A 270664-nucleotide genomic window follows, 5' to 3' on the forward strand; every position below is an offset into this window, starting at 1 on the left:
GACTGAGGACTGTATAGAAAGTGTCCTGTGTAGTAACTGGACTGAGAACTGTATAGAAAGTGTCCTGTGTAGTATCTGGAAGGAGGACTGTATAGAAAGTGTCCTGTGTAGTATCTGGACTGAGTACTGTATAGAAAGTGTTCTGTGTAGTATCTGGACTGAGGACTGTATAGAAAGTGTCCTGTGTAGTATCTGGACTGAGGACTGTATAGAAAGTGTCCTGTGTAGTAACTGGACTGAGGACTGTATAGAAAGTGTCCTGTGTAGTAACTGGACTGAGGACTGTATAGAAAGTGTCCTGCATAGTAACTGGACTGAGGACTGTATAGAAAGCGTCCTGTGTAGTAACTGTACTGAGGACTGTATAGAAAGTGTCCTGTGTACTAACTGGACTGAGGACTGAATAGAAAGTGTCCTGTGTATTAACTGGACTGAGTACTGTATAGAAAGTGTCCTGTGTAGTAACTGGACTGAGGACTGTATAGAAAGTGTCCTGTGTAGTAACTGGACTGAGGACTGAATAGAAAGTGTCCTGTGTAGTAACTGGACTGAGAACTGTTTAGAAAGTGTCCTGTGTAGTAACTGGACTGAGGACTGTATAGAAAGTGTCCTGTGTAGTAACTGGACGAGGACTGTATAGAAAGTGTCCTGTGTAGTAACTGGACTGAGTACTGTATAGAAAGTGTCCTGTGTAGTAACTGGACTGAGGACTGTTTAGAAAGTGTCCTGTGTAGTAACTGGACTGAGAACTGTATAGAAAGTGTCCTGTGTAGTAACTGGACTGAGGACTGTTTAGAAAGTGTCCTGTGTAGTAACTGGACTGAGTACTGTGTAGAAAGTTTCCTGTGTAGTAACTGGACAGAGGACTGTATAGAGAGTGTCCTGTGTAGTAACTGGACTGAGGACTGTATAGAGAGTGTCCTGTGTAGTAACTGGACTAAGGACTGTATCGAAAGTGTCCTGTGTAGTAACAGGACTAAGGACTGTATAGAAAGTGTCCTGTGTAGTAACTGGACTGAGGACTGTATAGAAAGTGTCCTGTGTACTAACTGAACTGAGGACTGTATAGAAAGTGTCCTGTGTAGTAAATTGACTAAGGACTGTAAAGAAAGTGTCCTGTGTAGTAACTGGACTGAGGACTGTATAAAAAGTGTCCTGTGTAGTATCTGGACTCAGGACTGTATAGAAAGTGTCCTGTGTAGTAACTATACTGAGGACTGTGTAGAAAGGGTCCTGTGTAGTAACTGGACTGAGGACTGTATAGAAAGTGTCCTGTATAGTAACTGGACTGAGGACTGTATAGAAAGTGCCCTGTGTAGTATCTGGACTGAGGACTGTATAGAAAGTGTCCTGTGTAGTAACTGGACTGAGGACTGTATAGAAAGTGTCCTGTGTAGTATCTGGAAGGAGGACTGTATAGAAAGTGTCCTGTGTAGTAACTGGACTGAGGACTGTATAGAGAGTGTCCTCTGTAGTAACTGGACTGAGTACTGTATCGAAAGTGTCCTGTGTAGTAACAGGACTAAGGACTGTATAGAAAGTGTCCTGTGTAGTAACTGGACTGAGGACTGTATAGAAAGTGTCCTGTGTACTAACTGAACTGAGGACTGTATAGAAAGTGTCCTGTGTAGTAAATTGACTAAGGACTGTAAAGAAAGTGTCCTGTGTAGTAACTGGACTGAGGACTGTATAGAAAGTGTCCTATGTAGTACCTGGACTCAGGACTGTATAGAAAGTGTCCTGTGTAGTAACTGTACTGAGGACTGTGTAGAAAGTGTCCTGTGTAGTAACTGGACTGAGGACTGTATAGAGAGTGTCCTGTATAGTAACTGGACTGAGGACTGTATAGAACGTGCCCTGTGTAGTATCTGGACTGAGGACTGTATAGAAAGTGTCCGGTGTAGTAACTGGACTGAGGACTGTATAGAAAGTGTCCTGTGTAGTATCTGGAAGGAGGACTGTAAAGAAAGTGTCCTGTGTAGTAACTGGACTGAGGACTGTATAGAAAGTGTCCTGTGTAGAAACTGGAATGAGGACAGTATAGAGAGTGTCCTGTGTAGTAACTGGACTGAGGAGTGTATATAAAGTGCCCTGTGTAGTAACTGGACTGAGGACTGTATAGAAAGTGTCCTGTATAGAAAGTGTCCTGTGTAGTAACTGGACTGAGGACTGTATAGAAAGTGTCCAGTGTAGTAACTGGAATGAGGAGTGTATATAAAGTGTCCTGTGTAGTAACTGGACTGAGGACTGTATAGAAAGTGTCCTGTATAGAAAGTGTCCTCTGTAGTAACTGGACTAAGGACTGTATAGAAATTGTCCCATGTGGTAACTGGACTGAGGACTGTATAGAAAGTGTCCTGTGTAGTAACTGGACTGAGGACTGTATAGAATAGGTTCTGTGTAGTAACTGGACTGAGGACTGTATAGAGAGTGTCCTGTGTACTAACTGAACTGAGGACTGTATAGAAAGTGTCCTGTGTAGTAAATTGACTAAGGACTGTAAAGAAAGTGTCCTGTGTAGTAACTGGACTGAGGACTGTATAGAAAGTGTCCTATGTAGTACCTGGACTCAGGACTGTATAGAAAGTGTCCTGTGTAGTAACTGTACTGAGGACTGTGTAGAAAGTGTCCTGTGTAGTAACTGGACTGAGGACTGTATAGAGAGTGTCCTGTATAGTAACTGGACTGAGGACTGTATAGAACGTGCCCTGTGTAGTATCTGGACTGAGGACTGTATAGAAAGTGTCCGGTGTAGTAACTGGACTGAGGACTGTATAGAAAGCGTCCTGTGTAGTATCTGGAAGGAGGACTGTAAAGAAAGTGTCCTGTGTAGTAACTGGACTGAGGACTGTATAGAAAGTGTCCTGTGTAGAAACTGGAATGAGGACAGTATAGAGAGTGTCCTGTGTAGTAACTGGACTGAGGAGTGTATATAAAGTGCCCTGTGTAGTAACTGGACTGAGGACTGTATAGAAAGTGTCCTGTATAGAAAGTGTCCTGTGTAGTAACTGGACTGAGGACTGTATAGAAAGTGTCCAGTGTAGTAACTGGAATGAGGAGTGTATATAAAGTGTCCTGTGTAGTAACTGGACTGAGGACTGTATAGAAAGTGTCCTGTATAGAAAGTGTCCTCTGTAGTAACTGGACTAAGGACTGTATAGAAATTGTCCCATGTGGTAACTGGACTGAGGACTGTATAGAAAGTGTCCTGTGTAGTAACTGGACTGAGGACTGTATAGAATAGGTTCTGTGTAGTAACTGGACTGAGGACTGTATAGAGAGTGTCCTGTGTAGTAACTGGACTGAGGACTGTATAGAAAGTGTCCTGTGTAGTAACTGGACTGAGGACTGTATAGAATGTGTCCTGTGTAGTAACTGGACTGAGGACTGTATAGAAAGTGTCCTGTATAGAAAGTGTCCTCTGTAGTAACTGGACTAAGGACTGTATAGAAATTGTCCCATGTGGTAACTGGACTGAGGACTGTATAGAAAGTGTCCTGTGTAGTAACTGGACTGAGGACTGTATAGAATAGGTTCTGTGTAGTAACTGGACTGAGGACTGTATAGAGAGTGTCCTGTGTAGTAACTGGACTGAGGACTGTATAGAAAGTGTCCTGTGTAGTAACTGGACTGAGGACTGTATAGAATGTGTCCTGTGTAGTAACTGGACTGAGGACTGTATAGAAAGTGTCCCGTGTAGTAACTGGACTGAGGACTGTATAGAAAGTGTCCTGTGTAGTAACTGGACTGAGGACTGTATAGAAAGTGTCCTGTGTAGTAACTGGACTGAGAACTGTATAGAAAGTGTCCTGTGTAGTAACTGGACTGAGGACTGTATAAAAAAGTGTCCTGTGTAGTAACTGGACTGAGGACTGTATAGAAAGTGTCCTGTGTAGTAACTGGACTGAGGACTGTATAGAGAGTGTCCTCTGTAGTAACTGGACTGAGGACTGTATAGGAAGTGTCCTGTGTAGTAACTGGACTGAGGACTGTATAGAATAGGTTCTGTGTAGTAACTGGACTGAGGACTGTATAGAGAGTGTCCTGTGTAGTAACTGGACTGAGGACTGTATAGAAAGTGTCCTGTGTAGTAACTGGACTGAGGACTGTATAGAATGTGTCCTGTGTAGTAACTGGACTGAGGACTGTATAGAAAGTGTCCTGTGTAGTAACTGGACTGAGGACTGTATAGAAAGTGTCCTGTGTAGTAACTGGACTGAGGACTGTATAGAAAGTGTCCTGTGTAGTAACTGGACTGAGAACTGTATAGAAAGTGTCCTGTGTAGTAACTGGACTGAGGACTGTATAAAAAAGTGTCCTGTGTAGTAACTGGACTGAGGACTGTATAGAAAGTGTCCTGTGTAGTAACTGGACTGAGGACTGTATAGAGAGTGTCCTCTGTAGTAACTGGACTGAGGACTGTATAGGAAGTGTCCTGTGTAGTAACTGGACTGAGGACTGAGTAGAAAGTGTCCTGTGTAGTAACTGGACTGAGGACTGTGTAGAAAGTTTCCTGTGTAGTAACTGGACAGAGGACTGTATAGATAGTGTCCTGTGTAGTATCTGGACTAAGGACTGTATAGGAAGTGTCCTGTGTAGTAACTGTACTGAGGACTGTATGGAGAGTGTCCTGTGTAGTAACTGGACTAAGGACTGTATCGAAAGTGTCCTGTGTAGTAACAGGACTAAGGACTGTATAGAAAGTGTCCTGTGTAGTAACTGGACTGAGGACTGTATAGAAAGTGTCCTGTGTACCAACTGAACTGAGGACTGTATAGAAAGTGTCCTGTGTAGTAAATTGACTAAGGACTGTAAAGAAAGTGTCCTGTGTAGTAACTGGACTGAGGACTGTATAGAAAGTGTCCTGTGTAGTATCTGGACTGAGGACTGTATAGAAAGTGTCCTGTGTAGTAACTGGACTGAGGACTGTGTAGAAAGTGTCCTGTGTAGTAACTGGACTGAGGACTGTATAGAGAGTTTCCTGTATAGTAACTGAATGAGGACTGTATAGAAAGTGTCCTGTGTAGTATCTGGAAGGAGGACTATATAGAAAGTGTCCTGTGTAGTAACTGGACTGAGGACTGTATAGAAAGTGTCCTGTGTAGTATCTGGACTGAGGACTGTATAGAAAGTGTCCTGTGTAGTAACTGGACTGAGAACTGTATAGAAAGTGTCCTGTGTAGTATCTGGAAGGAGGACTGTATAGAAAGTGTCCTGTGTAGTATCTGGACTGAGTACTGTATAGAAAGTGTTCTGTGTAGTATCTGGACTGAGGACTGTATAGAAAGTGTCCTGTGTAGTAACTGGACTGAGAACTGTATAGAAAGTGTCCTGTGTAGTATCTGGAAGGAGGACTGTATAGAAAGTGTCCTGTGTAGTATCTGGACTGAGTACTGTATAGAAAGTGTTCTGTGTAGTATCTGGACTGAGGACTGTATAGAAAGTGTCCTGTGTAGTATCTGGACTGAGGACTGTATATAAAGTGTCCTGTGTAGTATCTGGACTGAGGACTGTATAGAAAGTGTCCTGTGTAGTAACTGGACTGAGGACTGTATATAAAGTGTCCTGTGTAGTAACTGGACTAAGGACTGTATAAAAAGTGTCCTGTGTAGTAACTGGACTGAGGACTGAATAGAAAGTGTCCTGTGTAGTAACTGGACTGAGTACTGTATAGAAAGTGTCCTGTGTAGTAACTGGACTGAGGACTGTATAGAAAGTGTCCTGTGTAGTAACTGGACTGAGAACTGTATAGAAAGTGTCCTGTGTAGTAACTGGACTGAGGACTGTGTAGAAAGTTTCCTGTGTAGTAACTGGACTGAGGACTGTATAGAAAGTGTCCTGTGTAGTAACTGGACTGAGGACTGAATAGAAAGTGTCCTGTGTAGTAACTGGACTGAGTACTGTATAGAAAGTGTCCTGTGTAGTATCTGGAAGGAGGACTGTATAGAAAGTGTCCTGTGTAGTAACTGGACTGAGGACTGTATAGAGAGTGTCCTCTGTAGTAACTGGACTGAGTACTGTATCGAAAGTGTCCTGTGTAGTAACAGGACTAAGGACTGTATAGAAAGTGTCCTGCATAGTAACTGGACCGAGGACTGTATAGAAAGTGTCCTGTGTAGTATCTGGAAGGAGGACTGTATAGAAAGTGTCCTGTGTAGTAACTGGACTGAAGACTGTATAGAAAGTGTCCTGTGTAGTAACTGGAATGAGGACAGTATAGAGAGTGTCCTGTGTAGTAACTGGACTGAGGAGTGTATATAAAGTGTCCTGTGTAGTAACTGGACTGAGGACTGTATAGAAAGTGTCCTGTATAGAAAGTGTCCTGTGTAGTAACTGGACTGAGGACTGTATAGAAAGTGTCCTGTGTAGTAACTGGAATGAGGACTGTATAGAGAGTGTCCTGTGTAGTAACTGGACTGAGGAGTGTATATAAAGTGTCCTGTGTAGTAACTGGACTGAGGACTGTATAGAAAGTGTCCTGTATAGAAAGTGTCCTCTGTAGTAACTGGACTAAGGACTGTATAGAAATTGTCCCATGTGGTAACTGGACTGAGGACTGTATAGAAAGTGTCCTGTGTAGTAACTGGACTGAGGACTGTATAGAAAGTGTTCTGTGTAGTAACTGGACTGAGGACTGTATAGAGAGTGTCCTGTGTAGTAACTGGACTGAGGACTGTATAGAAAGTGTCCTGTGTAGTAACTGGACTGAGGACTGTATAGAATGTGTCCTGTGTAGTAACTGGACTGAGGACTGTATAGAAAGTGTCCTGTGTAGTAACTGGACTGAGGACTGTATAGAAAGTGTCCTGTGTAGTAACTGGACTGAGGACTGTATAGAAAGTGTCCTGTGTAGTAACTGGACTGAGAACTGTATAGAAAGTGTCCTGTGTAGTAACTGGACTGAGGACTGTATAGAAAGTGTCCTGTGTAGTAACTGGACTGAGGACTGTATAGAAAGTGTCCTGTGTAGTAACTGGACTGAGGACTGTATAGAGAGTGTCCTCTGTAGTAACTGGACTGAGGACTGTATAGGAAGTGTCCTGTGTAGTATCAGGACTGAGGACTGTATAGAATGTGTCCTGTGTAGTAACTGGACTGAGGACTGAGTAGAAAGTGTCCTGTGTAGTAACTGGACTGAGGACTGTGTAGAAAGTTTCCTGTGTAGTAACTGGACAGAGGACTGTATAGAGAGTGTCCTGTGTAGTATCTGGACTAAGGACTGTATAGAAAGTGTCCTGTGTAGTAACTGTACTGAGGACTGTATGGAGAGTGTCCTGTGTAGTAACTGGACTGAGGCCTGTACAGAAAGTGTCCTGTGTAGTAACTGGACTAAGGACTGTATCGAAAGTGTCCTGTGTAGTAACAGGACTAAGGACTGTATAGAAAGTGTCCTGTGTAGTAACAGGACTAAGGACTGTAGAGAAAGTCTCCTGTGTAGTAACTGGACTGAGGACTGTGTAGAAAGTGTCCTGTGTAGTAACTGGACTGAGGACTGTATAGAAAGTGTCCTGTGTAGTATCTGGAAGGAGGACTGTATAGAAAGTGTCCTGTGTAGTATCTGGACTGAGTACTGTATAGAAAGTTTCTGTGTAGTATCTGGACTGAGGACTGTATAGAAAGTGTCCTGTGTAGTAACTGGACTGAGAACTGTATAGAAAGTGTCCTGTGTAGTATCTGGAAGGAGGACTGTATAGAAAGTGTCCTGTGTAGTATCTGGACTGAGTACTGTATAGAAAGTGTTCTGTGTAGTATCTGGACTGAGGACTGTATAGAAAGTGTCCTGTGTAGTATCTGGACTGAGGACTGTATAGAAAGTGTCCTGTGTAGTAACTGGACTGAGGACTGTATATAAAGTGTCCTGTGTAGTAACTGGACTAAGGACTGTATAAAAAGTGTCCTGTGTAGTAACTGGACTGAGGACTGAATAGAAAGTGTCCTGTGTAGTAACTGGACTGAGGACTGTATAGAAAGTGTCCTGTGTAGTAAATTGACTAAGGACTGTAAAGAAAGTGTCCTGTGTAGTAACTGGACTGAGGACTGTATAGAAAGTGTCCTGTGTAGTATCTGGACTGAGGACTGTATAGAAAGTCTCCTGTGTAGTAACTGGACTGAGGACTGTGTAGAAAGTGTCCTGTGTAGTAACTGGACTGAGGACTGTATAGAGAGTTTCCTGTATAGTAACTGGACTGAGGACTGTATAGAAAGTGTCCTGTGTAGTATCTGGAAGGAGGACTGTATAGAAAGTGTCCTGTGTAGTAACTGGACTGAGGACTGTATAGAAAGTGTCCTGTGTAGTATCTGGACTGAGGACTGTATAGAAAGTGTCCTGTGTAGTAACTGGACTGAGAACTGTATAGAAAGTGTCCTGTGTAGTATCTGGAAGGAGGACTGTATAGAAAGTGTCCTGTGTAGTATCTGGACTGAGTACTGTATAGAAAGTGTTCTGTGTAGTATCTGGACTGAGGACTGTATAGAAAGTGTCCTGTGTAGTAACTGTACTGAGGACTGTATAGAAAGTGTCCTGTGTAGTATCTGGACTGAGGACTGTATAGAAAGTGTCCTGTGTAGTAACTGGACTGAGGACTGTATATAAAGTGTCCTGTGTAGTAACTGGACTAAGGACTGTATAAAAAGTGTCCTGTGTAGTAACTGGACTGAGTACTGTATAGAAAGTGTCCTGTGTAGTAACTGGACTGAGGACTGTATAGAAAGTGTCCTGTGTAGTAAATTGACTAAGGACTGTAAAGAAAGTGTCCTGTGTAGTAACTGGACTGAGGACTGTATAGAAAGTGTCCTGTGTAGTAACTGTACTGAGGACTGTATGGAGAGTGTCCTGTGTAGTAACTGGACTGAGGACTGTATAGAAAGTGTCCTGTGTAGAAACTGGAATGAGGACTGTATAGAGAGTGTCCTGTGTAGTATCTGGACTGAGGACTGTGTAGAAAGTGTCCTGTGTAGTATCTGGAAGGAGGACTGTATAGAAAGTGTCCTGTGTAGTAACTGGACTGAGGACTGTAAAGAAAGTGTCCTGTGTAGTATCTGAACTGAGGACTGTATAGAAAGTGTCCTGTGTAGTAACTGGACTGAGGACTGTATAGAAAGTGTCCTGTGTAGTATCTGGAAGGAGGACTGTATGGAAAGTGTCCTGTGTAGTATGTGGACTGAGTACTGTATAGAAAGTGTTCTGTGTAGTATCTGGACTGAGGACTGTATAGAACGTGTCCTGTGTAGTATCTGGACTGAGGACTGTATAGAAAGTGTCCTGTGTAGTAACTGGACTGAGGACTGTATAGAAAGTGTCCTGTCTAGTAACTGGACTAAGGACTGTATAAAAAGTGTCCTGTGTAGTAACTGGACTGAGGACTGTATAGAAAGTGTCCTGTGTAGTAACTGGACTGAGAACTGTATAGAAAGTGTCCTGTGTAGTAACTGGAATATGGACTGTATAGAGAGTGTCCTGTGTAGTAACTGGACTGAGGAGTGTATATAAAGTGTCCTGTGTAGTAACTGGACTGAGGACTGTATAGAAAGTGTCCTTTATAGAAAGTGTCCTCTGTAGTAACTGGACTAAGGACTGTATAGAAATTGTCCCATGTGGTAACTGGACTGAGGACTGTATAGAATGTGTCCTGTGTAGTAACTGGACTGAGGACTGTATAGAAAGTGTCCTGTGTAGTAACTGGACTGAGGACTGTATAGAGAGTGTCCTGTGTAGTAACTGGACTGAGGACTGTATAGAAAGTGTCCTGTGTAGTAACTGGACTGAGAACTGTATAGAAAGTGTGCTGTGTAGTAACTGGACTGAGGACTGTATAGAAAGTGTCCTGTATAGAAAGTGTCCTGTGTAGTAACTGGACTGAGGACTGTATAGAAATTGTCCTGTATAGAAAGTGTCCTCTGTAGTAACTGGACTGAGGACTATATAGAAAGGGTCCTGTATAGAAAGTGTCCTGTGTAGTAACTGGACTAAGGACTGTATAGAAAGTGTCCTGTGTAGTAACTGGACTGAGGACTGTATATAAAGTGTCCTGTGTAGTAACTGGACTGAGGACTGTATAGAAAGTGTTCTGTGTAGTAACTGGACTGAGGACTGTATAGAAAGTGTCCTGAGTAGTAACTGGACTGAGGACTGTATAGAGAGTGTCCTGTGTAGTAACTGGAAGGAGGACTGTATAGAAAGTGTCCTGTGTAGTAACTGGACTGAGGACTGTATAGAAAGTGTCCTGTATAGAAAGTGTCCTGTGTAGTAACTGGACTGAGGACTGTATAGAAAGTGTCCTGTATAGAAAGTGTCCTGTGTAGTAACTGGACTAAGGACTGTATAGAAAGTGTCCTGTGTAGTAACTGGACTGAGGACTGTATAGAAAGTGTCCTGAGTAGTAACTGGACTGAGGACTGTATAGAGAGTGTCCTGTGTAGTAACTGGAAGGAGGACTGTATAGAAAGTGTCCTGTGTAGTAACTGGACTGAGGACTGTATAGAAAGTGTCCTGTGTAGTAACTGGACTGAGGACTGTATAGAAAGTGTCCTGTGTAGTAACTGGACTGATGACTGTGTAGAAAGTGTCCTGTGTAGTAACTGGAAGGAGGACTGTATAGAAAGTGTTCTGTGTAGTATCTGGACTGAGGACTGTGTAGAAAGTGTCCTGTGTAGTAACTGGACTGAGGACTGTGTAGAAAGTTTCCTGTGTAGTAACTGGACTCAGGACTGTGTAGAAAGTGTCCTGTGTAGTAACTGGACTGAGGACTGTATAGAAAGTGTCCTGTGTAGTATCTGGACTGAGGACTGTATAGAAAGTGTCCTTTGTAGTAACTGGACTGAGGACTGTATAGAAAGTGTCCTGTGTAGTAACTGGACTGAGGACTGTATAGAAAGTGTCCTGTGTAGTAACTGGACTGAGGGCTGCATAGAGAGTGTCCTGTGTAGTATCTGGACTGAGGACTGTATAGAAAGTGTCCTGTGTAGTAACTGGACTGAGGACTGTATAGAAAGTGTCCTGTGTAGTAATTGGACTGAGGACTGTATAGAAAGTGTCCTGTGTAGTATCTGGACTGAGGACTGTATATAAAATGTCCTGTGTAGTAACTGGACTGAGGACTGTATAGAAAGTGTCCTGTGTAGTAACTGGACTAAGGACTGTATAGAAAGTGTCCTGTGTAGTATCTGGACTGAGAACTGTATAGAAAGTGTGCTGTGTAGTAACTGGACTGAGGACTGTGTAGAAAGTGTCCTGTGTAGTATCTGGACTGAGGGCTGTATAGAGAGTGTCCTGTGTAGTAACTGGACTGAGGACTGTATAGAGAGTGTCCTGTGTAGTAACTGGAAGGAGGACAGTATAGAAAGTGTCCTGTGTAGTAACTGGACTGAGGACTGTATAGAAAGTGTCCTGTATAGAAAGTGTCCTGTGTAGTAACTGGACTGAGGACTGTATAGAAATTGTCCTGTATAGAAAGTTTCCTCTGTAGTAACTGGACTGAGGACTATATAGAAAGTGTCCTGTACAGAAAGTGTCCTGTGTAGTAACTGGACTAAGGACTGTATAGAAAGTGTCCTGTGTAGTAACTGGACTGAGGACTGTATATAAAGTGTCCTGTGTAGTAACTGGACTGAGGACTGTATAGAAAGTGTTCTGTGTAGTAACTGGACTGAGGACTGTATAGAAAGTGTCCTGAGTAGTAACTGGACTGAGGACTGTATAGAGAGTGTCCTGTGTAGTAACTGGAAGGAGGACTGTATAGAAAGTGTCCTGTGTAGTAACTGGACTGAGGACTGTATAGAAAGTGTCCTGTGTAGTAACTGGACTGAGGACTGTATAGAAAGTGTCCTGTGTAGTAACTGGACTGATGACTGTGTAGAAAGTGTCCTGTGTAGTAACTGGAAGGAGGACTGTATAGAAAGTGTTCTGTGTAGTATCTGGACTGAGGACTGTGTAGAAAGTGTCCTGTGTAGTAACTGGACTGAGGACTGTGTAGAAAGTGTCCTGTGTAGTAACTGGACTCAGGACTGTGTAGAAAGTGTCCTGTGTAGTAACTGGACTGAGGACTGTATAGAAAGTGTCCTGTGTAGTAACTGGACTGAGGACTGTATAGAAAGTGTCCTGTGTAGTATCTGGACTGAGGACTGTATAGAAAATGTCCTGTGTAGTAACTGGACTGAGGACTGTATAGAAAGTGTCCTGTGTAGTAACTGGACTGAGGGCTGTATAGAGAGTGTCCTGTGTAGTATCTGGACTGAGAACTGTATAGAAAGTGTGCTGTGTAGTAACTGGACTGAGGACTGTGTAGAAAGTGTCCTGTGTAGTATCTGGACTGAGGGCTGTATAGAGAGTGTCCTGTGTAGTAACTGGACTGAGGACTGTATAGAAAGTGTCCTTTGTAGTATTTGGACTGAGGTCTGTATAGAATGTGTCCTGTTTAGTAACTGGACTGAGGACTGTATAGAAAGTGCCCTGTGTAGTATCTGGAAGGAGGACTGTATAGAAAGTGTCCACAGCTTCATTACTTAATACACTGTATATCCTGAGAAGTATGTGCCCCCATAACAGGACGGCATGGAGGGTGTTATACCCACAGCTTCATCACTATCACATTGACATTATACCCTGGACATCCTGCAGGGGGAGCAGTGGCTCTAGTGGTGTTTATGGACACCTGGATAGGGCTGTGTTTCCCATGCTTGGCATTTCTGTATGATATTTGTGATGTGAATTTTGATTATTGCTGCTCATTTCTCTGTTATATTTTCGCCCTTGGTCTGAACATATCAGTGCGAGTTGTACCCCCCCCCCTAAGTATGGAGGGGGCTGGGATGAGGCTTTAAAAGCCATCGCCTCGCTCTTTAGTGTTGCTTCATTTTGGGATGTATTTTCCTGGCAGTGTATGGGGGATGGGTTTGTGGATTAAGAGCCCCTCAAGTCCTGGCGCAGGCAGCTAATGTGTGTGCTGCTCTTACTCTCCTGATTAGATGGTGGCAGATGGAGGAAGGGATGGAGCACTCTGTCCATTATCTCAGCAGTTGGAGGACTCTCTGTAACCTGAGATGTACAATGGAGGGGGGGGGGGGCACACAGCACCCTGCAGATCATTACACCTCAACCATCTGTAGGCTTTACTACTCAGGACCTTGCAGATCATTTCACCTCTACGGATTGGAGTCAGGCAGGTGGAATCAGTATTAGGGAGAGATAGGCAGGCAGTGTAAGTGTCCTAAACTGTATCAGTCTATCCGCCTGCCCTCATCTGTATCAGTCTATCTGCCTGCCCTTACCTGTATCTATCTACTTGCCCTCACCTGTATCTGTCTATCTACCTGCCCTCACCTGTATCTGTCTATCTACCTGCCCTCACCTGTATCTGTCTATCCGCCTGCCCTCACCTGTATCCGGCTATCCGCCTGCCTTCACCTCTATCTGTCTATCTACCTGTCCTCACCTGTATCTATCTATCTACCTGCCCTCACCTGTATCTATCTATCTACCTGTCCTCACCTGTATCTATCTACATGCCCTCACCTGAATCTGTTTATCTACCTGTCCTCACCTGTATCTGTCTATCTACCTGACCTCACCTGGATCTTTCTACCTGCCCTCACCTGTATCAGTCTATCTACCTGCCCTCACCTGTATCTGTCTATCCGCCCGACCTCACCTGTATCTGTCTATCTACATGCCCTCACCTGTATCAGTCCATCCGCCTGCCCTCACCTGTATCAGTCTATCCACCTGCTCTCACCTGTATCAGTCTATCTACCTGCCCTCACCTGGATCTGTCTACCTGCCCTCACCTGGATCTATCTACCTGCCCTCACCTGTATCTGTCTATCTACCTGCCCTCACCTGTATCTCTACCTGCCCTCACCTGGATCTATCTACCTGCCCTCACCTGGATCTGTCTACCTGCCCTCACCTGGATCTATCTACCTGCCCTCACCTGTATCTCTCTACCTGCCCTCACCTGGATTTGTCCACCTGCCCTCACCTGTATCTATCTACCTGCCCTCACCTGTATCTGTATACTTGCCGTCACCTGTATCGGTCTACCTGCCCTCACCTGGATCTTTCTACCTGCCCTCACATCTATCTATCTATCTATCTATCTATCTATCTATCTATCTATCTATCTGCCCTCACCTGGATCTATCTACCTGCCCTCACCTGGATCTATCTACCTGCCCTCACCTGGATCTGTCTACCTGCCCTCACCTGGATCTGTCTACCTGCCCTCACCTGTATCTCTCTACCTGCCCTCACCTGGATCTGTCTACCTGTCCTCGCTTGTATCTATCTACCTGCCCTCACCTGTATCTCTCTACCTGCCCTCACCTGGATCTGTCTACCTGCCCTCACCTGGATCTGTCTACCTGTCCTCACCTGGATCTATCTACCTGCCCTCACCTGTATCTCTCTACCTGCCCTCACCTGGATCTGTCTACCTGTCCTCACCTGTATCTATCTACGTGTCCTCACCTGTATCTATCTACGTGTCCTCACCTGTATCTATCTACGTGTCCTCACCTGGATCTATCTACCTGCTCTCATCTGTATCTATCTATCTATCTATCTATCTATCTATCTATCTATCTATCTATCTATCTATCTATCAATCTATCTATCTACCCTCACCTGGATCTATCTACCTGCCCTCAGCTGGATCTTTCTACCTGCCCTCACCTGGGTCTTTCTACCTGCCCTCACCTGGATCTATCTATCTATCTATCTACCTGCCCTCACCTGTATCTCTCTTCCTGCCCTCATCTGTATCTGTATTCTCATGTGTTATGTACTGTCAGCCCTGACCTGGAAATTGTATGATCACGCTTGTTTTTATCTATTCTGTTACCTTGCTGCGAGAATACCGCAGTCCGTCAGCGGTTGATATTGAAGACTTCTCAGGGGATCCAACCTGGGGATTCCCACCACAAAGTCTGTACCCCACAGGAGGCGTTTAAAGGGGAAGTTTGGAAAATGTCTCCGGTATGACCCGTTCCATTATTCATGTGTATGGAACGGTCAGCGCTGGGTTCTGGACATGTTGCACCTGTTGTGTTGGCTGAACCCAATAATTACCAGATGGTTCACGTACTTACCCCCCCCCGAGCCGTCCCATATACATTGGCCTGGGCGGTCTCGAGCATTCCATTATGCTGAGCTGTCTCTCTCTCGTTTACACTAAGCAGTCTCTTGTTCTGGCCATGTCTCTCTCTACATTCCAGGCGGTCTGGTACCAGATGACAACACTTTTCGTTCCCCAGAGACAGCAGAGGGGGCCGGAGAGGCCACGGAGTCGTGTGTCTAACGTACACAGTATTTAGTTCATGCTGTGAGCACACACGGGCTTCATACACAAACATTACACGACACCCTATACGTATGCGACTAAAGTGCTGCACCTCACCAGACCCCTGCGGCCCGCAGCGGACCCCCATTATGTGTTATCGTATCAGTGGGGGGACGCTGCACCACATTCTCCTACACCAGTCTGATCGGATAGACACCCGTGATTGGCAGGCATCTCCAATCAATATGTTGACAAGGATGCGGAGGACTCGGGGTTGATGGGGGAGGGGGTACATCCAGATCAATATGTAACGAGAGAGCCACTTCCTCTCAGCACTTTATAGATCCGTCCCAAGAGGCCCCCCGGCCAAGAGATTAACCCTTCATGTGCCGTGGATGACACCACTACTCCGCTCCTGGATAAGGCCTCACGGGGAAGATGGCGGAGGCACAACTAGGAGAGATGTGAATGGCACAAAGCCCTGCAGCGACTGGACCAGGACTTTCTGCAGGCGTGGCCCCTAAATCAACATTTATTCTACGCTACTGGTGAATAAAACGGCCTCTCCAGATCCTCCACCCGCCGGGCATGAGGGAATTACTCGTTCTGTTGCCAAAGGGATTGTCGTTACCAGAGGTGGTCAATATCCAGACCAAGGCAGCACTAAAAGTACCAGCAATACCAGCCAGCCATGTCCCTCATACACTCTCTCCCCATAATAGATGTGTAGCCGTCTCTGCGGGAGTTTATGGCCTGTAAATAACCGTACACCTCCATCCAGGGTCGGACCGGCTCACCAGAGAACCAGAGGATCCTCCAGTAGACCCAGGTTCTAACAAAATGATGGGTCAGAAGACAACCCCATTCTGAGATATTTGGAGCCAATCACTTGCCACTAGGGTCTATTTCTTATGGGATGAGTCATAAATAACCGACTAGATCTTATTGATAATCTGTCCTGTGTACAATGATAACAACAAGGACCATGATGAAATGAAAAGTCGACATGTCCTATATAGAGGGAGGGTGGGCCCTCAGAATCATCTCCTCTGGTGGACCCAAGAAGCCCCAGTCCGACGCTGCCTACATCCATCTTCAGTCTGCTGAACTCACAGTGGGCTGGGTTGCAGTTGACACAGTGGACTGGTTTTCTGGTGGCACTGTGGGCTGGGTTGCTGGTGGCACTGTGGGCTGAGTTGTTGGCAGCGCGGTCGGCTGATTTGCTGGTGACTTGGTTGGTTGCTGGTGGCAGTGTGGGCTGGGTTGCTGGTGGCACTGTGGGCTGGGTTGCAGGTGGCACGGTGGGCTGGGTTGCTAGTGGCATAGTCAGCTGGGTTGCTGGTGGCACCGTGGGCTGGGTTGCATGTGGCACTGTGGGCTGGGTTGCTGTAGGTTGCTGGTGGCACAGTCATCTCTGCTCTAGCTGGTGGATTCTACAGCGTGATGGCGCTGGTGGCACTGTGGGCTGGGTTGCAGGTGGCACGGTGGGCTGGGTTGCTAGTGGCATGGTCAGCTGGGTTGCTGGTGGTACCGTGGGCTGGGTAGCATGTGGCACTGTGGGCTGGGTTGCTGTAGGTTGCTGGTGGCACAGTCATCTCTGCTCTAGCTGGTGGATTCTACAGCTTGATGGCGCTGGTGGCACTGTGGGCTGGGTTGCTGGTGGCACTGTGGGCTGGGCTCCTCGTGGCACGGTGAACTGGGTTGCTGGCGGCATGGTCGGCTGGGTTGCTGGCAGCACGGTGGGCTGGGTTGCTGACGGCATGGTGGGCTGGGTTGCAGGTGGCAAAGTGGGCTGGGATGCTGGTGGCACGGTCGGCTGGATTGCTGGTGGCACTGTGGGCTGGGTTGCTGGCGGCATGGTGGACTGGGTTGCTGGCGGCACAATCGACTGGATTACTGGTGGCACGGTCGGCTGGGTTGCTGGCGGCACGGTCGACTGGGTTGCTGGCGGCATGGTGAGCTGGGTTGCTGGCGGCACGGTGGGCTAAGTTGTTGGTGGCATGGTGGGCTGGAATGCTGGTGGCATGGTCGGCTTGATTGCTGGTGGCACCGTGGGCTAAGTTGCTGGCAGCCCGGCCGATTGGGTTGCTGGCGAAACGGTGGGCTGGGTTGCTGGTGGCACGGTGGGCTGGGTTGCTGGTGGCACGGTGGGCTGGGTTGCTGGTGGCACTGTGGGCTGGGTTGCAGGTGGCACTCTGGGCTGGGTTGCTGGTGGCAGTGTGGGCTGTGTTGCTGGCGGCACGATCGACTGGGTTTCTGGCAGCACGGTCGGCTGGGTTGCTGGAGGCATGGTCAGCTGGGTTGCTGGTGGCATGGTGGGCTGGGTTGCAGGTGACACGGTGGGCTGGGTTGCTGGTGGCATGGTGGGCTGGGATGCTGGTGGCACGGTCGGCTGGATTGCTGGTGGCACTGTGGGCTGGGTTGCAGGTGGCACTGGGCTGGGTTGCTAGTGGCACGGTACGCTGGGTTGATGGTGGCACCGTGGGCTGGGTTGCATGTGGCACTGTGGGCTGGGTTGCTATGGGTTGCTGGTGGCACGGTCATCTCTGCTCTAGCTGGATTCTACAGCGTGATGGCACTGGTGGCACTGTGGGCTGGGTTGCTGGTGGCACTGTGGGCTGGGCTCCTCGTGGCATGGTGAACTGGGTTGCTGGCGGCATGGTCGGCTGGGTTGCTGGCAGCACAGTGTGCTGGGTTGCTGACGGCATGGTGGGCTGGGTTGCAGGTGGCAAAGTGGGCTGGGATGCTGGTGGCACGGTCGGCTGGGTTGCTGGTGGCACTGTGGGCTGGGTTGCTGGCGGCGCGGTCGACTGGGTTGCTGGTGGCATGGTCGGCTGGGTTGCTGGCGGCACGGTGGGCTAGGTTGTTGGTGGTACAGTTGGCTGGGTTGCTGGCAGCACGGTTGGATGGGTTTCTGGCGGCACGGTCGGCTGGGTTGCTGGAGGCACGTTCGGCTGGGTTGCTGGTGCCACGGTGGGCTGGGTTGCTTGTGGCATGGTGGGCTGGGATGCTGGTGGCACCGTGGGCTGGGTTGCTTGTAGCCCTGTGGGCTGGGTTGCTGGCGGCCCGGTCGACTGGGTTGCTGGCGGCCCGGTCGACTGGGTTGCTGGCGGCATGGTGGGCTGGGTTGCTGGCGGCACGGTGGGCTAAGTTGTTGGTGGCATGGTGGGCTGGGATGCTGGTGGCACGGTCGGCTTTATTGCTGGTGGCACCGTGGGCTAAGTTGCTGGCAGCCCGGCCGACTGGATTGCTGGCGAAACGGTGGGCTGGATTACTGGTGGCATGGTGGGCTGGATTGCTGGTGGCACGGTGGGCTGGGTTGCTGGTGGCACTGTGGGCTGGGTTGCAAGTGGCACTCTGGGCTGAGTTGCTGGTGACAGTGTGGGCTGTGTTGCTGGCGGCACGATCGACTGGGTTGCTGGCGGCACAGTTGGCTGGGTTGCTGGAGGCACGGTCAGCTGGGTTGCTGGTGGCATGGTGGGCTGGGTTGCAGGTGACACGGTGGGCTGGGTTGCTGGTGGCATGGTGAGCTGGGATGCTGGTGGCACGGTCGGCTGGATTGCTGGTGGCACCGTGGGCTAAGTTGCTTGCAGCCCGGCCGACAGGGTTGCTGGCGAAACGTTGGGCTGGATTGCTGGTGGCACTGTGGGCTGGGTTGCAGGTGGCACTGTGGGCTGGTTTGCTGGTGGCACGGTCAACTGGGTTGCTGGTGGCAGTGTGGGCTGTGTTGCTGGCGGCACGATCGACTGGGTTGCTGGCGGCACGGTCAGTTGGGTTGCTGGAGGCACTGTCAGCTGGGTTGCTGGTGGCATGGTGGGCTGGGTTGCTGGTGGCACGATGGGCTGGGTTGCTGGTGGCATGGTGGGCTGGGATGCTGGTGGCACGTTCGGCTGGATTGCTGGTGGCACCGGGGGCTAAGTTACTGGCAGCCCGGCCAACTGGGTTGCTGGCGACTCGGTGGGCAGGGTTGCTGGTGGCACAGTGGGCTAAGTTGTTGGTGGCATGGTGGGCTGTGTTGCTGGTGGCACTGTGGGCTGGGTTGCAAGTGGCACTCTGGGCTGGGTTGCTGGTGACAGTGTGGGCTGTGTTGCTGGTGGCACGATCGACTGGGTTGCTGGCGGCACGGTCGGCTGGGTTGCTGGAGGCATGGTCAGCTGGGTTGCTGGTGGCATGGTGGGCTGGATTGCAGGTGACATGGTGGGCTGGGTTGCTGGTGGCACTGTGGGCTGGGTTGCAGGTGGCACTGTGGGCTTGGTTGCTGTGGGTTTGCTGGTGGCACGGTCATCTCTGCTCTAGCTGGTGGATTCTACAGCGTGATGGCACTAGTGGCATTGTGGGCTGGGTTGCTGGTGGCACTGTGGGCTGGGCTGCTGGTGGCATGGTGAACTGGGTTGCTGGTGGCACGATGGGCTAGGTTGTTGGTGGCACAGACGGCTGGGTTGCTGGTGGCACGGTGGGCTGGGTTGCAGGTGGCACGGTAGGCCTGGTTGCAGGTGGCATGGTGGGCTGGGTTGCAGGTGGCACGGTGGGCTGGGTTGCTGGTGGCACGGTGGGCTGGGTTGCTGGCGGCATGGTGGGCTGGGTTGCTGGCGGCATGTTGGGCTAGGTTGTTGGTGGCACAGACAGCTGGGTTGCTGGCGGCATGGTGGGCTGGGTTGCTGGAGGCAGGGTCGGCTGGGTTGCTGGTGGCATGGTGGGCTGGGTTGTTGACGGCACGGTGGGCTGGGTTGCTGGTGGCACGGTGGGCTGAGTTTCTGGTGGCACGGTGGGCTGGGTTGCAGGTGGCACGGTAGGCTGGGTTGCAGGTGGCACGGTGGGCTGGGTTGCAGGTGGCACGGTGGGCTGGGTTGCTGGTGGCACGGTCAGCTGGGTTGCTGGTGGCACGGTCCTCACTGCTCCAGCTGGTGGATTCTACAGAGTGATGGCGCTGTTCAAGGGGAAAGATCCTAAAATGGTGGTCTCTTTCTAACAAGGCGGCCATTGTTATATTTCAGGATATATCAGGTGGTCTCTAGATTTCTGCCTCTGCCAGGTGAACACAACCACCAGTTGTGACCAGGATGATGAGGAAGTTTAAGAGTCCACCATCTATCTGTCATCCATGGGCAGTGGCATCCCTCCACCGCTGGCAGTGTCAGCTTCATCTGAGTCATCTAGGACAGGAATGACCACTGGACAGCCACTCTCTATGAAGGCAAAATCAGGGAATTATCTCCATCGTCCCATAGGGAAGCAAATTAAACTAGCAGAGGCGACCACAGGACAACATGGGGATGTCTCGGGGAGCGCCCCCACAATGCATCATCAGTCACAGCCTTAGCGTCCGGAGAAGTTCTCCTGGGATCCCACTGCCCTCCGGGTCAGCAGACTGTGGCCTCAACTTGCCTAAATACCCCTGAAGGTGATGGCCCACTTCTAGTACGGCCCCATGTCTATTGATGGGATCAACTCCATTACATAACCCAAACATCCCACCCATTCCCGAGACACCTCACCCTTTTCCCCATAAACCTTTACCTATTGCCTGGGCACTCACTACTCCCTACCACATAGCCTGGCAATCTCTATATTAGCTGGACATGCCACCCATTATCCAGACCAACCACTTCATACACAAGACACCCCATGTATCTCCCCCAGACACCCCACATATTACTAAGGCCCCCAGAGACCCCACTTATTATCCAGGGACAGCGGGGTTTACCTACGGTGGGAGCGTTTTCCCCAGACTCGGCATGGTGTCTCCAAGTATCTGACCGTAGAGATGACGACTGATCCCCGGCTGTGCGCCCATTAATAATAACCTGCAGTCCAGCATGGGTAACGCCATAATTCCCCCCTCAGAGGACCACCCCGGGTACAATGTAGTACTGGACCACCGTCTCCCCCAAGTGGCTTCATGAAGACTACAACCTTAGCAGAGAAGAGGGTGGGGGACTGGTGCGAAGGTCAGGTCCCCTCATCTCTGCATGAATTCTGACTACTACTACCCCCATCATCACAAAGAGCAGCTCGACTGTACAGTTTAATGCCACACTGATGGAAGGAATGAGAGAGAAGGGTCTGCAGTGAGACAAGCTGGAAAGTGGCCCCTCCGAGGAATGCACGGGATTATCCCTCCTGTACCTGGCAGATGTGAGGGGAGGAGACCCCGGCAGCACTGTCCAGATTACACAATGCCGTCAGTGTATTTACAGCATGCGGCCTCCAGCCCCCTCACTAATGGGGGTCCGTAACCATCACACACAACATTCAGACCGATGATGTCATCACATTTATATCAGGATCAGCAGCTATGTCATATATGGAATCATGTCCCCCCTACTGTACATTAGAAGAGTATTATACAGCACCGCAGAGGAACAGTGATGTCTGTGAGACCCACACTCCTTATACTAATGAGAGATTGTCACAGCCCCGCCCCCAGTTATTAAGAGGTAGTCACAGCCCCGCCCCGTTACTGACATCACTGATATATAATATAATTACATTGTGATCAGACATGAGATCCACACATCTTATATACAGTAACAGCTATTCATCTATTACTACTGACAACCAGCCTGTATATCATGAGTGAGAGGTTGTCACAGCTCCGCCCCCTGTTAATGACATCACTGATATATAATATAATTACATTGTGATCAGACATGAGATCCACACATCTTATATACAGTAACAGCTATTCATCTATTACTACTGACAACCAGCCTGTATATCATGTGTGAGAGGTTGTCACAGCCCCGCCCCCTGTTACTGACATCACTGATATAATATAATAGTAATATAATGACATATTGCTGACTACCTGCCTGTATATATTGTCTGAGTTGTAATCAGTAGTGATTTCTCTCTGGTTTAGTGAAGAACCCTCTATCTGGTGGTCTTAGAAGGGGTCTACATATAAGGAGCCACATGCCAGCCGGTGGGCTTTCTATATATAGACTTCTTCTAAGACCACCAGATAGAGGGCTCTTCTATATAACAGAACTCCCTTAGGCTTGAGACATCCCTGGTTAGAGTCTGAGAGGTCCATAGACTTCTTCGTCCGATCGTGTAGACACGGTATTATGGGACAGCTACATACGATTATGTTTTTTCTCCGCGGCGCAGTCCTGCAGTCTTTTTATTGTATTAGACAGGATTCACACTTCATTCATATTAGAGGACCGGCCCGGGGGTGAATGACCCTGGACTAATACAATAGGGAGCCATTGACTCTGCGACATCAAACCTAAAGTCTCCATAGAATTTGATGCTGATCCATAAAATGTTCCTGTAACGTGTCATTCCTGGAGGTTCATAGGCGTCTGAGATTGTGAAGACTCGACCGTACTAGACCCCCACAATGCTCCTGAGCCCGGTTACATAGGTTCTAGCTGCTCACAACACTGAACTGATGGGGATGTCACCACTGTGTCATGGTGGCCCTCTTCTAGATTAGAGACCTGGGTGAGGGGATGAACTCTGCTCCCACCACTGAACTGACGGGGATGTCACCACTGTGTGATGGTAGACCTCTTCTAGACTAGAGACCCGGGTGAGGAGATGAACGCTGCTCCCACCACTGAACTGACGGGGATGTCACCACTGTGTCATGGTGGCCCTCTTCTAGCATAAGACCCTGTGTGAGTTGTTGAACGCTGCTCCCACCACTGAACTCATGGAGATGTCACCACTGTGTCATGGTGGCCCTCTTCTAGCATAGGGCCCCGGGTGAGGTGATGAACTCTGCTTGAACGGACGGGGATGACACCACTGTGTCATGGTGGCCCTCTTCTAGACTAGAGACCTGGGTGAGGGGATGAACTCTGCTCCCACCACTGAACTGACGGGGATGTCACCACTGTGTCATGGTGGCCCTCTTCTAGACTAGAGACCTGGGTGAGGGGATGAACTCTGCTCCCACCACTGAACTGACGGGGATGTCACCACTGTGTCATGGTGGCCCTCTTCTAGACTAGAGACCCGGGTGAGGGGATGAACTCTGCTCCCACCACTGAACTGACGGGGATGTCACCACTGTGTCATGGTGGCCCTCTTCTAGCATAGGGCCCCGGGTGAGTTGATGAACTCTGCTCCCACCACTGAACTGATGGAGATGTCACCACTATATCATGGTGGCCCTCTTCTAGACTAGAGACCCGGGTGAGGTGATGAACTCTGCTCCCACCACTGAACTGACAGGGATGTCACCACTGTGTCATGGTGGCCCTCTTATAGCATAGGGTCCCTGAACTCTGCTCCTACCACTGAACTGATGGAGATGTCACCACTTTGATCATGGTGGTCCTCTTCTAGAACAGGGCCCAGGGTGAGGTGATGAACTCTGCTCCTACCACTGAACTGATGGAGATGTCACCACTGTGTCATGGTGGCTCTCTTCTAGACTAGGGCCCCAGGTGTGGAGATAAACTCTGCTCCCACCGCTGAACTGATGGAGATGTCACCACTGTGTCATGGTGGCCCTCTTCTAGAATAGGGTCCCGGGTGAGCTGATTAACTCTGCTTGAATTGACGGGGATGACACCACTGTCATGGTGGCCCTCTTCTAGCATAAGGCCCTGGGTGAGGTGATAAACTCTGCTCCCACCACTGAACTGACGGCGCTCTCCTAGATAGGGCCCCGGGTGAGGTGATAAATTCTACAGTCACCGTTTTCATGAATGATGTCTTCATGCTTCTGTGTGAAGACGTGCCTGGACTCATTCTCCATTACTGGCCCTAGACATGAGGACGCTGGACACTGGGACATGTACAAACCACCTACGGGAGGAATTCCACCCTCCCAGGTCAGGACACAAGAGGTTTAAATAAACACTCAGTCACATTCTCCTCAGACACAGACAGACAGGTGCTGCAGACAGAGTGACCACGTTCACACAGCTCATGGGCAAACTATGAGGCCACCACAGGCTGCCGGGAAGTGGGAGGAGGGGGCAGGGAGCTGCCAAAATGTGTGAGTAAATAATAGGAGCTCTGGGCACATTCCCGCACCTCAAAGGTTAGATCCTCTTTTCTGAAAATTATCAATCTTGTCTCAGCCTACTGTATGTTGTACAGATAATATACACCGAGGCCCCTAACCAGACCGGTTCCAACGCCGGGTACACATGGAGCATCTACTGGTGTAGCCGGCGCTATGAACATACAACTGACCACTATAACGTCTCACACAGGAGCTCTTCTTCGTCACGGCTTTCTATGATGTACTCACTCAAAATCATTCCACTAGAGTAGACGGGAGGCACAGTTCATGGTGACCCATCATACAGAAGCAACCTTCATAGAGGTATACGTGAACACACAAATTCTGTAGACATTTCACCACATAACCTTTGGAGACTTGCCTATATTAGGTCCCAGAAGTGAGAGCAAGGTCATACTACCGGCCATAAGATAAAGGTCGAATGCAAACATATACTGAGGACCTCACTACTCCCAAACGAAACCTCTACTGAAAACATCAGTTCTCTCAACCAGAGCATCTACTCAGAACATCACTTTTCAAAACCAAAGCATCTGCTGGGCCTGGGGACATCACTTCTTCCAACAAGAATGTCCTTACTTCTATCAACCACATCATCTACTGGGGCCTAACCTTTCTAAACTAGAACATCTTCTGAGGATATCACTGCTTATAACCAGACAATCTACTGGGGATCTCACTTCTCTCAACCAGAGCATCTACTCAGAACATGACTTTTCAAAACCAGAGCATCTACTGAGGACATCACCTCTTCCAACAAGAATATCTACTGAGGTTCTAAATTCTATCAACCAGATCATCTACTGGGGCCTTAACTCCTCTCAACCAGAACATCTACTGAGGATATCACTACTTATAACCAGAATATCTACTGAGGACATTACTTCTCCTAACCATAATGTCTACTGAGGACCTAGCTTCTCACAACCAGAACATCTATTGAGGACATCACTACTCATAACCAGAAAATCTCCTGGGGACATCACTTCTCCCAACCAGCACATCTACTAAAGACATCACTTCTATCAATCAGCACATCTACTGAAGAAATCACTTCTATCAATCAGAACATCTACTGAAGACATCACTTCTCAAAACCAGAGCATTTACTGAGGATATCATCTCCCCCAACCAGAGCATCTACTCCTAAGTTCTCTCAACCAGAACATCTACTCCTAAGTTCTCTCAACCAGAGCATCTACTGAGAACATCATTACTTTTAACCAAACATTATATTGAGGACCTTACTTCTCCCAACTAGAGCATCTATGGTGGAAATTGCTTTTCACAACCGGAGACTCTACTGAGGGCATTACTTCTACCAATGAGAACATCTAATTAGGGCTGTACTTTTCCCAACCAGAACATTTACTGAGGTTATCACTTTCGTCCAACCAGACCATGTACGAAGGACATCACTACTCTCATACCGAATATCTACTAAGGACCCCACTTCTCACAATAAGAACGTCTACTAAGAACATCACTACTCCCAACAAGAGCATCTATTGAGAGCATCTACTGAGGACCTCACTTCTCACAACACGTACAGCTACTAAGAACATCACTACTCGCAACAAGAGCATCTATTGAGAGCATCTACTGAGGACCTCAGTTCTCACAACACGTACAGCTACTAAGAACATCACTACTCCCAACAAGAGCATCTATTGAGAGCATCTACTGAGGACCTCACTTCTCACAACACGTACAGCTACTAAGAACATCACTACTCGCAACAAGAGCATCTATTGAGAGCATCTACTGAGGACCTCAGTTCTCACAACATGTACAGCTACTAAGAACATCACTACTCCCAACAAGAGCATCTATTGAGGACATCTACTGAGGACCTCACTTCTCACAACACGTACAGCTACTAAGAACATCACTACTCCCAACAAGAGCATCTATTGAGAACATCTACTGAGGACCTCACTTCTCACTACAAGAACGTCTACTCAGGACATCCCTACTCTCATACCGAATATCTACTGAGGACCTCACTTTTCACAACATGTACAGCTACTAAGAACATCACTACTCCCAACAAGAGCATCTATTGAGAACATCTACTGAGGACCTCACTTCTCACAACACCTACAGCTACTAAGAACATCACTCCCAACAAGAGTATCTATTGAGGACATCTACTGAGGACCTCACTTCTCACAACAAGAACGTCTACTAAGAACATCACTACTCCCAACAAGAGCATCTATTGAGAACATCTACTGAGGACCTCACTTCTCACAACACGTACAGCTACTAAGAACATCACTACACCCAACAACAGCATCTATTGAGAACATCTACTGAGGACCTCACTTCTCACAACATGTACAGCTACTAAGAACATCACTACACCCAACAAGAGCATCTATTGAGAACATCCACTGAGGACCTCACTTCTCACAACACATACAGCTACTAAGAACATCACTACTCCCAACAAGAGCATCTATCGAGAACATCTACTGAGGACCTCACTTCTCACAACACATACAGCTACTAAGAACATCACTACTCCCAACAAGAGCATCTATTGAGGACATCTACTGAGGACCTCACTTCTCACAACACGTACAGCTACTAAGAACATCACTACTGCCAACATGAGCATCTATTGTGAACATCTACTGAGGACCTCACTTCTCACAACACGTGCAGCTACTAAGAACATCACTACTGTTAGGGATCTGCCAGGTACTTCATCTAGCTATACTCCTGGGATTAATCAATCCACACCTGAGGCCAGACCTGCTCCACTGACACCATCTCCTACCAACCAGGGTGGCAGGCTCAGGAGTGGGAGAGCCTATCGCGGCCTGGTCTCTCGGAGTTAGCTCCGCCCCCTGCCCTTTATTACCTGCCCTGTGCTCTCCCCCAGTGCTTGTAATTCTTTTGGATTCCTGGCCCCACTGCTGCTTGCTCCAGCCTGCTTCTGCCGTGCTTCTGCCTTGCTGCAGTTCTGCTTGACCTGCTTGCTTGCCCTGGCTTGCTCCTGTCTCCGTGCCTGCTCGGGTGTACTCACTTCGTCCTGGTCCTGACTGTTCGTTCGCCGCCCCGTTTCCTCGTGGCGTTCCGTGGCTACTGCCCCTTCCCTTGCGTGTTCCCTGTTTGTCTTCCTGTGCACTTAGCCAGCGTAGGGACCGCCGCCCAGTTGTACCTCGTCGCCTAGGGCGGGTCGTTGCAAGTAGGCAGGGACAGGGTGGTGGGTAGATTAGGGCTCACTTTCCCTTCACCTCCTTCCTGCCATTACATAATTACAAGCCCTTACCTAGTCTACCATTTCTCCTACGCTGACGCTATCATGGACCCCCTTGAGACCCTGACCCAGCAGATGCAGGGCCTCTCCCTACAGGTCCAGGCCCTGGCCCAAAGGGTCAATCAGGGTGACGCTGCTTTAGTAGTACCCCTCACCTCACCTCTAGAACCCGACCTCAAGTTACCTGACCGGTTTTCAGGGGACCGTAAGACGTTTCTCTCCTTCCGGGAGAGTTGCAGACTGTATTTCCGCCTAAAACCCCACTCCTCAGGTTCCGAGAACCAGCGGGTGGGTATCATCATATCCCGACTCCAGGAAGGGCCCCAAGAGTGGGCCTTCTCCTTGGCTCCTGACGCCCCTGAACTTTCCTCTGTTGATCGTTTTTTCTCTGCCCTCGGACTCATTTACGACGAGACTGACAGGACTGCTTTAGCCGAGAGTCAGCTGGTGACCTTACGTCAGGGTAGGAGACCGGTTGAGGAATACTGTTCTGATTTTAGGAAGTGGTGCGTAGCTTCTCAGTGGAACGATCCGGCCCTAAGGTGCCAGTTTAGGTTAGGATTATCTGACGCCCTGAAGGATCTGCTGGTTAGCTACCCCTCGCCTGACTCCCTTGACCAGGTTATGGCCCTAGCAGTACGACTTGACCGACGTCTCAGGGAACGTCAGCTAGAACGCTTCAGTGTGCTCCCCTCTGACTTTTCTGCGATTCCCCCCGAGGTCCCGTCTCCTCGCCCCTCCACGGAGGACTCGGAGGTACCTATGCAACTCGGGGCCTCCATGTCCCCTCGACAACGTAGAGAGTTTCGCAGAATGAATGGTCTCTGCTTCTACTGTGGGGACGACAAGCATCTACTGAACACCTGTCCCAGGCGCAAGAATAAGAAGCCGGAAAACTTCCGCGCCTAAGTGATCATCGGGGAGGTCACTTGGGCGCACAGGTATTTCCCGTTAATGTGAAACGCAATAAAATTTTGCTTCCCTTTCAGGTCTCGTTTGCTGGCCGGTCTGCCACGGGCAGTGCTTTCGTGGATTCTGGCTCATCTGCTAATATCATGTCTGTGGATTTTGCTATGTCTCTAAAGATGCCTTGTATTGATTTACCTTATCCTATCCCTGTAGTAGGAATCGACTCCACTCCCCTTGCTAATGGTTATTTTACTCAGCATACTCCTGTTTTTGAACTCCTGGTTGGCTCCATGCATTTGGAGCAGTGCTCTGTACTGGTGATGCAGGGATTATCGTCTGATCTGGTATTAGGTCTCCCCTGGTTGCAGTTGCATAATCCCACCTTTGATTGGAATACTGGGGATCTCACCAAATGGGGTAATGAATGTCTTATGTCATGTCTTTCTGTTAACTCTATTTCTCCCCGGGAGGAGGTAAACACGCTTCCTGAGTTTGTTCAGGACTTCGCCGATGTGTTTTCTAAGGAGGCCTCCGAGGTGTTGCCCCCCCATAGAGATTACGATTGCGCTATCGATTTGGTGCCTGGTGCCAAGCTTCCTAAGGGTAGGATATTTAATCTTTCATGTCCTGAACGTGAAGCGATGAGGGTGTATATCCAAGAATGCCTGGCCAAGGGTTTCATTCGCCCCTCGACTTCTCCTGTAGGTGCTGGCTTCTTCTTCGTGGGGAAGAAGGATGGTGGTCTTAGGCCGTGCATTGATTATCGTAACCTGAATAAGGTCACCGTAAGGAACCAGTACCCACTTCCTTTGATTCCGGATCTTTTTAATCAGGTTCAGGGAGCCCAATGGTTTTCTAAGTTCGATCTACGGGGGGCATATAACCTTATCCGCATCAAAGAGGGGGATGAGTGGAAAACTGCGTTCAACACACCCGAGGGTCATTTCGAATACCTGGTCATGCCCTTTGGGTTGTGTAATGCCCCTGCTGTCTTCCAGAATTTTATTAATGAAATCCTGAGAGAGTACCTGGGTAATTTTCTTGTTGTGTACCTTGATGACATACTGGTGTTTTCCAAGGACTGGTCCTCCCACGTGGAGCATGTCAGGAAGGTGCTCCAGGTCCTTCGGGAGAATAATCTGTTTGCTAAGACTGAAAAATGTGTCTTTGGGGTACAGGAGATACCATTTTTAGGGCAAATCCTCACTCCTCATGAATTCCGCATGGACCCTGCCAAGGTTCAAGCTGTGGCGGAATGGGTCCAACCTGCCTCCCTTAAGGCGTTACAGTGTTTTTTAGGGTTCGCCAACTATTACAGGAGATTTATTGCCAACTTCTCGGTCGTCGCTAAGCCTCTTACGGACCTTACCCGCAAGGGTGCCGATGTCCTCCATTGGCCCCCTGAGGCCGTCCAGGCCTTTGAGACTCTCAAGAAGTGCTTTATCTCGGCCCCCGTGCTGATTCAGCCCAACCAAGAGGAGCCATTTATTGTGGAGGTTGACGCTTCCGAGGTGGGAGTGGGGGCCGTCTTGTCCCAGGGTACCAGCTCCCTCACCCATCTCCGCCCCTGTGCTTACTTCTCTAGGAAGTTTTCGCCCACGGAGAGTAACTATGATATTGGTAACCGCGAACTTCTAGCCATTAAATGGGCTTTTGAGGAGTGGCGGCACTTCCTGGAGGGGGCCAGACACCAGGTAACGGTCCTTACGGATCACAAGAATCTGGTTTTCCTAGAATCGGCCCGGAGGCTTAATCCTAGACAAGCTCGGTGGGCACTATTCTTTACCAGATTTAATTTCTTGGTTACCTATAGGGCTGGGTCCAAGAATATTAAGGCTGACGCTCTGTCACGTAGTTTCATGGCCAATCCTCCTTCCGAGAAGGATCCCGCTTGTATTTTACCCCCTGGTATAATCGTCTCTGCCACGGATTCTGATTTAGCTTCTGATATCGCGGCTGATCAGGGTGCAGCTCCCGGGAACGTCCCTGGGGACAAACTGTTTGTTCCCCTGCAATACCGGCTGAGGGTACTCAGGGAAAACCATGACTCCGCTCTATCTGGTCATCCTGGCATCTTGGGCACCAAACACCTCATTACCAGAAACTATTGGTGGCCTGGGTTGCCTAAAGATGTTAGGGCTTACGTCGCCGCTTGTGAGGTTTGCGCTAGGTCCAAAACCCCTAGGTCCCGACCTGCGGGCCTACTACGTTCCTTGCCCATTCCCCAGAGACCTTGGACCCATATCTCCATGGATTTTATCACCGATTTGCCTCCATCTCAGGGCAAGTCGGTGGTGTGGGTGGTAGTCGACCGCTTCAGCAAGATGTGCCACTTTGTGCCCCTTAAGAAGCTACCTAACGCCAAGACATTAGCTTCTTTGTTTGTGAAACACATCCTGCGTCTCCATGGGGCCCCAGTCAATATCGTTTCTGACAGAGGGGTACAATTTGTTTCCTTATTTTGGAGAGCTTTTTGTAAAAAGTTGGAGATTGATCTGTCCTTCTCCTCCGCCTTCCATCCCGAAACTAATGGCCAAACGGAAAGGACCAACCAATCCCTGGAACAATATTTAAGGTGTTTCATCTCTGACTGTCAATTCGATTGGGTCTCATTCCTTCCCCTTGCTGAATTTTCCCTGAATAACCGGGTCAGTAACTCCTCAGGGGTCTCCCCGTTTTTCTGTAATTTCGGGTTTAACCCAAGGTTCTCCTCCGTCTCCCCTGGTTGTTCCAATAATCCTGAGGTAGAGGAGGTTCATCGGGAACTGTGCACTGTCTGGGCCCAGGTTCAGAAGAACCTAGAGGCGTCCCAGAGCGTACAAAAGATTCAGGCGGATAGTAGACGTTCTGCTAACCCCCGGTTTGTCGTCGGGGATTTGGTCTGGTTGTCGTCCAGGAACTTGCGCCTTAAGGTCCCGTCCAGGAAGTTTGCTCCCCGATTTATTGGACCTTATAAGATCATTGAAGTCCTCAACCCTGTATCCTTCCGTCTGGAGCTCCCCCCATCCTTTCGCATACATGACGTCTTCCATGCCTCCCTCCTTAAACGCTGCTCCCCGTCCTGGTCCCCCTCGAGGATACCTCCTGTTCCCGTTCTCACCCCTGAGGGGGTGGAATTCGAGGTGGCCAAGATTATGGACAGTAGGATGGTCCAGGGCTCCCTCCAGTACCTGGTCCATTGGAGAGGATACGGGCCGGAGGAGAGGACTTGGGTACCTGCCCGTGATGTTCACGCTGGGGTATTGATCAGGAGGTTCCACCTCCTCTTCCCCACTAAACCGGGTCCCCTTAGTAAGGGTCCGGTGGCCCCTCATAAAAGGGGGAGTACTGTTAGGGATCTGCCAGGTACTTCATCTAGCTATACTCCTGGGATTAATCAATCCACACCTGAGGCCAGACCTGCTCCACTGACACCATCTCCTACCAACCAGGGTGGCAGGCTCAGGAGTGGGAGAGCCTATCGCGGCCTGGTCTCTCGGAGTTAGCTCCGCCCCCCCTGCCCTTTATTACCTGCCCTGTGCTCTCCCCCAGTGCTTGTAATTCTTTTGGATTCCTGGCCCCACTGCTGCTTGCTCCAGCCTGCTTCTGCCGTGCTTCTGCCTTGCTGCAGTTCTGCTTGACCTGCTTGCTTGCCCTGGCTTGCTCCTGTCTCCGTGCCTGCTCGGGTGTACTCACTTCGTCCTGGTCCTGACTGTTCGTTCGCCGCCCCGTTTCCTCGTGGCGTTCCGTGGCTACTGCCCCTTCCCTTGCGTGTTCCCTGTTTGTCTTCCTGTGCACTTAGCCAGCGTAGGGACCGCCGCCCAGTTGTACCTCGTCGCCTAGGGCGGGTCGTTGCAAGTAGGCAGGGACAGGGCGGTGGGTAGATTAGGGCTCACTTTCCCTTCACCTCCTTCCTGCCATTACAACTACTGTCAACATGAGCATCTATTGTGAACATCTACTGAGGACCTGACTACTCCCAACAACAGCATCAATTGAGGACATCTACTGAGGACCTCACTTCTCACAACATGTACAGCTACTAAGAACATCACTACACCCAACAAGAGCATCTATTGAGAACATCCACTGAGGACCTCACTTCTCACAACACATACAGCTACTAAGAACATCACTACTCCCAACAAGAGCATCTATTGAGTATATCTACTGAGGACCTCAGTTCTCACAACACGTACAGCTACTAAGAACATCACTACTGCCAACATGAGCATCTATTGTGAACATCTACTGAGGACCTCACTTCTCACAACACGTACAGCTACTAAGAACATCACTACTCCCAACAAGAGCATCTATTGAGAACATCTACTGAGGACCTCACTTCTCACAACACGTAGAGCTACTAAGAACATCACTACTCCCAACAATAGCATCTATTGTGAACATCTACTGAGGACCTCACATCTCACAACATGTACAGCTACTAAGAACATCACTACTTCTGTAATGACCGGGATAGGGAAAAAGACAAGTGAGCCCTAATCTACCCGCCACTCAGTCCCTGCCTACTTGCAACGACCCGTCCTAAGCGACGGGGTACAACTGGGCGACGGTCCCTACACTCAATAAGTGCACGACAGACAACAGACAAGGAAACACAGAACAAAGGGAAACGGGGCAGTTGCCCACGGCAACACCGTGAGCAACAAGAGTAGTAAACGAGCCGAGTCAAACCAGGAGAGTACGAGGTACCAAACGCAGAGCAGAAGAGTAGTCAGTAAGCCAGGGTCAAAACGAAGCAGGGACAATTAGTTCAAGAAGCTGCAGCAGGGCCAGGAAACCAACAGAGAAGAATCACAAGCAAGGAGGAACAGGAAAGGCAGGTATAAATAGACAGAGGGCGGGAGCTAGCTCCGTCTGGCCAGGCTGTGATAGGCTCTCCCACTCCTAAGCCTGCCATCCTGAGTGGTGGAAGATGGAGTCAGTCTCACAGACATAGAAGCAGGTGCAGACTGATTACCTATAGGCGTGGATACAGAAGCTGTGCCTGGCAGATCCTTAACAGTACCCCGCCTTTTATGAGGGGCCACCGGACCCTTTCTAGATGGACCTGGTTTATTGGGGAAACGAAGGTGGAACCTCCTGACCAATACCCCAGCGTGAACATCGCGGGCGGGTACCCAAGTCCTCTCCTCAGGCCCGTATCCTCTCCAATGGACCAGGTACTGGAGGGAGCCTTGGACCATCTTGCTGTCCACAATCTTGGCCACCTCGAATTCTACCCCCTCAGGGGTGAGAACGGGGACAGGAGGTTTCCGCGAGGGAGCCAAGGACGGGGAGCAGCGTTTAAGGAGGGAGGCATGAAACACGTCGTGTACTCGAAAAGATGGGGCAACTTCAGTCGGAAGGAGACAGGATTGAGGACTTCAATGACCTTGTACGGCCCTATAAACCGGGGAGCAAACTTCTTGGACGGGACTTTAAGGCGCAAGTTCTTTGACGACAACCACACCAGATCCCCGACCACAAACAAGGGGTTAGCAGAACGTCTTCTATCTGCCTGAGTTTTTTGTATGCTCTGGGACGCCTCTAGGTTCTTCTGAACCTGGGCACATCTTACTGAAGCGGTCTACTACAACCCACACCTCCGACTTGCCTTGAGATGGAGGCAAATCGGTGATAAAATCCATGGAGATATGGGTCCAAGGTCTCTGGGGAATGGGCAAAGAACGTAGTAAGCCCGCTGGTCGGGACCTGGGAGTCTTGGAGCTAGCACAAACCTCACAAGCGGCGACGAAGGCCTTAACGTCTTTAGGCAACCCAGGCCACCAATAGTTTCTGGCAATGAGGTGCTTGGTACTCAGGATGCCTGGATGACCAGATAGTGCGGAGTCATGATTTTCCCTAATTACCCTTAGCTGGAATTGCAGGGGAACAAACAGCTTGTTATCAGGAAGGTTCCCGGGAGCTGAACCTTGATCTGCAGCAATTTCAGAGACTAAATCAGACTCAATAGAGGAAATGATTATACCTGGAGGCAAAATACAAGCAGGTTCTTCCTCCGAAGGAGGGCTGGCCATGAAGCTACGCGACAGTGCATCAGCCTTAATATTTTTAGACCCAGCCCTATAGGTAACCAAAAAATTTAATCTGGTAAAAAATAACGCCCATCGAGCTTGTCTCGGGTTTAGCCTCCGGGCCGATTCTAGGAAAACCAGATTCTTGGGGTCGGTAAGGACCGTTACCTGGTGCCTAGGCCCCACCAGGAAGTGGCGCCACTCTTCAAATGCCCATTTAATGGCTAAGAGTTCGCGGTTGCCAATATCATAGTTACTCTCAGTGGGCGAAAACTTCCTGGAGAAGTAGGCACAGGGACGGAGATGGGTGATATATGCTGTGCCTCACTATCCAAACACTATGCCTCCATGTTTTACACTCTACACTCACTTTTTTTGTTTCACTCACAGCCCTGATTTCTACACACTACACTTAGTCATGTCCCCTATACCTCACATGTGCACTATACACAGTACTTTATTATTTATTTATTATTATTACACATTTACTTCCATGCCCAACACACCACTCCCCTCAAGGTTAGTGGGAGTGGCTATCATTATTTAAACACACCTGGGCACTTCCCATCAACAGCATTCTCTGACCTGGTTGCGTCCTGTTTGGAACGGGTATTTTACCCACCACCTAATCTGTGAGTATGGCCTTTTCTGTGGTTTTAATTACATTCTATGTCCCATTTTTTTTGTATATCTTGGACCTGGTACCCTGGGACAAGACAGCCCCCACTCCCACCTCGGACGCGTCAACCTCCACGATAAATGGCTCCACTTGGTTGGGCTGAACCAACACCGGGGCCGAGATAAAGAACTTCTTAAGGACCTCAAAAGCCTGGACAGCCTCAGGAGGCCAGCGGAGGAGATCAGCACCCTTGCGAGTGAGGTCCGTAAGAGGCTTAGCGATGACCGAGAAGTTAGCAATAAATCTCCTGTAATAATTAGCGAACCCCAAGAAACACTGTAACGCCTTCAGGGAGGCAGGTTGGACCCATTCCGCCACAGCCTGGACCTTGGCGGGGTCATTGCGGAATTCATGAGGAGTGAGGATTTGACCCAAAAATGGTATCTCCTGCACACCAAACACACATTTTTCGGTCTTCGCAAACAGTTTGTTTTCCCGAAGGACCTGGAGCACCTTCCTGACATGCTCAATGTGGGAGGACCAGTCCTTGGAAAACACAAGTATGTCATCAAGGTACACTACAAGAAATACCCCCAGGTAATCTCTTAAAATCTCATTTATGAAATTCTGGAAGACAGCGGGAGCATTACACAACCCAAAGGGCATGACGAGGTATTCGAAATGACCTTCGAGCTTGTTAAACGCAGTCTTCCACTCATCCCCCTCTTTGATGTGGATAAGGTTATACGCCCCCCGTAGATCAAACTTAGAGAATCATTGGGCCCCCTGAACCTGATTAAAGAGATCAGGAATCAAAGGAAGGGGATACTGGTTCCTTACAGTGACCTTATTCAAGTTACGGTAGTCAATGCATGGCCTAAGACCACCATCCTTCTTCCCCACGAAGAAGAAGCCAGCACCTACCGGAGAAGTAGAGGGGCGAATGTAACCCTTGGCCAGGCATTCCTGGATATACTCTCTCATGGCTTCACGTTCGGGACAAGAGAGATTAAATATCCTACCCTTAGGGAGCTTAGCTCCTGGTACCAAATCGATAGCGCAATCGTATTCTCTATGAGGAGGTAACACTTCGGAGGCCTCCTTAGAGAAAACATCAGCGAAGTCCTGAACAAACTCGTAGCGTGTTCACCTCCTCAGGGGGAGAAATAGAATTAACAGAAAAACATGACGTCAAGCATTCATTACCCCATTTGGTAAGCTTCCCAGTATTCCAGTCAAACGTGGGATTATGCAACTGCAACCGGTGAAGGCCTAAAACCAAATCGGACGATAATCCCTGCATCAACAGTACAGAGCACTGCACCAAATGCATGGAGCCAACAAGGAGTTCAAAAACAGGGGTATGCTGTGTAAAATAACCATTAGCAAGAGGAGTGGAGTCGATACCCACTACCGGGACAGGTTTAGACAAATCAATCAAAGGCATAGCTAGAGACATGGCAAATTCCACAGACATGATATTAGCAGAATACCCTGAATCCACGAAGTCACTGCCGGTAGCAGACCTACCACCAAAAGAGACCTGAAAGGGAAGCAAGATTTTATTACGTTTTTTTACGTTTACTGAAATACCTGTGCGCCCAAGTGACCTCCCCGATGATCACTTAGGCGCGGAAGTTCTCTGGCTGCATTCTTACGCTTAGGACAGGTGTTCACTTGATGCTTGTCATCCCCACAATAGAAGCAGAGACCATTCTTCCTGCGGAACTCTCTACGTTGTTGGGAGGACACGGAGGCCCCGAGTTGCATAGGTACCTCCGAATCTTCCGTGGAAGAACGAAGCAACGGAACCTCGGGAGGCATCATGGGGGAGTCAGAGGAGAAAACACATAAACGTTCACGTTGTCGTTCCCTGAGACGTCGGTCAAGTCGTACCGCTAAAGCCATAACCTGGTCTTGGGAGTCAGAAGAGGGATAGCTAACTAGCAGGTCTTTCAGGGCGTTCGACAGACCCAACCTAAACTGGCACCTTAAGGCAGGGTCATTCCACCGAGAAGCTACGCACCACTTCCTAAAGTCAGAGCAATACTCCTCAACAGGTCTCTTACCCTGACGTAAGGTCACCAGCTGACTCTCGGCAAAGGCAGTCCTGTCAGTCTCGTCATAAATGAGTCCGAGAGCAGAAAAGAAAAGATCAACGGAGGAAAGTTCAGGGGCGTCAGGAGCCAAGGAGAAGGCCCATTCTTGGGGCCCTTCCTGGAGCCGGGACATCATTATACCCACCCGCTGGCTCTCAGAACCTGAGGAGTGGGGCTTTAAACGAAAATAGAGCCTAAAACTCTCCCGAAGGGAGAAAAAAGTCTTCCGGTCCCCTGAGAACCGGTCAGGCAACTTGAGGTGGGGTTCAAGAGGTGAAGTGAGGTGTACTACCATGGTAGCATCAGGCTGGTTGTCCCTATGAGCCAGGGCCTGGACCTGTAGGGAGAGACCCTGCATTTGCTGAACCAGGGTCTCAAGGAGGTCCATAGTGGTGTGAGGGACCAGGGTAGAGTAGGTATATGCGCTTGTGATTATGTAATGACAGGGATAGGGAAACAGACAAGTGATCCCTAATCTACCCGCCACTCAGTACTACTTGCAACGACCCGCCCTAGGCGATGGGGTACAACTGGGCGACGGTCCCTACACTCAATAAGTGCACGACAGACAACGGACAAGGAAACACAGAACAAACGGAAACGGGGCAGTTGCCCACGGCAACACCGTGAGCAACAAGAGTAGTAAATGAGCCGAGTCAAACCAGGAGAGTACGAGGTGCCAAACGTAGAGCAGGAGAGTAGTGAACAAGCCGAGTCAAACCAGGAGTGTACGAGGTACCAAACGCAGAGCAGAAGAGTAGTCAGTAAGCCAGGGTCAATACGAAGCAGGGACAAGTAGTTCAAGAAGCTGCAGCAGGGCCAGGAAACCAACAGAGAAGAATCACAAGCAAGGAGGAACAGGAAAGGCAGGTATAAATAGACAGAGGGCGGGAGCTAGCTCCGTCTGGCCAGGCTGTGATAGGCTCTCCCACTCCTAAGCCTGCCATCCTGAGTGGTGGAAGATGGAGTCAGTCGCACAGACATAGAAGCAGGTGCAGACTGATTACCTATGGGCGTGGATACAGAAGCTGTGCCTGGCAGATCCTTAACAACTTCCTACCAGGCAAAATCTGGAATACATTCATGGATTAATGTCCCATCTCAGAATCTAGTACTCATAACTTGTATTATAATTTTCAAGTAAGGAGTCCAGGCCCTTCTTGAACTTACACAATGAATCACCCACCACAACATCGTGTGGCAGTGGGTTCCATAGTGTGACTGCTCTTACAGTAAAGAATCAAGGTCTGTGAAGATGGTTACCCCCTTTCCTCTAGATGTAGAGGATGCCCCCTTGTCCTTTTTACAGGCCTGGGTGTAAAAAGATCATTAGAAAGATCTCTGTACTGTCCAATTATATATTTGCCCATTATATTAAGATCACCCCTAAGCCGTATTTTTTTTCCAATAGCCCCAGGTTCGATAACTGTTCTTGGTCCTGCAATCCACCCATTCCCTTATTTACCTTGGTCGTCCTTCTTTGCACTTGTTCCAGTTCAGCCGTGTCCTTCCTATACAAAGGTGCCCAAATTTGTACGCAATATTCCATGTGTGGTCTGAATAGTGATTTGTATAGAGGTAAAACCATGTTCTTGTCATGAGAATCTCGACCTCTTTTGATGCATCCCATGATTTTACTTGGCTTGGCAGCAGCTGCCTGGCACTGGTTTCTAAAGTTAAATCCACCAATATCCCCAAGTATTTTTCAGTAGCAGTTTTACCTTTATTTTTTTTTAAATAAATTTAATTGAATATTCAATCTTAATAAAAAAACAGGAGTCTTGTCATTTTGTTAATAGGTAAGAGAAATGAAAACGTAACATAACATGATAATAATAAGTGAAATACATTCAGGCAGGACAACATCATAATCCTGCAGTATATGCAAAAAAAAACAAACAAGGGATGTCATAAAGGACACAGATTGACATAATACAATTCCCGGAAATTCATGCCCGGCTCGGTCACCTGGGAGCAGGACACAGATTATAATCTACAAAACTAACAGCAAGCAGTTGTTGTGTAATGCACTAAACACAAAGAGCGAGGGAGTCAGGCGTACCACCTAAACGTAGGAGCTAACCCCAGGTAAGGGGTCCTGTCATGTACAGTGAAGGGAAAGCTAGGCGTCACTAAAGGACCACAAAATCAAGAGGACACAGGAGGGACTAAGAATCGTCATAGAGGAGCAGCCAGAGAGAATGGTACGGTGGGAGTTGTCATCCATCCCAAATCTTGTGATACTTATTTCTATGTTTAAATATCTACTCTTTCAAGGCAAAGTCGCATTAGTGGAGGTTATCCAGTCACTGATGTCAGGGGAGTGGGAGTCATCCAGAATATAGAACCGTATTTCGATCATGATATAGCATCTCGGAGGGAAAATTCCGGGCAGCCAATGAGGAAAATGACTCTGGATTTATAAATAAAATACACCCATGGTGTCATGGAGAAACTTGTGGATTGGCTCCCAGTACCCTCCAAGGACAGAACCACTGTAAATGAAATAAAGAGCTGGAGGTCTACCTACACTTTGGGCACGGGTCCGGGGAACCCTGGTCTACATGCTCTGGGAATCATAGTCGTCGTGTACGCCCTATTTAGTATAGGAATTTAGGGATAGGAAAAGAGGCCTCCATAGATGATCCCCAGGAAGTTGTGCCAGGGTTTTACTATTTAATGCATAAATAATACCAACATACAGTGCCCAAGAAAACCACAGAATGACTGAAGAACACAAAAACAGCCTAATATAATGATTAAATAAGAATGGCGGATATTTGCTATATTCCAGTGCTGTACAATGGCCAGATAAGATTGCCCACTCTCCGAGTATACAAGTCAAGCATCGGAGGCTTGACCTGGCTTTGTATCCTTCTGAGAAGGATGATGGAGACCTGTAGGGTGTGGAGGACCTGGGGCATTCGTCCCTCAAGCTCTTCCTATGATCTGGCCCTCATGCTGGAGGTGTTGAGAGTGTCTATGTGTTTAGGTAATGGAGGGATCGGGAGGAGAACATTTTTATCTAATGCGTATGGGCACCTCATGTGAACCCCAAGAGATATCAGTATCATGAACATTATCTTCTCATGGGCTTGTGACTTGTCAGGAGAAATGAGAAGGTGCACGTCATTGGAGGTGAACAACCAACAATATCTGACGATACTTTTAAGAGGTTCACATATTTATGGGGCTGTCATCCTAACCGAGCAGACGTCAACATCCGCAGTTTTTTTGGGAGTGTCGGATGAAGGACCTCTCGTCCATGAGGCAGCTACAGCTATAACTATCCCAGTAAGTGCTATTACATGATGGGCCGTCACATGAGATCATACAGCATCTTGACATCTACCACACAATATCTTCAGGTAAGAAGAGCTAAGTTCCATGAAGTTTCTCTAGTTACACTCATTTTTCTGTAGACTCAGCCTTATCATCTCGTGAACCTCTGCCTGAACGTAAATATCCAGCTATATTAACCAATTCCAATTTGAGTCAATGCATGAACCTGAAGAACCTAACTGCCACCACCACCACTACCCCCACAGGAGAATCACGAGCTGCCCATGGACTCGTATCACATTATCTTCTACGCAGGCATTCAAAATATCACAAATTATCTTATCACTAAAAAGACAACTAGACCTGTAACCGAAATAACCGAGATGAAGAAAACGAGCCACGGCAGAGGAGACTTACCTCGACCATTGCTCTGAATGAATTGGATGACACTGGCCACGTCGTTATCCTCCGGGTACATCTGGTATCGCACGGTTAAATTGTTGAACTCCTTGTCCAGAGCCAAGAAGACCCCCTCGATGATGAAATAATGTGGTCGGTCATCCTTCTTTACATCATGGTAAACAAGGGCTGCTCGAGAGCTCCAGTTGAAATGATCGTGAAGATGGGAGACAAACTCTCCTAGCTTGTTTGCCGTCGGCCCGGTCCTCACCGTCGTGTTGTATTGATCATCATCTGGTTTAAATCCAAAGGCCAAAGCGCCAGCACTTATAAGGGGGAGGCGCCAGTGAGCAGCAAAACGGGCAACGGAGGCAGCAGGGTATACACACCCTGGACCAAAAAGCACATCTGGGTTGTGGTAGAGCTTCAGGTCAACAGCCTTGAGAGGAGCCACATATTCCGAGCAGGCCCCGTTGAGTTCAGAGTTGGCAAAGACTATTTTGATGTGGTACCCAGGCAGCAGCTGAAGTTCATTCTGTGCTTTTTCCACCGCCATGCGCAAAGCCGGAGACACACGGGGCCATGACCAGGCATAACGTAGGTTGCTCTCCGGTAGAACCACAGCCAATGTCAATGTACGGTTCATAGAAGGGTTCTGGATTGTAGACGGTGGACAGAAGGACAGAAAAATAAAGAAGAGAAAGGACGCCAGAGTGGTGAGTCTCAGAGCAGGGCTGTACTCCAATATGGGCATCATAACATCAATGATCGGTTCCTCTCCTTGACCGGGGAACACACGTATCACAGTCACGTATGTGTATGGGCCATAACCTTCACACCCAAAGGGTAACGTCAGCCTGGGCTTCCCCTGGGCAGACAGGACAGGACTACAGAACACAGCTATCCCAGAGCTAGAAGACAACTCTCCTCCTACTTCACAACCCCCCTTCACCTCTCATCCAGATGTCATACCACAAGCACAAGGAGAGACATCCCAAGGAGAAGGGCACAACTCCCCCTGCAGGAAATCTGGAGCACTGCGCCCTGTAACGTTATCCGCAGCTTCGTAACAGCCTAAAAACGGATCTCTTAATCTCTATATGATGTTGTGGATGGAATCTCGAGCCGTGTGCTCATCCATACTCCACCGAGAGATGAGGACGTCAGACCTGCTGGCCCTATAGAATATGTAGGTGCTGGACGGGGTCTCCTGTGACTACGAGGTCTGCGCCATGACCCATTTGTTGCCATCTGTCAATGAAGAGATCTGAACTCTACATCCTCCACTCCTATTAGATAGAAAAGCTGGACCTTCGGCTTCTTCTGGGGCTTCTTCTTCCATGGAAGAAGCCGGTTCTGGAGAAACTGGAGTCGGCTGATTATATCGGGATGCCACATGGATTGCGGTTTTAATCTGTTTGAGTCTATATCTCTGTATGTCTATAGTGACGGCACCTTGTGTGAGATCGAAGGTGTGGAGCCATTATCCGGCAGTCGGGATTGACATTTATTGGTGGAGCAGGAGACGGTGGACGGCCACAACCCTTCCTATAATATATAATGGATACCGGTAGAGTGTGACGGTTCTTTCTATATCTGTGACTTTAAGAAATCGCTCCCTTTCTTGAGACTGTTGCCTGTAAACTGTAACCAAGCCCTCAACTACCATATACTGGTGTCTTCGTATGTGGCAGAGCAACCTGGGGGTGACTGTTACCTCTGCAACCCCCCCCCCCATAGCCATACCACTGTTCAGACAGTAAATTATAATACTTGTCATAAATGCCCCGGTATAAGGAACAATCATTGCTGCTGTGAGGAGACAAGACTGTGAAGTGTAATGCTGCCCCCTGCAATCCAACTGAAGTATAACCGTACCACAAGAGATCCTGGGATGACCTCCGAGCATCTGAAATTCTGAACTGACAACGCAGAGACAGGGGGCAGAATCCAGGGGGTCAGAGGCATGGTTGTGGGGGCATTTATATAGCACGATGAATGGAGTTACCAGAGGAACCACCAGCCTCTGCTAAGGTCAGGACTCCACAATAATAGAAGTGATGGGCGGAGGAGACAACTACTACCCAAAGAACACCAATGCTCGGCTCACACCTTTAATAACCCCCTGGATGACCTCCGAGCCGTGTAAAGAATGTTCTATCGATGGTGGGATCAGAAGTGGAGATCTATGGCCAGCATAGGTCCCAGTATGTCTGCTATGATTCCAGTATTCCCCAGTATCCCCATCACACATCTCTGGGTGGAGAAGGCTCATGGTGGACGATTAAGTGGTGACTGAAGTCCCACAGTAGGGTCTCCTGGTGGCACAGATTTTTTTTGGTTCACCCGTTGACAGCTCCACTGTCCCCAGAACACTCATGGTCTAGAGAAACTGAGACGTGAATGTACGTCCTTGAACACAATTGTTTTTCTTTTTAAGGGTATGTTCACACGGCCAAATTTCAGACGTATACGAGGCGTATTATGCCTCGTTTTACGTCTGAAAATACGACTCCAATACGTCGGCAAACATCTGCCCATTCATTTGAATGGGTTTGCCGACGTACTGTGCAGACGACCTGTTATTTACGCATCGTCGTTTGACAGCTGTCAAACGACGACGCGTAAAAATACAGCCTCGTCAAAAGAAGTGCAGGACACTTCTTTGGACGTTTTTGGAGCTGTTTTCTCATAGACTCCAATGAAAACAGCTCCAAAAACGGACGTAAAAAACGCCGCGAAAACGGCGTGAAAACGCCGCGAAAAATGCGAGTTGGTAAAAAAACGTCTGAAAAGCAGGGTCTGTTTTCCCTTGAAAACAGCTCTGGATTTTCAGACGTTTTTGTTGACTACGTGTGAACATACCCTTACGGTGCAATATTCTTACTGTTTCCCTGACACAGAGCTCCAAATCCCTCGCTCTACCTGACCTTCGTTACCCGACCTCGGCTTATCTGATACATCTGCCTTACGCCAGTATCCCAAGTTCATTTACCTCCCCTCACCAGTATCCCTCAGTTCATTGATCTTCCCACACCGTTACCCTCAATTCATTGACCTCCCCTAACCTGAACACCCTAGTTCATTGACCTCCCATCACCTGTAACCCCAGTTCATTGACATTCCCCTTACCAGTACTCCCCCAGTTCATTGACCTCCCTTACCAGTTTCCCCAGTTCATTGACCTTTCTCACTAGTACCCACCCCAGTTCATTGACCTCCCCACACCAGTACCCGGAAGTTCATGACCTCCCCTCACCGGAACCCACCAGTTCATTGACCTCCCTCACCAGTATCCCCCAGTTCATTGACCTCCCACAACAGTATCCCCAGTTCATTTACCTCCCCTCACCAGTACCCCCAGTTCATTTACCTCCCCTCACCAGTACCCACCAGTTCATTTACCTCCCCTCATTGGTACCTGCAAGTTTATTAACCTCCCCTCACCAGTATTCCCCAGTTCATTAACCTCCCCCACAGGTACCCCCCAGTTTATTTAAACAAAGAGAACAAGAGATCTCCAGACTAAAAACCTCAGTATATGTATATATATATATATATATATATATATATATATATATACGGTGCCAACCAGGAAATTTAAATTTAGAGAAAACAAAAAGAAAAAGAGAACAAATCCTGGTAAAAAAGAGGCACTCGGCTCAGTATATGTCACAAAATTAGTTATCAAAATGTTTATTTTATTAATATATAAAAATAATTTTAAAATTATGCAATCTTGCACAAATAACCACAATTGGACATCACAAACCCGGCCGGGTAATACATGACAAGGTTAATCGAATTTAACAGGAAATCCCATTTAAGGTGGCCATATAACAAAATAGTGTAGAGTAATAAATTACTTCAAAATAGAGCCACACAAAAAATGATCAATCAGGTATAATACCATAAACTAGAGGTAACGTGCTGACTAAAGTAATGTATTATGCACAGACATGAACAATCATGCAGGTTAAACAGCGGTGAGTAATGATAAGCTGCTGGTTATAGTGTGCATATAGTAAACCCGTGAGACATAAAATATATGCAGTTTATTGACCACCCGTCACTGGTAACTCCAGTTCATTAACCTCCCCTCACCGATACCCCCAGTCTATTGACCTCCCCTCACCATTACACCCCAGTTCATTGATTTCCCCTCACCGGTACTCCCAGTTCATTGACCTGCCTCACTGGTACCCCTCAGTCTATTGACCTCCCCTCACCAGTAACCCCCAGTTTATTGAGCTCCCCTCATCGGTACCCCCAGTTCATTGACCACCCTCACCAGTATCTCCAGTTCATTGAGCTCCATTACCAGTATACCCCAGTTCATTGACCTCCCTCACCAGTATCCCCCAGTTCATTGTGGTCCCTTCACCGTTACCCCCCAGTTCATTGATCTCTCCTCACCAGTACCCCCTCAGTTCATTGACCTCTGTCATGGGTAGCCCCCAGTTCTTTGACGTCCCTCACGAGTTTCCCCAGTTCATTGACCTTCCCCCTGTACCCCCCAGTTCATTAACTTCCCATCACTAGTAGCCCCAGTTTATTAACAGTCCCCTTACCAGTACACCCCAGTTCATTGACCTCCTCTCACCAGTAAACACCAGTTCATTGTCCTCCCCTCAACTGTACCCCCTAATACATTGATCTCCCCTCACTGGTAACCCCCAGTTCATTAACCTCTCCTCACAGGTGCCCCCAGTTCACTGACCACCCCTCACAAGTACCCACCCAGTTCATTGACCTCATGTCATGGGTAGCCCACAGTTCTTTGACATCCCTCACAAGTATCCCTCGGTTCATTGATCTTCCCTCACCAGTACTCACCAGTTCATTAACATCCCCTCACCTGTCTCCCGAGTTCAATGACCTCCCCACAGTGGTACCCCCTAGTTCATTGACCACACCTCACCTCTACCCCTAGTTCATTGACCTCCCCTCACCAGTATCCCCCAGTTAATTGATTTTACCTCACCATTACCCCCAATTCATTGACCTCCCTCACCAGTATCCCCCAGTTCATTGACCTCCCACAACAGTATCCCCCATTTCATTGACCTGGCTCACAAGTACCCCCCAGTTCATTGACCTCCCCTCACCAGCACCAGTACCCTGCAGTTCATGACCAACCCTCACCAGAACCCCCCAGTTACAAGTACCCACCAGTTCATTGATCTCCCCTCACCAGTACCACCCCAGTTCATTGACCTCTTCTCACCAATAGCCCCAGTTCATTAAACTCCCCTTACCAGTACCCTCCAGTTCATTAACCTTCCCTCCCAGTACACCCAGTTCATTAATCTCCCCACACCAGTAGCCCCCAGCTCATTGACCTCCCCTCACCAGTACCCTCCAGTTCATTAAACTCCGCTCACCAGGACCCGCCAGTTCATTAACCTCCCCTCACCGGTACCCCCAGTTCATTGACCACCCCTCACCTCTACCCCTAGTTCATTGACCTCCACTCACCAGTAGCCATCCAGTTCATTGACCTCATGTCATGGGTAGCCCCCAGTTCTTTGATCTCCTTCACCAGTATCCCCCAGTTTATTGATTTTCCCTCATTGTTACCCCCAATTCATTTACCTCCCCTATCCTGTACACCCTAGTTCATTGACCTCCCATCACCTGTAACCCCAGTTCATTGACATTCCCCTTACCAGTACTCCCCCAGTTCATTGACCTCCCTTACCAGTTTCCCCAGTTCATTGATCTTGCTCACAAGTACCCCCCAGTTCATTGACCTCCCCTCACCAGTACCCTGCAGTTCATGACCACCCCTCACCGGAACCCCCCAGTTCATTGACCTCCCACAACAGTATCCCCCAGTTCATTGACCTCCCACAACAGTATCCCCCAGTTCACTGACCTTCCTCACTAGTACCCCCCCAGTTCATTGACCTCCTCTCACTGGTATCAGTATCCTCCAGTTCATTGACCTCCCACAACAGTATCCCCCAGTTCATTGACCTTCCATCACCAGTAACCCCAATTCATTGACATTCCCTTACCAGTATCCTGCAGTTCATTGACCTCCCCTCACCAGTACACCCCAGTTCATTGACCTCCCCTCACCAGTAACCCCCAGTTCATTGAGGTCCCTTACCAGTACCCCCAGTTTATTGACCCCCCCTCACCAGTACCCTCCAGTTCATTGACCTCCCCTCACCTGAACCCTCCAGTTAATGACCTCCCCTTACCAGTACCCACAAAATAATTGACCTCCCCTCATTGGTACCCCCAGTTCATTAACCTTCTCTCACCAATAGCCCCCAGTCAATCGACCTCCCCTCACCAGTACCGCTCATTTCATTGACCTCTCCTCACCAATAACCCCAGTTTATTAAACTCCCCTTACCAGTACCCACCAGTTCACTAACCTCCCCTCACCAGCACCCTCCAGTTCATTGACCTCCCTCAGCAGTACCCACCAGTTCATTAACCTCCCCTCACCGGTACCGCCAGTTCATTATCCTCCCCTTATCTGTAGCCCCCAGCTCATTGACCTCCCCTCACCAGCACCCTCCAGTTCATTGACCTCCCCTCACCAGTACCCTCCAGTTCATTAAACTCCGCTCACCAGGACCCGCCAGTTCATTAACCTCCCCTCACCGGTACCCCCAGCTCATTGACCTCCCGTCACCTATACCCCCAGTTGTTTGACCTCCCCTCACCAGCACCCTCCAGTTCATTGACCTCCCCTCATCAGTACCCCCCAGTTCATTGAACTCCCCTCACCAGTACCCTCCAATTCATTAACATCCCCTCACCAGTAACCCCAGTTCATTGACCTCCCCTCACCGGTACCCCCCGTTTATTGACCTCCCCTCACTGGTACCCCCAAGTTCATTGACCTCCCCTTATCAGTGCCCACCAATTCATTGACCTCTCTCACAGTATTCCAGTTCATTAACCTTCCCTTACCAGTACCCCCTAGTTCATTGATCTCCCCTCACCAGTACACCCCAGTTCATTACCCTCCCCTCACGGTACTCCCCAGTTCATTGACCTCCACTTACCAGTACCCCCAGTTCATTGACCTCTCCTCACTAGTACACCCCAGTTCATTAACTTCCCCTCACCAGTACCCCCCAGTTCATTGACCTCCTCTCACCAGTACCCTCCAGTTCATTGACCTCCCCTCATCAATACCCCCGAGTTCATTGACCTCCCCTCACCTGTACCCTAGTTCATTGACTTCTCCTTACAAGTACCCACCAGTTCATTGACCTCCCCTCATCGGTACCCCCAGTTCATTGACCTGCCCTCACTGGAACCCACCAGTTCATTGACCTCCCCTCACCAGTACCCACCAGTTCATTGACCTTTCCTCACCAATAACCCCCAATTCATTAAACTCCCCTCACCGGTACCCCGCAGTTCATTGACCTCCTCTCATCGGTACCCACCAGTTCATGGAAAAAATGAATTATTAAAAAAAATATTTATTGTGTGTCGCTATATTCTGAGAGGCAGAACTTTTTTATTTTTCCATCGATGGCGCGTTGTGGAGGCTAATTTTTTGCAGGGCAAACTGTAGGTTTTTTTTTTCTACTTTGGGGTAGATGAGACTTTTTGATCCATCTTTTTGGAAGTTAAGGTGACCCAAAAACAGCGATTCTAGCAATCAAATTGTGGGGGGAAGCGATAAGACGTCTGAGGGGGCCACCTGTGTCGAAACAGGGTCAGTGGGGGTCGGTTTACGCCAAGAGAATGTGGGCGATAGATTCAGGCGACACAGATTAACAGGGGACAAGCCACTGCGGCGCGTTTATTAACAGGGACAGACACACACAGAACCAATGCATCGCTGCTTCTCCCCTCTGGGCTGGATGGGACAGGCTACCTCACTATGGGGTCCCTCCACTGTACCTTTCATCCTTTGGGGTGTCTCCAGATCCTCCTTAGTTAGATGGGACTCCAGCACTTGTCCTCTATTACTGTCCTTAGGTCAGGTACCATCTCTGAGGTAGACAGCCTCTGCCTGCAGCTCACACTGCTATCTCATCCTCTCCTGGGCTGCAACTACTGACAACTCATCCAGCACCACTATATCCCTCACTCACCCCTCCCTCAGGAAACAGGCCCCCTCCTTTTTCTTATTTACATTAGATAAGTTCCCCTCTCAGCCTGTGACTCATTTTCCTTCAGAGTAAGATTAACCCTAGAGGGGGAGGACAGTGAAGCAGCACTGAATACAATACAAATCAACTGGTTATCAAACATAACGTAATGCAGTTTGAGGGGACATATCCCCATCTAGCACCGGGCGCCATCTAAGCTATGGCACCCGGATGGCGGGAGTGCGACGGTTTGCGGCAGGCTTAACCTTTATCTGGGTACAATGCCTGTAACCGTCACCCGTTCCGCCACACATGTAACAGTCACTATTGAATGCGGCATCTAAGGGGTTAAATGAGCGGGATCCCTCTAGTTGCAGCCAACACACACAATTTAAGGAGCGGGCTGAACCCATTCTATATTTTCCCTCCAAATACATAAATGGTGCATGTTGGGAAGGGGTTAAGCTCCTGCATTTTTAACTGGACACAGGTTCTCTGCTTATTCTTCTGTTCACTAGATGCACACAGTAGTCACACAGTAGTCAGGCGGTGCTGAGTCTTGTCATGTCCTGTACTCCGCTCTTCTGTTTATTTGCGGGTTTCACACTAAAATATCCTGGTTGTCCCTAGAGTGGTATCCCTGGGATCAAAAACAGAGTTACCCCCTGAAGAGAACCCCGAGCTGGAATGTTGCCTATATCTGCTAACCGTTCCGGATTCAGTGGGACAGTCCCAGATTCTGGGCAGTGGTATGTCCCGGTTCTCAATTGTATCTGCATCCTTAGGATGCAGATGCAGTTGAATCCAATGCTGAAGTAGGGAACTGTCAGCTCCCTGCTCCAGAATTCACTGTTTACTCGTCGAGGATTCCCAGGCAAATTGCTACTTTAAGCGCTGAGCCCAGGGAAGCCCTTAATGTTACTGCCCATATATGGACAGTGATGTCCGACTTTCAACTATGGAGTCCCTGGCCAGAGCAATGCATACATGGACAGTGACCTCAGGGGCTCCTCCTAAAGCGGATTCCCCAACAAGAGCTTTGCTGATAATCTGTCCAGGGATTCTGCTCCCACAGGGAGCCCCTGAAGTCACTGTCGTAAATGGATAGGGATATCAGGGTCACCCTAAAGGAGAGGAATCCTCGTGCCAGAGCATTGCCGACACTGTGGCCAGGGATTCGGTTTCTAGAGGGAACCCCTGAAGTCACTGTCCATATATGGACAATGACGTCAGTGCCTCCTCCACGAGCGAAATCCCCGGCCAATGCTCTGGCTGGGGATTCCGCTCCTACAGGGAGCACCAAAGGGGCTATCTATAGAGAGGAGTCACACGTGTATCTGACAGTCGGGTCACACGTGTACTTACAACGGTATGAAGATGCAGGAAAGAGGAAAGACAGCTCCGTGAAGGGCTAAGATCTGCCGTTCACGGATGAAAGTTGCTTTTAAAAACAAGAATCGATATTTCCAAGGAAATAAAGACATAAAATAGAGAAGTTGAAACGCTTGGAAAGACGTAGAGAAACAACCTGGATTAATAGTGGTTCCTTTCAGGAAAAGTTAGTAATGCTGATCGAGGAGAAAGGACGGAAGGGCTTAAAGTCAAGCCAGGTCAAGACCTGGGAAGCAGACATGGAAGATCAAGTACAAGGCTCACCTTATGTTGGGGGTGATGTAAAGGGGATGATGTAAAGGGGGTGATGTAAAGGTATGATGTAAAGGGGGTGATGTATAGGGGTGATGTAAAGGGGTGATGTAAAGGGGCTATGTATAGGGGGTGATGTAAAGGGGTGATGTAAAGGGGTGATGTAAAGGGGTGATGTATAGGGGGTGATGTATAGGGGTGATGTAGAGGGGTGATGTAGAGGGGGTGATGTAAGGGGGTGTTGTAAAGGGACTATGTATAGGAGTGATGTAAAGGGGGTGATGTAAAGGGGTGATGTAAAGGGGCTATGTATAGGGGTGATGTATAAGGGTTGATGTAAAGGGGGTTATGTAAAGGGGGTGATGTATAGGGTGTGATGTATAGGGGTGATGAAAAGGGGGTGATGTAAAGGGGGTGATTTAAAGGGGTGATGTAAAGGGGCTATGCATAGGGGTGATGTAAAGGGGGGATGTAAAGGGGTGATGTAAAGGTGCTATGTTTAGGGGTGATGTAAAGGGGGGGATGTAAAGAGTCTATTTATAGGGAGTAATGTAAAGGGGGTGATGTAAAGGGGTATGTATAGGGGGTGTTGTAAAGGGGTATGTATAGGGGGTGATGTAAAGGGGGTGATGTATAGGGGTGGTGTAAAGGGGCTATGTAAAGGGGGTGATGTAAAGGGGTGATGTAAAGGGGCTATGTTTAGGGGTGATGTAAAGGGGGTGATGTAAAGGGGCTATGTATAGGAGTGATGTAAAGGGGGTGATGTAAAGAGTCTATTTATAGGGGGTGATCTAAAGGGGTGATGTAAAGGGGTATGTATAGGGGATGATGTAAAGGGGGGATGTATAGGGGTGGTGTAAAGGGGCTATGTAAAGGGGGTGATGTAAAGGGGTGATGTAAAGGGGCTATGTATAGGAGTGATGTAAAGGGGGTGATGTAAAGAGTCTATTTATAGGGGGTGATGTAAAGAGTCTATTTATAGGGGGTGATGTAAAGGGGTGATGTAAAGGGGGTGATGTAAAGGGGGTGATGTAAAAGGGTTGATGTATAGGGGTGATGTAAAGGGGGTGATGTATAGGGGTGATGTAAAGGGGTGATGTATAGGGGTGATGTAAAGGGGCGATGTAAAGAGGGTGATGTAAAGTGGGAGAGAATGATGAGGACATCACGGATGCTGTGTGAGGGATGGTGGGAAGAACGATAGTGAGGATGTTAGGCTTGCGTTAGGGGGGGAAGGCAGGACATTTTGGGGCATCCTGTGTGAAGATTTGGTGTAATCTGTGTGGTCACCTTGTTCACCCGTGAAGTTGGTATCCTCAGTCCCTTGTCACCCTGGCCAGAACTTCAACAGGTGCTGGCCATGAAGCCGACCCTAGTAAAGAGGCGATCAGCTGGGGTGAGGATATAAGGTTACATACCAAAAAAGGCATCAGGAAGAACGCCAAAGGACCAGGAAGCCGGAAGAATCCTGGGTGGGAGTCGGAGGGTCCCTGCCCCTGGTCTGGAAGCCACGCATGCTGCTGAGGCCCTGAGGGATGGTGACCTAGAAGAGGCAGTCAAGAGACTTGAGAGAGAGGAGAAGGATAGCACTAATGCTAGTTCTTCCCAGTCTGGATGAGGATAGCAGAAAGTGGCTAGAGAAGAAGCGGGGTACAAAGAAAAAGAAGAAGAGGAATAGGGCAACTCTTCTTATTTACATCGGGATCCTTTTGTCCCATAAACCTTTGGCCAAATACCAGTGGTAGATTGTCTCCCCGCTTATTGATCTCTCCTACCAGAAACAACCTGAGGAGGAGGATATGGGCAAGGTGGTCGGCAGGTGGTCTTCAGAGGGTACTTCAATACTGTCATGAAGCCCCGTGATAGGGGTGGTTCCGCTGAGAGGCCGGCATATGGTAACGTTGTGTTAAATCGTATAGTCAGTGAGATCACATACGCCATACCCCAGGCCATGAGGGGTTCATTTATTTTAGAGACCCTGGGACTGACATGTTCTCTTCGCCGTTATCACTTGTGGAGGTGGAATTCTATAACTACTGTCTAATTATCTTTTCTTTGAAAGTTTCAGTGAAGTTTTTGGACGGTGAATTCATCACTCCTGAGGAAGCAGAAAAAAGACAGTCCTTTGAGGATTTTCTGCAGAGCCAGGTACCACTGCTGGGCCTATGCCCTGGCCGGGGACTCCGCTCATAGGGGGAGCCCCTGACTTCACTGTCCATATAGGGGCAGTGACGTCAGGGGCACCTCCTGCAGAGGAATCCCTCGGCAAGAGCATTGCGCTCGTTCTGGCTAGGGATTCCGCTCATAGAGGGAGCCACTGATGACGTCACTGTCAATATATGGACAGCGAAGTCAGGGGCTCCTCCTGGAGCGCCGAACTTCCCGGCCAAAGCATTACCGACGCCCTGGCCGGGGATTCTGCTCATAGATGGAGTTCATGACTTCACTGACCATATAAGGGCAGTGACGTAAGGGGCACCTCCTGTAGCGGAATCCCCGGCCAGACCATTACGACACTCTGGCCGGGGATTCCGCTCATACAGGTAGCCACTTACGACGTCACTGTTCATATATGTACAGTGAAGTCAGGGGCACCTCCAGGAGCGCCCGAATCTCTGGCCAGATGGTTGCTGACACTGGAGGAGCTGTTGGCTTCACTTATATGGACAGTTATGTCAAGGGTTTCTCCAGGAGAGGAATTCCTGACAAGAGCGTCGGCAACGTTCTGGCTGGGGATTCCCCTCCTAGAGGGAGCCACATTGGCTCTATCTACAGGGAGGGGTGTGCCTTCTACAAGGGGAGGTGTGTGGCACTATCTACAGGGGGAGTATGTGGCACTAACTACAGGGAGGTGTGTGTGGCACTATCTACAAGGGGGTGTGTGGCATCATCAACAGGGGGTCTGTGTGGCACCATCTACATTGGGCACTGTGGTATTATCTACAGAGGGCACTGTGGTATTATCTACAGAGGGCACTGTGTCACTATCTAAAAAGAGGATATGGCATCATCTATAAAGGGCACTGCAGCACTATCTACAGGGGGACCACGTGGCACTATATACAGGGGGCACTGTGGAACTATCTACAGGGAGCAGTTTATGGCACCACCTACAGGAGGCAGTGTGGAGAACCATCCACAAGGGGGCTGTGTGGTAATATCTACAGGGAGCAGTGTGTGGCGATATCTACTTGATTCCCAGCTACACTAATCTGTACTGTTGTATAATGTCCTCCATGCTGCTTCCAGTAAGTGTTATATCTCACCCCAGTGCTGGATTCACAGCTACACTGCTCATCACTGCTGTATAATGTCCTCCATGCTGCTTCCAGTAAGGGTTCTCTCTCACCCCAGTGCTAGGAGTCACAGCTAAAGTGCTCCTCACTGCTATATAATGTCCTCCATGCTGCTTCCAGTAAATGTTCTCTCTCACCCCAGTACTGGGAGTCACAGCTACACTGCTCATCACTGCTGTATAATGTCCTCCATGCTGCTTCCAGTAAGTGTTATCTCTCACCCCAGTGCTGGGAGTCACAGCTACACTGCTTAGTGTAGCGTCCATGGCCGCGGGCCATCGGGTTTACTCACCTCCCGACGCCCGCAGCCATGGATCTGTGAGCGCTGGTCCCCATCTCCTTCCTAGGAGACGCCAGCGCTCACTTCCGCTCCGTTCAGCTGTGTCCCGTAGGGTGCACGCGCACGCTCGTGCCCGGCCTTAAAGGGCCAGAGCGAGCAAATTAGAGGAAGTCATCATCATCAACTGCCACGATTTCCTGGTCTATAAGAAGGTCCCTGGCCTTCTAATCCTTGCCTGAGCATTGTTAGTTTTCCCAGTCTGTCTTGCAAATGGTCCCTTAGTGTTTCCCGTTGCTGTTTTTAGCCGTGCCTTGTTCCCCGTTCCTGTTTCCCGTGCTGTGCCTTAGTATCAAGTCGTGCCACGTCCGGTGTCTTCTGCCACATCCGGAGGAATCAACCACGTCCTGTGTCATCTGCCATGTCCTGTGTCATCTGCCACGTCCAGAGGAATCTGCCATGTCCTGTGTCATCTGCCACGTCCAGAGGAATCTGCCACGTCCTGTGTCATCTGCCACGTCCGGAGGAATCCGCCACGTCCTGTGTCATCTGCCACGTCTGGAGGAATCCGCCACATCTGGCGCAACTTGCGGCTCCTGTGTCATCTGCCACGTTTGGCGCTGTCTGCTGCAACCATCTCCATCTGTGCCAGAGCTGCGGCCACCGTCTGGACTATTCAGGTACCCTTGTGCGGGACATTGTATTTCTGGGGTGTCCTGTTGTTTGGCCAGCTGCCTCCCCGCTACGGCGGTACGGCCTAGTGGGTCCACTAACCCACTTCGTGACACTTAGTATTGCTGTATAATGTCACCATGCTGCTTCCAGTAAGTGTTCTCTCACCCCAGTGCTGGAAGTCACAGCTACACTAATCATCACTGCTGTATAATGTCCTCCATGCTGCTTCCATTAAGTGTTCTCTCTCACCTCAGTGCTAGGAGTCACAGCTACACTGCTCATCACTGCTGTATAATGTCTTCCATGCTGCTTCCAGTAAGTGCTCTCTCTCACCCCAGTGCTGGGAGTCACAGCTACACTGCTCCTCACTGCTGTATAATGTCCTCCATGCTGCTTCCAGTAAGTGTTTTCTCTCACCCCAGTGCTGGGAGTCATCACTCCTGTATAATGTCCTCCATGCTGCTTCCAGTAAATGCAATCTCACCCTAGTGCTAGGAGTCACAGCTAAACTGCTCATCACTGCTGTATCTCCTACATGCTGCTTCCAGTAAGGGTTCGCTCTCACCCCAGTGCTGAGAGTCACAGTTTCACTGCTCATCACTGCTGTATAATGTCCCCCATGCTGCTTCCAGTAAGTGCTCGCTCTCATCCCAGTGCTAGATTCACAGCTACACTGCTCATCACTGCTGTAAAATGTCCATTATGCTGCTTCCAATAAGTGCTATCTCACCCCAGCTAAACTGGAGTCACAGCTAAACTGCTCATCACTGCTGTATGTCCTCCATGCTGCTTCCAGGAAGTGCTCTCTCTCATCCAAGTGCTGGAAGTCACAGCTACACTGCTCATCACTGCTGTATATTGTCCTCCATGCTGCTTCCAGTAAGTGTTCTCTCTCACCACAGTGCTGGGAGTCACAGCTACACTGCTCATCACTGCTGCATAATGTCCTCCATGCTGCTTCCAGTAAGTGTTCTCTCTCACCCCAGTGCTGGGGCGTCACAGCTACACTGCTCATCACTGCTGTATAATGTCCTCCATGCTGCTTCCAGTAAGTGTTATATCTCACCCCAGTGCTGAAGTCATAGCTACTCTGCTCATCACTGCTGTATAATGTCCATTATGCTGCTTCTAGTAAATGCTCTCTCTCACCCCAGTACTGGAGTCACAACTACACTGCTCATCACTGCTGCATAATGTCCTCGATGCTGCTTCCAGTAAGTGTTATATCTCACCCCAGTGCTGAAGTCGTAGGTACTCTGCTCATTATTGCTGTATAATGCCCTCCATGCTTCTTCCAGTAAGTGTTCTCTCTACCCCAGTGATGGGAGTCACAGCTACACTGCTCATCACTCCTGTATAATGTCCTCCATGCTGCTTCCAGTAAGTGCTATCTCACCCCAGTGCTAGGAGTCACAGATAAACTGCTCATCACTGCTGTATGTCCTCCATGCTGCTTACAGTAAGTGTTCGCTCTCATCCCAGTGCTAGATTCACAGCTACACTGCTCATCATTGCTGTAAAATGTCCATTATGCTGCTTCCTGTAAGTGCTATCTCACCCCAGTACTGGAGTCACAGCTAAACTGCTCATCACTGCTGTATGTCCTCCATTCTGCTTCCATTAAGTTCTCTCTCTCACTCCAGTGCTGGGAGTCACAGCTGCTCTGATCATCACTGCTGTAAAATGTCCATTATGCTGCTTCCAGTAAGTGTTCTCTCTCACCCCAGTGCTGGATTCATAGCTACACTGCTTATCACTGCTGTATAATGTCCTCCATGCTGCTTCCAGTAAGTGCTCTCTCACCCCAGTGCTGGAGTCACAGCTACACTGCTCATCACTGCTGTATAATGTCCTCCATGCTGCTTCCAGTAAGTGCTCTCTCACCCTAGTGCTGGAGTCACAGCTACACTGCTCATCACTGCTGTATAATGTCCATTATGCTGTTTCTAGTAAATGCTCTCTCTCACCCCAGTACTGGAGTCACAGCTACACTGCTCATCACTGCTGTATAATGTCCTCCATGCTGCTTCCAGTAAGTGCAATTTCTCACTCCAGTGCTGGATTCACAGCTACATTGCTTATTACGGCTGTATAATTTCCTCCATGGTGCTTCCAGTAAGTGCTCTCTCTCACCCCAGTGCTGGAAGTCACAGCTACACTGCTCATCACTGCTGTATATTGTCCTCCATGCTGCTTCCAGTAAGTGCTCTCTCTCATCACAGTGCTGGGAGTCACAGATACACTGCTCATCACTGCTTTATAATGTCCTCCATGCTGCTTCCAGTAAGTGCTCTCTCTCACCCCAGTGCTAGATTCACAGCTACACTGCTCAACACTGCTGTAAAATGTCCATTATGCTGCTTCCTGTAAGTGCTATCTCACCCCAGTACTGGAGTCACAGCTAAACTGCTCATCACTGCTGTATATCCTCCATTCTGCCTCCATTAAGTTCTCTCTCTCACTCCAGCGCTGGGAGTCACAGCTGCTCTGCTCATCACTGCTGTAAAATGTCCATTATGCTGCTTCCAGTAAGTGTTCTCTCTCACCCCAGTGCTGGATTCATAGCTACACTGCTTATCACTGCTGTATTATGTCCTCCATGCTGCTTCCAGTAAGTGCTCTCTCACCCCAGTGCTGGAGTCACAGCTACACTGCTCATCACTGCTGTATAATGTCCTCCATGCTGCTTCCAGTAAGTGCTCTCTCAACCCTGTGCTGGAGTCACAGCTACACTGCTCATTACTGCTGTATAATGTCCTCCATGCTGCTTCCAGTAAGTGTTCTCTCTCACCCCAGTACAGGAGTCACAGCTACACTGCTCATCACTGCTGTATATTGTCCTCCATGCTGCTTCCAGTAAGTGTTATATCTCACCACAGCGCTGAAGTCATAGGTACACTGCTCATCATTGCTGTATAATGCCCTCCATGCAGCTTCCAGTAAGTGCGCTCTCCCCCCAGTGCTGGAGTCACAGCTACACTGCTCATCACTGCTGTATATTGTCCTCCATGCTGCTTCCAGTAAGTGTTCTCTCTCACCCCAATGCTGGGGGGTCACAGCTACACTGCTCATCACTGCTGTATAATGTCCTCCATGCTGCTTCCAGTAAGTGTTATATCTGACCCCAGTGCTGAAGTCAAAGCTACTCTGCTCATCACTGCTGTATAATGTCCATTATGCTGCTTCTAGTAAATGCTCTCTCTCACCCAAGTACTGGAGTCATAGCTACACTGCTTAGTACTGCTGTATAATGTCCTCCGTGCTACTAGTGCTTCTAGTAAGTGTTATATCTCACCCTAGTGCTGAAGTAACAGTTTTACTGCTCAGTACTGCTATGTAATTTCCTCCCTGCTGCTTCTAGTATGTGTTTTATCTCATCCCAGCGCTGGGAGTCACAGCTACACTGCTCATCACTGCTGAATAATGTCCTCCATGCTGCTTCCAGTAAGTGCTCGCTCTCACCCCAGTGCTGGAAGTTACAGCTACACTGCTCATCACTGCTGTATAATGTCCTCCATGCTGCTTCCAGTAAGTGTTATATCTCACCACAGTGCTGAAGTCATAGGTACTCTGCTCATCATTGCTGTATAATGCCCTCCATGCAGCTTCCAGTAAGTGCTCTCTCCCCCCAGTGCTGGAGTCACAGCTACACTGCTCATCACTGCTGTATATTGTCCTCCATGCTGCTTCCAGTAAGTGTTCTCTCTCACCCCAATGCTGGGGGGTCACAGCTACACTGCTCATCACTGCTGTATAATGTCCTCCATGCTGCTTCCAGTAAATGTTGTCTCTCACCCCAGTACTGGGAGTCACAGCTACACTGTTCATCACTGCTGTATAATGTTCTCAGTGCTGCTTCCAGTAACTGCTCTCTCACCACAGTACTGGGAGTCACAGCTACACTGCTCATCACTGCTGTATAATGTCCTCCATGCTGCTTCCAGTAAGTGCTCTCTCTCACCCCAGTGCTAGGAGTCACAGCTACACTGCTCATCACTGCTGTATAATGTCCTCCATGCTGCTTCCAGTAAGTGCTCTCTCTCACCCCAGTGCTAGGAGTCACAGCTACACTGCTCATCACTGCTGTATAATGTCCCCCCATGCTTCTTCCAGTAAGTGCTCTCTCTCATACCCCAGTGCTGGGAGTCAAAGCTACACTGCTCATCACTGCTGTATAATGTCCATTATGCTGCTTATAGTAAGTGTTCTCTCTCACCCCAGTGCTGGGAGTCACAGCTACACTGCTTATCACTGCTGTATAATGTCCTCCTTGCTGCTTCCATTAAGTGCGCTCTCTCACTGCAGTGCTGGGAGTCGAAGCTACACTGCTAATTACTGCTGAATAATGTCATCCATGCTGCTTCTAGTAAGTGTTCTCCCCCCAGTGCTGGGAGTCACAGCTACAATGCTGTATAATGTCCCCCATGCTGCTTCCAGTAAGTGCTCTCTCTCATACCCCAGTGCTGAGAGTCACAGCTACACTGCACATCACTGCTGTATAATGTCCATTATGCTGCTTATAGTAAGTGTTCTCTCTCGCCCCAGTGTTAGGAGTCACAGCTACACTGCTTATCACTGCTGTATAATGTCCTCCATGATGCTTCCATTAAGTGCGCTCTCTCACCGCAGTGCTGGGAGCCACAGCTACACTGCTCATTACTGCTGTATAATGACTTCCATGCTGCTTCCGGTAAGTGTTCTCTCTCACCCCAGTGCTGAAGTCATAGCTACTCTGCTCATCACTGCTGTATAATGTCCATTATGCTGCTTCCAGTAAGTGCTCTCTCTCTCACCCCAGTGCTGAAGTCATAGCTACACTGCTCATCACTGCTGTATAATGTCCTCCATGCTGCTTCTAGTAAGTGCTCTCTCTCACACCAGTGCTGGAAGTCACAGCTACACTGCTTATCACTGCTGTATAATGTCCTCCATGCTTCTTCTAGTAAGTATTATATCTCATCCCAGTGCTGGATTCTTAGCTACACTGCTCATTACTGCTGTTTAATGTCCTCCATGCTGCTTCCAGTAAGTGTTCTCTCACCCCAGTGCTGGGAGTCACAGCTACACTGCGCATCACTGCTGTATAATGTCCTCCATGCTGCTTCCAGTAAGTGCTCTCTCTCACTCTAGTGCTGGGAGTCACAGCTACACTGCTCATCACTGCTGTATTATGTCCTCCATGCTGCTTCCAGTAAGTGCTCTCTCTCACTCCAGTGCTGGGAGTCACAGCTACTCTGCTCATCACTGCTGTAAAATGTCCATTATGCTGCTTCCAGTAAGTGCTCTCTCATCCCAGTGCTGGATTCACAGCTACACTACTCATTACTGCTGAATAATTTCCTCCATGGTGCTTCCAGTAAGTGCTCTCTCTCACCCCAGTGCTGGGAGTCACAGCTACACTGCTCATCACTGCTCTATAATGTCCTCCATGCTGCTTCCAGTAAGTTTTCTCTCTCACCCCAGTGCTGGGGGTCACAGCTACACTGCGCATCACTGCTGTATTATGTCCTCCATGCTGCTTCCAGTAAGTGCTCTCTCTCACCACAGTGCTGGGAGTCACAGCTACACTGCTCATCACTGCTCTATAATGTCCTCCATGCTGCTTCCAGTAAGTTTTCTCTCTCACCCCAGTGCTGGGGGTCACAGCTACACTGCGCATCACTGCTGTATTATGTCCTCCATGCTGCTTCCAGTAAGTGCTCTCTCTCACTCCAGTGCTTGGAGTCAGAGCTACACTGCTCATCACTGCTGTATTATGTCCTCCTTGCTGCTTCCAGTAAGTGCTCTCTCTCACTCCAGTGCTGGGAGTCACAGCTACTCTGCTCATCACTGCTGTAAAATGTCCATTATGCTGCTTCCAGTAAGTGCTCTCTCACCCCACTGCTGGATTCACTGCTACACTGCTCATTACTGATACATAATGTCCTCCATGCTGCTACTAGTAAGTGTTAAATCTCACCACAGTGCTGGATTCTCATTTACATTTCTCATTACTGCTGTATAATGTCCTCCATGCTGCTTCTAGTAAGTGTTATATCTCACCCCTGTGCTGGATTTTCAGCTACACTGCTCATTACTTCTGTATAATATCCTCCATTCTGCTTCTAGCAAGTTTTATATCTTACCCCACTGCTGGAGTCACAGCTGCACTGCTTAGTGCTGCTGTATAATGTCCTCCATGCTGCTGCTTCAAGTAAGTGTTATATCTCACCTGAGTGCTGGACTCACACCTACACTGCTCATTATTGCTGTATAATGTCCTCCATGCTGCTCCTAGTAAGTGTTTTATCTCACCCCAGTGCTGGAGTAACAGCTACACAGCTCAGTACAGCTGTATAATGTCCCCCATGCTGATGCTGGTGCTTTTAGTAAGTGTTATATCTTACTTGAGTGCTGGATTAACAGCTACATTACTCATTACTGCTGTATAATGTCCTCCATGCTGCTGTGTCTAGCAATTGTTATATCTCAACCCAGTGCTGGAGTCACAGCTACACTGCTAATCACTGCTGTATAATGTCCTCCATGCTGCTACTAGTAAGTGTGCTCTCTCACCCCAGTGCTGGGAGTCACAGCTACACTGCTTATCACTGCTGTTTAATGTCCTCCATGCTGCTTCCAATAAATGTTCTCTCTCACTTCAGTTCTGGGAGTCACAGCTACACTGCTCATCACTGCTGTATAATGTCGTCCATGCTGCCTCCAGTAACTCTCTCACCCCAGTGATGGGAGTCACAGCTACACTGCTCATCACTGCTGTATAATGTCCTCCATGCTGCTTCCAGTAAGTGCTCTCTCAACCCTGTGCTGGAGTCACAGCTACACTGCTCATTACTGCTGTATAATGTCCTCCATGCTGCTTCCAGTAAGTGTTCTCTCTCACCCCAGTACAGGAGTCACAGCTACACTGCTCATCATTGCTGTATATTGTCCTCCATGCTGCTTCCAGTAAGTGTTATATCTCACCACAGCGCTGAAGTCATAGGTACACTGCTCATCATTGCTGTATAATGCCCTCCTTGCAGCTTCCAGTAAGTGCGCTCTCCCCCCAGTGCTGGAGTCACAGCTACACTGCTCATCACTGCTGTATATTGTCCTCCATGCTGCTTCCAGTAAGTGTTCTCTCTCACCCCAATGCTGGGGGGTCACAGCTACACTGCTCATCACTGCTGTATAATGTCCTCCATGCTGCTTTCAGTAAGTTTTATATCTGACCCCAGTGCTGAAGTCATAGCTACTCTGCTCATCACTGCTGTATAATGTCCATTATGCTGCTTCCAGTAAGTGCTCTCTCTCACCCAAGTACTGGAGTCATAGCTACACTGCTTAGTACTGCTGTATAATGTCCTCCATGCTACTAGTGCTTCTAGTAAGTGTTATATCTCACCCTAGTGCTGGAGTAACAGTTTTACTGCTCAGTACTGCTATGTAATTTCCTCCCTGCTGCTTCTAGTATGTGTTTTATCTCATCCCAGCGCTGGGAGTCACAGCTACACTGCTCATCACTGCTGAATAATGTCCATTATGCTGCTTCCAGTAAGTGCTCTCTCTCACCCAAGTACTGGAGTCATAGCTACACTGCTTAGTACTGCTGTATAATGTCCTCCATGCTACTAGTGCTTCTAGTAAGTGTTATATCTCACCCTAGTGCTGGAGTAACAGTTTTACTGCTCAGTACTGCTATGTAATTTCCTCCCTGCTGCTTCTAGTATGTGTTTTATCTCATCCCAGCGCTGGGAGTCACAGCTACACTGCTCATCACTGCTGAATAATGTCCTCCATGCTGCTTCCAGTAAGTGCTCGCTCTCATCCCAGTGCTGGAAGTCACAGCTACACTGCTCATCACTGCTGTATAATGTCCTCCATGCTGCTTCCAGTAAATGTTGTCTCTCACCCCAGTACTGGGAGTCACAGCTACACTGTTCATCACTGCTGTATAATGTCCTCAGTGCTGCTTCCAGTAACTGCTCTCTCACCCCAGTACTGGGAGTCACAGCTACACTGCTCATCACTGCTGTATAATGTCCTCCATGCTGCTTCCAGTAAGGGCTCTCTCTTACCCCTGTGCTGGCCATCACAGCTACACTGCTGTATAATGTCCCCCCATGCTTCTTCCAGTAAGTGCTCTCTCTCATACCCCAGTGCTGGGAGTCAAAGCTACACTGCTCATCACTGCTGTATAATGTCCATTATGCTGCTTATAGTAAGTGTTCTCTCTCACCCCAGTGCTGGGAGTCACAGCTACACTGCTTATCACTGCTGTATAATGTCCTCCTTGCTGCTTCCATTAAGTGCGCTCTCTCACTGCAGTGCTAGGAGTCGAAGCTACACTCCTCATTACTGCTGAATAATGTCATCCATGCTGCTTCTAGTAAGTGTTCTCCCCCCAGTGCTGGGAGTCACAGCTACACTGCTCATCACTGCTGTATAATGTCCTCCATGCTGCTTCCAGTAAATGTTGTCTCTCACCCCAGTACTGGGAGTCACAGCTACACTGTTCATCACTGCTGTATAATGTCCTCAGTGCTGCTTCCAGTAACTGCTCTTTCCCCCCAGTACTGGGAGTCACAGCTACACTGCTCATCACTGCTGTATAATGTCCTCCAAGCTGCTTCCAGTAAGTGTGCTCTCTCACCCCAGTGCTGGGAGTCACAGCTACACTGCTTAGTATTCCTGTATAATGTCCTCCATTCTGCTTCCAGTAAATGTTCTCTCACCACTGTAGCCTTTGTAAAATATAAAGAGCTTAATAAAATCTGTAAAAATGTAATAAAATTAGCAAAAATACAAAATGAAAGGCAGGTGGCCAAGGATAGTAAAACAAATCCCAAAAAATTCTTCAAGCATATAAATGCAAAAAAGCCCAGGTCTGAACATGTAGGACCCCTAGATAATGGTAATGGGGAGTTGATCACAGGGGATCAAGAGAAGGCAGAGTTACTAAATGGGTTCTTTAGCTCTGTATATACAACAGAAGAAGGAGCAGCTGATGTAGCCACTGCCAGTGCTGTTAATATATCAGTTGATATACTGAATTGGATGAATGTAGAAATGGTCCAAGGTAAATTAAATAAAATAAATGTGCACAAGGCCCCGGGACCAGATGGGTTACACCCTAGAGTTCTTAAAGAGCTTAGTTCAGTTATTTCTGTCCCCCTTTTCATAATATTCAGAGAATCTCTAGTGACTGGTATAGTGCCAAGGGACTGGCGCAGCGCAAATGTGGTGCCTATTTTCAAAAAGGGCTCTAGGTCTTCCCCGGGTAATTATAGACCAGTAAGCTTAACATCCATCTTGGGGAAAATGTTTGAGGGGCTATTGAGGGACTATATACAGGATTATGTGACAATAAATAACATTATAAGTGACAGCCAGCACGGTTTTACTAAGGACAGAATGTGTCAAACTAACCTAATCTGTTTTTATGAAGAGGTGAGCAGAAGCCTAGACAGAGGGGCCGCTGTGGATTTAGTGTTTTTGGACTTTGCAAAGGCATTTGACACTGTCCCCCATAGACGCCTAATGGGTAAATTAAGGACTATAGGTTTAGAAAATATAATTTGTAATTGGATTGAGAATTGGCTCAAGGACGTATCCAGAGGGTTGTGGTCAATGATTCCTTCTCTGAATGGTCACCGGTTATAAGTGGTGTACCCCAGGGTTCAGTGCTGGGACCACTATTATTCAACTTATTTATTAATGATATAGAAGATGGGATTAATAGCACTATTTCTATTTTTGCAGATGACACCAAGCTATGTAATATAGTTCAGTCTATGGAAGATGTTCATGAATTGCAGGCAGATTTAAACAAACTAAGTGTTTGGGCGTCCACTTGGCAGATGAAGTTTAATGTAGATAAATGTAAAGTTATGCATCTGGGTACCAACAACCTGCATGCATCATATGTCCTAGGGGGAGCTATACTGGCAGATTCACTTGTTGAGAAGGATCTGGGTGTACTTGTAAATCATAAACTCAATAACAGCATGCAGTGTCAATCAGCTGCTTCAAAGGCCAGCAGGATATTGTGGTGTATTAAAAGAGGCATGGACTCGCGGGACAGGGATGTAATATTACCACTTTACAAAGCATTAGTGAGGCCTCATCTAGAATATGCAGTCCAGTTCTTGGCTCCAGTTCATAGAAAGGATGCCCTGGAGTTGGAAAAAATACAAAGAAGAGCAACGAAGCTAATTAGGGGCATGGAGAATTTAAGTTATGAGGAAAGATTGAAAGAATTAAACCTATTTAGCCTTGAAAAAAGACGACTAAGGGGGGACATGATTAACTTATATAAATATATTAATGGCACATACAAAAAATATGGTGAAATCCTGTTCCTTGTAAAACCCCCTCAAAAAACAAGGGGGCACTCCCTCCGTCTGGAGAAAAAAAGGTTCAAGCTTCAGGGGCGACAAGGCTTCTTTACAGTGAGAACTGTGAATCTATGGAATAGTCTACCGCAGGAGCTGGTCACAGCAGGGACAGTAGATGGCTTTAAAAAAGGGTTAGATAATTTCCTAGAACAAAAAAATATTAGCTCCTATGTGTAGAAATTTTTCCTTCCCTTTTCCCTTCCCTTGGTTGAACTTGATGGACATGTGTCTTTTTTCAGCCGTACTAACTATGTAACCGCAGTGCTGGAAGTCACAGCTACACTGCTCATCACTGCTGTATAATGTCCTCCATGCTGCTTCCAGTAAGTGTTCTCTCTCACCCCAGTGCTAGGAGTCACAGCTACACTGCTCATCACTGCTGTATAATGTCCTCCATGCTGCTTCCAGTAAGGGCTCTCTCTTACCCCTGTGCTGGCCATCACAGCTACACTGCTGTATAATGTCCCCCCATGCTTCTTCCAGTAAGTGCTCTCTCTCATACCCCAGTGCTGGGAGTCAAAGCTACACTGCTCATCACTGCTGTATAATGTCCATTATGCTGCTTATAGTAAGTGTTCTCTCTCACCCCAGTGCTGGGAGCCACAGCTACACTGCTTATCACTGCTGTATAATGTCCTCCTTGCTGCTTCCATTAAGTGCGCTCTCTCACTGCAGTGCTGGGAGTCGAAGCTACACTGCTCATTACTGCTGAATAATGTCATCCATGCTGCTTCTAGTAAGTGTTCTCCCCCCAGTGCTGGGAGTCACAGCTACAATGCTGTATAATGTCCCCCATGCTGCTTCCAGTAAGTGCTCTCTCTCATACTCCAGTGCTGGGAGTCACAGCTACACTGCACATCACTGCTGTATAATGTCCATTATGCTGCTTATAGTAAGTGTTCTCTCTCACCCCAGTGTTGGGAGTCACAGCTACACTGCTTATCACTGCTGTATAATGTCCTCCATGATGCTTCCATTAAGTGCGCTCTCTCACCGCAGTGCTGGGAGTCACAGCTACACTGCTCATTACTGCTGTATAATGTCTTCCATGCTGCTTCCGGTAAGTGTTCTCTCTCACCCCAGTGCTGAAGTCATAGCTACTCTGCTCATCACTGCTGTATAATGTCCATTATGCTGCTTCCAGTAAGTGCTCTCTCTCTCACCCCAGTGCTGAACTCATAGCTACACTGCTCATCACTGCTGTATAATGTCCTCCATGCTGCTTCCAGTAAGTGCTCTCTCTCACACCAGTGCTGGAAGTCACAGCTACACTGCTTATCACTGCTGTATAATGTCCTCCATGCTTCTTCTAGTAAGTATTATATCTCATCCCAGTGCTGGATTCTTAGCTACACTGCTCATTACTGCTGTTTATTTTTTTTTTTAAACATATTTTTATTGAATTTTTTCACCACAAAAAAAACACAAATCATACAGTAATGCATTGCCATAATAATAAACATTACAAAAAATGTATAAATGAACATGTGATAGTGAATGCTTCCCAGCAAACTAGGTTTGATCTTGGAAGTTATTCCCCATGGGCTATCAGCCCTCCTTCATCTCCTCTATCTCCTCTATCCTTCCCTTCCTTTAACCCCACATGTCGGGTATTCCTGTAAACATTGTTACATAACTTTGCATATCTGCCTAACTTACATAACTAAACAATACACATAACAAATAAGAAATTGGAGCATACATAACAATTGGAGCTTCGTGAAGCAGTTCACCAACTCAGGCAGCTAGTCCGCAAGAATAAAGAAATCCTGCTGTTTAATGTCCTCCATGCTGCTTCCAGTAAGTGTTCTCTCACCCCAGTGCTGGGAGTCACAGCTACACTGCTCATCACTGCTGTATAATGTCCTCCATGCTGCTTCCAGTAAGTGTTCTCTCTCACCCCAGTGCTGGAAGTCACAGATACACTGCTCATCACTGCTGTATAAAGTCCACCATGCTGCTCTTAGGAAGTGTTATTTCTCATCCCAACACTGGATTTTCAGCTATATTGCTCAGTACTGCATGAATGTCCTCCATGCTGCTGGTGCTTCTAGTAAGTGTTATATCTCACCTGAGTGCTACACTTCTCCTTACTGCTGTATAATGTACTCCATGCTGCTGCTTCTAGTAAGTGTAATATATAAGTCCAGTATTGGATTCACAGCTACACTGTTTTTTACTGCTGTATAATATACTCTATGCTGCTGCAGGAAATATATATGATAGATGGGGATAAGGGAGCGGGATTTAGCACCACAACAGTATAGAAGTACTACTCATTACTGCTCTATAATGTCCTCAATGCTTCTTTTATTACGTTTTATTTCTCACCCCAGTGCTGGAGTCACAGCAACACTGCTCATTACTGCTGTATAATGTCCTCCATGCTTCTGTGTCTAGCAAGTGTTATATCTCAACCCAGTGCTGTAGTCACAGCAACACTGCTCATCACTGCTGTATAATGTCCTCCATGCTGCTGTGTCTAGCAATTGTTATATCTCAACCCAGTTGTGGAGTCACAGCTACACTGCACAGTACTGCTGTATAATGTCCTCGATGCTGCTGCTTCTAGGAAGTGTTATGCCTCACCCTAGTGCTGGATTCACAGATATACTGCTCATTACTGCTGTATAATGTACTCCATGCTGCTGCAGCAACTATATATGATAGATGGGAATAGGGGAGCGGGACTTAGCACCACAGCAGTATAGAAGTAATGATAGCACATAGGCTTTACCACTAGCTCAGAGAAAACTGAGAATTAGAGAAAGAGCTTGCAGAAGAGCGCTGCATGCAGTGTTATTCTTGCCATTAAAGCGATGGAAACTATGACGGAACGTCAATGGACCCCTATATAAGGCAGCCCCTTTAAAAGTCAATGGTCTTGATCTATTCATGTTGAGAGACTAAGAGGGACGTTTCATGCTCAAACCCTCATAAATCTAGTCTCAGGGTCCAGGAGCGCTTCCTAAAAAGGAGGTAATGTAATGTCCCGATCCAGCAAAGTCTGCAGGACTTTTGTGATGGACATTCGCCCCCATATATTTTGTGAAGTAAGAGAATCGTAAAACCTCTGATAAAATCCATCCCAGGCAATAAATGCTCCAGTGTGAATGCAGTCTTACCCTATCATGTGACATAGTGCCCTCAGTCTGCTCCATCCGTACGAGAATTCATGAACTGGATGTGGCCTCCTGCATTCTCCTCTGTAACCAGCAGAGGGGAGCAACCACCAATCTCTAGTACCTCAGTGCACATTGTGATTTCTCCAGTAGGGGGCGCTGGTGTGTGCAGTGCCCCGTCCTATATTATACACCACAGATGAGAATAAAAGCAGAATTACATTCAGATCTAAACCATTATTCTACCAGAGCAGTTTAACTTGTTCAGGACCTGGACCGCCCACCCTATATATACATCAGACGGTCAGCAACCAGTTAAGCGGGTCTTCCAGGATTAGACAAACAAGGCTGCTCTCGTCCAGAAACAGCGTTCCACCCATCCACAGGTCGTTAGGAATGCAGCTCTGCTTCATTGCAGTGAATGGGGCTGAGCTGCAATTAATCACACAGCCTGCGGACAGGTGTGGTGCTGGTGCTGTAAGAAGGCAGCCTTTACAACCCATCACGCGGAATATTTTTGTCATCTTTGCCTCCGCTTTTTCCACAACTTTTTATATTTTCCATTGTCATGTTAGATCTAGTTTCTTCTTTGGGGAATATTTTTTTTATGGCTTTTATGTAAATGTTTTGTTTTTTGTCGTTACCTGAACCCTCTCAGTGATATGATAACTTCATTGTGCGGCTCGTTACAATGATGGGGACACTTAATCTCTGTATATTTTCATGTTTTTTTTGGCTTTTATGTTATAATCTCCTTTATGTTGTTTTTTATTTTTTTACTTTTTGTCTCGCTGTGACTTGTACAGGAAATATCTCTATCTAAAAGCCTTGCAATATATCTACTATCTACACATCTCCTCCCGTCACGTGTCCAGGAAATAAAGGGTTAACCCTGATCGTGGGTGGAGTCGTGCAAACAATAACTTTACAGTTTGGGTCTGGAGCCACGGAGTCCTGTCTTCCCCCGTTTTGAGTCGTCATTAGTACAAGACTTGAAAAGCGCAGGAGACTCATCGGTGGGCGTTGTTTTATTTATTGTGTTGTTTTACTGCCATGGCACGTTTTACCGGGCTGTCAAAAAATGGAACAAGCCCTATTTTGGTGGCAGGAAGCATCTCCCGTTGATATAGAAGGAAGGAAGCGTCTCGCATTGATATAGATGGCAGGAAGTGTCTACCGTTGATATAGATGGCAGGAAGCGTCTCAAGGTTATATAGGTGGCAGGAAGCATCTCCACATGAGGTAGATGGAAGGAAGCGTCTCCAGGTGAGGTAGATGGAAGGAAGCGTCTCGCGTTGATATAGATGGCAGGAAGCGTCTCCCGTTGATATAGATGGCAGGAAGCGTCTCCCGTTAATATAGATGGCAGGAAGCGTCTCCCGTTGATATATATGTGGGGAAGCATCTCCCGTTGATATAGATGGAAGGAAGCATCTCCCGTTGATATAAATGGAGGGAAGCATCTCCTGTTGATATAGATGGCAGGAAGCGTATCCCTTTGATATAGATGACAGGAAGCGTCTCCCGTTGATATAGATGGAAGGAAGCATCTCCCGTTGATATAAATGGAGGGAAGCATCTCCTGTTGATATAGATGGCAGGAAGCGTATCCCTTTGATATAGATGACAGGAAGCGTCTCCCGTTGATATAGATGGAAGGAAGCGTCTCCCATTGATATAGATGGCAGGAAGCATCTCCCGTTATATAGATGGCACTAAGCATCTCCCGTTGATAAAGATGGAAGGAAGCGTCTCCCGTTGATATAGATGGCAGGAAGCGTGTCCCGTTGATACAGATGGCAGCAAGCGTCTCCCGTTGATATAAATGGCAGGAAGCATCTCCCATTGATATAGATGGCAGGAAGCATCTCCCATTGATATAGATGGCAGGAAGCATCCCCAGGTGATATAGATGTCAGGAAGCATCTCCCTTTGATGTAGATGACAGGAAGCGTCTCCCGTTAACATAGAGGGCAGGAAGCGTCTCCCGTTGATATAGATGGCAGGAAGCGTCTACCGTTTATATAGATGGCAGGAAGCATCTCCCGTTGATGTAGATGGCAGGAAGGGTCTCCCATTGATGTAGATGGCAGGAAGCGTCTCCCGTTGATGTAGATGGCAGGAAGCGTCTCCCGTTGATGTAGATGGCAGGAAGCGTCTCCCGTTGATGTAGATGACAGGAAGCGTCTCCCGTTGATATAGATGGCAGGAAGCGTCTCCCGTTGATATAGATGGCAGGAAGCGTCTTACGGTGATATAGATGGCAGGAAGCGTCTCCCGTTGATATAGATGGCAGGAAGCGTCTCACGGTGATATAGATGGAAGGTAGCGTCTCCTGTTGATATAGATGGCAGGAAGCCTCTCCCATCGATATAGATGGCAGGAAGCCTCTCCAGGTCACATAGATGGCCGGAAGTGTCTCCCGTTGATACTGATGGCAGGAAGCGTCTCCCATTGATTCAGATGGCAGGAAGCGTCTCCCATTGATACAGATGGAAGGAAGCGCCTACCGTTGATACAGATGGCAGGAAGCGTCTCCGGGTAATATAGGTGGCAGGAAGCGTCTCCTGTTGATATAGATGGCAGGAAGCCTCTCCCATCGATATAGATGGCAGGAAGCCTCTCCAGGTCACATAGATGGCCGGAAGTGTCTCCTGTTGATACAGATGGCAGGAAGTGTCTCCCATTGATACAGATGGCAGGAAGCGTCTCCCATTGATACAGATGGAAGGAAGCGCCTCCCGTCGATACAGATGGCAGGAAGCGTCTCTCATTGATGTAGATGGCAGGAAGCGTCTCCAGGTGATATAGATGGAAGGTAGCGTTTCCCGTTGATATAGATGGCGGGAAGCGTCTCCCGTTGATATAGGTGGCAGGAAGCGTCTCCCGTGTATATAGATGGCAGGAAGCGTCTCTCGTTGATGTAGATGGCAGGAAGCGTCTCACGGTGATATAGATGGCAGGAAGCGTCTCCCGTTGATATAGATGGCAGGAAGCGTCTCACGGTGATATAGATGGAAGGTAGCGTTTCCCGTTGATATAGATGGCAGGAAGCATCTCCCGTTGATATAGATGGCAGGAAGCGTCTCCCGTTGATAATGATGGCAGGAAGTGTCTCCCGTTGATATAGATGGCAGGAAGCGTCTCCCGTTGATATAGATGGCAGGAGGCGTCTTCCATTGATATAGATGGAAGAAAATGTCTCCCGTTGATATAGATGGAAGGAAATGTCTCCCGTTGATATAGATGTCAGGAAGCGTCTCCCGTTGATGTAGATGGCAGGAAGCGTCTCCCGTTGATGTAGATGGCAGGAAGCGTCTCCCATTGATATAGATGACAGGAAGCGTCTCCCATTTATATAGATGGCAGGAAGCGTCTCCCGTTGATATAGATGGCAGGAAGCGTCTCCCGTTGACATAGATGGCAGGAAGCGTCTCCCGTTGATATAGAGGGCAGGAAGCGTCTCCCGTTGATATAGATGGCAGGAAGCGTCTTTGGGTGATATAGATGGCAGGAAGCGTCTTCGGGTGATATAGATGGCAGGAAGCGTCTCCCGTTGATATAGATGGAAGGAAGCGTCTCCCGTTAATATAGATGGAAGGAAGTGTCTCCCGTTGATATAGATGGAAGGAAGCGTCTCCCGTTGATATAGATTGCAGGAAGCGTCTCCCGATGACATATATGGAGGGAAGCGTCTCCCGTTGATATAGATGGCAGGAAGCGTCTCCCGGTGATATAGATGGCAGGAAGCGTCTAGAATTGATAAAGATGTCAGGATGCATCTCCCGGTGATATAGATGGCAGGAAGCATCTCCCGTTGATACAGATGGAAGGAAGTGTCTCTCATTGACATAGATGGCAGGAAGCGTCTCCCATTGATATAGATGGCAGGAGACGTCTCCCGTTGATAAAGATGGCAGGAAGCGTCACCCATTGACATAGATGGCAGGAAGCGTCTCCCGTTGATATAGATGACAGGAAGCGTCTCCCATTGATATAGGTGGCAGGAAGTATCTCCCGTAGATATAGGTGGCAGGAAGCGTCTCCCGTTGATATAGATGGCAGGAAGCGTCTGCCATTAATATAGATGGCAGGATGCGTCTCCCGTTGATATAGATGGCAGGAAGCGTCTCCTGTTGATATAGATAGCAGGAAGCCTGTCCCATTGATATAGATGGCAGGAAGCCTCTCCAGGTCTTACAGATGGCTGGAAGCGTCTCCCGTTGATATAGATGGCAGGAAGCGTCTCCCGTTGATATAGATGGCAGGAAGCGTCTCCCGTTGATATAGATGACAGGAAGCATCTTCCGTTGATATAGATGGCAGGAAGAGACTCCCGTTGATATAGGTGTCAGGAAGCGGCTCCCATTGATATAGATGGCAGGAAGCGTCTCCCGTTGATATAGATAGCAGGAAGCGTCTCCCGTTGATATAGGTGTCAGGAAGCGGCTCCCGTTGATATAGATGGCAGGAAGCGTCTCCCATTTTGGTAGATGGAAGATAGCATCTCCTGTTGATATAGATGGCAGGAAGTGTCTCATGTTAATCTAGATGGAAGGCAGGGTCTCCATGTGAGATAGATAAAAGGATAGATAGATAGATAGATAGATAGATAGATAGATAGATAGATAGATAGATAGATAGATAGATAGATAGATAGATAGGAAGAGTCTTCCGTTGCACTAAATTGAAGGAAGTGTCTCCCGATAAGATAAATGGAAGGAAGCGTCTCAAGTTGAGGTAGATGGAAGGCAGTGTCTCCCGGTGAGATTGATAAAAGGAAGCATAACTAATTGGGATAGATAGAAGGAAGAGTCTACTGTTGCACGATATGGAAAGAAGCGTCTCCCAATAAGATAGGTGGAAGGAAGTGTCACACGTTGAGGTAGATGGAAGTCAGTGTCTCCCGGTGAGATATATAAAAGGAAGTGTCTCCCATTGAGATAGGTGGAAGTAAGCATCTCCCATTAAGGTAGATGGAAGGAAGTTTTCCCACATATCGAGGACAGAAACCCGTTGATATAGATGAAAGGAAGTGTCTCCCATTGATATAGATGGACTGAAGCTTTTCCCACTTAGGGAGGACAGAAACCTGCCGTGTAGCAGAAGGGAAGTGTCTACTGTTGAGGTAGATGGTAGGGAGCATTTTTCTGCTAAGATAGATGGAAGGAAGCGTTTCCCTTTGAGGTAGATGGAAGGAAGCGTCTTTCGTTGAGGTAGATGATAGGAAGTGTCTCCCATTCCACTAGATAGAAGGAAGCGTCTTCTAATGAAGAAGATGGAAGAGAGCATCTCACGTTGAGGTAGAAGGAAGGAAGAATCTCCAGATGAGGTGGATAGAAGTAATGTGTCTCCCATTGAAGTAGATGTAAGGAAGCATCCCGTTAAGGTAGATAGGAAGAAATGTCTCCCCTTGAAGTACATGGAAGGAAACGTCTCTGATTCAGGATTCAGGTAGATGAAAGGAAGTTTCCCACTTAGGGAGGACAGAAACCTACCATGGAGCAGAAATGAAGCGTCTACTGTTAAGGTATATGGAAGAAAGCATTTCCCTTTGAGGTAGATGGAAGGCAGCATTTCCAGCTAAGGTAGATGGATGGGAACGTTTCCCATTGAGCTAGACAGTAGGAAGCTTCTTCCGTTCCACTAGGTAGATGGAAAGAAGCGTCTCCCGTTGATATAGATGGCAGGAAGCGTCTCCTGGTGATATAGGTGGCAGGAAGCGTCTCCAGGTGATATAGATGGCAGGAAACGTCTCCCGTTGATATAGATGGCAGGAAGCGTCTCCCGTTAATATAGATGGCAGGAAGCGTCTCCAGTTGATATAGATGGCAGGAAGCGACTCCCGTTGATATAGATGGCAGGAAGCGACTCCCGTTGATAAAGATGCCAGGAAGCGTCTCCCGTTGACATAGATGGCAGGAAGCGTCTCCCGTTGATATAGAGGGCAGGAAGCGTCTCCCGTTGATATAGATGGCAGGAAGCGTCTTCGGGTGATATAGATGGCAGGAAGCGTCTTCGGGTGATATAGATGGCAGGAAGCGTCTCCCGTTGATATAGATGGAAGGAAGCGTCTCCCGTTAATATAGATGGAAGGAAGTGTCTCCCGTTGATATAGATGGAAGGAAGCGTCTCCCGTTGATATAGATTGCAGGAAGCGTCTCCCGATGACATATATGGAGGGAAGCGTCTCCCGTTGATATAGATGGCAGGAAGCGTCTCCCGGTGATATAGATGGCAGGAAGCGTCTAGAATTGATAAAGATGTCAGGATGCATCTCCCGGTGATATAGATGGCAGGAAGCATCTCCCGTTGATACAGATGGAAGGAAGTGTCTCTCATTGATATAGATGGCAGGAAGCGTCTCCCATTGATATAGATGGCAGGAGACGTCTCCCGTTGATAAAGATGGCAGGAAGCGTCACCCATTGATATAGATGGCAGGAAGCGTCTCCCGTTGATATAGATGACAGGAAGCGTCTCCCATTGATATAGGTGGCAGGAAGTATCTCCCGTTGATATAGGTGGCAGGAAGCGTCTCCCGTTGATATAGATGGCAGGAAGCGTCTGCCATTAATATAGATGGCAGGATGCGTCTCCCGTTGATATAGGTGGCAGGAAGCGTCTCCTGTTGATATAGATAGCAGGAAGCCTGTCCCATTGATATAGATGGCAGGAAGCCTCTCCAGGTCTTACAGATGGCTGGAAGCGTCTCCCGTTGATATAGGTGTCAGGAAGCGGCTCCCATTGATATAGATGGCAGGAAGCGTCTCCCGTTGATATAGATAGCAGGAAGCGTCTCCCGTTGATATAGGTGTCAGGAAGCGGCTCCCGTTGATATAGATGGCAGGAAGCGTCTCCCATTTTGGTAGATGGAAGATAGCATCTCCTGTTGATATAGATGGCAGGAAGTGTCTCATGTTAATCTAGATGGAAGGCAGGGTCTCCATGTGAGATAGATAAAAGGATAGATAGATAGATAGATAGATAGATAGATAGATAGATAGATAGATAGATAGATAGATAGATAGATAGATAGATAGATAGATAGATAGATAGATAGATAGATAGATGATAGGAAGAGTCTTCCGTTGCACTAAATTGAAGGAAGTGTCTCCCGATAAGATAAATGGAAGGAAGCGTCTCAAGTTGAGGTAGATGGAAGGCAGTGTCTCCCGGTGAGATTGATAAAAGGAAGCATAACTAATTGGGATAGATAGAAGGAAGAGTCTACTGTTGCACGATATGGAAAGAAGCGTCTCCCAATAAGATAGGTGGAAGGAAGTGTCACACGTTGAGGTAGATGGAAGTCAGTGTCTCCCGGTGAGATATATAAAAGGAAGTGTCTCCCATTGAGATAGGTGGAAGTAAGCATCTCCCATTAAGGTAGATGGAAGGAAGTTTTCCCACATATCGAGGACAGAAACCCGTTGATATAGATGAAAGGAAGTGTCTCCCATTGATATAGATGGACTGAAGCTTTTCCCACTTAGGGAGGACAGAAACCTGCCGTGTAGCAGAAGGGAAGTGTCTACTGTTGAGGTAGATGGTAGGGAGCATTTTTCTGCTAAGATAGATGGAAGGAAGCGTTTCCCTTTGAGGTAGATGGAAGGAAGCGTCTTTCGTTGAGGTAGATGATAGGAAGTGTCTCCCATTCCACTAGATAGAAGGAAGCGTCTTCTAATGAAGAAGATGGAAGAGAGCATCTCACGTTGAGGTAGAAGGAAGGAAGAATCTCCAGATGAGGTGGATAGAAGTAATGTGTCTCCCATTGAAGTAGATGTAAGGAAGCATCCCGTTAAGGTAGATAGGAAGAAATGTCTCCCCTTGAAGTACATGGAAGGAAACGTCTCTGATTCAGGATTCAGGTAGATGAAAGGAAGTTTCCCACTTAGGGAGGACAGAAACCTACCATGGAGCAGAAATGAAGCGTCTACTGTTAAGGTATATGGAAGAAAGCATTTCCCTTTGAGGTAGATGGAAGGCAGCATTTCCAGCTAAGGTAGATGGATGGGAACGTTTCCCATTGAGCTAGACAGTAGGAAGCTTCTTCCGTTCCACTAGGTAGATGGAAAGAAGCGTCTCCCGTTGATATAGATGGCAGGAAGCGTCTCCTGGTGATATAGGTGGCAGGAAGCGTCTCCAGGTGATATAGATGGCAGGAAACGTCTCCCGTTGATATAGATGGCAGGAAGCGTCTCCCGTTAATATAGATGGCAGGAAGCGTCTCCAGTTGATATAGATGGCAGGAAGCGACTCCCGTTGATATAGATGGCAGGAAGCGACTCCCGTTGATAAAGATGCCAGGAAGCGTCTCCCGTTGACATAGATGGCAGGAAGCGTCTCCCGTTGATATAGAGGGCAGGAAGCGTCTCCCGTTGATATAGATGGCAGGAAGCGTCTTCGGGTGATATAGATGGCAGGAAGCGTCTTCGGGTGATATAGATGGCAGGAAGCGTCTCCCGTTGATATAGATGGAAGGAAGCGTCTCCCGTTAATATAGATGGAAGGAAGTGTCTCCCGTTGATATAGATGGAAGGAAGCGTCTCCCGTTGATATAGATTGCAGGAAGCGTCTCCCGATGACATATATGGAGGGAAGCGTCTCCCGTTGATATAGATGGCAGGAAGCGTCTCCCGGTGATATAGATGGCAGGAAGCGTCTAGAATTGATAAAGATGTCAGGATGCATCTCCCGGTGATATAGATGGCAGGAAGCATCTCCCGTTGATACAGATGGAAGGAAGTGTCTCTCATTGATATAGATGGCAGGAAGCGTCTCCCATTGATATAGATGGCAGGAGACGTCTCCCGTTGATAAAGATGGCAGGAAGCGTCACCCATTGATATAGATGGCAGGAAGCGTCTCCCGTTGATATAGATGACAGGAAGCGTCTCCCATTGATATAGGTGGCAGGAAGTATCTCCCGTTGATATAGGTGGCAGGAAGCGTCTCCCGTTGATATAGATGGCAGGAAGCGTCTGCCATTAATATAGATGGCAGGATGCGTCTCCCGTTGATATAGGTGGCAGGAAGCGTCTCCTGTTGATATAGATAGCAGGAAGCCTGTCCCATTGATATAGATGGCAGGAAGCCTCTCCAGGTCTTACAGATGGCTGGAAGCGTCTCCCGTTGATATAGGTGTCAGGAAGCGGCTCCCATTGATATAGATGGCAGGAAGCGTCTCCCGTTGATATAGATAGCAGGAAGCGTCTCCCGTTGATATAGGTGTCAGGAAGCGGCTCCCGTTGATATAGATGGCAGGAAGCGTCTCCCATTTTGGTAGATGGAAGATAGCATCTCCTGTTGATATAGATGGCAGGAAGTGTCTCATGTTAATCTAGATGGAAGGCAGGGTCTCCATGTGAGATAGATAAAAGGATAGATAGATAGATAGATAGATAGATAGATAGATAGATAGATAGATAGATAGATAGATAGATAGATAGATAGATAGATAGATAGATAGATAGATAGATGATAGGAAGAGTCTTCCGTTGCACTAAATTGAAGGAAGTGTCTCCCGATAAGATAAATGGAAGGAAGCGTCTCAAGTTGAGGTAGATGGAAGGCAGTGTCTCCCGGTGAGATTGATAAAAGGAAGCATAACTAATTGGGATAGATAGAAGGAAGAGTCTACTGTTGCACGATATGGAAAGAAGCGTCTCCCAATAAGATAGGTGGAAGGAAGTGTCACACGTTAAGGTAGATGGAAGGCAGCGTCTCCCGGTGAGATATATAAAAGGAAATGTCTCCCATTGAGATAGGTGGAAGTAAGCATCTCCCATTAAAGGTAGATGGAAGGAAGTTTTCCCACATATCGAGGACAGAAACCCGTTGATATAGATGAAAGGAAGTGTCTCCCATTGATATAGATGGACTGAAGCTTTTCCCACTTAGGGAGGACAGAAACCTGCCGTGGAGCAGAAGGGAAGTGTCTACTGTTGAGGTAGATGGTAGGGAGCATTTTTCTGCTAAGATAGATGGAAGGAAGCGTTTCCCTTTGAGGTAGATGGAAGGAAGCGTCTTTCGTTGAGGTAGATGATAGGAAGTGTCTCCCATTCCACTAGATAGAAGGAAGCGTCTTCTAATGAAGAAGATGGAAGAGAGCATCTCACGTTGAGGTAGAAGGAAGGAAGAATCTCCAGATGAGGTGGATAGAAGTAATGTGTCTCCCATTGAAGTAGATGAAAGGAAGCATCCCGTTAAGGTAGATAGGAAGAAATGTCTCCCCTTGAAGTAGATGGAAGGAAACGTCTCTGATTCAGGATTCAGGTAGATGAAAGGAAGTTTCCCACTTAGGGAGGACAGAAACCTACCATGGAGCAGAAATGAAGCGTCTACTGTTAAGGTATATGGAAGAAAGCATTTCCCTTTGAGGTAGATGGAAGGCAGCATTTCCAGCTAAGGTAGATGGATGGGAACGTTTCCCATTGAGCTAGACAGTAGGAAGCTTCTTCCGTTCCACTAGGTAGATGGAAAGAAGCGTCTCCCGTTGATATAGATGGCAGGAAGCGTCTCCTGGTGATATAGGTGGCAGGAAGCGTCTCCAGGTGATATAGATGGCAGGAAACGTCTCCCGTTGATATAGATGGCAGGAAGCGTCTGCCGTTAATATAGATGGCAGGAAGCGTCTCCCGTTGATATAGATGGCAGGAAGCGACTCCCGTTGATATAGATGGCAGGAAGCGACTCCCGTTGATAAAGATGCCAGGAAGCGTCTCCCGTTGACATAGATGGCAGGAAGCGTCTCCCGTTGATATAGATGGCAGGAAGCGACTCCCGTTGATATAGAGGGCAGGAAGCGTCTCCCGTTGATATAGATGGCAGGAAGCGTCTTCGGGTGATATAGATGGCAGGAAGCGTCTTCGGGTGATATAGATGGCAGGAAGCGTCTCCCGTTGATATAGATGGAAGGAAGCGTCTCCCGTTAATATAGATGGAAGGAAGTGTCTCCCGTTGATATAGATGGAAGGAAGCGTCTCCCGTTGATATAGATTGCAGGAAGCGTCTCCCGATGACATATATGGAGGGAAGCGTCTCCCGTTGATATAGATGGCAGGAAGCGTCTCCCGGTGATATAGATGGCAGGAAGCGTCTAGAATTGATAAAGATGTCAGGATGCATCTCCCGGTGATATAGATGGCAGGAAGCATCTCCCGTTGATACAGATGGAAGGAAGTGTCTCTCATTGATATAGATGGCAGGAAGCGTCTCCCATTGATATAGATGGCAGGAGACGTCTCCCGTTGATAAAGATGGCAGGAAGCGTCACCCATTGATATAGATGGCAGGAAGCGTCTCCCGTTGATATAGATGACAGGAAGCGTCTCCCATTGATATAGGTGGCAGGAAGTATCTCCCGTTGATATAGGTGGCAGGAAGCGTCTCCCGTTGATATAGATGGCAGGAAGCGTCTGCCATTAATATAGATGGCAGGATGCGTCTCCCGTTGATATAGATGGCAGGAAGCGTCTCCTGTTGATATAGATAGCAGGAAGCCTGTCCCATTGATATAGATGGCAGGAAGCCTCTCCAGGTCTTACAGATGGCTGGAAGCGTCTCCCGTTGATATAGATGGCAGGAAGCGTCTCCCGTTGATATAGATGGCAGGAAGCGTCTCCCGTTGATATAGATGACAGGAAGCATCTTCCGTTGATATAGATGGCAGGAAGAGACTCCCGTTGATATAGGTGTCAGGAAGCGGCTCCCATTGATGTAGATGGCAGGAAGCGTCTCCCGTTGATATAGATAGCAGGAAGCGTCTCCCGTTGATATAGGTGTCAGGAAGCGGCTCCCGTTGATATAGATGGCAGGAAGCGTCTCCCATTTTGGTAGATGGAAGATAGCATCTCCTGTTGATATAGATGGCAGGAAGTGTCTCATGTTAATCTAGATGGAAGGCAGGGTCTCCATGTGAGATAGATAAAAGGATAGATAGATAGATAGATAGATAGATAGATAGATAGATAGATAGATAGATAGATAGATAGATAGATAGATAGATAGATAGATAGATAGATAGATAGATAGATAGATAGGAAGAGTCTTCCGTTGCACTAAATTGAAGGAAGTGTCTCCCGATAATATAAATGGAAGGAAGCGTCTCAAGTTGAGGTAGATGGAAGGCAGTGTCTCCCGGTGAGATTGATAAAAGGAAGCATAACTAATTGGGATAGATAGAAGGAAGAGTCTACTGTTGCACGATATGGAAAGAAGCGTCTCCCAATAAGATAGGTGGAAGGAAGTGTCACACGTTGAGGTAGATGGAAGGCAGCGTCTCCCGGTGAGATATATAAAAGGAAGTGTCTCCCATTGAGATAGGTGGAAGTAAGCATCTCCCATTAAGGTAGATGGAAGGAAGTTTTCCCACATATCGAGGACAGAAACCCGTTGATATAGATGAAAGGAAGTGTCTCCCATTGATATAGATGGACTGAAGCTTTTCCCACTTAGGGAGGACAGAAACCTGCCGTGTAGCAGAAGGGAAGTGTCTACTGTTGAGGTAGATGGTAGGGAGCATTTTTCTGCTAAGATAGATGGAAGGAAGCGTTTCCCTTTGAGGTAGATGGAAGGAAGCGTCTTTCGTTGAGGTAGATGATAGGAAGTGTCTCCCATTCCACTAGATAGAAGGAAGCGTCTTCTAATGAAGAAGATGGAAGAGAGCATCTCACGTTGAGGTAGAAGGAAGGTAGAATCTCCAGATGAGGTGGATAGAAGTAATGTGTCTCCCATTGAAGTAGATGAAAGGAAGCATCCCGTTAAGGTAGATAGGAAGAAATGTCTCCCCTTGAAGTAGATGGAAGGAAACGTCTCTGATTCAGGATTCAGGTAGATGAAAGGAAGTTTCCCACTTAGGGAGGACAGAAACCTACCATGGAGCAGAAATGAAGCGTCTACTGTTAAGGTATATGGAAGAAAGCATTTCCCTTTGAGGTAGATGGAAGGCAGCATTTCCAGCTAAGGTAGATGGATGGGAACGTTTCCCATTGAGCTAGACAGTAGGAAGCTTCTTCCGTTCCACTAGGTAGATGGAAAGAAGCGTCTCCCGTTGATATAGATGGCAGGAAGTGTCTCCTGGTGATATAGGTGGCAGGAAGCGTCTCCAGGTGATATAGATGGCAGGAAACGTCTCCCGTTGATATAGATGGCAGGAAGCGTCTGCCGTTAATATAGATGGCAGGAAGCGTCTCCCGTTGATATAGATGGCAGGAAGCGACTCCCGTTGATATAGATGGCAGGAAGCGACTCCCGTTGATAAAGATGCCAGGAAGCGTCTCCCGTTGATATAGATGGCAGGAAGCGACTCCCGTTGATATAGATGGCAGGAAGCGACTCCCGTTGATATAGATGGCAGGAAGCGACTCCCGTTGATATAGATGGCAGGAAGCGACTCCCGTTGATATAGATGGCAGGAAGCGTCTCCCGTTGATTTAGATGGCAGGAAGCGTCTCCCGTTGATATAGATGGCAGGAAGCGTCTCCCGTTGATATAGATGGCAGGAAGCGTCTCCCGTTGATATAGATCACAGGAAGCGTCTCCCGTTGATATAGGTGGCAGGAAGCGTCTGCCGTTAATATAGATGGCAGGAAGCGACTCCCGTTGATATAGATGGCAGGAAGCGACTCCCATTGATATAGATGGCAGGAAGCGACTCCCGTTGATATAGATGGCAAGAGAGACTCCCATTGATATAGATGGCAGGAAGCGTCTCCCGTTGATATAGATGGCAGGAAGCGTCTCCCGTTGATATAGATGGAAGGAAGCGTCTCCCGTTGATATAGATGGCAGGAAGCGACTCCCGTTGATATAGATGGCAAGAAGCGACTCCCGTTGATATAGATGGCAGGAAGCGTCTCCCGTTGATATAGATGGCAGGAAGAGTCTCCCATTGATATAGGTGGGAGGAAGCGTCTCCCGTTGATATAGGTGGCAGGAAGCGTCTCCCGTTGATATAGGTGGCAGGAAGCGTCTCCCGTTGACATAGGTGGCAGGAAGCGTCTCCCGTTGATATAGGTGGCAGGAAGCGTCTCCCGTTGATATAGGTGGCAGGAAGCGTCTCCCGTTGATATAGGTGGCAGGAAGAGTCTCCCATTGATATAGGTGGGAGGAAGCGTCTCCCGTTGATATAGGTGGCAGGAAGCGTCTCCCGTTGATATAGGTGGCAGGAAGTGTCTCCCGTTGATATAGGTGGCAAGAAGCGTCTCCCGTTGATATAGGTGGCACTCTACTTTCAGTGTGCAGTTTTCATGTTTTCTACACTTATATATTGTATTTTGTGTGGATTTTAGTTTTTATAATTTGTTTGTTATCACAGGTTGTTTGACAGTCGTGTTTTACCTTCTGCCCCCAGAAGCTTACACTCTAGTCCTCCTCTCCCGCTGTCCAGCTTCCTGCTTGCTTCCGCTCTGCGGAGCTCGGCTGCATTTCTTGGAAGGAGAGCGCGATCTTTGGAACGTCTGGGACACCTTTGCTCCTAAGCTGCTTTAACACTCTGAGCTCTGCATTTAGTGTTGTTGTGGCGAGGAGCCAGTGTACACAGTGCTGTGCAAACTAGAACACGGACATGTAATCCGTGACCCAAAGAGCTTCCGCTCTACATCCCTGCGCCAGGCCAGAGGCCGATGCATAATGAAGGTCGCGTCAAGGTCACATGACAATCCAACTGCAGCCTGGAGGCGCTGTACGAAGTTTATCTATAGTTTGTTTTATGTTCATACTCCCAGTATGTGATCAAATTTATTATGTATTAACACTGCACAGTACGACTTCTCCTGTCCTGTATACTGGGTGTAATTCTCAGTATCTGTATTATTCTGTATATATATATACTGCACAGTACCACTTCTCCTGTCCTGTATACTGGGTGTAATTCTCAGTATCTGTATTATTCTGTATATATGGACACTGCACAGCACCACTTCTCCTGTCCTGTATACTGGGTGTAATTCTCAGTATCTGTATTATTCTGTATATATGGACACTGCACAGTACCACTTCTCCTGTCCTGTATACTGGGTGTAATTATTAGTATCTATATTATTCTGTATATATACACTGCACAGTACCACTTCTCCTGTCCTGTATAGTGGGTGTAATTCTCAGTATCTGTATTATTCTGTGTATATATACACTGCACAGTACCACTTCTCCTGTCCTGTATACTGGGTGTAATTCTCAGTATCTGTATTATTCTGTATATATATACACTGCACAGTACCACTTCTCCTGTCCTGTATACTGGGTGTAATTATTAGTATCTATATTATTCTGTATATATACCCTGCACAGTACCACTTCTCCTGTCCTGTATACTGGGTGTAATTCTCAGTATCTGTATTATTCTGTATATATATACACTGCACAGTACCACTTCTCCTGTCCTGTATACAGGGTGTAATTCTCAGTATCTGTATTATTCTGTATATATACACTGCACAGTACCACTTCTCCTGTCCTGTATACTGGGTGTAATTCTCAGTATCTGTATTATTCTGTGTGTATATATATATACACTGCACAGTACCACTTCTCCTGTCCTGTATACTGGGTGTAATTCTCAGTATCTGTATTATTCTGTATATATGGACACTGCACAGTACCACTCCTCCTATCCTGTATACTGGGTGTAATTCTCAGTATCTGTATTATTCTGTATATATGGACACTGCACAGTACCACTTCTCCTGTCCTGTATACTGGGTGTAATTCTCAGTATCTGTATTATTCTGTATATATGGACACTGCACAGTACCACTTCTCCTGTCCTGTATACTGGGTGTAATTCTCAGTATCTGTATTATTCTGTATATATATACACTGCACAGTACCACTTCTCCTGTCCTGTATACTGGGTGTAATTCTCAGTATCTGTATTATTCTGTATATATGGACACTGCACAGTACCACTTCTCCTGTCCTGTATACTGGGTGTAATTCTCAGTATCTGTATTATTCTGTATATATATACACTGCACAGTACCACTTCTTCTGTCCTGTATACTGGGTGTAATTCTCAGTATCTGTATTATTCTGTGTATATGGACACTGCACAGTGCCACTTCTCCTGTCCTGTATACTGGGTGTAATTATTAGTATCTGTATTATTCTGTATATATATACACTGCACAGTACCACTTCTCCTGTCCTGCATGCTGGGTGTAATTCTCAGTATCTGTATTATTCTGTATAAATAGACACTGCACAGTACCACTTCTCCTGTCCTGTATACTGGGTGTAATTCTCAGTATCTGTATTATTCTGTATATATACACTGCATAGTACGACTTCTCCTGTCCTGTATTTTGGTTGTAATTCTCAGTATCTGTATTATTATGTATACATACACACTGCACAGTACCACTTCTCCTGTCCTGTATACTGGGTGTAATTCTCAGTATCTGTATTATTCTGTATATATGGACACTGCACAGCACCACTTCTCCTGTCCTGTATACTGGGTGTAATTCTCAGTATCTGTATTATTCTGTATATATGGACACTGCACAGTACCACTTCTCCTGTCCTGTATACTGGGTGTAATTCTCAGTATCTGTATTATTCTGTATATACACTGCACAGTACCACTTCTCCTGTCCTGTATACTTGGTGTAATTCTTCTATGATATGTGAGAATTTCGCTCGTGTTTTTCCTCAGTTTTTGGATGTTTTTGTGGTAAAGTTTCTTCTGGGGTCAGTTGCTGCTTTGGAACTTTCTGGTCCGGAACGTGCTCTGCTAGTTTGGACTTTGTGGTCTTCTTCCAGGGCATATATGGGGGGGCACTTATTTTTCAAGGCATGACGTCTCTGTTTTTTTCGCATTTGTTTTTGGTCCCTCCAGTTCTTGTTTTTGTGGTCCCGTGGACAGGGAGGACCTCTGAGCTCCACACATCCGGAGCTTTATTCTTCGGAGGTTTTGTGCCTCTCAGGAAAGATTTTTAACCACAATAATAAAGTTCAGGGTGTTTTTCTGTGAGGGACTGGGAGATATTTTCATAATCTGGAAGGTTTCAGAATATTTGGGTGGAAGGTCCCACCAGGAATCCTGTGCCAATCCTGAGCTTCTACCAAACGCTGCCGGCTACAATTCCTGTGTCCTTTTTTAAGGCCATCACCTGCACCTTCCACTCTTTCTTTTGGGGCAGTGAAGCAGCCGGGGTCAGGCGCCCCCTCCTCGCATGCAAAAAAAGAGGGTGCATCGTCCTCCCCGGCCTTAAATCTTGAAGCTCATTCGTCCCAGGGGTATAAGGCCATAGCCAGTTAGAACCGTGGCTTCCCTCGTGCAGTCCCCGATCTTCCTATCTCCTGACCCTTGTTTTTGGTTCTGGTTTCAAGTTCCCTCTAAGGGTCGATGGATGACCTGATCCTGGGTCTCTGCCGGCCGATTTCATGCCCCCCACTTTGCGGAGGGGGTAAACTGGCCATTATGTTACTCGTTGACATCCATTTGGGATCCTCTTCTACTGGGAACATGGGGATTGCTTCTACTGACACTCCTTCTCTAAGCTTCGACCTCGGTAGATGTTTGTATGGGACAACACTCCCTGTCGGGGCTGTTAGGATTAATTCTGGCTCCGGGACAACGGCTCCACACATTTGTTCTTACACACAAGTCCCCTATAAGTTGGCCATTCCAACAAGGTGGCGTCAAGTACTCTCATTAGTAGAGGGTGCCCACCCAATGACATCCACTCATGCCGGAAATTGACTGGTTGAAGGTGCGGTGATGCGGGTGGGTACTTTCTTCAGAATTTCTGGTCGTGTAATGCTCTTTCCCCTTTCTGGAAGAACATACAAGTCATACACGTTATTTCGGGGGTTGACCATGGACCTGCCCTGTTCCTCCTCCTCCGATCTCTCCTCCGCATCCTGGTGTTGATGGCTCAGATGTGTAGTCCTCTTCTGTGGAACAAACCAGATCCACCATCCAAGTCGCATCGGTTTTCAATGTTAATGATGTCATGACACATATGACAAATTCTATAAAACCTGGGACCACTGGATGGGCTTCCCGAAGTCCTTGGAATTTCCGGGACTTCCTCCACTATTCAGCCGGAATGGGATCCCGTACAGGAGCTTATCATCCAGTCTGAACTCCACTCTGGAGGCCACCGCAGCTTTCTCTCTCCCATAACTCCCTTTATTCCCTACCTTCTACGTTGTTCCTCCATGATTGGGTGGTACCGGAGTGGGAGTTGGAATACCCCCTACCCTCAGCTTTTTTTTATATAGCTTACATGTATTTAACTACTGCTGCACTTGTGACAATTTCTGCCGTATTTTTCGTACTGTTTGAGGGTTGCACGTCGCGTGGAGATGGCTCCTACTTGTAATACTGCTTCTGTTGATATATATATATATATATATATATACATATATAATCACACACACACACACACACGGGGGATAATAATAATTTTTTACATTCTATATTTTAGGTTTGTTTAAACATATCAGAAGTGTGAATATTGTCCAGGCGAAGAGATCTCCAGAAACGGCGGGTAGTAAAAGGGTTACGGTGGGTTCACAACAGCTAATAAATTATCCTGGACTACGACACAAAACGATTGTCCTCTGTCTGGACGCCTCTAGATCGTGGTCACTATTCTTGCAACGGACTACTCCAGCGCTGTATACAACACGTCTATGCAGCCACAGATAAATGACACCCCCACGAGGGTGAGCCCATATAATATATACACAAAATTATCACTCCATGCGTTAAATCTGAATCATCCGCCACCACTGCCAACTGTGAAAGCCAGCGAGAACTGACAGCCAAGAGAAACCAATAAAAGTCCCGGCCACGACAAACATATAAAACTAGGATCTTACCTCTTATGAGAACCGGAGCAACAAGTGCTAAACAGAGACGCGAGAATCGATTCTATGCCAGAAAAATTAATTACCAATTTCTCAAAAGATTCACAAGTGCAAAACTTTTAGGATTCGTCCCGCGTGAATAGTTTAAAATAATGGTCCCCATTTTACAGATCGGAAAAAGCCAGCGGGCCTCGCCATAGGGCCTTTCAAGCAGCCCTCCCCTCGCACAGCCAATTATGAGGGGTATAACTGATTCACTGATGTCAGTCATAGCCACTCTCAACAGCCTAACCAGGGAATGCTGCTGCTTTGTGGGGATACAGAGGGGAGAGAGAGGACGTCAGACAGGGAGTGAGAGATAGTAACACAGAATACAGAGAGAGAGGACGTCAGACGGAGTTAGAGATAGTTACACACAGAAGAGAGAGAGAGAGAAAGTCAGAAAGTGTGCGTACCTCCCACCTGTCCCGGGTTCAGCAGGACAGTCACGGATTCCGGGAGGTGTCCCGCAGCCCCAGTGGTATGTCAACTGTATCTGCATCCTCAGAACGGAGATACAGTTGAATCCAATGCTAAAGCAAGGAACTGTCAGCTCACTGCTTCAGCATTCAACTAGGAAGTCCCCGGCCAGAGCAACACAAGCTCTCTGGCCGGGGACTCCTGTCTTGGGAAAGCACTTTCCATATATGCACATTGCGGATGCTCTGGCCGGTGATTCCGCTCGTAAAGGGAGCCCTGCCCTGACATCACTGTAATGACGTCAGGGACTCTCTCCAGGAGTGGAATCCCGGCCAGAGCGTTGCCGACACTCTGCCCATGGATTCCGCTCCTGAAAAGCCTCTGACGTTACTATCCATCCATGGACAGTGATGCCAGGAGTTCCTCCTGGAGCGGAATCCCCAGCCAAAGCATTGCCGACACTCTTGCCGGGAATTCCACTCGTGGAGAAGCCCTGGTATAACTATCTATATATGGACAGTAACGGCAGGGGCTCCTCCTGGAGCGGAATTCCTGGCCAAAGCGTGGTCGATGTGGTGCCTGAGGATTCCATTCCTACATGGAGCCCCTATGGCACTATTTACAGAGGGGTGGTGCTATCCAAGTGGAGTGTGGCACTATATGGGCACTATCTACATGGGCACTGTGTGTTGCACTATATGGGCACCTGCAGTAGCTACAGTCAGCACTGTGGCACTATGTAGACACTGGCATCATCTCTGTGGGCACGGTCTACAGTGGGCACTGTGCCACTATGTACAGTGGCATCACAGCACAAAGGGGTATTATATGTATTGGGCAGCTATGGTGGCATACTGTGTGGGTTCTATGGGGGGCATTATACTGTGTGGGCATTCTATGGGAGCATATTCTGTGTGGGCTAAACAGGCTGTGTATGGGCAGGGCAGGCTTAGAGGCATGGCTTAAAAAGGAAAAAAAATTGCTGCATCGGTTGTTCGTCTTTGCAGTACTTGAAAGTTGGGAGGTATGGAGAGTGAGAGATAGTAACAGAGAGGAGACGTCAGACAGAGAGTGAGAGAAAGTAACACACAGAATACAGATAGATCGTGGATTAGTGTCAGTGAGTGTGTTTCATAGTGAGAAGAAAATAGTTAGATTTATAATAATTTGATAGGGAGAGAGATTTTACAGAGAGATAGGAGTCAGTCAGTGTCAGGGTGTTAGTTAGACAGGCAGCCATTGCTGTGAGTGAGTGCTGCTGCAGCTATACAATTCTTACATTCAGATGTGAATCACCAAATCTTCATCACATCATTCTCTTTCAATAATATAAATCCTGGTGCCGCTGCCTTCTAAAAGAAACATCACGGTCACGGCCACGACCCTCACAAACTTCTCCCAGGGGGAACAGACAAAATATATACACGTGGAAAATTAGGGTATAAAAAAGGAAGAGGGAGGGAAAAAGAGCAATAATAAAAAAATAAAAAAGAAGCGAAGGGGGAGAAGTTTCACCTCTCACCGTTCCCTTCCTCAAACAGCCAGGTGCGTCTTCCAGACTTACCAAAATTCTCAATTGTAATCGATGATACTCGTCAATTGGTCGTTGACCATGAAGCACAGGAGCTCGGATTTGACAAGCTCCATGGGGATTGTGGGTGTGCGCCAAGGTTAAGTAGTTGTATTTTCCGCTGCTTAGAACATATTGTATAAATTTACAGGTATGTTTAGGTTTTGATGGCAAAGGTCCGTTGTGCAATTCGTCAACAGGATCGAGTGAGATATGGGTCAGAGCCGTTATAAGGTTGTACATCTCTTTCCAAAACATGGTCACAATCGAGCACTGCCACCAAGTGTGAGTGAACGTCCCCGCTGTACCATGTCATCAATAGAAGTGAGATTCATAGGACGGAGATATCCAAGACCTCCACGATGGGAGACTATAGACCACCCCAGAAGCATTGTGTAGCCACTTCTGTTAGACAAGTAGAAATGGACAATTTAGATGTTTAATATGCAATGTCTCACCACCACCGGAGATGTAACTACCTGCAGAGCACCGATTCACATTTTGTCATATAAAATAATTAGCACGAGGAAGTTACCAGAGGAAAGTCTGGAGGGGGTTAAACCATTTCTAAATCTCTCTACTCCATCATACTTTATAACAGTGTCTCGTTGGCATAGGGAAACATCATCACTTCACCACTTCGGTTTCAGACAACGTCACAAATGGTGGAGCTGCCCCCGCTTCCATCGGTTCTGGACCCAGGTCCATAAACGAAGAGGTGGCAACCTCTATAACCATCTCAACACACCTGAAGCCCGTATTCTATTTAGGTTTCCCACCAGTTTCCCGAGATTCAAGTTGTCTCTCGCGGTCTCTTCAGGCGGCCAAACACTTTCTACCCTGACACTGGAAAAGCAGAGACCCCTCTTCATTAGAGGAGTGGTTGGCAGAGTTCTCTCTCCTATATAGAATGGAGAAATACATTGCGGACAGCCCAGAGGCTGTGACTTGTTATACCTCCACCTGGTGGGACTGGATCAACTTCCAGAACTCAAACTCACGCAGAACCTTGCCAATCTATCCAAATACCTTCACCTGCGCATTCTCGGACTACTTACCACACTTTACAAAACTTGCATTGCCATCAAATGAGCCAATATCTTCACCTGGAGAAGACTTGGAGCAGTCATGAATCTGCCCAAATCTGACAAAACGACTGGAAGGAACTGGAGACAACTAATTGAGGAAGGGACAGAAGCTCCTAGAAGAACATCCAGAGACTTGCAACTTCTCCAGCCTCAGGTAAGACTCCACAATAAGAATGAAAGTCCTAGGTAAAGGAGATCACTGCTATCCAAGAGGAACATCAATGCTTTGGCTCACACTGGACATAAACCCCTGGAGAATGTTCTATGGATGGAGGAGACAGAAGTGGAGCTTTATGGATTATACAAGTCCCACTATGTCTGCAGTAAAGCCAGCATTCTCCAGAACCTCAACTAGGCATACGTGGGGGGTGAAGGGCAAGGTATTCTGCCTCAAGAACTGGACATGGATGAATAAATTATGAATTCTGCACTGTACCATTAAGTTCTTAAGGAGAATGTCTGCTCATCTGTAAACTAAGGCTGAATAAGGTGATACAGAAGGACAATGGAGAGGAGACACAACACGGAAGGTTCTCGAGTCACAGTCCTGGTCTAAAAACAATGGAGAGAAGACCTGAATGAATCTGGATTACTGAAGTCCTGGAGGAATACAGCAACGGGAAAGACTGAGATCCAAGATTAGGAGGACAGTTACTCTTTCACATTGGGGTTTGAACTTTGTCCCATGGATTTATACAGTAATAATTCAATGATATAATTACTGAGATTCCCTCCGTCAGAAACTATTCAACGTGACAAACATGTAACAGGGGCAAACGTTCAAGGGGAAAGGGAGGCGTAGGGTACAAGTCAGTATTTGGAGAGGAGCCACCTTCTCCCCGTCCCAGTTTTGCGCCGCTTCTTTCTTGCATCAAGAGGTTAAGAGCCTGTGTCTCCAGGGACCAGCCGGTCGGTGCCAGTCCACACTGTGATCTCAGTAGAAAGGAATTTGTAGTCTCCCAGGGCCTGTTCTGCGGCAGGAAATGTATGAAAAATTATGGAAGAACCGAAGCTCTGATCTGACGGTAAAACACCTGTGAAACGCAGGCATGATCGGGAAGCTGGCACAGATCCCTGAGGTGTTGGCATAGAACGCCCTCAACCCTTCCAGTTTCCCACTTATCCAGTCATTTATGCTTATAAAATCTGCTAATTAAGAAGGACGGAGACGAGCATTAATGTCAACCAAGTCAGCTGCCACGTGGGGCGACGAGGCAAACGGCAAGAAATGAGAGTCAGCAAGCGGGTGTGGATCTGATCCATGGCGCATAGTCTCTATCGCTGACCCGCCACACCTTGGTTAAAGGTCCACACAGAAAACAGTTGTAGTGGGTCGGAAGAGTGGCGAAAGTGGCAAAGTGCAAAAATCTAAATAAAATAAAAAAAATCGAAAGGCAGGTCCACATGCAGAAACACAACGAAGTAACATCTGGATAAACAAGGAGCCAACTTACACACCCAACGCATTCCACCGCAAGGCTTCATCAGGAGATGGTGGCTCACGGGTATATAAAGGGAAGAGGAGAAGTACAGATGGACCCTACCTGGGACATGGGGTGTGTTTGGAGGGATACCTACTGGCAGCAAAAAGATGGCGGCCACGGATTACAACCATTCAGCATTTAGTACGAGGTACGGTCACTACACCTACTAGGTCATTCCATTTACACCGTAGGGACATTCCTGCTGTCTTCCAGGAATTACATACCCCCGAGATATCCTCAATACCTGTGGGGGTATAGATGGGACATGATTGCCAATAACTCTCTTCAGTCCTGTTGTGACCACTGCCCTGGGGGCTCAAACCATCCAGCATCCGCTACTAATGGTCGCCAGTTCATCCATCACGTCTCCACCCCTGTGGCTTCCATCCCTGCTCGGACTTCAAAGGAAACAAATGATAAAGTACGGGCAACTAAAGCGTTGGATGGTTTTAAGAAGAAGAAATGTTTTTGCCTTTATTCCAGTTCTTCAGCGCCCCCGCTCCAGCCATCAGCTCATTCGGGAAGTTGGCGCTTCATCCAGGCGATTGGTGCAGTCCTTTTGCAAAGAAAATTTGGACACTGCCATATTCTGCTGGTGCACGTGTTTCACCTCCTGGTGATGACCTCTGGTCAGTTTTCAGATCTAGTCTTCGCTTGTCCCATCATAGCCTCTCTCCTGATAATGACCATTGGTATTTTTTCAGATCTAGTCTTCGCTTGTCCCATCATGGCCGTTCTCCTGGTGATGAGCCCTGGTCTGTTTTCAGATCTAGTCTTCACTTGTCCCATCATGGCCGCTCTCCTGGTGATGAGCCCTGGTCTGTGTTCAGATCTTGTCCCATCATAGCCGCTCTTCTGGTGATGAACCCTGGTCTGTTTTCAGATCTAGTATTCGCTTGTCCCATCATGGCCGCTCTTCTGGTGATGACCCCTGGTCAGTTTTCAGATCTAGTCTTCGCTTGTCCCATCAGGGCCGCTCTCCTGGTGATGACCCCTGGTCTGTTTTCAGATCTAGTCTTCACTTGTCCCATCATGGCCGCTCTCCTGGTGATGTCCCCTGGTCTGTTTTCAGATCTAGTCTTCGCTTGTCCCATCATGGCCGCTCTCCTGGTGATGTCCCCTGGTCTGTTTTCAGATCTAGTCTTCGCTTGTCCCATCATAGCCGCTCTTCTGGTGATGACCCCTGGTCTGTTTTCAGATCTAGTATTCGCTTGTCCCATCATAGCCGCTCTTCTATGAGGAGGTTCCTTACACTCCGCACCACAGTTTAAACAAGACCAAACCAAATCTGACTTCTGATTCTCACCCAGAAAGTGGATCCTTAACACTGGGCCTGTGGTTTCGTCTTCAATACTGCAAAATGAAATGACTCCATAGGTGATCGGGAGATATTCGCCATTAAATTGGTGCTAGAAGAGTGGAGACGTCTACTGGACAGATCTCGTTATTCAGTAATTCTCTAATTGAAAGACGAAAACTTTAAGAAATTGTACCAGAAAAAGGTCCAGAGACTGAAGCTTTACCAAGCGAGTTGACTTTCAGCTCCACTTCAATCCTGCTGAGAAAACTTTAAACCTAAAGCTCTGTCCAGAACCTTCGATCCGCAGAATGCGGATGTTGAACCACAGTAGACTATTAAACTTTTCCGCATAATCCAAGCATGTGCCGCTCATCTTTAGGACATACCCTACAGGTAAAACCTTTACCCCAAACAGCAATGTGGAAGAACTCTTTAATGAGAAAATCGCTTCCAAGTAAATGGTTCCTCCGGCATCCTCAAGTCTCTGGAACTAATCTCCCACATGTACTAGGGGTCCAGGTGGTCTAAAGATGTGGAAGACTTTGTTGTAGCTGTCACGGTCAGTGCCTAAAATAAAACTTCTTGGCAGAGACCTGCGGGGCTTCTGCTTCCATCTCCTGATCACCCCCAGGTCCATATTCCATGGATATTATTACAGACTAGCCGGAGTTGCTGTTGTGGCTGGTGGTGGACAGATCTTCTGGCCCACTTCATACCACTCGGAGGTCTGCCTGCTGCCGTTCAACTGCCTTCACTCTTTGTAGACCACGTTGGACCGTTTAGTTCTAGATTCTAGTTTGCTATTTGTAAACCAGTTGTATTATCGTGTCCAGACGAATGGCCAGACTGAACGCATCAACCAGGTACTAAATCGATTTCCGAGGAGCTTTGTGTCTTTTCATCAGGACCATTGGGTGAATCTGCTTTCCTTGGCCAAATTTTCCAAAAATAGTGATTTTTTTTGTGCATGAGAAGGTCCCATTAACTCTTTATATTCCTAGTTTTTTTAAATTTTGAAGTAGCCACGTCAGCAACACGTACAAGCCACCATTGGTTACAAGAAATTTGCCAATAGGAAACGTGGGACTTCCCAACACTACCCAGGAGATAAAGTGTGGCAGTCTTCGACACATTCGTAGTGTGCTACCAGTTTCATCCTGGTTTCCTAAGTCGCTTTTCTTTCTTACGATCCCTGGGATTTATAAGCTCAGAATTGCTGCCTCCCTGTACGTCCCCCTCATTCTACGAGTCGCTGTTGAAACCTCTGGTGCTGAATGACGAAGCAGTCTGAGCCAGCGATCCTATCAAGATGGAGAATACGAGGCAGCCAAAAAGATCAGAGGAAACATGTTATTTTTAATTGATTGGAAAGAACTCGAGATCCTGTACAGAACCTTAATGATCATTCTCTTCGCCACAGATTTCATCTGAGCTTCCCTAACAAGCCAAAGAGGATGAGGTGTTATTCTAACAGGACACCGCAAACTGCGTATAACCGTGCGGCCAACATCCCTCTCCTGGTATCACCACCACCAGGGGTGGTGATCGGCTTTTCAGGTGAAGATTGTAAAATCCCTTGGACTCAAACCTCTAGACGAAGTTAACGAAAGATGAAATCCCGAAGGAGGACGTACTGGGAGGAGGGGGCTCGATGTTCTCTACTCAAAGCGTTTAGATCCGTCTTCTGTAGGAACTCTGAATCTTGAATGGATGGCCCCATTCCTCCAGCCGCTCGCCCTCACCCTGAGACATGGACACAGATTTACCAACGTGCCTGTGCTTCGACGACGACCTAAAAAACGCAGCAAAATTTCTGGCGCACGATGTAGAATTTCGCCTTAGATCTATCTGTAAAGCAAATGCGCCAAAAAGAACGAATGTTTGTGCCTCTTAACAGGGGGCATGGCTGTGAGGCGCACCGTCCGACAGCGTGGTCTATGTTTACCAGGTCGAAGACTTCGTAAATCGGCGACTCTGCCCCAGAGCTGTGAAATATTTCTTGTACCTGCGCAGGATTTTTGTCTGAGGGAATATGATGTTTTACGCGAGTAGAAAGTCTCATGACTGAAGGTTTTTTGGGACTTTTGCATCTTCTGAATGGATGTCACAAACTTCCTGACCCACATCATATCCTCAGTAGTGGGTTCCTGATCGATCGCTAAATCCTTCCACCTCTGACAGATCGTGTGTTCATCTCCATCAGGTACAGGGGTATTTGCATCCTCTGCATTTAAGGTGGATCCAGGGGATACACACGACCCGCAGGTGGATCCAGGGGATACACACGACCCGCAGGGGGATCCAGGGGATACTCACGACCCGCAGGGGGATCCAGGGGATACACACGACCCGCAGGGAGAGCCAGGGGATACACACGACCCGCAGGGAGATCCAGGGGATACACACGACCCGCAGGGAGATCCAGGGGATACACACGACCCGCAGGGAGATCCAGAGGATACACCCCCTACAGAGAGATCCAGAGGATACACCCCCTACAGAGAGATCCAGAGGATACACCCCCTACAGGGAGATCCAGAGGATACACCTCCTACAGGGAGATCCAGAGGATAGACCCCCTACAGGGAGATCCAGAGGATACACACCGCCTACAGGGAGATCCAGAGGATACACACACACACACACACCCTACAAATGAGATCCAGAGGATACACACACACACACCCCCTACAAATGAGATCCAGAGGATACACACACACAACCTACAAATGAGATCCAGAGGGTACACACACACACCCTACAAATGAGATCCAGAGGATACACACACACCCCCTACAAATGAGATCCAGAGGATACACACACACCCCCTACAATGAGATCCAGAGGATACACACACACCCCCTACAATGAGATCCAGAGGATACACACCGCATACAGGGAGATCCAGAGGATACACACCGCATACAGGGAGATCCAGAGGATACACACCGCATACAGGGAGATCCAGAGGATACACACCGCATTCAGGGAGATCCAGAGGATACACACAGAATACAGGAAGATCCAGAGGATACACACTACATACAGGAAGATCCAGAGGATACAAACCGCATACAGGGAGATCCAGAGGATACACACCGCATAAAGGGATATCCAGAAGATACACACCGCATACAGGGAGATCCAGAGGATACACACCGCATACAGGGAGATCCAGAGGATACACACCGCATACAGGGAGATCCAGAGGATACACACCGCATTCAGGGAGATCCAGAGGATACACACAGAATACAGGAAGATCCAGAGGATACACACTACATACAGGAAGATCCAGAGGATACAAACCGCATACAGGGAGATCCAGAGGATACACACCGCATACAATGAGATCCAGAGGATACACACCGCCTACAATGAGATCCAGAGGATACACATCCCCTACAATGAGATCCAGAGGATACACACACACCCTACAACTGAGATCCAGAGGATACACACACACACCCTACATACAGGAAGATCCAGAGGATACAAACCGCATACAGGGAGATCCAGAGGATACACACCGCATAAAGGGATATCCAGAAGATACACACCGCATACAGGGAGATCCAGAGGATACACACCGCATACAATGAGATCCAGAGGATACACACCGCCTACAATGAGATCCAGAGGATACACATCCCCTACAATGAGATCCAGAGGATACACACACCCCCTACAATGAGATCCAGAGGATACACCCCCTACAAAGTGATCCAGAGGATACACCCACCCCCTACAATGAGATCCAGAGGATACACCCCCTACAGAGAGATCCAGAGGATACACCCCCTACAGGGAGATCCAGAGGATACACACTGCATACAGGGAGATCCAGAGGATACACACTGCATACAGGGAGATCCAGAGGATACACCCCCTACAGGGAGATCCAGAGGATACACCCCCTACAGCGAGATCCAGAGGATACACACCGCATACAGGGAGATCCAGAGGATACACACCGCATACAGGGAGATCCAGAGGATACAAACCGCATACAGGGAGATCCAGAGGATACCCACCACATACAGGGAGACCCAGAGGATACACACCGCCTACAGGAAGATCCAGAGGACACACAGAGGATACACACCCCTACAGGGAGATCCAGAGGATACACCCACCCCCTACAGGGAGATCCAGAGGATACACCCCCTACAGGGAGATCCAGAGGATACACACTGCATACAGGGAGATCCAGAGGATACACACCGCCTACAGGGAGATCCAGAGAACACACACACCACCTACAGGGAGATCCAGAGGAAACACACACCGCCTACAGGGAGATCCAGAGAACACACACACCGCCTACAGGGAGATCCAGAGGACACACACACCGCCTACAGGGAGATCCAGAGGACACACACCGCCTGCAGGGAGATCCAGAGGACACACACACCGCCTACAGGGAGATCCAGAGGACACACACCGGCTACAGGGAGATCCAGAGGATACACCCCGCCTACAGGGAGATCCAGAGGACACACACCGCCTACAGGGAGATCCAGAGGATACACACCGCCTACAGGGAGATCCAGAGAACACACACACCGCCTACAGGGAGATCCAGAGGACACACACACCGCCTACAGGGAGATCCAGAGGACACACAGAGGATACACACCGCCTACAGGGAGATCCAGAGGACACACAGAGGATACACACCGCCTACAGGGAGATCCAGAGGACACACACCGCCTACAGGGAGATCCAGAGGACACACACCGCCTACAGGGAGATCCAGAGGATACACCCCCTACAGGGAGATCCAGAGGATACACCCCGCCTACAGGGAGATCCAGAGGACACACACCGCCTACAGGGAGATCCAAAGGATACACCCCCTACAGGGAGATCCAGAGGATACACATTGCCTACAATGAGATCCAGAGGATACACACACCCCCTACAATGAGATTCAGAGGATACACCCCCTACAGGGAGATCCAGAGGATACACACCGCCTACAATGAGATCCAGAGGATACACACATCCCCTACAATGAGATCCAGAGGATACACACATCCCCTACAATGAGATCCAGAGGATACACACATCCCCTACAATGAGATCCAGAGGATACACCCCCTACAATGAGATCCAGAGGATACACACTGCATACAGGGAGATCCAGAGGATACACACCGCATACAGGGAGATCCAGAGGATACACCCCGCCTACAGGGAGATCCAGAGGATACACCCCGCCTACAGGGAGATCCAGAGGATACACCCCGCCTACAGGGAGATCCAGAGGATACACCCCGCCTACAGGGAGATCCAGAGGATACACCCCGCCTACAGGGAAATCCAGAGGATACACCCCGCCTACAGGGAGATCCAGAGGATACACCCCGCCTACAGGGAGATCCAGAGGATACACCCCGCCTACAGGGAGATCCAGAGGATACACCCCGCCTACAGGGAGATCCAGAGGATACACCCCGCCTACAGGGAGATCCAGAGGATACACCCCGCCTACAGGGAGATCCAGAGGATACACCCCGCCTACAGGGAGATCCAGAGGATACACCCTGCCTACAGGGAGATCCAGAGGATACACCCCGCCTACAGGGAGATCCAGAGGATACACCCGCCTACAGGGAGTTTCAGAGGATACACCCCGCCTACAGGGAGATCCAGAGGATACACCCGCCTACAGGGAGTTTCAGAGGATACACCCCGCCTACAGGGAGATCCAGAGGATACACCCCCTACAGGGAGATCCAGAGCTGGGGCATAACTAGGAAAGACTGGGCCCCATAGCAAACTTTTGACTGGGGCCCCCCCTCCCCTGGGTATCACACAACCCCCCCTTGTAGATAGTGCCTCCTCTTAGATTCCGCCACACAGCGCTCCCTATAGACCGCACCATAGAGCCCCTGTAGATATCATACAGCCCCCCCCCCCCTGTAGATAACGCCAGAGGATACACACACACCCCCTACAGGGAGATCCAGAGAATACACACACACCCCCTACAGGGAGATCCAGAGGATACACACACACCCCCTACAGGGAGATCCAGAGGACACACACACGCACGCACGCACGCACACACCCTACAGGGAGATCCAGAGGATACACACACACCCCCCTACAGGGAGATACAGAGGATACACACACACACCCCCTACAGGGAGATCCAGAGGATACACACACACACCCTACAGGGAGCTCCAGAGGATACACACCGCCTACAGGGAGATCCAGAGGATACACACCGCCTACAGGGAGATCCAGACGATACACACACCCCCTACAGGGAGCTCCAGAGGATACACACCGCCTACAGGGAGATCCAGACGATACACACACCCCCTACAGGGAGCTCCAGAGGATACACACCCTACAGGGAGATCCAGAGTATAGACTACTTTACCTGCTCTGATAAGTGTGTTATGAGTGAATGCAGCTGTGGATGTGACTGGAGTATAAGACATGATGTGACGGCAGATATGCGAGTGCAGCTGTGGGTGTGACTGGAGTAGAAGACATGATGTGACAGATTTGTGAGTGCAGCTGTGGATGTGACAGCAGATTTAGGAGTGCAGCTCTGGATGTGACTTGAGTTGGCGGTTCCGGATGTGCTGACCTCTCAGGTAAGGAGATTAGATTGTCAGCTCCGCGGCGCAGGTGGCTGGTTTTCCATGATCAGAGGTCCTGTCAGGGTTCCTCAGGATGGTGCCAGCCCCGGGACAGACCCCCTCGGAGGGGCACTGAATCACATTTTCACACCTTGTTAATAACAGAAAGCGCCTTCATCGGGGGTTGTTTTTCTGCCTTTCACGTCAGGAAATGAGTTTTATGGGATTTCCAGGTTCTGGCCACAAAATGATATAAATATCTGGAGAGAAAGTGCAGAGGAGAAGAGTCCACACACCGCAGCCATGGTGCCCGCTCCTCTGCCCGTCCTGGTCCTGCTACTCTGCCTGCTGCTTCCATGTGCACAGAGCCGCTGCTACTTCCAAGCCAAAGGTGAGTCCAGTGTACATCAGCCAGCAGGGGTCCTGTGTACAACAGACAGCGGGGGTCCTGTTTACATCAGCCAGCAGGGGTCCTGTGTACATCAGACAGCGGGGGTCCTGCGTACACATCAGACAGCAGACGTCCTGTGTACTTCAGCCAGCAGACGTCCTGTGTACTTCAGCCAGCAGGGGTCCTGTGTACACATCAGCCAGCAGGGGTCCTGTGTACATCAGCCAGCAGGGGTCCTGTGTACATCAGCCAGCAGGGGTCCTGCGTACACCAGCCAGCAGGGGTCCTGCGTACACCAGCCAGCAGGGGTCCTGCGTACACATCAGCCAGCAGGGGTCCTGTGTACACATCAGCCAGCAGGGGTCCAGTACACATCAGCCAGCAGGGGTCCTGTGTACACATCAGCCAACAGGGGTCCTGTGTACACATCAGCCAGCAGGGGTCCTGTGTACACATCAGCCAGCAGGGGTCCTGTGTACACATCAGCCAGCAGGGGTCCTGTGTACATCAGCCAGCGGGGGTCCTGTGTACACATCAGCCAGCAGGGGTCCTGTGTACACATCAGTCAGCGGGGTCCAGTGTACATCAGCCAGCGGGGGTCCTGTGTAAACCAGCCAGCGGGGGTCCTGCGTACACATCAGACAGCGGGGGTCCTGTGTACATCAGACAGCGGTGGTCCTGCGTACACATCAGACAGCGGGGGTCCTGTGTACATCAGCCAGCGGAGGTCCTGTGTAAACCAGCCAGCGGGGGTCCTGCGTACACATCAGACAGCGGGGGTCCTGCGTACACATCAGACAGCGGGGGTCCTGCGTACATCAGACAGCAGGGGTCCTGCGTACACATCAGACAGCGGGGGTCCTGTGTACATCAGATAGCGGGGTCCAGTGTACATCAGACAGCGGGGGTCCTGTGTACATCAGACAGCGGGGGTCCTGTGTAAACCAGCCAGCGGGGGTCCTGCGTACACATCAGACAGAGGGGGTCCTGCGTACATCAGACAGCAGGGGTCCTATGTACACATCAGACAGCGGGGGTCCTGTGTACATCAGACAGCGGGGGTCCTGTGTACATCAGACAGCGGGGGTCCTGTGTACAGACAGCGGGGGTCCTGTGTACATCAGACAGCGGGGGTCCTGTGTACATCAGACAGCGGGGGTCCTGTGTACATCAGATAGCGGGGGTCCTGTGTACATCAGGCAGCGGGGGTCCTGTGTACACATCAGCCAGCGGGGGTCCTGTGTACACATCAGCCAGCGGGGGTCCTGTGTACACATCAGCCAGCAGGGGTCCTGTGTACACATCAGCCAGCAGGGGTCCTGTGTACACATCAGCCAGCAGGGGTCCTGTGTACACATCAGCCAGCAGGGGTCCTGTGTACACATCAGCCAGCAGGGGTCCTGTGTACACATCAGCCAGCGGGGGTCCTGTGTACACATCAGCCAGCGGGGGTCCTGTGTACACATCTGACAGCGGGGGCCCTGTGTACATCAGACAGCGGGGGTCCTGTGTACACATCAGCCAGTGGGGGTCCTGTGTACACATCAGCCAGCGGGGGTCCTGCGTACACATCAGACAGCGGGGTCCAGTGTATACATCAGACAGCGGGGGTCCTGTGTATACATCAGACAGCGGGGGTCCTGTGTACACATCAGCCAGCGGGGGTCCTGTGTACACATCAGCCGTACTGATCCTGAGTTATAGCATGTCTTATACTCCAGTCACATCCAGAGCTGTAGTAGCATCATGTCATACTCCAGTCACATCCAGAGCTGTAGTTACTATTCTGCTGTCACATCAGGTCACACTCCATCCAGAGCTGCAGTCGCAATTCTGCTGTTACACCATGTCTTATACTCCAGTAACATCTAGAGCTGTAGTCACAATTCTGCAGATACATCATGTCTTATACTCCAGTAACATCCACAGCTGTAGTTATTATTCTTCTGTCACATCATGTCATACTCGTGTCACATCCAGAGCTGTAGTTACTATTCTGTTATAGCATCATGTCATACTCCAGTCACATCCAGAGCTGTAGTTACTATTCTGCTGTCACAACATGTCATACTCCAGTCACATCCAGAGCTGTAGTTACTATTCTGTAGTAGCATCATGTCATACTCCAGTCACATCCAGAGCTGTAGTTACTATTCTGCTGTCACATCATGTCATACTCCAGTCACATACAGAGCTGTAGTTACTATTCTGTAGTAGCATCATGTCATACTCCAGTCACATACAGAGCTGTAGCTACTATTCTGCGGTCACAACATGTCATACACCAGTCACATCCAGAGCTGTAGTTACTATTCTGCGGTCACATCATGTCATACTCCAGTCACATCCAGAGCTGTAATTACTATTCTGTTATAGCATCATGTCATACTCCAGTCACATCCAGAGCTGTAGTTACTATTCTGTATAGCATCATGTCATACTCTAGTCACATCCAGAGCTGTAGTTATTATTCTGCTGTCACATCATGTCATACTCATGTCACATCCAGAGCTGTAGTTACTATTCTGTTATAGCATCATGTCATACTCCAGTCACATCCAGAGCTGTAGTTACTATTCTGCTGTCACATCATGTCATAATCCAGTCACATCCACAGCTGTAGTCACTATTCTGTAGTAGCATCGTGTCATACTCCAGTCACATCCAGAGCTGTAGCTACTATTCTGCGGTCACATCATGTCATACTCCAGTCACATCCAGAGCTGTAATTACTAGTCTGCGGTCACATCATGTCATACTCCAGTCACATCCAGAGCTGAAATTACTAGTCTGCTGTCACATCATGTCATACTCCAGTCACATCCAGAGCTGTAATTACTAGTCTGCTGTCACATCATGTCTTATACTCCAGTCACATCCAGAGCTGCAGTCACTATTCTGTAGAAGCATCATGTCTTATACTCCAGTAACATCCACAGCTGTAGTTACTATTCTGCTGTCACATCATGTCATACTCGTGTCACATCCACAGCTGTAGTTATTATTCTTCTGTCACATCAGGTCATACTCCAGTCACATCCAGAGCTGTAGTTACTATTCTGTTATAGCATCATGTCATACTCCAGTCACATCCACAGCTGTAGCTACTATTCTGTAGTAGCATCATATTATACTCCAGTCACATCCAGAGCAGCATTTAGAATTCTGTAGATACGTCTTAAAGTCCAGGTCACATCCAGAGCTGTAGTTACTATTCTGCTGTCGCATCATGTCATACTCCAGTCACATCCACAGCTGTAGCTACTATTCTGCTGTCGCATCATGTCATACTCCAGTCACATTCAGAGCTGTAGTTACTATTCTGTATAGCATCATGTTATACTCCAGTCACATCCCGAGCTGTAGTTACTATTCTGCTGTCACATCATGTCATACTCCAGTCACATTCAGAGCTGTAGTTACTATTCTGTATAGCATCAGGTCATACTCCAGTCACATCCAGAGCTGTAGTTACTATTCTGTATAGCATCATGTCATACTCCAGTCACATCCAGAGCTGTAGTAACTATTCTGCGGTCACATCATGTGATATTCCAGTCACATCCATAGCTGTAGTTACTATTCTGTATAGCATCAGGTCATACTCCAGTCACATCCAGAGCTGTAGTTACTATTCTGTATAGCATCAGGTCATACTCCAGTCACATCCAGAGCTGTAGTTACTATTCTGCTGTCACATCATGTCATACTCCAGTCACATCCACAGCTGTAGTTACTATTCTGCTGTCCCATCATGTCATACTCCAGTCACATCCACAGCTGTAGTTACTATTCTGCTGTCCCATCATGTCATACTCCAGTCACATCCAGAGCTTTAGTTACTATTCTGTATAGCATCAGGTCATACTCCAGTCACATCCAGAGCTGTAGTTACTATTCTGTATAGCATCATGTCATACTCCAGTCACATCCAGAGCTGTAGTTACTATTCTGTATAGCATCAGGTCATACTCCAGTCACATCCAGAGCTGTAGTTACTATTCTGCTGTCACATCATGTCATACTCCAGTCACATGCAGAGCTGTAGTTACTATTCTTTATAGCATCGTCATACTCCAGTCACATCCAGAGCTGTAGTTACTATTCTGTATAGCATCAGGTCATACTCCAGTCACATGCAGAGCTGTAGTTACTATTCTGTATAGCATCAGGTCATACTCCAGTCACATCCAGAGCTGTAGTTACTATTCTGTATAGCATCAGGTCATACTCCAGTCACATCCAGAGCTGTAGTTACTATTCTGTATAGCATCAGGTCATACCCCATCCAGAGCCACATTCACAATTATGCGGTTACACCATGTCTTTTACTCCAGTCACATCCTTAGCTGCAGTCACAATTCTGCTGGTACACCATGTCTTATACTCCAGTGACCACAGTTTTCCCATATACTTCCGGTCTTAATTCCTCATATATATTTTTCTAAGATCTCTGCTTGCTGTTATTCAATAGAAGCTTCATTAATTGGGGATAGACATCTATTCTGGTCCTATGATGATCACACAGGGGCACGGCTCGTTGCAGTTCATGCTCAGGCATGTGTACGGGGCTGTATCTCATCAGGATCGGGGATCTCATTCACATCTATGGAGCACTCGGAGGGAGGGCGCAGACCGCTGGTACAGTCTCTCAGGCAATGCTTCATGGGAAAAGTACGCAAAGCTCTCCTCCAGGAGAAGGAAATCCATCTCTCCATACAGTAGGTGGCAGTAGAGAGCGGGTTCTCCTGCCACTAATCTGCCGCGTGTGAACATAACCTTCAGTCACTCAGTGAGGAGGAGGGGCCAGGAACATCACAAGGGACAAGTCCAGACCATTCAGAGTGGAGGGGGTGGGGGCAGGACAAGTATTATATACAAGTTACCGAGAGACGGGCAGCCATGTTATATACACATCACCTAGAGACAGGCGGCCGTGTTATACACATCACCTAGAGACAGGCGGTCGTGTTATATACATCACCTAGAGACAGGCGGCTGTGTTATATACACATCACCTAGAGACAGGCGGCTGTGTTATATACACATCACCTAGAGACAGGCGGCCGTGTTATATACATCACCTAGAGACAGCCGGCCGTGTTATATACATCACCTAGAGACAGCCGGCCGTGTTATATACATCACCTAGAGACAGACGGCCGTGTTATATACATCACCTAGAGACAGGCAGCCGTGTTATATACAAGTTACCGAGAGACGTGCAGCCCTGTTATATACACATCACCTAGAGACAGGCGGTCGTGTTATATACAAGTTACCGAGAGACGGGCAGCCATGTTATATACACATCACCTAGAGACAGGCGGCCGTGTTATACACATCACCTAGAGACAGGCGGTCGTGTTCTATACATCACCTAGAGACAGGCGGCCGTGTTATATACATCACCTAGAGACAGGCGGCCGTGTTATATACAAGTTACCGAGAGACGGGCAGCCATGTTATATACACATCACCTAGAGACAGGCGGCCGTGTTATACACATCACCTAGAGACAGGCGGCCGTGTTATACACATCACCTAGAGACAGGCAGCCGTGTTATATACAAGTTACCGAGAGACGGGCAGCCCTGTTATATACACATCACCTAGAGACAGGCGGTCGTGTTATATACAAGTTACCGAGAGACGGGCAGCCATGTTATATACACATCACCTAGAGACAGGCGGCCGTGTTATACACATCACCTAGAGACAGGCGGCCGTGTTATATACATCACCTAGAGACAGGCGGCTGTGTTATATACACATCACCTAGAGACAGGCGGCCGTGTTATATACATCACCTAGAGACAGGCGGCTGTGTTATATACACATCACCTAGAGACAGGCGGCCGTGTTATATACAAGTTACCGAGAGACGGGCAGCCATGTTATATACACATCACCTAGAGACAGGCGGCCGTGTTATATACATCACCTAGAGACAGGCGGTCCTGTTATATACATCTCCTAGAGACAGGCAGTCCTGTTATATACATCTCCTAGAGACAGGCGGCCGTGTTATATACATCACCTAAAGACAGGCGGCCGTGTTATATACATCACCTAGAGACAGGCGGCCGTGTCATATACATCACCTAGAGACAGGCGGCCATGTTATATACACATCACCTAGAGACAGGCGGCCGTGTTATATACACATCACCTAGAGCAGGGGTCTCAAGCACGCGGCCCGCATGCGGCCCCTGGGGCTGTCATCTGCGGCCCGCGGGACACAGAGCCGCTAGTATCGGCTCTGCTACGAGACTCTGGAATTCCCCGACATCGCTGTCCACATATGAACAGCGATGTCTGGGGCTTCCCCAGAGCCGGAGTCCCGAGCAGAGCGCTGGTGTCGGCTCTGCTCCGGGACTCTGTGGAATTCCCTGACATCGCTGCCCATATATGGACAGTGTGTCAGGGTCTTCCCCAGAGCGGAGTCCCGGGCAGAGCGCTATTATCGGCTCTGCTCCGGGACTCTGGGGAAGCCTCTGACATCGCTGTCCATACATCGACAATGATGTCAGGGGCTTCCCCAGAGCAGGAGTCCCAGTGATGTCAGGAGCACAGCTGGAGTCCCAGGAAGAGCCTACTAGCGCTCTGCCTGGGACTCCAGCTCTGGGCAAGCCCCTGACATCACTGGGGCAGCCTCTACAGAGGGCACTGGGGCAGCCTCTACAGAGGGCATTGTGGCGTTATCTACAAGTGGGTGTGTGACAGTATCTGAAGAGGACACTGGCATTATCTAGGGGTGTGTTGCATTATCTACAGAGGGCACTGTGGCCTTATCTACAGAGGGCACGGTGGCCTTATCTACAGCGGGCACTGTGGCCTTATCTACAGAGGGCACTGTGGCCTTATCTAGGGGTGTGTTGCATTATCCACAGAGGGCACTGCGGCAGCATCCACAGAGGGCACTGCGGCACTATCTAAAAAGGGGCTGCCCAATCTTGACATGTGTGCTAACTGAGCCGCCGGACTGCATTTAGCGACACTTAAACTGGAAAGCTGGATTGTTGAAATAAGCACGTGGAGAAATATCTCAAATTTTAAACCTAGCGCTATTATTATAGTAATGTAGTGTTATTATTCTAGTAATGTAGTGTTATTATAGTAATGTAGTATTATTATTATAGTAATGTAGTGTTATTATTCTAGTAATGTAGTGTTATAGTAGTTCAAATAACTAATTGATTAACAATAATTTTGTATTGTATCAAATTTGAAAGTAATGCGGCCCGTCAACTTCCCATTTTTTCTATATTCGGCCCACTTACCCGGCCGAGTTTGAGACCCCTGACCTAGAGACATGCGGCCGTGTTATATACACCACCTAGAGACATGCGGCCGTGTTATATACATCACCTAGAGACAGGCGGCCGTGTTATATACGTCACCTAGAGACAGGCGGCCCCGTTATATACATCTCCTAGAGACAGGCGGCCGTGTTATATACATCACCTAGAGACAGGCGGTCATGTTCTATACATCAGCTAGAGACAGGCGGTCGTGTTCTATACATCTCCTAGAGACAGGTGGCCGTGTTATATACATCACCTAGACAGGCAGCCGTGTCATATACATCACCTAGAGAAAGGTGGTCCTGTTATATACATCTCCTAGAGACAGGCGGTGCTGTTATATACATCTCCTAGAGACAGGCAGTCCTGTTATATACATCTCCTAGAGACAGGCGGCCCCGTTATATACATCTCCTAGAGACAGGCGGCTGTGTTATATACACATCACCTAGAGACAGGCGGCCGTGTTATATACACATCACCTAGAGACAGGCGGCCGTGTTATATACATCACCTAGAGACAGGCGGCCGTGTCATATACATCACCTAGAGACAGGCGGCCGTGTCATATACATCACCTAGAGACAGGCGGCCGTGTTATATACACATCACCTAGAGACAGGCGGCAATGTTATATACATCTCCTAGAGACAGGCGGCCATGTTATATACATCACCTAGAGACAGGCGGCCGTGTTATATACGTCACCTAGGGACAGGCGGTCATGTTATATACATCTCCTAGAGACAGGCGGCCATGTTATATACACATCTCCTAGAGACAGGCGGCCATGTTATATACACATCTCCTAGAGACAGGCGGCCATGTTATATACATCTCCTAGAGACAGGCGGCCATGTTATATACATCTCCTAGAGACAGGCGGCCATGTTATATACATCACCTAGAGACAGGCGGCCGTGTTATATACGTCACCTAGAGACAGGCGGTCATGTTATACACATCTCCTAGAGACAGGCGGCCATGTTATACACATCTCCTAGAGACAGGCGGCCATGTTATATACACATCTCCTAGAGACAGGCGGCCATGTTATATACACATCTCCTAGAGACAGGCGGCCATGTTATATACATCTCCTAGAGACAGGCGGCCATGTTATATACATCTCCTAGAGACAGGCGGCCATGTTATATACATCACCTAGAGACAGGCGGCCGTGTTATACGAGTTGCGTTTTATAGGTGCTGGTTCAGTGATCTGACGTAGCAGTGCCGTATGGTTCTACAGTGCTGCTATTCCGGGTCATGACCGGCGCTCGTACTATAGATGAAGGTTGTAGTTCTTTACGGTGGTGTCCGGTGTGTTCGCCATGTAACCCTGTGAATGCCAGGGAGTCACATGACTGATTCCACGCCAAGTCCCGATCAGGTACATTACATAGGACTGATATATGGTCCATACCATTCTACTGTGCAGACAGGGGACGCCTGATATACAAGGGACACGTATGGGGTTATTCTATAAACGATTATATCCCCCAAAAGACAGGACCTCATTAACGTTTGGTCGCAGTAGTGGGTGGAGTACGGCACCTCCTACGTGTAACCACCTACGACGCCGCTCCTCATCTTCATGTCTTTATGTTGCAGCCCTTTGTCGCTACGCTGGGAAGAGTTTCAAACTGGGTGAATCGTGGCTGCGGCCGGACTGCCAGCTCTGCACGTGTCTGCACCCGGTGGGAGTCGGATGTTGTGAGATGTGAGTATCAGAATAGAATTCTAGTAAGTCTTACACTGCAGCCCTACTGAGATGTCCCTCCTGATCTGTGGTCCTAGAGATGCCACCCACATCAATGTCCACACGTAGTGGCCGGGTCATCAGTCTCAGTAGTGCAGCCTTCCGGTCACGACAGATCGGCCCCCGCGGGCACTAGGACCCAGGTGTGACTACTCCCCCCGAGAAAAGGGTCCCAGGAAATAACGAGAATAAACCACAATGGAGATGATCGGCCACTCTTTAATGGGACATTCTGCTCACATTTAACCCTTTCTTTCTAGAACGCAGCACCCCATTGACTTCCCATCCTGGTGCGAAGCTCGTTATGACCCTCAGACGTGTCAAATCTCCGTGGTACAGAAAGCCGATCCTAAACTGCCGTGTGTGCACAGCGCCGACTATGAATGGGGGTCGGCAGGAGCGCCAGAAGCTTCCGCCCAGACCGTCTATCCGTCACACCTGGGCAGATAGACGCTCGTGCCCCTAAGGACACTCTATGGACTGCCCTAGTGGACATCTCGCATTACTTCTTTCTCCAACAAACCACTTCATGTGTGTCTAGAGTGAGTGACTGCCGCGCATGTTCTCCTACATATAGCCTCAACCGCCCGGGATGTAGGACCGCGCGCACCATGGCGGTGTACATCATCCCACGGAGACCATGACGGCAATGGTGGGACACATAGCCACTGACCACTGAGAGCAACACTAATCCCTGCACTCCTTCTGTACCGGGCCGGTGTATTCTCATGCTGTGCTTCCTAATAAAGTCTTATCGTTCTACGAGAGTCTCTCCTGTGTGATGGACTTCAGAAACGATCATGGTCAGGCCATCTACACTAGACCAGAACCGTGGGCAGCTGAGATTACTGCTCCTCTACTAGAGAAAGGAGCCATGGGTAATATAGCTCCTCCCACTGCAGGGTGGCCCCAAAGCTGCTCCGGGCTTAAGAGATTGAGTTCATCCACACAATCCATGAAAAAGTCCCAAGAGCACCCAACTTCCCCGTTAGATACAGATGGAGTGTGATGAGGAGACAGGAGACACATATGAGGCCAGTAAGGGATTGGTGGGTAACACTCGAATAGGCAGGTCCCAGCTGAAGGTGTCCACATCAATGTGCTCGGCCCCCGTCCACGTGATGATTTCTGCTTGGTTCTCCGGCACAGTCGGGGTTTCCACGGGCTCACGTGCAGTCACGAACTCAAAGTGAAGACGCCACTTGAGGGAAACTGCAAGAGAAGGAGAGAGAGGGGTCAGGAATCATCCATGTAGTTAAATAACCATCCAGTAATCTAGAACTCGTCTGATCGAGAATCAGGACCCTACGAGTCCATGGTTAGGTGGAGAAGTTGTATCTACACTGGCTGCCCCCACATCAATTATAACATCTACTCTATAAAGTCTGGTGAACATCTAGTGAAGATGAGGTGGCCACACAGCAAACATCAGAGAGTCCAAGCACCGAGAAATTGACGGTGCCGAATCCCGAAAAGACCAACGTCTCAAGACTCTTAATGACTGTAGAGTCCAGGAATCTCATCACACCTGATCCAACACGAAGGTATAGTCAACTCCAGAGCCCGTCCCGAATATCCTGAAGAAGCTCGAATGGTCAAGGTCGTTCTGTTTACAAAATATCCAGCTCAAAGACCATTTTACCCGACAATATCATAATCCCAACACTCAGACAAACCGGAGAAAAACCTAAATGTAGTCCTGTAGTCAGACGAGGCCGGGACAAGTCAGGAACCAAAGAGGACTTTCCTTGAGGAACATGAAATCGGGATGTCAAGATTTCTGCTCACGTTGGTTTTCTGAAAAGATTTGACACAACGATGGTCAGACCTTCATGTGATGGAGGACGTCATCGATGCTTCACTCCACAGATGTCAGGTATAAGACAAGACGTGAAACGGAAGACGGGACGTCCATTCTGAAGAGCAAAAACATATCCAATGGTGGTGGTGGTAGTCTGTCCAACCGTTTTCCATGGCCGTCAAAAAAAACACATGAGATTTCATTGGTCAGGGTCCCAACCCCTTCAAAACACCACAGTGCCTATGTAGATAATGCTGCAATGTTCCTGTAGATGGTGCCACAGTGCCCACTGTCGATAATGCCCACATAGGGCGCAGCGCTCACAGTAGAGCCGTCTGTGGGGAGTCCTCGACCAGGATCAGTTTTTACCGGCTGTTATAAAGATTGATTCCTGAAAAACAGCCGGTAAAAACTGATCCATTGACTTCTATGGGAGCCATAGCAGCAAAAACCTCTGTGTGAACTGAGTTTTACAGCATAAAAGAAACGGATCATCCAAAAAATACTTTAGTTCAATCAGATCACTACCAAAAAACGGCCGAAATATCTTCCCATTGATTTCAACGGGAGGCCGAGGGGTTTTCTCTTCTTTAGCCGCTCTCGCCGGAAAAAAAAGCGGCATGTCCTTTCTTGCGGCAGCTCCGCCTCTGAATGAACACACACACACACACACACACACACACACACACACACACACACACACACTCACTCTTTCGACTTGTCCTGCGGCTAGTGATCGCTGTGATCAGTGTGGGAACCTGCCCACAAGTGTACAATTTCTCTGCAGAAACTCCACAGGACAAATAAAGCATTACACCTGAACATCAATGATAAAAAGTACTTACAAAATTGAGACGCCCCAATAATCATTAATATTAAACGTGGGGAGACCCCTGTAGGCCATTATCCAGCAGACAAATAAAGGAACCAACTGGAAATAACAAAACAGACAAAATTTCTACACGACGTCCAAGCACACGCAGAAAGCCAGACCGAGGCCTCAGGGTCGCCATTGTTTGAGCTTCCGTTCTAGGTTTAGTTTCCATTTAATGAAAGTGAAGATGCGGCCAATGGTCTTCAGATGCTAAATTCAAATGAAAAAAACACGGCGCCACATAGTGCAGAGGAGTATAAAAGGAACAGGGGAACACATAATAGAACGCGCGCTCACCTTAAAGTTTTGAATACTGGCAGGTATTACAATTAATAGTGTGGAACGCACTTCGCAGTGTAACAAGAAGCCGCTGCCCGGTCCCATACGCGGCGATCACAAGGAGTTGCCGGTAATGGCAAGTGTAACGAGGGAAACAAAAAGAGGAACCACATTGGCGCTGCTTATGGTAAACATGAAATAGCAAGGGATAAAATGGAGTAAATGCTACGCGTTTCAACACCGGACTGGTGTCTTCATCAGGCAAGAGAAATACATGCAGTTAAAGTAATTTTAGGTTTGACTGGAAGGAGCGTTTTCATGAATGGATCATTGGTCAGGATACGCCAATGTTTTTGTAGTGTGGATGTAATTAATCTGCGGCCCTTATTAAAGGGAGTAATGAAATTGCATGTACAGTCCATACGCGTTTTTTTCTTTGTGCCATGGGCTACAGGATTTACACATTCTAGTTGGGTTAGTTGACTTTCTCTAGATTCGGCACCCTTAATTAAACTGAAGGGATAATTACGTAGTTCTCAGAAGGTCACATTCTTTGGAAAACTCCTTATCGCTAGAACAGTTTTTTCGTATACTCCTGAACTGGCCAAACGGTACGTTTTTTTAGCTAAGGGGGCGCTCTTGAAATCCAGATAACCGTTTACGTCCACTGATTTAAAATTAGTTTTTGTAGTGAAAGAGTGGCCATTCTTCTCAATCGTGAGGTCAAGAAAATCTATTTTACTGTTCGAAAATGTATGTGTGAAAGTGAGCATTTACTCCATTTTATCACTCGCTATTAAACATGAACCGGTCTTCATTCTTACCAGAAGCAGCGCCACTATGATGGTCTTCAGAGTCCTCAGCTCTGCATGTGTGGAAGAATCAAACCCTCTTACCTCACCTGATCCAGTCCCCCAGGTGTGTAGCGACGCTGTGCGGGAGGACTGCAGCATTGACGCTGGTCCCTATAGGGGGAGAACTGCCCTCGATTCTCAGCAGATGACCGGAACATCCATAACATCATCATTCCAGCCTCTGCTCGAAACCGAGGCGGCCTCGGGGGGGCTCTGCTCGACACCGGGGAGGGGCTCTGCTCGACACCGGGGAGGGGCTCTGCTCGACACCGGGGAGGGGCTCTGCTCGACACCGGGGAGGCCTCGCGGGGGGGGCTCTGCTCGACACCGGGGAGACCTCGGGGGGGGGGGGCTCTGCTCGACACCGGGGAGGCCTGGGGGGGGGGGGGGCTCTGCTCGACACCGAGGAGGCCTGGGGGGGGGGGGCTCTGCTTGACACCGAGGAGGTCTCGGGGGGGGGGGGCTCTGCTCGACACCGAGGAGGTCTCGGGGGGGGCTCTGCTCGACACCGAGGAGGTCTCGGGGGGGGGGCTCTGCTCGACACCGAGGAGGTCTCGGGGGGGGGGCTCTGCTCGACACCGAGGAGGTCTCGGGGGGGGCTCTGCTCGACACCGAGGAGGTCTCGGGGGGGGGGCTCTGCTCGACACCGAGGAGGTCTCGGGGGGGCTCTGCTCGACACCGAGGAGGTCTCGGGGGGGCTCTGCTCGACACCGAGGAGGCCTCGGGGGGGGGGGGGGAGGGGGCTCTGCTCAACACCGGGGAGGACTCGGGGCTCTACACAATTTATGGGAAAGTAATAAAGCACTGGTCTCTCCTACATCGCAGCCATCTCCATCCACAAGTACAGGACACCTCTGACCCTCCTCCCTGTATGTTGGCTGTGGGCCGGACACTGTACACCCCAGAACACTCCAACTGCACTACTACCTCCATGACAGGAGACCGGAGACCACTTACCGATATTCGTGCTGAAGCCGGGGCAGGAACTTAGAGGCACGGGGAGGCTAAAATTACTTCTGGCCGTGTGTAGACAGGACTCGTGATGCTGGGCATGGGTACTGATGGATAAAGGCTGTCCGCGGGAGCGTCTGTACTCCTCCTGCACACCCTCTTCCGTCTGGAGGGACACTGAATACTGCACAGAGAGAAAGCAAGGAGAACGTGAGACAAAACTACAACCCCATCATCTACCGAAAGTTTATCAGTGTGGAGGATGATGATGATGATTATCCAGGGTCTGATGTAATGACAGTTATCCGTGTGAGGGATGATGAGGATGATGATCCGGGGTCTGATGTAATGACAGTTATCCGTGTGAGGGATGATGAGGATGATGATCCGGGGTCTGATGTAATGACAGTTATCCGTGTGAGGGATGATGAGGATGATGATCCGGGGTCTATGATGTAATGACAGTTATCCGTGTGAGGGATGATGAGGATGATGATCTGGGGTCTATGATGTAATGAGGACATAGTCCTCAGAATGGAGGATGATGATGATGATGTTAGGACTACAGGTATTGGTTTTCGGGGGTCAGGTTATTATAGATATTGGTAATGTAGTTTCTCACCTGTAAACAGGGAATTTCCCCATCAGAAAAGTTGAAAGTCCCGATAACGTCCTCCCCAATCTTATAAACGGTCTTAAAGATACAGAATGTCCCGACCCGGCCCCGCGTGTTACTGATGTTGTACTGGTCTGAGGAGAAACGAGGAGACAATCACTATACAGAGAGAACACGCACCGGCTCCACTATATCATATATCCACCTACGTAAGGTTCTCCGCGAGGTCACGCTCATCAGGATTTCCACCGCTGAATCCAGGAGTCTCGAGTCTTTCTTACAGATCTCATCATCCTCCAGGAAAGGATTGGAAGGAGCCACCTCGTCCTCCTGTAATGGCTGGAAACCCTGCAGAGCTGCGAGACACAAAGCTGATTAATCCCGCGCCTGTGGGAGGAGTACGGAGTCACTTTCTACCTAGTGTCTCCTCCTAGTGGTATATACCCATAGTGCGGTGCCCCCCAATGACATCACTGAGAAGTCTAGTGTCCTGCGCTGACGGTCAGGGAGGAGAAGAGTGCATCAGGTGGTGACGGGACAGCAGGCTCCAATGCTACACCGTGTAATACTGCTACTGTATGATCCAGCAAGAGACAATGAACCCGACCTCTCCAGCTCTCACCGTGCAGTAACAAGACGCGGAATGGAAGCCGCAGCAGCTGGATGGGGCAGTTCACTCTCTGGCAGCCGATAGTCAACTTGTAGACATACTTAACCGACTGCCCTCTGAAAGATGGAGGAGCAGTGAGGGGCAGCGTCTCGCTGTAGGAGTCTGAAACAAGAGAAACAGCAGCGTCATCTACAGGAGGTGTCAACTCATGATCTGCTGATCCCCAAACCTAGAAACACCCCAACCAAGAGAAACGTAATCTACAGGGGGGTCAACTCATGATCTGCTGCTCCTCAAAACCAGAAACACCCCAACTATGATCAACCAAGAGAAACGTCATATACAGGTGTTAGCAACTCATGATCTGCTGCTCCTCAAAACAACCAGAAACACCCCAACTATGATCAACCCAGAGAAACGCCATATACAGGAGGTGTCAACTCATGATCTGCTGATCCTCAAACCTAAAAACAACCCCAACTATGATCAACCAAGAGAAACGTCATCTACAGGTGTTAGCAACTCATGATCTGCTGCTCCTCAAACCTAGCAACACCAAAACTATGATCAACCAAGAGAAACGTCAGCGTCATATACAGGTGGTGTCAAGTCATGATCTGCTGATCCCCAAAGCTAGAAACACTCCAACTATGTTCAACCCAGAGAAACGTCATATACAGGAGGTATCAACTCATGATCTGCTGATCCTCAAACCTAAAAACAACCCCAACTATGATCAACCAAGAGAAACGTCATCTACAGGTGGTGTCAACTCATGATCTGCTGATCCTCAAACCTAGAAACACCAAAACTATGATCAACCAGGAGAAACGTCATCTACAGGTGGTGTCAAGTCATGATCTGCTGATCCCCAAAGATAGAAACACTCCAACTATGTTCAACCCAGAGAAACGTCATATACAGGAGGTATCAACTCATGATCTGCTGATCCTCAAACCTAAAAACAACCCCAACTATGATCAACCAGGAGAAACATCATCTACAGGTGGTGTCAACTCATGATCTTCTGCTCCTCAAACCTAGAAACACCAAAACTATGATCAACCAGGAGAAACGTCATCTACAGGTGGTATCAACTCATGATCTGCTGCTCCTCAAAACCAGAAACAACCCAACTATGATCAACCAAGAGAAACGTCATCTACAGGTGGTGTCAACTCATGATCTGCTGATCCTCAAACCTAGAAACACCAAAACTATGATCAACCAGGAGAAACGTCATCTACAAGTGGTGTCAACTCATGATCTGCTGATCCCCAAACCTAGAAACATCAAAACTATGATCAATCAAGAGAAACGTCAGCGTCATCTACAGGTGGTGTCAACTCATGATCTGCTGCTCCTCAAAACCAGAAACAACCCAACTATGATCAACCAAGAGAAACGTCATCTACAGGTGGTGTCAACTCATGATCTGCTGATCCTCAAAACCAGAAACAACCCAACTATGATCAACCAAGAAAACACGTTATAAACAAGAGATTTCCTGTTCCTTACATGATTTGGTCTCTCCAGGGTCTAGACGCAGGTCACAAAACAAAATTTTCGGAGGTGTAGAAAGGATGCACTGTCCCCTCTCACCTAGGAAAAAAGAAAAGATTAGGGAGATCATAGAGGTTGCTGCAGAGGGCAGGGGGGGTGTAATAACTGACCTCTGTTAGGGATGAAGACCGTCTCGTTCTCCGCCTGCACATCCTGCCGAGGCTCCTCACTGGCAGGTAGCTGTACCCGGCTGTCACTCGCATGAAACTGGCAGTGTATCTGTGCACTAGCCCAAGCAAGAGTCTCACTGCAAGAGGGGGATTCAAAAACATCAAACTCATTCAGCAGAGAAGTCTCCCGACCCGAACCTTCCCATATATACGGAAAACCCCCATCACATTACGACTCTATACAAGCTCCATGAAGCCATGACACTGCAAGGAAATTATGGGCCCGTATTGTAGCTGAGAATCCAGCACGGGGTTGAGATATAACTCACCAGCAGCCTGTGTCTCCTCTCTGCTCCCCCTTCCCTCTTCATAGACTTATGGGCTGCAGCGCTTGTGTCTCTCCTTGCTCCTGCTCCCTCTTCTATAGACATCTATGGGCAGCGTCGGTCTCTCGACTCCTTCCGCTATCTATAGACAGCACACCTGTCTGTCTGTCTCTATTTCTCTACTCCCCCTCCCCTCTCCAAAGACTTTTTTGGTCTTTCTTACTATACTCCTGCTCCACCCTACCCGCTCTATAGACTTGTATAGTCAGGCAGTGAAGAGACACCCCCACCTTCTGCAGGCCATCTGTAACTACAGAAGAAATTTGCTTGACAACTGGGACAGATTACAAGAAGGGAGACACCTAGTGGCATTAAGTTCACACAGAAATCGCAGGGATAAAACACAATTTTAAAAGTAAATGACCAAGTTCTTATATAACATCTCCTCCTAATAGTACACCTGATATATAACATCTCCTCCTAATAGTATACCTGATATATAACATCTCCTCCTAATAGTACTCCTGATATATAACATCTCCTCCTAATAGTGCTCCTGATATATAACATCTCCTCCTAATAGTACTCCTGATATATAACATCTCCTCCTAATAGTACTCCTGATATATATCATCTCCTCCTAATAGTATACCTGATATATAACATCTCCTCCTAATAGTATACCTGATATATAACACCTCCTCCTAATAGTACTCCTGATATATAACATCTCCTCCTAATAGTACACCTGATATATAACACCTCCTCCTAATAGTACTCCTGATATATAACACCTCCTCCTAATAGTACACCTGATATATAACATCTCCTCCTAATAGTACTCCTGATATATAACACCTCCTCCTAATAGTACTCCTGATATATAACATCTCCTCCTAATACATAACATCTCCTCCTAATAGTACTCCTGATATATAACCTCTCCTCCTAATAGTACTCCTGATATATAACATCTCCTCCTAATAGTACTCCTGATATATAACATCTCCACCTAATAGTGCTCCTGATATATAACACCTCCTCCTAATAGTACTCCTGATATATAACATCTCCTCCTAATACATAACATCTCCTCCTAATAGTACTCCTGATATATAACCTCTCCTCCTAATAGTACTCCTGATATATAACCTCTCCTCCTAATAGTACTCCTGATATATAACCTCTCCTCCTAATAGTACTCCTGATGTATAACACATCCTCCTAATAATACTCCTGATATATAACACCTCCTCCTAATAGTACTCCTGATATATAACATCTCCTCCTAATAGTACACCTGATATATAACATCTCCTCCTAATAGTACACCTGATATATAACATCTCCTCCTAATAGTACACCTGATATATAACATCTCCTCCTAATAGTACTCCTGATATATAACATCTCCTCCTAATAGTACTCCTGATATATAACATCTCCTCCTAATAGTACTCCTGATATATAACATCTCCTCCTAATAGTACTCCTGATATATAACATCTCCTCCTAATAGTACTCCTGATATATAACACCTCCTCCTAATAGTACTCCTGATATATAACATCTCCTCCTAATAGTACTAATGATGTATAACACATCCTCCTAATAATACTCCTGATATATAACACCTCCTCCTAATAATACTCCTGATATATAACACCTCCTCCTAATAGTACACCTGATATAACATCTCCTCCTAATAGTACTCCTGATATATAACATCTCCTCCTAATAGTACTCCTGATATATAACATCTCCTCCTAATAGTACTCCTGATATATAACATCTCCTCCTAATAGTGCTCCTGATATATAACATGTCCTCCTGATATATAACACCTCCTCCTAATAGTACACCTGATATATAACATCTCCTCCTAATAGTACTCCTGATGTATATCATCTCCTCCTAATAGTACTCCTGATATATAACATCTCCTCCTAATAGTATACCTGATATATAACATCTCCTCCTAATAGTACTCCTGATATATAACATCTCCTCCTAATAGTACTCCTGCTATATAACATCTCCTCCTAATAGTACACCTGATATATAACATCTCCTCCTAATAGTACACCTGATATATAACATCTCCTCCTAATAGTACATCTGATATATAACATCTCCTCCTAATAGTAGTCCTGATATATAACATCTCCTCCTAATAGTAGTCCTGATATATAACATCTCCTCCTAATAGTACACCTGATATATAACATCTCCTCCTAATAGTACTCCTGATATATAACATCTCCTCCTAATAGTGCTCCTGATATATAACATCTCCTCCTGATATATAACATCTCCTCCTAATAGTACACCTCATATATAACATATCCTCCTAACAGTACTCCTGATATATAACATCTCCTCCTAATAGTACTCCTGATGTATATCATCTCCTCCTAATAGTGCTCCTGATATATAACATCTCCTCCTGATATATAACATCTCCTCCTAATAGTACACCTCATATATAACATATCCTCCTAACAGTACTCCTGATGTATATCATCTCCTCCTAATAGTACTCCTGATGTATATCATCTCCTCCTAATAGTACTCCTGATGTATATCATCTCCTCCTAATAGTACTCCTGATGTATATCATCTCCTCCTAATAGTACTCCTGATATATAACATCTCCTCCTGATAGTATACCTGATATATAACACCTCCTACTAATAGTACACCTGATATATAACATCTCCTCCTAATAGTACTCCTGATATACAACATCTCCTCCTAATAGTACACCTGATATATAACATCTCCTCCTAATAGTACTCCTGATATATAAAATCTCCTCCTAATAGTACAACTGATATATAACATCTCCTCCTAATAGTACACCTGATATATAACATCTCCTCCTAATAGTACACCTGATATATAACATCTCCTCCTAATAGTACTCCTGATATATAACATCTCCTCCTAATAGTACTCCTGATATATAACATCTCCTCCTAATAGTACTCCTGATATATAACATCTCCTCCTAATAGTACTCCTGATATATAACATCTCCTCCTAATAGTACACCTGATATATAACATCTCCTCCTAATAGTGCTCCTGATATATAACATCTCCTCCTGATATATAACATCTCCTCCTAATAGTACACCTGATATATAACATCTCCTCCTAATAGTACTCCTAATATATAACATCTCCTCCGAATAGTACACCTGATATATAACATCTTCTCCTAATAGTGCACCTGATATATAACATCTCCTCCTAATAGTGCTCCTGATATATAACACCTCCTCCTGATATATAACATCTCCTCCTAATAGTACTCCTGATATATAACATCTCCTCCTAATAGTACTCCTGATATATAACATCTCCTCCTAATAGTACACCTGATATATAACATCTTCTCCTAATAGTGCACCTGATATATAACATCTCCTCCTAATAGTACTCCTGATATATATCATCTCCTCCTAATAGTACTCCTGATATATATCATCTCCTCCTAATAGTACTCCTGATGTAATCTCCTCCTAATAGTACTCCTGATATATAACATCTCCTCCTAATAGTATACCTGATATATAACATCTCCTCCTAATAGTACTCCTGATAAATAACACCTCCTCCTAATAGTACACCTGATATATAACATCTCCTCCTAATAGTACTCCAGATATATAACATCTCCTCCTAATAGTACACCTGATATATAACACCTCCTCCTAATAGTACACCTGATATATAACATCTTCTCCTAATAGTACACCTGATATATAACATCTCCTCCTAATAGTACTCCTGATATATAACATCTCCTCCTAATAGTACTCCTGATATATAACATCTCCTCCTGATATATAACATCTCCTCCTAATAGTACTCCTGCTATATAACATCTCCTCCTAATAGTACACCTGATATATAACATCTCCTCCTAATAGTACATCTGATATATAACATCTCCTCCTAATAGTACTCCTGATATATAACATGTCCTCCTAATAGTACACCCGATATATAACACCTCCTCCTAATAGTACACCTGATATATAACATCTCCTCCTAATAGTACACCTGATATATAACATCTCCTCCTAATAGTACTCCTGATATATAACATCTCCTCCTAATAGTACACCTCATATATAAAATATCCTCCTAACAGTACTCCTGATGTATATCATCTCCTCCTAATAGTACTCCTGATATATATCATCTCCTCCTAATAGTACTCCTGATATATAACATCTCCTCTTGATAGTACACCTGATATATAACATCTCCTCCTAATAGTACTCCTGATATATAACACCTCCTCCTAATAGTACTCCTGATATATAACATCTCCTCCTAATAGTACTCCTGATATATAACACCTCCTCCTAATAGTACACCTGATATATAACATCTCCTCCTGATATATAACATCTCCCCCTAATAGTACTCCTGCTATATAACATCTCCTCCTAATAGTACACCTGATATATAACATCTCCTCCTAATAGTACATCTGATATATAACATCTCCTCCTAATAGTACTCCTGATATATAACATGTCCTCCTAATAGTACACCCGATATATAACACCTCCTCCTAATAGTACACCTGATATATAACATCTCCTCCTAATAGTACACCTGATATATAACATCTCCTCCTAATAGTACTCCTGATATATAACATCTCCTCCTAATAGTGCTCCTGATATATAACAACATCTCCTCCTGATATATAACATCTCCTCCTAATAGTACACCTCATATATAAAATATCCTCCTAACAGTACTCCTGATGTATATCATCTCCTCCTAATAGTACTCCTGATGTATATCATCTCCTCCTGATAGTACTCCTGATATATAACATCTCCTCTTGATAGTACACCTGATATATAACATCTCCTCCTAATAGTACTCCTGATATATAACATCTCCTCCTAATAGTACACCTGATATATAACATCTCCTCCTAATAGTACATCTGATATATAACATCTCCTCCTAATAGTACTCCTGATGTATATCATCTCCTCCTAATAGTACTCCTGATGTATATCATCTCCTCCTAATAGTACTCCTGATGTATATCATCTCCTCCTAATAGTACTCCTGATGTATATCATCTCCTCCTAATAGTACTCCTGATATATAACACCTCCTACTAATAGTACACCTGATATATAACATCTCCTCCTAATAGTACACCTGATATATAACATCTCCTCCTAATAGTACTCCTGATATATAACATCTCCTCCTAATAGTACTCCTGATATATAAAATCTCCTCCTAATAGTACACCTGATATATAACATCTCCTCCTAATAGTACTCCTGATATATAACATCTCCTCCTAATAGTGCTCCTGATATATAACATCTCCTCCTGATATATAACATCTCCTCCTAATAGTACACCTGATCTATAACATCTCCTCCTAATAGTACTCCTAATATATAACATCTCCTCCTAATAGTATACCTGATATATAACATCTCCTCCTAATAGTACACCTGATATATAACATCTTCTCCTAATAGTACACCTGATATATAACATCTTCTCCTAATAGTGCACCTGATATATAACATCTCCTCCTAATAGTGCTCCTGATATATAACATCTCCTCCTAATAGTGCTCCTGATATATAACATCTCCTCCTGATATATAACATCTCCTCCTAATAGTACACCTGATATATAACATCTCCTCCTAATAGTACTCCTGATATATAACACCTCCTCCTAATAGTACTCCTGATATATAACACCTCCTCCTGATATATAACATCTCCTCCTAATAGTACTCCTGATATATAACATCTCCTCCTAATAGTGCACCTGATATATAACATCTCCTCCTAATAGTACTCCTGATATATATCATCTCCTCCTAATAGTACTCCTGATATATATCATCTCCTCCTAATAGTACTCCTGATATATAACATCTCCTCCTAATATTACTCCTGATATATAACATCACCTCCTAATAGTACTCCTGCTATATAACATCTCCTCCTAATAGTACTCCTGCTATATAACATCTCCTCCTAATAGTACACCTGATATATAACATCTCCTCCTAATAGTACATCCGATATATAACATCTCCTCCTAATAGTATACCTGATATATAACACCTCCTCCTAATAGTATACCTGATATATAACATCTCCTCCTAATAGTACTCCTGATATATAACATCTCCTCCTAATAGTACTCCTGATATATAACATCTCCTCCTAATAGTACACCTGATATATAACATCTCCTCCTAATAGTATACCTGATATAGAACACCTCCTCCTAATAGTACACCTGATATAGAACATCTCCTCCTAATAGTACACCTGATATATAACATCTCCTCCTAATAGTGCTCCTGATATATAACATCTCCTCCTAATAGTACTCATGATATATAACATCTCCTCCTAATAGTACTCCTGATATATAACACCTCCTCCTAATAGTACACCTGATATATAACATCTCCTCCTAATAGTACTCCTGATATATAACATCTCCTCCTAATAGTACATCCGATATATAACATCTCCTCCTAATAGTATACCTGATATATAACACCTCCTCCTAATAGTATACCTGATATATAACATCTCCTCCTAATAGTACTCCTGATATATAACATCTCCTCCTAATAGTACTCCTGACATATAACATCTCCTCCTAATAGTACTCCTGACATATAACATCTCCTCCTAATAGTACTCCTGATATATAACATCTCCTCCTAATAGTATACCTGATATATAACACCTCCTCCTAATAGTACTCCTGATATATAACATCTCCTCCTAATAGTACTCCTGATATATAACATCTCCTCCTGATATATAACATCTCCTCCTGATAGTACTCCTGATATATAACATCTCCTCCTGATATATAACATCTCCTCCTAATAGTACTCCTGCTATATAACATCTCCTCCTAATAGCACACCTCATATATAAAATATCCTCATAACAGTACTCCTGATGTATATCATCTCCTCCTAATAGTACTCCTGATGTATATCATCTCCTCCTAATAGTACTCCTGATATATAACATCTCCTCTTGATAGTACACCTGATATATAACATCTCCTCCTAATAGTACTCCTGATATATAACATCTCCTCCTAATAGTATACCTGATATAGAACATCTCCTCCTAATAGTACTCCTGATATATAACATCTCCTCCTAATAGTACTCCTGATATATAACATCTCCTAATAATAGTACACCCGATATAGAACATCTCCTCCTAATAGTACTCCTGATATATAACATCTCCTCCTAATAGTACTCCTGATATATAACACCTCCTCCTAATAGTACACCTGATATATAACATCTCCTCCTAATAGTACTCCTGATATATATCATCTCCTCCTAATAGTACACCTGATATATAATATCTCCTCCTAATAGTACTCCTGATATATAACATCTCCTCCTAATAGTACTCCTGATATATAACACCTCCTCCTAATAGTACACCTGATATATAACATCTCCTCCTGATATATAACATCTCCTCCTAATAGTACTCCTGCTATATAACATCTCCTCCTAATAGTACACCTGATATATAACATCTCCTCCTAATAGTACTCCTGATATATAACATCTCCTCCTAATAGTACACCTGATATATAACATCTCCTCCTAATAGTACACCTGATATATAACATCTCCCCCTAATAGTACTCCTGATGTATATCATCTCCTCCTAATAGTACTCATGATATATAACATCTCCTCTTGATAGTACACCTGATATATAACACCTCCTACTAATAGTACACCTGATATATATAACATCTCCTCCTAATAGTACTCCTGATATATAACATCTCCTAATAATAGTACTCCTGATATAAAACCTCTCCTCCTGATAGTACTCCTGATATATAACATCTCCTCCTAATAGTACACCGGATATATAACATCTCCTCCTAATAGTATTTCTGATATATAACATCTCCTCCTAATAGCACACCTGATATATAACACCTCCTCCTAATAGTACACCTGATATATAACATCTCCTCCTAATAGTGCTCCTGATATATAACATCTCCTCCTAATAGTACACCTGATATATAACATCTCCTCCTAATAGTATACCTGATATAAAACCTCTCCTCCTAATAGTACACCTGATATAGAACACCTCCTCCTAATAGTACTCCTGATATATAACATCTCCTCCTAATAGTATACCTGATATAGAACATCTCCTCCTAATAGTACTCCTGATATATAACATCTCCTCCTAATAGTACACCTGATATATAACATCTCCTCCTAATAGTGCTCCTGATATATAACATCTCCTCCTAATAGTACTCCTGATATATAACATCTCCTCCTAATAGTACTCCTGATATATAACATCTCCTCCTAATAGTACTCCTGATATATAACATCTCCTCCTAATAGTACTCCTGATATATAACATCTCCTCCTAATAGTATACCTGATATAGAACATCTCCTCCTAATAGTACACCTGATATAGAACATCTCCTCCTAATAGTACACCTGATATATAACATCTCCTCCTAATAGTACTCCTGATATATAACATCTCCTCCTAATAGTACACCTGATATATAACATCTCCTCCTAATATTACTCCTGATATATAACATCTCCTCCTAATAGTAATCCTGACATATAACATCTCCTCCTAATATTACTCCTGATATATAACATCTCCTCCTAATAGTACTCCTGACATATAACATCTCCTCCTAATAGTACACCTGACATATAACATCTCCTCCTAATAGTGCTCCTGATATATAACATCTCCTCCTAATAGTACACCTGATATATAACATCTCCTCCTAATATTACTCCTGATATATAACATCTCCTCCTAATAGTACACCTGATATATAACATCTCCTCCTAATATTACTCCTGATATATAACATCTCCTCCTAATAGTACACCTGATATATAACATCTCCTCCTAATAGTACTCCTGATATATAACATCTCCTCCTAATAGTACTCCTGATATATAACATCTCCTCCTAATAGTACTCCTGATATATAACATCTCCTCCTAATAGTACACCTGATATATAACACCTCCTCCTAATAGTACTCCTGATATATAACATCTCCTCCTAATATTACTCCTGATATATAACATCTCCTCCTAATAGTAATCCTGACATATAACATCTCCTCCTAATATTACTCCTGATATATAACATCTCCTCCTAATAGTACTCCTGACATATAACATCTCCTCCTAATAGTACACCTGATATATAACATCTCCTCCTAATATTACTCCTGATATATAACATCTCCTCCTAATAGTACACCTGATATATAACATCTCCTCCTAATAGTACACCTGATATATAACATCTCCTCCTAATAGTACACCTGATATATAACATCTCCTCCTAATAGTGCTCCTGATATATAACATCTCCTCCTAATAGTGCTCCTGATATATAACATCTCCTCCTAATAGTACTCCTGATATATAACATCTCCTCCTAATAGTACTCCTGATATATAACACCTCCTCCTAATAGTACTCCTGATATATAACACCTCCTCCTAATAGTACACCTGATATATAACATCTCCTCCTAATAGTACTCCTGATATATAACATCTCCTCCTAATAGTACTCCTGATATATAACATCTCCTCCTAATAGTACTCCTGATATATAACATCTCCTCCTAATAGTACTCCTGATATATAACATCTCCTCCTAATAGTAGTCCTGATATATAACATCTCCTCCTAATAGTACTCCTGATATATATCCTCTCCTCCTAATAGTACTCCTGACATATAACCTCTCCTCCTAATAGTACTCCTGATATATAACATCTCCTCCTAATAGTACACCTGATATATAACATCTTCTCCTAATAGTACACCTGATATATAACATCTCCTCCTAATAGTACTCCTGATATATAACATCTCCTCCTAATAGTACTCCTGATATATAACATCTCCTCCTAATAGTACTCCTGACATATAACATCTCCTCCTAATAGTACTCCTGACATATAAAATCTCCTCCTAATAGTACTCCTGATATATAACATCTCCTCCTAATATTACTCCTGATATATAACATCTCCTCCTAATAGTACTCCTGATATATAACATCTCCTCCTAATAGTACACCTGATATATAACATCTCCTCCTAATAGTACACCTGATATATAACATCTCCTCCTAATAGTACTCCTGATATATAACATCTCCTCCTAATAGTACACCTGATATATAACATCTCCTCCTGATATATAACATCTCCTCCTAATAGTGTTCCTGATATATAACATCTCCTCCTAATAGTACTCCTGATATATAACATCTCCTCCTAATAGTACACCTGACATATAACCTCTCCTCCTAATAGTACTCCTGATATATAACATCTCCTCCTAATAGCAGTCCTGATATATAACATCTCCTCCTAATAGTAGTCCTGATATATAACATCTCCTCCTAATAGTACACCTGATATATAACATCTCCTCCTAATAGTAGTCCTGATATATAACATCTCCTCCTAATAGTACTCCTGATATATAACATCTCCTCCTAATAGTACACCTGATATATAACATCTCCTCCTAATAGTACACCTGATATATAACATCTCCTCCTAATAGTACTCCTGATATATAACATCTCCTCCTAATAGTACACCTGATATATAACATCTCCTCCTGATATATAACATCTCCTCCTAATAGTATACCTGATATATAACATCTCCTCCTAATAGTACTTCTGATATATAACATCTCCTCCTAATAGTACACCTGATATATAACATCTCCTCCTAATAGTATACCTGATATATAACATCTCCTCCTAATAGTACTCCTGATATATAACATCTCCTCCTAATAGTGCTCCTGATATATAACATCTCCTCCTAATAGTACACCTGATATATAACATCTCCTCCTAATAGTACACCTGATATATAACATCTTCTCCTAATAGTATACCTGATATATAACATCTCCTAATAGTACTCCTGATATATAACATCTCCTAATAGTACTCCTGATATATAACATCTCCTCCTAATAGTACTCCTGATATATAACACCTCCTCCTAATAGTACTCCTGATATATAACACCTCCTCCTAATAGTACTCCTGATATATAACACCTCCTCCTAATAGTACTCCTGATATATAACACCTCCTCCTGATATATAACATCTCCTCCTAATAGTACACCTGATATATAACATCTCCTCCTAAAAGTACTCCTGATAAATAACATCTCCTCCTAATAGTACACCTGATATATAACATCTCCTCCTAATAGTACACCTGATATATAACATCTCCTCCTAATAGTACACCTGATATATAACATCTCCTCCTAATAGTACACCTGATATATAACATCTCCTCCTAATAGTACACCTGATATATAACACCTCCTCCTAATAGTACTCCTGATATATAACACCTCCTCCTAATAGTACTCCTGATATATAACATCTCCTCCTAATAGTACACCTGATATATAACATCTCCTCCTAAAAGTACTCCTGATATAACATCTCCTCCTAATAGTACACCTGATATATAACATCTCCTCCTAATAGTACACCTGATATATAACATCTCCTCCTAATAGTACACCTGATCTATAACATCTCCTCCTAATAGTACTCCTGATCTATAACATCTCCTCCTAATAGTACTCCTGATATATAACATCTCCTCCTAATAGTGCTCCTGATATAGAACATCTCCTCCTAATAGTGCTCCTGATATATAACATCTCCTCCTAATAGTACTCCTGATATATAACATCTCCTCCTAATAGTACTCCTGATATATAACATCTCCTCCTAATAGTACATCTGATATATAACATCTCCTCCTAATAGTAGTCCTGATATATATCATCTCCTCCTAATAGTACTCCTGATATATAACATCTCCTCCTAATAGTAGTCCTGATATATAACATCTCCTCCTAATAGTACTCCTGATATATATCATCTCCTCCTAATAGTACTCCTGATATATAACATCTCTTCCTAATAGTACTCCTGATATATAACATCTCCTCCTAATAGTACTCCTGACATATAACATCTCCTCCTAATAGTACTCCTGATATATAACATCTCCTCCTAATAGTACTCCTGATATATAACATCTCCTCCTAATAGTACTACTGATATATAACATCTCCTCCTAATAGTACATCTGATATATAACATCTCCTCCTAATAGTAGTCCTGATATATAACATCTCCTCCTAATAGTACTCCTGATATATATCATCTCCTCCTAATAGTACTCCTGATATATAACATCTCCTCCTAATAGTACATCTGATATATAACATCTCCTCCTAATAGTACTCCTGATATATATCATCTCCTCCCAATAGTACTCCTGACATATAACCTCTCCTCCTAATAGTACTCCTGATATATAACATCTCCTCCTAATAGTACACCTGATATATAACATCTCCTCCTAATAGTACACCTGATATATAACATCTCCTCCTAATAGTACACCTGATATATAACACCTCCTCCTAATAGTACACCTGATATATAACACCTCCTCCTAATAGTACACCTGATATATAACACCTCCTCCTAATAGTACTCCTGATATAGAACACCTCCTCCTGATATATATCAGGTGTACTATTAGGAGGAGATGTTATATAACATCTCCTCCTAAAAGTACTCCTGATATAACATCTCCTCCTAATAGTACACCTGATATATAACATCTCCTCGTAATAGTACACCTGATATATAACATCTCCTCCTAATAGTACACCTGATATATAACATCTCCTCCTAATAGTACTCCTGATATATAACATCTCCTCCTAATAGTACTCCTGATATATAACATCTCCTCCTAATAGTGCTCCTGATATATAACATCTCCTCCTAATAGTGCTCCTGATATATAACATCTCCTCCTAATAGTACTCCTGATATATAACATCTCCTCCTAATAGTGCTCCTGATATATAACATCTCCTCCTAATAGTACTCCTGATATATAACATCTCCTCCTAATAGTACTCCTGATATATAACATCTCCTCCTAATAGTACTCCTGATATATAACATCTCCTCCTAATAGTACACCTGACATATAACCTCTCCTCCTAATAGTACTCCTGATATATAACATCTCCTCCTAATAGCAGTCCTGATATATAACATCTCCTCCTAATAGTAGTCCTGATATATAACATCTCCTCCTAATAGTACACCTGATATATAACATCTCCTCCTAATAGTAGTCCTGATATATAACATCTCCTCCTAATAGTACTCCTGATATATAACATCTCCTCCTAATAGTACACCTGATATATAACATCTCCTCCTAATAGTACACCTGATATATAACATCTCCTCCTAATAGTACTCCTGATATATAACATCTCCTCCTAATAGTACACCTGATATATAACATCTCCTCCTGATATATAACATCTCCTCCTAATAGTATACCTGATATATAACATCTCCTCCTAATAGTACTTCTGATATATAACATCTCCTCCTAATAGTACACCTGATATATAACATCTCCTCCTAATAGTATACCTGATATATAACATCTCCTCCTAATAGTACTCCTGATATATAACATCTCCTCCTAATAGTGCTCCTGATATATAACATCTCCTCCTAATAGTACACCTGATATATAACATCTCCTCCTAATAGTACACCTGATATATAACATCTTCTCCTAATAGTATACCTGATATATAACATCTCCTAATAGTACTCCTGATATATAACATCTCCTAATAGTACTCCTGATATATAACATCTCCTCCTAATAGTACTCCTGATATATAACACCTCCTCCTAATAGTACTCCTGATATATAACACCTCCTCCTAATAGTACTCCTGATATATAACACCTCCTCCTAATAGTACTCCTGATATATAACACCTCCTCCTGATATATAACATCTCCTCCTAATAGTACACCTGATATATAACATCTCCTCCTAAAAGTACTCCTGATAAATAACATCTCCTCCTAATAGTACACCTGATATATAACATCTCCTCCTAATAGTACACCTGATATATAACATCTCCTCCTAATAGTACACCTGATATATAACATCTCCTCCTAATAGTACACCTGATATATAACATCTCCTCCTAATAGTACACCTGATATATAACACCTCCTCCTAATAGTACTCCTGATATATAACACCTCCTCCTAATAGTACTCCTGATATATAACATCTCCTCCTAATAGTACACCTGATATATAACATCTCCTCCTAAAAGTACTCCTGATATAACATCTCCTCCTAATAGTACACCTGATATATAACATCTCCTCCTAATAGTACACCTGATATATAACATCTCCTCCTAATAGTACACCTGATCTATAACATCTCCTCCTAATAGTACTCCTGATCTATAACATCTCCTCCTAATAGTACTCCTGATATATAACATCTCCTCCTAATAGTGCTCCTGATATAGAACATCTCCTCCTAATAGTGCTCCTGATATATAACATCTCCTCCTAATAGTACTCCTGATATATAACATCTCCTCCTAATAGTACTCCTGATATATAACATCTCCTCCTAATAGTACATCTGATATATAACATCTCCTCCTAATAGTAGTCCTGATATATATCATCTCCTCCTAATAGTACTCCTGATATATAACATCTCCTCCTAATAGTAGTCCTGATATATAACATCTCCTCCTAATAGTACTCCTGATATATATCATCTCCTCCTAATAGTACTCCTGATATATAACATCTCTTCCTAATAGTACTCCTGATATATAACATCTCCTCCTAATAGTACTCCTGACATATAACATCTCCTCCTAATAGTACTCCTGATATATAACATCTCCTCCTAATAGTACTCCTGATATATAACATCTCCTCCTAATAGTACTACTGATATATAACATCTCCTCCTAATAGTACATCTGATATATAACATCTCCTCCTAATAGTAGTCCTGATATATAACATCTCCTCCTAATAGTACTCCTGATATATATCATCTCCTCCTAATAGTACTCCTGATATATAACATCTCCTCCTAATAGTACATCTGATATATAACATCTCCTCCTAATAGTACTCCTGATATATATCATCTCCTCCCAATAGTACTCCTGACATATAACCTCTCCTCCTAATAGTACTCCTGATATATAACATCTCCTCCTAATAGTACACCTGATATATAACATCTCCTCCTAATAGTACACCTGATATATAACATCTCCTCCTAATAGTACACCTGATATATAACACCTCCTCCTAATAGTACACCTGATATATAACACCTCCTCCTAATAGTACACCTGATATATAACACCTCCTCCTAATAGTACTCCTGATATAGAACACCTCCTCCTGATATATATCAGGTGTACTATTAGGAGGAGATGTTATATAACATCTCCTCCTAAAAGTACTCCTGATATAACATCTCCTCCTAATAGTACACCTGATATATAACATCTCCTCGTAATAGTACACCTGATATATAACATCTCCTCCTAATAGTACACCTGATATATAACATCTCCTCCTAATAGTACTCCTGATATATAACATCTCCTCCTAATAGTACTCCTGATATATAACATCTCCTCCTAATAGTGCTCCTGATATATAACATCTCCTCCTAATAGTGCTCCTGATATATAACATCTCCTCCTAATAGTACTCCTGATATATAACATCTCCTCCTAATAGTACTCCTGATATATAACATCTCCTCCTAATAGTACATCTGATATATAACATCTCCTCCTAATAGTACTCCTGATATATAACATCTCCTCCTAATAGTACTCCTGATATAGATCATCTCCTCCTAATAGTACTCCTGATATATAACATCTCCTCCTAATAGTAGTCCTGATATATAACATCTCCTCCTAATAGTACTCCTGATATATATCATCTCCTCCTAATAGTACTCCTGACATATAACCTCTCCTCCTAATAGTACTCCTGATATATAACATCTCCTCCTAATAGTACTCCTGATATATAACATCTCCTCCTAATAGTACTCCTGATATATAACATCTCCTCCTAATAGTGTTCTTGATATATAACATCTCCTCCTAATAGTACTCCTGATATATTACATCTCCTCCTAATAGTACACCTGACATATAACCTCTCCTCCTAATAGTACTCCTGATATATAACATCTCCTCCTAATAGTACTCCTGATATATAACATCTCCTCCTAATAGTACATCTGATATATAACATCTCCTCCTAATAGTAGTCCTGATATATAACATCTCCTCCTAATAGTACTCCTGATATATATCATCTCCTCCTAATAGTACTCCTGATATATAACATCTCCTCCTAATAGTACACCTGATATGTAACATCTTCTCCTAATAGTATACCTGATATATAACATCTCCTCCTAATAGTACTCCTGATATATAACATCTCCTCCTAATAGTAGTCCTGACATATAACATCTCCTCCTAATAGTACTCCTGATATATAACATCTCCTCCTAATAGTACTCCTGATATATAACATCTCCTCCTAATAGTACACCTGATATATAACATCTCCTCCTAATAGTACTCCTGATATATAACATCTCCTCCTAATAGTACACCTGATATATAACATCTCCTCCTGATATATAACATCTCCTCCTAATAGTACTCCTGATATATATCATCTCCTCCTAATAGTACTCCTGATATATAACATCTCCTCCTAATAGTACACCTGATATGTAACATCTTCTCCTAATAGTATACCTGATATATAACATCTCCTCCTAATAGTACTCCTGATATATAACATCTCCTCCTAATAGTAGTCCTGACATATAACATCTCCTCCTAATAGTACTCCTGATATATAACATCTCCTCCTAATAGTACTCCTGATATATAACATCTCCTCCTAATAGTACACCTGATATATAACATCTCCTCCTAATAGTACTCCTGATATATAACATCTCCTCCTAATAGTACTCCTGATATATAACATCTCCTCCTAATAGTACTCCTGATATATAACACCTCCTCCTAATAGTACTCCTGATATATAACATCTCCTCCTAATAGTACACCTGATATACAACATCTCCTCCTAATAGTACTCCTGATATATAACCTCTCCTCCTAATAGTACTCCTGATATATAACATCTCCTAATAGTACTCCTGATATATAACATCTCCTCCTAATAGTACACCTGATATATAACATCTCCTCCTAATAGTACTTCTGATATATAACATCTCCTCCTAATAGTACACCTGATATATAACACCTCCTCCTAATAGTACTCCTGATATATAACATCTCCTCCTGATATATAACATCTCCTCCTAATAGTGTTCCTGATATATAACATCTCCTCCTAATAGTACTCCTGATATATATCATCTCCTCCTAATAGTACTCCTGATATATAACATCTCCTCCTGATATATAACACCTTCTCCTAATAGTACTCCTGATATATATCATCTCCTCCTAATAGTACACCTGATATATAACATCTCCTCCTAATAGTACTTCTGATATATAACATCTCCTCCTAATAGTACACCTGATATATAACACCTCCTCCTAATAGTACTCCTGATATATAACATCTCCTCCTGATATATAACATCTCCTCCTAATAGTGTTCCTGATATATAACATCTCCTCCTAATAGTACTCCTGATATATAACATCTCCTCCTAATAGTACTCCTGATATATATCATCTCCTCCTAATAGTATACCTGATATATAACATCTCCTCCTAATAGTATACCTGATATATAACATCTCCTCCTAATAGTACTCCTGATATATAACATCTCCTCCTAATAGTACTCCTGATATATAACACCTCCTCCTAATAGTACTCCTGATATATAACATCTCCTCCTAATAGTACTCCTGATATATAACATCTCCTCCTAATAGTACTCCTGATATATAACATCTCCTCCTAATAGTACACCTGATATATAACATCTCCTCCTAATAGTACTTCTGATATATAACATCTCCTCCTAATAGTACACCTGATATATAACATCTCCTCCTGATATATAACATCTCCTCCTAATAGTACTCCTGATATATAACATCTCCTCCTGATATATAACATCTCCTCCTAATAGTACTCCTGATATATATCATCTCCTCCTAATAGTACACCTGATATATAACATCTCCTCCTAATAGTACTTCTGATATATAACATCTCCTCCTAATAGTACACCTGATATATAACACCTCCTCCTAATAGTACTCCTGATATATAACATCTCCTCCTGATATATAACTAACATCTCCTCCTAATAGTGTTCCTGATATATAACATCTCCTCCTAATAGTACTCCTGATATATAACATCTCCTCCTAATAGTACACCTGACATATAACCTCTCCTCCTAATAGTACTCCTGATATATAACATCTCCTCCTAATAGTACATCTGATATATAACATCTCCTCCTAATAGTAGTCCTGATATATAACATCTCCTCCTAATAGTACATCTGATATATAACATCTCCTCCTAATAGTACTCCTGATATATATCATCTCCTCCTAATAGTACTCCTGACATATAACCTCTCCTCCTAATAGTACTCCTGATATACAACATCTCCTCCTAATAGTACACCTGATATATAACATCTTCTCCTAATAGTACACCTGATATATAACATCTCCTCCTGATAGTACACCTGATATATAACATCTCCTCCTAATAGTACTCCTGATATATAACATCTCCTCCTAATAGTACACCTGATATATAACATCTCCTCCTAATAGTACTTCTGATATATAACATCTCCTCCTAATAGTACACCTGATATATAACACCTCCTCCTAATAGTACTCCTGATATATAACATCTCCTCCTGATATATAACTAACATCTCCTCCTAATAGTGTTCCTGATATATAACATCTCCTCCTAATAGTACTCCTGATATATAACATCTCCTCCTAATAGTACTCCTGATATATAACATCTCCTCCTAATAGTACACCTGATATATAACATCTCCTCCTAATAGTACTCCTGATATATAACATCTCCTCCTAATAGTACACCTGATATATAACATCTCCTCCTAATAGTACTTCTGATATATAACATCTCCTCCTAATAGTACACCTGATATATAACATCTCCTCCTAATAGTACTTCTGATATATAACATCTCCTCCTAATAGTACACCTTATATATAACACCTCCTCCTAATAGTACTCCTGATATATAACATCTCCTCCTGATATATAACTAACATCTCCTCCTAATAGTGTTCCTGATATATAACATCTCCTCCTAATAGTACTCCTGATATATATCATCTCCTCCTAATAGTACACCTGATATATAACATCTCCTCCTAATAGTACTTCTGATATATAACATCTCCTTTTAATAGTACACCTGATATATAACACCTCCTCCTAATAGTACTCCTGATATATAACATCTCCCCCTAATAGTGTTCCTTATATATAACATCTCCTCCTAATAGTACTCCTGATATATAACATCTCCTCCTAATAGTACACCTGACATATAACCTCTCCTAATAGTACTCCTGATATATAACATCTCCTCCTAATAGTACTCCTGATATATAACATCTCCTCCTAATAGTACATCTGATATATAACATCTCCTCCTAATAGTAGTCCTGATATATAACATCTCCTAATAGTACTCCTGATATATATCATCTCCTCCTAATAGTACTCCTGATATATAACATCTCCTCCTAATAGTACATCTGATATATAACATCTCCTCCTAATAGTACTCCTGATATATATCATCTCCTCCTAATAGTACTCCTGACATATAACATCTCCTCCTAATAGTACACCTGATATATAACATCTCCTCCTAATAGTACACCTGATATATAACATCTTCTCCTAATAGTACTCCTGACATATAACATCTCCTCCTAATAGTACTCCTGATATATAACATCTCCTTCTAATAGTACACCTGACATACAACCTCTCCTCCTAATAGTACTCCTGATATATAACATCTCCTCCTAATAGTACTCCTGATATATAACATCTCCTCCTAATAGTACATCTGATATATAACATCTCCTCCTAATAGTAGTCCTGATATATAACATCTCCTCCTAATAGTACTCCTGATATATAACATCTCCTCCTAATAGTACTCCTGACATATAACATCTCCTCCTAATAGTACTCCTGATATATAACATCTCCTCCTAATAGTACTCCTGATATATAACACCTCCTCCTAATAGTACTCCTGATATATAACATCTCCTCCTAATAGTACACCTGATATATAACATCTCCTCCTAATAGTACTCCTGATATATAACATCTCCTCCTAATAGTACTCCTGATATATAACATCTCCTCCTAATAGTACTCCTGATATATAACATCTCCTCCTAATAGTACTCCTGACATATAACATCTCCTCCTAATAGTACACCTGATATATAACATCTCCTCCTAATAGTACACCTGATATATAACATCTCCTCCTAATAGTACTCCTGATATATAACATCTCCTCCTAATAGTACTCCTGACATATAACATCTCCTCCTAATAGTACACCTGATATATAACATCTCCTCCTAATAGTACTCCTGATATATAACATCTCCTCCTAATAGTAGTCCTGATATATAACACCTCCTCCTAATAGTACTCCTGATATATAACATCTCCTCCTAATAGTACACCTGATATATAACATCTCCTCCTAATAGTACTCCTGATATATAACATCTCCTCCTAATAGTACTCCTGATATATAACATCTCCTCCTAATAGTACTCCTGATATAGAACATCTCCTCCTAATAGTACACCTGATATATAACATCTCCTCCTAATAGTACACCTGATATATAACATCTCCTCCTAATAGTACACCTGATATATAACATCTCCTCCTAATAGTACACCTGATATATAACATCTCCTCCTAATAGTACTTCTGATATATAACATCTCCTCCTAATAGTACACCTGATATATAACACCTCCTCCTAATAGTACTCCTGATATATAACATCTCCTCCTGATATATAACATCTCCTTCTAATAGTGTTCCTGATATATAACATCTCCTCCTAATAGTACTCCTGATATATAACATCTCCTCCTAATAGTACACCTGACATATAACCTCTCCTCCTAATAGTAATCCTGATATATAACATCTCCTCCTAATAGTGCTCCTGATATATAACATCTCCTCCTAATAGTACTCCTGATATATAACATCTCCTCCTAATAGTACATCTGATATATAACATCTCCTCCTAATAGTACTCCTGATATATAACATCTCCTCCTAATAGTACTCCTGATATATATCATCTCCTCCTAATAGTACTCCTGATATATAACATCTCCTCCTAATACATAACATCTCCTCCTAATAGTACATCTGATATATAACATCTCCTCCTAATAGTACTCCTGACATATAACCTCTCCTCCTAATAGTACTCCTGATATATAACATCTCCTCCTAATAGTACACCTGATATATAACATCTTCTCCTAATAGTACACCTGATATATAACATCTCCTCCTGATAGTACTCCTGATATATAACATCTCCTCCTAATAGTACACCTGATATATAACATCTCCTCCTAATAGTACACCTGATATATAACATCTTCTCCTAATAGTACACCTGATATATAACATCTCCTCCTAATAGTACTCCTGATATATAACATCTCCTCCTAATAGCACACCTGATATATAACATCTCCTCCTAATAGTACTCCTGATATATAACATCTCCTCCTAATAGTACTCCTGACATATAACATCTCCTCCTAATAGTACTCCTGATATATAACATCTCCTCCTAATAGTGTTCCTGATATATAACATCTCCTCCTAATAGTACTCCTGATATATAACATCTCCTCCTGATAGTACTCCTGATATATAACATCTCCTCCTAATAGTACACCTGATATATAACATCTCCTCCTAATAGTACTCCTGATATATAACATCTCCTCCTGATAGTACTCCTGATATATAACATCTCCTCCTAATAGTACACCTGATATATAACATCTCCTCCTAATAGTACACCTGATATATAACATCTTCTCCTAATAGTACACCTGATATATAACATCTCCTCCTAATAGTACTCCTGATATATAACATCTCCTCCTAATAGTACACCTGATATATAACATCTCCTCCTAATAGTACTCCTGATATATAACATCTCCTCCTAATAGTGTTCCTGATATATAACATCTCCTCCTAATAGTACTCCTGATATATAACATCTCCTTCTAATAGTACACCTGACATATAACCTCTCCTCCTAATAGTACTCCTGATATATAACATCTCCTCATAATAGTACTCCTGATATATAACATCTCCTCCTAATAGTACACCTGATATATAACATCTTCTCCTAATAGTACACCTGATATATAACATCTCCTCCTAATAGTACTCCTGATATAAAACATCTCCTCCTAATAGTACACCTGATATATAACATCTCCTCCTAATAGTACACCTGATATATAACATCTCCTCCTAATAGTACACCTGATATATAACATCTCCTCCTAATAGTACTCCTGACATATAACATCTCCTCCTAATAGTACTCCTGATATATAACATCTCCTCCTAATAGTACTCCTGATATATAACATCTCCTCCTAATAGTGTTCCTGATATATAACATCTCCTCCTAATAGTACTCCTGATATATAACATCTCCTTCTAATAGTACTCCTGACATATAACATCTCCTCCTAATAGTACTCCTGATATATAACATCTCCTCCTAATAGTACTCCTGATATATAACATCTCCTCCTAATAGTGTTCCTGATATATAACATCTCCTCCTAATAGTACTCCTGATATATAACATCTCCTTCTAATAGTACACCTGACATATAACCTCTCCTCCTAATAGTACACCTGATATATAACATCTCCTCCTAATAGTACTCCTGATATATAACATCTCCTCCTAATAGTACACCTGACATATAACCTCTCCTCCTAATAGTACTCCTGATATATAACATCTCCTCCTAATAGTACTCCTGATATATAACATCTCCTCCTAATAGTACTCCTGACATATAACATCTCCTCCTAATAGTACTCCTGATATATAACATCTCCTCCTAATAGTACTCCTGATATATAACATCTCCTCCTAATAGTGTTCCTGATATATAACATCTCCTCCTAATAGTACTCCTGACATATAACATCTCCTTCTAATAGTACACCTGACATATAACCTCTCCTCCTAATAGTACTCCTGATATATAACATCTCCTCCTAATAGTACTCCTGATATATAACATCTCCTCCTAATAGTACACCTGATATATAACATCTTCTCCTAATAGTATACCTGATATATAACATCTCCTCCTAATAGTACTCCTGATATATAACATCTCCTCCTAATAGTACACCTGATATATAACATCTTCTCCTAATAGTATACCTGATATATAACATCTCCTCCTAATAGTACTCCTGATATATAACATCTCCTCCTAGTAGTACTCCTGATATATAACATCTCCTCCTAATAGTACTCCTGATATATAACATCTCCTCCTAATAGTACTCCTGATATATAACATCTCCTCATAATAGTACTCCTGATATATAACATCTTCTCCTAATAGTACACCTGATATATAACATCTCCTCCTAATAGTACTCCTGATATATAACATCTCCTCCTAATAGTACTCCTGATATATAACATCTCCTCCTAATAGTACTCCTGATATATAACATCTCCTCCTAATAGTACACCTGATATATAACATCTTCTCCTAATAGTACACCTGATATATAACATCTCCTCCTAATAGTACTCCTGATATAAAACATCTCCTCCTAATAGTACTCCTGATATATAACATCTCCTCCTAATAGTGTTCCTGATATATAACATCTCCTCCTAATAGTACTCCTGATATATAACATCTCTTTCTAATAGTACACCTGACATATAACCTCTCCTCCTAATAGTACTCCTGATATATAACATCTCCTCCTAATAGTACTCCTGATATATAACATCTCCTCCTAATAGTACATCTGATATATAACATCTCCTCCTAATAGTAGTCCTGATATATAACATCTCCTCCTAATAGTACTCGTGATATATAACATCTCCTCCTAATAGTACTCCTGATATATAACATCTCCTCCTAATAGTACACCTGATATATAACATCTCCTCCTAATAGTACTCCTGACATATAACCTCTCCTCCTAATAGTACTCCTGACATATAACATCTCCTCCTAATAGTACTCCTGATATATAACATCTCCTCCTAATAGTACTCCTGATATATAACATCTCCTCCTAATAGTACACCTGATATATAACATCTCCTCCTAATAGTACACCTGATATATAACATCTCCTCCTAATAGTACTCCTGATATATAACATCTCCTCCTAATAGTACACCTGATATATAAAATCTCCTCCTAATAGTACTTCTGATATATAACATCTCCTCCTAATAGTACACCTGATATATAACACCTCCTCCTAATAGTACTCCTGATATATAACATCTCCTCCTGATATATAACTAACATCTCCTCCTAATAGTGTTCCTGATATATAACATCTCCTCCTAATAGTACTCCTGATATATAACATCTCCTCCTAATAGTACTCCTGATATATAACATCTCCTCCTAATAGTACACCTGATATATAACATCTCCTCCTAATAGTACTCCTGATATATAACATCTCCTCCTAATAGTACACCTGATATATAACATCTCCTCCTAATAGTACTTCTGATATATAACATCTCCTCCTAATAGTAGTCCTGATATATAACATCTCCTCCTAATAGTACACCTGATATATAACATCTCCTCCTAATAGTACTCCTGATATATAACATCTCCTCCTAATAGTACACCTGATATATAACATCTCCTCCTAATAGTACACCTGATATATAACATCTTCTCCTAATAGTATACCTGATATATAACATCTCCTCCTAATAGTACACCTGATATATAACACCTCCTCCTAAGGGTATGTGCACACACACTAATTACGTCCGTAATGGACGGACGTATTTCGGCCGCAAGTCCCGGACCGAACACAGTGCAGGGAGCCGGGCTCCTAGCATCATACTTATGTACGACGCTAGGAGTCCCTGCCTCGCTGCAGGACAACTGTCCCGTACTGTAAACATGATTATACTACGGGACAGTTGTCCTGCAGCAAGGCAGGGACTCCTAGCGTCGTACATAAGTATGATGCTAGGAGCCCGGCTCCCTGCACTGTGTTCGGTCCGGGACTTGCGGCCGAAATACGTCCGTCCATTACGGACGTAATTAGTGTGTGTGCACATACCCTAATAGTACTCCTGATATATAACATCTCCTCCTAATAGTACTCCTGATATATAACATCTCCTCCTAATAGTGCTCCTGATATATAACATCTCCTCCTAATAGTACTCCTGATATATATAATCTCCTCCTAATAGTACACCGGATATATAACATCTCCTCCTAATAGTACACCTGATATATAACATCTCCTCCTAATAGTACACCTGATATATAACATCTCCTCCTAATAGTACTCCTGATATATAACATCTCCTCCTAATAGTACTCCTGATATATAACATCTCCTCCTAATAGTACTCCTGATATATAACATCTCCTCCTAATAGTACTCCTGATATATAACATCTCCTCCTAATATTACTCCTGATATATAACATCTCCTCCTAATAGTACTCCTGATATATATCATCTCCTCCTAATAGTACTCCTGATATATAACATCTCCTCCTGATATATAACATCTCCTCCTAATAGTGTTCCTGATATATAACATCTCCTCCTAATAGTACTCCTGATATATAACATCTCCTCCTAATAGTACACCTGATATATAACATCTCCTCCTAATAGTACTCCTGATATATAACATCTCCTCCTAATAGTACATCTGATATATAACATCTCCTCCTAATAGTACTCCTGATATATATCATCTCCTCCTAATAGTACTCCTGATATATAACATCTCCTCCTGATATATAACATCTCCTCCTAATAGTGTTCCTGATATATAACATCTCCTCCTAATAGTACTCCTGATATATAACATCTCCTCCTAATAGTACACCTGACATATAACCTCTCCTCCTAATAGTACTCCTGATATATAACATCTCCTCCTAATAGTACTCCTGATATATAACATCTCCTCCTAATAGTACATCTGATATATAACATCTCCTCCTAATAGTACTCCTGATATATATCATCTCCTCCTAATAGTACTCCTGATATATAACATCTCCTCCTGATATATAACATCTCCTCCTAATAGTGTTCCTGATATATAACATCTCCTCCTAATAGTACTCCTGATATATAACATCTCCTCCTAATAGTACACCTGACATATAACCTCTCCTCCTAATAGTACTCCTGATATATAACATCTCCTCCTAATAGTACTCCTGATATATAACATCTCCTCCTAATAGTACATCTGATATATAACATCTCCTCCTAATAGTAGTCCTGATATATAACATCTCCTCCTAATAGTACACCTGATATATAACATCTCCTCCTAATAGTACTCCTGACATATAACCTCTCCTCCTAATAGTACTCCTGATATATAACATCTCCTCCTAATAGTACACCTGATATATAACATCTTCTCCTAATAGTACTCCTGATATATAACATCTCCTCCTAATAGTACTCATGACATATAACATCTCCTCCTAATAGTACTCCTGATATATAACATCTCCTCCTAATAGTCTCCTGATATATAACATCTCCTCCTAATATTACTCCTGATATATAACATCTCCTCCTAATATTACTCCTGATATATAACATCTCCTCCTAATAGTACTCCTGATATATAACATCTCCTCCTAATAGTACTCCTGATATATAACATCTCCTCCTAATATATAACATCTCCTCCTAATAGTACACCTGATATATAACATCTCCTCCTAATAGTACTCCTGATATATAACATCTCCTCCTAATAGTATACCCGATATATAACACCTCCTCCTAATAGTACTCCTGATATATAACATCTCCTCCTGATATATAACATCTCCTCCTAATAGTACACCTGATATATAACATCTCCTCCTAATAGTACTCCTGATATATAACATCTACTCCTAATAGTACACCTGACATATAACCTCTCCTCCTAATAGTACTCCTGATATATAACATCTCCTCCTAATAGTACATCTGATATATAACATCTCCTCCTAATAGTAGTCCTGATATATAACATCTCCTCCTAATAGTACATCTGATATATAACATCTCCTCCTAATAGTAGTCCTGATATATAACATCTCCTCCTAATAGTACTCCTGATATATAACATCTCCTCCTAATAGTACATCTGATATATAACATCTCCTCCTAATAGTACTCCTGATATATATCATCTCCTCCTAATAGTACTCCTGATATATAACATCTCCTCCTAATAGTACTCCTGATATATATCATCTCCTCCTAATAGTACTCCTGACATATAACCTCTCCTCCTAATAGTACTCCTGATATATAACATCTCCTCCTAATAGTACACCTGATATATAACATCTTCTCCTAATAGTATACCTGATATATAACATCTCCTCCTGATAGTACTCCTGATATATAACATCTCCCCCTAATAGTACACCTGATATATAACATCTCATCCTAATAGTACACCTGATATATAACATCTCCTCCTAATAGTACACCTGATATATAACATCTCCTCCTAATAGTACTCCTGATATATAACATCTCCTCCTAATAGTACACCTGATATAGAACACCTCCTCCTAATAGTATACCTGATATATAACATCTCCTCCTAATAGTACTCCTGATATATAACATCTCCCCCTAATAGTACACCTGATATATAACATCTCCTCCTAATAGTACTCCTGATATATAACATCTCCTCCTAATAGTACACCTGATATAGAACATCTCCTCCTGATATATAACATCTCCTCCTAATAGTATACCTGATATATAACATCTCCTCCTAATAGTACACCTGACATATAACCTCTCCTCCTAATAGTACTCCTGATATATAACATCTCCTCCTGATATATAACATCTCCTCCTAATAGTACACCTGATATATAACATCTCCTCCTGATATATAACACCTCCTCCTAATAGTACTCCTGATATATAACATCTCCTCCTAATAGTACTCCTGATATATAACATCTCCTCCTAATAGTACACCTGATATATAACATCTCCTCCTAATAGTACACCTGATATATAACATCTCCTCCTGATAGTACTCCTGATATATAACATCTCCTCCTAATAGTACTCCTGATATATAACATCTCCTCCTAGTAGTACTCCTGATATATAACATCTCCTCCTAATAGTACTCCTGATATATAACATCTCCTCCTAATAGTACTCCTGATATATAACATCTCCTCCTAATAGTACTCCTGATATATAACATCTCCTCCTAATAGTACTCCTGATATATAACATCTCCTCCTAATAGTACACCTGATATATAACATCTCCTCCTAATAGTACTCCTGATATATAACATCTCCTCCTAATAGTACACCTGATATATAACATCTCCTCCTAATAGTATACCCGATATATAACACCTCCTCCTAATAGTACTCCTGATATATAACATCTCCTCCTAATAGTGCTCCTGATATATAACATCTCCTCCTAATAGTACTCCTGATATCTAACATCTCCTCCTAATAGTACTCCTGATATATAACATCTCCTCCTAATAGTACACCTGATATATAACATCTCCTCCTAATAGTACTCCTGATATATAACACCTCCTCCTAATAGTATACCTGATATATAACACCTCCTCCTAATAGTACACCTGATATATAACATCTCCTCCTAATAGTACTCCTGATATATAACATCTCCTCCTAATAGTACACCTGATATATAACATCTCCTCCTAATAGTACTCCTGATATATAACACCTCCTCCTAATAGTATACCTGATATATAACATCTCCTCCTAATAGTACACCTGATATATAACATCTCCTCCTAATAGTACTCCTGACATATAACCTCTCCTCCTAATAGTACTCCTGATATATAACATCTCCTCCTAATAGTACTCCTGATATATAACACCTCCTCCTAATAGTACTCCTGATATATAACATCTCCTCCTAATAGTACACCTGATATATAACATCTCCTCCTAATAGTACACCTGACATATAACATCTCCTCCTAATAGTACTCCTAATATATAACATCTCCTCCTAATAGTACTCCTGATATATAACATCTCCTCCTAATAGTACTCCTGATATATAACATCTCCTCCTAATAGTACTCCTGATATATAACATCTCCTCCTGATATATAACATCTCCTCCTAATAGTACACCTGATATATAACATCTCCTCCTGATATATAACATCTCCTCCTAATAGTATACCTGATATATAACATCTCCTCCTAATAGTACTCCTGATATATAACATCTCCTCCTAATAGTACACCTGATATATAACACCTCCTCCTAATAGTACACCTGATATATAACATCTCCTCCTGATATATAACATCTCCTCCTAATAGTACTCCTGATATATAACATCTCCTCCTAATAGTACACCTGATATATAACATCTCCTCCTAATAGTACTCCTGATATATAACATCTCCTCCTGATAGTACACCTGATATATAACATCTCCTCCTAATAGTACTCCTGATATATAACATCTCCTCCTAATAGTACACCTGATATATAACATCTCCTCCTAATAGTACACCTGATATATAACATCTCCTCCTAATAGTACTCCTGACATATAACATCTCCTCCTAATAGTACTCCTGATATATAACATCTCCTCCTAATAGTACTCCTGATATATAACATCTCCTCCTAATAGTACATCTGATATATAACATCTCCTCCTAATAGTACTCCTGATATATAACATCTCCTCCTAATAGTACTCCTGATATATAACATCTCCTCCTAATAGTACATCTGATATATAACACCTCCTCCTAATAGTACTCCTGATATATAACATCTCCTCCTAATAGTACTCCTGACATATAACATCTCCTCCTAATAGTACACCTGATATATAACACCTCCTCCTAATAGTACTCCTGATATATAACACCTCCTCCTAATAGTACACCTGATATATAACATCTCCTCCTAATAGTACACCTGATATATAACACCTCCTCCTAATAGTACTCCTGATATATAACACCTCCTCCTAATAGTACACCTGATATATAACATCTCCTCCTAATAGTACTCCTGATATATAACATCTCCTCCTAATAGTACACCTGATATATAACATCTCCTCCTAATAGTACTCCTGATATATAACATCTCCTCCTGATAGTACACCTGATATATAACATCTCCTCCTAATAGTACTCCTGATATATAACATCTCCTCCTAATAGTACACCTGATATATAACATCTCCTCCTAATAGTACACCTGATATATAACATCTCCTCCTAATAGTACTCCTGACATATAACATCTCCTCCTAATAGTACTCCTGATATATAACATCTCCTCCTAATAGTACTCCTGATATATAACATCTCCTCCTAATAGTACATCTGATATATAACATCTCCTCCTAATAGTACTCCTGATATATAACACCTCCTCCTAATAGTACTCCTGATATATAACATCTCCTCCTAATAGTACTCCTGACATATAACATCTCCTCCTAATAGTACACCTGATATATAACACCTCCTCCTAATAGTACTCCTGATATAAAACAATTTAAGTGGTGTCGCCTGTATGTACAGACTAGTATCAGGGCTCCTGATTGGACAGCCATGGGTTAGGACTGGCAGCCGCCGTTCAGAACCACGGCCCTTCAAAAGGCTTCACCTCCTGGCGGATACCGATTCTACCCCAACATGGACAACTAAGGGGAGTGGGAGGGGGTTTCATTACCGCTTCTACTTCATATACGGTCCCTCCCGGAGGTGCACTTGTGGCGGTGTAAGAAATAACCAAATTACTCAGCGTGTGGGATCTGCTTGAGACGAGAGGAACCCCGGCAGCAATAATGACGAACGCCACGGCCTCGTCCTGGAGACACCTACCTGCTGGCAGAGGTGGAGAGTGCGGACAACGGGTTGGTGAAGGTGACGACGCACTCCAGGACCTCACCGGCTAAGAAGACCGGACCGCGGACCAGCTTACCGACCACCTCAATCATAATGGACACGGAGAGGAGAGATCCCGACCTGATCACACACCAGACGTAGATTATTATACTGGAGATCACAGGAGACTTACATGTAACCAGAGATCACTACATACAATCACTCCTATCTCTATCTCTCTGGATCTCTCCTCTATATACATAGAGGAGAGATCCAGTCCTGATCACACAATATATACATGGAGGAGAGATCCAATCCTGATCACACAATATATACATGGAGGAGAGATCCAGTCCTGATCACACAATATATACACGGAGGAGAGATCCAGTCCTGATCACACAATATATACACAGAGGAGAGATCCAGTCCTGATCACACATAATATATATATATATATACATGGAGGAGAGATCCAGTCCTGATCACATATAATATATACACAAAGGAGAGATCCAGTCCTGATCACATATAATATATACACAAAGGAGAGATCCAGTCCTGATCACATAATATATACATGGAGGAGAGATCCAGTCCTGATCACACAATATATACATGGAGGAGAGATCCAGTCCTGATCACACATATTATATACAGAGGAGAGATCCAGTCCTGATCACACATATTATATACACAGAGGATAGATCCAGTCCTGATCACACATAATATATACATGGAGGAGAGATCCAGTCCTGATCACACACCAGACGTAGATTATTATACTGGAGATCACAGGAGACTGACATGTAACCAGAGATCACTACATACAATCACTCCTATCATCCTCCCCTCCTGGAGATCACAGATAATATATACACAGAGGAGAGATCCAGTCCTGATCACACAGAGAGATCCAGTCCTGGTCACACATAATATATACACAGAGGAGAGATCCAGTCCTGATCACACAATATATACAGAGGAGAGATCCAGTCCTGATCACACATAATATATACACAGAGGAGAGATCCAGTCCTGATCACATAATATATACATAGAGAGATCCAGTCCTGGTCACATATAATATATACATAGAGGAGAGATCCAGTCCTGATCACACATAATATATACAGAGGAGAGATCCAGTCCTGATCACATAATATATACATAGAGGAGAGATCCAGTCCTGATCACACACAATATATATATATATATATATATATATATATATATATATATATATACACATGGAGGAGAGATCCAGTCCTGATCACATAATATATACATAGAGAGATCCAGTCCTGATCACACATAATATATACACAGAGGAGAGATCCAGTCCTGATCACATAATATATACACAGAGGATAGATCCAGTCCTGATCACATAATATATACATAGAGAGATCCAGTCCTGATCACACATATTATATACACAGTGGAGAGATCCAGTCCTGATCACACATAATATATACATAGAGGATAGATCCAGTCCTGATCACACATAATATATACACAGAGGAGAGATCCAGTCCTGATCACACATAATATATACACAGAGGAGAGATCCAGTCCTGATCACATAATATATACATAGAGGAGAGATCCAGTCCTGATCACATAATATATACATGGAGGAGAGATCCAGTCCTGATCACACATAATATATACACAGAGGAGAGATCCAGTCCTGATCACATAATATATACATAGAGGAGAGATCCAGTCCTGATCACATAATATATACATAGAGGAGAGATCCAGTCCTGATCACACATAATATATATATATACATGGAGGAGAGATCCAGTCCTGATCACATAATATATACATAGAGGAGAGATCCAGTCCTGATCACACAATATATACATGGAGGAGAGATCCAATCCTGATCACACAATATATACATGGAGGAGAGATCCAGTCCTGATCACACATAATATATATATATACATGGAGGAGAGATCCAGTCCTGATCACATAATATATACATAGAGGAGAGATCCAGTCCTGATCACACAATATATACATGGAGGAGAGATCCAGTCCTGATCACACAATATATACACGGAGGAGAGATCCAGTCCTGATCACACATAATATATATATATATATACATGGAGGAGAGATCCAGTCCTGATCACATAATATATACATAGAGAGATCCAGTTCTGATCACATAATATATACATAGAGAGATCCAGTCCTGATCACACATAATATATACATAGAGAGATCCAGTCCTGATCACACATAATATATACACAGAGGAGAGATCCAGTCCTGATCACATAATATATACATAGAGGAGAGATCCAGTCCTGATCACACATAATATATACACAGAGGAGAGATCCAGTCCTGATCACATAATATATACATAGAGGAGAGATCCAGTCCTGATCACACATAATATATATATATATACATGGAGGAGAGATCCAGTCCTGATCACACATAATATATACATAGAGGAGAGATCCAGTCCTGATCACACATAATATATATATATACATGGAGGAGAGATCCAGTCCTGATCACATAATATATACATAGAGGAGAGATCCAGTCCTGATCACATAATATATACATAGAGAGATCCAGTCCTGATCACACATAATATATACATGGAGGAGAGATCCAGTCCTGATCACACATAATATATACACGGAGGAGAGATCCAGTCCTGATCACACATAATATATACACAGAGGAGAGATCCAGTCCTGATCACATAGTATATACACAGAGGAGAGATCCAGTCCTGATCACACATAATATATACATAGAGGAGACGCTATATACGAGTAGATGGATAGGGGAGATATAATGGGCTCAGTATAACTATAAGAAGACTCACAGTCTGGCGCTTCCTCTGTATTAGGCCGCAGCGACCCCCGGAGATGGTACGATCCACACCATATACTTTCTGGTGTAACTACACCCACAATATATTATCAGTCTGTCCGGGTTTTACCAGTGCGCACGCGCAGAATGCTGATCTTTCTTTCTGTCTGTGTGCGGAGTGCGTGTCCGCCCTGTTTCTGGAGACCATTCTGCCATAGTTTTTACCATCTCGTCACAAACAAGATGGTGTCTTCAGCGGAGACAATATTTAGTATGTTTACATGGCGCTCTAGCGTTGGTTTCTTCTTTCACCGGTGACTAAGAGACAGCCTGTGAAGAGACAACCTGACAGGAAAGAGATAGTTTAGAGGAAGAGACCCCAAATAGACGGGCTGGAGAGGAAGAGACCCCCCAAATAGACGGACTACAGAGGAAGAGACCCCCAAATAGACGGACTGGAGAGGAAGAGACCCCCAAACAGTCGGACTGGATGGGAAGAGACCCCAAATACACGGACTGGAGGGGAGTAGACACCCAAATAGACGGACTGGAGAGGAAGAGACACTCAATAGACAGGCTGGAGAGGAAAAGACACCCAAATAGACGGACTGGAGGGGAAGAGACCCCAAATACACGGACTGGAGGGGAAGAGACCCCCAAATAGACGGACTGGAGAGGAAGAGACCCTCAATAGACGGGCTGGAGAGGAAAATACCCCCAAATACACGGACTGGAGGGGAAGAGACCCCAAATACACGGACTGGAGAGGAGGAGACCCTCAATAGACAGACTGAAGAAGACGACGAGACCCCTGAGGTAAAGAGACAGAATAGAAAATAAGAGACCCCTGAGGTAAAGAGACAGAATAGAAAAGAAGAGACTCCTGAGGTAAAGAGACAGACTAGAGTAGAAGAAGAGACCCCTGAGGTAAAGAGACAGAATAGAAAAGAAGAGACCCCTGAGGTAAAGAGACAGACTAGAGAAGAAGAGACCCCTGAGGTAATGAGACAGACTAGAGAAGAAGAAGAGACCCCTGAGGTAAAGAGACTGACTAGAGAAGAAGAGACCCCTGAGGTAAAGAGACAGACTAGAGAAGAAGAAGAGACCCCTGAGGTAAAGAGACAGACTAGAGAAGAAGAAGAGACCCCTGAGGTAAAGAGACAGACTAGAGAAGAAGAAGAGACCCCTGAGGTAAAGAGACTGACTAGAGAAGAAGAGACCCCTGAGGTAAAGAGACAGACTAGAGAAGAAAAGACCCCTGAGGTAAAGAGACAGACTAGAGAAGAAGAAGAGACCCCTGAGGTAAAGAGACAGACTAGAGAAGAGACCCCTGAGGTAAAGAGACAGACTAGAGAAGAGACCCCTGAGGTAAAGAGACAGACTAGAGAAGAAGAAGAGACCCCTGAGGTAAAGAGACAGACTAGAGAAGAGGAGACCCCTGAGGTAAAGAGACAGACTAGAGAAGAAGAGACCCCTGAGGTAAAGAGACAGACTAGAGAAGAAAAGACCCCTGAGGTAAAGAGACAGACTAGAGAAGAAGAAGAGACCCCTGAGGTAAAGAGACAGACTAGAGAAGAGACCCCTGAGGTAAAGAGACAGACTAGAGAAGAGACCCCTGAGGTAAAGAGACAGACTAGAGAAGAAGAAGAGACCCCTGAGGTAAAGAGACAGACTAGAGAAGAGGAGACCCCTGAGGTAAAGAGACAGACTGGAGATGAAGAGACACCTGATATAAAGAACCAGGAGAGAGACTGACTGGAGAGACATCTGATATAAAGAAGCAGGAGAGAGACTGACTGGAGAGACACCTGATATGAAGAACCAGGAGAGAGACTGACTGGAGAGACACCTGATATAAAGAACCAGGAGAGAGACTGACTGGAGAGACACCTGATATAAAGAACCAGGAGAGAGACTGACTGAAGAGACACCTGATATAAAGAACCAGGAGAGAGACTGACTGGAGAGACACCTGATATAAAGAATCAGGAGAGAGACTGACTGTAGAGACACCTGATATAAAGAACTAGGAGAGAGACTGACTGGAGAGACACCTGATATAAAGAACCAGGAGAGAGACTGACTGAAGAGACACCTGATATAAAGAACCAGAAGAGAGACTGACTGGAGAGACATCTGATATAAAGAACCAGGAGAGAGACTGACTGAAGAGACACCTGATATAAAGAACCAGGAGAGAGACTGACTGGAGAAGAAGAGACCACTGAGATAAAGAGACAGACTAGAGAAGAAGAGACCCCTGAGGTAAAGAGACAGACTAGAGAAGAGACCCCTGAGGTAAAGAGACAGACTAGAGAAGAAGAGACCCCTGAGGTAAAGAGACAGACTAGAGAAGAAGAAGAGACCCCTGAGGTAAAGACAGACTAGAGAAGAAGAAGAGACTCCTGAGGTAAAGAGACAGACTAGAGAAGAAGAAGAGACCCCTGAGGTAAAGAGACAGACTAGAGAAGAAGAAGAGACCCCTGAGGTAAAGAGACAGACTAGAGAAGAAGAAGAGACCCCTGAGGTAAAGAGACAGACTAGAGAAGAAGAAGAGACCCCTGAGGTAAAGAGACAGACTAGAGAAGAGACCCCTGAGGTAAAGAGACAGACTAGAGAAGAAGAAGAGACCCCTGAGGTAAAGAGACAGACTAGAGAAGAAGAGACCCCTGAGGTAAAGAGACAGACTGGAGAAGAAGAAGAGACCCCTGAGGTAAAGAGACAGACTAGAGAAGAAGAAGAGACCCCTGTGGTAAAGAGACAGACTAGAGAAGAAGAAGAGACCCCTGTGGTAAAGAGACAGACTAGAGAAGAAGAAGAGACCCCTGAGGTAAAGAGACAGACTAGAGAAGAAGAGACCCCCTGAGGTAAAGAGACAGACTAGAGAAGAGACCCCTGAGGTAAAGAGACAGACTAGAGAAGAAGAAGAGACTCCTGAGGTAAAGAGACAGACTAGAGAAGAAGAGACTCCTGAGGTAAAGAGACAGACTGGAGAAGAAGAAGAGACCCCTGAGGTAAAGACAGACTAGAGAAGAGACCCCTGAGGTAAAGAGACAGACTAGAGAAGAAGAAGAGACTCCTGAGGTAAAGAGAGACTAGAGAAGAAGAGACCCCTGAGGTAAAGAGACTGACTAGAGAAGGAGACCCCTGAGATGAAGAGACCCCTGAGGTAAAGAGACAGACTAGAGAAGAAGAGACCCCTGAGGTAAAGAAACAGACTAGAGAAGAAGAAGAGACCCCTGAGGTAAAGACAGACTAGAGAAGAAGAAGAGACTCCAGAGGTAAAGAGACAGACTAGAGAAGAAGAGACCCCTGAGGTAAAGAGACAGACTAGAGAAGAAGAGACCCCTGCGGTAAAGAGACAGACTAGAGAAGAAGAGACCCCTGAGGTAAAGAGACAGACTAGAGAAGAAGAGACCCCTGAGGTAAAGAGACAGACTAGAGAAGAGACCCCTGAGGTAAAGAGACAGACTAGAGAAGAAGAGACCCCTGAGGTAAAGAGACAGACTAGAGAAGAAGAGACCCCTGAGGTAAAGAGACAGACTAGAGAAGAAGAAGAGACCCCTGAGGTAAAGAGACAGACTAGAGAAGAAGAAGAGACCCCTGAGGTAAAGAGACAGACTAGAGAAGAAGAAGAGACCCCTGAGGTAAAGAGACTGACTAGAGAAGAAGAGACCCCTGAGGTAAAGAGACAGACTAGAGAAGAAAAGACCCCTGAGGTAAAGAGACAGACTAGAGAAGAAGAGACCCCTGAGGTAAAGAGACAGACTAAAGAAGAAGAAGAGACCCCTGAGGTAAAGAGACAGACTAGAGAAGAAGAAGAGACCCCTGAGGTAAAGAGACTGACTAGAGAAGAAGAGACCCCTGAGGTAAAGAGACAGACTAGAGAAGAAGAAGGGACCCCCTGAGGTAAAGACAGACTAGAGAAGAGACCCCTGAGGTAAAGAGACAGACTAGAGAAGAAGAAGAGACTCCTGAGGTAAAGAGAGACTAGAGAAGAAGAAGAGACTCCTGAGGTAAAGAGAGACTAGAGAAGAAGAGACCCCTGAGGTAAAGAGACAGACTAGAGAAGAGACCCCTGAGGTAAAGAGACAGACTAGAGAAGAAGAGACCCCTGAGGTAAAGAGACAGACTAGAGAAGAAGAAGAGACCCCTGAGGTAAAGACAGACTAGAGAAGAAGAAGAGACTCCTGAGGTAAAGAGACAGACTAGAGAAGAAGAGACCCCTGAGGTAAAGAGACAGACTAGAGAAGAAGAGACCCCTGAGGTAAAGAGACAGACTAGAGAAGAAGAGACCCCTGAGGTAAAGAGACAGACTAGAGAAGAAGAGACTCCTGAGGTAAAGAGGCAGACTAGAGAAGAAGAGACCCCTGAGGTAAAGAGGCAGACTAGAGAAGAAGAGACCCCTAAGGTAAAGAGACAGACTAGAGAAGAAGAAGAGACCCCTGAGGTAAAGAGACAGACTAGAGAAGAAGAGACCCCTAAGGTAAAGAGACAGACTAGAGAAGAAGAGACTCCTGAGGTAAAGAGACAGACTAGGGAAGAAGAGACCCCTGAGGTAAAGAGACAGACTAGAGAAGAAGAAGAGACCCCTGAGGTAAAGAGACAGAATAGAGAAGAGACCCCTGAGGTAAAGAGACAGACTAGAGAAGAGACCCCTGAGGTAAAGAGACAGACTAGAGAAGAAGAGACCCCTGAGGTAAAGAGACAGACTAGAGAAGAAGAAGAGACCCCTGAGGTAAAGACAGACTAGAGAAGAAGAAGAGACTCCTGAGGTAAAGAGACAGACTAGAGAAGAAGAGACCCCTGAGGTAAAGAGACAGACTAGAGAAGAAGAGACCCCTGAGGTAAAGAGACAGACTAGAGAAGAAGAGACCCCTGAGGTAAAGAGACAGACTAGAGAAGAAGAGACTCCTGAGGTAAAGAGGCAGACTAGAGAAGAAGAGACCCCTAAGGTAAAGAGACAGACTAGAGAAGAAGAAGAGACCCCTGAGGTAAAGAGACAGACTAGAGAAGAGACCCCTAAGGTAAAGAGACAGACTAGAGAAGAAGAGACTCCTGAGGTAAAGAAACAGACTAGAGAAGAAGAGACCCCTGAGGTAAAGAGACAGACTAGAGAAGAAGAAGAGACCCCTGAGGTAAAGAGACAGAATAGAGAAGAGACCCCTGAGGTAAAGAGACAGACTAGAGAAGAGACCCCTGAGGTAAAGAGACAGACTAGAGAAGAAGAAGAGACCCCTGAGGTAAAGAGACAGACTAGAGAAGAGGAGACCCCTGAGGTAAAGAGACAGACTGGAGATGAAGAGACACCTGATATAAAGAACCAGGAGAGAGACTGACTGGAGAGACATCTGATATAAAGAACCAGGAGAGAGACTGACTGAAGAGACACCTGATATAAAGAACCAGAGGAGAGACTGACTGGAGAGACATCTGATATAAAGAACCAGGAGAGAGACTGACTGTAGAGACACCTGATATAAAGAACCAGGAGAGAGACTGACTGGAGAGACACCTGATATAAAGAACCAGAAGAGAGACTGACTGGAGAGACATCTGATATAAGGTATATGAGGTAAAGACAGACTAGAGAAGAAGAAGAGACTCCTGAGGTAAAGAGACAGACTAGAGAAGAAGAGACCCCTGAGGTAAAGAGACAGACTAGAGAAGAAGAGACCCCTGAGGTAAAGAGACAGACTAGAGAAGAAGAGACCCCTGAGGTAAAGAGACAGACTAGAGAAGAAGAGACTCCTGAGGTAAAGAGGCAGACTAGAGAAGAAGAGACCCCTGAGGTAAAGAGGCAGACTAGAGAAGAAGAGACCCCTAAGGTAAAGAGACAGACTAGAGAAGAAGAAGAGACCCCTGAGGTAAAGAGACAGACTAGAGAAGAAGAGACCCCTAAGGTAAAGAGACAGACTAGAGAAGAAGAGACTCCTGAGGTAAAGAGACAGACTAGGGAAGAAGAGACCCCTGAGGTAAAGAGACAGACTAGAGAAGAAGAAGAGACCCCTGAGGTAAAGAGACAGAATAGAGAAGAGACCCCTGAGGTAAAGAGACAGACTAGAGAAGAGACCCCTGAGGTAAAGAGACAGACTAGAGAAGAAGAGACCCCTGAGGTAAAGAGACAGACTAGAGAAGAAGAAGAGACCCCTGAGGTAAAGACAGACTAGAGAAGAAGAAGAGACTCCTGAGGTAAAGAGACAGACTAGAGAAGAAGAGACCCCTGAGGTAAAGAGACAGACTAGAGAAGAAGAGACCCCTGAGGTAAAGAGACAGACTAGAGAAGAAGAGACCCCTGAGGTAAAGAGACAGACTAGAGAAGAAGAGACTCCTGAGGTAAAGAGGCAGACTAGAGAAGAAGAGACCCCTAAGGTAAAGAGACAGACTAGAGAAGAAGAAGAGACCCCTGAGGTAAAGAGACAGACTAGAGAAGAGACCCCTAAGGTAAAGAGACAGACTAGAGAAGAAGAGACTCCTGAGGTAAAGAAACAGACTAGAGAAGAAGAGACCCCTGAGGTAAAGAGACAGACTAGAGAAGAAGAAGAGACCCCTGAGGTAAAGAGACAGAATAGAGAAGAGACCCCTGAGGTAAAGAGACAGACTAGAGAAGAGACCCCTGAGGTAAAGAGACAGACTAGAGAAGAAGAAGAGACCCCTGAGGTAAAGAGACAGACTAGAGAAGAGGAGACCCCTGAGGTAAAGAGACAGACTGGAGATGAAGAGACACCTGATATAAAGAACCAGGAGAGAGACTGACTGGAGAGACATCTGATATAAAGAACCAGGAGAGAGACTGACTGAAGAGACACCTGATATAAAGAACCAGAGGAGAGACTGACTGGAGAGACATCTGATATAAAGAACCAGGAGAGAGACTGACTGTAGAGACACCTGATATAAAGAACCAGGAGAGAGACTGACTGGAGAGACACCTGATATAAAGAACCAGAAGAGAGACTGACTGGAGAGACATCTGATATAAAGAACCAGGAGAGAGACTGACTGAAGAGACACCTGATATAAAGAACCAGGGGAGAGACTGACTGGAGAGACATCTGATATAAAGAACCAGGAGAGAGACTGACTGTAGAGACACCTGATATAAAGAACCAGGAGAGAGACTGACTGGAGAGACACCTGATATAAAGAACCAGAAGAGAGACTGACTGGAGAGACATCTGATATAAAGAACCAGGAGAGAGACTGACTGAAGAGACACCTGATATAAAGAACCAGGAGAGAGACTGACTGGAGATACACCTGATATATAGAACCAGGAGAGAGACTGACTGTAGAGACATCTGATATAAAGAACCAGGAGAGAGACAACTGGAGAGACACCTGATATAAAGAACCAGGAGAGAGTCTGACTGGAGAGACACCTGATATAAAGAACCAGGAGAGAGACTGACAGGAGAGACACCTGATATAAAGAACCAGGAGAGAGACAACTGGAGAGACACCTGATATAAAGAACAAGGAGAGAGTCTGACTGGAGAGACACCTGATATAAAGAACCAGGAGAGAGACTGACAGGAGAGACATCTGATATAAAGAACCAGGAGAGAGACTGACTGGAGAGACACCTGATATATAGAACCAGGAGAGAGACTGACTGGAGAGACACCTGATATAAAGAACCAGGAGAGAGAATGACTGGAGAGACGAGACACCTGATATAAAGAACCTGGAGAGAGACTGACTGGAGATACGCCTGATATAAAGAACCAGGAGAGGGACTGACTGTAGAGACACCTGATATAAAGAACCAGGAGAGAGACTGACAGGAGAGACATCTGATATAAAGAATCAGGAGAGAGACTGACTGGAGAGACACCTGATATAAAGAACCAGGAGAGAGACTGACTGGAGAGACACCTGATATAAAGAACCAGGAGAGAGACTGACTGGAGAGACATCTGATATAAAGAACCAGGAGAAAGACTGACTGGAGAGACATCTGATATAAAGAATCAGGAGAGAGACTGACTGGAGAGACACCTGATATAAAGAACCAGGAGAGAGACTGACTGGAGAGACATCTGATATAAAGAACCAGGAGAGAGACTGACTGGAGAAACACCTGATATAAAGAACCAGGAGAGAGACTGACTGGAGAGACATCTGATATATAGAACCAGGAGAGAGACTGACTGTAGAGATACCTGATATAAAGAACCAGGAGAGAGACTGACTGGAGAGACATCTGATATAAAGAACCAGGAGAGAGACTAACTGTAGAGATACCTGATATAAAGAACCAGGAGAGAGACTGACTGGAGAGACGAGACACCTGATATAAAAAACCAGGAGAGAGACTGACTGGAGAGACACCAGTTCTAAAGAACCAGGAGAGAGACTGACTGGAGAGACACCTGATATAAAGAACCAGGAGAGAGACTGACTGGAGAGACACCTGTTATAAAGAACCAGGAGAGAGACTGACTGGAGAGACACCTGATATAAAGAACCATTAGAGAGACTGACTGGAGAGACATCTGATATGTAGAACCAGGAGAGAGACTGACTGGAGAGACACCTGATATAAAGAACCAGGAGAGAGATTGACTGGAGAGACATCTGATATAAAGAACCAGGAGAGAGACTGACTGGAGAGACACCTGATATAAAGAACCAGGGGAGAGTCTGACTGGAGAGACATCTGATATATAGAACCAGGAGAGAGACTGACTGGAGAGACACCTGATATAAAGAACCAGGAGAGAGACTGACTGGAGCGACACCTGATATAAAGAACCAGGAGAGAGACTGACTGTAGAGACACCTGATATAAAGAACCAGGAGAGAGACTGACTGGAGAGACACCTGATATAAAGAACCAGGAGAGAGACTGACTGAAGAGACACCTGATATAAAGAACCAGAAGAGAGACACCTGATATAAAGAACCAGGAGAGAGATTGACTGGAGAGACATCTGATATAAAGAACCAGGAGAGAGACTGACTGGAGAGACATCTGATATAAAGAACCAGGAGAGATACTGACTGGAGAGACACCTGATATAAAGAACCAGGAGAGAGATTGACTGGAGAGACATCTGATATAAAGAACCAGGAGAAGTGACAGCACACGTAAAGAGACATTTAGAGATATCGTTTTTTTGGAAGGACGTGATAAGTATTTGGATGGAGATAAAACATTAATCGTCAGCAGAAGAGAGTGTTGCGGCCAGTGAGAGGTGAAGAGACAGATGCTGACACAAATAATACAAATAACTGACGTATAAAGAGACAGAAATGACTGACGTTAATGAGAGCGCTCATTTGACAAGAATCTTATAAATCTATACTATGACAGAATAAGAGACCGTTGTGACTATATGAAAGAGACCTCTACAGCATGAGATGAGAGTGTAATCATATCATCTTATACATCACTAGAGGTATCGACAGACCGTCCGGCTGGGGAAAGACATCTGTGTATCCGTGAAGCATGAAAAGTATTGGTTTCCTTGTATACTTGTCCTGTATACTTCTCACATGAGAGAGCGCTGCAACCTGAAGACGTCCCGGGAACACCACCACATGTGCCATAGACCTCGTCCATCTAATGTGCCAAAAAGTAAGCATAAAAAAAGATATTGTTACATGCGATCTCACAGAGAGACATCCGATCAAATTAGACGACCAAGGAGGAGATCAGTAACAATAAAGATTAGATCAGCAAGGAACAGGAAGGAGGTGACCATAGGCTGAAGGAAAGGTTCACGTGAAACGAGAACAAGTGATGGAGGAGAGAGAGGACAACAGACTGGTATTAGAGAGAAGACAATACAGAGAGTATTAAGAACAAGCGATGGAGGAGAGAGGACATCAAACTGGTATTTTTATAGAGAGAAGAAAATACAGAGAGTATTATGAACAATCGATGGGAAGAGAGGATAACAGACTGGTATTAGGTAGAGAAGAATATACAGAGAGTATTAAGAACAGGATGATGGAGGAGAGAGGACAACAGACTGGTATTAGAGAGAGAAGAACATACAGAGAGTATTAAGAACAGGATGATGGAGGAGAAAGGACAACAGACTGTGGTATTAGAGAGAAGAAAATACAGAGAGTATTAAGAACAATCAATGGAGAAGAGAGGACAACAGACTGGTATTAGAGAGCAGAAATTACAGAGAGTATTAAAAACAAGCGATGGAGGAGAGAGGACATCAAACTGGTATTTTTAGAGAGAAGAAAATACAGAGAGTATTAAGAACAAGCGATGGAGGAGAGAGAGAACAGACTGGTATTAGAGAGAAGACAATACAGAGAGTATTAAGAACAAGCAATGGAGGAGAGAGGACAACAGACTGGTATTAGAGAGAAGAAAATACAGAGAGTATTAAGAACAGGATGATGGAGGAGAGAGGACAACAGACTGTGGTATTAGAGAGAAGAAAATACAGAGAGTATTAGGAACAAGCGAGGGAGGAGAGAGGACAACAGACTGGTATTATAGAGAATATACAGAGTATTAAGAACAAGCGATGGAGGAGGGAGGACATCAAACTGGTATTTTTAGAGAGAGAAGACAATACAGAGAGTATTAAGAACAAGCAATGGAGGAGAGAGGACAACAGACTGGTATTAGAGAGAAGAAAATAAAGAGACTATTAAGAACAAGCGAGGGAGGAGAGAGGACAACAGACTGGTATTAGAGAGAGAAGAAAATACAGAGAGTATTAGGAACAAGCGAGGGAGGAGAGAGGACAACATACTGGTATTAGAGAGAGTATTAAGAACAAGCGATGAAGAAGAGAGGACAACAGACTGTGGTATTAGAGAGAAGAAAATACAGAGAGTATTAAGAACAAGCGATGGAGCAGAGAGGACAACAGACTGGTGTTAGAGAGAGAGAAGAAAATGCGATGGAGCAGAGAGGACAACAGACTGGTATTAGAGAGAGAAGAAAATACAGAGAGTATTAAGAACAAGCGATGAAGAAGAGAGGACAACAGACTGTGGTATTAGAGAGAAGAAAATACAGAGAGTATTAAGAACAAGCGATGAAGCAGAGAGGACAACAGACTGGTGTTAGAGAGAGAGAAGAAAATGCGATGGAGCAGAGAGGACAACAGACTGGTATTAGAGAGAGAAGAAAATACAGAGAGTATTAAGAACAAGCGATAGAGCAGAGAGGACAACAGACTGTGGTATTTGAGAGAAGAAAATACACAGAGTATTAAGAACAAGCGATAGAGCAGAGAGGACAACAGACTGGTATTTTTATAAAGTGAAAAAAATACAGAGCGTATTATGAACAATCGATGGGAAGAGAGGACAACAGACTGGTATTATAAAGAGAAGAAAATATAGAGAGTATTAGGAACAATCGATGGAGGAGAGAGGACAACAGACTGGTTTTAGGGAGAGAAGAAAATACAGAGAGTATTAAGAACAGGATGATGGAGGAGAGAGGACATCAAACTGGTATTTTTAGAGAGAAGAAAATACAGAGAGTATTAAGAACAAGCGATGGAGGAGAGAGAGAACAACAGACTGGTATTAGAGAGAAGACAATACAGAGAGTATTAAGAACAAGCAATGGAGGAGAGAGGACAACAGACTGGTATTAGAGAGAAGAAAATACAGAGAGTATTAAGAACAGGATGATGGAGGAGAGAGGACAACAGACTGTGGTATTAGAGAGAAGAAAATACAGAGAGTATTAAGAACAAGCAATGGAGGAGAGAGGACATTAGACTGTGGTATTAGAGAGAGAAGAAAATACAGAGAGTATTAGGAACAAGCGAGGGAGGAGAGAGGACAACAGACTGGTATTATAGAGAATATACAGAGTATTAAGAACAAGCGATGGAGGAGGGAGGACATCAAACTGGTATTTTTAGAGAGAGAAGACAATACAGAGAGTATTAAGAACAAGCAATGGAGGAGAGAGGACAACAGACTGGTATTAGAGAGAAGAAAATACAGAGACTATTAAGAACAAGCGAGGGAGGAGAGAGGACAACAGACTGGTATTAGAGAGAGAAGAAAATACAGAGAGTATTAAGAACAAGCGATGGAGGAGAGAGGACATTAGACTGTGGTATTAGAGAGAGAAGAAAATACAGAGAGTATTAGGAACAAGCGAGGGAGGAGAGGACAACAGACTGGTATTAGAGAGAGTATTAAGAACAAGCGATGGAGCAGAGAGGACAACAGACTGGTATTAGAGAGAAGAAAATACAGAGAGTATTAAGAACAAGCGATGAAGCAGAGAGGACAACAGACTGGTGTTAGAGAGAGAGAAGAAAATGCGATGGAGCAGAGAGGACAACAGACTGGTATTAGAGAGAGAAGAAAATACAGAGAGTATTAAGAACAGGATGATGGAGGAGAGAGGACAACAGACTGTGGTATTTGAGAGAAGAAAATACACAGAGTATTAAGAACAAGCGATGGAGCAGAGAGGACAACAGACTGGTATTTTTATAGAGTGAAAAAAATACAGAGCGTATTATGAACAATCGATGGGAAGAGAGGACAACAGACTGGTATTATAAAGAGAAGAAAATATAGAGAGTATTAGGAACAATCGATGGAGGAGAGAGGACAACAGACTGGTTTTAGGGAGAGAAGAAAATACAGAGAGTATTAAGAACAGGATGATGGAGGAGAGAGGACATCAAACTGGTATTTTTAGAGAGAAGAAAATACAGAGAGTATTAAGAACAAGCGATGGAGCAGAGAGGACAATAGACTGGTATTAGAGAGAGAGAAGAAAATGCGATGGAGCAGAGAGGACAACAGACTGGTATTAGAGAGAGAAGAAAATACAGAGAGTATTAAGAACAGGATGATGAAGGAGAGAGGACAACAGACTGGTATTAGAGAGAAGAAAATACAGAGTATTAAGAACAAGCGATAGAGCAGAGAGGACAACAGACTGGTATTAGAGAGAAGAAAATACAGAGAGTATTAAGAACAAGCGATGGAGGAGAGAGGACAACAGACTGGTATTAGAAAGAAGAAAATACAGAGTATTAAGAACAAGCGATGGAGGAGAGAGCACAACAGACTGTGGTATTAGAGAGAGAAGATAATACAGGGTGTATTAAGAACAAACGATGGAGCAGAGAGGACAACAGACTGGTATTAGAGAGAAGAAAATACAGAGTATTAAGAACAATCGATGGAGGAGAGAGGACAACAGACTGTGGTATCAGAGAGAAGAAAATACAGAGAGTATTAAGAACAGGATGATGGAGGAGAGAGGACAACAGACTGGTATTAGAGAAGAAAATACAGAGAGTATTAAGAACAAGCAATGGAGGAGAGAGAACAACAGACTGGTATTAGTGACAGAAGAAAATACAAAGATTATTAAGAACAAGTGATGGAGGAGAGAAGACAACAGACTGTGGTATTAGAGAGAGAAGAAAATACAGAGAGTATTAAGAACAATCGATGGAAAAGAGAGGACAACAGACTGGTATTAGAAAGAAGACAATACAGAGAGTATTAAGAACAAGCGATGGAGGAGAGAGGACATCAAACTGGTATTTTTATAGAGAGAATAAAATACAGAGAGTATTATGAACAATCGATGGGAAGAGAGTTCAACAGACTGGTATTAGAAAGAGAAGAAAATACAGAGAGTATTAGGAACAATCGATGGAGGAGAGAGGACAACAGACTGGTATTAGGGAGAGAAGAAAATACAAAGAGTATTAAGAACAGGATGATGGCGGAGAGAGGACAACAGACTGGTATTAGAGAGATAAGAACATACAGAGAGTATGTGCCATAGACCTCATCCATCTAATGTGACAAAAAGTAAGCATAAAAAAAAGATATTGTTACATGCGATCTCACAGAGAGACATTTGATCAAATTAGACGACCATGGAAGAGATCAGTAACAATAAAGATTAGATCAGCAAGGAACAGGAAGGAGGTGACCATAGACGGAAGGAAAGATTCACGTGAAGTGATGGGGGAGAGAGAGGACAACAGACTGTGGTATTAGAGAGAAGAAAATACAGAGAGTGTTAAGAACAAGCGATGGAGAAGAGAGGACAACAGACTGGTATTAGAGAGAAGAAAATACAGAGAGTATTAAGAACAAGCGATGGAGCAGAGAGGACAACAGACAGGTATTAGAGAGAAGTAAATACAGAGAGTATTAACAATCGATGGAAAAGAGAGGACAACAGACTGGTATTAGAAAGAAGACAATACAGAGAGTATTAAGAACAAGCGATGGAGGAGAGAGGACATCAAACTGGTATTTTTATAGAGAGAATAAAATACAGAGAGTATTATGAACAATCGATGGGAAGAGAGTTCAGCAGACTGGTATTAGAGAGAAGTAAATACAGAGAGTATTAAGAACAAGCGATGGAGCAGAGAGGACAACAGACTGGTATTAGAGAGAGAAGAAAATGCGATGGAGCAGAGAGGACAACAGACTGGTATTAGAGAGAGAAGAAAATACAGAGAGTATTAAGAACAGGATGATGGAGGAGAGAGGACAACAGACTGTGGTATTAGAGAGAAGAAAATACAGAGAGTATTAAGAACAAGCGATGGAGCAGAGAGGACAACAGACTGGTATTTTTATAAAGTGAAAAAAATACAGAGCGTATTATGAACAATCGATGGGAAGAGAGGACAACAGACTGGTATTATAAAGAGAAGAAAATATAGAGAGTATTAGGAACAATCGATGGAGGAGAGAGGACAACAGACTGGTTTTAGGGAGAGAAGAAAATACAGAGAGTATTAAGAACAGGATGATGGAGGAGAGAGGACATCAAACTGGTATTTTTAGAGAGAAGAAAATACAGAGAGTATTAAGAACAAGCGATGGAGGAGAGAGAGAACAACAGACTGGTATTAGAGAGAAGACAATACAGAGAGTATTAAGAACAAGCAATGGAGGAGAGAGGACAACAGACTGGTATTAGAGAGAAGAAAATACAGAGAGTATTAAGAACAGGATGATGGAGGAGAGAGGACAACAGACTGTGGTATTAGAGAGAAGAAAATACAGAGAGTATTAAGAACAAGCAATGGAGGAGAGAGGACATTAGACTGTGGTATTAGAGAGAGAAGAAAATACAGAGAGTATTAGGAACAAGCGAGGGAGGAGAGAGGACAACAGACTGGTATTATAGAGAATATACAGAGTATTAAGAACAAGCGATGGAGGAGGGAGGACATCAAACTGGTATTTTTAGAGAGAGAAGACAATACAGAGAGTATTAAGAACAAGCAATGGAGGAGAGAGGACAACAGACTGGTATTAGAGAGAAGAAAATACAGAGACTATTAAGAACAAGCGAGGGAGGAGAGAGGACAACAGACTGGTATTAGAGAGAGAAGAAAATACAGAGAGTATTAAGAACAAGCGATGGAGGAGAGAGGACATTAGACTGTGGTATTAGAGAGAGAAGAAAATACAGAGAGTATTAGGAACAAGCGAGGGAGGAGAGGACAACAGACTGGTATTAGAGAGAGTATTAAGAACAAGCGATGGAGCAGAGAGGACAACAGACTGGTATTAGAGAGAAGAAAATACAGAGAGTATTAAGAACAAGCGATGAAGCAGAGAGGACAACAGACTGGTGTTAGAGAGAGAGAAGAAAATGCGATGGAGCAGAGAGGACAACAGACTGGTATTAGAGAGAGAAGAAAATACAGAGAGTATTAAGAACAGGATGATGGAGGAGAGAGGACAACAGACTGTGGTATTTGAGAGAAGAAAATACACAGAGTATTAAGAACAAGCGATGGAGCAGAGAGGACAACAGACTGGTATTTTTATAGAGTGAAAAAAATACAGAGCGTATTATGAACAATCGATGGGAAGAGAGGACAACAGACTGGTATTATAAAGAGAAGAAAATATAGAGAGTATTAGGAACAATCGATGGAGGAGAGAGGACAACAGACTGGTTTTAGGGAGAGAAGAAAATACAGAGAGTATTAAGAACAGGATGATGGAGGAGAGAGGACATCAAACTGGTATTTTTAGAGAGAAGAAAATACAGAGAGTATTAAGAACAAGCGATGGAGCAGAGAGGACAATAGACTGGTATTAGAGAGAGAGAAGAAAATGCGATGGAGCAGAGAGGACAACAGACTGGTATTAGAGAGAGAAGAAAATACAGAGAGTATTAAGAACAGGATGATGAAGGAGAGAGGACAACAGACTGGTATTAGAGAGAAGAAAATACAGAGTATTAAGAACAAGCGATAGAGCAGAGAGGACAACAGACTGGTATTAGAGAGAAGAAAATACAGAGAGTATTAAGAACAAGCGATGGAGGAGAGAGGACAACAGACTGGTATTAGAAAGAAGAAAATACAGAGTATTAAGAACAAGCGATGGAGGAGAGAGCACAACAGACTGTGGTATTAGAGAGAGAAGATAATACAGGGTGTATTAAGAACAAACGATGGAGCAGAGAGGACAACAGACTGGTATTAGAGAGAAGAAAATACAGAGTATTAAGAACAATCGATGGAGGAGAGAGGACAACAGACTGTGGTATCAGAGAGAAGAAAATACAGAGAGTATTAAGAACAGGATGATGGAGGAGAGAGGACAACAGACTGGTATTAGAGAAGAAAATACAGAGAGTATTAAGAACAAGCAATGGAGGAGAGAGAACAACAGACTGGTATTAGTGACAGAAGAAAATACAAAGATTATTAAGAACAAGTGATGGAGGAGAGAAGACAACAGACTGTGGTATTAGAGAGAGAAGAAAATACAGAGAGTATTAAGAACAATCGATGGAAAAGAGAGGACAACAGACTGGTATTAGAAAGAAGACAATACAGAGAGTATTAAGAACAAGCGATGGAGGAGAGAGGACATCAAACTGGTATTTTTATAGAGAGAATAAAATACAGAGAGTATTATGAACAATCGATGGGAAGAGAGTTCAACAGACTGGTATTAGAAAGAGAAGAAAATACAGAGAGTATTAGGAACAATCGATGGAGGAGAGAGGACAACAGACTGGTATTAGGGAGAGAAGAAAATACAAAGAGTATTAAGAACAGGATGATGGCGGAGAGAGGACAACAGACTGGTATTAGAGAGATAAGAACATACAGAGAGTATGTGCCATAGACCTCATCCATCTAATGTGACAAAAAGTAAGCATAAAAAAAAGATATTGTTACATGCGATCTCACAGAGAGACATTTGATCAAATTAGACGACCATGGAAGAGATCAGTAACAATAAAGATTAGATCAGCAAGGAACAGGAAGGAGGTGACCATAGACGGAAGGAAAGATTCACGTGAAGTGATGGGGGAGAGAGAGGACAACAGACTGTGGTATTAGAGAGAAGAAAATACAGAGAGTGTTAAGAACAAGCGATGGAGAAGAGAGGACAACAGACTGGTATTAGAGAGAAGAAAATACAGAGAGTATTAAGAACAAGCGATGGAGCAGAGAGGACAACAGACAGGTATTAGAGAGAAGTAAATACAGAGAGTATTAACAATCGATGGAAAAGAGAGGACAACAGACTGGTATTAGAAAGAAGACAATACAGAGAGTATTAAGAACAAGCGATGGAGGAGAGAGGACATCAAACTGGTATTTTTATAGAGAGAATAAAATACAGAGAGTATTATGAACAATCGATGGGAAGAGAGTTCAGCAGACTGGTATTAGAGAGAAGTAAATACAGAGAGTATTAAGAACAAGCGATGGAGCAGAGAGGACAACAGACTGGTATTAGAGAGAGAAGAAAATGCGATGGAGCAGAGAGGACAACAGACTGGTATTAGAGAGAGAAGAAAATACAGAGAGTATTAAGAACAGGATGATGGAGGAGAGAGGACAACAGACTGTGGTATTAGAGAGAAGAAAATACAGAGAGTATTAAGAACAAGCGATGGAGCAGAGAGGACAACAGACTGTGGTATTAGAGAGAAGATAATACAGGGAGTATTAAGAACAGGATGATGGAGGAGAGAGGACAACAGACTGGTATTTGAGAGAAGAAAATACAGAGAGTATTAAGAACAAGCGATGGAGCAGAGAGGACAACAGACTGGTATTTTTATAGAGAGAAAAAAATACAGAGCGTATTATGAACAATCGATGGGAAGAGAGGACAACAGACTGGTATTAGAAAGAGAAGAAAATACAGAGAGTATTAGGAACAATCGATGGAGGAGAGAGGACAACAGACTGGTTTTAGGGAGAGAAGAAAATACAGAGAGTATTAAGAACAGGATGATGGAGGAGAGAGGACAACAGACTGGTATTAGAGAGAGAAGAACATACAGAGAGTATTAAGAACAAGATGATGGAGGAGAGAGGACAACAGACTGTGGTATTAGAGAGAAGAAAATACAGAGAGTATTAAGAACAAGGGATGGAGGAGAGAGGACAACAGACTGTGGTATTAGAGAGAGAAGAAAATACAGAGAGTATTAAGAACAAGCGATGGAGCAGAGAGGACAACAGACTGGTATTAGAGAGAAGTAAATACAGAGAGTATTAAGAACAAGCGATGGAGAAGAGAGGACAACAGACTGGTATTAGAGAGAGAAGAAAATACAGAGAGTATTAAGAACAGGATGATGGAGGAGAGAGGACAACAGACTGGTGTTAGATAGTATTAAGAACAAGCGAGGGAGGAGAGAGGCCAACAGACTGGTATTAGAGAGAGAAGAAAATACAGAGAGTATTAAGAACAGGATGATGGAGGAGAGAGGACAACAGACTGGTATTCGAGAGATGAAAATACACAGAGTATTAAGAACAAGCGAGGGAGGAGAGAGTACAACAGACTGTGGTATTAGAGAGAGAAGAAAATACAGAGAGTATTAAGAACAATCGATGGAGGAGAGGACAAAAAACTGGTATTAGAGAGAGAAGAAAATACAGAGAGTATTAAGAACAAGGGATGAAGGAGAGAGGACAACAGACTGGTATTAGAGAGAAGAAAATACATAGAGTATTAAGAACAAGCGATGGAGGAGAGGGCAACAGACTGGTATTAGAGAGAGAAGAAAATACAGAGAGTATTAAGAACAAGCGATGGAGGAGAGAGGACAACAGACTGGTATTAAAGAGAAGAATATACAGAGAGTATTAAGAAATAGCGATGGAGAAGAGAGGACAACAGACTGTGGTATTAGAGAGAGAGAGCAAAAAAAATATTTGGAGAAGAAAACATATAAAGGATGATCGGATTAACAGTCAATTTATCAGGTATTCGGGCTGAGAAGAGAGAGAGTAGAAGGAGGAAGAGCGTAGAAGGAGAGAGAACGTAGAAGAAGGGAGCATAGAAGGAGAGAGAGTAGAATGAGAGAGAGTTATAGAGCGAGTAGAAGAAGAGAGCGTAGAAGGAGAGAGAGCGAGTAGAAGAAGAGAGCGTAGAAGGAGAGAGCTAGTAGAAGAGTAGTAGAGAGAGCGAGTTGAAGAAGAGCGTAGAAGGAGAGAGCTAGTACAAGAAGATTAGTAGAGAGAGCGAGTAGAAGAAGAGAGCGTAGGAGGAGAGAGCTAGTAGAAGAAGACAGAGAAGAGAACACAGTCGTAAGAACAGTGCAGACGAGTAAAGATTTGTGTGGAGGAGAGTTCATATTTATCTGGAGTTGATGGAGAATAACAGGACAAAGTACAGAGAGTGTATTAAAAGTAGGGAGAGTATAAAGCTAAAGACGAAAAAGATAAATAAAAAATGGACCCGAACAAAGAATACAGAGTGTTTCAATATAGCGTATCGACGGCAGAGGAATTAAGGCAGATTGAGGACAGAGGATAAAGATGGTACCCAGGAAAGTATCACACGAGCATAATGGAGGAGAGAGCAGAGTTAGACCAGGATAGTAGAGAGAGTGTGTCATGTACAAGATGGAGTGGAGGGGACATATGGGACTAGGTCAAAGGGGGATAAGGAAAGAGAATGATAGCGGAGAATACCAGGCAGCAGAGAGTAAGACGTACAGGTCATAGAGGAAAAGCCAGGTCAGATATAAAAAGATAGACAAGACTAGGGTGGAGAAGAGAGAGCATAGTGAGAATAGGATAGAGAGAACATCTGATACACTGCATCAGAGGAGATGATGTGCAGGTCCGGGAACAGAATCAAGCCAGGTCAGAGGAAAAAGATCTTACCAAGAATATGACCCAGGAGAGGAAAATGCAGCAAATTTTGACACACACAACGGTCGGAGAAGAGAGATAGTAACAGAATAAAGAGGAGAGAGGACGTCAGACAGAGAGTAAGAGATAGCAAAACAATAAACAGGAGAGAGAGGACCTTACACAGTGAGTGTCTTATAGTAACACACAGAATACATAGAGGAGAGAGAGGACGTCAGACAGAGAGTAAGAAATAGTAAAACACAGAATAAAGAGAGGACCTCAGACAGAGAGTGAGATAGTAATGCATGGCATACAGAGAGAAGAGAGAGGATGTCAGGCAGAGAGAGAGATCGTAACAGAATAAACAAATCCTAAAAAATTCTTCAAGCATATAAATGCAAAAAAGCCAAGGTCTGAACATGTAGGACCCCTAGATAATGGTAATGGGGAGTTGGTCACAGGGGATCAAGAGAAGGCAGAGTTACTAAATGGGTTCTTCCGCTCTGTATATACAACAGAAGAAGGAGCAGCTGATGTAGCCGGTGCCAGTGCTGTTAATTTATCAGTTGATATACTGAATTGGATGAATGTAGATATGGTCCAAGCTAAATTAAATAAAATAAATGTACACAAGGCCCCGGGACCAGATGGGTTACACCCTAGAGTTCTTAAAGAGCTTAGTTCTGTTATTTCTGTCCCCCTCTTCATAATATTTAGAGAGTCTCTCATGAGTGGTATAGTGCCAAGGGACTGGCGCAGGGCAAATGTGGTGCCTATTTTCAAAAAGGGCACTAGGTCTTCGCCGGGTAATTATAGACCAGTAAGCTTAACATCAATTGTGGGGAAAATGTTTGAGGGGCTATTGAGGGACTATATACAGAATTATGTGACAATAAATAGTATTATAAGTGACAGCCAGCATGGTTTTACAAAGGACAGAAGCTGTTAAACCAACCTGATTTGTTTTTATGAAGAGGTAAGCAGAAGCCTAGACAGAGGGGCCGCTGTGGATATAGTGTTTTTGGACTTTGCAAAGGCATTTGACACTGTCCCTCATAGACGCCTAATGGGTAAATTAAGGACTATAGGTTTAGAAAGTATAGTTTGTAATTGGATTGAGAATTGGCTCAAGGACCGTATCCAGAGAGTTGTGGTCAATGATTCCTACTCTGAATGGTCCCCAGTTATAAGTGGTGTACCCCAGGGTTCAGTGCTGGGACCACTATTATTCAACTTATTTATTAATGATATAGAGGATGGGATTAATAGCACTATTTCTATTTTTGCAGATGACACCAAGCTATGTAATATAGTTCAGACTATGGAAGATGTTCATGAATTGCAGGCACATTTAAACAAACTAAGTGTTTGGGCGTCCACTTGGCAAATGAAGTTTAATGTAGATAAATGTAAAGTTATGCATCTGGGTACGAAAAACCTGCAAGCATCATATGTCCTAGGGGGAGCTACACTGGGGGAGTCAATTGTTGAGAAGGATCTGGGTGTACTTGTAAATCATAAACTAAATTTCAGCATGCAGTGTCAATCAGCTGCTTCAAAGGCCAGCAAAATATTGTCGTGTATCAAAAGAGGCATGGACTTGCGGGACAGGGATGTAATATTACCACTTTACAAAGCATTAGTGAGGCCTCATCTAGAATATGCAGTCCAGTTCTGGGCTCCAGTTCATAGAAAGGATGCCCTGGAGTTGGAAAAAATACAAAGAAGAGCAACGAAGCTAATAAGGGGCATGGAGAATCTAAGTTATGAGGAAAGATTAAAAGAACTAAACCTATTTAGCCTTGAGAAAAGACGACTAAGGGGGGACATGATTAACTTATATAAATATATGAATGGCGCATACAAAAAATATGGTGAAATCCTGTTCCATGTAAAACCCCCTCAAAAAACAAGGGGGCACTCCCTCCGTCTGGAGAAAAAAAGGTTCAACCTGCAGAGGCGACAAGCCTTCTTTACTGTGAGAACTGTGAATCTATGGAATAGCCTACCGCAGGAGCTGGTCGCAGCGGGGACAGTAGATGGCTTTAAAAAAGGCTTAGATAATTTCCTAGAACAAAAAAATATTAACTGCTATGTGTAGAAATTTTTTACTTCCCCTTTCCTATCCCACTTCCCCTTTCCCATCCCTTGGTTGAACTTGATGGACATGTGTCTTTTTTCAACCGTACAAACTATGTAATACAGAGTGGAGAGAGAACACTTCAGACAGAGAGTAAGACATAGTAAAACAATAAAGAGAGGACCTCAGACAGATAGTGAGAGGTAGTAATACACAGAATACAGAGAGGAGCGAGAGGACGTCAAACAGAGAATGAGGAAGAGTAACATAAAATAGAGAGGCGAGATAGTAACACACAGAATACAAATAGATAGTGGATAAATGTCAGTGAGTGTTTCATAGTGAGCAGATAAGAATAGGTACTTTAACGATTTAATATTTTGATAGAGAGATTTTAGAGAGAGATAGGTGTCAGTGTGTTCATTAGACAGGCAGCCATTGCTGTGAGTTAGTGCTGCTGCAGCTATATAATTCTTACACTAATTTGTGAATCCGCAATCTTCAACACATCGTTCACAAATCTTCAATAATAGTAATTGTAAAGTGTTGATCGCGTGCCCCTGCCTGCTGATACAGATGTCACGTCACTCGTTAGCCAAAACACAGAATATGGACAAAAAGATAGGAGACGTATCACTCTTTCGTTTATACCATTCCTTCCTTTTGGATCCACTTCTAGCTTTGGCTCATAAAAATTGAGGCAAAAACTGCATCGAAACTGTGTGTGTGTGATCCTGGCCTTATACATCAGTCTGTGTTTCCGAATAGAGTAAAAACCCATTGCTTTCACTTTCCAGGATGATCAGGAGCACTGTCACTAGCACATGAAGTCGGGGTGGATGATATTTATGTATTTTCTTTAAAAAAACACCAAACCTGTTGCTACTCCCCAATAAAGGGATAATTTTTGCACTACCTGATAAATAGCTATTAGTTATATTCTTGTATATAGGAGGCAGTATTATAGTAGTTATATTCTTGTATATAGGGGCAGTATTATATTAGTTATATTCTTGTATATAGGGGGCAGTATTATAGTAGTTATATTCTTGTATATAGGAGCAGTATTATAGTAGTTATATTCTTGTATATAGGATGTAATGTCGGGGTAGGGAGACGGACAGGTGAGCCCTAATCTACCCGCCACTCAGTCCCTGCCTACTTGCATGGCCCGTCCTAGGCGACGGCGTACAACTGGGCGACGGTCTCTATGCTCACTATGTGCACGACAGACAAAACAAGACAAAAAGGTACAAAGAAGCAAGGGCAGTGGGGCAGTTGCCCACGGCAACACCGTGAGCAACAAGAGTAGAGGATGAGCCGAGTCAAACCAGGAGAGTACGCAGTAGCAAAAGCAGAACAGGAGAATAGTCAGTCAAGCAGGGTCAATATGAAGCAGAGGTCAATAGTAATAGCAGGAACAGCAGAGCCAAGAAACAGGAGAATCACAGGCAAAGGACAAGCAGCAAATGAAGGTATAAATAGACCAAGGGCGGGAGCTAGAACTGTCTGGCCAGGCTGTGATAGGTTCTTCCACTCCTCAGCCGACCAGCCTGAGTGGTAGCAGATCGAGTCACTCTAGCAGACCTAGGAACAGATGCAGGCTGATTAACCACAGGCGTCGACACAGAAGCTGTTTCTTGCAAAACACAAGCAGGATGCTCCTCCGGAGGAGGGCTGGCCATGAAGCTATGCGACAGTGCATCAGCTTTAATATTTTTAGACCCAGCCCTATAGGTGACCACAAAGTTGAATCTAGTAAAAAACAACGCCCATTGAGCTTGTCTCGGGCTTAGCCTCCGGGCAGACTAGGAAAACCAGATTCTTGTGGTCAGTACCTGGTGCCTAGCCCATCTCCAAGAAGTGGCGCCACTCTTAAAATGCCCATTTAATGGCTAAGAGTTCGCGGTTGCCAACGTCATAGTTACTCTCAGTGGGGGAGAACTTCCTGGAGAAGTAGGCACAGGCATGGAGATGGGTGAGAGACCTGGTACCCTGGGACAAGACAGCACCCACTCCCACCTCGTAGGCGTCAACCTCCACAATGAATGGCTCCATTTAGTTAGGCTGAATAAGTACTGGGGCAGAGATAAAGCAACTCTTAAGGATCTCAAAAGCCTGGACCGCCTCCGGAGGCCAGTGGAGGAGATCAGCACCTTTGCGAGTAAGGTCTGTAAGAGGCTTAGCGATGACCAAGAAGTTAGCAATAAATCTCCTGTTATAATTAGCAAACCCCAGGAAGCACTGTAAAGCTTTCAGGGAGGCAGGTTGGACCCATTCAGCCACAGCCTGAACCTTGGCAGGGTCCATGCGGAATTCGTTAGGAGTGGGGATTTGACCCAAAAATTGTATCTCCTGCACCCCAAACACACATTTTTCGGTTTTAGCAAAGAGTTTGTTTTCCCACGAAAGGCCTGGAGCACCTTCCTGACATGCTCAATGTGGGAGGACCAGTCCTTGGAAAACACAAGTATATCATCAAGGTACACTACAAGAAATACCCCCAGGTAGTTTCTTAAAATCTCATTTATGAAATTCTGGAAGACCGCGGGAGCATTACACAACCCAAAGGGCATGACGAGATATTCGAAATGACCTTCGGGTGTATTCAACGCTATCTTCCACTCATCCCCTTCTCTGATTCGGATAAGGTTATAAGCCCCCTGAAGATCAAACTTAGAGAACCATTGGGCCCCCTGAACCTGATTGAAGAGATCAAGAATCAAAGGAAGGGGATATTGGTTCCTTACAGTGACCTTATTCAAGTTTCAGTAATCGATTCACGGCCTAAGACCACCATCCTTCTTCCCTACGAAGAAGAAGCCAGCACCTACCGGAGAAGTAGAGGGGCGAATGTAACCCTTGGCCAGGCTTTCCTGGATATATTCGCTCATGGCTTCACATTCGGGACAAGAGAGATTAAATATCCTACCCTTAGGGAGCTTAGCTCCTGGTACCAAATCGATTGCGCAATTGTATTCTCTATGAGGAGGTAACACTTCGGAGGCCTTTTTACAAAAAACATCAGCGAAGTCCTGAATAAATTCGGGTACAGTGTTCACCTCCTCAGGGAGAGAAACAAAATTAACAGAAAAACAGGACGTCATGTATTCATTACCCCATTTGGTAAGATCCCCAGTATTCCAGTTAAACGCGGGATTATGCATCTGCTACCAGGGAAGGCCTAAAACCAAATTCGACGATAATCCCTGCATCACCAGTACAGAGCACTGCTCCAAATGAATGGAGCCAACAACAGGGGTATGCTGCGTAAAATAACCATTAGCAAGTGGAGTGGAGTCGATACCCACTACCGTGACAGGTTTAGGCAAATCAATCAATGGCATAGCTAGAGACATAGCAAATTCCACAGACATAATATTAGCAGAAGACCCTGAATCCACGAAGGCACTGCCGGTGGCAGACCTACCATCAAAAGAGACCTGAAAGGGAAGCAAGATCTTATTAGGTTTCATATTTACGGGAAATACCTGTGCGCCCAAGCGACCTCCCCGATGGTCACTTAGGCGCGGAAGTTTTCCGGCTGCTTATTCTTACGCCTAGGACAGTCGTTCACTTGATGCTTGTCATCCCCACAGTAGAAGCAGAGACCATTCTTCCTGCGGAACTCTCTACGTTGTTGGGGAGACACAGAGGCCCCGAGTTACATTGGTTCATCCGAGTTTTCCGTGGAAGAACGGAGCAACGGACCCTCGGGAGCCATCATAGGGGAGCCAGAGGAGAAGGCACAAATACGTTCCCTGAGACGTCGGTCAAGACGTACCGCTAAAGCCATAACCTGATCTAGAGAGTCAGAAGAGGGATAGCTAACTAACAGGTCTTTCAGGGCGTTCGACAGACCCAATCTAAACTGGCACCTCAAGGCAGGGTCATTCCACCGAGAAGCTACACACCACTTCCTAAAGTCAGAACAATACTCCTCAACGGGTCTCTTACCCTGACGTAAGGTCACCAGCTGACTCTCGGCAAAGGCAGTCTTGTCATAGATAAGCCCGAGAGAAGAAAAAAAAAGGTCAACAGAGGAAAGTTCAGGAGCCAAGGAGAAGGTCCATTCCTGGGGGCCGTCCTGGAGCCGGGACATAATTATACCCACTCGCTGGCTTTCAGAACCTGAGGAGTGGGCCCTTAAACGGAAATAGAGCCTACAACTCTCCCGAAAGGAGAAAAGAGTCTTCCGGTCAGGCAACTTGAGGTGGGGTTCAAGAGGTGAGGTGGAGGGCACTACCTGGGTAGCATCATGCTGGTAGCACCTCTGAGCCAGGTCTTGGACCTGTAGGGAGAGACCCTGCATTTGCTGAGCCAGAGTCTCAAGGGAGTCCATAGTAGTGTCAGGGACCAGGGTAGAAAAGTTATATGGCCTGTGATTATGTAAGGTCGGGGTAGGGAAACGGACTGGTGAGCCCTAATCTACACGCCATTCAGTCCCTGCCTACTTGCACGGCCCGTCCTAGGCGACGGCGTACAACTGGGCGACGGTCCCTACGCCCACTATGTGCACGACAGACAAGACAAGGGTACAAAGAAGCAAGGGAAGTGGGGCAGTTGCCCACGGCAACACCGTGAGCAACAAGAGTAGTGGACGAGCCGAGTCAAACCAGGAGAGTACGTGGTAGCAAAAGCAGAACAGGAGAATAGTCGGTCAAGCAGGGTCAATATGAAGCAGAGGTCAATAGTAATAGCAGGAACAGCAGAGCCAAGAAACAGGAGAATCACAGGCAAAGGACAAGCAGCAAATGAAGGTATAAATAGACCAAGGGCGGGAGCTAGCTCCGTCTGACCAGGCTGTGATAGGTTCTCCCACTCCTCATTCTACCAGCCTGAGTGGTAGCAGATCAAGTCACTCTAGCAGACCTAGGAACAGATCCAGGCTGATTAACCACGGGTGCGACACAGAAGCTGTGTCTGGCAGATTCTTTACATAGGAGCAGTATTATAGTAGTTATATTCTTGTATATAGGGGGCAGTATTATAGTAGTTATATTCTTGTATATAGGGGCAGTATTATAGCAGTTATATTCTTGTATATGGAGGCAGTATTATAGCAGTTATATTCTTATATATAGGGGGCAGTATTATAGTAGTTCTATTCTTGTATATAGGAGGCAGTATTATAGTAGTTATATTGTGTATATAGGGGGCAGTATTATAGTAGTTATATTCTTGTATATAGGGGGCAGTATTATAGTAGTTATATTCTTGTATATAGGGGCAGTATTATAGTAGTTATAGTCTTGTATATAGGGGGCAGTATTATAGCAGTTATATTCTTGTATATGGAGGCAGTATTATAGTAGTTATATTCTTGTATATAGGGACAGTATTATAGTAGTTATATTCTTGTATATAGGGGGCAGTATTATAGTAGTTATATTCTTGTATATAGGAGGCGATTTTTATTAGTAAAAAACAAACAAATATAACATTCCATCAAAATTCCAAAGCAAATGATCATTTAACAGAACTCATACATGACAATGAAAAATAAACTAAAAAATAACTTTAACTTAACAAGAGTCCATTGCTGTTAAAAAGGAAGGAGGGAGAAAAACCAACAACAAGTTTGCATTATACAGAGAACTAGCATTATTCCATATATACATTCCTCCATAATGCGGTGTTTTTCTCATTTTTCCTAATTTCTAGGGATTTGATCCACCTTAGTTCTGACATGATCAGGTTCACGGCTGACATATGGTGAAATGGCTCGTTATAAATGGACATTCTGGTTCTTGTATGCCACTGGTAATATTTGACTACATTAATTATCAGATACAAGGTCCCCCGGTCAAAGTTATTTACATTAGCTGGTACTCCATAAATAATTTCTGGGTATTTTAGAGACTGTAGTCTTGGGATTTTTAAGTTGCAGGATATTTCTTGCCATATATTTTGTCCTCCCCAGCACTCGGTTATAAAATGCTCCATTGTCTCCTCCTGTTGACAACCCAAGGGACACTTCCGATCTGACACACTCAAATATTTTAGATTCCCTTTAACATAAAGTTTGCCATGCAGTGACAGCCATGCAATGTCAAAAAGTTTACCCGGGAGTCTCGCTCCATTGAGAAACCTCAGACTCTCCTGTAAGGTTGCTGTTGTGCAATCTTTAAGTGCCGGCTGTAAACAAAAGAAAGTCCTACATATAGAAATATAGATCTCTCCTGGTCTTACTCTCAATATAGGACTTGTCTATTCCCCATCTCCTCAGACATCTAAGACCATAATCCAGATACTGGGGAAGGAAGTCTCGTGTCAATCGCCCCCTTTTGAGACTGCCGCCCCGTATCCAAGACTCTGCAAAAGGCAATATCCAATCCCTGATACTGTTTACCCACAGGGCACTGTTATTTACGTCCAGGTTTCCAAAATTTGTTTTAAGAAACAAGGAGTCAAAGAAAACCCTTGGATTCAACATACCCAACCCACCCTCTCTCCTCTGTAGGTAAGTAATCCCTCTTTTTACTGGGTTCAACCTGTTCCCCCAAAAGAGTTGGAAGAACAGGCTAAAGAGCCTAGCGGAGAAAGATTCTGGCAAAGGAAAAATGACAGAAACATACAAGAAGACGGGGACCAGGTAAGTCTTCAACATTTTAACCCTCTCACTATAGGTCAGCCTCCAATTTCTCCATCGCTGAACCTTTGCATTTCCGGCTTCCAATTTCTGTTCCCAATTTAGTTTGGCATTATCATCCCTCCCAAATTTAATTCCCAGAATCTTAATATCGGTGGAGGCTTTCGCAAATTGTGGCAGATCAAAGTCTGGATCACTGTGCAATACCCAGAAAGCTTCACTCTTCTCAAGGTTGACCAGAGACCCAGAGGCCTCAGAGTAGCCTCTGATGGCTGCAGACAACATCTGCACCTCATTAGGCTCAGATATCACTACCGTCACATCATCCGCGTAGGCGACAACACTCAGGGGTGAGCAAAGCGGGATCGGTACGCCTCGAAAATCACACTGCTGCAGTAACCGCAGAAATGGGTCTATGGCAAAAACATACAGAAGTGGACTCAACGGGCAACCCTGTCTCACCCCCGCCTCAACCCCGAAATTGTCGCCCTGCCAGCCATTGATCAAAGGAAAAAGGTAGAAAAAAAACACAAAGCGCACAATAGTGCGTGACACTGTGATTTTACACGTGTGAACAAGGTTCTGAATACGCTCACCTGGTGGGGTTATGCTGGGAGCATAACATCCAGTGTAACAAATTCCACTTAGGTAGCCTCCACGGTAGGTTAGTGGCAGGATCAGCTTGCAGCATAGGACCCGGTTTGAGAACTTGAAGTACAAAGTCTCAATAATGAATGAAGGAATAAAAGCAAAAAAGCCAAAAAACGGGTGTCTTCTATGCGCTATTGATCAATAGAATCTTCCAAAGGACGTGTATTCCAAATTCCTCAAGGATAACGGTATAGTCGATATTGAAAGGATTTATTGATACAGGATGATATAAAAACACAACTGTTTAACAATGAACAGTTTCGAAACCGGACCGGTTTCTTCCTCAGGTAGTATGTAAATGAAAGGGTGGGGTGTCGGTTAAATAACCGAGTGAAAGGTCAATTAAAAACAAGAACTACCGGGTCGGATGCAAAAATAAAACACCAACTCAAATTACATATCAAAGTATACATATGATTACAGTCAATAAAAAATACAAAATATATGATATATATGAGCTATGTACAAATGTCCAATGAAAGATGATTAATTTCTATGGGTTATGCTTGGAATATGTCTAGCTATTGAAAACATCCTGTATTAAACGGGATTGAACGTATACATATATACCAAAAAAATGCACATACATAATTATATTATTTTAAAAATGTATATATTATAATTTTTATTTTTTTTAAAATTTTTTGGGTTAAGAAGATATTAATAAAAAGAAGAAAAATTTAAAAAGGGGAAAGCTTAAAACATAGCTTCCTTTCTGACTATTTTAGAGTCTATGTCAGTTCATTTCCTGAATATGATTGTCCTAATGAAAACTCGGGCTACAGATGGAGTATCATTCTAGTAATCGTTATTTCTGGACGTAATATTAGAGATAGGTTCTCCTTTTGCTCATTTTATTCAGTTTGTCTATTTTGCTATACAAATTCGTAAATACCAAACTGAGATAGTTTTTGTGCAGATTCTATATGGGTACATATATGTATATATATTTTTATAAATGATGTGCGCATAACTATACTATTTTTGTCAAAAGTGACAATAGTGCCAGTTTTATCATTGTACTGGTCTTGGTGTTACTCACAAATGATCAAAGTTTGGTGGTTTTGATCTTTAGTGTCAAACAGATTATTTCTTTCGATACGATCTTTACCACTTGTTGAGGAACTTTGTATATGTATACATATATATATAATTACATATAACGAATTTTCCATTTATTTCCATATAGTGGCTAAAAAACATCCCATATAGCCAGTATAAAAGAATTAGAAAAAACTGTACTTCGAACAAAGACTTTAACGATCAAAGTCGTATCTTAAACCAAAGATTTAAAGAAAAAAATTATCCAAAAAAACTCCTCTCTGATGCATATAAAAAAACAGTGATTTTAAGTCAAGAGGATTGTTTGCCCCCTAAGGTTACACTATCAAATGGTATTGAAGCTGTTGATACAATAGACATAAAAAAAGCGAAAGATGAACAAATAAAAAAGTTTTTCTCCTTCAACTTCATAACTAAATATAACGCTGCACACAAAAATATCAAGGATATCATGAATAAATATTGGTACATTTTACACACTGATCCGTTTTAAAAAAATAGCCTACCTTTGAAACCAATGATTACTTTTAAGAGAGCAAAAACTATGAAGAACATTTTAGCACCGAGTAAGATTAATTTTTCTGGAAGACAAACGATGCCCCAACAAAATGCTATGTCCCCAAGTGCATATTTAAAGGGGAGCTCCAAATGCAGGAAAAAGAAGTGTTTATGTTGTCTTAGTATACGCACTACAGACTCTTTTAAATCAAATCAAACAAAAAACGAATACCAAATTGAAACACAGTTAAACTGCCAGTCAAATTACGTTATCTACCTCATTGACTGTGTCTGCGGTCTCCAATATGTGGGAAGAACAATCCAATTCTTGCATTGTCGGCTAAATAAACATCGGTCTAACTGTAAGAAAAAATTCCTCTTGCACAGTGTCTCCAAACACTGTACCTTGCTTCATAATAATGACTTTAGTTGTTTCCATATTACACCAATTGAACATATAAATGACAACCGAGCGGACAGATATGATTCACTGTGCAAGAGGGAAATCTTTTGGATATACAAATTGAAGACCCTAAAACCTGCAGGTTTGAATGAAATGACAGAGATGATAATTTAATATAACGAATTTACTTTAGATGAATCCCACTATATGGAAATAAATGGGAAATTCGTTATATGTAATTATATATATGTATACATATACAAAGTTCCTCAACAAGTGGTAAAGATCGTATCGAAAGAAATAATCTGTTTGACACTAAAAATCAAAACCACCAAACTTTGATCATTTGTGAGTAACACCAAGACCAGTACAATGATAAAACTGGCACTATTGTCACTTTTGACGAAAATAGTATAGTTATGCGCACATCATTTATAAAAATATATATACATATATGTACCCATATAGAATCTGCACAAAAACTATCTCAGTTTGGTATTTACGAATTTGTATAGCAAAATAGACAAACTGAATAAAATGAGCAAAAGGAGAATCTATCTTTAATATCACGTCCAGAAATAACGATTACTAGAATGATACTCCATCTGTAGCCCGAGTTTTCATTAGGACAATCATATTCAGGAAATGAACTGACATAGACTCTAAAATAGTCAGAAAGGAAGCTATGTTTTAAGCTTTCCCCTTTTTAAATTATTCTTCTTTTTATTAATATCTTCTTAACCCAAAAAATTTTTTAAAAAATAAAAATTATAATATATACATTTTTAAAATAATATAATTATGTATGTGCATTTTTTTGGTATATATGTATACGTTCAATCCCGTTTAATACAGGATGTTTTCAATAGCTAGACATATTCCAAGCATAACACATAGAAATGAATCATCTTTCATTGGACATTTGTACATAGCTCATATATATCATATATTTTGTATTTTTTATTGACTGTAATCATATGTATACTTTGATATGTAATTTGAGTTGGTGTTTTATTTTTGCATCCGACCTGGTAGTTCTTGTTTTTAATTGACCTTTCACTCGGTTATTTAACCGACACCCCACCCTTTCATTTACATACTACCTGAGGAAGAAACCGGTCCGGTTTCGAAACTGTTCATTGTTAAACAGTTGTGTTTTTATATCATCCTGTATCAATAAATCCTTTCAATATCGACTATACCGTTATCCTTGAGGAATTTGGAATACACGTCCTTTGGAAGATTCTATTGATCAATAGCGCATAGAAGACACCCGTTTTTTGGCTTTTTTGCTTTTATTCCTTCATTGATCAAAGGAAAGCTCTCTGCCTCACAATACAAAGTTTTCAGCCAATCAATAAATTGTCCCGGAACACCGTACTTTAACAAAGTGGCCCATAGATAATCATGATCTACTCTGTCGAAGGCTTTAACCTGGTCTAGAGCAACAACATATCTACCACACCCAAGAGCTTTACATCTCTCAAACATTTCCCTGATGGAGATAACGGCCCCAGAGATGTTCCGCCCTTTTACTGTGCCGAACTGGGAGCCTGCCAACAGTGCTGGGGACAGACAGACCAATCTAGAAAACAGAATTTTTGCCAAAATCTTTCTGTCAACATTCAAGAGGGCAATTGGCCTCCAGTTCTTGATGTCACCAGGGTCTTTACCCTTGGACAGCAAAATCAACGGTTTTCTAGGCAGCTTTAGTGCACATTCACCAGAATTGGTGCTAAAAGGTTTTTAAATTTCTTATAAAATTCGGCTGTTATACCGTCCGGACCTGGTTCCTTCTTTTGATGCAAGTTGTTGATGGCCTCAACAACCTCCTCCACTGTCAATTCTGCTGTCAAGGGTGAAAAATCCACATTAGCAGTATCAGGGCTTGGAGTTGCCCTCAAAAATTGAGTCATTTTCTCTTTATCCAATATCTTCTTCTGAAACAAGACAGAATAGTAGGATTTCACCACACCCAGAATGCCCTCCCGAGATTCCTGAAGAACACCCTGGGAATCCACCAGACCTGTGACCACTCTGTTTTTTACCTGGTCTTGGCAACTTTCAAACGGATCAGGCTTCCCTAAACGCCCATAATCCCTCTCCAGAAGCAGGGACGTGTACCTACTATACTGATACTGCTTGATCTCAGATTTCAGCCGATCAATCTTTGCTCTGTCATCCTTATCCTCTGAACAAAGTGACTCCAGTTCTCTACGCAGCTTCAGATACTGGCTGTACTTACTCCTGCCTCTATTAATGGACAGTCTCTAAGAGCGATGCAATGTCCTTCTTGACATCCTCCCACCAGTCAGCAGCACCATCATAAAAATCTACTCTCTCCAATTGACTTTGCAAAAGGGAGACAGCACAACTCTGCACATGACTATCGTCCAAAAGACTAGAGTTAAGTTTCCATAGCCCCCTACAATATCTGGCCGTTTAGTGGCTCCTAAGCAGAAACACAGTGCCATATGGTCTGAATAAGGGACCACTTTTTCACTTATCCCAGTAACCATCTCTGTAGCGTTGACAAAAGCCAAATCGATCCTACTGTTCCTGTCAGCACAACAATATGTGAATTTTGGCTTCCTTCCACCCTGTGTGAAGACATCACTCAAGCCTGCCTGTAAGATCATTTTATTTAGGACATTCGAGTCTCTGGTCACTGCTCTGCCAGAGGATCTGTCACCTGCTGTCCTCGTGACATTGAAATCCCCAGCCATCACCACAGGAACAGAGGTAAAGACATATGGTTTCACATCATTGAAAAGCTGGACCCTGTCAGTCACTGTCTGTGGGCCATAGATATTAATGAGTCTGAGTCTTCTACTGTGAATTGTAACTTCTAGGACCAGACACCGTCCCATACACACCTCCGTTAACCTATGTACAGTCACATCATTGGTGTTAAACAGTATAGCGACCCCGGCATAAGGCTCCACAGCCAGTGACCAGAAAGAAGGACCGGACCTCCACTCTCTCTCCGCCTCACGTATAAGCCCTATTGTGGTTAAACGAGTCTCTTGCAAGAAGATGACATCTGCATCCAGATATCGGAAATGATTATAGACTGTAAACCTCGTCTTCCTCACTTTAATACTGTTTACATTGCTGGAAGCAACTTTTAAGGAAAACCCGGCCATCAGAGCACAACACAAAAAGAAAGGCAAATAAATGACCCCCATCATAATGGCTAAGAATTGGGGTCACTCTGCTGACCACCTGTTTCCATATCTAACGGTCCTGGGGTTTCTACAGTGCAAGGTTTCTTTTTTATTAGGGGATGGTCCCTTACGTCTTCTTCGTATTCACCATCTATTTTTAATAACTCTCGTTCAAAATCCCCATCTGACTGACAGGACACTGAATCTATTAGATACGACCATTACTTCTGCTCTGGTCCCTTTCTTCCTGCCTCTTTCCTCCTCTCCCTCAGGCTTACGAGAGGACGGGTCTTTTTTTTCCCCTCTTATTCTGCATACCCCTCCTTTCCTCAGATGGTAATGCAGAAGAAGAGGCTCCCGGTGGCTGGTCCCGAGGGACAACTTCCATGGTCTCCTGTGTACTGTCCGACTGCTGGTGTTCTGGACCTGGATGACCTGACTCCTGCTGGACCTCCTGTCTGGTCATTATTGACCCTGACATTAGAGCCTCCTCCTCTACAGCGTCCGTCTCAGTCATAAACTCCTCAACAGGAATCTGTTTACAGATATTGTGCCAGGCGTCAGGACAGTCACTATGCGGGTGACCTACCCTCCCACACAGATTACATCGGACATTCTGACAGTTGGCACTTAGATGGCCAACTTCACCGCACAGGTTACATTTTACCACGGTGCAGATGTTTGCCAGGTGACCGGTCTTACCACACTTGAAGCACTTTCTGGGTTGACCAGGATAAAAACAAACACCCTTTTCTCTCCCAATGAAAAAGGAATTGGGTAAATGTAAAGTGACATTGTTATGCTGGCGCAGTTTTACCAGAACCCTCCACCCTCTAGTCCAGATACCATCAGCATCTCTGTTCTTGGTCAGGTCAGACACCAGGTCACAGTGCCGCCTGAGCCAGACCACAATATCCTGGGGAGGAACAGCTTAATTCCAAAAAATGATGTTGACACCAACGGTATCTGGCTTGGACACTGGAATAAAGCTAAATTTGTCCCAACCGGTTTTGTCCCTGAACTTGGAAAAATGTGCCCAGAATCTATCCAAGTCAGGTGTAAGTTTAAAGCGGACATCGTAGGCCTGTCTATCTGGTAGATTTATTACTGCCAAGATATTTGCTGGCACAAAACCCATCTGGTGGCACAGAAGTTCTCGGACCACAAACCTCCTATCTGGAAGGTCCTCCTTGGCGCCCTTGTGCTTGAACCTCACCACATTCCTCCTTTTAAAGGCCTGGCCTGAATTGCTAGCACCAGAGGTAAAAGATGGAGCACCGCGGCTCCAGGCATTTCTGGGAGGAGGCTGGCGGGTCTCACTGTCCTGACTTATAGGGCGAGTGTCTGCTCTAGAGGGGTCTGTCACAACTTGTGTGCTTACAATTAGAGGGGGGAAATCAAGCACATTATTCTGAACATCTTCTGACCCATCAACCTCTATGTCATCATCAGATAAACCTACATCATACACAAGCCGTTCGTTCCCTCCAACCACCACCCCTTCAGGTACATTCCCACTCTCCCCAGTCTGTGCCCCAGCAGTACAGCTCTCCTGTGTCAGCACATCACCCTGACACATGGATGAACGTCCACCGTCCTGCTGTTGTGCTGAGCATCCTGGGACTTGTGGTGCCTGTGCTGGTATCCGACTTCCATGCCCCTGTTCAGACACAGCTGCAGATTTTTGATGTTTTTCTTTCTCCTCTTTCTGTGCGTCCGCTTCTAGAAATGAGAACCTTGCAGGCTGCAGCACTGGTCTGGTCTCTGACCGGGGATCGTCTGGGAAAATATCTGACCCCGAGTCCGCCTCAGAGAATCTGAACTCTGGATCAAAGTTCTGTCTGTCGGTCATAGTAGAAAATCGTTCCTTGTTTTTATAGGATTCTGCGAGTGGAACCATCCTCTCCAGGACACCGTCCATCTCCCCCACCACGAGTTGCATCCCGAGTGAGTAAAGCTGAGCAGCATATACGGCTTCATCCTTAGGATTGGCGTTCTTCAGTTTATATACACAGTCAATTTGTATTTGCAGCATTTGTTTTTGGCTCTGTAACTCTCCCATCCTCTTCACCAGAGCAGGGATTTCCTCCGCCAGTTGCAGCTCAGGCGCATGCTCTGTCTCTTTAGACTGTGAGCTCTGCTGGTGCAGGATCTCAGGCTGTCTGAATGCCGCTGACCCCTCCAGATTAGCCGTCCCAGCTCCACTGGTCTCACACCCTGCTGGATCACACTCTCCAAGGCTTGTAACAGTTGTAGAAACACCTTGAGTATTCCTTGCAGGTTTTTCCTCCACAGACTTTTCAATGTTTTTACTGCTGCTAGACCTTGTGCGGCCTGAGCACGCCACACTGGCCACCCATTCACTCTGCTGCAATGTCAGTCTCTCCAGGGATGTTCTCCGCTGTCTGGATGCTGGAGGGGTGAGCTGCACCCCAGGTGCCTGCAATATGCTCTGCCCCCCTAGTGCTTCACTCTCACAAGTACTTCTTACTGCTGCAACATTTGCTTTACTCACTTTACATTCTTCATCTTCCTTCCTTGTGCCGCTGGTGCTTCCATTCTGAGTGTTACACTGCTCAACATTCACTTTGGGACTTGCATCCACATTAGAAAGAGCCTGGGAGTTTTCTCCCAGTAGAGGCCTGGAAGCCTGGGCCTTGCGTGGGGAGAGTCCCCGCCCGGGGTGGCCCCGCCCTGGGCTATCTCCAGACATGAGGAGAGCTACAGACACACAACCTCACAGCAAGGAGGCAGTATTATAGTAGTTATATTCTTGTATATAGGGGGCAGTATTATAGTAGTTATATTCTTGTATATAGGAGGCAGTATTATAGTAGTTATATTCTTGTATATAGGGGGCAGTATTATAGCAGTTATATTCTTGTATATGGAGGCAGTATTATAGTAGTTATATTCTTGTATATAGGGGCAGTATTATAGTAGTTATATTCTTGTATATAGGGGGCAGTATTATAGTAGTTATATTCTTGTATATAGGGGCAGTATTATAGTAGTTATATTCCTGTATATAGGAGGCAGTATTATAGTAGTTATATTCTTGTATATAGGAGGCAGTATTATAGTAGTTATATTCTTGTATATAGGAGTAGTATTATATTAGTTATATTCTTGTATATAGGAGGCAGTATTATAGTAGTTATATTCTTGTATATTGGGGCAGTATTATAGTAGTTATATTCTTGTATATAGGGGCAGTATTATAGTAGTTATATTCTTGTATATAGGGACAGTATTATAGTAGTTATATTCTTGTATATAGGAGCAGTATTATAGTAGTTCTATTCTTGTATATAGGAGGCAGTATTATAGTAGTTATATTCTTGTATATAGGAGCAGTATTATAGTAGTTATATTCTTGTATATAGGAGCAGTATTATAGTAGTTATATTCTTGTATATAGGAGCAATATTATAGTAGTTATATTCTTGTATATAGGGGCAGTATTATAGTAGTTATATTCCTGTATATAGGAGCAGTATTATAGTAGTTATATTCTTGTATATAGGGAGCAGTATTATAGTAGTTATATTCTTGTATATAGGTAGCAGTATTATAGTAGTTATATTCTTGTATATAGGAGCAGTATTATAGTAGTTGTATTCTTGTATATAGGGGCAGTATTAATAGTAGTTATATTCTTGTATATAGGGGCAGTATTATAGTAGTTATATTCTTGTATATAGGAGCAGTATTATAGAAGATGTATTCTTGTATATAGGGGCAGTATTATAGTAGTTATATTCTTGTATATGGGTGGTAGTATTATAGTAGTTATATTCTTCTATATAGGTATATCCACAGTCACTAGACATACATCCCAACACTATACATACATTTTATACAGTCACTATACATACATTACATACAGACACTATACATACATTATATACAGACACGATACATACATTTTATATATATATATATATATATACACACACATACACTATACATACATTATATATAGTCACTATACATACAGACACTATACATACATTATATACAGACACTCTACATACAGACACTATACATACATTATATACAGTTACTATACATACATTATATACAGACACTATACACACTTTACATACAGACACTATACATACATTACATACAGACACTATACACACTTTACATACAGACACTATACATATATTATATACAGATACTATACATACATTACATACAGACACTATACATACATTACATACAGACACTATACATACCTTATATACAGACACTTTACATACAGACACTATACATACATTATATACAGACACTACATTCATTATATATAGACTCTATACATACATTATATACAGACACTATACATACATTATCTACAGACACTATACATACATTACATACAGACACTATACATACATTACATACAGACGCTATACATAGATTATATACAGACACTATACATATATTATATACAGACACCATACATTCATTATATACAGACACTATACATACATTACATACAGACACTATAGATACATTATATACAGACACTATACATACAGACACTATAGATACATTATATACAGACACTACATATATTGTATACAGACACTATACATACATTATATACAGACACTATACATATATTACATACAGACACTATAGATGCATTATATACAGACACTATACATATATTACATACAGACACTATAGATGCATTATATACAGACACTATACATACATTATATACAGACACTATACATACACTGTAGACGTTGACACCGGCGTTTTGCGGGTACTATTTAACCTCTTCCCACGCTGCGCCGCAATAGTACGTCCTGCAGAGGGGTTAGTTCCCGCATCAGGACGTACTATTGCGGAGTAGTTCCCGACTAACAGTGTCCGGTGTGACAGTGTGACAGCTGACACTCCAGCCTTGCCGGTCAGCGGACCATCGCCGCTGATTTCGGCAATTAACCCCATAAATGCGGCGACGGATTGCCGTCGCCGCATTTAAGTGGTTTGAAGCACATCGGCAGCCCCCACGAAGTGATCGTGGGGGCTACCGATGCTTGTCACGGCAATCGGAGGTCAGATAATGACCTCCGGGTTGCCATGTACGGAAGCCTCAGAGGAGCAGCCTCCGGCCGTTCCTCCGATGCTTCCTGTCAGTGTGACAGTTACGTCACAATGACAGTTGGAGTACATTACACTACGTGTGTAGTGTAATGCATTCCAGCAGCGATCAAAGCTGCAAGACTAAGTGTCCCCTAGCGGGAAAAGTGAAAAAAGTAAAAAAAAGAATAAAAATGTTTTAAAAAAAGTGTAAAAATAAAAGTTATAAGTGACATAAGCAAACACTTCATTTTTTTCCTATAATAAGTCTTTCATTATAGGAAAAAAATGAACACGTTAAAAAAAGTACACATATCTGGTATCACCGCGATCGTAACGACCCCAACTATAAAACTATAATGTTATTTTTCCCGCACGGTGAACACCGCGAAAAAAATCAATAAAAAACTACACCAGAATCACTATTTTTTGGTCACCACCCCTCCCAAAATAGAGAATAAAAAGTGATCAAAAAGTCGCATGTACCCGAAAATAATACCGATAAAAACTACAACCCGTCCTGCAAAAAACAAGCCCTTACACCGCTTTTTTGACTGAAAAATAAAAAAGTTACGACTCTCAGAATATGGTGACAGAAAATAAATAATTTTATAAAAAAGTGATTTTATTGCGCAAACGCTGCAAAACATAAAAAAAAAACCCTATATACATGTGGTATCGCCGTAATCGTACCGACCCGCGGAATAAAATATAATGGTCATTTATAGTGCACGGTGAACGCCGCAAAAAATAAACTAAAAAACATTGTCAGAATTGCTTGTTTTTGGTCACCCGGCTTGCAAAAAAATGTAATAAAAAGTGATCAAAAAAATCGCATGTACCCCAAAATGGTTCCAATGAAAAGTACAGATTGTCCCGCAACAAATAAGCCCTCACACGGCTCCGGTGGTGAAAAAATAAAGAAGTTCTGGCTCCCAGGAATATGGCGATGCAAAATGTGCAGAGCGTTCTAAAAGCGGGTAACATCCGACACCATTTCCAGTGCGACACCGGCCACATATCTATGAATTATTATTTATTTACCGCATTTTTATACCCTCTTATTATGCCCTGATGTTCTCCGCACACATTACATATGCCCACACATTATAAACTGAAATACCAGCGAAACCCAAAACAGAAAAACTACCAAGCAAAATCTGCGCTCCAAAAGCAAAATGGCGCTCCCTCCCTTCTGAGCCTTGCAGCGTGCCCAAGCAGCAGTTTGTGCCCACATATATGGCATCGCCATACCCGGGAGAACCCGCTTAACGTTTTATGAGGTATTTGTCTTCAGTGGCACAAACTGGGCACAACATATTATGCACTAAAATGGCATATCAGTGCAAAATTGTAATATTCACACCATCCGCTGTGCATTAACCCCTTTGAGCACTATGACTTAATAGCACGTCATGGTGCGGGGGTGATGTATGGAGCGGGCTCACGTGCTGAGCCCGCTCCATACGCTGCGGGCGTCGGCTGTGTATTAGAGCTGACACCCAGGACTAAGGGACAGGAACAGCGATCGTGCGGTTACAGAAGCCTGTAAAAATAACAATATACTGCAATACATTAGTATCGCAGCATATTGTACCCGCGACCCAATGATTGATATCGCTACGTCCATAAAAGGCCGAACTATTACAATATGCCATTATTTAACTCACACGGTGAACACCGTAAAAAACTTAAATAATTGAAACCACCAAAATCTCTGTAGTTTTCGTTTTTACTGCACGGCGAAAATGGAATCAGATTTTTTTCCTATATTCCTATATTTTCCTATTTTTTTTCAGTTTCCCAGTACTTTTTATGGTACTTTAAATGGTATCACTAGAAACTAAAATTCCTCCCGCAAGAAATAAGCCGTCACATCACTCTACTGACGGAAAAAGAAAAAAGTTATGGCTCTTGGAAGGCGGGTAGTGAAAAACGAAAATAAGAAAGCAAAAAATGGATCAGTCCTGAAAGGGTTAATTCATTTCTAATGAAAAAAATGCATGACCCCATGTGGGGTATTTCCGTACTCGGGAGAAATTGCTTTATAAAAATTGGTTGTTTATTTCTCCTTTATCCCTTGTGAAAATGAGAAAATGCAACATTTTAGTGGAAAAAAATTGTGATATTAATTTGCTCCGCCTAATTCTAAAAAATTCTGCAAAAGACCCGTGGAGTCTATATTCTCACTATACCCCTAGAAAAATTCCTTGAGGGGTGTTTCCAAAATGGGGTAACTTGGGGGGCTTCCACTGTTTTGGTCTCTCCAGGGCGTTGCAAAGGCGACATGGCACCGAAAAACAATCCATCAGAATCCGTGCTCCAAAATCCAAATGGCGCTACTTCCCTTCTGAGCGCTGCCATGGGTCCAATCAGCAGTTTATTACCACATATGGGGTATTGCCGTAATCAGGAGAAAATGCTTTACAAATGTTGTGGTTCTTTTTTTCCTTTATTCCTTGTAAAAATTTAACATTTCTATGCTTTTTCAGAAAAAAAGTTGATTTTCATTTTCACTGCCTAATTCCACTAAATTCTGCAAAAAACCTGTGTGGTCAAAATGCTAACTATGCCCTAGATAAATTCCTTGAGAGGTGTCATTTCTAAAATGGGGTCACTTTTGGGGGGTTTCCCCTGCTTTGGTCTCTCCAGGGCGTTGCAAACGCGACATGGAACCGAAAACCAATCCACCAAAATCCGTGCTCCAAAATCCAAATGGCGCTCCTTCCCTTCTGAGCCTTGCTGTGGGTCCAATCAGCAGTTTATTACCACATATAGGATATTACCGTAATCGGGAGACATTGCTTTACATATGTTGGGGTGCATTTTCTTTATTATTTCTTGTAAATATTAAAGATTTTCATTTTTACAGACTAATTCTAATAAATTTAGCGAAAAACCTGTGCGGTCAAAATGCTAACTATACACCTAGATAAATTCCTTGAGGGGTGTAGTTTCCAAAATGGGGTCACTTTTGGGGAGTTTCCACTGTTTTGGCACCACAAGACCTCTTCAAACCTGACAAGGTGCCTAAAATATATTCTAAAAAAAAAGGAGGCCCAAAATCCAACAGATGCTCCTTTGCTTCTGAGGCCGGTGCTTCAGTTCATTATCACACTAGGGCCACATGTGGGATATTTCTAAAAACTGCAGAATCTGGGCAATAAGTATTGAGTTGCATTTCTCTGGTAAAACCTTCTCTGTTACAAAAAAAAATGTATTAGAAATTAATTTCTGCAAAAAAAATAAAATTTGTACATTTCACCTCTACTTTGCTTTAATTCCTGTGAAACGCCTAAAGGGTTAAAACACTTTGTGAATTCTGATTCGAATACCTTGAGGGGTGCAGTTTTCAAAATGGGGTGACTTCTGGGGATTTTCTAATATATAAGGCCCTCAAAGCCACCTCAGACTGAACAGGTCCCTGAAAAAATGGCCTTTTGAAATTTTCTTTAAAATATGAGAAATTGCTGCTAAAGTTCTAAGCCTTGTAACGTCCTAGAAAAATAAAAGGACGTTCAAAAAACGATGCAAACATAAAGTAGACATATGGGAAATGTTAACTAGTAACTATTTTGTGTGGTATTACTATCTGTTTTACAAGCAGATACGTTTAAATTTAGAAAAATGATAATTTTTGCAAATTTTTTCTAAATTGTGGTGCTTTTCAGAAATAAATACCAAAATTATTGACAAAATTTTTTCACTAACATAAAGTACAACATGTCACGAGAAAACAATCTCAGAATCGCTTGGATAGGTAAAAGCATTCCAACGTTATTACCACATAAAGTAACACATGTCAGATTTGAAAAAATCGGCTGGGTCCTGAAGGCCAAAACAGGCTGGGTCCTGAAGGGGTTAATGAAGCTGCCAGTTGAGGACCTGTGAGGCATCTATTTCTCAAACTAGAGACTCTAATGTACTTGTCTTGTTGCTCAGTTGTGCAGCGGGGCCTCCCACTTCTCTTTCTACTCTGGTTAGAGCCTGTGTGTGCTGTCCTCTGAAGGGAGTAGTACACACCGTTGTAGGAAATCTTCAGTTTCTAGGCAATTTCTCGCATGGAATAGCCTTCGTTTCTAAGAACACGAATAGACTGTCGAGTTTCACATGAAAGCTCTCTTTTTCTAGCCATTTTGAGAGTTTAATCGAACCCACAAATGTAATGCTCCAGATTCTCAACTAGCTCAAAGGAAGGTCAGTTTTATAGCTCCTCTAAACAGCAAAACTGTTTACAGCGGTGCTAACATAATTGCACAAGGGTTTTCAAGTGTTTTCTAATCATCCATTAGCCTTCTAACACAGTCAGCAAACACAATGTACCATTAGAACACTGGAGTGATGGTTGCTGGAAATGGGCCTCTATACACCTATGTAGATATTGCATTAAAAACCAGACGTTTGCAGCTAGAATAGTCATTTACACATTAACAATGTATAGAGGGGATTTCTGATTAACTTAATGTTATCTTCATTGAAAAAAACTGTGCTTTTCTTGCAAAAATAAGGAAATTTCTGAGTGACCCTAACCTTTTGAACGGTAGTGTACATTACATACAGACACTATACATACATTATATACAGACACTATACATATATTGTATACAGACACTATACATATATTGTATACAGACACTATACATTCATTATATACAGACACTATACATACATTACATACAGACACTATAAATACATTATATACAGACACTATACATACAGACACTATACATACATTATATACAGACACTATACATACATTATATACAGACACTATACATACATTACATACAGACACTATAGGTACATTATATACAGACACTATACATACAGACACTATACCTACATTATATACAGACACTATACATATATTATATACAGACACTATACATACATTACATACAGACACTATAGGTACATTATATACAGACACTATACATACCTTATATACAGACACTATACATACAGACACTATACATACATTATATACAGACACTATACATATATTGAATGTAGCGTGGACATAGACAGTTTCTTAGCTCTCTGATCTCTGCTTTTAGGAATTCAGGAAGAACTTTGTCCACTGGGTGTGACTGCACACATTACCTGGAACATTTCCGCAGCAGTGACAGACGTCTCTCAGACACAGTCATGGACAGTACCCAGGGACTGATGGAGAGATACCAGGCTGCGGCCCAGGGGTACAGAGTGCCCCCTTATGGCTGGAGGATCTGTCTGGCTCATGAGTTTCAGGAGAAGAGGAAACCCTTCCAGCTGGAACATGTGTCTGCTGCAAAAAAGCTGGCTCATCTTCCCATGGGCGTCCGGTAAGCGGCTAACGTCATCTATCCCTATATAACATAACCTATTGTCCTGCGTATAGTATAACTTATGTAATGTCCGTCCTGTATAAGAGCATTCCCATATATAATGTCCATATCCCTCTGTGTCATCCCTATTTCCCTACATTACGTCCATTACTGTAAATGTTATGTGTATTCCCTGTCCTGCTTTCCTTACTATGGTCCCTGATTGCTGCCCTTCTATATAATCCGTGTATATAGTGCATGATAACATGTGTGCCAGTATATATTATACTTCACTCCTTGTTGTGTGCGGATGAATCTTCGGGGTTCCCTGTTGTTGGCTTCCTTTGTCTTTTCCCCCCTGATTATCCCTCACATCTTCCTCTCTGTGTATAGCACCCGTCCTCTGTACTAAGCAGGTTATCTATTCGCCTCTGAAGTGTAACCTATACTCTCCACCTCTTATAGGTATCTCATGTGGTGGCTCCGCAAGACATATGTAGAGAAGAAAGCGCCATTTATAGACATGTTCAACTCAGTACCTCTGCGTCAGATCTACGGTGAGTCATGTGTGTCAACCATTTCACCTGCACATCCAGCAATAGCAAATGCATCCCCCATACACCCAAACATATCGTATAACTGACAGCCTCTCCTGCACTGACAGCCTCCCCTCCACCACTGACAGCCTCTCCTCCGCCACTAACAGCCTAACCTCCTCCGCTGACAGCCTATCCTCCACCGCTGACTGCCTCTCCTCCGCCACTAACAGCCTAACCTCCTCCGCTGACAGCCTATCCTCCACCGCTGACTGCCTCTCCTCCGCCACTGACAGCCTCCCCCTCCGCCGCTAACAGCCTCCCCTTCGCCGCTAACAGCCTCCCCTCTGCTGCTGACAGCCTCTCCTCCACCTCTGACTGCCTATCCTCCGCCGCTGACAGCCTCTCTTCCTCCACTGACAGCTTCCCCTCTGCTGCTGACAGCCTATCCTCCACCTCTGACTGCCTATCCTCCGCCGCTGACAGCCTCTCCTCCTCCACTGACTGCCTCTCCTCCACCACTGACTGCCTCTCCTCCACCACTGACAGCCTCTCCTCCACCACTGACAGCCATAACTGACAGCCTCCCCTCCGCTGCTGACAGCCTCTCCTCTACCACTGACCGCCTCTCCTCTACCACTGACAGCCATAACTCCCTCCGCCCTCCGCCGCTGACAGCCTCCCCTCTGCCGCTGACAGCCTCCCCTCCAACGCTGACAGCCTCCCCTCCAACGCTGACAGCCTCCCCTCCAACGCTGACAGCCTCCCCTCCAACGCTGACAGCCATAACTGACAGCCTCCCCTCCCCCGGTGACAGCCTCCCGTCTAACGCTGACAGCCATAACTGACAGCCTCCCCTCCGCCACTGACCGCCATAACTGACAGCCTCTCCACCCCCACTGACAGCCATAACTGACAGCCTCCCCTCCCCCGTGACAGCCTCCCCTCCCCCGGTGACAGCCTCCCCTCCCCAAGTGACATCCTCCCCTCCCCCGGTGACAGCCTCCCCTCCCCCTGCAGTAACGGTGTGCTGTTTTAGGTCAGTTATGTGATGATCGCTGTGCACCTGTTTGGCTGCATTCCTGTAAGACTCTTTTACTTCCTGCTGCAGTCACGAATCATTCAGCACTCGGGCTGCACTTTCCCTGGAGTGATAGTTCTGCTGTTTACTTTTCCTGGGGCTTTTGTTGTGTAATGTTTCTCCTTTAGTTCCGTCAGTACCAGTAACATCTCACGGGTAGCCCTACAGCAATGTATTGTATGTAGCGTGTATACATGTACTAGAACGGAGGAGGCTCAGTCCTCCACATAATGTTCTATATATTGTAGTTTTATCTCCACAACATCCCATCAGTGCATAAGAACCGCAGCTTGCTGGACGGTCGGGCTACCAGTTTCCGAGCTCCTGTATAGATTGAGCCGTGGGATGGATTAGCTGGTCCAGGTCTAATGTTTAGTGTGGGGACCTGTCTGTGTGAGATCATCTCGTTGTGGCGACCACAACGTGATCAGAATGAGAACCTCACATGGAAATGATAGGAAATATTGTAGTAATGCAATGTAAGATTATTCATGTTTGATGGGGCAGTCTGTAGGTGACACAAGGATATAAAGTTTATGGAGCAGTCAGTAGGTACTAGAGGGATATAGAGGTGATGGGGCAGTCTGTGGGGACACAAGGATATAGAGATTATGGAGCAGTCTGTAGGTAATAGAGGGATATAGAGGTGATGGAGCAGTCTGTAGGTGATAGAGGGATATAGAGATGATGGAGCAGTCTGTAGGTACTAGAGGGATATAGAGGTGATGGAGCAGTCTGTAGGTACTAGAGGTGATATATAGATTATAGAGCAGTCTGTAGGTGATAGAGGGATATAGAGATGATGGAGCAGTATGCAGGTACTAGGGGGATATATAGATTATGGAGCAGTCTGTAGGTGATAGAGGGATATAGAGATGATGGAGCAGTCTGTAGATAATAGAGGGACATAGAGGGGATGGGCAGTCTGTAGGTAATAGAGGGATATAGAGATGATGCGGCAGTCTGTAGGTAATAGAGGGATATAGAGGTGATGGAGCAGTCTGTAGGTGATAGAGGGATATAGAGATGATGGAGCAGTCTGTAGGTACTAGAGGGATATAGAGGTGATGGGACAGTCTGTAGGGGACACAAGGATATAGAGATTATGGAGCAGTCTGTAGGTAATAGAGGGATATAGAGGTGATGGAGCAGTCTGTAGGTACTAGGGGGATATAGAGATGATGGGGCAGTATGTAGGTAATAGAGGGATATAGAGATGATGGGGCAGTCTGTAGGTAATGGAGGGATATAGAGGTGATGGAGCAGTCTGTAGGTGACAGAGGGATATAGAGAAGATGGAGCAGTCTGTAGGTAATAGAGGGATATAGAGGTGATGGAGCAGTATGTAGGTGACAGATGGATATATAGATTATGGAGCAGTCTGTAGGTGATAGAGGGATATAGAGATGATGGAGCAGTATGTAGGTACTAGAGGTGATGGGGCAGTCTGTATGTGACACAAGGATATAGAGATGATGGAGCAGTCTGTAGGTGACACAAGGATATAGAGATGATGGAGCAGTCTGTAGGTACTAGGGGGATATATAGATTATGGAGCAGTCTGTAGGTAATAGAGGGATATAGAGGTGATGGAGCAGTCTGTAGGTAATAGAGGAATATAGAGGTGATGGAGCAGTCTGTAGGTGACACAAGGATATAGAGATGATGGAGCAGTCTGTAGGTACTAGGGGGATATATAGATGATGGAGCAGTCTGTAGGTACTAGAGGGATATAGAGATTATAGAGCAGTATGTAGGTCATAGAGGGATATAGAGGTGATGGAGCAGTTTGTAGGTGATAGAGGGATATAGAGAAGATGGAGCAGTCTGTAAGTGATAGAGGGATATAGAGAAGATGGAGCCGTCTGTAGGTGATAGAGGGATATAGAGGTGATGGAGCAGTCTGTAGGTAATAGAGGGATATAGAGCTGATGGCGGAGTATGTAGGTGATAGAGGGATATAGAGGTGAGGGAGCAGTCTGTAGGTAATAGAGAGATATAGAGAAGATGGAGCAGTCTGTAGGTAATAGAGGGATATAGAGGGATATAGAGGTGATGGAGCAGTATGTAGGTAATAGATGGATATAGAGGTGATGGCGGAGTATGTAGGTGATAGAGGGATATAGAGGTGAGGGAGCAGTATGTAGGTGATAGAGGGATATAGAGGTGAGGGAGCAGTATGTAGGTGATAGAGGGATATAGAGGTGAGGGAGCAGTCTGTAGGTTATACAGGGATATAGAGGTGATGGAGCAGTATGTAGGTGATAGAGGGATATAGATGTGATGGAGCAGTATGTAGGTGATAGAGGTGATGGAGCAGTCTGCAGGTAATAGAGGGATATAAAGGTGATGGGGCAGTCTGTAGGTGACAGAGGGATATATATATATATATATAGGTGATGAAGCAGTCTGTAGGTAATAGGGGGATATAGAGGTGACGGGGCAGTCTGTAGGTGACAGAGGGATATAGAGGTGATGGAGCAGTCTGTAGGTAATAGAGGGATATACAGAAGATGGAGCAGTCTGTAGGTAATAGAGGGATATAGAGGTGATGGAGCAGTCTGTAGATGACAGGAATATAGAGGTGATGGGGCAGTCTGTAGGTAATAGAGGGATATAGAGGTGATGGAGCAGTCTGTAGGTAATAGAGGGATATAGAGGTGATGGAGCAGTCTGTAGATGACAGGGATATAGAGGTGATGGGGCAGTCTGTAGGTGATAGAGGGATATAGAGGTGATGGGGCAGTCTGTAGGTAATAGAGAAGATGGAGCAGTCTGTAGGTAATAGAGGGATATAGAGGTGATGGAGCAGTCTGTAGATGACAGGGATATAGAGGTGATGGGGCAGTCTGTAGGTAATAGAGGGATATAGAGGTGATGGAGCAGTATGTAGGTGATAGAGTGATATAGAGGTGATTGGGCAGTCTGTAGGTGACAGGGATATAGAGGTGATGGGTCAGTCTGTAGGTAATAGAGGGATATAGAGGTGATGGAGCAGTCTGTAGGTGACAGGGGGATATAGAGAAGATAGAGCAGTCTGTGGGTAATAGAGGGATATAGAGATGATGGGGCAGTATGTAGGTAATAGAGGAATATAGAGGTGATGGGGCAGTCTGTAGGTGACAGGGATATATATAGGTGATGGGGCAGGTAATATAGGGATATAGAGGTGATGGGGCAGTCTGTAGGTGACAGAAGGATATAGAGGTGATGGGGCAGTCTGTAGGTATTAGAGGCATATAAAGGGGATGGGGCAGTCTGTAGGAAATAGAGGGATATAGAGGTGATGGAGCAGTCTGTAGATGACAGAGGGATATATATATATATAGGTGATGGAGCAGTCTGTAGGTATTAGAGGGATATAAAGGGGATGGGGCAGTCTGTAGGTAATAGAGGGATATAGAGGTGATGGGGCAGTCTCTAGGTGAGAGAGGGCTATATAGGTGATGGGGCAGTCTGTAGGTAACAGAGGGCTATATAGGTGATGGGGCAGTCTGTAGATGACAGAGGGATATATATATATATATAGATAAATATATAGTTGATGGGGCAGTCTGCAGGTAATAGAGGGATATAGAGGTGATGGGGCAGTCTGTAGGTGACAGAGGGATATATATATATATATAGGTGATGGGGCAGTCTATAGATTACAGAGGGATATATATATATATATAGGTGATGGGCAGTCTGTAGGTAATAGAGGGATATAGAGGTGATGGGGCAGTCTGTGGGTGACAGATGGATATATAGGTGATGGGACAGTCTGTAGGTGACAGAGGGATATATAGGTGATGGGGCAGTCTGTAGGTGACAGCGGGATATATATATATAGGTGATGGGGCAGTCTGCAGGTAATAGAGGGATATAGCGGTGATGGGGCATTCTGTAGGTAATAGAGGGATATATAGGTGATGGGGCAGTCTGTAGGTGACAGGGATATTTATATACACGTGATGGGGCAGTCTGCAGGTAATAGAGGGATACAGAGGTGATGGGGCAGTCTGTAGGTAATAGAGGGATATATAGGTGATGGGGCAGTCTGTGTGTAATAGAGGTGATGGGGCAGTCTGTAGGTGACAGAGGGATATGTATAGGTGATGGGACAGTCTGTAGGTGACAGGGATATATATAGGTGATGAGGCAGTCTGTAGGTGACAGAGGGATATATATAGGTGATGGGGCAGTCTGCAGGTAAAAGAGGGATATAGAGGTGATGGAGCAGTATGTAGGTGATAGAGGGATATAGAGGTGATGGGTCAGTCTGTAGGTAATAGAGGGATATATATAGGTGATGGAGCAGTCTGTAGGTAATAGAGGGATATAGAGGTGATGGGTCAGTCTGTAGGCGATATAGGGATATATATAGGTGATGGGGCAGTCTGTAGGTGATATAGGGATATATATAGGTGATAGAGCAGTATGTAGGTAATATAGGAATATAGAGGTGATGGGGCAGTCTGTAGGTGATAGAGGGATATATATATATAGGTGATGTGGCAGTCTGTAGGTGACAGAGGGATATAGATAGGTGATGGGGCAGTCTGCAGGTGACAGAGGGATATATAGGTGATGGGGCAGTATGTAGGTGATAGAGGGATATATCTATATATAGGTGATGGGGCAGTCTGTAGGTCATATAGGGATATATAGGTGATGGAGCAGTATGTAGGTAATAGAGGGATATATAGGTGATGGAGCAGTCTGTAGGTGATAGAGGGATACATAGGTGATGGAGCAGTCTGTAGGTAATAGAGGGATATAGAGGTGATGGAGCAGTCTGTAGGTGATAGAGGGATACATAGGTGATGGAGCGGTCTGTAGGTAATAGAGGGATATCGAGATGACGTTTCATGATAACATCCTATGTCTCTTATTGGGAGTTCTTTAACCAAAACATGGAAAAACACTAATAATGTCCATGGTGACCCGCGTTCCACAGCCCTTTTCTTCTGGTAATCAATGAGCGCCGGAGCTCATGGACTCTCGTTATGTAATCTGTATGACATATCGGACCCTGTAGAGCTTTCCCAGACCTGGAGAGCTTCTATAAGGGTCAAGGTGCGACATGAAGTTCACCCTCCTGCACCTCCTCACTGCTCTAGTAATAATTACCCCGTGTTATCTTATATCGTGTCCTCAATAAACATCCCTGGCCAAAGGTGAAGAACAGAACCGTGTGAGACGAGGCACCTGACTATACAAGTCTTCTCAGCTGACCAACCTCGAAAGCTCAGTAATTAAGGTGCTTGCTAAAATTATGCACCCCTTCCCCTCTGCTTTTTTTTTAACCCTGACCTACATTCATAAACTCTGACTAATCCAATGAGTAAATATGCTGTTCCTTTAGGTCAGTAATTAGTGGGGGAACAGCTGGCATAAATTTCATTATGTGTGGAGAGGATTTTTCCAGCCCTTGACATGTGGACAGCTACTTTCAGTTACTTTTTGGGTTGAGGTATTCTCTAGGGGTTCAGTCAGATATTGCAGTCTAGGTGCGGTAAAAGCTGCATTGAAAAACCACATCTGTTTTTTTTACGCATTTGTTGTTTTTTTGTCCAAAGTTCTCGATTGTGATATGTTCAGACCATAGAACCTTTTCTTACTTCATTTCACATAGGTCTCTTGGTGACCTTCATAGGTCCCTTGAGGGTCTTCATAGGTCATTGGTGGCCTTCATAGGTCTCTTTGTGGCCTTTATATGTCTCTTGGTGGCTTTCATAGGTCATTGGTGGTCTTTATAGATCTCTTGGTTGCCTTCATAGATCCCTTGGGGGTCTTCATAGGTCATTGGTTGCCTTCATAGGTCTCCTAGTGGCCTTTATATGTCTCTTGGTGGCTTTCATAGGTCATTGGTGGCCTTCATAGGTCTCTTGGTGGCCTTCATAGGTTTCTTGGTGGCCTTCATAGATCTCTTAGTTTCCTTAATACTGTAAGTCATTGGTGGCCTTCATAGGTCTCTTAGTGGCTTTCATAGGTTGTTTTAGTGGCATTCATATGTTTCATAGTTGTCTTTATAGATGTCTTGGTGGCTTTCATAGGTCATTGGTGATCTTCATATGTCTCTTGGTGGCCTTCATAGGTCTCTTGGTGACCTTCATAGGTCTCTTGGTGGTCTTTATAGATCTCTTAGTTTCCTTAATACTATAAGTCATTTGTGGCCTTTATACGTCTCTTAGTGGCCTTTATAGGTCTCTTGGTGGCTTTCATAGGTCATTGGTGGTCTTCATAAGTCTCTTGGTGGCCTTCATAGGTCTCTTTATGGCCTTTATATGTCTCTTGGTGGCTTTCATTGGTGGCCCTCATAGGTCTCTTGGTGGCCCTCATAGGTCTCTTGGTGGCTTTCCTAGGTCTCTTGGTGGCCTTCATAGGTCTCTTGGTGGCCTTCATAGGTCTCTTGGTGGTCTTTATAGATCTCCTAGTTTCCTTAATACTATAATAAGAGTACGGCAAGCATACCAGGGTGATCACGAATACCATCTTTCTAGTAGAATGGAATACTTTCATCATCGTTTGGACAATCGAAACAAACTTATTCAACTATTTACTGGCATTACTCCATCAGAAATAAGAATCCCTGCAAGAGATATACTCTTCAAAGTTTACACCACTGAAGAAACCAGACATATGACAGATTTGTTTCTAGAATTTGAAGATTCAATCAAAGCTGAACTAGATGCAACTTTCCTAAAGATGTATCTCGTGAAAACCTTCTGCCTAGTGGCTGAGAATGCCCTTTTTGTCTGCCTTTCCAGATGATACACATTTGTCACTAGAATGGAGCGAATACATGACCACATTCTCCAGAGCTATGATGGAGCGCCTTTGTAAGAAAACATCTTCCTCAGCAGACCACAGTTCTCAACTCAGTAATAGCACTTGGATCAAATTAGAAATATACAAAAAAAAACACAAAGATTTTTCTAGATTAGAATCCTCCATAAAAACCAGATTCCTCAAACGAGATAGAGACATCATTGAAAGAAAAAAGCAGCCAAAATCCAACGGGGTGGACAGGATTACTCCAACCAAAGCTTGGACATTGGCTTGGACAACGCAAAAGACAGCAATCTCACCAAGAACGGATTCATGCCAACACCAGATCCTATATAGATACACACACCACAAGAAAAAGATACAAGAGAAATATATACAGAAGCACCTCATGATAATACTATTACCGAAAATATGAATAGAAAACAAAACGACATTACTACAAGAGAGACTGAACATCTCAATACCATAAGAGAGTAAGCCCCAGCTGGTGAGGAGAGTTGGATTCCGCCTCATGTCAATTTACCAAAGCTACACCAGTACAACTACATACAGACATGTCGCGCTACACCAGCACAACTACATACAGACATGTCGCGCTACACCAGCACAACTACATACAGACCTGTCGTACATCACTAGTTCCATTGATGATACTTTCTTCACGACTCATGACTCACCAGATGGTACGAATACCACCCTTCACTGGATTGGGACTCCATTCCAAACCGCAATCTGCATTTTCCTCCCCCTTAGTTCTTTATCTAAATGGACCGGAGACATCCAGCACTAGCACATCTACTCCTATAATAGAATCTCGTATTCCCTTCCTCCAGTCCCAAATACCAGTCCCCAAAGACACACCTCAAGCACGATTCCATCCATAAAATATTTCCAAACTCTCCCGAACCAAACACATCCGCTCATGTCAACCAAAAAGAAAGATCAGAGGGTGCCGAGGAGGGAAACAAAGGAGCAGAGAGAATCGACGCCAATGCCTCACGACGCTGAAATGGAAGATCCAAATCAACAGAAGAAATCAAATAAACCTTCTACACATTAGTTTCGAATGATATGAAAAAAAAAAAAATCGATAGAAAAACAAAACCTAGCCAGAGTAATCCGGATAAATCGGAGAAAAAAAAAATCACTCAAAGATCTACAAAATAACAAAGACGTTGTGATAAGGAGGAGGAATTGTGATACAAGATAGAGAGGTCTCCGTCCAAGAAGCCGATGGAACACTGTCTGGAGGAATTCTTAACCCTAATAAAAATCAATGTTGAGGACGGTATCCTAAATAAAAAAGAGAATCAAATTCGGAAGCGCCATTTTTCTATCATTTGCCCAAAATCCACAAAGATAATAAATGTATCGGTGTACGGAGTCAATAGAAAGTCTATGAGCCCGTCCTCCGATACATCGGCCTTCCGGAAAAAGCCGAACAGACACCAAGCGGCCGAGCGATCACACGAGACTTTCAGCTGCTTCGTTCTAGAGATTGGTGGGGGTCTCCGTTCTCGGACCCCCCAATACAAACCTATGACGTGTCACTATGAGATGTCAGAAGTTTGTCAAAGGTTTAGCTGCACTTTACGCTCTTCATGCAATGGAAGATCCCAATATGAGCATTCACGAAGCAAACAAAAAAGCCATGAACGTTTGGAAGGACACCAAACTGTATATAGGAAAACTATCAGCAATATAAGTCCGGTTCTGAAATAAAACCATATAATATTATCTGTTGTATAACTCCTGGAGTAAAGCACATTTGCAGAGATAAATCAAGAAACCAAATATAGGAATCGAAATGAAAAATACCCTCATCAGCAAATCCTGAGAAGGTGAAGCAATAGGAGAAATGATAGATCTAATTCTACAGTGATATAGACAAAGCACCATTTGACAATCTATCTCCGCACATACGCTCTGTAAGAGATGAAAGGTTTGATATCGATATCTATTATCTATGTTGGCCACTTTCTATATAATACTCCTGGAGGTTTATACTGTTGATGTTCCTGGGCAGGACAGTGTAGAGTACCTGTAGTATTATTGTATGCGATCCCTTAACCCCTTCAGGACGCAGCCACTTTTGGACCAAATGACATTTTTTAAGTTACTATGTGGCAATAACTTGGGAACGCTTTTACCTATCCAAGCAATTCTGAGATTGTTTTCTGGTGACATATTGTACTTTAAGTTAGTGAAAAAAGTTGGTCGATATATTCAATATTTTTGTGTGAAAAACACCAAAATTTAGAGAAAATTTGCAAAAAATTAGCATTTTCTAAATTCAAATGTATCTGCTTGTAAGACAGATAGTTATACCACACAAAATAGTTACTAGCTCACATCCCCCATTTGTCTACTTTATGTTTGCATCGTTTTTTGAACGTCCTTTTATTTTTCTAGGACGTTACAAGGCTTATAAGTTTAGCAGCAATTTCTCAAATTTTCAAGAAAATTTCAAAAGGCTATTTTTTTAGGGACCAGTTCAGTTTTGAAGTGGCTTTGAGGGCCTTATATATTAGGAACCCCCACAAATCACCCCATTTTAGAAACTGCACCCCTTAAAGTATTCAAAACATCATTTAGAAAGTTTCTTAACCCTTTATGCGTTTCACAGGAATTAAAGCAAAAGTAGAAGGGAAATTTGCAAATTTCATTTCTTTTTGCAGAAATTCCATTTGAATCCATTTTTTCCTGTAATACTGAAGGTTTTTACCAGAGAAACACAACTGAATATTTATTGCCCTGATTCTGCAGTTTATAGAAATATCCCACATGTGGCCCTAGTGCGCTACTGGACTGAAACGAAAGCCCCAGAAGCAAAGGAGCACATAGTGGATTTTTGGGCCTTCCTTTTCTTAAATTATATTTCAGGCACCATGTCAGGTTAGAAGAGGTCTTGTGGTGCCGAAACAAAGGAAACCCCACAAAAGTGACTCCATTTAGGAAACTACACCCCTTGAGGAATTCATCTAGGCGTGTAGTGAGCATTTTGACCCCACAGGTGTTTCATAGATTTCATTAGAATTGATCAGTGAAAATGAAAAATTACATTATTTTCCAATAAGATGTAGCTTTACCTCAAAATTTTAATTTTTTTCAACAAATAAATTAGGAAAAGCACCCCAACATTTGTAAAGCAACTTCTCCAGAGTACGGAAATACCAAACATGTGGTCATAAACTGCTGTTTGGGCAAGCGGCAGGACTCGGAAAGGAAGGAGCGCCATTTAGCTTTTGAAGTGCTGGATTGATTTCTCTGCACCATGTCGCATTTGTAAAGGTACCAGTGCAGTGGAAACCCCCCAAAAGTGACTCCATTTGGGAAACTACACCCCTCAAGGAATTTTTCAAGTGGTATAGTGAGCAGTTTGACCCCACAGGTGTTTCATACACTGGGCAGTAAAATAAAAAAATGTAGATTTTTTTTCAAAGAAAATGTTGCTTTAGCCCCAAATTCATAATTTTCGCAAGGGGTTAAAGGAGAAACAGCACCCACAGTTTGTTACACAATTTCTCCTGAATACGGCAATACCCCATTTGTGGACATAAACTGCTGTTTGAGCACGTGGCGGGGCTCAGAAGGGAAGGAGCACCATTCAACATCTGAGGCCGACTACGATAAAAACAGAGGCTCTGGGGTGTCAAAACATTAGAAACCCAGAAAAGTGACCCCATTTAGGAAACTAAACCCCTCAAAGAATTCATCTAGCGGTATAGTGAGAAGATTTAGATTGTAATGTAACACCTTTCAAGGTATTCATCTAGGGGTATAGTGAGAATTTTTAAATTGTGAAGTGACAACCCTCTAGGTATTCATCTGGGGGTATAATAAGAAATACTTTAATTCTAGTAAATAAGGAGGACAACCTGGAAAACTCGCAATGCAGGTCCCACCACCCACCTACCCACCATTCCATAAAATCCAGCCCAAAAAATAAATCAAAGGCCTGAGCAAAAAAAGATTTGCTGAGACAACCAATCTCATCTGGATTTATTCCGCTCACCCAGATTTGCAACCTGGATGGGACAGACACTCCCTCGGGTATAGTGAGAATTTTTAGTTTGTTTTAGGTGGTTTTTTACAAATTTTAAATGATCAAATTTTAAATGGGGCTGGTCAGTAAAAAAATGAATAATTGGTCATGGCCAATATGGGAGACAGAAAAGGTGAATGAGGAATAAATAAAGAAAAAATCCAAGGAGGTGTGATAGATTGGGGGATCTATTTGGGAGTCTTTTCCCTCATAGACCCTAAAAGAGTATGTGTAACCGGTGGCACTTTCGCAGCTTGTAGAGCTTTATGCCGTACCGGGCTCTTTTATTGGGTAGATCCTGCCTGGAGTGCAGTCTAACCTTGAAGCTCACTAGTGATTCATCCACCTAAATATTTTGTTGGGGGGTACAAACTTGGGAAAAACTTTGGGAGTAGTGGGCAATCAGTGGTCTTATTTTATACAGCCTATCAAAATGTGGGTCCAGTGGGGGTGGGCAGTGACTATTGTCCTTGTAATGCAGGAACTTTAGGATGGCTTCGAATCGCATCCTTGTCATTACTGTGCGGTAAAGGGGGGTGTTCTATAAAATATCAGGGGACCAATAGTCTCTAATACTGGGCTTTTTTATGAGACCAAAACTTAAAAATATGCCCCAAAACTTCCGCAATTCCACTGGGTTTGTGGGGGTCCAATTTTGGCTTCTCCCATAATAAGAGTCGGGGTTCTGGCCGATAAACCCTTCTGCATAAAGGTTGGTCTGCTGGACAATTAATTCTAAAAGGGCGTCTGAAAAAAAAAGTTTAAAATAATCAATGGGGCTGAAACCCGTAGTTTCAATTTGAATGCCTGAGGGGGCTGTAAACTCAGGCACCTGGGGGGCATAATTGTCCGCAGCTTCTCAGGTCAGCTCCGGCAGAGCAGGACCTACGGCTTTTCTGCGCCGACTGGGGGGGGGGGTGCAGACTCCGAGTCACTGGATGCAGAGGAAGATGGAAGCACGAACTTCTCTTCAACTTCACTCGCGCTGTCCGTATCGCAACACAGCATTTCATCTGCTTCCTCGGCTGAGAAGACTCTTTTGGCCATCCTAATAAACTCTTGCTACCTAACTAACGAACTAACGAACACATTTTTTTGTAACTTTATTGATAAAAAAATTTTAACATTTTTTTTTTGTAATTTTTTTTTATCAAAAAATAAACCGCTACTCTGAACCGTGGAATGAGAACAGACCCTGCTGTATTCAATGAGTAAGGGTACCCTACCTACCAGGGGAAAAACGAAATGAGACGTGGCATTGCTACCTAACAGGGAACTCGGGCAGCGGGCAATCTAGGGACACAGCAGGGTGATGGCGACCGGTGACAGATCACAGCACGGCAGAAGGACACTGCGGGGGACTGAAATGAGATATATTATATATTTATTTATTTTTTCTTAACCAGTGGGCACCAAAGGAGGTGATCACTGGTTAGGGGGCAGAAAAGGGGCAGATCGCTGGTTTTTTTTGTTCTATTTTTCACTTCTTCACTGTATTTGTTCTTGTCTCCGACTCTCACAAGCTCTCTGACAGGAATGAGCTTGTCAGAGACGGAGATGCCGGCAAACCACTGCTCCTGTGCTGTGATTGGCCTGTCAGTACTGACTGGCCAATCACAGCTCGTTCCGGCACGGGACCACTCTGATTGGTCCTGTGCCCGCGAGTCCTGCTCGGCAACTGTCTATGACAGTTGCGATCGGGACGCTGTCACCATGTCTGTTGACATGGTGACAGTTTGAAACTTGGGCGTAACTGTACGCCCGAATGAGGGAAATCACTTGCATTCCGGACGTACCGTCACGCCCAATCGCGGGAAGGGGTAAAAGGGGACGATCACTACTCCTGACACCTCGCTTTTAGTAAATAATTGTATTCCACATGAAATAACAATCCTGGAGCATCTTTTCTTAGCACTCTACCATGTGCCGTTCCTCTGTTATTCCTCCTAGAATTGCATGAATAAATTTACAAATGGGTGTTACCAGTTGGGGGTGTGTCACTGCACAGACTGTAACTGTCCAATCAGAGGAGACCATGGAGGGACACGCCCCTTTGACAGGAGAAATGGTTACATCCAGTTGTTCATTTATTCATACTTTTCTAGGAGGAATAACAGAGGAATGGCAGGAGGAATAACTAGTGAATCAGGCTGGAATATCAGAGTCCAGGGGGGAGTACTATTTTCTGTGAATTTTGTATCCCGCTCACTATGGTTGACGAAATTTTTTGGGGCATCGGTGAGGACCAGGACAGCGCTGACCTTATAGCTCTTACCATATGACATACCCCTCCCCCGGCCGAAAACTATCTGAAGTGTCAATGTCAGGCACACCTGTCACATGGACCAAAATGACCGAGTGCCCCCGGCACTACACCTCCAAGACAAGGAAATACAGCAAATATATCATCTAGAAATAACCTGTAAATCATGATGAAACACGACTCACGTGTCAGACTGCGTATGTAGCAGAGCCGTATTATGTAAATGACCAGGGAGACCCTACATAAAGGGGCCACAGAGGAGTCTCCTTGAGATCTGGAGACGGTCTTTCTTGTACTTGGGGTGTGACATAATAATAACGGTACTCCGTCTTTTCTAGGAGCTCCACTTGGAGGAATCGGCGGAGGGACAATCACTCGGAGCTGGCGGGGAGAATTCTGCCGCTGGCAGCTGAGGCCGGGTCTATACCACTACAAGTCAGTGACTGAGAACCAGGTGGGTGACACTATGAAGCTAATGCTTAAAATGCAGTGTATTATGACACTTCTACTACACTGTGTATATAATACTGTAGTGTATGTTATATTGTAGTGTGTGTTATACTGTAGTGTGTGTTATACTGTAGCGTATGTTATACTGTAGTGTATGTATGTTATACTGTAGTGTGTGTTATACTGTAGTGTATGTTATACTGTAGTGTGTGTTATACTGTAGTGTATGTTATACTGTAGTGTGTGTTATAATGTAGTGTGTGATATACTGTAGTGTGTGTTATACTGTAGTGTGTGTTATATTGTAGTGTGTGTTATACTGTAGTGTGTGTTATACTGTAGTGTGTGTTATACTGTAGTGTGTGTTATACTGTAGTGTATGTTATACTGTAGTGTGTGTTATACTGTAGTGTGTGTTATACTGTAGTGTGTGTTATACTGTAGTGTGTGTTATATTGTAGTGTGTGTTATACTGTAGTGTATGTTATATTGTAGTGTGTGTTATACTGTAGTGTGTGTTATACTGTAGCGTATGTTATACTGTAGTGTATGTATGTTATACTGTAGTGTGTGTTATACTGTAGTGTATGTTATACTGTAGTGTGTGTTATACTGTAGTGTATGTTATACTGTAGTGTGTGTTATAATGTAGTGTGTGATATACTGTAGTGTGTGTTATACTGTAGTGTGTGTTATATTGTAGTGTGTGTTATACTGTAGTGTGTGTTATACTGTAGTGTGTGTTATACTGTAGTGTGTGTTATACTGTAGTGTATGTTATACTGTAGTGTGTGTTATACTGTAGTGTGTGTTATACTGTAGTGTGTGTTATACTGTAGTGTGTGTTATACTGTAGTGTTTGTTATACTGTAGTGTATGTTATACTGTAGTGTGTGTTATACTGTAGCGTATGTTATACTGTAGCGTGTGTTATACTGTAGCGTGTGTTATACTGTAGCGTGTGTTATACTGTAGCGTGTGTTATACTGTAGTGTGTGTTATACTGTAGTGTGTGTTATACTGTAGTGTATGTATGTTATACTGTAGTGTATGTTATACTGTAGTGTGTGTTATACTGTAGTGTATGTTATACTGTAGTGTGTGTTATACTGTAGTGTATGTTTGTTATATTGTAGTGTGTGTTATACTGTAGTGTGTGTTATACTGTAGTGTGTGTGATACTGTAGTGTGTGTTATACTGTAGTGTGTGTTATACTGTAGTGTGTGTTATACTGTAGTGTGTGTTATACTGTAGTGTATGTTTGTTATATTGTAGTGTGTGTTATACTGTAGTGTGTGTTATACTGTAGTGTGTGTGATACTGTAGTGTGTGTTATACTGTAGTGTGTGTTATACTGTAGTGTGTGTTATACTGTAGTGTGTGTTATACTGTAGTGTGTGTTATACTGTAGTGTGTGTTATACTGTAGTGTGTTATACTGTAGTGTGTGTTATACTGTAGTGTGTGTTATACTGTAGTGTGTGTTATACTGTAGTGTATGTTATACTGTAGTGTGTGTTATACTGTAGTGTGTGTTATACTGTAGTGTGTGTTATACTGTAATGTGTGTGTTATACTGTAATGTGTGTGTTATACTGTAGTGTGTGTTATACTGTAGTGTGTGTTATACTGTAGTGTGTGTTATGCTGTAGTGTGTGTTATGCTGTAGTGTGTGTTATGCTGTAGTGTGTGTTATGCTGTAGTGTGTGTTATGCTGTAGTGTGTGTTATGCTGTAGTGTGTGTTATGCTGTAGTGTGTGTTATGCTGTAGTGTGTTATACTGTAGTGTGTGTTATGCTGTAGTGTGTGTTATGCTGTAGTGTGTGTTATGCTGTAGTGTGTGTTATGCTGTAGTGTGTGTTATGCTGTAGTGTGTGTTATGCTGTAGTGTGTGTTATGCTGTAGTGTGTGTTATGCTGTAGTGTGTGTTATACTGTAGTGTGTTATACTGTAGTGTGTGTTATACTGTAGTGTGTGTTATACTGTAGTGTGTGTTATACTGTAGTGTGTGTTATACTGTAGTGTGTGTTATACTGTAGTGTGTGTAATACTGTAGTGTGTGTTATACTGTAGTGTGTGTTATACTGTAGTGTGTGTGATACTGTAGTGTGTGTGATACTGTAGTGTGTGTTATACTGTAGTGTGTGTTATACTGTAGTGTGTGTGATACTGTAGTGTGTGTGATACTGTAGTGTGTGTTATACTGTAGTGTGTGTTATACTGTAGTGTGTGTGATACTGTAGTGTGTGTTATACTGTAGTGTGTGTTATACTGTAGTGTGTGTTATACTGTAGTGTGTGTTATACTGTAGTGTGTGTTATACTGTAGTGTGTGTGATACTGTAGTGTGTGTTATACTGTAGTGTGTGTTATATTGTAGTGTGTGTTATACTGTAGTGTGTGTTATACTGTAGTGTGTGTGATACTGTAGTGTGTGTGATACTGTAGTGTGTGTGATACTGTAGTGTGTGTTATACTGTAGTGTGTGTTATACTGTAGTGTGTGTGATACTGTAGTGTGTGTTATACTGTAGTGTGTGTTATACTGTAGTGTGTGTTATACTGTAGTGTGTGTTATACTGTAGTGTGTGTTATACTGTAGTGTGTGTTATACTGTAGTGTGTGTTATACTGTAGTGTGTGTTATATTGTAGTGTGTGTTATACTGTAGTGTATGTTTGTTATACTGTAGTGTATGTTATACTGTAGTGTGTGTTATACTGTAGTGTATGTTTGTTATACTGTAGTGTATATATTGTAGCCTGTCCATATATAACAGGAGTATTATTGTGTTTGTCATGCAGTTCACAGTCTGTATCCGGCGTCGGGGTCAGACCGTTTACCAGCAGGTCTTGTCTACCGAGCGTCCTCACACTCTGCAAGGATGGAACTGGGGCTATTGCGGCACTCAGGCTTATTACCATGCCCTGTATCCAAGAGCGTGGACCGTCTATCACCTGCCTGGTCAGAGTGTCACATTAACCTGCCGCCAGGTGTCCCCAATTATCCCCGATGACTACAAGGTAAGGGACCTATCATGTGCTGAAAGTGCCACCATGTAGGGTTAGGACTAATCTCCTTATACAGTGTTATGTAAGCTCAGAGTTAACCAAGTAGGGTTAGGACTAATCTTCTAGTATAGTAACATATAAGATCAGAGCATACCATGTAGGTTTACAGTTCTCTAGTAGAACGGGGGTAAGGTTAGGGCTTCACCTTGTAAGGTCAGGTTACAGTAGTCTAGTACATTAGGGGTAAGGTTAGGACTTGACCTTGTAGGGTCAGGTTACAGTAGTCTAGTACATCAGGTGTAAGGTTAGGGTGTCACCTTGTAGGTTCAGGTTACAGTAGTCTAGTACATCAGGTGTAAGGTTAGGGTGTCACCTTGTAGGGTCAGGTTACAGTAGTCTAGTACATCAGGTGTAAGGTTAGGGCTTCACCTTGTAAGGTCAGGTTACAGTAGTCTAGTACATTAGGGGTAAGGTTAGGGCTTGACCTTGTAGGGTCAGGTTACAGTAGTCTAGTACATCAGGTGTAAGGTTAGGGTGTCACCTTGTAGGGTCAGGTTACAGTAGTCTAGTACATCAGGGGTAAGGTTAGGGCTTCACCTTGTAAGGTCAGGTTACAGTAGTCTAGTACATTAGGGGTAAGGTTAGGGTTTGACCTTGTAGGGTCAGGTTACAGTAGTCTAGTACATCAGGGGTAAGGTTAGGGTGTCACCTTGTAGGGTCAGGTTACAGTAGTCTAGTACATCAGGGGTAAGGTTAGGGTGTCACCTTGTAGGGTCAGGTTACAGTAGTCTAGTACATCAGGTGTAAGGTTAGGGTGTCACCTTGTAGGGTCAGGTTACAGTAGTCTAGTACATCAGGTGTAAGGTTAGGGTGTCACCTTGTAGGGTCAGGTTACAGTAGTCTAGTACATCAGGTGTAAGGTTAGGGTGTCACCTTGTAGGGTCAGGTTACAGTAGTCTAGTACATCAGGGGTAAGGTTAGGGCTTCACCTTGTAGGGTCAGGTTACAGTAGTCTAGTACATCAGGGGTAAGGTTAGGGTGTCACCTTGTAGGGTCAGGTTACAGTAGTCTAGTACATCAGGTGTAAGGTTAGGGTGTTACCTTGTAGGGTCAGGTTACAGTACTCTAGTACATCAGTTGTAAGGTTAGGGCTTCACCTTGTAGGGTCAGGTTACAGTACTTTAGTACATTGTGGGGTAAGGTTAGGGCTTCAACTTGTAGGGTCAGGTTACAGTAGTCTAGTATATGAGGTGTAAGGTTGGGGTGTCACCTTGTAGGGTCAGGTTACAGTAGTCTAGTACATCAGGTGTAAGGTTAGGGTGTCACCTTGTAGGGTCAGGTTACAGTAGTCTAGTACATCAGGTGTAAGGTTAGGGTGTCACCTTGTAGGGTCAGGTTACAGTAGCCTAGTACATCAGGGGTAAGGTTAGGGTGTCACCTTGTAGGGTCAGGTTACAGTAGTCTAGTACATCAGGTGTAAGGTTAGGGTGTCACCTTGTAGGGTCAGGTTACAGTAGTCTAGTACATCAGGGGTAAGGTTAGGGTGTCACCTTGTAGGGTCAGGTTACAGTAGTCTAGTACATTGTGGGGTAAGGTTAGGGTGTCACATTGTAGGGTCAGGTTACTGTAGTCTAGTACATCAGGGGTAAGGTTAGGGCTTCACCTTGTAGGGTCAGGTTACAGTAGTCTAGTACATCAGGTGTAAGGTTAGGGTGTCACCTTGTAGGGTCAGGTTACAGTACTCTAGTACATCAGGTGTAAGGTTAGGGCTTCACCTTGTAGGGTCAGGTTACAGTAGTCTAGTACATCAGGTGTAAGGTTAGGGTGTCACCTTGTAGGTTCAGGTTACAGTAGTCTAGTACATCAGGTGTAAGGTTAGGGTGTCACCTTGTAGGGTCAGGTTACAGTAGTCTAGTACATCAGGTGTAAGGTTAGGGTGTCACCTTGTAGGGTCAGGTTACAGTAGTCTAGTACATCAGGGGTAAGGTTAGGGTGTCACCTTGTAGGGTCAGGTTACAGTAGTCTAGTACATCAGGTGTAAGGTTAGGGTGTTACCTTGTAGGGTCAGGTTACAGTACTCTAGTACATCAGTTGTAAGGTTAGGGCTTCACCTTGTAGGGTCAGGTTACAGTACTTTAGTACATTGTGGGGTAAGGTTAGGGCTTCAACTTGTAGGGTCAGGTTACAGTAGTCTAGTATATCAGGTGTAAGGTTGGGGTGTCACCTTGTAGGGTCAGGTTACAGTAGTCTAGTACATCAGGTGTAAGGTTAGGGTGTCACCTTGTAGGGTCAGGTTACAGTAGTCTAGTACATCAGGTGTAAGGTTAGGGTGTCACCTTGTAGGGTCAGGTTACAGTAGCCTAGTACATCAGGGGTAAGGTTAGGGTGTCACCTTGTAGGGTCAGGTTACAGTAGTCTAGTACATCAGGTGTAAGGTTAGGGTGTCACCTTGTAGGGTCAGGTTACAGTAGTCTAGTACATCAGGGGTAAGGTTAGGGTGTCACCTTGTAGGGTCAGGTTACAGTAGTCTAGTACATTGTGGGGTAAGGTTAGGGTGTCACATTGTAGGGTCAGGTTACTGTAGTCTAGTACATCAGGGGTAAGGTTAGGGCTTCACCTTGTAGGGTCAGGTTACAGTAGTCTAGTACATCAGGTGTAAGGTTAGGGTGTCACCTTGTAGGGTCAGGTTACAGTACTCTAGTACATCAGGTGTAAGGTTAGGGCTTCACCTTGTAGGGTCAGGTTACAGTAGTCTAGTACATCAGGTGTAAGGTTAGGGTGTCACCTTGTAGGTTCAGGTTACAGTAGTCTAGTACATCAGGTGTAAGGTTAGGGTGTCACCTTGTAGGGTCAGGTTACAGTAGTCTAGTACATCAGGTGTAAGGTTAGGGTGTCACCTTGTAGGGTCAGGTTACAGTAGTCTAGTACATCAGGGGTAAGGTTAGGGTGTCACCTTGTAGGGTCAGGTTACAGTAGTCTAGTACATCAGGGGTAAGGTTAGGGTGTCACCTTGTAGGGTCAGGTTACAGTAGTCTAGTACACTGTGGGGTAAGGTTAGGGTGTCACATTGTATGGTCAGGTTTCTGTAGTCTAGTACATCAGGGGTAAGGTTAGGGCTTCACCTTGTAGGGTCAGGTTACAGTAGTCTAGTACATCAGGTGTAAGGTTAGGGTGTCACCTTGTAGGGTCAGGTTACAGTACTCTAGTACATCAGGTGTAAGGTTAGGGCTTCACCTTGTAGGGTCAGGTTACAGTAGTCTAGTACATCAGGTGTAAGGTTAGGGTGTCACCTTGTAGGGTCAGGTTACAGTAGTCTAGTACATCATGTGTAAGGTTAGGGTGTCACCTTGTAGGGTCAGGTTACAGTAGTCTAGTACATCAGGGGTAAGGTTAGGGTGTCACCTTGTAGGGTCAGGTTACAGTAGTCTAGTACATCAGGGGTAAGGTTAGGGTGTCACCTTGTAGGGTCAGGTTACAGTAGTCTAGTACACTGTGGGGTAAGGTTAGGGTGTCACATTGTATGGTCAGGTTACTGTAGTCTAGTACATCAGGGGTAAGGTTAGGGCTTCACCTTGTAGGGTCAGGTTACAGTAGTCTAGTACATCAGGTGTAAGGTTAGGGTGTCACCTTGTAGGGTCAGGTTACAGTAGTCTAGTACATCAGGGGTAAGGTTAGGGTGTCACCTTGTAGGGTCAGGTTACAGTAGTCTAGTACATCAGGGGTAAGGTTAGGGTGTCACCTTGTAGGGTCAGGTTACAGTAGTCTAGTACATCAGGGGTAAGGTTAGGGTGTCACCTTGTAGGGTCAGGTTACAGTAGTCTAGTACATCAGGTGTAAGGTTAGGGTGTCACCTTCTAGGGTCAGGTTACAGTACTCTAGTACGTCAGGGGTAAGGTTAGGGCTTCACCTTCTAGGGTCAGGTTACAGTAGTCTAGTACATCGTGGGGTAAGGTTAGGGCTTCACCTTCTAGGGTCAGGTTACAGTAGTCTAGTACGTCAGGGGTAAGGTTAGGGTTCCACCAGGCACTGTTCACAGGACTGGATCTCTTTCTCAGGACTCGTCGTTGCCGCTTGCCGTCTTTGTCTGGGATGTGGAGAACTCCAGTGGGGAGGAAATAGAAGTTTCCATTATGTTCACAATGAGGAACGGCAGTGGGACTAAAAGTGATCAAGCCGGAGGCCACTGGAACGAACCGTTTCATCTGCAGCAAAATGGAGAATCGGTGTCTGGTGTCTTATTACATCATTCTACCCGCTCCAATCCATTCACCCTGGGGATCGCTGTGCAAGAGCGGGTAAGAGGGCGATCATTTTGGACTGAGGGTGATCTGGACTATAAATGTCGCCCAATTTTCTGTATTTTCTGTTATATCTTGTGTTTCCATTCCTTACCATTTCAAGACCTCAGCTTTCTGTCAGTGAATGGAATAATTTTGGTCTACATTCACAGGCTAAAAGCTGGCCTATTTCTGGTTACAGAGGTGCAGGTTTGTTATATTGTATCAGTGTAGGTAATGATGGGAGAGAAACGTGGTTTGCTGCCGTGTTGTACTCAGACTCGATTGTCTACACTGATACATTGTAACAACCCCTCAGTTGTGTGAGCAAGGCTAGGCTGGTGGTTTTCAGCCACTGGATATAAAGAAGAATGTTTTTGTTTGCCAACAGCAAGCAGAGATCTTGAAATGGTAAGGAATTGATTCCCAGTCTATTAGAAAGCTGCAGAACAATCGCAATCAATGGCGTGTGCTGCATGAAAAAAGAAGCAGCAACATGCATGTAACATGTTGAGGCTGCGCAGATTGTGAACGCAGCCCAAACCGGTTCCAGGGACCCCCTGTGATCAGAGCTCTGATATCTCCAGCCAGGAATCTACGTTTCCCACTGCACTGAATTTGACCCGACCGGGATGGGACAGGACATATGGAAGGACCTTCTGGAGGACGGTCGCCTAAACTCCCCCGCAGGTAATGGCACGCTCACCCCGGGCGTTGTATTAGTGTAACTCAGCAGCTCCCTCTGCAGGACGCTTACTGTAACAACCACCCGCCAGGTACAACTTCTCCCACTGTGAAAGGAAAGACGACGGCGGCGGCGGTGGCGGCAGGCTGCACAGTGAGCGCGGGAGGACGAGGCACCCTGGAGTTCTGCATCTGCTGGGATATGCCCCGGATCCGCTTTGGTTCTGGAGAGAAGGAGTATTACAGGTAAGACATGGCCTCCTCCTGCGCTCTCCGCTCGCACCGTCACCCTTCTAATGGATGTCTCTTCACCTCATCAGACGTTACACGCGCTTCTTCGGCAGTGACGGTGATGCCGCTCCAGCACTTTGCCAGTATGCTTTATCCCACTATGAGGAATGGGAGCAGAAGATCAACACTTGGCAGGACCCAATCCTGCAAGACAAGTAAGTAAGGACTCCATCATGGTGATACCTGCTCGTAGAGCTGAGAACTTGTTACAATGTGTCAGTGTAGGTAAGAGCTATCGGCCCGCAGTCCAGGATCGGAGAGAAAGGTCTGTTCTTGTAATGATGGGGGTAGTGAAACAGACAAGTGAGCCCTAATCTCCCCGCCACTCAGTCCCTGCCCACCTGCAACGACCCGCCCTAGGCGACGGGGTACAACTGGGCGACAGTCCCTACGCTCAACAAGTGCACGACAGACAAACAGACAAGGGTACACAGAAGCCAAGGGAAATGGGGCAGCTGCCCACGGCAACACCGTGAGCAACAAGAGTAGTGAACGAGCCGAGTCAAACCAGGAGAGCACGAGGCACCAAACGCAGATCAGGAGAGTAGTGAACAAGCCGAGTCAAACCAGGAGTGTACGAGGTACAAAACGCAGAGCAGGAGAGTAGTGAACAAGTCGAGTCAAACCAGGAGTGTACGAGGTACAAAACGCAGAGCAGGAGAGTAGTCAGTAAGCCAGGGTCAATATGAAGCAAGGACAAATAGTACAAGAAGCTGCAGCAGGGCCAGGAAACCAACAGAGAAGAATCACAAGCAAGGAGGAACAGGAAAGGCAGGTATAAATAGACAGAGGGCGGGAGCTAGCTCCGTCTGGCCAGGCTGTGATAGGCTCTCCCACTTCTAAGCCTGCCATTCTGAGTGGTGGAAGATGGAGTCAGTCTCACAGACATAGAAGCAGGTGCAGACTGATTATCTATGGGCGTTGCTACAGAAGCTGTGCCTGGCAGATCCTTTACAGTACCCCCCCCTTTTATGAGGGGCCACCAGACCCTTTCTAGGTGGACCTGGTTTATTGGGGAAACGAAGGTGGAACATCCTGACCAACATCCCGGGCGGGTACCCAAGTCCTCTCCTCAGGCCCGTATCCTCTCCAATGGACCAGGTACTGGAGGGAGCCTTGGACCATCTTGCTGTCCACAATCTTGGCCACCTCAAATTCTACCCCCTCAGGAGTGAGAACAGGGACCGGAGGTTTCCTCGAGGGAGCCAAGGACGGGGAGCAGCGTTTAAGGAGGGAGGCATGAAACACGTCGTGTACTCGAAAAGATGGGGGCAACTCCAGTCGGAAGGAGACAGGATTGAAGACTTCAATGACCTTGTACGGCCCTATAAACCGGGGAGCAAACTTCTTGGACGGGACTTTAAGGAGCAAATTTTTTGACGATAGCCACACCAGATCCCCGACCATAAACAAGGGGTTAGCAGAACGTCTTCTATCTGCCTGAGTTTTTTGTATGCTCTGGGATGCCTCTAGGTTCTTCTGAACCTGGGCCCAGACTGTGCACAGTTCCCGATGAACGACCTCTACCTCGGGATTGTTGGAACTACCAGGTGAAAACGGAGGAGAACCATGGATTAAACCCAAAATTACAGATAAAGGGGGAGACCCCTGACGAGTTACTGACCCGGTTATTAAGGGAAAATTCGGCGAGGGGAATGAATGAGACCCAATCATATTGACAGTCAGAGATAAAACACCTTAAATATTGTTCTAGAGACTTATTAGTCCTCTCAGTTTGGCCATTAGTTTCAGGATTGAAGGCAGAGGAGAAGGACATCAATCTCCAACTTCTTACACAGTGCTCTCCAAACCAATTAAACAAATTGTACCCCTCTGTCAGAAACAATATTGACAGGGACCCCATGGAGACGCAGGATGTGTTTGAGAAACAAGGTAGCTAACGTCTTAGCATTGGGTAGTTTCTTGAGGGGCACAAAGTGGCACATCTTACTGAAGCGGTCTACTACACCACCGACTTGCCTTGAGATGGAGGCAAATCGGTGATAAAATCCATGGAGATATGGGTCCAAGGTCTCTGGGGAATGGGCAAAGAACATAGTAAGCCCGCTGGTCGGGACCTGGGAGTCTTGGACCTAGCACAAATTTCACAAGCGGCGACGTAGGCCTTAACGTCTTTAGGCAACCCAGGCCACCAATAGTTTCTGGCAATGAGGTGCTTGGTACCCAGAATGCCTGGATGGCCAGATAGTGCGGAGTCATGATTTTCCCTAAGTACCCTTAGCCGGATTTGCAGGGGAACAAACAGCTTGTTCTCAGAAAGGTTCCCGGGAGCTGAACCTTGATCAGCCGCAATTTCAGAGACTAAGTCAGAATCAACAGAGGAAATGATTATACCTGGAGGCAAAATACAAGCAGGATCTTCCTCCGAAGGAGGGCTGGCCATGAAGCTACGCGACAGTGCATCAGCCTTAATATTTTTAGACCCAGCCCTATAGGTAACCAAAAATTTGAATCTGGTAAAAAATAACGCCCATCGAACTTGTCTCGGGTTTAGCCTCCGGGCAGATTCTAGGAAAACCAGATTCTTGTGGTCGGTAAGTACCGTTACCTGGTGCCTAGCCCCCTTCAGGAAGTGGCGCCACTCTTCAAATGCCCATGTAATGGCTAAGAGTTCGCGGTTGTCAATATCATAGTTACTCACAGTGGGCGAAAACTTCCTGGAGAAGTAGGCACAGGGACGGAGATGGGTGAGGGACCTGGTACCCTGGGACAAGACAGTCCCCACTCCCACCTCGGACGCGTCAACCTCCACGATAAATGGCTCCATTTGGGTGGGCTGAACCAGCACCGGGGCAGAGATAAAGCACTTCTTAAGGACCTCAAAAGCCTGGACAGCCTCAGGAGGCCAGTGGAGGAGATCAGCACCTTTGCGAGTGAGATCCGTAAGAGGCTTAGCGATGACAGAGAAGTTAGCAATAAATCTCCTGTAATAATTAGCGAACCCCAGGAAGCACTGTAACGCCTTCAGGGAGGCAGGTTGGACCCATTCCGCCACAGCCTGGACCTTGGCGGGGTCCATGCGGAATTCATGAGGAGTGAGGATTTGACCCAAAAATGGTATCTCCTGCACCCCAAACACACATTTTTCGGTCTTCGCAAACAGTTTGTTTTCCCAAAGGACCTGGAGCACCTTCCTGACATGCTCAATGTGGGAGGACCAGTCTTTGGAAAACACAAGTATGTCATCAAGGTACACTACAAGAAATACCCCCAGGAAGTCTCTTAAAATCTCATTTATGAAATTCTGGAAGACCGCGGGAGCATTACACAACCCAAAGGGCATGACGAGGTATTCAAAATGACCTTCGGGCGTGTTAAACGCAGTCTTCCACTCATCCCCCTCTTTGATGCGGATAAGGTTATAAGCCCCCCGTAGATCAAACTTAGAGAACTATTGGGCCCCCTGAACCTGATTAAAGAGATCAGGAATCAAAGAAAGGGGATACTGGTTCCTTACAGTGACCTTATTCAAGTTTCGGGAAGTCAATGCATGGCCTAAGACCACCATCCTTCTTCCCTACGAAGAAGAAGCCAGCACCTACCGGAGAAGAAGAGGGGCGAATGTAACCCTTGGCCAGGCATTCCTGGATATACTCTCTCATGGCTTCACGTTCGGGACAAGAGAGATTAAATATCCTACCCTTAGGGAGCTTAGCTCCTGGTACCAAATCGATAGCGCAATCGTATTCTCTATGAGGAGGTAACACTTTGGAGGCCTCCTTAGAGAAAACATCAGCGAAGTCCTGAACAAACTCAGGTAGCGTGTTCACCTCCTCAGGGGGAGAAATAGAATTAACAGAAAAACATGACGTCAAGCATTCATTACCCCATTTGGTAAGATCCCCAGTATTCCAGTCAAACGTGGGATTATGCAACTGCAACTAGGGAAGGCCTAAAACCAAAATCGGACGATAATCCCTGCATCAACAGTACAGAGCACTGCTCCAAATGCATGGAGCCAACAAGGAGTTCAAAAACAGGGGTATGCTGTGTAAAATAACCATTAGCAAGAGGAGTGGAGTCGATACCCACTACCGGGACAGGTTTAGGCAAATCAATCAGAGGCATAGCAAGGGACATAGCAAATTCCACAGACATGATATTAGTAGAGGACCCTGAATCCACGAAGGCACTGCCGGTAGCAGACCACCACCAAAAGAGACCTGAAAGGGAAGCAAGATTTTATTAAGTTTCATGTTTACGGGAAATACCTGTGCGCCCAATTGACCTCCCCGATGATCACTTAGGCGCGGAAGTTTTCCGGCTGCTTATTCTTACGCCTAGGACAGTTGTTCACTTGATGCTTGTCATCCCCACAGTAGAAGCAGAGACCATTCTTCCTGCGGAACTCTCTACGTTGTTGGGGGGACATGGAGGCCCCGAGTTGCATAGGTACCTCCGAGACGTCGGTCAAGTCGTACCGCTAAAGCCATAACCTGGTCTAGGGAGTCAGAAGAGGGATAGCTAACTAGCAGGTCTTTCAGGGCGTTCGACAGACCCAACCTAAACTGGCACCTTAAGGCAGGGTCATTCCACCGAGAAGCTACGCACCACTTCCTAAAGTCAGAACAATACTCCTCAACAGGTCTCTTACCCTGACGTAAGGTCACCAGCTGACTCTCGGCAAAGACAGTCTTGTCATTCTCGTCATAAATGAGTCCGAGAGCAGAAAAGAAAAGATCAATGGAGGAAAGTTCAGGGGCGTCAGGAGCCAAGGAGAAGGCCCATTCTTGGGCCCCTTCCTGGAGCCGGGACATAATTATACCCACCCGCTGGCTCTCAGAACCTGAGGAGTGGGGCTTTAAGCGAAAATAGAGCCTACAACTCTCCCGAAAGGAGAGAAAAGTCTTCCGGTCCCCTGAGAACCGGTCAGGCAATTTGAGGTGGGGTTCAAGAGGTGAGGTGAGGGGCACTACCATGGTAGCATCAGGCTGGTTGACCCTCTGAGCCAGGGCCTGGACCTGTAGGGAGAGGCCCTGCATTTGCTGAGCCAGGGTCTCAAGGGGGTCCATAGTAGTGTCAGGGACCAGGGTAAACTAGGTATATGGGCTTGTGATTATGTAATGATGGGGGTAGGGAAACAGACAAGTGAGCCCTAATCTACCCGCCACTCAGTCCCTGCCCACCTGCAACGACCCGCCCTAGGCGACGGGGTACAACTGGGCGACGGTCCCCACGCTCAACAAGTGCACGACAGACAAACAGACAAAGGTACACAGAAGCCAAGGGAAATGGGGCAGCTGCCCACGGCAACACCGTGAGCAACAAGAGTAGTGAACGAGCCGAGTCAAACCAGGAGAGCATGAGGCACCAAACGCAGAGCAGGAGAGTAGTAAACAAGCCGAGTCAAACCAGGAGTGTACGAGGTACAAAACGCAGAGCAGGAGAGTTGTCAGTAAGCCAGGGTCAATATGAAGCAGGGACAAATAGTACAAGAAGCTGCAGCAGGGCCAGGAAACCAACAGAGAATAATCACAAGCAAGGAGGAACAGGAAAGGCAGGTATAAATAGACAGAGGGCGGGATCTAGCTCCGTCTGGCCAGGCTGTGATAGGCTCTCCCACTCCTAAGCCTGCCATCCTGAGTGGTGGAAGATGGAGTCAGTCTCACAGACATAGAAGCAGGTGCAGACTGATTACCTATGGGCGTTGACACAGAAGCTGTGCCTGGCAGGTCCTTTACAGTACTGCTAGAGGATTGCCTGCACTGATTGTCTACGATAAATGGTCCCATTTACTGGCAGCAAGCAGAGGTCTTGAGATGGTGAGGAATACAGAGCCGCTGTATTAGTCTACAGACCACACGTATGAGCTATGTCTTCTCCTCCCCCGCCAGCCTCCTCCCCTCCTGGTATAAATCCGCCCTGTTTAATGAGCTGTACTTCATGGCGGATGGCGGCACCATCTGGGTGGAAGTTCCGGCTGACGATGAAGATGACGAACTCGTGAAGATTGGGCAGCAACACATGCCTGGCATGAAAAGTCTACTGCAAGAATATGGACGCTTCGCTTACCTGGAAGGTGAGACACCTCACTGTACCCCAATATAAGCCGTACCCCAATATACATCATACCTCAATATAAGCCCTACCGCAATATACAGTACTGTGAAAAAGTTTTAGACAGTTATGAAAAAATGCTGCAAAGTAAGAAAGCGAATTAACAAAAGAGAAATGAAATCAGATCAATATTTGGTGTGACCGCCCTTTGCCTTCAGAACAGCACCAATTCTTCTAGGTACTTGCAGAAAGTGCTGGATTTTGTAGGATTTTAGTCCGGTGTATGATTAACCAATTCTACCAAACAGGTGATAATGATCATCATTGTAATATGTAGGTGGAAACTCATTAACCGTAACAGAAACAGCTGTGTAGGAGGATTAAAACTGGGTGAGGAACAGCCAAACTCTGCTACAAAGGTGAGGTTGTGGAAGACAGTTTCATGTCACAGGTCTACCATGGCAAGACAAGACATAGGGTAGTTATACTGCATCAGCGAGGTCTCTCCAAGGCAAAGATTTCACAGCAGACCGGGGTCTCAAGACGTGCTGTTCAAGCTCTACTAAAGAAGAACAAAAAAACGGCCAACATTGAGGACCATAGACCCAGTGGTCGGCCAAGAAAACTTAGTGCAGTAGATCAGACATGATGATGTGGCCCCCACAGAGTCCTTGATGTGGCCCCCACAGAGTGCTGGAAGTGATGATGTGGCCCCCACAGAGTCCCGGAAATGATGATGTGGCCCGCACAGAGTGCCGGAAGTGATGATGTGGCCACCACAGAGTGCTGGAAGTGATGATGTGGCCCCCACAAGGTGCTGGAAGTGATGATGTGGCCCCCACAGAGTCCCGGAAGTGATGATGTGGCCCCCACAGTGTACCGGAAGTGATGATGTGGCCCCTACAGAGTCCTGGAAATGATGATGTGGCCCCCACAGAGTCCTGGAAGTGATGATGTGGCCCCCACAGATTGCTGGAAGTGATGATGTGGCCCCCACAGAGTCCTGATCTCTACATAATCTTGTCTGGGATTACATGAAGGATTGGAGGCAGTGACATCCACAGAAGATCTGCGCTCAGTTCTCCAAGATGTGGAACAACCTCCCGGCCGAGTCCCTGCAAAAACTGTGCAAGTACCTGGAAGAAGTGATGCTGGAGGCAAAGGGCGGTCACACCAAATATTGATTTCTCTCGTGTTCATGCACTTTGTATTTTGTTAATTGAAAAAATAACTATTAGCACTTTTTTCCACAACTGCCTAAAACTTTTGCACAGTCCTGTACACTGCACCCCAATATACACTGCACCCCATTATACTCCATACCACTCTACACTGCACCCTATTATACCCCATACCCCTCTACACTGCACCCCATTATACTCCATACCCTTCTACACTGCACCCTATTATACCCCATACCCCTCTACACTGCACCCCAATATACTCCATATCCCTCTACACTGCACCCTATTATACCCCATACCCCTCTACACTGCACCCCATTATACTCCATACCCCTCTACACTGCACCCTATTATACCCCATACCCCTCTACACTGCACCCCATTATACACTGCACCCCATTATACTCCATACCCCTCTACACTGCACCCTATTATACCCCATACCCCTCTACAATGCACCCCATTATACTCCATACCCCTCTACACTGTACCCCATTATACTCCACACCCCTCTACACTGCACCCCATTATACTCCATACCCGTCTACACTGCACCCTATTATACCCCATACCCCTCTACACTGCACCCCATTATACTCCATACCCCTCTACACTGCGCCCCATTATGCCCCATACCCCTCTACACTGCACCCCATTATACTCCATACCCCTCTACACTGCACCCTATTTTACCCCTCTACACTGCACCACATTATACACTGCACCCCATTATACTCCATACCCCTCTACACTGCACCCCAATATACACTGCACACCATTATACTCCATACCCCTCTACACTGCACCCCAATATACACTGCACACCATTATACTCCATACCCCTCTACACTGCACCCCAATATACACTGCACCCCATTATACTCCATACCCCTCTAAACTGCACCCCATTATACTCCATACCCCTCTACACTGCACCCCAATATACACTGCACCCCATTATACTCCATACCTCTCTACACTGCACCCCATTATACTCCATACCACTCTACACTGCACCCCATTATACTCCATACCTCTCTACACTGCACCCCATTATACTCCATACCCCTCTACACTGCACCCCATTATACTCCATACCCCTCTACACCGCTCCCCATCATACATTCCCCTGTTCTCTTCTGTATTCCTGTGATGTTCTCGGTGTCTCGGCAGGACAGGAGTACCGCATGTATAACACGTATGACGTCCATTTCTACGCTTCCTTTGCGCTCATCATGCTGTGGCCTCAGTTGGAGATCAGTCTTCAGTACGACATGGGTGAGTATATAAATATATATATATATGTTAGTGTCGCTACTAATGTATATCCATGTCTCCGTGACATCACAGCTCCTCCTGGTAAATGTCTACATTACTGGGGACTCTCACGGTATACTCCTGGTAAATATCTACATTACTGGGGACTCTCACGGTATACTCCTGGTAAATGTCTACATTACCTGAGAATGGGGGCTCTCACAGCTCCTCCTGGTAAATGTCTACATTACCTGAGAATGGGGGCTCTCACGGCTCCTCCTGGTAAATGTCTACATTACCTGAGAATGGGGGCTCTCACGGCTCCTCCTGGTAAATGTTTACATTATGGGGCTCTCACGCCTCCTCCTGGTTAATGTCTACATTACCTGAGAATGGGGGCTCTCACCGCTCCTCCTGGTAAAAGTCTTCATTATCTGAGAATGGGGGCTCTCACGGCTCCTCCTGGTAACTGTCTTTATTACCGGGGGTTGCCAGCTCTCGCTGCCATCGGTAGTTTTGATGTCGGGGTTTGGTCCGGTCCCCTGTATACAGTTATTACCAGACATTGGGGTTGTGCCGTCCTGCAGATCTGGGTGTGCTTCTCCACCTGAGTTTACGCCATTTTTTGTCTTCCATTAGCGGCCTCCGTTCTTCAGGAGGATCCGGAGAGGAGAAAGTATCTCATGAGTGGCTCGGTGGCCCCAGTGAAGAGCAGGAACGTGGTCCCTCATGACATTGGGGACCCAGGTATGACCTCTCTGAGCCTGTATCCCTTACTTATCATGTCTTCTCCTGATATTTCTCTAACGTTATGATATTTCCTCTTCCATCTCTTAGAAGATAAACCATGGAAGAAACTCAACGCCTATCTCATCCATGACACGGCCGACTGGAAGGACCTCAACCTCAAGTTTGTGCTACAAGTCTATAGAGACTACTACATGACCAAGAGCTCCTCCTACCTTACTGACATGTGGCCTGTCTGCCAGGTAACTACCACATGACCAAGAGCTCCTCCTACCTTACTGACGTGGCGGGTCTGCCAGATAAATACCACATGACCAAGAGCTCCTCCTACCTTACTGACATGTGACCGGTCTGCCAGGTAACTACCACATGACCAAGAGCTCCTCCTACCTTACTGACATGTGGCAGGTCTGCCAGGTAACTACCACATGACCAAGAGCTCCTACCTTACTGACATGTGGCCGATCCGCCAGGTAACTACCACATGACCAAGAGCTCCTCCTACCTTACTGACATGTGGCCGGTCTGCCAGGTAACTACCACATGACCAAGAGCTCCTCCTACCTTACTGACATGTGGCCGGTCTGCCAGGTAACTACCACATGACCAAGAGCTCCTCCTACCTTACTGACATGTGTCCGGTCCGCCAGGTAACTACCACATGACCAAGAGCTCCTCCTACCTTACTGACATGTGACGGTCTGCCAGGTAACTACCACATGACTAAGAGCTCCTCCTACCTTACTGACATGTGACCGTCTGCCAGGTAACTACCACATGACCAAGAGCTCCTCCTACCTTACTGACATGTGACCGTCTGCCAGGTAACTACCACATGACCAAGTACTCCTCCTACCTTACTGACATGTAGCTATTTTGCCAGGTAACTACCACATGACCAAGAGCTCCTACCTTACTGACATGTGACGGTCTGCCAGGTAACTACCACATGACCAAGAGCTCCTCCTACCTTACTGACATGTGACGGTCTGCCAGGTAACTACCATATAACCAAGAGCTCCTCCTACCTTACTGACATGTGGCCGGTCTGCCAGGTAACTACCACATGACCAAAAGCTCCTCCTACCTTACTAACATGTGGCCGGTCTGCCAGGTAACTACCACATCACCAAGAGCTCCTCCTACCTTACTGACATGTGGCCGGTCTGCCAGGTAACTACCACATGACCAAGAGCTCCTCCTACCTTACTGACATGTGACGGTCTGCCAGGTAACTACCACATGACCAAGAGCTCCTCCTACCTTACTGACATGTGGCCGTTCTGCCAGGTAACTACCACATGACCAAGAGCTCCTCCTACCTTACTGACATGTGGCCATTCTGCCAGGTAAATACCACATGACTAAGAGCTCCTCCTACTTAAATGTGACCAGTCTGCCAGGTAACTACCACATGACTGAGAGCTCCTCCTACTTAAGGGACATGTGACCAGTCTGCCAGGTAAATACCACATGACTGAGAGCTCCTCCTACTTAAGGGACTTGTGACCAGTCTGCCAGGTAACTACCACATGACCCAGAGCTGCTCCTACCTTACTGACATGTGGCCGGTCTGCCAGGTAAATACCACATGACCAAGAGCTCCTCCTACCTTACTAACATGTGGCCGGTCTGCCAGGTAACTACCACATCACCAAGAGCTCCTCCTACCTTACTGACATGTGGCCGGTCTGCCAGGTAAATACCACATGACCAAGAGCTCCTCCTACCTTACTGACATGTGGCCTGTCTGCCAGGTAACTACCACATCACCAAGAGCTCCTCCTACCTTACTGACATGTGGCCTGTCTGCCAGGTAAATACCACATGACTGAGAGCTCCTCCTACTTAAATGTGACCAGTCTGCCAGGTAACTACCACATGACTGAGAGCTCCTCCTACTTAAATGTGACCAGTCTGCCAGGTAACTACCACATGAACAAGAGCTCCTCCTACCTTACTGACATGTGGCCTGTCTGCCAGGTAACTACCACATGACCAAGAGCTCCTCCTACCTTACTGACATGTGACGGTCTGCCAGGTAACTACCACATGACCAAGAGCTCCTCCTACCTTACTGACATGTGGCCATTCTGCCAGGTAAATACCACATGACTGAGAGCTCCTCCTACTTAAGGGACTTGTGACCAGTCTGCCAGGTAACTACCACATGACCCAGAGCTGCTCCTACCTTACTGACATGTGGCCGGTCTGCCAGGTAAATACCACATGACCAAGAGCTCCTCCTACCTTACTGACATGTGGCCTGTCTGCCAGGTAACTACCACATCACCAAGAGCTCCTCCTACCTTACTGACATGTGGCCTGTCTGCCAGGTAAATACCACATGACTAAGAGCTCCTCCTACTTAAATGTGACCAGTCTGCCAGGTAACTACCACATGAACAAGAGCTCCTCCTACCTTACTGACATGTGGCCTGTCTGCCAGGTAACTACCACATGACCAAGAGCTCCTCCTACCTTACTGACATGTGATGGTCTGCCAGGTAACTACCACATGACCAAGAGCTCCTCCTACCTTACTGACATGTGGCCGTTCTGCCAGGTAACTACCACATGACCAAGAGCTCCTCCTACCTTACTGACATGTGGCCTGTCTGCCAGGTAAATACCACATGACTGAGAGCTCCTCCTACTTAAATGTGACCAGTCTGCCAGGTAACTACCACATGAACAAGAGCTCCTCCTACCTTACTGACATGTGGCCTGTCTGCCAGGTAACTACCACATGACCAAGAGCTCCTCCTACCTTACTGACATGTGATGGTCTGCCAGGTAACTACCACATGACCAAGAGCTCCTCCTACCTTACTGACATGTGGCCGTTCTGCCAGGTAACTACCACATGACCAAGAGCTCCTCCTACCTTACTGACATGTGGCCTGTCTGCCAGGTAAATACCACATGACTGAGAGCTCCTCCTACTTAAATGTGACCAGTCTGCCAGGTAACTACCACATGACTGAGAGCTCCTCCTACTTAAGGGACTTGTGACCAGTCTGCCAGGTAAATACCACATGACCAAGAGCTCCTCCTACTTGCTGGACATGTGACCAGTGTGTCAGGTGACTGCCACATGACAGAGCTCCTTTTATTTTCTGAACATGTGAACAGTGTGGGTGTGGCCTAGTTGTGGGGTCTTGTGGTGCTCACACTTTGGTTTTATCGCCCTCAGGCTGTCATGGACACTGCATTGAGGTTTGATCACGATGGGGATGGTCTAATTGAAAACTCGGGGTTCGCTGATCAGACGTATGATGGTTGGGTGATGACAGGACCAAGGTGAGGACGTTATTCGGTAGATGTTCCCACGTACTGGTCGTGTATGGCCGCCATTATTTATCTTCTGTTGGTGGGAGCTCGGGTGTATGTGTGTGTATATATAGTGGGGGGGCTGTAGTTTATCTCTATATAACGGTGTCTGTGTCTCAGCTCTTACTGCGGGGGGCTCTGGTTGGCCGCAGTGTGTATGATGTGTCGGATGGCCGATGATCTCAAGGACAAGGAGGCGTACAACAAGTTCACCAGTATTCTCACCAGAGGAAAAGAAGCATTTGAGAAGCTGCTCTGGAACGGTAAGTGTCCTGATATACTGGTGGTATTTTACTTCTAATACTCAGTGTTACTACATAGATATGAGGTACTACTACCCTAAATATCACAAACACTATTCATGGCTAGGACGTTATTCAGATGATGCACGAATGGAGAGGAGGTACTAGTACTCCGTATATACTCTATAGAGAACAATGATATATACAGTGTTACTACATGATGAGGAGGTACTAGTACTCAGTATACTCTATAGAGAACAATGATATGTACAGTGTTACTACATGGTGAGGAGGTACTAGTACTCAGTATACTGTCTATAGAGAACAATGATATATACAGTGTTACTACATGGTGAGGCGGTACTAGTACTCAGTATACTGTATATAGAGAACAATGATATATACAGTGTTACTACATGGTGAGGAGGTACTAGTACTCAGTATACTGTCTATAGAGAACAATGATATATAGTGTGTTACTACATGATGAGGAGGTACTAGTACTCAGTATACTGTATATAGAGAACAATGATATATACAGTGTTACTACATGGTGAGGAGGTACTAGTACTCAGTATACTCTATAGAGCACAATGATATATACAGTGTTACTACATGGAGAGGAGGTACTAGTACTCAGTATACTGTATATAGAGAACAATGATATATACAGTTACTACATGGTGAGGTGGTACTAGTACTCAGTATACTGTATATAGAGAACAATGATATATACAGTGTTACTACATGGTGAGGAGGTACTAGTACTCAGTATACTGTCTATAGAGAACAATGATATATACAGTGTTACTACATGATGAGGAGGTACTAGTACTCAGTATACTGTATATAGAGAACAATGATATATACAGTGTTACTACATGGTGAGGAGGTACTAGTACTCAGTATACTGTCTATAGAGAACAATGATATATACAGTGTTACTACATGATGAGGAGGTACTAGTACTCAGTATATACTCTATAGAGAACAATGATATATACAGTGTTACTACATGGTGAGGAGGTACTAGTACTCAGTATACTGTCTATAGAGAACAATGATATATACAGTGTTACTACATGATGAGGAGGTACTAGTACTCAGTATATACTCTATAGAGAACAATGATATATACAGTGTTACTACATGGTGAGGAGGTACTAGTACTCAGTATACTGTCTATAGAGAACAATTATATATACAGTGTTACTACATGATGAGGAGGTACTAGTACTCAGTATACTCTCTATAGAGAACAATGATATGTACAGTGTTACTACATGGTGAGGAGGTACTAGTACTCAGTATATACTCTATAGAGAACAATGATATATACAGTTACTACATGGTGAGGAGGTACTAGTACTCAGTATACTGTATATAGAGAACAATGATATACACAGTGTTACTACATGGTGAGGAGGTACTAGTACTCAGTATACTGTCTATAGAGAACAATGATATATACAGTGTTACTACATGGTGAGGAGGTACTAGTACTCAGTATATACTCTATAGAGAACAATGATATATACAGTTACTACATGGTGAGGAGGTACTAGTACTCAGTATACTGTCTATAGAGAACAATGATATATACAGTGTTACTACATGGTGAGGAGGTACTAGTACTCAGTATACTGTCTATAGAGAACAATGATATATACAGTGTTACTACATGGTGAGGAGGTACTAGTACTCAGTATACTGTCTATAGAGAACAATGATATATACAGGGTTACTACATGGTGAGGAGGTACTAGTACTCAGTATACTCTATAGAGAACAATGATATATACAGTGTTACTACATGATGAGGAGGTACTAGTACTCAGTATACTCTATAGAGAACAATGATATATACAGTGTTACTACATGGTGAGGAGGTACTAGTACTCAGTATACTGTCTATAGAGAACAATGATATATAGTGTGTTACTACATGGTGAGGCGGTACTAGTACTCAGTATATACTCTATAGAGAACAATGATATATACAGTGTTACTACATGATGAGGAGGTACTAGTACTCAGTATACTGTATATAGAGAACAATGATATATACAGTGTTACTACATGGTGAGGCGGTACTAGTACTCAGTATACTCTCTATAGAGAACAATGATATATACTGTGTTACTACATGGTGAGGAGGTACTAGTACTCAGTATATACTCTATAGAGAACAATGATATATACAGTGTTACTACATGGTGAGGAGGTACTAGTACTCAGTATACTGTCTATAGAGAACAATGATATATACAGTGTTACTACATGGTGAGGAGGTACTAGTACTCAGTATACTGTCTATAGAGAACAATGATATATACAGTGTTACTACATGGTGAGGAGGTACTAGTACTCAGTATACTGTCTATAGAGAACAATGATATATACAGTGTTACTACATGATGAGGAGGTACTAGTACTCAGTATACTGTCTATAGAGAACAATGATATATACAGTGCTACTACATGGTGAGGAGGTACTAGTACTCAGTATACTGTCTATAGAGAACAATGATATATACAGTGTTACTACATGGTGAGGCGGTACTAGTACTCAGTATACTGTCTATAGAGAACAATGATATATAGTGTGTTACTACATGGTGAGGAGGTACTAGTACTCAGTATACTGTCTATATAGAACAATGATATATACAGTGTTACTACATGATGAGGAGGTACTAGTACTCAGTATATACTCTATAGAGAACAATGATATATACAGTGTTACTACATGGTGAGGAGGTACTAGTACTCAGTATACTGTCTATAGAGAACAATGATATATACAGTGTTACTACATGGTGAGGAGGTACTAGTACTCAGTATACTGTCTATAGAGAACAATGATATATACAGTGTTACTACATGGTGAGGAGGTACTAGTACTCAGTATACTGTATATAGAGAACAATGATATATACAGGGTTACTACATGGTGAGGAGGTACTAGTACTCAGTATACTGTCTATAGAGAACAATGATATATAGTGTGTTACTACATGGTGAGGCGGTACTAGTACTCCGTATACTCTATAGAGAACAATGATATATACAGTGTTACTACATGGTGAGGAGGTACTAGTACTCAGTATACTGTCTATAGAGAACAATGATATATACAGTGTTACTACATGGTGAGGAGGTACTAGTACTCAGTATACTGTATATAGAGAACAATGATATATACAGTGTTACTACATGGTGAGGCGGTACTAGTACTCAGTATACTCTCTATAGAGAACAATGATATATACTGTGTTACTACATGGTGAGGAGGTACTAGTACTCAGTATATACTCTATAGAGAACAATGATATATACAGTGTTACTACATGGTGAGGAGGTACTAGTACTCAGTATACTGTCTATAGAGAACAATGATATATACAGTGTTACTACATGGTGAGGAGGTACTAGTACTCAGTATACTGTCTATAGAGAACAATGATATATACAGTGTTACTACATGGTGAGGAGGTACTAGTACTCAGTATACTGTCTATAGAGAACAATGATATATACAGTGTTACTACATGATGAGGAGGTACTAGTACTCAGTATACTGTCTATAGAGAACAATGATATATACAGTGCTACTACATGGTGAGGAGGTACTAGTACTCAGTATACTGTCTATAGAGAACAATGATATATACAGTGTTACTACATGGTGAGGAGGTACTAGTACTCAGTATATACTCTATAGAGAACAATGATATATACAGTGTTACTACATGGTGAGGCGGTACTAGTACTCAGTATACTGTCTATAGAGAACAATGATATATAGTGTGTTACTACATGGTGAGGAGGTACTAGTACTCAGTATACTGTCTATATAGAACAATGATATATACAGTGTTACTACATGATGAGGAGGTACTAGTACTCAGTATATACTCTATAGAGAACAATGATATATACAGTGTTACTACATGGTGAGGAGGTACTAGTACTCAGTATACTGTATATAGAGAACAATGATATATACAGGGTTACTACATGGTGAGGAGGTACTAGTACTCAGTATACTGTCTATAGAGAACAATGATATATAGTGTGTTACTACATGGTGAGGCGGTACTAGTACTCCGTATACTCTATAGAGAACAATGATATATACAGTGTTACTACATGGTGAGGAGGTACTAGTACTCAGTATACTGTCTATAGAGAACAATGATATATACAGTGTTACTACATGGTGAGGAGGTACTAGTACTCAGTATACTGTATATAGAGAACAATGATATATACAGGGTTACTACATGGTGAGGAGGTACTAGTACTCAGTATACTGTCTATAGAGAACAATGATATATAGTGTGTTACTACATGGTGAGGCGGTACTAGTACTCCGTATACTCTATAGAGAACAATGATATATACAGTGTTACTACATGGTGAGGAGGTACTAGTACTCAGTATACTGTCTATAGAGAACAATGATATATAGTGTGTTACTACATGGTGAGGCGGTACTAGTACTCAGTATATACTCTATAGAGAACAATGATATATACAGTGTTACTACATGGTGAGGAGGTACTAGTACTCAGTATACTGTCTATAGAGAACAATGATATATACAGTTACTACATGGTGAGGAGGTACTAGTACTCGGTATACTGTATATAGAGAACAATGATATATAGTGTGTTACTACATGGTGAGGAGGTACTAGTACTCAGTATATACTCTATAGAGAACAATGATATATACAGTGTTACTACATGGTGAGGAGGTACTAGTACTCAGTATACTGTATATAGAGAACAATGATATACACAGTGTTACTACATGGTGAGGAGGTACTAGTACTCAGTATACTGTCTATAGAGAACAATGATATATACAGTGTTACTACATGGTGAGGAGGTACTAGTACTCAGTATACTGTCTATAGAGAGCAATGATATATACAGTGTTACTACATGATGAGGAGGTACTAGTACTCAGTATACTCTCTATAGAGAACAATGATATGTACAGTGTTACTACATGGTGAGGAGGTACTAGTACTCAGTATACTGTCTATAGAGAACAATGATATATACAGTGTTACTACATGATGAGGAGGTACTAGTACTCAGTATACTGTCTATAGAGAACAATGATATATACAGTGTTACTACATGGTGAGGAGGTACTAGTATTCCGTATATACTCTATAGAGAACAATGATATATACAGTGTTACTACATGGTGAGGCGGTACTAGTACTCAGTATATACTCTATAGAGAACAATGATATATAGTGTGTTACTACATGGTGAGGCGGTACTAGTACTCAGTATACTGTCTATAGAGAACAATGATATATAGTGTGTTACTACATGGTGAGGAGGTACTAGTACTCAGTATACTCTATAGAGAACAATGATATATACAGTGTTACTACATGATGAGGAGGTACTAGTACTCAGTATATACTCTATAGAGAACAATGATATATACAGTGTTACTACATGGTGAGGAGGTACTAGTACTCAGTATATACTCTATAGAGAACAATGATATATAGTGTGTTACTACATGGTGAGGCGGTACTAGTACTCAGTATACTGTCTATAGAGAACAATGATATATAGTGTGTTACTACATGGTGAGGAGGTACTAGTACTCAGTATATACTCTATAGAGAACAATGATATATACAGTGTTACTACATGGTGAGGAGGTACTAGTACTCAGTATACTGTCTATAGAGAACAATGATATATAGTGTGTTACTACATGGTGAGGCGGTACTAGTACTCAGTATATACTCTATAGAGAACAATGATATATACAGTGTTACTACATGGTGAGGAGGTACTAGTACTCGGTATACTGTCTATAGAGAACAATGATATATACAGTGTTACTACATGGTGAGGCGGTACTAGTACTCAGTATACTGTCTATAGAGAACAATGATATATACAGTTACTACATGGTGAGGAGGTACTAGTACTCGGTATACTGTCTATAGAGAACAATGATATATACAGTGTTACTACATGGTGAGGAGGTACTAGTACTCAGTATACTGTCTATAGAGAGCAATGATATATACAGTGTTACTACATGATGAGGAGGTACTAGTACTCAGTATACTGTCTATAGAGAACAATGATATATACAGTGTTACTACATGGTGAGGAGGTACTAGTACTCAGTATACTGTCTATAGAGAACAATGATATATACAGTGTTACTACATGGTGAGGAGGTACTAGTACTCAGTATATACTCTCTATAGAGAACAATGATATATACAGTGTTACTACATGGTGAGGAGGTACTAGTACTCAGTATACTGTATATAGAGAACAATGATATATACAGTGTTACTACATGGTGAGGAGGTACTAGTACTCAGTATATACTCTATAGAGAACAATGATATATACAGTGTTACTACATGGTGAGGAGGTACTAGTACTCAGTATACTGTCTATAGAGAACAATGATATATACAGTGTTACTACATGGTGAGGAGGTACTAGTACTCAGTATACTGTCTATAGAGAACAATGATATATAGTGTGTTACTACATGGTGAGGCGGTACTAGTACTCAGTATACTCTATAGAGAACAATGATATATACAGTGTTACTACATGATGAGGAGGTACTAGTACTCAGTATATACTCTATAGAGAACAATGATATATACAGTGTTACTACATGATGAGGAGGTACTAGTACTCAGTATACTGTCTATAGAGAACAATGATATATACAGTGTTACTACATGGTGAGGCGGTACTAGTACTCAGTATATACTCTATAGAGAACAATGATATATACAGTGTTACTACATGGTGAGGAGGTACTAGTACTCAGTATATACTCTATAGAGAACAATGATATATACAGTGTTACTACATGGTGAGGCGGTACTAGTACTCAGTATACTGTCTATAGAGAACAATGATATATAGTGTGTTACTACATGGTGAGGCGGTACTAGTACTCAGTATACTGTATATAGAGAACAATGATATATACAGTGTTACTACATGGTGAGGCGGTACTAGTACTCAGTATACTGTATATAGAGAACAATGATATATAGTGTGTTACTACATGGTGAGGCGGTACTAGCACTCAGGATACCCTGCAGTGCTGCGCTTAGTGTTACTACATGGTCAGGGGGTAAATGTACCACATAGCGGGGCAATTATTATTTTTCTCTTTCTGTTCCCAGGAAAATATTACAACTATGACTGTGGGCATCAGTCCTATTATAACAGTGTTATGTCTGACCAGTGTGCCGGGCAGTGGTTCCTGCGAGCGTGTGGCCTGGGCTGTGGGCAGCATGAGGTAGGATCTGGATATTATGGGGAGCTTTGCAGTATTCTTGGGGGGGGGGGGGATGTATTCCCGCTCCTCACTACACAACGTTCTATCTTTCCTCCAGGTCTTTCCCTCCGCTCATGTTCTCAGTTCCTTGAGCACCATCTTTGAATTAAATGTGAAGCAGTTTGCGAATGGTCAGATGGGAGCGGTGAACGGAATGCGTCCAGATGGTACTGTCGACACTTCCAGTGTCCAATCAGATGAGGTCTGGATTGGAGTGGTATACGGATTGGCAGCCACCATGATCCATGAGGTACTACCGCTCATAATCACACTTGTTCTGTCTGTAGAATAGTGAGTGCAGCTCTGGAGTATAATACAGGATATATCTCCGGATCAGTACAGGATAAGTTATGTATGTACACAGTGACTCCACCAGCAGAATAGTGAGTGCAGCTCTGGAGTATAATACAGGATGTAACTCAGGATCAGTACAGGATAAGTAATGTAATATATGTACACAGTGACTCCACCAGCAGAATAGTGAGTGCGGCTCTGGAGTATAATACAGGATATAACTCAGGATCAGTACAGGATAACTAATGTATGTACACAGTGACTCCACCAGCAGAATAGTGAGTGCAGCTCTGGAGTATAATACAGGATATAACTCAGTATCAGTACAGGATAAGTAATGTAATGTATGTACACAGTGACTCCACCAGCAGAATAGTGAGTGCAGCTGTGGAGTATAATACAGGATATAACTCAGGATCAGTACAGGATAACTAATGTATGTACACAGTGACTCCACCAGCAGAATAGTGAGTGCAGCTCTGGAGTATAATACAGGATAAGTAATGTATGTACACAGTGACTCCACCAGCAGAATAGTGAGTGCAGCTCTGGAGTATAATACAGGATATAACTCAGGATCAGTACAGGATAAGTAATGTAATGTATGTACACAGTGACTCCACCAGCAGAATAGTGAGTGCAGCTGTGGAGTATAATACAGGATATAACTCAGGATCAGTACAGGATAAGTAATGTAATGTATGTACACAGTGACTCCACCAGCAGAATAGTGAGTGCAGCTCTGGAGTATAATACAGGATAAGTAATGTAATGTGTGTACACAGTGACTACCAGCAGAATAGTGAGTGCAGCTCTGGAGTATAATACATGATGTAACTCAGGATCAGTACAGGATAAGTAATGTAATGTATGTACACAGTGACTCCACCAGCAGAATAGTGAGTGCAGCTGTGGAGTATAATACAGGATATAACTCAGGATCAGTACAGGATAAGTAATGTAATGTATGTACACAGTGACTCCACCAGCAGAATAGTGAGTGCAGCTCTGGAGTATAATACAGGATAAGTAATGTAATGTGTGTACACAGTGACTACCAGCAGAATAGTGAGTGCAGCTCTGGAGTATAATACATGTTGTAACTCAGGATCAGTGCAGGATAAGTAATGTAATGTATGTACACAGTGACTCTACCAGCAGAATAGTGAGTGCAGCTCTGGAGTATAATACAGGATGTAACTCAGGATCAGTACAGGATAAGTAATGTAATGTATGTACACAGTGACTCCAGCAGAATAGTGAGTGCAGCTCTGGAGTATAATACAGGATCAGTACAGGATAAGTAATGTATGTACACAGTGACTCCACCAGCAGAATAGTGAGTGCAGCTCTGGAGTATAATACAGGATGTAACTCAGGATAAGTAATGTAATGTATGTACACAGTGACTCCACCAGAAGAATAGTGAGTGCAGCTCTGGAGTGTAATACACGATGTAACTCAGGATCAGTACAGGATAAGTAATGTAATATATGTACACAGTGACCACCAGCAGAATAGTGAGTGCAGCTCTGGAGTATAATACAGGATGTAACTCAGGATCAGTACAGGAGTATTATATTGTGTGTTCTAGATCTGCCAGCTATTACGCTCCAGCCTATGCCCCAGTCTATGCCCCTAGAAGTGTTAGCGCCCCCTGGTGGCAGTGAGAAGGCTATCACCCTTTGTTGTCGTATTTCAGGGCCTCGTGGAGGAAGGCTTCCAGACGGCAGAAGGCTGTTACCGGGTGGTGTGGGAGCGGCTGGGAATGTCGTTCCAGACTCCGGAGGCGTACTGTGAGAAGGAGGTGTACCGCTCCCTGGCCTACATGCGTCCCCTCAGTATCTGGGCAATGCAGCTGGCGCTGGGTGGGAAGGTGTGACGATGTCATCAGATAGCGCCACCATCCTGTCCACAGCTGATCCGCATCTCTAGTCTGTATTCATGTCCCACAGTGTGACATTACTTCATCTACCTCCTTATACTGGTCCTCGCCTCCGGGGGCGCTGCTGCAGGGCCAAGCACCGGATCCAGCTGCTGGAGCTCTTGTAGCAATCACTGAAGTAGAGCGGACTCCACCCGGCGTGGACTGTGCTGTAGACTGTCCGGAGCGCTTCACGTCCCGTGTATTATTAATGACTGATCTGTACGAAAAACTTTGTATGAGGCGACCGTTACTGCCAAGAAGCCACAGTGCGACACTACAGGAGTGTCTGCGCCCACCGTACAGGGGACTCGCGGCCTGCGCCCACCGTACAGGGGACTCGCGGCCTGCGCCCACCGTACAGGGGACTCGCGGCCTGCTCCCACCGTACAGGGGACTCGCGGCCTGCTCCCACCGTACAGGGGACTCGCGGCCTGCGCCCACCGTACAGGGGACTCGCGGCCTGCTCCCACCGTACAGGGGACTCGCGGCCTGCTCCCACCGTACAGGGGACTCGCGGCCTGCTCCCACCGTACAGGGGACTCGCGGCCTGCTCCCACCGTACAGGGGACTCGCGGCCTGCTCCCACCGTACAGGGGACTCGCGGCCTGCTCCCACCGTACAGGGGACTCGCGGCCTGCTCCCACCGTACAGGGGACTCGCGGCCTGCTCCCACCGTACAGGGGACTCGCGGCCTGCTCCCACCGTACAGGGGACTCGCGGCCTGCTCCCACCGTACAGGGGACTCGCGGCCTGCTCCCACCGTACAGGGGACTCGCGGCCTGCTCCCACCGTACAGGGGACTCGCGGCCTGCTCCCACCGTACAGGGGACTCGCGGCCTGCTCCCACCGTACAGGGGACTCGCGGCCTGCTCCCACCGTACAGGGGACTCGCGGCCTGCTCCCACCGTACAGGGGACTCGCGGCCTGCTCCCACCGTACAGGGGACTCGCGGCCTGCTCCCACCGTACAGGGGACTCGCGGCCTGCTCCCACCGTACAGGGGACTCGCGGCCTGCTCCCACCGTACAGGGGCCTGGCGGCCTGCTCCCACCGTACAGGGGCCTGGCGGCCTGCTCCCACCGTACAGGGGCCTGGCGGCCTGCTCCCACCGTACAGGGGCCTGGCGGCCTGCTCCCACCGTACAGGGGCCTGGCGGCCTGCTCCCACCGTACAGGGGCCTGGCGGCCTGCTCCCACCGTACAGGGGCCTGGCGGCCTGCTCCCACCGTACAGGGGCCTGGCGGCCTGCTCCCACCGTACAGGGGCCTGGCGGCCTGCTCCCACCGTACAGGGGACTGGCGGCCTGCGCCCACCGTACAGGGGACTGGCGGCCTGCGCCCACCGTACAGGGGACTGGCGGCCTGCTGTATTATGCATCCCTTTCCTGCTGCGCACTACAGTCTCCTCACACTGTATAGGGTGACACTTGTATTATGCTCCTGAGTTACACTTCTGATGATGTATTGGGGTGACATTTGTATTACATCTGGTGTATTGTACATGCCCCTCCTGCTTTACACTACAGTCTACTCACTCTGTGTAAAGGTGGCACTCAAAATCAAGCTCCTGTGATATGCACACCTGCGGTACCATACAGTCTCCTCACAATGTATAAGGGTGACACTCGTATTAAAGCTCCTGTATTATACTATGCACTACAGTCTGCTCAATCTGTATAGAGGAATCAATGCTTCTGTATTAAACATCTCTTTTGCTGTACACTACAGTCTGCTGTCACTGTATAAATGAATCAGTTTCTGAATTATAAATAATACTCCTGCCGTACACTACAGTCTCCTCACACTGTCATACATCCTCTCCTGCTGTACACTACAGTCTCCTCACACTGTCATACATCCTCTCCTGCTGTACACTACAGTCTCCTCACACTGTCATACATCCTCTCCTGCCGTACACTACAGTCTCCTCACACTGTCATACATCCTCTCCTGCCGTACACTACAGTCTCCTCACACTGTCATACATCCTCTCCTGCCGTACACTACAGTCTCCTCACACTGTCATACATCCTCTCCTGCCGTACACTACAGTCTCCTCACACTGTCATACATCCTCTCCTGCCGTACACTACAGTCTCCTCACACTGTCATACATCCTCTCCTGCCGTACACTACAGTCTCCTCACACTGTCATACATCCTCTCCTGCCGTACACTACAGTCTCCTCACACTGTCATACATCCTCTCCTGCCGTACACTACAGTCTCCTCACACTGTCATACATCCTCTCCTGCCGTACACTACAGTCTCCTCACACTGTCATACATCCTCTCCTGCCGTACACTACAGTCTCCTCACACTGTCATACATCCTCTCCTGCCGTACACTACAGTCTCCTCACACTGTCATACATCCTCTCCTGCCGTACACTACAGTCTCCTCACACTGTCATACATCCTCTCCTGCCGTACACTACAGTCTCCTCACACTGTCATACATCCTCTCCTGCCGTACACTACAGTCTCCTCACACTGTCATACATCCTCTCCTGCCGTACACTACAGTCTCCTCACACTGTCATACATCCTCTCCTGCCGTACACTACAGTCTCCTCACACTGTCATACATCCTCTCCTGCCGTACACTACAGTCTCCTCACACTGTCATACATCCTCTCCTGCCGTACACTACAGTCTCCTCACACTGTCATACATCCTCTCCTGCCGTGCACTACAGTCTCCTCACACTGTCATACATCCTCTCCTGCCGTACACTACAGTCTCCTCACACTGTCATACATCCTCTCCTGCTGTACACTACAGTCTCCTCACACTGTCATACATCCTCTCCTGTACACTACAGTCTCCTCACACTGTCATACATCCTCTCCTGCCGTACACTACAGTCTCCTCACACTGTCATACATCCTCTCCTGCCGTACACTACAGTCTCCTCACACTGTCATACATCCTCTCCTGCCGTGCACTACAGTCTCCTCACACTGTCATACATCCTCTCCTGTACACTAGTCTCCTCACACTGTCATACATCCTCTCCTGCCGTACACTAGTCTCCTCACACTGTCATACATCCTCTCCTGCTGTACACTACAGTCTCCTCACACTGTCATACGTCCTCTCCTGCCGTACACTACAGTCTCCTCACACTGTCATACATCCTCTCCTGTACACTACAATCTCCTCACACTGTCATACATCCTCTCCTGCTGTACACTACAGTCTCCTCACACTGTCATACATCCTCTCCTGCCGTACACTACAGTCTCCTCACACTGTCATACATCCTCTCCTGCTGTACACTACAGTCTCCTCACACTGTCATACATCCTCTCCTGTACACTACAGTCTCCTCACACTGTCATACATCCTCTCCTGCCGTACACTACAGTCTCCTCACACTGTCATACGTCCTCTCCTGTACACTACAGTCTCCTCACACTGTCATACATCCTCTCCTGTACACTACAGTCTCCTCACACTGTCATACGTCCTCTCCTGTACACTTGTAGTGTCCCACAGGAGCACTACTATGAAAACTATGTTTGTCTTTATGTGTTGTGTTATGCTGCCATCTACAGGTTCAGAAATGTTATGACATTGTGTTTCAGCCTATGCGGAGTGGTTTTCTATAATGTAACAGAAGCTGGGAGGAGTTAATTAGGGAGTGGTTAGAGTGAGTGAGGGGAGTGGTGAGCTAGGAGTGGATGCAGCAGGAAGCACAGTGAAGGTGCTCCTGAGTTCAGCCATTTTCGGATTACAGAGAAAGACAGGCCTAAAGAGATTTATTGGAATAACAGCTCAAGGAGCCAGAAGAGTCCAGAAAGAGAGACTGAGTAGAGAGATAATAGCACTCCTGCATTTAGCATTGGGCTACACTGATTGAGCTGAATTTGGATGACATATTTGTATTGTACAATCTCCATCTTGAAAAGTAAAAGTGTGCTGCAAGCTCTCCTGATTAACTGCCACCACCGTCTCCTGTCTTCTATTTGCACTCTACACCAAGGGCACCCCAAATAACACCAGACAGGAGTCAGCCACCAAGGGAGTGCCCCGGGGGAAACAACAGTCATCATCATCATCTTGTGCAACCCCCTCATCACTGTGTGTGTGTGTCCCTGGGAGGTGGGAAGGCCTGCAAGGCAAAATACCACCGTGACACAAGACAGAGAGCCCAGTATCCACCAGTTTGGGTTCCTGCATCCCCCGCCACCCACGGGCCACCACATATAATTTTGGCGTCACGAACAGGATCTCTATGGCCTCTGTGCCTTATGAACTAAGTCAGCGCTGATGCGCCACAGCCGGAGCAGAGTTACAGACATTTCGCTACAGCCGGAATAAAAGTTTCCCGCCAAGTCGCCGCCATATTGGAAGTGGCAAGGAACTGCGCAACAGAACCCGCGAAAACAGCGGAGCAGCTAAGAGAAAGCTGGTGAGTGCCTGAATAGGCCAGTAAATGAGATTTAAAGTAAAAAGTGGCAGTTAACAGTGTAGAGACACCGGAAAAGATATCCGGAAAAGAGGCTTAGTGCATAGCCTGAAATTGAACACCCGTTGCTAGGGGTTACTGTAGGACTTATTGCAGAAAATGTCTGATGACGGAGATAACGGCTCTCCAAGCCCCAGTGGGTCACCTCCAACAGCGCAAGTGATGCCACTCACTATGCCCTATTACTTTGGAGCACCATGGCTTCCTCGCTACAAAGGCGAAGTTCATTCCCTGAGGGAATTCAAAGAGAAGATGCTGTCCATGTTCCGTTTGTATCCTGTCTCAACAGACCAGAGGGTTGAGATATTGATAGGACAACTAGAGGGCGCAGCATTAAGAGAAGTGAAATCCTGGCCCAGAACAGAGAAAAAAACTGTGGAACAGATACTGGACCGATTGCGTGCCACATTTGAAGTAAGGACTGTGGCAGAGCTCTAGATGAGATTCTTTGGAAAGAAGCAGCAGCCCGGTGAGTCATTGAGAGACTTTGCTTTATCCCTGCAGGAGGCCCAGCGGGCAATTATGCAAGTAGAACCCTTAGAGGCTGCAGAGGCTGACAAGGCCTTAAGGGAGCAGTTTGTTGAAGGAGCTGCATCTGAAGCTCTTAAAAGTCAGCTCAGAATGTTGGCCTCCCAGAACCCAAGCTGTATCTTCTTGGACTTTAAAGAGCTCGCAATTAGAATCCTGGGGACTGAAGCCGCAGCGGTTCAAGCCAAAGTTTTCCCCTATTCCATAGAGACTCCTACGGAGTCGCAAGTAGATCATCCTACAGCAGCGGGAAGTCAAGTTGCACTAGCTCAGTGTGCTCACATGCAAGCTCAAGATCCAGTTGGTGAACTGAGGGACCAAATTGCTGTCCTCACCAAGAGCCTCAGTAAAATGTGCCAGAAAATGGAAGATATGGAGCAACGCCAGAACGAAAGCCGCCGCTACTCCAGTAACAGGTTCAGTAACCGATCAGAAGGGGGAAGTTACCGGAATTGGGGTAGACGCTCTTCTGACAGATTTGATACCACCGGAAGACCCATTTGTCGTAGGTGTCAAAGAGCTGGCCATATTGAAAGAGAATGTCGTCAGTTAAACGACAATCCCCCGAGGCAGAGGACCGCCCCTCGGGAGGAAGACCAATAGGTCCCACAACACCAGAATGGATTCCCCGGTACATTGGGCAGTGTCCAGTGATTACGATCCACCTAAATGGGATCCCACTGTCGGCCTTACTGGACACTGGCTCTCAAGTCACCACTCTGCAGAGAAGTTGGTTTGAGAAGTACTGGGACCTCGACCAGCTGATACAACCCCCAGACACGTGGCTTAACATTGTAGCCAGTAATGGACAATCGATACCCCATCGGGGCTACTGGGAACCCACGATCCAGATGGGAGAAACTGAACTGCCCCAGCAAGGCGTAATTGTAGTGAACGTCTGGGATGATGACTTTCCACCAGTGGTGCTGGGCATGAATGTTCTTAGGAATTGCTATGAAGAGATGCTAGATGCCCTACACCGAGCACTTTCTACAGTCCCTGTCTCCAATCAAAATGCAATTCAGCATGCTATCCGTCTCTTGAATGCCCAACAGAGGTTCACGAATGAAAAGGGTGAGATCTGCCGTGCCCGCATCATGGACTCACAACCAGTGACTCTGGAACCAGAGACGGAAACCATTCTGTGGTGTCGAGCTCGTCCAGGTTTGCAAGGTCAAGATTACCAGGCCCTTGTGGAACCTCTTCTTCTGGAAGATCATCCGACCGTGCTAGCAGCCAGAAGTCTAGTGACTGTTTCTAATGGGAGGGTACCTATTCGCCTCCTGAACATTGGTGATACGGCTGTGGTACTGAGTAAATACCGTCCAGTTGCTAAGCTCTCACAGGTCTTCTTCCAAGATGTCTGGAGCCCTGAGACTACAGTGTTCCAGCAAGCTACCCAGAATCAAGTTACCCCTGAGATGACAACAAAACCCTGGTGGACCGAGATCCATGTTGGCGATGCTAATACTACCGAAGAGGAGATCGAAGGAGCCCTGATGGTGGCCAAAGACAATCAACAAGCCTTCAGTAAACATCCTATGGATTTTGGGAAGGCTACTATCATTGAGCACACCATCCCTACAGGCGTCCATCCACCCATCAAAGAAAGGTACCGTCCCCTTCCACCAGCCATGTACCAGCCAGTGAAGAAAATGATTCGGGAAATGAAGGACGCAGATGTGATTCGGGAGAGCTACAGTCCATGGGCTGCACCCCTAGTCCTGGTGAAAAAGAAGGATGGCAACATTAGATTCTGCGTGGACTACCGCAAAATCAATAATATCACTCACAAGGATGCGTATCCCCTGCCACGCATTGAAGAATCCCTGACTGCTTTGGGGTCTGCTGCCTACTTCTCAACTCTGGATTTGACCAGCGGGTATTGGCAGGTACCTATGGCTCCCGAAGATAGGGAAAAGACTGCTTTCACTACTCCCATGGGGTTGTTCGAGTTTAATTGTATGCCCTTTGGGCTATGCAATGCCCCAGGAACCTTCCAGAGGCTGATGGAACGCTGCCTGGGTCACCAAAACTTCGAGACCGTCCTCTTGTACCTGGACGACGTAATCATCTACTCAAAGACTTATGAGGAACACCTACAGCACCTGGCAGAAGTCCTCAAAACCCTCATCAAATATGGCCTGAAAGTGAAACCCTCCAAGTGTCATCTCCTGAAGCCGGAAGTCCATTACTTAGGCCATGTCGTGAGTGCAGAAGGAGTGGTTCCTGATCCAGGCAAAGTAGCAGCAGTAAAGAGCTGGCCAGCCCCTACCACAGTCAAGGAGGTGAGAAGTTTCTTGGGATTTGCAGGGTATTATAGACGGTTCATCCCACACTTTGCCCAGATTGCAGAACCCCTCCAGGGATTGTTGAGAGGTCACTCCAAGGAAGCTATGAAGAGAAGGATCCCGATTGAGTGGGCTGAAGCCCATGAAGCCGCTTTCCAGAAGCTGAAGCAGCTGTTAACCGAACCACCTATCCTGGGATATCCTGACTACAACCAACCCTTTAGGCTGTATACTGATGCCAGCCAGAAGGGATTGGGGGCCGTCCTGTCGCAGGTACAGGACCAGAAAGAGAGAGTCATCGCTTATGCCAGCAGAGGTCTTCGAGGCGCTGAACGGAACGACCAGAATTATAGTTCCTTTAAGCTGGAATTCCTGGCCCTTGTGTGGGCAGTGACCGAAAAATTTAAAGATTACCTGGCTGCAACACCCTTCATCGTCTTCACGGATAATAATCCGCTGGCCCACTTGGATACAGCGCGACTGGGAGCTCTTGAACAGCGATGGGCATCCAGACTGGCGAATTATCAGTTTGTGATCAAGTACCGGACTGGTGCGTCCAACGTGAATGCCGATGCCTTATCCCGTTTGCCTGTGGGTGAAGAACCGGTCCGATGTAATGATGAATGGGAAGAGGTAGAGATGCCTACATTCTATGCCCAGTTTGCAACCCAGAATTCGGTGATCGCTCAGAGGAAGCGAAACGAACATCCGCAACCAAATGTTCCTGACTGCTCCCAAGATTCCAGACAGTGGGCTAGATTCCAACGGGAGAGTAGAAACCTACAGGAATTGCAGACTTCCCTTCTTCAGAAGAGGACTCCGGACCGAATACGTAGAGGTCAAGCTGATCAGGAATTAATTTGTCTATGGAGACTGAGGAATCGACTTTTCGTGTCCAGAGGTCTACTACAGAGGACTGCCCTGGATCCAGTAACGGGTGAGCGTCTACATCAAATTGTGGTACCCCGGCGAGATTCCAAATCCATCTTGGAAGCCTACCATGACAGATCGGGACACTTTGGGGTTCATAAAACGGAAGATACCATACGCCGACGATTTTACTGGATTGGCATGAGAGACGACATAGAGAAGTGGTGCCGAGAATGTCCCAACTGTGCTCAGAGCCGAGGAGAGCGTCATGACCAGAGAGCCCCACTTCACCCCATCATCAGTCATAGACCGCTGGAACTGGTAGCCATTGACCATGTCAAGTTTGAACCAAGCCGCACTGGGTATACTTATGCTATAACTATAATTGACCACTATACGAAGTTCGTGGTAGCTATGCCAGTGAAAGACCTGACTGCCAAGACCACCGCTGCCATCTTTTGGAAGAATTTCGTACTCCCCTATGGCTGTCCGGACAAGATCCTGACTGATCGTGGTTCCGCATTTGAGTCTCAACTGTTCCACGAGTTGTGTTCCCTCTATGGCTGTCAGAAGCTGAGAACTACCGCTTATCATCCACAAGGTAATGGCTTATGTGAAAAGATGAACCAGACTCTTATTGGGATGTTAAGAACTGTTCCGTCCCAGAAGAGGGCTGATTGGCCGACTCTCCTGCCAGAATTGGTGTACCTGTATAACAACACTGTGCACTGCTCCACAGGGTACACTCCTTACTATCTCCTGTTTGGCCGTCAGGGCAAATTGCCTTCGGACTTGGCCATGGATGTCGAAGTTCCAGATACTATCAACCCCCTGCCAAACACAGAGTGGGTGAGTGATCACCAGCGTCGCCTGGCTGAAGCCAACGAGATTGTGGAAAGAAGGATGGAAGATGCTCGTCAAAGGCAACAAGCAGGTTTTGATCAAAAGGCCGAAGCAGAACCCTTCCAAATTGGAGACCGTGTGTGGCTGAAAAACAACCATCGTTCAAGTAAGTTGGACAGCAAGTGGCAGAAAGAACCATACACAATTAAGTCCATCCCGCACCCTGGGACTGATGTTTATGAGATTGTGCGCGAAGGCCGAGATTCCCAAGTCGTCCACCGTAATCGTCTCAAGCTCTGCCTAAAGGAAGAGGTACCAGCAGAACCACAGACAACTGAGAAATCTCCTGCAGCTGAACCGCTACCGCCAACAACTAGTATGTCCCCTCTTGATTGGCTGTTCCAACCTTGGCTGTCTATTTTTGTTCCAAGAACTGTTCTTGATCCCGGCGAGGACCAAGTGACCTCGTCATCCGAGTTCCGGCCTGGTCCAGAGGAATCCAGGGACCCTGAAATTGCTATAGAGGAGCCCCTGAGGAGATCTGATAGAGCTACCCGAGGTAAGATGCCAGCTCGATATCAAGATTGAACTGTTGAATCTGAGACTTCATTTTTGGATTATCCTTCACCAGAGACAGTGTATTGTTTGCATCCCAATTGGGTAACAAGCCCTTCATTTTCCCCAGTTCATATGACAAGGACTCTTGGACATTTTCCCTGTTCAGCATTATATCCTCACATTCCTCAGAGACTGTATGGACTCTTAGTTTATTATTGCAATTGTGATTAACCTTTGTTTTAGGTTAACCTGCCGCCTGGAGAGTCGGACGCCGAGGACGGCTTTATTTAAAGAGGGGGTGTATGTAGTGTCCCACAGGAGCACTACTATGAAAACTATGTTTGTCTTCATGTGTTGTGTTATGCTGCCATCTACAGGTCCAGAAATGTTATGACATTGTGTTTCAGCCTATGCGGAGTGGTTTTCTATAATGTAACAGAAGCTGGGAGGAGTTAATTAGGGAGTGGTTAGAGTGAGTGAGGGCAGTGGTGAGCTAGGAGGGGATGCAGCAGGAGGCACAGGGAAGGTGCTCCTGAGTTCAGCCATTTTCGGATTACAGAGAAAGACAGGCCTAAAGAGATTTATTGGAATAACAGCTCAAGGAGCCAGAAGAGTCCAGAAAGAGAGACTGTGAGTAGAGAGATAATAGCACTCCTGCATTTAGCATTGGGCTACACTGATTGAGCTGAATTTGGATGACATATTTGTATTGTACAATCTCCATCTTGAAAAGTAAAAGTGTGCTGCAAGCTCTCCTGATTAACTGCCACCACCGTCTCCTGTCTTCTATTTGCACTCTACACCAAGGGCACCCCAAATAACACCAGACAGGAGTCAGCCACCAAGGGAGTGCCCCGGGGGAAACAACAGTCATCATCATCATCTTGTGCAACCCCCTCATCACTGTGTGTGTGTGTCCCTGGGAGGTGGGAAGGCCTGCAAGGCAAAATACCACCGTGACACAAGACAGAGAGCCCAGTATCCACCAGTTTGGGTTCCTGCATCCCCCGCCACCCACGGGCCACCACACACTACAGTCTCCTCACACAGTCATACATCCTCTCCTGCCGTACACTACAGTCTCCTCACACTGTCATACATCTTCTCCTGCCGTGCACTACAGTCTCCTCACACTGTTATACATCCTCTCCTGCCGTACACTACAGTCTCCTCACACTGTCATACATCCTCTCCTGCTGTACACTAGTCTCCTCACACTGTCATACATCCTCTCCTGCCGTACACTACAGTCTCCTCACACTGTCATACATCCTCTCCTGCCGTACACTACAGTCTCCTCACACTGTCATACGTCCTCTCCTGTACACTACAGTCTCCTCACACAGTCATACATCCTCTCCTGCTGTACACTACAGTCTCCTCACACTGTCATACATCCTCTCCTGCTGTACACTACAGTCTCCTCACACTGTCATACATCCTCTCCTGCCGTACACTACAGTCTCCTCACACTGTCATACATCCTCTCCTGCCGTACACTACAGTCTCCTCACACTGTCATACATCCTCTCCTGCCGTACACTACAGTCTCCTCACACTGTCATACATCCTCTCCTGCCGTACACTACAGTCTCCTCACACTGTCATACATCCTCTCCTGCTGTACACTACAGTCTCCTCACACTGTCATACATCCTCTCCTGCCGTACACTACAGTCTCCTCACACTGTCATACATCCTCTCCTGCTGTACACTACAGTCTCCTCACACTGTCATACATCCTCTCCTGCCGTACACTACAGTCTCCTCACACTGTCATACATCCTCTCCTGTACACTACAGTCTCCTCACACTGTCATACATCCTCTCCTGCTGTACACTACAGTCTCCTCACACTGTCATACATCCTCTCCTGCTGTACACTACAGTCTCCTCACACTGTCATACATCCTCTCCTGCCGTACACTACAGTCTCCTCACACTGTCATACATCCTCTCCTGCCGTACACTACAGTCTCCTCACACTGTCATACATCCTCTCCTGCCGTACACTACAGTCTCCTCACACTGTCATACATCCTCTCCTGCCGTACACTAGTCTCCTCACACTGTCATACATCCTCTCCTGCCGTACACTACAGTCTCCTCACACTGTCATACATCCTCTCCTGCCGTGCACTACAGTCTCCTCACTGTCATACGTCCTCTCCTGTACACTACAGTCTCCTCACACTGTCATACATCCTCTCCTGCTGTACACTACAGTCTCCTCACACTGTCATACATCCTCTCCTGCCGTACACTACAGTCTCCTCACACTGTCATACATCCTCTCCTGCTGTACACTACAGTCTCCTCACACTGTCATACATCCTCTCCTGCCGTACACTACAGTCTCCTCACACTGTCATACATCCTCTCCTGCCGTACACTACAGTCTCCTCACACTGTCATACATCCTCTCCTGCTGTACACTACAGTCTCCTCACACTGTCATACATCCTCTCCTGCTGTACACTACAGTCTCCTCACACTGTCATACATCCTCTCCTGCTGTACACTACAGTCTCCTCACACTGTCATACATCCTCTCCTGTACACTACAGTCTCCTCACACTGTCATACATCCTCTCCTGCTGTACACTACAGTCTCCTCACACTGTCATACATCCTCTCCTGCTGTACACTACAGTCTCCTCACACTGTCATACATCCTCTCCTGCCGTACACTAGTCTCCTCACACTGTCATACATCCTCTCCTGCCGTACACTACAGTCTCCTCACACTGTCATACATCCTCTCCTGCCTTACACTACAGTCTCCTCACACTATCATACATCCTCTCCTGTACACTACAGTCTCCTCACACTGTCATACATCCTCTCCTGCCGTACACTACAGTCTCCTCACACTGTCATACATCCTCTCCTGTACACTACAGTCTCCTCACACTGTCATACATCCTCTCCTGCCGTACACTACAGTCTCCTCACACTGTCATACATCCTCTCCTGTACACTACAGTCTCCTCACACTGTCATACATCCTCTCCTGCCATACACTACAGTCTCCTCACACTGTCATACATCCTCTCCTGCCGTACACTACAGTCTCCTCACACTGTCATACATCCTCTCCTGCCGTACACTACAGTCTCCTCACACTGTCATACATCCTCTCCTGTACACTAGTCTCCTCACACTGTCATACATCCTCTCCTGCCGTACACTACAGTCTCCTCACACTGTCATACATCCTCTCCTGCCGTACACTACAGTCTCCTCACACTGTCATACATCCTCTCCTGTACACTACAGTCTCCTCACACTGTCATACATCCTCTCCTGTACACTACAGTCTCCTCACACTGTCATACATCCTCTCCTGTACACTAGTCTCCTCACACTGTCATACATCCTCTCCTGCTGTACACTACAGTCTCCTCACACTGTCATACATCCTCTCCTGTACACTACAGTCTCCTCACACTGTCATACATCCTCTCCTGCTGTACACTACAGTCTCCTCACACTGTCATACATCCTCTCCTGCTGTACACTACAGTCTCCTCACACTGTCATACAGCCTCTCCTGCTGTACACTACAGTCTCCTCACACTGTCATACATCCTCTCCTGCCGTACACTACAGTCTCCTCACACTGTCATACATCCTCTCCTGCTGTACACTAGTCTCCTCACACTGTCATACATCCTCTCCTGCCGTACACTACAGTCTCCTCACACTGTCATACATCCTCTCCTGCTGTACACTACAGTCTCCTCACACTGTCATACATCCTCTCCTGCTGTACACTAGTCTCCTCACACTGTCATACATCCTCTCCTGCCGTACACTACAGTCTCCTCACACTGTCATACATCCTCTCCTGCTGTACACTACAGTCTCCTCACACTGTCATACATCCTCTCCTGCCGTACACTAGTCTCCTCACACTGTCATACATCCTCTCCTGCCGTACACTACAGTCTCCTCACACTGTCATACATCCTCTCCTGTACACTACAGTCTCCTCACACTGTCATACATCCTCTCCTGCTGTACACTACAGTCTCCTCACACTGTCATACATCCTCTCCTGCTGTACACTACAGTCTCCTCACACTGTCATACATCCTCTCCTGTACACTACAGTCTCCTCACACTGTCATACATCCTCTCCTGCTGTACACTACAGTCTCCTCACACTGTCATACAGCCTCTCCTGCTGTACACTACACTCTCCTCACACTGTCATACATCCTCTCCTGCCGTACACTACAGTCTCCTCACACTGTCATACATCCTCTCCTGCTGTACACTAGTCTCCTCACACTGTCATACATCCTCTCCTGCCGTACACTACAGTCTCCTCACACTGTCATACATCCTCTCCTGCTGTACACTACAGTCTCCTCACACTGTCATACATCCTCTCCTGCTGTACACTAGTCTCCTCACACTGTCATACATCCTCTCCTGCCGTACACTACAGTCTCCTCACACTGTCATACATCCTCTCCTGCTGTACACTACAGTCTCCTCACACTGTCATACATCCTCTCCTGCCGTACACTAGTCTCCTCACACTGTCATACATCCTCTCCTGCCGTACACTACAGTCTCCTCACACTGTCATACATCCTCTCCTGTACACTACAGTCTCCTCACACTGTCATACATCCTCTCCTGCTGTACACTACAGTCTCCTCACACTGTCATACATCCTCTCCTGCTGTACACTACAGTCTCCTCACACTGTCATACATCCTCTCCTGCCGTACACTAGTCTCCTCACACTGTCATACATCCTCTCCTGTACACTACAGTCTCCTCACACTGTCATACATCCTCTCCTGCTGTACACTACAGTCTCCTCACACTGTCATACATCCTCTCCTGCTGTACACTACAGTCTCCTCACACTGTCATACATCCTCTCCTGCCGTACACTACAGTCTCCTCACACTGTCATACATCCTCTCCTGCCGTACACTACAGTCTCCTCACACTGTCATACATCCTCTCCTGCCGTACACTACAGTCTCCTCACACTGTCATACATTCTCTCCTGTACACTACAGTCTCCTCACACTGTCATACATCCTCTCCTGTACACTACAGTCTCCTCACACTGTCATACATCCTCTCCTGCCGTACACTAGTCTCCTCACACTGTTATACATCCTCTCCTGCCGTACACTACAGTCTCCTCACACTGTCATACATCCTCTCCTGCCGTACACTACAGTCTCCTCACACTGTCATACGTCCTCTCCTGTACACTACAGTCTCCTCACACAGTCATACATCCTCTCCTGCCGTACACTACAGTCTCCTCACACTGTCATACATCTTCTCCTGCCGTGCACTACAGTCTCCTCACACTGTCATACATCCTCTCCTGTACACTACAGTCTCCTCACACTGTCATACATCCTCTCCTGCCGTACACTACAGTCTCCTCACACTGTCATACATCCTCTCCTGCCGTACACTACAGTCTCCTCACACTGTCATACATCCTCTCCTGCTGTACACTAGTCTCCTCACACTGTCATACATCCTCTCCTGTACACTACAGTCTCCTCACACTGTCATACATCCTCTCCTGTACACTACAGTCTCCTCACACTGTCATACATCCTCTCCTGCCGTACACTACAGTCTCCTCACACTGTCATACATCCTCTCCTGCCGTACACTAGTCTCCTCACACAGTCATACATCCTCTCCTGCCGTACACCAGTCTCCTCACACTGTCATACATCCTCTCCTGCTGTACACTACAGTCTCCTCACACTGTCATACATCCTCTCCTGCCGTACACTACAGTCTCCTCACACTGTCATACATCCTCTCCTGCCGTACACTACAGTCTCCTCACACTGTCATACATCCTCTCCTGTACACTACAGTCTCCTCACACTGTCATACATCCTCTCCTGTACACTACAGTCTCCTCACACTGTCATACATCCTCTCCTGCCGTACACTACAGTCTCCTCACACTGTCATACATCCTCTCCTGCCGTACACTACAGTCTCCTCACACTGTCATACATCCTCTCCTGCTGTACACTACAGTCTCCTCACACTGTCATACATCCTCTCCTGCCGTACACTACAGTCTCCTCACACTATCATACATCCTCTCCTGCTGTACACTACAGTCTCCTCACACTGTCATACATCCTCTCCTGCCGTACACTAGTCTCCTCACACTGTCATACATCCTCTCCTGCTGTACACTACAGTCTCCTCACACTGTCATACATCCTCTCCTGCTGTACACTACAGTCTCCTCACACTGTCATACATCCTCTCCTGCCGTACACTACAGTCTCCTCACACTGTCATACATCCTCTCCTGCCGTACACTACAGTCTCCTCACACTGTCATACATCCTCTCCTGCTGTACACTACACTCTCCTCACACTGTCATACATCCTCTCCTGTACACTACAGTCTCCTCACACTGTCATACATCCTCTCCTGCTGTACACTACAGTCTCCTCACACTGTCATACATCCTCTCCTGCCGTACACTACAGTCTCCTCACACTGTCATACATCCTCTCCTGCCGTACACTACAGTCTCCTCACACTATCATACATCCTCTCCTGCCGTACACTACAGTCTCCTCACACTGTCATACATCCTCTCCTGCCGTACACTACAGTCTCCTCACACTGTCATACATCCTCTCCTGCTGTACACTACAGTCTCCTCACACTATCATACATCCTCTCCTGCTGTACACTACAGTCTCCTCACACTGTTATACATCCTCTCCTGCCGTACACTACAGTCTCCTCACACTGTCATACATCCTCTCCTGCCGTACACTACAGTCTCCTCACACTGTCATACATCCTCTCCTGCCGTACACTACAGTCTCCTCACACTGTCATACATCCTCTCCTGCTGTACACTACAGTCTCCTCACACTGTCATACATCCTCTCCTGTACACTACAGTCTCCTCACACTGTCATACATCCTCTCCTGCCGTACACTACAGTCTCCACACTGTCATACATCCTCTCCTGTACACTACAGTCTCCTCACACTATCATACATCCTCTCCTGCTGTACACTACAGTCTCCTCACACTGTCATACATCCTCTCCTGCCGTACACTACAGTCTCCTCACACTGTCATACATCCTCTCCTGTACACTACAGTCTCCTCACACTGTCATACATCCTCTCCTGCTGTACACTACAGTCTCCTCACACTGTCATACGTCCTCTCCTGCCGTACACTACAGTCTCCTCACACTGTCATACGTCCTCTCCTGCCGTACACTACAGTCTCCACACTGTCATACATCCTCTCCTGCCGTACACTACAGTCTCCTCACACTGTCATACATCCTCTCCTGTACACTACAGTCTCCTCACACTGTCATACATCCTCTCCTGCTGTACACTACAGTCTCCTCACACTGTCATACATCCTCTCCTGCTGTACACTACAGTCTCCTCACACTGTCATACATCCTCTCCTGCTGTACACTACAGTCTCCTCACACTGTCATACATCCTCTCCTGCCGTACACTACAGTCTCCTCACACTGTCATACATCCTCTCCTGCCGTACACTAGTCTCCTCACACTGTTATACATCCTCTCCTGCCGTACACTACAGTCTCCTCACACTGTCATACATCCTCTCCTGCCGTACACTACAGTCTCCTCACACTGTCATACATCCTCTCCTGCCGTACACTACAGTCTCCTCACACTGTCATACATCCTCTCCTGTACACTACAGTCTCCTCACACTGTCATACATCCTCTCCTGTACACTACAGTCTCCTCACACTGTCATACATCCTCTCCTGTACACTACAGTCTCCTCACACTGTCATACATCCTCTCCTGCCGTACACTACAGTCTCCTCACACTGTCATACATCCTCTCCTGCCGTACACTACAGTCTCCTCACACTGTCATACATCCTCTCCTGCCGTACACTACAGTCTCCTCACACTGTCATACATCCTCTCCTGCCGTACACTACAGTCTCCTCACACTGTCATACATCCTCTCCTGCCGTACACTACAGTCTCCTCACACTATCATACATCCTCTCCTGCTGTACACTACAGTCTCCTCACACTGTCATACATCCTCTCCTGCTGTACACTACAGTCTCCTCACACTGTCATACATCCTCTCCTGCCTTACACTACAGTCTCCTCACACTGTTATACATCCTCCCCTGCTGTACACTACAGTCTCCTCACACTGTCATACATCCTCTCCTGCCGTACACTACAGTCTCCTCACACTATCATACATCCTCTCCTGCTGTACACTAGTCTCCTCACACTGTCATACATCCTCTCCTGCTGTACACTACAGTCTCCTCACACAGTCATACATCCTCTCCTGCCGTACACTACAGTCTCCTCACACTGTCATACATCCTCTCCTGCTGTACACTAGTCTCCTCACACTGTCATACATCCTCTCCTGCTGTACACTACAATCTCCTCACACTGTCATACATCCTCTCCTGCCGTACACTACAGTCTCCTCACACTGTCATACATCCTCTCCTGCCGTACACTACAGTCTCCTCACACTGTCATACATCCTCTCCTGCTGTACACTACAGTCTCCTCACACTGTCATACATCCTCTCCTGCCGTACACTACAGTCTCCTCACACTGTCATACATCCTCTCCTGCCGTACACTACAGTCTCCTCACACTGTCATACATCCTCTCCTGCCGTACACTACAGTCTCCTCACACTGTCATACATCCTCTCCTGTACACTACAGTCTCCTCACACTGTCATACATCCTCTCCTGCCGTACACTACAGTCTCCACACTGTCATACATCCTCTCCTGTACACTACAGTCTCCTCACACTGTCATACATCCTCTCCTGCCGTACACTACAGTCTCCTCACACTGTCATACATCCTCTCCTGCTGTACACTACACTCTCCTCACACTGTCATACATCCTCTCCTGTACACTACAGTCTCCTCACACTGTCATACATCCTCTCCTGCTGTACACTACAGTCTCCTCACACTGTCATACATCCTCTCCTGTACACTACAGTCTCCTCACACTGTCATACATCCTCTCCTGCCGTACACTACAGTCTCCACACTGTCATACATCCTCTCCTGTACACTACAGTCTCCTCACACTGTCATACATCCTCTCCTGCCGTACACTACAGTCTCCTCACACTGTCATACATCCTCTCCTGCCGTACACTACAGTCTCCTCACACTGTCATACAGCCTCTCCTGCCGTACACTACAGTCTCCTCACACTGTCATACATCCTCTCCTGTACACTACAGTCTCCTCACACTGTCATACATCCTCTCCTGTATACTACAGTCTCCTCACACTGTCATACATCCTCTCCTGCTGTACACTACAGTCTCCTCACACTGTCATACATCCTCTCCTGCTGTACACTACAGTCTCCTCACACTGTCATACATCCTCTCCTGCCGTACACTACAGTCTCCTCACACTGTCATACATCCTCTCCTGTACACTACAGTCTCCTCACACTGTCATACATCCTCTCCTGCTGTACACTACAGTCTCCTCACACTGTCATACGTCCTCTCCTGCCGTACACTACAGTCTCCTCACACTGTCATACGTCCTCTCCTGCCGTACACTACAGTCTCCACACTGTCATACATCCTCTCCTGCCGTACACTACAGTCTCCTCACACTGTCATACATCCTCTCCTGTACACTACAGTCTCCTCACACTGTCATACATCCTCTCCTGCTGTACACTACAGTCTCCTCACACTGTCATACATCCTCTCCTGCTGTACACTACAGTCTCCTCACACTGTCATACATCCTCTCCTGCTGTACACTACAGTCTCCTCACACTGTCATACATCCTCTCCTGCTGTACACTACAGTCTCCTCACACTGTCATACATCCTCTCCTGTACACTACAGTCTCCTCACACTGTCATACATCCTCTCCTGTACACTACAGTCTCCTCACACTGTCATACATCCTCTCCTGCCTTACACTACAGTCTCCTCACACTGTCATACATCCTCTCCTGCCGTACACTAGTCTCCTCACACTGTCATACATCCTCTCCTGCTGTACACTACAGTCTCCTCACACTGTCATACATCCTCTCCTGCCGTACACTACAGTCTCCTCACACTGTTATACATCCTCCCCTGCTGTACACTACAGTCTCCTCACACTGTCATACATCCTCTCCTGCCGTACACTACAGTCTCCTCACACTATCATACATCCTCTCCTGCTGTACACTACAGTCTCCTCACACTGTCATACATCCTCTCCTGCCGTACACTAGTCTCCTCACACTGTCATACATCCTCTCCTGCTGTACACTACAGTCTCCTCACACTGTCATACATCCTCTCCTGCTGTACACTACAGTCTCCTCACACTGTCATACATCCTCTCCTGCCGTACACTACAGTCTCCTCACACTGTCATACATCCTCTCCTGCCGTACACTACAGTCTCCTCACACTGTCATACATCCTCTCCTGCTGTACACTACACTCTCCTCACACTGTCATACATCCTCTCCTGTACACTACAGTCTCCTCACACTGTCATACATCCTCTCCTGCTGTACACTACAGTCTCCTCACACTGTCATACATCCTCTCCTGTACACTACAGTCTCCTCACACTGTCATACATCCTCTCCTGCCGTACACTACAGTCTCCACACTGTCATACATCCTCTCCTGTACACTACAGTCTCCTCACACTGTCATACATCCTCTCCTGCCGTACACTACAGTCTCCTCACACTGTCATACATCCTCTCCTGCCGTACACTACAGTCTCCTCACACTGTCATACAGCCTCTCCTGCCGTACACTACAGTCTCCTCACACTGTCATACATCCTCTCCTGTACACTACAGTCTCCTCACACTGTCATACATCCTCTCCTGTATACTACAGTCTCCTCACACTGTCATACATCCTCTCCTGCTGTACACTACAGTCTCCTCACACTGTCATACATCCTCTCCTGCTGTACACTACAGTCTCCTCACACTGTCATACATCCTCTCCTGCCGTACACTACAGTCTCCTCACACTGTCATACATCCTCTCCTGCCGTACACTACAGTCTCCTCACACTGTCATACATCCTCTCCTGCTGTACACTACAGTCTCCTCACACTGTCATACGTCCTCTCCTGCCGTACACTACAGTCTCCTCACACTGTCATACGTCCTCTCCTGCCGTACACTACAGTCTCCACACTGTCATACATCCTCTCCTGCCGTACACTACAGTCTCCTCACACTGTCATACATCCTCTCCTGTACACTACAGTCTCCTCACACTGTCATACATCCTCTCCTGCTGTACACTACAGTCTCCTCACACTGTCATACATCCTCTCCTGCTGTACACTACAGTCTCCTCACACTGTCATACATCCTCTCCTGCTGTACACTACAGTCTCCTCACACTGTCATACATCCTCTCCTGCTGTACACTACAGTCTCCTCACACTGTCATACATCCTCTCCTGTACACTACAGTCTCCTCACACTGTCATACATCCTCTCCTGTACACTACAGTCTCCTCACACTGTCATACATCCTCTCCTGCCTTACACTACAGTCTCCTCACACTGTCATACATCCTCTCCTGCCGTACACTAGTCTCCTCACACTGTCATACATCCTCTCCTGCTGTACACTACAGTCTCCTCACACTGTCATACATCCTCTCCTGCCGTACACTACAGTCTCCTCACACTGTCATACATCCTCTCCTGCCGTACACTACAGTCTCCTCACACTGTCATACATCCTCTCCTGCCGTACACTACAGTCTCCTCACACTATCATACATCCTCTCCTGCTGTACACTACAGTCTCCTCACACTGTCATACATCCTCTCCTGCCGTACACTAGTCTCCTCACACTGTCATACATCCTCTCCTGCTGTACACTACAGTCTCCTCACACTGTCATACATCCTCTCCTGCTGTACACTACAGTCTCCTCACACTGTCATACATCCTCTCCTGCTGTACACTACAGTCTCCTCACACTGTTATACATCCTCTCCTGCCGTACACTACAGTCTCCTCACACTGTCATACATCCTCTCCTGCTGTACACTACAGTCTCCTCACACTGTCATACATCCTCTCCTGCTGTACACTACAGTCTCCTCACACTGTCATACATCCTCTCCTGCCGTACACTACAGTCTCCTCACACTGTCATACATCCTCTCCTGCTGTACACTAGTCTCCTCACACTGTCATACATCCTCTCCTGCTGTACACTACAGTCTCCTCACACTGTCATACATCCTCTCCTGCCGTACACCAGTCTCCTCACACTGTCATACATCCTCTCCTGCCGTACACTACAGTCTCCTCACACTGTCATACATCCTCTCCTGCCGTACACTACAGTCTCCTCACACTGTTATACATCCTCTCCTGCCGTACACTACAGTCTCCTCACACTGTCATACATCCTCTCCTGCCGTACACTACAGTCTCCTCACACTGTCATACATCCTCTCCTGCCGTACACTACAGTCTCCTCACACTGTCATACATCCTCTCCTGCCGTACACTACAGTCTCCTCACACTGTCATACATCCTCTCCTGCTGTGCACTACAGTCTCCTCACACTGTCATACATCCTCTCCTGCCGTACACTACTCTCCTCACACTGTCATACATCCTCTCCTGCTGTACACTACAGTCTCCTCACACTGTCATACATCCTCTCCTGCTGTACACTACAGTCTCCTCACACTGTCATACATCCTCTCCTGCCGTACACTACAGTCTCCTCACACTGTCATACATCCTCTCCTGCTGTACACTACAGTCTCCTCACACTGTCATACATCCTCTCCTGCCGTACACTACAGTCTCCTCACACTGTCATACATCCTCTCCTGCCGTACACTACAGTCTCCTCACACTGTCATACATCCTCTCCTGCTGTACACTAGTCTCCTCACACTGTCATACGTCCTCTCCTGTACACTACAATCTCCTCACACTGTCATACATCCTCTCCTGTACACTACAATCTCCTCACACTGTCATACATCCTCTCCTGCTGTACACCAGTCTCCTCACACTGTCATACATCCTCTCCTGTACACTACAATCTCCTCACACTGTCATACATCCTCTCCTGCTGTACACTACAGTCTCCTCACACTGTTATACATCCTCTCCTGCCGTACACTAGTCTCCTCACACTGTCATACATCCTCTCCTGCCGTACACTAGTCTCCTCACACTGTCATACATCCTCTCCTGCTGTACACTACAGTCTCCTCACACTGTTATACATCCTCTCCTGCCGTACACTAGTCTCCTCACACTGTCATACATCCTCTCCTGCCGTACACTAGTCTCCTCACACTGTCATACATCCTCTCCTGCCGTACACTACAGTCTCCTCACACTGTCATACATCCTCTCCTGCTGTACACTAGTCTCCTCACACTGTCATACATCCTCTCCTGTACACTACAGTCTCCTCACACTGTCATACATCCTCTCCTGCCGTACACTACAGTCTCCTCACACTGTCATACATCTTCTCCTGCCGTGCACTACAGTCTCCTCACACTGTCATACATCCTCTCCTGCCGTGCACTACAGTCTCCTCACACTGTCATACATCCTCTCCTGCCGTACACTACAGTCTCCTCACACTGTCATACATCCTCTCCTGCCGTACACTACAGTCTCCTCACACTGTCATACATCCTCTCCTGCCGTACACTACAGTCTCCTCACACTGTCATACATCTTCTCCTGCCGTACACTACAGTCTCCTCACACTGTCATACATCCTCTCCTGCTGTACACTAGTCTCCTCACACTGTCATACATCCTCTCCTGTACACTACAGTCTCCTCACACTGTTATACATCCTCTCCTGCCGTACACTACAGTCTCCTCACACTGTCATACATCCTCTCCTGCTGTACACTACAGTCTCCTCACACTGTCATACATCCTCTCCTGCTGTACACTACAGTCTCCTCACACTGTCATACATCCTCTCCTGCTGTACACTACAGTCTCCTCACACTGTCATACATCCTCTCCTGTACACTAGTCTCCTCACACTGTCATACATCCTCTCCTGCCGTACACTACAGTCTCCTCACACTGTCATACATCCTCTCCTGCTGTACACTAGTCTCCTCACACTGTCACACATCCTCTCCTGCCGTACACTACAGTCTCCTCACACTGTCATACATCCTCTCCTGCCGTACACTACAGTCTCCTCACACTGTCATACATCCTCTCCTGCCGTACACTACAGTCTCCTCACACTGTCATACATCCTCTCCTGCCGTACACTACAGTCTCCTCACACTGTCATACATCCTCTCCTGCTGTACACTACAGTCTCCTCACACTGTCATACATCCTCTCCTGCCGTACACTACTCTCCTCACACTGTCATACATCCTCTCCTGCTGTACACTACAGTCTCCTCACACTGTCATACATCCTCTCCTGTACACTAGTCTCCTCACACTGTCATACATCCTCTCCTGTACACTACAGTCTCCTCACACTGTCATACATCCTCTCCTGCCGTACACTAGTCTCCTCACACTGTCATACATCCTCTCCTGTACACTACAGTCTCCTCACACTGTCATACATCCTCTCCTGCCGTACACTACAGTCTCCTCACACTGTCATACGTCCTCTCCTGCCGTACACTACAGTCTCCTCACACTGTCATACATCCTCTCCTGCTGTACACTACAGTCTCCTCACACTGTTATACATCCTCTCCTGCTGTACACTACAGTCTCCTCACACTGTCATACATCCTCTCCTGCTGTACACTACAGTCTCCTCACACTGTCATACATCCTCTCCTGCCGTACACTACAGTCTCCTCACACTGTCATACATCCTCTCCTGTACACTACAGTCTCCTCACACTGTCATACATCCTCTCCTGCCGTACACTACACTCTCCTCACACTGTCATACATCCTCTCCTGCCGTACACTACACTCTCCTCACACTGTCATACATCCTCTCCTGCTGTACACTACAGTCTCCTCACACTGTCATACATCCTCTCCTGCTGTACACTACAGTCTCCTCACACTGTCATACATCCTCTCCTGCTGTACACTACAGTCTCCTCACACTGTCATACATCCTCTCCTGCTGTACACTACAGTCTCCTCACACTGTCATACATCCTCTCCTGCTGTACACTACAGTCTCCTCACACTGTCATACGTCCTCTCCTGCTGTACACTACAGTCTCCTCACACTGTCATACATCCTCTCCTGCTGTACACTACAGTCTCCTCACACTGTCATACATCCTCTCCTGCTGTACACTACAGTCTCCTCACACTGTCATACATCCTCTCCTGCTGTACACTACAGTCTCCTCACACTGTCACACATCCTCTCCTGTACACTACAGTCTCCTCACACTGTCATACATCCTCACCTGTACACTACAGTCTCCTCACACTGTCATACATCCTCTCCTGCTGTACACTAGTCTCCTCACACTGTCATACATCCTCTCCTGCCGTACACTACAGTCTCCTCACACTGTCATACATCCTCTCCTGCTGTACACTACAGTCTCCTCACACTGTCATACATCCTCTCCTGCTGTACACTACAGTCTCCTCACACTGTCATAGTCCTCTCCTGCCGTACACTACAGTCTCCTCACACTGTCATACATCCTCTCCTGCTGTACACTACAGTCTCCTCACACTGTCATACATCCTCTCCTGCTGTACACTACAGTCTCCTCACACTGTCATACATCCTCTCCTGTACACTAGTCTCCTCACACTGTCATACATCCTCTCCTGCTGTACACTAGTCTCCTCACACTGTCATACGTCCTCTCCTGCCGTACACTACAGTCTCCTCACACTGTCATACATCCTCTCCTGCCGTGCACTACAGTCTCCTCACACTGTCATACATCCTCTCCTGCTGTACACTACAGTCTCCTCACACTGTCATACATCCTCTCCTGCTGTACACTAGTCTCCTCACACTGTCATACATCCTCTCCTGTACACTACAGTCTCCTCACACTGTCATACATCCTCTCCTGCCGTACACTACAGTCTCCACACTGTCATACATCCTCTCCTGCCGTACACTACAGTCTCCTCACACTGTCATACATCCTCTCCTGCTGTACACTACAGTCTCCTCACACTGTCATACATCCTCTCCTGCTGTACACTACAGTCTCCTCACACTGTCATACATCCTCTCCTGTACACTACAGTCTCCTCACACTGTCATACATCCTCTCCTGTACACTACAGTCTCCTCACACTGTCATACATCCTCTCCTGCTGTACACTACAGTCTCCTCACACTGTCATACATCCTCTCCTGCCGTACACTACAGTCTCCTCACACTGTCATACATCCTCTCCTGTACACTACAGTCTCCTCACACTGTCATACATCCTCTCCTGCCGTACACTACAGTCTCCTCACACTGTCATACATCCTCTCCTGCTGTACACTAGTCTCCTCACACTGTCATACGTCCTCTCCTGCCGTACACTACAGTCTCCTCACACTGTCATACATCCTCTCCTGCCGTACACTACAGTCTCCACACTGTCATACATCCTCTCCTGCCGTACACTACAGTCTCCTCACACTGTCATACATCCTCTCCTGTACACTACAGTCTCCTCACACTGTCATACATCCTCTCCTGCTGTACACTACAGTCTCCTCACACTGTCATACATCCTCTCCTGCTGTACACTACAGTCTCCTCACACTGTCATACATCCTCTCCTGCTGTACACTACAGTCTCCTCACACTGTCATACATCCTCTCCTGCTGTACACTACAGTCTCCTCACACTGTCATACATCCTCTCCTGTACACTACAGTCTCCTCACACTGTCATACATCCTCTCCTGTACACTACAGTCTCCTCACACTGTCATACATCCTCTCCTGCCTTACACTACAGTCTCCTCACACTGTCATACATCCTCTCCTGCCGTACACTAGTCTCCTCACACTGTCATACATCCTCTCCTGCTGTACACTACAGTCTCCTCACACTGTCATACATCCTCTCCTGCCGTACACTACAGTCTCCTCACACTGTCATACATCCTCTCCTGCCGTACACTACAGTCTCCTCACACTGTTATACATCCTCCCCTGCCGTACACTACAGTCTCCTCACACTGTCATACATCCTCTCCTGCCGTACACTACAGTCTCCTCACACTGTCATACATCCTCTCCTGCCGTACACTACAGTCTCCTCACACTGTCATACATCCTCTCCTGCTGTACACTACAGTCTCCTCACACTGTCATACATCCTCTCCTGCTGTACACTACAGTCTCCTCACACTGTCATACATCCTCTCCTGCCTTACACTACAGTCTCCTCACACTGTCATACATCCTCTCCTGTACACTACAGTCTCCTCACACTGTCATACATCCTCTCCTGCCTTACACTACAGTCTCCTCACACTGTCATACATCCTCTCCTGCCGTACACTAGTCTCCTCACACTGTCATACATCCTCTCCTGCTGTACACTACAGTCTCCTCACACTGTCATACATCCTCTCCTGCCGTACACTACAGTCTCCTCACACTGTCATACATCCTCTCCTGCTGTACACTACAGTCTCCTCACACTGTTATACATCCTCTCCTGCCGTACACTACAGTCTCCTCACACTGTCATACATCCTCTCCTGCTGTACACTACAGTCTCCTCACACTGTCATACATCCTCTCCTGTACACTACAGTCTCCTCACACTGTCATACATCCTCTCCTGCTGTACACTAGTCTCCTCACACTGTCATACATCCTCTCCTGCTGTACACTAGTCTCCTCACACTGTCATACATCCTCTCCTGCCGTACACTACAGTCTCCTCACACTGTCATACATCCTCTCCTGCCGTACACTACAGTCTCCTCACACTGTCATACATCCTCTCCTGCCGTACACTACAGTCTCCTCACACTGTCATACATCCTCTCCTGCCGTACACTACAGTCTCCTCACACTGTCATACATCCTCTCCTGCTGTACACTACAGTCTCCTCACACTGTCATACATCCTCTCCTGCTGTACACTACAGTCTCCTCAAACTGTTATACATCCTCTCCTGCCGTACACTACAGTCTCCTCACACTGTCATACATCCTCTCCTGCTGTACACTACAGTCTCCTCACACTGTCATACATCCTCTCCTGCCGTACACTACAGTCTCCTCACACTGTCATACATCCTCTCCTGCCGTACACTACAGTCTCCTCACACTGTCATACATCCTCTCCTGCTGTACACTACAGTCTCCTCACACTGTCATACGTCCTCTCCTGCCGTACACTACAGTCTCCTCACACTGTCATACATCCTCTCCTGCCGTACACTACAGTCTCCTCACACTGTCATACATCCTCTCCTGCTGTACACTACAGTCTCCTCAAACTGTTATACATCCTCTCCTGCCGTACACTACAGTCTCCTCACACTGTCATACATCCTCTCCTGCTGTACACTACAGTCTCCTCACACTGTCATACATCCTCTCCTGCCGTACACTACAGTCTCCTCACACTGTCATACATCCTCTCCTGCTGTACACTACAGTCTCCTCACACTGTCATACATCCTCTCCTGCTGTACACTACAGTCTCCTCACACTGTCATACGTCCTCTCCTGCCGTACACTACAGTCTCCTCACACTGTCATACATCCTCTCCTGCCGTACACTACAGTCTCCTCACACTGTCATACATCCTCTCCTGCCGTACACTACAGTCTCCTCACACTGTCATACATCCTCTCCTGCTGTACACTAGTCTCCTCACACTGTCATACATCCTCTCCTGCCGTACACTACAGTCTCCTCACACAGTCATACATCCTCTCCTGCCGTACACTACAGTCTCCTCACACTGTCATACATCCTCTCCTGTACACTACAGTCTCCTCACACTGTCATACATCCTCTCCTGTACACTAGTCTCCTCACACTGTCATACATCCTCTCCTGCCGTACA

At 45.2% G+C, this 270664-nt stretch overlaps 5 protein-coding genes across 8 annotated transcripts in view; 3 read left to right on the forward strand and 2 right to left on the reverse strand.

Moving 5' to 3' along the window:
* The window catches only part of NPR2 (natriuretic peptide receptor 2), a 265799-nt gene extending 224062 nt beyond the window's left edge, over nt 1-41737 (reverse strand). The window contains exon 1 of the mRNA XM_075844429.1: nt 40879-41737. Coding sequence (XP_075700544.1) covers nt 40879-41617 — 739 coding nt within the window. The 5' untranslated portion in view covers nt 41618-41737. The remainder of the gene's footprint in view (nt 1-40878) is intronic.
* Nucleotides 41738-94891: 53154 nt separating this feature from the next.
* Nucleotides 94892-109871, forward strand: MSMP (microseminoprotein, prostate associated). Of its 2 annotated transcripts, XM_075844499.1 has the most exons (3): nt 99904-100041; nt 108962-109070; nt 109370-109871. In XM_075844499.1, the coding sequence occupies exons 1-3, from the start codon at nt 99954-99956 to the stop codon at nt 109557-109559; spliced, it is 387 nt and encodes a 128-aa protein (XP_075700614.1). In that variant the 5' UTR covers nt 99904-99953; the 3' UTR covers nt 109560-109871. The 2 variants fall into 2 exon arrangements, 1 of the variants encoding a protein (XP_075700614.1); XR_012851434.1 differs by lacking the exons at nt 99904-100041; nt 109370-109871 and adding an exon at nt 94892-95251 and having other exon boundaries at nt 108962-109032.
* RGP1 (RGP1 partner of RAB6A GEF complex) lies at nt 109309-152352 on the reverse strand. Its single transcript, XM_075844478.1, has 9 exons — nt 151312-152352; nt 148446-148589; nt 116768-116904; nt 116613-116696; nt 115107-115256; nt 114694-114840; nt 114491-114618; nt 113875-114052; nt 109309-110321 (listed from the first exon to the last, which is right to left on the reverse strand). The coding sequence occupies exons 2-9, from the start codon at nt 148559-148561 to the stop codon at nt 110098-110100; spliced, it is 1164 nt and encodes a 387-aa protein (XP_075700593.1). The 5' UTR covers nt 148562-148589; nt 151312-152352; the 3' UTR covers nt 109309-110097.
* Nucleotides 151583-242807, forward strand: GBA2 (glucosylceramidase beta 2). 3 transcript variants are annotated; one of them, XM_075844442.1, is made up of 19 exons: nt 151583-152114; nt 160701-160881; nt 195990-196256; nt 196704-196795; nt 211276-211391; nt 214189-214407; nt 218451-218690; nt 219260-219362; nt 219449-219602; nt 219677-219802; nt 225503-225687; nt 228023-228127; nt 228746-228853; nt 228944-229095; nt 232050-232156; nt 232307-232449; nt 239642-239757; nt 239855-240046; nt 241793-242807. In XM_075844442.1, the coding sequence occupies exons 3-19, from the start codon at nt 196081-196083 to the stop codon at nt 241970-241972; spliced, it is 2514 nt and encodes an 837-aa protein (XP_075700557.1). In that variant the 5' UTR covers nt 151583-152114; nt 160701-160881; nt 195990-196080; the 3' UTR covers nt 241973-242807. The 3 variants fall into 3 exon arrangements, with proteins under 3 accessions (XP_075700557.1, XP_075700577.1, XP_075700568.1); XM_075844453.1 differs by lacking the exon at nt 151583-152114 and adding an exon at nt 153852-160498; XM_075844462.1 differs by lacking the exon at nt 160701-160881 and having other exon boundaries at nt 151995-152114.
* On the forward strand, nt 152086-153849 carry LOC142664972 (uncharacterized). The gene has a single exon (XM_075844487.1). The coding sequence runs from the start codon at nt 152301-152303 to the stop codon at nt 153051-153053; it is 753 nt and encodes a 250-aa protein (XP_075700602.1). The 5' UTR covers nt 152086-152300; the 3' UTR covers nt 153054-153849.
* Nucleotides 242808-270664: the final 27857 nt, after the last annotated feature.

Source organism: Rhinoderma darwinii, chromosome 1 (assembly GCF_050947455.1).
Source record: "Rhinoderma darwinii isolate aRhiDar2 chromosome 1, aRhiDar2.hap1, whole genome shotgun sequence".
Lineage (NCBI taxonomy): Eukaryota > Metazoa > Chordata > Amphibia > Anura > Rhinodermatidae > Rhinoderma > Rhinoderma darwinii.

Excerpts from the sequence above, each read along its gene's own strand:
- MSMP (XM_075844499.1), top strand. The coding sequence starts at position 99,954 with ATGGTGCCCGCTCCTCTGCCCGTCCTGGTCCTGCTACTCTGCCTGCTG. Across the intron at positions 100,042-108,961 it reads CTGCTACTTCCAAGCCAAAG|CCCTTTGTCGCTACGCTGGG; the intron begins GTGAGTCCAGTG and ends TTTATGTTGCAG. Across the intron at positions 109,071-109,369 it reads GGAGTCGGATGTTGTGAGAT|AACGCAGCACCCCATTGACT; the intron begins GTGAGTATCAGA and ends CTTTCTTTCTAG.
- RGP1 (XM_075844478.1), bottom strand. The coding sequence starts at position 148,561 with ATGATTGAGGTGGTCGGTAAGCTGGTCCGCGGTCCGGTCTTCTTAGCC. Across the intron at positions 114,619-114,693 it reads GACCTCGCGGAGAACCTTAC|ACCAGTACAACATCAGTAAC; the intron begins GTAGGTGGATAT and ends GTTTCTCCTCAG. Across the intron at positions 114,053-114,490 it reads GGGAAATTCCCTGTTTACAG|TATTCAGTGTCCCTCCAGAC; the intron begins GTGAGAAACTAC and ends CTCTCTGTGCAG.
- LOC142664972 (XM_075844487.1), top strand. The coding sequence starts at position 152,301 with ATGAGACAGACTAGAGAAGAAGAAGAGACCCCTGAGGTAAAGAGACTG.
- GBA2 (XM_075844442.1), top strand. The coding sequence starts at position 196,081 with ATGGACAGTACCCAGGGACTGATGGAGAGATACCAGGCTGCGGCCCAG. Across the intron at positions 225,688-228,022 it reads ACGCTTCGCTTACCTGGAAG|GACAGGAGTACCGCATGTAT; the intron begins GTGAGACACCTC and ends GTGTCTCGGCAG. Across the intron at positions 232,450-239,641 it reads TGAGAAGCTGCTCTGGAACG|GAAAATATTACAACTATGAC; the intron begins GTAAGTGTCCTG and ends TTCTGTTCCCAG.